The sequence below is a fragment of the Neofelis nebulosa genome, chromosome 7 (assembly GCF_028018385.1).
Source record: "Neofelis nebulosa isolate mNeoNeb1 chromosome 7, mNeoNeb1.pri, whole genome shotgun sequence".
In the NCBI taxonomy this organism is placed as follows: domain Eukaryota; kingdom Metazoa; phylum Chordata; class Mammalia; order Carnivora; family Felidae; genus Neofelis; species Neofelis nebulosa.
This window is the reverse complement of record NC_080788.1, coordinates 51,284,938-51,573,295: the sequence shown is the minus strand read 5'-3', so window position 1 is coordinate 51,573,295 and position 288,358 is coordinate 51,284,938. Positions and strand designations below refer to the sequence as shown.

Below are 288,358 nucleotides of genomic sequence, written 5' to 3'. Positions count from 1 at the left end.
TCAGTCAATATAGCTATACATTTCTGAGTTGATTAGAAAGGGAAATAAGGCTGGAAAGCTTAAGTATGGTCAAATTATAGAGAGCTTGGAAAGCCAGTCAGAAAGGTGGGAGGACCATTGATTCAATCACTCTGAAATATTTATGTAGTGTGACTATGTGCCAAACACAATTCCAGGTGCTTGAGATACATTGGGAAGCAAAAAAAAAAAAAAAAAAAAAAAAAAAAAAAGAATGTTTCTGCTATTACAGGATTTACATTCTAGGAATGACAATCTGCTATTTATCTGCCTTTCATTCAGAATGTCCATGAACTAAATTCATCTCTACAACAACCCCATATGGTTGGTATTATTATTAACCTGCTTCAAAGATGGGAAACTGAGGCACAAGGAGGTTAAACATATTGCCCAAGGTCACACAGTTGGTAAATGTCTAGAGTGGCTCTTAACAACTGCATAATACTAGTTGTAAGAGCTGAAGGAAGAGAATTTCAAGGTGGTATGTTTGGCAAAAGGGGTAAGTGCAAGATTATACTGTAATAAAATACCATAGATGGACTAGGTGACTTAAACAACAGACATTTATTTCTCTCAGTTTTGCAAGGAAGCCTGAGATCCAGGTGCTAATATGGTCAGATTCTGGTGAAAGCTCTCTTCCTGGCTCACAGGCAACCACCTTCTTGCTGTGTGTTTACATGTCCTTTCCTTTGTGCTTGTGCTGTTCTTCTTCTTTCTTTTTTTAACCACTCTGTCATGGTGTGATTGACCACAAAGAGCTGTGCATATATGTACCAAATGTATACAACTTGACCGGTTTGGAAATAAGTATGCACCCATTAAACCACTACCACAATCTATACCATAAATCTATTCATCACATCTAAAAGTCTCCTCCTGTTCTATTTATTATTATTGTTATTATTATGTATGTATGTATAATAAGAACTCTTAATTAAAATAGTCAAACTCAGAAGCAAAGAGTAGAATGGTGGTTGCCAGGACCTAGGAGGAGGGAGAATCAGGGAGGTATTAGTCAAAAGATTTTAAGTTTCAGTTATGCAAGACAAAAAAGTCCTAGAGTTTTACCATCAGCGTAGTGCCTATAGTTAAAAATGTCATATCGTATACTTAAACATTTCTAAGACAATAGATCTTATATTAAGTGTTTCCTTCCTCTTCTTACAAGGCCCCCAATCCTGTAGGAGTAGGATCCTACTATTATGATCTTATTTAGCCTTAATTACTCCTAAAAGCTGTATCTCCAAATACAGCCACACTGGGTTGGGACTTCAGTATTTGAATTTGGGAGAGGGACACAATTCAGTCCATAGTACCAGGCAATACTAAGATTTTAAAAATCATCTAGTATTTGTCCAGGCTTACTGTCTACCTATGTTTTCTCATTTAATCCTAGTCATAACCCTAGGAAGTAGACAATATTCTTCCCATTTTACAGATTGTGGAAATATATAGTTACAAGAATTTAAAGAAGTTTTTTAACCACTTGTACATCTATTGACGGCCCCTGACCCAAAACCCCTAGTTCACTTTCTCTGTACCACACTCCACCGCTCAGCTGCCGGCCACAATTCTTACTCAGTGCATGGCTGGGTCCTAAAGGCTCTGTGACCACTGGAAAGGAAGCACTCATTTTACACAAGAGGCTTCTGCTGTGCATGGAAGCCCAATGGCTGCCGAGTACCTGGCAGAGCTTCCTGGGTACTCTGGGAAACAACTCTCTGCCCCAGGGAACCTAGTGTGGAGAGGAGATGCAGAAAAAGAGGGTTTGGATGGTGAATTTATCTGAGTCAGTTTAAGAAAAATGATTTTTTAAAAAAGATTGTTTTATTTTTTTAAGGAGCTTTCAGAGGGAAAAATGGTACAACATTTCCCAGGGTAGAATGACTTAATTTAGTGACTGGGGGAAATTAAAATGTGTTTTCCGCAAAAGGAAATCTGAACCTCCTTTTTTTATAGCCACCTTTCATGGACTTTCTTTTTTAAATGTCTTCATTTTCTCATTCATTTCTACATGGTTTGCTATTCACATGGCTCTATGTAAAGGCTGCCATGAAAAAGGAGCCTGTGGCTAAAACCATGAGAAAGACATTAGTGAAATAGTTTGTTAATTTTCCCAAGACATCTATCTGATCTTCTAGGTAGAACCATGAAGAGTTGGGATGTCTAGAAACTGACTTGCCCCTCAGGTGAAAAGAAGTGAGTATTAACGGCATTCTATCACTTGGATATTTCGTACCAATAGGTCTGTGGGAAAGGTAAATCAAAATAGGAGCTAAATTCAACAGCTTATATTTGAACAAGTTACTGTGTTTTCTCATAAACTCATAATAAGTAACATAGATACATGGGTTTCATACCAGATGTCTTCTGTTAGTAAGCTAATATTTATCTCCTGAAATTCTAATAGCTCATCTTTGCTTTCAAACACTCTCAGATCCTACATTTAATTGAATAGTTGCTCTGCCCTTGGAGAATTCACATATGTTAAATAATTTAATCTTCACAATGACCTACTGAAATGTGGTTATTTCCATGTTACAAGAGAGGAAACTGAGTGATGCCTGCCAGTTTTAGCTCCTGTAAGTTCACTGAGGACTGTGCCTGTTCATCATATATCCAGGGCTCACACAAGTATCTGCCACATGGTAGTGGTCAGTATTTATGAAATTCCTGAAGAAAAACATAGCCAATTTCAAACTCAGATTTTAGGCTCTTAGCAGCAGTAAGAGTGACTTATGACATCAGAATGACTTGTATGGTAATCCTCATAGAGAATTATTTTCCTAAGTATTGCAACATTATAGACACACTTTGCAAATACCCATTTCAATTTACTACTCCTTTTAATGATGTAAGGAACATATGTTTACTGTATAAGAATTCTGGAATACAAATGATCAGTAAGAACAACAAACAGGGTGCCTGGGTGGCTCAGTGAGTGAAGCGTCCGATTTCAGCTCAGGTCATGATCTTGTAGTTTGTGGGTTTGAGCCCTGCATCAGGCTCCATACTTTTTAGTGCAGAGACTCTTGGGATTTTCTCTCTCTCTGCCCCTGCCTGACTCATACTCTCTTCTCTATCTCAAAATAAATAAAAGTTAAACAACAACAGCAAACAAATTTAAATCACTTGATACCAGGCCACTTAGAACACCTGCCTCTGTCTTGCAGCATCCTGTGCTCTGATAAAAATCTGTACCCTTTTTTTCAATTTTTTATTATTACTGAAGTATAGTTAATATATTAGTTTCAGGTTTATAACACTGTAATTCAAAAATTCTATACATTACTCCGTGCTCACTGTTGTAAGTATAATCACCTATCACCTTACAGCACTATTACAATATTATTGGCTATATTCCCTATGCTGTACTTTTCATTTCTGTGACTTATGCATTTTATAACTGGAAGTTTGTATCTGTTAGTCCCTGTACCTAGTTCACCCATCCTGCCTCCCCTTCTCCTTTGCCAACCGCCAATTCTCTTGTATTTATGAGTCTGTTCCTGTTTTCCTGCTTATTTGTCATTTGTTTTGGTTTTGAGATTTCACACATTAGTGAAATCATATGGTATTTGTTTTTCTCTGACTTATTTTACTTAACATAATACCCTCTAGGTCTATCTATGTTGTCACAAATGACAAGATTTCATCCTATTTTAATGGCTGAGTAATATTCCATTGCATACACATACCACATCTTCTTTATCTGTATTTTCTTTCTTAACAAAAGGAGTGTTCTGTTCTTCTCATCTACCTTCCTGAGTTCTCCTTGGAGTCAAAGACAAGATGGGTTCTCTCTTTATGATCACCCAACAGGATCTAATAGGACCATCCCTTAGGGCTGTGGACCAGAAACGGGGATAACAAAGCTCCCGTTTCAAACAGTTTTATCCAATTGCTATCAGTTAAAAACAAGCACCAGGGACAGCCTGAAAAGAGAAATGACTTTGTCCTCAATCTCAGTTGCTCAGTGTAAAGAACAAATTTAGGTGATTTGGTATTAAATCCCCAGATAAAATCCAGATCTGTCATAGCCATTCTATCTCCCAGATCCTAGCTAGTGAGCTACCTACTATAACAAGCCTTTTGGTTTTCCAAATTCTTTTCTCCTGCAATCTAGGACTTAGACACATTGAATTATATATACTTGACTAACTAAAATGTATCCTTGTTTCTCTGACTTCATTTCACATAAGTGATAACTAAAAGGCTGATATGATTGGTAAGTATAAGGAAGAAGCTGCCTATTCCAGTAAAATTTGTTTAGCACTGTGAAACAGAGCTTTGTTTTTCCCTCAGCTCGTACTTCTCCTTGGTTCCCTAAAGTCATTGTGCTCAGCCTGACTGTGCCAGGTCCCTCTTTTCCAAGGTTTTTGCTAAAGGTATTGCCATCACTCTGACTCCACAAGAGTTTTCATTTCTTATTCTTTTATTGTGATTTTTAAGATGTAAGTCTTGATTTTTGTGAGAGGTCAGGGAAGACTGGCAAATGTAGAAGGGAGAAAAAAGAGTAACATGATAGTTTCTATAGAAAAATGCATTTTGGGTGTCAGGAGCTGACAGGGGAAAAACACACAGACATTCATGGCAAAATTGTTGATGGAAGCTTAGGGGACTAATCCTGATGCTTACTTTATTTTCTTTTTAATGGGATGTCAGTTCTGAAGAATAAACAGTCTTTCCTGAATCCAGAGTTATAAGCACTTATTTGTCTAGATAAAGTACAGAAAAGAAATATTGTGTGCTGTGGCCCATAAGTCATCTTCATGGCCTTTCAGGTAAACTACCAAGGATTTTTACTGTTCAACTCAGTGGAACACAAATTGGTAAACTGAGAGCTAACTGATCACAGCCATTGAAGCAGTTCATAGCTGACACCCAAAATTTCATCTTAATCTGAAGTGGCAACATCAATTACCTAAAAACGTGCCACAGTAGGGAATGCCCACATCCCCTATTATGGGCAAAAGGAGAAAGGAGCATGTATCAGATGCTTCAAGGAAAGGCCTATTTTATTCTGAGACTTCTTCCAAGTGTTCCCTACCAGAGGAGTAGAGTGTGGTCACCCTGCCCCTCATTCCCAACACTCCATAAGGCAGCACCTGTACAGAAATGTGGATCACAAAATACAAAGATGCAAAATGGGATTGTAGCACAGGACAAACACAGAAATAAGGTTACTGTAGTCAGTATGTTTAACAGCCTGTCCCTCTGTTCTAGTATCATGAATTGTGGAGGCAGGAACACTAGCAGTCAGAGTGTGAATAGCTAAAAATCAATTTAAAATCTGAACAAGACACAATTGCTGAAGGAAGGCTGAGAATTCTCTGCAATTGCTCTGAAAAGCTAATGACAAGAGGAAGCTGTAAGTGAAGTGCAGAATGGCATGAAGCAAAATCAAAGAGCATATAACAAGCAGACAATGTAAAACCTTAATGACAAAAGAAAATGTGAAATGATCTCACCAGGTTCTTACTGAGGAATGTTGGAAAGTTAATACCAGAGCCATACTATCCATTATAACATTAGAATACATTTAATTCCAATAGAGTTTCCTTCCTTGCAAATGGTTTACATAGTCCTTAAATTTGAACAATGGTGGTATAATGGGAAAACACTTGGAACCCAGAACTGGCCTCAAGCCCTACCTGAGCCTATTGCTAACTGCTCATTTAGTCCACTCAGTCATTCCAAGAAAACTTTTTGAAAACCTATATATTTTACACTCCATTTGTGTTGAAGCAACTGTCTAATACTTTTGGAACTCAGATTACACATATGGAAACAGGGATGGTAATTCATATACTGACAACCTTGTAAGGTCTACAGAGAATCAGATGAGAGAGTGTTAAAAGGAACTGGACTATGGCTGTAACTTTTCCTTTTTTTTTCTAGACAATTCTAGCTAATAAATAAGCTCATTTAAGTTATTTAAACCTGGTCTAAATAATGTGGTAATTAAGTTGGCACTATGACTGCAGAAACTATCTTTTGGTCTTCTGAGCTACCACTGAATCTCTAGGCAGCATTGAGACATCATTCTGAATGCTTTTAGCACTCCATATGTGGTTCAGTTTTACTTGAAAACTGTCAAATATCAATTGGATTAATAGGATTCCATTGATCTCTACACCTGGTTAGATAGAAAATATCAGATTTAGAAACTATCACATAAAAAAAAAATAGTCCTCTGTTCATAAACAGGTTGAGAAGTTAGTAGAGAAGCCTTCAGTGAGCTGCAGCTTGGCACAGACACCTCCTCTTGTCTTCCAGAAAGCCTTCCCTTGTCAATTTGTGCTCAGGTCGATTCAAAGGACACATTGTACTGGTGCCAACATTCAACATGCTTATGAAAATGCCTCTCCATTCCTTCCTGTTTCCACAGAGGCTTGTCTTTAAAATGGCCCTGCTGAGTGTTGGTAAACTCAATGGACAGAGTAGCCAGAACATTAGCATATGTATCTCTCTAGCTCAGGAATGGAAGAAAAGTTGGTCTCTCTTACTTTACTTTTCTGTGGTTGCTCTCAATGAATGAGAGTTTAGACATAAAGCTTCTCCTTCTTTTCCAGCTTATCTTCTTACCAATGATCAAGCTTCTTCTGGTATGCGAATGGGCCATTTAACAGGCAGAAAACAAAATCCTGTAATTATGTGGAGTAATTTTGACCTTATTACCAGGCTTTTAGTGTATATGTAAAGTCAGAAAAAGAAAAAACTCCTCTCAAGACCTGCGCTAGGTAATGGTCAGCAATGTTACCAAATGGAGAACTTTTCCCCTGCCCGTAACCGTAAGAACACCATTGTAGCTGTCCCTGCTCTTCCTCTTGCATGGGCAGTGTTTGTCTGCATTGAGCTTTAGATTCCACACAGCATTGTCCCTGACACTCTCTAATTTCATAATCACAAGTTGGCAAAGTTTATTATCTCCAATTTACAGAGAATAATTCCAAAGGATGAATTGATCTTCAGGGCTTCAGTGAACTTGACTGAAATTCAGGTCTTCTGACTATAGGACTTTGCTGGTGAGTTTCTGAAACAGCTTGTATGCCTAGGAAAGGAGAACTAGCACTGGGTGAAAGACAGATTGTCACCATGTCTTAGGTCCTTTATGTGAGTCACCTTAACACCAATTTGTATACAAAAATTCACAAAGAAATTCAAACTTCACAATTTATGTTTTTACTACCCTAATCATTTTAGCATTCTGTCTACTTTGATAGAATGCACTACATATGTAGGTATGTTGTAAAACTTCTTCCACGTTCTCTTAACCCATCATATTAAAAACCATGCCTTCATACTCCTAACATTTAACAGTATAATGGGGCTGTTTTAAAAATAATGTATTTTGCGGGGCGCCTGGGTGGCGCAGTCGGTTAAGCGTCCGACTTCAGCCAGGTCACGATCTCGCGGTCCGTGAGTTCGAGCCCTGCGTCAGGCTCTGGGCTGATGGCTCGGAGCCTGGAGCCTGTTTCCGATTCTGTGTCTCCCTCTCTCTCTGCCCCTCCCCCGTTCATGCTATGTCTCTCTCTGTCCCAAAAATAAATTAAAAAACGTTGAAAAAAAATAAAAATAATGTATTTTGAGGCTGCATTGATAGAAATACACTATTTGGAATGTACAAGGGGATAGCACCATTCTGTGCTAGGTCGGGTCACATCTCAAACACAACTTTCAGTTCAGCACATTGATAAAATTAATATTGTGTATGTCCAGAGGATCATGCCTCCACCACCGGGAACTAGGGATTTGGGCCTGGGGATGAAAAAAATGTAGGGTGAACATGATTGCTGTCTTCACATTTGCAAAGGCTGTCAGGGGAAGACAGATTAGACTCACTCCATGCCGCCCTCCAGGGCTGAACTAGATTCAGTGTATGGCAGCCACAGGGTGGCAGATTGAGGCTCAATGGAAGGAAGAGTTTTCTAAATTATTAGATCAGTTCACACTGGACTGAGTTGCCTCAAGCTATAAGTTGCTCCCAGGTACCAGAAATGTGCTCACAAAGGCTGAGCCATCCTTTGGCAGAATTGCCAATGCAGGTATTCAAGAACTGGAAACGGATGTAAGAAAATATCTCAGATACCTTGTATTCCAGATATTCTTGGGTCCTAGGATTCATGGCGAAGCAGCATGCTCAGAGCCTTCTCTCTTATTTTCAGACCATTGAAACTAGTTTTGTTAAAAACACTTCCACCAACAGGAAAACAGGAATTTGTTGGTTTTATATATCCCTTTGGGTTTATTCTCAATTCTTCCTTATTGTCTCTCATTTAGGCAGAAGATTTTATTCCGTAGTGGAAATATAGATATCATTGAATTTCTTTTTTTAAAAAATTAATTTGTTATTTTGAGAGAGGAAGAGACAATGCAAGTGGTGGAGGGGCAGAGAAAGAGGCGACAGAGAATCCCAAGCAGGCTTCACGCTGCTAGCACAGAGCCTGATGCAGGGCTTGAACTCATGAAACCACAATATCATGACCTGAGCTGAAACCAAAAGCCAGACACTTAACTGACTGAGCCACTTAGGCACCCCAACATCATTGAATTTCTTATAAACTCCTGAAATTTAAAATAAATTGTTAATGTTTTTCTTTTCTAAAGACTTTGTGTTTTTAGAGCAGTTTTAGGTTCACAGCAAAATTAAGAGGAAGTACAGAGATTTCCTATATACCTTCTGCACCTAAATATGCATAGCCCCTCCCATTATCAACATCCCCCACCAGAATGGTACATTTGTTATAATTGATGAACCTACATTGACACATGATTATCAGCCGAAGTCCACAGCCTACATTTGGGTTCTCTCTTGGTAATGTACATTCAATGGGTTTGGATGAATGTATAATGGCATGCATCAATCATTATATTTTTTCTATATTCATTTTCTGTGAAAGCATGGTATCACTTGGTGGGGGATATTGATGATGGGGGAGGCTATGCATGGATGGGAACAGAGGATATATGAGAAATCTCTGTATCTTCCTCTCAATTTTGCACAAACCTAAAACTTTTTTTAAACATGAAGTCTATATTTTTTAAAAGTCTGTGCAAAAGGACCTTGAGCCTGCCACATTTCTGAGAATGTGATTGCACTACTAGTTCATGAGCCCTCCGGTCTTTTTATCAGCAAGAAAGAAAAGGCACATTCAAACTTCATAATTGAGTTGAGTGTAGTATAGAAATGTTTCAAAGATAGGATGGGGCTTATAAAAATAAATTGTACAGGACCTAGGGTCTAATAGTAGTGGGCACAGTTACTACTCTGAAAAAGTAACAGGGAAGAACGGTTTCAAAAACCCACTGAGGGTCGCTGTGTAGAAAGAATTACCGTCTGGTATAGAGACTAGGCCAGCCCACTATGACCTGGCAGGGGTGGAGCTGAGAGAAACTTCTCTCATTTTTATTTCTTCCCACCCTCTGTCAACTGCTAGTGCCTCTTATTGGTAGAACCAACTGAAAGCCTGTGGGCAAGGGCACCTGTCAGTGCTGTCCACATGTATCAGCCTTACAGGGCACAGAGTAGGATAGGAGAAGAACTCAGAGTGGACATGGAGAGGCCAGAAGGAAATGATCAACACTGTCCTCTCTCATAGCACTCACTGAGTTGGTCATTTCCTATCTGCTGTCTTTGTAGCCTGGAATGTACCTGTTAGCAGAGCCTATTTAATTGACTAAGACTTAGAATTGGCTTTAAAATAAGATTAAAAGAAGTCATTGTTTTAAAAGAAATGTTCTATCTTCTGATTATGAGAACTAAGTAATTTAACAATAAATATTTCAGTGTAAACCAAATATTTGGGTTCACTTAAGAAAGGGTTTTATAGTAGGAGATTTATAAAAATCTCATACTTCCCAAAATGCTTTATTGGAATTGAAATGCTCCTTCTCCCAAACTAGCCATGCTTCTTACTGTCTTTTCCTTCCAAAGACATCTGGTATGGTCTTTGATGGGAAATATGTGATATACCTTCTAATTTCATTCTAAACATTCATATTCAATACAACATTGTATCATGTTTAGATAATTCAAATACTCAATATTTTTAGCTAGGTTAAATGAAAGGAAGATCATTTAAACATCACTCTTTGTTGTATGGCCTGTAACAACTTGCCAATAGAAGATACACATACTACTTATGGCATATAAAATGCCATAGTGTTGGGGAAATCAATAAGGTTATGACTGGAGAAAGAGGGATGGGCTAAATGGTCATCCCAGATTCCACGCACACATTTCCCTCTCTTCATCTATAAGGAATTATCAGAAAGCAAGTGAGTCTGGTATTTAAACATAAATTCATCTGTAATTTGGTGCTTTTCAATGGAGGTTTTCAGAGCTCAATTTCAGTTTCATCTCAAAGTGGAATTTCAGAGTTACTTGACAATAACAGGTTTGCTCTTGAAAAATGAAAGTGGAAAGTGAAGTCTGGACTCCCCACTCCCACTTACCATGTCATAGACTTTCACCTTCTTCCAGAGTGAAGAGCATGCTCAGTGTTGATGGAAACACAGTGAGCTACCTTGTGGGAACTACTTTAGTGCAGCTAAATGTTTACTGTAGCAGAAATGTTCAAATCTTGTTGAGAAATTCATAGCACTAAAAGCAAAAGTGTTTCATAGCCTTATAGGTCCAGATATGTTATATCCTGTGAAATCTAATATGAATTTGGACTCCAATAAAATATATGCAAAAGGCCCATATTTTGATCCTGAATTCCTCTAGTTTTTCATATAGGAAAGTTTTCTATGTGATGCATCCAACTGGAGGAACCGATAAGATAATCAAGAACAAAGGTCTGTTGTGCTGCCCCAAGGAGTAGATCCAGATGGTCTCCTGAAGAGAAATTGTCCCCAAACAATTACCATCTTTTGCTTTGGGGACCAGGTAGGAAGGAGGTGTTTAAGTTGAGTATTTGTACATATTCTTTGGAACTGTTTAGATTCTGATGAGGATGCAAGAGGTATTAGAAGTGTCTCAGATATAAAAACTATGGCTAATAAAAGCTAAAAATCAAATCTTCTGTTTAATACTTTGGAATTATTTCTGTTTAAATTTGGTAGAAAAACTATCAAACTATTAGTAGAATTTCTTAAATTTTTTTTTTTTTTTTTTTTTTTCAACGTTTATTTTATTTTTTGGGACAGAGAGAGACAGAGCATGAACGGGGGAGGGACAGAGAGAGAGGGAGACACAGAATCGGAAACAGGCTCCAGGCTCTGAGCCATCAGCCCAGAGCCTGACGCGGGGCTCGAACTCACAGACCGTGAGATCGTGACCTGGCTGAAGTCGGACGCTTAACCGACTGCGCCACCCAGGCGCCCCAAGAATTTCTAAAAGCTTTGGTGTAAATGATGGAAAGACAATATATATATATATATATTGCCAGGAATTAGATTTAAGGGTATTAGCAAATTTGTTAACTTGTGGTCTGAGTTTAAAATTAGCAGGTTCTTAGGTAGCACTGCTCAATTACATCAGATATATTCTAAGGATATAATAGGACTCCATTTAGGTCATTAATATGTGACTCTCTTAATAATTTACTTTTTGATAAATACTGTCCAAGTGAAAATTTTTTTCAGATTCAACATGTTGCTTTTCCTAGAAAAATACCCAAAGCAGATGACTTTCCTAAGTAAAGCTGAAACTTGTAGAAATTAATCAAAAGGACATCTTTGTTCAAATAATTGGGGTTGGGCAGAGGGAGAACCCAGAACACACTGTATGTTATCTGAACCCTTGCAAAAATATATCTTGGGAGACCGAGCTGGCTAGCTTGGTTCTTTTGCAATAGAGTCGGTTTAGAAAGCAACATAAAATCTTCACTATCTCATGTGTATTTAGTACACTTTACAGTGTTTTGGTAATAGAAATATTAGAAGAGTTTGTCAGAGTGTGAAAATGACAAGTGATTACATATAAATTTTGTCTTATGTTTCAGGTGGGAATAGAGGCAAAGAATGGTGTATAGTGGTCATACTTTTTCTTGAATGTTTGTACCATTTAACAAATAGGATCAGAAAGTGCTCTACCTACTGCCTTTTTCCAAAGTTATCCCTCACTGGAAGAAGAAAAAAAAGCAATAATATAGTTAGCAATTATCAAGGAATAAGAAATGATTGCTGTGTTTAGGCCAATGGTAGAATAAAGCATTTTCTTTCAAAATCCTGCAGAAGTCCATAGAGAAGTGAGTGGCAATTGCTAAGCATTATTTGTTCCCAAGATCATATTTTCTTACATGGGTAACCTTGGACAAAACATTAAAACTTCATTATATGTCAAGACACTCACTGCTCTACCATTCCTCAGCAGTTCCCCATCATTTGAGGATGACGTTGTCACTACTCTGAATGGCAGAAAAGATTCTTCACAACCTAACCCTTGGCTGCCTCTTCAATCTCATGTCCTAACACTCATACATCCCCCCATCACCACAAATGTATCACAATTAATTATTGTAGATCTTAAGTGGACTGTGTCTGCAAGCCCCCTTGCCTTCCTTTACTGATTTAATAAATATTTTGGGGGTATATACTGTGTGTCAGACACTGAGCCAAGGGCTAATAATAAATGGTGAGCAAGGCAACATGATCCAAGGCCTCATGCAATTTGTGGTAGAGTGGGGATAACAAAGAAACAGAACATCCCCACACACACTAACAACAACAATAAATAAATAAATATAAATAAAATAATTATAGATTGTGATAGGTGCTGGGAAGGGAAAATAAACAGAGGGTTAACATAGAGACAAAAGGGAATGATGAGTGTGAGGTGGTGACATTTGGTATGTGCCAGGTGAAGACCTGGGACAAAGACTTCCTGGCCAAGAAAAAAACATATACAAGTTCTAACTATGGAAGATTTTCTAAAGTTCGGTGAATTAATAAAGGCCAGTGTGGCTGGAGTATGGTATGGAGGACATAGCATGAGGTGTAGGTGAAGAGGTAGCTTCAGATCAAGCAGTCCTATAGCTCATAGCAAGGAGTTTTATTCCAAGTGTAATCAAAAGTTATCGGTTAGATTTAAGCCAAGTTGTAACATGGCTTAATTTATGTTTTAAAAAGATTGTTCTGGCTTTGTGTGATGAATGAATAAAAGAAAGACAATAGAGAAAGTGGGTGGAACAGTTACTTAGGCTATTCTGGCAGACCAAAAAAAGGGATAATAGCAGACGCATTCAAGAGATATAGGGGGGAAGAATTAGCAATGCAATTGAATTTTTCTGTTTTCTGACTTATTTCTATTACCTTAAAGTCCCAAACCAAGCATCCCCTACAAAACTAAGCTACTTTGAAAGCCTCTTAATCCCACAGGGTTAGAGACCCCCTCTTGTTCTCTAAGCAGCCTGTCACATGGCTCTACAATGTGACATACCATAATATTGACTTCCTTGCCTGCCTTCTGTAAGACTGTGAACTATTTTTAGAATAATGGCTGTGTCTTGTCCATTTCTGTATCCTTGGCCTGAGAACAGAGCCCAGTGTGTAAGAGGTGCTCAGTAGATGTCAAATGTGTGTGTGAATCTTGCCTTCTAGATTGTTGGAGAGCTCTTCACATGACTTGCAACACTGAACAGAAGCCAGATCTAGGCACTTGGGATTGATTCTGATATTGAAAGGATTGTGGAAGAGCTTCTGCATACCAAAGACACCTACATGTATTAGAAGTGACCAACACATCTCAGACAGGAAGCCAAATTGATTTTCCAAGGCCACTTTGGGGGGAAGAGTTCTTGACTAAGGTAGACTTTCTCAAAAGTATTTTGAGTTACATTTCTAAACCTTGCTGTGACATTTACAGTTCAGAAAAGCTTGCAGCACATAGCTTACCAGATACTGTCATTTTTGACAAGGAGTTTGCATTTATCAGTCGTGTGTCTGGGAACTGTTGGGCAGAATCATAACCAAGCTGTCACCAGGGCCTCCTATTACCTTCAAGCAGATTCATTTTAATTCACCTCCATAAAGATTTAAGTGCCTAACATGAAACTTAAGGTGTTGTGCCTGGCTGTTAAAATAGAGATTGATGTCAGAATATTTCTAAAATATCTCTATTCATAAGGAACTGACAGCCCTGTGGGGCAAACAACTGAACAGGCATTGCTGTTGAGGACGATAAGAAGTTACAGTGTGTACATATAACATTATATGTATGCACGTAGTAAGAGAAAGCATAATAATTTATGTTTTCTTCTGGAAGGAGGAGTAGAATGTATATTTGGTCAAAAGGAGCTTAACTTGAACTGGATTAGTAGTTTACCTGTTTCTCTCTGTCAGCTTCCCAGATGCAGGGAAGCCAAAGGCTTAAAGGCATTGGCTTCAAAGCTAGACTGTCTGGGTTCAAATCAATTACTTTATGACCTGTATAACCTCTACCAAGTTACCCAACAATTATTCACCCCAGCTTACTCAACTGTTAAATGGGATAATAATAGTACATACCCTGTAGTGTTGCTATGAGGATTAACTAAGTTTGTACGAAGAACATGATAATGTCATTCCAGGCAGTGAAAATAGTATGACCAGAAGCAATGGGTGTCCATGGAATGTCAAGGAATTGCAAAGCTCTGTGAACAGAGTATAGGGTATATTTGAAGAGGGAGATTGGAGAAGAGATTGGAAACACAGTTTGTGGCCCAGATCCTGAAGTGTTTGTAAAACATTCTAAGAAATTTGGATTCGATGCTATAGGTAATGAGGAGCTGCCAATGGTTTCAAACAAGGAAGTGGTGTGACCAGATCTATGTCTTAGAAAGACTTTTGTCAAGAGTAGAAGGGTTGGACTAGAAAGGGAAAGAATGAAAGGCAGAGAGTCGAAGCAAGTGATTATAGCAGTAATCCATGAGAGATGATTCAAAACCCATAATGAACAATAGGGAATGCTAACCTGCTCAGTTTAAGGTTTCTCAGATATTTTGACCATAGGATTCTTCTTTCCTTATATAATATTCCAAGAATTCCTCAGGATTCAGTTTGGGAATGCTAGCTTAACACCTGCTAATTAAAAAAAATTTTTTTTAATCTGCTCCCTTTACATTTTTCTGCATCTCAGATTTGCTATTCCTAGCACCCAGCAGGGAATCATGATCACAGACAGAGCTACTTGTACATTATCTGACATGGACAAGTTAGCAGATCAACGAATGAGCAAGTGTTTCATGGAAGCTGAGTTTATGCTGAGCTCTTTGGATTTGCACATCAGCCAGTCCTCTGCCATAATGTTCTCTTCCCTTTGCCAGAGAAGCTTTGTGAGGAGAATAGCGTGACAAAAGTTGTGTTTGAGGAATATTAATCTGTTGTTGGCCTATATGGGGTGGTATAATGCTCTGGAAGCTTAGAATTCCCTTTCCAATGCATTTGGTTCAGTTCTCTCTGAATATAAAAATAACAAACCTTAGAATGTGCTAGGTATACTTACCTATAGCAGTAATCCATGAGAGATGATTCAAAACCCAGAATGGGGTATGAACAGTAGGGAATGCTAACCTGCTCAGTCTAAGGTTTCTCAGATATTTTGACCATAGGATTCTAAGTGCTACATACTTAGACAATACACACACATACATACACACACACACACACACACACACACAACTATTTATTCTTCATAATAACCCTATAAGGCAGAACTGTTATTTTCCCTATTTTATGGATGTGTTGAGTCACAGAGAAAGCCAAAATCACATAGCTAGTAAAAGGTAAAACAAGGAGTGTCAGTGGCAACAGCTGGTGTGTGAAAGAATGTGTGAGTGAATGAGTGAGGGAGTGAACAGAGTAAAAGAACAAGAGATTATTAGTAAGCATTAGAAAAGTAAGAAGAAATTAAGGACAGTTTAAGGACAACATTAGGAGCCAAAATGGGAAAAGAGGCCCCTGGTTAACCTGGGCAGTATTCCAAAGAAATTACTCTTCAAATGAGAGAGTTTGAAGTAGTGGTAGTAAAGAAGAAAAAAAAAAGTGAAATTCACTCAAGATTACAGTAAATAGGGCACATTGGGAAAGTTAACACATTTCTCTGCTGTCAAGATCAAGCTCTTGTATTATTATTGGCTTCTATAAGTGGCATTTGAAACAGATACCATTTCAACTGCAAAGAGTTTACTGAGTAAGACCCAAGAAATGTTTTCAATTTGCTGGATTCCGCGACCTCGAGAATAGAAATGGCATCTGTGTATCTAGAAAGAGGTGCAGAATATGTCCTATGGAAGGCTTGCTGACACAGTTCTAAACAAGACATCAGTCCCTACCTGAACCTGTCCATAAGCATGTACCTAGCCCTGTGTTAGGTGTTGTCAGGGACAAAAGCATAAATATTATCAATCAATAAACATTCCCAAAGTATACACTAGGGCTAAATGGATAAGATATAATATATAATCCCTAATCACAAAAACCTCCTAATCAACTAGGAGAGAAATGGTACAAACACAACGATACATTTAGATGACAGGTTTATAAAAACTCCTGTCCCAATAAAACATACCTAGTAAAGTGTACTATGAAAATAAAGTACAGAGTTATATAATAAGACCAAAACCACAAAATAAATTTAAATAAGAATGGCTCAATAAGGATTCAAGACAGGAGAAGGAATTTCAGGTTGGTCTAGGTTATTAAATAAATGATGATGAGGAGGAGAAAAATGTTTCAAGAAGGAAAGAGAGCAGCAGTACTTAATGCTGATTGCAAATCAGGGACACTGAAATGGTTAAAAATATAATAATCATAATCATAATCATAACCATGTCTTTGGTCTTCCTCATTGAAGAAAGATTTCACTGACCTTGAATTATGAAATTAATTACCCAAAGCATATAATGCTAACTGCAAACTGTTATTTCTTCTGAAAGCAAGGTCCATTCTTGGATGTTTCTGATTTCACTCTCCCCATCTTTCTACATTGGGGTTTTGGTCTTCAGAGTCCTATAGACCTTCTCTAACACTTTCAATTCTTGTGTTTCCAAGGTTGGCATCAATAGGCATTATGAGTCATTTGTTCACAGAACATAGAAATTCTGCCTTCTTACTAGTTTAGAATTCTGTCCTTCTCTGACCTGTCCTTGACCCCAAAAGAGGCACAGCTGAGCACTTATCCAATTAGGCTCATCCTTATGCTAAAGAGGTATGCCCAGGCCAGCATCATCTACACACTGTACTTTTATATGAGTGCACAGCTCATGTGTCATAGCAGGCAACCTGGTGCTGACATACAGCAAACCCTGATTACCATCAATCTGCTCCCAGAACCATGTACCCAACCATCACAAGATATCACTTTGGGGCTGACATCTTTGGGGCCTAGTCCCAGCCAGGATATGTGAGTCACCTAGGAATGACAGTCTGATCAAAATGCATGATGGATAGGGCCTAACCATCATCCCATCACTCATGAGCAAGGAGGCAAAAATTGTCAAGGTAGGGGTGTCAGGTGTGGGGAAGGTAATTTCTGACAGGTGATTAATGCCAGGAGCTAGCAATCATCCAGGTACTGCCAAGAGAAATGGGCAGTTGTATATATTTTTCTCTGTGACAGTGCCTCCCTTCCCCCACTCTTGACCTCTGGTTTTACAATGTTGCAGAAAAGCCTCACAGATGATTTTTTTTCTTTCCCAAATTCTAAATATTCATGCCACTCAAAATCTAGAGCTTATATACCTTCTACATGCACACCTACCCCAATGTAATTCTAGTTAAGATTTCATAGCCCCATTGTCTTTTGAAAATCAACTGATATCTCCCTAGTTAATGTTACTCTGATGGTTATTAAGGAAGCGATAGGTCAGTCTGCCTTGGGCCAAATCTTGGTTTTGTCTAAGGCCCTGAGAAAATGATTGTACTTGTCTTTGTCTCAGCCTTCTCACCTATAAAATAAGATTGATTTGAGGATTAAAGGAAGATCTCTCACCTTTATGGTTTATGATAAATGCTTAATAAATACTTTGTACTATGGTTACTGTCCCTCTGCTGTGCTTGTTATGTATGAGAAAATTTTCAAAAACTGCATATTTTGTGAAACATGGGATACCTGAAGGAGACAGATAAAATGGTCAAGGGTAGAGGGTACTTGGACACTTGAATTAAACCAAAATGAGTGTGGGTCCTTTGAGATAGGAATTAGAACAAAATAGCAAAAGACAGAGAAGAGAAGCCATGCTTGAAACTGCTGAGATCTGGTCCTTCTCTCCACTGAGCCCCAGATAGCGAAACCATCAGCTTATTCAATATGTGGAGGATTCTGTGGAGGTGGTACAGAACCAGAGGTGTTAATTACCCCAGGACTCATTGGTGCAGCAAGTGGTGAGGAGAAATCCCGTCTGAGGTCACAGCAGGAACAGGTGTAGATATGCTGAGCATGAACAGCTTCACCCAGGCTCCAGGCAAGAGACAGAAGCCACACTGGCTATTTTAACAGAGGGAATTTGATATAAAGGTTTGTTAGGTTTTGAAAAATCGAAAAGGCAAAGGAACTCTGAGGTATTACGAAGGTAGCAACTGCAAAGAGCGGCTTCAAGCCCTTTGATTGAGGGAACCAAGGGAAGAGGCTATAATTATTCCAACTTAAAAGCTTGGAGCCCTGTGGAGGTGAGAGTCAGACCTCTGAGGAGGTGGTGCTACTCAGCTGAAGCCGGGGATTTTGAGAGATGTCATGTGCTGGTTTTTCGAGTATGGGAAAAACTAACAGGATTCAGCTGCTGTTACCAGAACATGGGTGCTTACTGGGGTGAAGAAATGAGGCTGAGGGGCCACTGACAAGAAAGGAAACCCATAAGAAGGAAGGAGCAAGTCCCTTCTCTCCACAGCAGCCTTGCAGTCTCCCTCTGGCAACTGCTATTGGACGCACCCAGGAAGGAGCCACTGGCAAAGCAGAAATACGTCGTTTGCACCCTTCCACCCCACAGGGACCCAAAGTAGGGTAGAGAAGGGTGGATGTGGTGCTGAGAAACAGTAACTTACTAACTGGCACACTGTCTATGCCACCCATCCAGATGCAGGATAAACATGCCTACTGTGTGCCAAAGACTAGAGACTAAGATGTACTACGTTACCCTCCAGGGACTCAGGCAAAGGAAGGAGAAAAAAAAAAAACAAAGAGAATATGACTTGGAAACATGACTAAGAAATGTAAACCAGTGTGAGGGAGAGAGGAAGGATGGGAAAGAAACTGCCCAGAGCGGCAAGTTAAAAATGAGATCTGCTGGATGAAGACAAAGAAAGTACGTAGACACTGATATATGGAAGAACAAATCAGGAAGGGTCTTATATGCCACATATGGAATTGAGACTTTTTTTTTTTCCTGAAGGCAATGAAAAAATAGTTTTCATCTGATGTAATAGGTTTATGTTTTGATCAAAAAGTTTTTGAAAGTGGTTAGGATGGCAGCAGACTGGTTGGATTTTAAAAATTGCAATAGTCTAGAAATAAATGTTTAATTGAGGTTTTTAAATAATTAATACATTTACAAAATAAAAATGATATGAAAGGCAGATATTAAGAAATCTCCCCTATAGATAACCATTTTCTTTTTTGTTCAACCTTTTGACGTTACTTTATCTAAATACAAGTGAATATGAACATGTATTTCACTTTTTCTCCCTGTCTTGCACAATCTTTTCTTATTTCAAGCAATGCCAGAATGAGAGTCTCCAAAGTAAGATTTCTGGTTCAGTGGGTAAATGCTTTTGTAATTTTGGTAGACATTGCCAAACGCAGTGAAGATTTTCCTTTTCTAGATGTATCATTTTGTACTCCCACCAGCATGACAGGAGAGCCCCTCTTTTCTCACGGTCTGGCCAACAATGTGTGCTGTGAACACTTTTGGAATTTTGGCCGTATGGTAGTTGAGAGACAGAATGTCAATGTAGTCTCTCTAAGTGAAATCGTGCTCTTGTTTCATGCTTAGGGACCATTTGTATTTCTTTTCTTCTTTTTCTTTTTTTTTGGGGGGTCTCTATTTAGATCTTGTAGCTGTTTTTCTTTTGGGTTCTTTGGAAATGTTATTCATTCCCCACCCCCACCCCCCATTTTCTAAGGGTTGCAAATGTTTTTCCCAGTTGCTGATTTCTTTTTGAATTGGCTTCTGGCTTTTGTTTTGTTTGCCATGCAAGACATAGTTTCCTAATTTCGGTTTATGAAAGAATTCACACATCCATTCTATAAATACGTTTATTATTTTATTTTTACATTTAAAATATTTCAGTGCAGGGAGCCTGGGTGGCTCAGTCACTTAAGTGTCCAAGCTTGGCACACGTCATGATCTTGCAGTCTGTGAGTTCGAGCCCCACATCAGGCTTGTGCTGGCAGCTCAGAGCCTGGAGCCTGCTTTAGATTCTGTATCTCCCTCTCTCTCTGTCCCTCCCCTGCTCATACTCTGTCTTTCTCTGTCTCTCTCTCTCTCACTCTCAGAAATAAATAAACATTAAAAAAAATTAAAATACTTCAGTACATTCAGAGTTTATACTGATATACAATATGAGGCACAGATAGAATATTATCTTTCCTAAATGGCTACCCAGTGATGATAATGCCCTTTATTAAAATGTCCATTTTCACCTCACTGATTTGAGATATCATTATTATCATATTTTAAATCTCCCTATATACCTAGGCTTTCTTCTGGAGATTTGTTCTATTCCATTGATCAATTTGTCTAATCCTGAGTCAATACCACACTGTTTTAATTATTTTTTTTTTTAACGTTTTTTTATTTATTTTTGGGACAGAGAGAGACAGAGCATGAACAGGGGAGGGGCAGAGAGAGAGAGGGAGACACAGAATTGGAAACAGGCTCCAGGCTCCGAGCCATCAGCCCAGAGCCTGACGCGGGGCTCGAACTCACGGACCGCGAGATCGTGACCTGGCTGAAGTCGGACGCTTAACCGACTGCGCCACCCAGGCGCCCCCACACTGTTTTAATTATTGATGCTTTATAATATATAATATATGTTTTAGCTTGGTAAACATCAAGATGCCTCTTTTAGCTATTTTTTCAGCACTTGGATTTTTCTTTTCAATATATGAAGTTTATTGTCAACTTGGTTTCCATACAACACCCAGTGCTCATCCCAAAAGGTGCCCTCCTCAATACCCATCACTCACCTTCCCCTCCCTCCCACCCCCCATCAACCCTCAGTTTGTTCTCAGTTTTTAAGAGTCTCTTATGCTTTGGCTCTCTTCCACTCTAACCTCTTTTTTTTTCCTTCCCCTCCCCCATGGGTTTCTGTTACGTTTCTCAGGATCCACATAAGAGTGAAACCATATGGTATCTGTCTTTCTCTGTATGGCTTATTTCACTTAGCATCACACTCTCCAGTTCCATCCATGTCGCTACAAAGGGCCATATTTCATTCTTTCTCATTTCCAAGTAGTATTCCATTGTGTATATAAACCACAATTTCTTTATCGATTCATCAGTTGATGGACATTTAGGCTCTTTCCATAATTTGGCTATTGTTGAGAGTGCTGCTATAAACATTGGGGTACAAGCGCCCCTATCAGCACTTGGATTTTTTAGAGGAGCTTTAGTTTTACAACAAAATTGAAAGGAAGGTCCATAGGTTTCCCATATATCCTCTGCCCTGACACAAACATAGCCTCCACTATCATCAGCATCCCCCACCAGAGTGGTACATTTGTTACAACTGATGGACCTGCATTGATACATCATAATTACCAAGGTCCACATTTACCTTATGGTTCACTCTTGATGTAGTACATTTGGAGAAATGTATAATGACATGTATCCATTACTACAGTATCATACACAGAATTTTCTTTGTCCCACCAAATCCTCTATTTCTTGCCCACCCCACTACCCCTCCTTCTCCTGGCAATCACTGATTTTTTTGTATTATTTCTATAGTTTTGCTTTTACCAGAATGTCATATAGTTGGAATATTTTTCAACTATAATATATTTTTTGTATATTTTTTTGATTTTTTGTATTATTTCTATAGTTTTGCTTTTACCAGAATGTCATATAGTTGGAATATTTTTCAACTATAATATTTTTCAACTTTTCCGATTGGCTTCGTTCACTTAGTGATACACATTTAAGGTTCCTTTATGTATTTTCATGGTTTGATAGTTCATTTCTTTCTAGCACTAAGTAATATTCCTTTGTTGGATATACCAAAGTTTATCCATTCACCTACTGAAGGACTTCTTGATCATTTCCACGTTTTGGCAAACATCCTTGTGCAGCTATAGAGCTGCTATAAACATCTTTGTCCAGGTTTTTGTGTGGACCTTCAACTCCTTTGGATAATATCAAGGAGGGTAACTGCTGGACAGTATGTTAAGAATTTGTTTAGTTTTGTAAGAAACTACCAAACTATCTTCCAAAGTGACTATTCCATTTTGCATTCCCAAAACCCATGAGTGAGAGTTCCTGTTATCAGTGTTCCAGATTTTGACCATTCTAATAGGTGTTTATAGTGGTTCCTTATTATTGTTTTAATTTTCATTTACCTGATCACCTATGATATGGAACATCTCTTCATGTGCTTATTTTTCATCTACATACCTTCCTTGGTGAGGTGTCTTGTTAATGTCTTTGGCCCATTTTCTAATAGCATTGTTTGTTTTCTTATTGTTGAGTTTTAAGAGATTTTGGGTTTTTTGTTCTTATATTTTTTTGGATAACTGTCCTTTATCAAATGTGTCTTTTACAAATATTTACTCCCAGTCTATGACTTGTCTTCTCACTCTCTTAATACTGTCTTTCATAGAGCAGACATTTTTAATTTTAATGAAGTCCAGCTTTACAATTATTTATTTCACAGATCTTATCTTTATTGTTGAATCTATACAGATATCATCATACCCAAAGTCGTGTAGATTTTCTCCTATGTTATCTTCTAGGAGTTTTATAGGTTTGCATTTTATATTTAGGTCTATGACCCATTTCAAGCTAGTTTTAGTGAATGCTGTAAGGTTTGTGTCTACATTCCCTTTTTTGCATGTGGATGTCCAGTTGTTCCAACACCATTTGTTGAAGACACTGCATTTGCTTCATTGTATTGCCTCTGGTTTTTTGTCAAAGATCAGTTGACTATGTTTATGTGGGTCTATTTTTGGGGTCTTTTTCTTCTCTAGATTCAGTGTCTTATGTGTACTTTAAATATTTATTTTATTATATCCTGCAGTTTAATAGGTTATTTGTGCCTGTCTCCCTATGTGCTGCCCTATGCCACCACCAGCATCATACCCCATTTCACTCTACCACCAACTCTAATTTCAAATACTGGGGCCTGTATCAGCTCACAGCAGAAGCCCAATATTTGCTGCCTTTGTACATTCTTAAGAAATGTGAATTTGAGGGGCGCCTGGGTGGCGCAGTCGGTTAAGCGTCCGACTTCAGCCAGGTCACGATCTCGCGGTCCGTGAGTTTGAGCCCCGCGTCAGGCTCTGGGCTGATGGCTCGGAGCCTGGAGCCTGTTTCCGATTCTGTGTCTCCCTCTCTCTCTGCCCCTCCCCCGTTCATGCTCTGTCTCTCTCTGTCCCAAAAATAAATAAAAAATGTTGAAAAAAAAATTTAAAAAAAAAAAAAAAGAAATGTGAATTTGAGAACTAATTATAATTAAACCTGCTGAATCTGATTACCTACTCTTCCAAAAGCACAATGAGTGGGTGAAAAGTCTCTAGACTGCAATACTTCGAGGAGTGGCTTAGTCCTACTGTCTCAGATGGCTGGGATGCTTGTCTTCTTCTGGGTGTATTCTAATGGCACTTAGGAATTACCTCTACGTTTATTCTCAATTTCCATGTACTATATACTAGGGCACTGGGCCCTGGGGGGAAACCTTATAATATAGATCACTTCTCCTTTGTCCAACACTCCTTAAATTAGCCAGATTTTTTTCTCTTCTGCAACCTTTTTCACTGTGGTTACACAAGACATAATCCACTGAGCCTGCTCCCTCCTTATACATTGACTCCCTTCCAGGTTAGACTCCACTGCACTCCCTTTGGCTCCTGGCTGCTTCCCTGGGCCTCCCTGTCCTCCCAAAGCAGACATTTGGCTACCAGTTGTCTCACAGCCTCTCTACCTACCATCTGCCCCATGGGAGATATTGCATTGTTACATCTTTCTCTTTCTCACTGTCTATATCATAAAAGAATTATTTACTTGAATAGAAGCCCCATTCCCCAAGGAGACAGACCAGAAATTTTTTTCTGTGGTTCTTCAGGTTTTCTCATTTTCCCTTTAGTAAAGCAGCAGGATCCTGAGGCTGGGTTTTAAACATGTCACTCTCCATATGAGTTTCCCTGGCCCTACTGGCCTCTGTTTTGACTCTTTCTTCTTTTTTTTCTTTTTTTTTTCTTCCTTTTTTTTCCTGTTCTTCCTTCATGGCAGAGTAGCAAATATCACTAATATTGTTGCACTTTCCAGTAGCAATACCCTTATTTCTAAGCTTAATGTCTTAATAATAATGGACTTCAATTATTGATCACCAGCAGTACCAAGATTTTTTCTGGATTTTATGTTCTGTTCTCACCCTCTAGGATTCAGATCTGTTCTGAACTTCACTTTAGAAGATGTAGTTTGCTTTTTATTTTCAATCAACCTAACAGCAATTAAATTAGTTTAGCTGACAAAACCACTTTTGACTGATAGAAACATGGATGAAAGCATAGATGATAGATAGATAGATAGATAGATAGATAGATAGATAGATAGATAGATTCTTTTCTCTAAATCAGAGTTTCTTGACCTTGGGACTATTGACATTTGGGGCTGGATAATTCTTTATTGTGGAAGGCTGTCCTGTTTATTGCAGGATGTTTAACAGCATCCCTGGCCGTTTTCTATCTGCTAGACAGTAGTCTCCCTCCACTTCCCCAAGTTCTACAACTGAAAATATCTTCAGATATCACCAAAAGTCCTTAAGGGACAAAATCATCCCCCATTTGGAGTCCCTGCTTTAAATTCATTATGTTTCTAATTATTTGTACATAATAATTACAATATTTTATAGTATTTTTAAAGTTAATATATATTGTGTGAATACTGTAGGCCAAGCCAGACTTTCACATATAAATTTATCCTGTGCTTAAAATATCTCTGCAAATTAAGTATAAGGAAACAGAATTTAGAGAAAGTCAAATAGCTAATAAATGGTGAGGCTGTCTTTTAAGCAATTAGCCAATTTCAAAGCTCATGCTTTTTTACAATTATGTCATACATTTTACATCTTGCCTTCTATGACATAGCTGTATCTATCTATGGACATCTTTTCTTTGAGGATGAAGTGCTTTGTTTTCTTTCCTTTTTTTTTTTTCTTTTAGCTCATTAGTTCTAAATCTAAGCATGGTACTTGGCTCATAGCAGATATCAAGGAATATTAGTTGAGCTGAATATCTTTTAGTTTGGTCCGAGAATGAAATATTGCCATACTTTGCACATAATAGGTTCTTAATAAATATTTGCTTAATGAATATGCTACATAGTCTAGAAAAAGTAGGTGGCTTACCTTCTATTGGTTTTCTACATCCTTCTGAACTTTTACAGTGAGGGGTAGGGAAGAGATGGGGATAATTTCAAGATAGGATATATACTTCTTTTCATCTGTGACTTTAATATAACCTTTCTATTTTTTTAAAGTTTATTCTTTATTTTGGGAGAGAAAGAGAGTGTGTGCATGTGTGTGGGGGAAGGGGCAGAGAGAGAGAGGGGGGTGGTGAGAGAATCCTAAGCAGGCTTTGCGCTAACATGGGGCTCATCTCACAAACTGAAAGATCATGACCTGAGCTGAGATCAAGAGTCAGCTTAACTGACTGAGCAACCCCTGTGCTCCAATATAACCTTTCTAAATCTTTGCTTTCTACTCATTAGTTCTTTCAAATCTGGTCTTGGTCAACAATCCTAATCAGAGTAATGTTGTGTTGTCTTTCCATGGCACCATTTTCTGAGGAAGCAGAGCTGTGTTGCAAGCAGTATTCAATTTATCCTAAGTCTTCAGTGAGGAGAGTAGGGGATATTATGTTTTTCTTTTAAGTAGACAGAGTTATTTGGAGGAATCAAATAACTGACACAGCCAAAGATTATTAAATCAAATTCGTGACTCCTAATCTGTAGTATTACCATTACTAAAGTTAACTTTTTTAAGAAATAATAGAAACTTTGCTCTCTTTAACCCCCATGATTTAATCAGCAAACTTGGAATGTTTCCTACGGATATACATTGTGGAAATGAAGAAGAAGACTTTTATTGTGTGCCTACACTATCCTGACTACTCTGACAGTCACTTTAAATTTGTAAGCTCATTTTGGAGTAGGTATTAGCATCTGCATTTTTAAAAATGAGGCTGAGAGAAATTAAGAAACTTTCCCCAATTCTACAGCTGGAAGTAACAGAAACTGGCATCAAACTGGCTCAGGCTTCAAACTATTTCTAATATTCTACTATTTCTACAATTGTGCTGTTTTAATTAATTTCCACAAACTCTGCTGTAAATAAGGAGCAGTCAAAACAAATCTGCACTTAGAAAAGGTTTCCTTAGGTCCCCAAGGTTTTCAAGAGTCAGCCTCCCCACTTTTTCCCACAGAAAAAGTAGAAATGGAGGAGTTTATCTCTGGGTCCACATGTTGTGCAAATGAAGCAAGAGCGTAAGGCATGTTGGTCTGGAGGGGCTAGAAGTGTAAAACATATGTACTCTTGCCATCTCCCCAAGCCAAGACTGGGACCATTATGTGTATGGAAAGGTTGCTGCTTTGTACTCCAGAGATTGTTGTATTTCTCTAGTAGATGAAGTGATTCCAGGATACTCCACATGGCACTTTGGGATTCTTACAGATGAAAGGTGCTATATACATGTCAGGTATTACTATACAGCACTTATAAAAAGTGTTTCCACTTATTGGTGTGGACTCATTGTTGAAAAGCTTAGAGATGATAGTTATTGCTGGTAATAGCAGTCAGAATAGCAGTGTAAATGGCCTTTTTTTCTATAATTTGCTCCATATCTTACTGGGGTTTTTTTGTGTTTTTTTTTTTTCTCCATAATCCAGGGTGGCCTAGAACAAAAGAGGAAGATATTTGCTGACAAGGCTTAAAAATAGAAGGATGACTGTTTTTCGTATTGTGATCAAGGTCAACAGCAAGGAAGAAATTTACATGAGTGCATCATAAATGAAGGTAGACCACAAGAAGTAGTTTTTAAAATTACTATATGTGACATTATTGCTTTTAAAACTCATAGTCTAAATGTTATTACCTTCTGACAGTGCATCCACTATAATTGGTAATTGTACACATTTTATTGGTAGAAAAGACAATATAATTTAATGTCTTTATATTTAGAAACTAATTTTAAAATATCCTTAGCCAGTCATCTAGGCTCTGCATCATTTGCTTGGCCAATTTTACTACCAACATGTGTCCATTGGCTTCCTATCTATTCTTTAACCATCTATAAGCAGCCACTACAGAGATATGCCCATTACCTTACCCTGGTGTCCCTGAACTCTTCACAGTCAGCTATTGTTCAGTCAAACAAATAGTGCTGTCTTGGGAAGCAAAACATCCCAATTTTTTTTTTTTTATTTAATTCCCATTTGGCCTCAAATATCCACTTATATATCCACTTTAGTGCCAGGAAAACTTCAAAATAGTAGAGAAATGAGACTTTCCTTTGTCTTTTCTCTGAGACTTGACAAAACTACTCTTCATATTTATTATACACTGGCTACAACTTTTGGATCACAAACCATTGTCAGATACATTTGCTTATATAATTCTCAAGATTTCTTTTTAAATGTCTTTTATTTTTTCTTTCATTTTTTGAGGGAAGAGGGGAAGAGGGAGAGGGAGAGAGAGAATCTTAAGCAAGCCCCACGCCCAGCTCAAAGCCCAATGCACAGGCTCAGTCTCATGCCCATGAGATCATGACCTGGGCTGAAATCAGGAGTTGGGCTCAACTGGCTGAGTCACCCAGGCACCCCTCAAAATTTCTTGAATTAGGCATGATTCTTACTTTTCAGAGAAGGAAACTGAATTTGGAAAGGTTAAATGAAATGCCCCAGAGTAAACAACCACTAAATCTAGTCAGAATTAGATTTCAAATTCAGGTCTCTTGATTTCAAATTCTAAGAGTTTTCCTTTAGATGAGGGGTTGAGACACTTTCTATAAGGGGTTAGATAGTAAATATTTTCAGCTTTTCAGGTTATAGGATTTCTGTTGCAACTGTTTAGTTTTGCCTGTGTAGAGAGAAAGCAGTCACGGGAAAAAAAAAAGGTAAATAAGTGGCTGTGTTCCAGTAAAACTTTATTTACAAACCAGGCAGCAGTTGGGCTGTAATTTGCCAACCTCTGCTTTATAGTATGCTTCTCCTATAATTGTACTCCATTTGTGATTTATTTATGGAATCTCTTCTGATTAAGTTTTCACAAAGTTTATTTATAATAATTAGAAGAGAAAATAATAGTGCTGTCTCCTAACCTAAGCTGCTATGCTGACAAAATTTACTAGTTTAATAGTCGATTAGTAGAGTAGAAATAGCACTGGACTTAGAGTAAAACACTTGGATTAGAAAATGGGCTCATGGCACCTGGGTGGCTAAGTCAGTTGAGCAACCTACTCTTGATTTCAGCTCAGGTCATGATCCCAGAGGTGTGGGATCCAGCCCCCGTGTCAGGTCCTGTGCTGAGCATGGAGCCTCTGCTCCTCTCTCCCGCTCAAGCTCGCTCTCTCTCTCTCTAAAAAAAAAAAAAAAAAAAAAAAAAGTAAATGGGCTCCATATAACCTCAAACAGGAATCACTAACTTCTTTAAGACCCAAGCTATTAGGGACATGATTTTAACAGTCATTTCAATTAGCTGAACCTGTTGTGGTCATTGTTTCACAATGTATATAAATCAAACCATCGTGCTGTTTGTCTTAAATTTATAGTGATGTATATCAATTATTTCTAAATAAAACTTGAAAAACTAAGTAAATTAATTACATTTAAAAATTAAAAAAAATCAAGGTTGAAAAAAAAAAAAACAGTCCTTCCACTGGGTAGCCATAAGGATCAAACGTGGTACATGTGGCAATGACTAAACCAGTACCTGCTGCATACTAAGCCCTCAATAAAGACTTGTCAGATCTCTGGTTTAACATAACTAGAGCTTTCTTTCTTATAATTCTGGGGTTTGGGTTAAGAAATAGCAGCATGTCATTTCATGTGTGTTTGTTGAGCCATTAGTTCATTACATCAAAATGGAGTTTGGGGCTAAAAAAAAGACAGCTTTCTATAGAATTCTGGGGTTGTGAATATAACTATATTTTCACTACAATTGGTTTTTCAGCTATTCAGTTTAATCAGAGTTGTTGTAGCCATTGGTCTCCCCTCCCCAAATCCATTCTACTTTCAAATAAATAATCTAGAATTCTGTTAATCTTATTTATCTTGTTGGCGATTAGTTTTGGAATATGCATGTTTCCAGTCCCAGTCATTGAAACAAGAGAATTATTCTGTTTAGAAGCTTCTCAAAATAGTTTACTCCCTCCTACAAAGGAGACATGAAAAGAGACAGTGCCTTTCACCCTTAACACATCGTTCTCACTGGAGATTTTGTCTGGAATTAATACAGCTAGCTTGAAACCATTAGGGGCCAGCTGAGGGCAAAGCTGCCACATAGAAGATGGCAGAGCAGAAGGATGGAAAGAACTAGAACTTTTGATGACCCTGTGGAGCCTCTGAAGCAACCAAGGTAGGAATCTTGTTATGTTAGGTAACAAGATTATCTAAGATATTGTTTAAGCTCATTTGATTGGAGTATTTGGTTGCTTGAAGCTATGATATAGCTTCCTATCATATATTGTTCTTTTAAAATTTTTATTTAATGGCTAATGATGAAAATAAGAAATTTTGGGTTGCTGTCTTCTTTCTGCCAGTCTGATTAACTGAATGATTTCCACATAATCATTTTACTTCTATGAGTTTCAGTTTTTTTATTTGTGTAATGGAGTCAAATCAAAGGATTAAACTTCAAATAAATTTACCTGTTCTAATAATCTCTAAATCCATGATAGTGCACAAAATGCCTCCTTAATTCTTTTTCATACGTGTTTTGGTCTAGATCTGCTCTGTCCTGTATGTTAGCCATTAGCCACATTATAGCTAGTCCATATTGAGATGTCCCATACATGTAAAATATGAATAGAGTTTTGAAGATTTGGTATGAAAAAAAGGACTATAAAATATCTCATACATTATTTTTATATAACTTACATGTTGCAATGATATTTTGGATTCATAGGGTTAAATAAAATTTATTATTAAAATTAAATTTACTACTTTTTTTAGTGCTAAAATCTACTTTTTTTTTTTTTTAACTGAAATCTGAAGGAAAGGGCAACAGACTGATAAGTCAGGCAGGGCTCTTATATTGCAGTCTTGAGAAGAATTCCTTCTCTTTCAGTAAATAGGTCTTCAACTGAAGAGTTGGTGCTCCCCCACATTATAGAGGGTAATAGGACTTACTCAAGGTCTACCGATTTAAATATCAATCACACCTAAACAATACCTTCACAGCAACACTGGTGTTTGACCAAATAACTGGTCACCATTGCCTAACCAAGGTGACATGTAAAATCAACCATCACAATTCCCATATTATTTTCCTCTGCTCTAAAATTCGTTTGCCTTCTGTAATTGAAAACATAATATGTTTTTATACTCATCAATAATTTGAGTTGTATTACTCTCTAGTTTCTTATACATTTTGCTCCCCCCCCCCCTTATTGCCAGCAGCATTTATTATGTTAGGAGAAAGATGACAAGACACACAAGCAAAGAAAATACCTTTGAGCTTCAGTAAGATTTGCATCTAGGGTATAATGTTTATTTCACAAACAACAAATCTGAGAAAATAGACAAGTTGGGCTATCTCACTGCAGAGGGGTAAAAAGTGCATGGGGACGGCAAAGAGAAGACAAATAACTTAGATGTAGGTGGATTTCTAAAAAGCAATTCTGTGTCTCATCCACAGTCTGTTTCCTAGTTGGGGGTTGGGTGCACAATAGAAACTTGAGATAAAATTCAGAATTCAAGAACTCTGGATAACTCCATCTGGATTTTGAGGTAGAGCTCATGAGGATTGCAAGCTCGACAGAAGTTTCCTGCATGCAGTACAACGTAGACACGATTGAGTAGAAATGCCTGAGACAGTCACGTTCCATGTCAGTGAAGTGCAGGAGATTCAGGTCATTTTTGTCCATCTCCCTCAGTTTGGAGGGACCTGAAAGTGAGCCAGACAAGAGATGCCTATTGCTAGAAAAGAGGGTGGAAACAGCTGAGATACGTATGGACAGATGACAAAAGACCAGATAGGAATGAGGCAGAACATTTTTCCCCTCTGGACATTGTTGTATCCGGATATAATATTATCTGTCATCTAGTAGAGACAGATGATTACTGAATAGTTCACAGATTCCAACAACCCTCAACTACTAGAGCTACCTTACCTAAGTTGAGGGTGACCATATATCTCCATTTTTCTAGGATATCCTTGATTTATATTAGTTGCCTCATGCAAAACTCTTAAATAGTGGTTCTTCTCACTAAAGAAATTAAAACTAAAAAACTAAAAATTATGTGGTCACCCAACTAAGCTCTCAAAACTTAGGTGTGATATATGGGAAAAAGAAGAAAGCCTGAACCAGTTGAGATTATGTTTCTTCTACCTGGAAAAATGAGGAGGAAAATGTAAAATAGAAATTAAATTCATTTATGGGGAAAATAAAATTGAGTTTTTGGCAGGCCTGAGAGTATGTGCTGAAATTCACCTTTTCTAATGTAAAAGGCACGTAAAGGAGCTTACATCTTCAAGTCCATTACACTATGCACAAACCATTACTTCAATATGATAGGATATATAATACATTTTATGTATTTAGTTTCTGGCTCAAGTTCTCAGAATGCCTTTATCCTAGCAGCAAATGGAATCCTCACTAATTTATTATAATAAGATGGTAGAAAGCAAGGGATGCTTTATAAAGGGCTTCACCAGCCCAGCTAAGGGGATTTGGACTGTATTTAAAGGAATAAAAGAATGAGATTTGTATTTTAGAGTGTTGGCTTGGGCAACAATGCAGATGATGGACTGGAGGAGGACTAGGCAGAAGGCTCCTGTGGCAATTTTAATGGTAAGTAAGTCTGAACTAACAGTGAGGATGCCAGAAAACAGATAGGGAAGCCATTTAAAAAATCATAAAAAAAATATTTGGACATCAATTTTACACTGGGAATGAGAAACAAAGAGAACATTTGTAGAGGTGGAAAATGAGTTCAGTGTTGGACACATTGTCTTAAGTTTCCTTTGGGATGTTCAGGAGGAGATGGTGGTTTTTCAGGTGAATTTTTGGGTTTGGAGTTGACATGAAGTTGTGTATGAGGAACATGTGATTTGGAGGTACCAGCTTATAAGAGGGTAAGTAGTAAGCACTGAAAAAAAGAGAGAGAGAGAGAGAAAAGAGGAAAAAAATATAGTGGTTACTTTCTCTTAGTCTTTTAGTATATGTAAAAATAACCCAAGTAAATTTTATGTCAAAATCAGGCTAGAAGGTATTTTTCTGAAATAAAAATAAAGCTCAATAACATACTTTATGAACTTTTTGTTGGGAATTTCATAGGAAGAATTTTACCTTTGACCAGTGTTTCTCTACTGGGGGTATGTTGTCCCATAGGGGACATCTAACAATGTCTAGAAATGGGTTGTTATAACTACAGGGGATCATGGGAAGGGACTGTTACTGGCATCTGGTGGTAGAGGCCAGGGATGCTACTAAATATCCTACAATTCACAAGACAGCCCTCACCAAATAAAGAATTAGCCAGCTCAAAATGTCAATAGTGCTGAGGTTGAGAAACCTCTGCCTTAGACAATTGAGCTAAGAATTTTGTTGAAAGAGCTGAAATCACCCTTAAATTGGTTTTCTGATCAAGATACACCACAGAAAGACTTTGATGTAATGCATGAAAGTACCTTGATATCCTGGCTGAGAAGTCCATTCCAGTTAGCTTTTGTAACTCAAAAGGCCACTTACCTGCTCAAAAGCTCTTGTGTGTACAAGAACACACTGGGTGTACGTTACATTGAGGGCTCCAAGGAAGTACAGAATTTTTACCTGTGGATCCCTCCAACATAGGTTAGCGGTTGATGCAAAGTTAAGTTCTATATGGGAGTGGATGGGAAAGCACCTGCCACTAAAGACACCTAAAAAACAGAAGGTTGAAAATGGCCGCTAATTTTGGCTATTGCATTGTCACATATGAGGATAAAAGTTGGTGGAAGTGGTCAGCAATATAAGATAGTGGTTAAGAGCATGGGTTGCTGAATCCAGCTCTCTGAGCTTGCAAGACTCTTGGTCCTATAATTCACTAGTTGTATGAGCTCAAGCAAATTACTTATCCTCTCATTTACTGCTCTCTTTTTCATCTGTAAAATAGGGATAAGATTAATACTTGCCTCAAAGAATTGTGTTTGAGAGTAAATCAAATATCATTCTCAGAGCTTAGTCAAGTGATTGAGGCCTCATGGGCTCTCAGTAAATGCCATCTACATGGCTTGAGGAGCCTAGCAAAGACGGTCTTATCAATGGAGCAAAAGACGACCTAGCGCTAGCCTACTGCTTTGAAGCCCTTTCTCTAACGGCTCTTAGGTAACTGACGCAAAGGTACTTGTAGTATTAATGCTGGGATTATGACAATACTTCTTGTTTCTTTTTAATCAAATTAACAATGTGCTGGTCAATATATTTTTTTTTAATTTTTTTTTTTTTAATTTTTTTTTTCAACTTTTTTTTTATTTTTTTTTTATTTTTTTTAATTTATTTTTGGGACAGAGAGAGACAGAGCATGAACGGGGGAGGGGCAGAGAGAGAGGGAGGCACAGAAGCGGAAACAGGCTCCAGGCTCTGAGCCATCAGCCCAGAGCCTGACGCGGGGCTCGAACTCACGGACCGCGAGATCGTGACCTGGCTGAAGTCGGACGCTTAACCAACTGCGCCACCCAGGCGCCCCCTTTTTTTTTTTTTAATTTTTTTTAACGTTTATTTATTTTTGAGACAGAGAGAGACAGAGCATGAATGGGGGAGGGTCAGAGAGAGGGAGACACAGAATCTGAAACAGGCTCCAGGCTCTGAGCTGTCAGCACAGAGCACGACGCGGGGCTCGAACTCACGGACCGCGAGATCATGACCTGAGCCGAAGTCGGCCGCTTAACTGACTGAGCCACCCAGGCGCCCCTGGTCAATATTTTTTAAAAGTGGTAACATTCTTGCTCTTGATTCAACTAGTTTTTACCATAATGAATGGAAGTAGATAAAATAGATTCATGCTTTTCAAATTGTAGTTCTTGTAAGCCTAATGAAAAACTTGGGAACCACAGATAAGACGGGCAGTTACAAAAGACTCTAAATGATTCCAGGGTCTGAATGCAGTACCTGTGTGCATACAAACTACAGTGTCATATTTAAACACTTTTGTCACTGCTTATGAGCTGTGTGATCTTTGGGAAATTACTTAGCCATTCTGTGTTTTTCCCCACCTATAAAATGAGCATTGAAACTATCCCATGAAATGGCTGTGAAGATTGAGTGAGAAACAATATGTAAACTATTAGGCATAGCACACACAGAAAATGTTCAGTAAATGTTAGCTGTTAATATTTTATGTAATTAGCAAACACAAAAGTAAACGTGTACAAAATTCAAATGACTCTTTAAAGATAAACTTTGAGATGCCAGAGAAATTTCACATTTGCAGTGTGGTATTTTAAGGCTACTTTGTACACTAGTTAGCTTTTCTTCTAAGAAGCCTGTAGTAAATTTTTGACAAGCATAGATGCAGAAGGTGACCTTCTAGTCCACTGGATAACTATGCAGCATAGAATATTTTGACCAATGTTCTTAGATGCTATCCAAAAAAAACAAAAAAACAAAAAAACAAAAAAACAACCCTATGAATAGCTACCTACTCAATATTATTTTCAGCTGTTTAAAGTTTCACTATCTCACCCTCATTAATCACACATTACGCTCATTAATCACATTACAAAGGAGGATCATTAACAACTATGGCCAGATGTGCAGGAAAATCCCCTGCCTGGAAGCCATGCCTGCTGGGTCGCTCTGCAGACTGAGTCACAGCCAACTGTCAGAGAACTTGGAATGGGGGACATGGCTAGGGTTTACAGGAACTGTATGATCTGGGTAATTTCTTGAGCTATGATCCTAAACAACCAGAGGGATGCAAAGATAGAACCGCATATAGGGCAAGCAGAGGTAAGACACTCCAAGATTCCAGATAACTCTTCTTGTTAATAAATTCAATATACAATCATTTGAATTTGTGAAGTGAGAATTTACCCACTCTTTCAGATTAATTGAATTCTCAATTTTAGTGATTCCTTGGCTATTCTCCTCTCTCTCTGACTCTCTCCCTCTTTCTCTCATTAGAATAATAATTACTTTGTAATAATCATTATTGGTATTATTCACAATTGGACCATGTAATATACTATGATTACATTTCATCTCTCTCTTCTTTTGCTTAGTTTTCTGTCATACAAAATCCCTGTCACTAACTCATTACCAAGCTCATCAATAGAACCGTAAAATTGCTCTCCGTTTAGTAAGGCTTACTGGCGTTGTTCTGGAACCCTCCTTACTAGCGCCCGCACTTTCTGCTACAACTGGTGGGTTGCTTTCTAGGCCTGTATACAGCAGTTCACATGCCATTTATCTTCACCATCCTTTGGGGGTTTCTTCTTTCCTATGTTCCATGTGCTGCTCATTCTTGGTTTACTCCATTTTGTAGGTGAATTATATCCTCCAGTAATTGTATGAGAAACGGTGCATAGGATAGATGGAGTGGCTAAATACCAAATTCCAGGATGGAAATGGTTTTCATGGGGATATTAAGTCACTGCCCCATTTTCTTCTAGCATCTGGAATTGCATTTGAGAAGTCTAATGCCATTCTGATTGCCTATTATTCACATTGGGCTAAAGTTCTCTTCCTTTTTCTAAAGTTTTTGAAATCATCCCTTTGCCTCCAGTGTTCTGAACTTTCACTAGAATATGCTTTCAGGTGAATCATTTTCATTAATTTTTGAGGAGCACACTATGGATTCTTTCAATCTGGAATTTGTTTCATCATTTCTGGAAAATTAGCATGATTTTATTTTCCATGATTTTCTTCCCCCTAATTTCTCTGTTTACCTTTTCTGGATCTCTCATTAATATTTTTAATATTGGACCTCTAATTGGATTAATCTGTACATTTTTTAACTGTTTTTCCTATTTTCTTCCTGGGAGGTCTCCCCAATTATATCTTTTTTTTTTTAATGTTTATTTATTTCTGAGAGAGAAAGACAGAGCGTGTGTGGGGGAGGGGCAGAGAGAGAGGAGGACACAGAATCCAAAGTAGGCTCCAGGCTCTGAGCTGTCAGCACAGAACCCTACTTGGGGCTTGAACCCACTAACCGTGAGATCATGACCCCCGCTGAAGTCAGATGCTCAACTGACTGAGCCACCCAGGCGCCCCTCCCCAATTATATCTTGCAAACATTTTTTAGAGAAAAAAAAGTGCTAGCTTTTGAATGTGCATATGTATGTTTTATTTACTGCGGCATTCACAATGGCTAGAACAGTGCCTGGCACATAGTAGAAATTGGGGGAAAAAGGTGTGTTGAATTGAATAAATGAATGGTACCACATATTTTTAAATTCTTGAATGTTCTTTTTTTATAGTCTCCTTTTTGTTTCTTTTTTTTAATTTTTTTAAACATTTATTTATTTTTGAGAAACAGAGAGAGACAGAGCAGGAACAAGGGAGGGGCAGAGAGAGAGGGAAACACAGAATCCGAAACAGGCTCCAGGCTCTGAGCTGCCGGCACAGAGCCCGACGCGGGGCTCAAACTCACGAACTGTGAGATCATGACCTGAGCCGAAGTTACATGCTTAACCGACTGAGCCACCCAGGCACCCCTCCTTTTTGTTTCTTGAAGGTAATTTCCTCACTTATCTCTCTGATTACATTAATTATAGATGTTTTGGGATTTTTTTTTTTTTACAATACCCTCTATCACTGCTCTTTCTGCATGTTTGTTTTGGTTTCTCTCTTTTGAATTAAAAGCTTTATTCATATATTTGGTGATCTTTGGATTTCCAGCTAGTGAAGCACAAAAATACTTTGTGTTTGGGAATAGGTCAGAGTGCTAGTCTTCCCTATGAGGTTTTCTGGTTATGATGTTTCACTGGAAGAGCCTGAGTAGTCAGCATCTGTAGGTCTTTTGTTCTCAGGCTGTATTTTTTTTTTTAATTTTCAGAATTGTGGTAAAATATACATAATATACATTTTACCATTTTAACTATTTTTAAGTGTATACTTGGGTAGTGTTAAGTATATTCACATTGTTGTGCTGCCAATCTCTAGAACTCTTTCTTCTTGCAAAACTGAAACTCTATACCCATTAAACAACTCCTCAGTCCTCCCTTCCCTTCTTCTCTTCTCTTTCCCAGTAACCTCTCTTTTTCTTTCTGTCTGTATAATTTTACCCTAGTTTCCTCAGTAAGTGGAATTATGCAGTATTTGTCATTTTATTGGACATTTTACCAGATTATTTCACTTAGCATAATGTCTTTAAGGTTAATCCATGTTGTAGCATGCATAAGATTTTCTTTCCTTTTTGAAGTTGAACAATATTCTATTGTATGAATATACATCTTATTTATCATTCATTCGTTGATGGACAGTTGGGTTACTTCCACCCTTTTTGGCTATCGTGAATAATGCTGCTGTGAACATGGGTGTACAAATATAATTTTGAGATACTGCTTTTAGATATTCTTTTGGACATATGTCCACTAGTAGAATTGCTGGATTATATTGGAATTCTATTATACATTTTTTGAGGCACTACTGTACTGTTTACCACAGCAGCTGCACCATTTTACATTCCCACCAATGTAGCACAAGAGTTCCAATTTCTCAGCATCCTCATCAATACTTGTCATTTTGCGTTTTTGTTTTGTTTTTTGATAGTGGCCATTCTAATGGGTGTGAGGTGGTAACTCATTGTGGGTTTGATTTACACTTCCCTAATGATTAGTGATGTTGAGCATCTTTTCAAGTGCTTATTGGCCTCAGGCTTGTTATTTTATCATAAAAGAGTCATCTGTCTCTTGTCTAGCGTTAAGAAGAATGGTTATCAGCATCTTTGGAGCAAAACAGAAGGGAGCTAGGGTGAGGGTGTGGTCATCAGTGTACAGATTTTTACCCATCCTTTTTTTTTTCAGGATGATGTCCTTGCTCTCAGCTAGTCTTACTGTCCTGAACCATAATCCTTCCTATTCAGCCTGACCATGGAGGGAACCCCCAGGTATTAACTGGGGTAAGAAGTCAGAGTGAGAATCAAGGTGATTAACTTTCTTTGAAACAGTTTTCCTGTACCCCCACAAAAGTCACAGCTGACTCCGATTTTTGAGCCATTAGGACCCCTGCAACACCAAGCAGCTCATTTCTTGGCATCATCTTCTGTGGCATTTATTTGCTTTCTGGCTTTTAAAAATTTGCTGTTGTTATTCCTTTCCCCATTCTCTATTTTTTTTTTTTGGGTTCTTGTATTTTATCCCATTATTCCAATGAAGCTTTAGGAGAGGATGGAGATAAATGTGTCTTTAATTTGCCATTTTAATTGAAAATCCTCCTGGTCATTTTATTATTATTCCTGACCAATACCCTTTTTTTCCACTTAGAGAAGAGGGTGGAAGGGAACAGAAGTAATGAAATGTTGTAAGATGTTTCACCAAACTTTATTAAAGTAAAAATAAGGATGAGTATCCTTCTCTAGGTACATCCTTGTGTTTGATGCTTCTGATGCCACTTCTGGTCAGCCCCACTTTAACCCTTCCTTGACTCAGGTTTTCTGACCTATTCATCACTTTTCAGATTTTTGCCTCATGGGAGAAATTTCTAATATATACCAACCTTAGCAGGAAGGTAGAATTTGATATATGCTGTTTGGTTGTACCCATGATCTTTCAGGGGTTCATTGACTTTCTAAGTTGTGGTATACTTCTTTACAAGTACTTACATGTTTAGGTTTGGTCCATTCATCACATTCATGTAAAGCTATAGAAACATGTTTGCTAGTGTCATCTGATAATATGAAGACTGATAGAAGAGAAAAGCTACCTGTCATTTTATACAACCTTAGATGGACCATGGCCTATCCTACTCTGACACAAAACATTCTCAGAGGATTATCTTTCAGGACCCAGAAGAAAAACTATGAGCTATTTACTATTTATTATTATCCACTGAGCTTGGGAAAGCCTTGACCTTTAAATAAATTGTCAAAAACTGAAATTAGCCCTTGATCCTGGGAGTGCTAGTTAACATGAAACATTTTAAAAGAAGAAATTTTCATTAAACCAACCTGTTTAGCTTGTTTATGCCAAAATGCTCTCCCAATCCGAGTAAAAAGCTTGTTCAAGCATTATAGTGCCATGATGGTTGATGATAATTAATATTATTATAAAAATAGGCATTTTTGGCATGTGTACTGATTTCAATTATTTGTAATGCTACATTCAATAATAACAATACAGGCATATGGTGCCTGAGAAATTGAAATTATTAGTCTTAATGCAGAGTTGAGAGAACTGAGCTTCTGAGTATTATATAAATTACTTTTCTAATGTCACTCAGCTAGTAAGAAAGTGAAGGGGCTGAGACACAATGCCAGTACTTCAGATTCCACGTTCAATGCCTGGTATAATGAAAAATACTTGCTTTGAATTACATAGATATTTGCAGAAAGTGATCAAGGTTATGAAGGACAAGAGAAGTTAGAAGTGATATTAATGAGATTGAAAAGTATTAGATACAAAACCCTTTCCTCACCTTCCTCAAACCCTTCAATTACCTCCTTATAGCCTGGGAATTTAATTATTATGAGCTTTATCTGAGCCTGGAGTTGTATATATGGATGGTACTTTGGACATGTTGACCAACCCTACATAAAAAGAACACTCTAAAGATTCCTTCACAAAAGCTACCAATATTTGCTATAACAGGTACTAATTTTTGCAAAATGCTAGAAATTGAAGAAATTCTTACTGATAATCAGTTTCCAATACTAAAGAAGAACAGACTTATTAACATAGACATGGGCATCCTTGTTTCATTTCTGCCTAGGTACAGGAGCCACTGCCTTTCTCAAGGCAATGATCCATATCCATGCAATGACTCAACACCCTCACTGTTAGCCTGTAAATCCTGTTTGTCTTCTGGCCCCACATTCAGGTGCCATGGGCCTCTCTGCTTGGACATAGCCTTCATTTGATTTGCACACACCTAACTTGAATGCAGTCTCCTCTATTTAGAATAATCAGAGGAAATAGCTTCATACGGAAGATGAAAGGAAAATCCACAATTACTAAATTCCCTGGCTTCTTAGATGTTTACAAAGAATGAAAGGAGAGGCTTTTGCTATTTCCCAGAAAAGCCTAGGTGGTCATGGAATAAACCAGTTTTCTTCCTTTTTCTTGAGAGAAAAGCTTTAGCTTGAGAGAAGGTAAAGAATTAAGATCCTAGTAAATAAAGAAACAAAAGCCTAATACTACCAACATGTACGAGAGCAGAATATGACTTCTGTATTAAGGGAAATGATGAATGTTTTCACATTATGGGAACCGCTTTAGCACAACCTTAAAATAGTGTTTTAGAGATATGTGAAGACATAGAGAAATTTGTCTCTACACTTTAAACCTTTTCTCTTCCACAAGGGTTTTTAGTAAGAATGTGGTTTAGACTAGAGCTTGGAGAATGTGAAAGAAAATTTCTAGCCTTGAGTGTTGCTGCCACCTACATGGCAGGAAGCCTACAAACAAAACCTCACACCTTTGCAGACAGGAATCAACTGAAATATACTTTCTATGGAATCACACTTCAGAAATCCCCAAATTTGTTTCTTGACTATCTGAAAGACAACTGAAATGATAATATTTTATATTTTTGCCTCACTTCCTGTCTGAAATTCTTCCATAAATTGGACCAGATGGTTTTGCCTAGATTGGCGAAAATACACTGATCATTTGAAATAGAGGCTGATCCAAGGAAATCTTCCTTATCATTAAAACGGTCCTAAGTGCAACCTGGTCCCTGTGGCTATGATTGTTTTAGGGACAGGATGAAGGCTCTTAATCTCACTGTTATAGGTTTGTTCTTTCTTTCCTTCCCTCCCCTCCCTGGAATCCTCTAAAATACAAAAAGAAAAATTTAAATACTATTTCTCTTTTGATTATGATTGTAAATTGAAATAGAGATAACATAGATGGAAGAAGTCTTTTCATATAGATAAGAGAGTTTATTTCTGATAGGAAATGTAGTTGCCACTGCACAATTAACAGAAAATCTCTTTAAAAGTCTAAAGGAAACTTGTGATGTGTCAAGAACACGTCATAGACCGTCCTTTTATCTTAGATGGCATCATTCTAGGACATGATGCTCCATTACTGAGGCTGTGTGAAAACACCTCCTCCCCTGAAAATACACATGCAAGATCGAAAAGCCAATTGATGACTTTACAGATAATTGCAATTAAAATAATTGCTAAGTGAAAAAATGATAGGTTTGCAAGCATGTACCAACCAATTATTCCTATTGCATAATGCTATGGATACTGGTGTTTTGCTGGCATTTGGCACTTTGCAGATTTAGGCAGGGCTATACTAAACAGGTACAAATTATCTTTGGTGTTAAAAACCTTGGATCCTTGAATGAAAAATTACTGCTACCTTTCCAATTAGTAGTGTGTTGACGACAGAAAGGATCCTTAAAATTGATGATAGGAAAACATGCTCTGTGCAATGAAAAAAGGCATTTGGAGAAACATTGTCAAAAGGAAGAACCATAGATGCCCAATATTTCCCCCTGTACACCACTAGAAGTAAGCCATTTCAAACATTCTCAATGGTTTATGGCTTTAGTTTCCACAGGGTTTGTATCATTATAATCTTTCTCACAATGATGTGATTGTTCCAGTCTATTTACCTGTGGTATACTTTTTGGGATAAAGGTGTATCTATCCAGATTTAATGAACAGGGCCTAAGACTAGGGGGGTGGCAAAAGAACTCAGTACTCAGGATGAATGTATTTTAATACAAAATTTTAAAAAGTCAGATTAATGCCCCAAGTCCATGATATCAAAATTTAAAATAAAATGGGATCTGAGAAAGTTGGTTGAAGGGTGGCAGGAGCGAGGGAATTGTGGCAAGGCAGTCTGTTTGTGCCCTGCCAATGAGATGAGATGAGGTGACACACGATGTCTTCCAGGGTTTCAGGCTGGATGGACCCCACCCCCCACCCGCACCGTGGCATGCGCACACTGAGAGACCTGTTCATTTCTTGTTCGCATGTTTCTCATACATGCCATCTGTAAGGTCCTTGATGAAATCACAGCACAAAGTGTCTTCGGGACGAGCCACATAACTTCATCAGAAAGCAAGCCATTCCAGAAAGCTTTAACTTGGCAACTTTTTTAGTTGTGCTGTTTTGAAATTATTTTACGATGCTAACTACGTACATGTTTACAAAGCAAGGACTTTCATGTTTAATTACATACAACTTTGGGTCCTTGACGTGTACAACAAGACTTCATGGAGAATCACAGCATATATAGTACTGCTTTTAAATAACTGTATAATCAAATGTGTGCAATATAAAATTTTAAAAATTATATGAATAAGTCCATTTTGTGAAAATAAGACTTCAAAATCAATTGGCATTAATGTACTCTGAGCCTTCATTTTAAACACATGGCATAACACAATTCTTGTGTTTTTTTTAAACATTTATTTATTATTGATAGAGACAGAGCATGAGAATGGGAGGGGTAGAAAGAGGGGAGGACACAGAATCTGAAGCAGGCTCCGGGCTCTGAGCTGTCAGCACAGAGCCCGATGTGGGGCTGGAACCCACAAACCGTGAGATCATGACCTGAGCCCAAGTCGGATGCTTAACTGACTGAGCCACCCACGTGCCCCGTCAATTCTTAAAATTTCAATTCTTGCATGTCCTCTAAAGATTGAAGAGAAACACTATCTTTTCTAAAATGTTCACTTGAATAATTATAAAAGTTTTTTTTTTTTTAAATACAGAACATCAGAGGAAAATGTGCAAGGAGGGAAATAAAAATCACCTCAAGTACTACTATCTAGGGATAGAATGTTAATTAATATTCAGCAAAATGTTTTCCTATCATTTTTCTAATAGTGACACATTCAAAGCAGCGTTAACTAGTTTCTAATACAGCAACAGAATGTTTCAGGTCTGAGGCCACCTCTCTAATTGTGTGTTTAGAATATTATAAATTTTACCTTATATTTGAAGTGTTTTACAGTGTTCAGATTGCTTTCCAGAGACCATCTTGTGGACTGCCTTTGCCCAAGCCCTGAGAGGATGTTCTCCACATCCAGGGGGAAGCAAGGCTCTCTGACAAGTACAGCAAAGACAAGCTACCTGAACATATGGTGGTGAGGCCTGGGCCCTTAAACTTTTCCCCAGCAATAGAGTAGCCTGTATGTAATTCCACAATGAGTAACAGAATCCCCACTTGGAAATTTGAAAATATGATATTCCTTGGAGGGAAATAGATAATCCTAAATATCACCAAGATTAATGACAAAAAAGAAACACAAGATGATTTTTTAATTAATTATTTATGACAACAACAAGGAAGACACTGGATACAAACAAATTAGTTGCTTGCTAATACAATTACTTCCCTTGCTAGGCCAACAAAGGATAAGCACCTATTCAAGAAGCAAAGAATTTTGAGTTTTTAGCTGTGGTACCAAGGGATTAGGGTCACCATGTGGCTGATCCAGTTAACTGGGTGGCAACTTGGTATTTCAAGTTCTCCTTATGAGAAACATTGCTGAAACATGCTGAACGTAAGTCAATATAAGGAAATCATTTTTAAACAGACGGGTGGACTTGCCCACATTTGCACCTGGACATTGGAGAATGCTATTTAAATGTCTTTCTCTAAAACTTCATTTTTAGGAATTAAAAGCTTTAATAGTTAACGGTGTTGGCCTCCAGAATTCATATCGATAAAAGAAGATTATAATTAGTCATTTAATACAAATTATTAAATTTTAGCAACTGCAAAATGTGATGCCAAAAAATCTTAAAAATCTCATTTAGTAATGTCAGGGTTATGCCAATTCTAATTTCCTATATCTGGTGACATCATAAAATATTTATCAAGGATTCAATATTGGTTTCCTTAGTCCCGGAAAATGCTAAATATGGCAACTGTATAAATTTATTTTTATTCTTCATTGAAAAGGGAATGATAGGACATAGCTATAAAAATAAAGCTTATTTTTAATAAATATAACAGAACTTAAGCATTCAAATAAGTTTTAACTATTAAAATTGCCCTCTTGAGAGAATATATACATATTTGAGAGTGCCATCATAAAAATATTTTTGGTAGACCTTCTTGTAATGACCTTCAGAGCCAGGGCACAGCATGTAAGAAAATGGTTTCAATTGCCTAGCTTGCTACCTTCCTTTATTTTGAAACTTATTCCAAGTAGCTGTGGACTATTTCTAATGTGTGTGTGTGTGGGGGGGGGGGGGAGTGTGTATATATGTTGATTTTCCAAAGATGACAATTTTCCATGATTATTCATATTGATAATATGTTACTCTTTGTGAAGTACAACTCAAAAACAATTTCAAGCAATGATGTCATATTACTAGGAGACAAAAAAATGAACACGGATTTATGTCTGCTTTAAAGGAGTCACACTCATTGGATGTCTATGTTTCGGTATATTCATCCAGGTCAGTCATTACTTATAAGTTCCTTAAAGGTAGAGACCATTATATATAGCTATTCCAATATATAGTTCTCTTCTCTAATCTCCCATTGCATCCCAGCATAGGACCAGATGCTGCTGCCCTCAAAAATGTTTGTTGAATTGAAGTGACTGGAACTTCCCTATTAGATAGATAAATAGATAGACAGGTAGGTAGATAGGTAGGTAGGTAGGTAGGTAGGTAGGTAGATAATATATTTAACATTTTTAACATTTTATTTCCATTTTTATGGATTAGGCGATATTTGTATTTATATGCACACTACTTTTCAATGATTTTCTATCAATCCAGGAATTATACAATATAAGGCACAGCAAATAAATCAGATCACTAAGGGCTTTAATAGATGAGAACTTTGTTCCTATTTATATTGCTTTCATATTTTATTTTAAAAATTCCTGCTAGTCAAGCTTCTTTCTGGGGAAAGAACTACAAGAGTTTATACTTAATAAGGATCAATTGTGATGTGCCGTAAGTAGATATATAGTTTACATGTGTATGGCCAACAAAATCAACCTTTGGCTGAAGACATTAGCTTCTATATCATTAGAAGTCCAAATGAACCTGACCACATAAGATTGGTCCCTGTTATACTGTCTATCACTTATTTGGGCTCATTGATGACTAAATGGAACTCACTATTTGTTGACAACATTTCATGCTTTGATGAGATTGACTGCAGGGTGACTGAGCCATATTGAAGCATATACTAAAGCAAAATGTCCTAACCTAGCAAATCAAATAAAGTTAGTAAAGTTTTAGATTAAATACATTGAAGCATCATTAAATTTAGAAGCATTGTATCTTATTTAAAAGCAATGTGGTTTTAATGTTGCCTATATCATTTAGGAACTGAAAAGATAGAAGAAAATCTAAAACAGTGTTAAAATTTGTGTCTGCAGACTGGCATTGCTTGTTGTAAATTTTAAAGGAAAATAAGAAGCAAGAATATAGAATGATTTCCACAATGTTTTTCAAAAATTAGATCAATTTGGATATTTTTAATCAGTAATTACATTTTCAATACACTCTTTCTAAGGCATTAGCAAATCTACTTACAATCTAATAATGACCAATAACAGCATGGTTTTTAATACAACAATAAACAAATGGCATGTTTGGGTTTCATAGTTTGTCCAAATCCAATTCCTATAGATAAGATTCCATTTAGCACAGTTTACAGGAGCACACCTTTGCTATCCATGAATGATGCCTTGGCTTACCTAGAAAGGAAACAGATTATCAGGTTATATAGTAAATAAAGAAAGAAGTAAGAAAAAGGAAAGGAGGAAGAAGGTGAGAGTGGAATGGAAAAACACGGAAGGATGAAAAGAAGGAAGGAATGAGAAAGGAAGTGAAGGAAGGAAAGAATTACCTATAATTTCTATATTTCTTTTCTATGCTATAATACAATATGTTACTATAATAAAAATATTTTTATAAACTAGGCTTCAGGCAAATGGATTGTACACATTATTATGACAGGTTGCAAGTTGTTTTTTTCTTTTAATTGCCAAGAAAGATGACAGTTTTCAACAAGATGAGTTGGATTCGAAATTAATGAATTTGCATAAATTTCAAGTAGGTCAGTTTCTCTCAAGGAAACCCACAACTGCAGTTTTAGGATCAAATGTTATAAATGGTAGTTTATAAACTGGTTTGAATTCAAGAATCAAAAGAGCATTTATTTTTCAAACTACTTAGATGCTTGTCATTGTAGCCTAAAACTATCACTTGTTTTAAATTATTTTGACTATCAAACATACTGGAGCTTTGTGCCTTAGTTAACTATTTCTAAATACATTTATATTAATGACATGGCCATGCAAACATACTAACTCCTACACCTACTGGCAAAGACTCAAAAAACTGGTTATTTGGCTTAGTTAAATATATATTATACATTTATATATATAGCTACAGGTATAATTATGTGTGTGTGTGTCTTTATGTCTAGAATTTTACATCTTTTAAAAATTATTCGGTTAATGCTTAAATTTTTCCATTTGGGTAACTTTTTAAAAATGTTGATATTGTTAAACTCAACTAGAAGAAAGGGCTTATGTGTTTTTACTACTGAAATTGTTCTTACTTCTAGAACATTTTTTTTTTAGCACTAACCCTAAGAAGTGTGTTCTCGATAGCTATGATTGATGGGCTGCTCACACATTCCACATTTTTTCTGCTTCATGCATCATCATCAGCCATCTCCAACACTCCAGTCCTGAATCTGTCCTACTTTCTGTTACCTGATTTTTGCTGTTGATTCATGAGCTAGAATAGTAAAAGAAAAAAAAAACCCTCCATCTTGGCTTTTCACAATGTAGTATCCCCTGGAAACTGTGAGAAACCTAGTTTTGTTCATCAGATTCATGCAAATGCAATATTGATTGACAATGATGTATATAGATCTATACACATAACGTGCTATATAAAAACCACTAAAATGTTCTATTAATGGCAGAATGCATACTGATTATAAACTACTTCAGAATGACGTGAAAACGCTGATCTGAATGCCTTTTTTTGTACTTTCAAGCTCTCTCGTCACTGCTATTTTTCAGTTGAAGCTATGTTTAAGTGCCCTGTCCCTAGTGCACTAGGAAGTAAAATCCTTAATTTTCCAAGCCAATAAGGTGATAAAAGCTCAAGGTCTCTCATTAACACTTGGATAAAAATTGTGAATGTCACACTAAATTTTTTATCATCATGAGTGCAAAGATGAGGGACAAGGAACGCTTTCTATTATATTCTGGAGAATAGGAATTGAGCTTTAATCATTGTGTATGAAGCAGTCAACAAGAAGTTAACCAGCAAAAGACTGCACTAAACTATTTTTGTGATAGCATCTTTCAGATTCAGAAGTGATGGGGCTTTAAAGAGCCAAAGAAAGAAAGCCATTATAATGGCCCTAAAATCTGAAAACAAAGGGAGCTGTAAGTTCACAACGTTATCTCGGTGCTTCTATTACTAGACATCAAGTTATTCCCACAGGTTTTGGGAATGTATAAATGCCAGTGAAGAAGCAAGTAGACTTCACAGAGTCTAAGCCAGAAACTTCAATCTGGGATTCACCTGTGAGTCAGAACTCTTTGCTAATGAATTATTCCAAAGGAAAGACACTGCTGAGGGAGACCTTAACCTAACAGACAAGACCTCCAGGTTCACTGACAGGGTCAGAGCAGTAAGAATGCTCTGGTCTAAAGTTGCTTTGCCAACCTTAATGGACTGCAGGCACTCACCTGGGTATACAGCATGAACCAATAAAGAGATCACAACGGCATGATGAATAGGTAGAGTGCTCCAGAGACCAGGTGAACAACCACTTCACCAGTCCTCTAAATTGTGACCTGTATGCACACTCCGGCCCATTTACAAATGGGTCATCCTAGTCACTTCGCTCCTGAAGAAGCAGTGATGTCAGTGGGAAAGTAAACAATCTTCTGACTGAGTTCAAAACCCTTTGCATTCAAAGATAATCAATTCATAAAGTCAATCTTATTTTCTACATAAATTAAAAAAAATTGATTTTACCAATGGAATTTTAAAATATTATATCAATGTTTAAGAAACTTTAACTTTACCTTAAAGAATAAACTATTATAGTTTTTCTGTGCTTCAATATCCCTTTCCTCTCTGCAAATGCAAATGAATTGGTATCAGAAATATGAAACTCTAAGGTTTAAAGTAAAATTATGTTTAGAGGATTTGCAAAGAAAAGACTTTATTTGGAAAGAACAATATATGAGGCAATATTCTTGAACTGTGCTTGGATGGGAAAATGATTTTTGTTTTCATTTTATCTGTGCTGTTTGAACAACTGGTTTGTTCATTAAAAATGATGTAATAAATATATTAGTCATTTAGAGTTGCATAGATAAAACCATGTAAGGTCAATATCCATTAAAGCTAGAAGACTGACCACATTCAACTTTGTAATGGGGGGGATTTTGCATGTACATGAAGATATTAGAAGGACTTTTAAATGAACGATGATATGCCAGGTGAAAATGGTGAGAATGATGCATTCAGATTTAAATGTACTCCTTTCCATATAGAGAATAATGAATATACCAATGCAGTTATAAGCTTAGCTGTGGAAGCACCTCTCTTGATTTGACAACACCTTCCCAAAGCTTATCACTTAAAACCCCCAAATTTTGCCTTTTCTTCTAACAAAAGTGGTTAAATATACTTTCCAGAAGAACACCACTCATACGTGGTAAAAAGAGGTACCCAAACCACCAACGTGATGTTTATAGTTTTGGAGCCCCTCCATCTGAATGCCTTGCTATATTTTAGTTAATTGTGGGACACTGAGAAGTGGACAATCATATTTTCACAGTTCGAGAAAGTCCCTCTATGCCACCAATTTCTCATATCTTCTTTCGTGCTCAGTTTTAGGAATTTTCCCTCTCAAATGCTCATACTTCAAGGAAATGCACTCTCTCATCAAAATCTTTCTTACTAAACAAGCACCTCTGTCAGAAGTGTCTTAATTTCTTATCACAGAATTTTATCCACACAAGGAGCAATAAATAATTCATGTCATTGCCTCTTTGTTGTGTGTCCCTGAACTGCACAGAGCTGGAAGGCTGACAGCTGTGTCAGGACAAGCACCAAAGATCTGACATGACAAGTGACTAACAAGTTTCTTTCAGTTCATAGTGAAAGAAGACAATGGCCCAAAGTACAGAAAGAAATCCTGAAACAAAATAAAACTGCTTCTTTCTTTTTACCTAAGTGTTTGCTATGAGCTTATTTCCAACCCACAAGCCCTGGTCATTTTATAGGACTGCCCAGCCCCCTTTATTCCTCACACTCGCTTGGCCATTTACGCCTGGCCACGGATCAATATGAGCAATTCTTGGAGAAATACGATGTCTCCATGACAACCAAGCCACAAATTCTCAGTGGAAGGCAGTGAGACCAGTAGTGAACTCTCCAGAGGTTTCTAGGCCTATAAGGCAAGATGTCTTAAAATGCAGGAATGGACAGAGGAAAAAGCCGGAGTAATTCATTCTTTATTACCCGTTTAATGATGTCCGATGTATAGAACAGTACTCACTTTTTAAGTTAAGATTCTTTATCAGTACCTCTCTTTACTAATTAATCTTTGTTTTGATATATGCTTTTGTTTATATCAGTCAGATGAACTATGTTATATTTGAATTTTACTACAATTCCACTCATATTGAGGGATGACCGAAATTTATACTACTTTTGAAATGACATAAAGCCAATCTATTCTTGCCCAAAACAGTGAACAGTTAACACAAGTAAAAACTTGACTCATGGATTTAACTGCTTAGGGTTTATAGGAAACTATGTATTAAGACAGTTTAAAAATCTAGTCACTATTAGGCAATCTTTGTCAAAACTAAAAGCAATTTATAAATAATTTAATAGAAATTTAATGCTACCACTACTCTCTCCCTGTTAGAGTGGGACTAACCTGCATTTGTTTTTTTAGATACTATGGCAGGGGGTGGGATTAACGTTCTGATTAAAATTTTCTGTCGTTGTGAAAGGTGCCATTTGTCAGTTCCATGGGATGCTAAAGCAGAAGTGTGGTTGAGAACAGACACACTGCAGCAGTTCATCTTTTGAGGAATCTTGGTGTAGTGGAGGGAACTGAAATACAATGCCATCGCCACTGGGCCTATTGGGGTTCCGAGATGACTTAGGGGACCTGACATAGATTGCAGGCTGCACCTTTCACTGAAAATTAAATCTCAGTAGCTCTCCTCGGGGAAGGATCAGGGGACTGTTTGCAGCTGCCCCCTGTCAGCGAAGGCTACAAGATTTGGAAATCTCTTAACTAAGCTGACAGGCCACAGAGAGGATGAATCAAAAATCTGATACAAGGATCAGCACACAAAGATGCAAGAGGGTCGAGGGTACCCAGCAGCCAGAGAAAACAGGGAAGTAAAACTGTTCGGTGGGGGGAGATAGTTAACTCTTTCACTCATGGTAATAAGGTACCTTCTAGCACCTTAAGGCTTTGCAGTGATCCAGGAATGTCATTCAACCTCCACAGGATTTTTTTTTTCCTTTTAATTAATTATCTGTTAAAGACTAGGCATGTTTTGAAACAAGACAGAAGCAGAAACAAAAATCCATGCATAAGTGTTTCTGGCTCTATCCTTCCAGTATATTTCTGTCTATTCTTTCTACAAAGAAAATACAAACATAAGCAACTTGGGATGTAGCATGAGGAAGGGTTATTACTTTCTTCTGTTCTGTTTGTTCCAAACAGTTGACATGTCCATGAGTCCATTACTGTTATGCTAAAATCATCCAGATTAGAGCACTTTCGTCCAGGTGAGAGCATTGTTTGTATTTAGAAAGGTAAATAGATTGTAATGGTGGCAATCTGTGTCTCTTTTGTCTCTAACTCTCTCCTGCTTGATCCCATTATTTGAAATATTTAAAATGCTGCCACTTCTCCAGTTTTCAACCTCAGCCTCTATTCTCCAGTTTAGCTTAAAATTGATGATAATGAACTAATAGTGTCAGCTTCCCTTCTCAGTCATAAAGCCTTTGTACTTCCTCCAACTGAATTCCTGATGAAAGAGGAAAGGTAACAGCTCCACACTGTGACCCCTGGAGGTGACCATTAATTTGACAGTGCAGCTGCTAAGAGAAAACAGCATTACAATGTCCTCCCCGCCACCCCCTTCCAAGGACCCCAAAGCTGTGTCAAATTTATCATTTTATACTTGACTATTTTTAAATGGCTTTCACCTGGACTCTCAGACTCTTCCAAGACACATCTGTCAGGCATGTCCTCAGTGTCTTGGAACTTTGCCGAGTTTGAGTCGCTGTCATGCTTGACCGGACTGACTGGAGCTATTAAAAGGGGAGAGAGAGAGAGAGAGAGAAGAAAGAGAGAACAGTGGAAAAAGTAGTAATAAACACCAGTGAAACATTTCCTTTAAGTTCCACAGATATTTCCAGGGACACACTATGTAAACACAAATAATAAATTGAAATAAAATGTATCCTCTAAGTATGTATTGGCAGACATGTAATTAGTTGCAAAATCTATAGATGAGACTTTATCTTACAAGAAAAATAAGTTCATGGCATCAGCTTAAAAGCTACAAAGTAACAAAGTGATCCCTTCAAAGCAGAAATCGTATTTTTAATGCATAAATCTAAAACGATATAGTCAATTAACAGCCACAGGACACAGACGGAACGTTGGGCTGGTTAGTTAGAAAGACCAGCTCTGTGTGGATGCAGTGGTTCCTTTTGTCGCACAAATCATAGCTGGTGAACATTTTTTATGCATTTTGTTTCTCCTTCATCAAATTAAAAACTCTAAACACACACAAAATAAAAGCCTTAAATAAAATTTAAAATAGAGAATAAATACTTCGCAAATGTTTAATAAGAAGGACTAATGTTTGAATGGTGATTTCAGACAACTTGTCTCCAAACAACTTGTCATTATTATCTGGGTAGGAATTATGAACAGAAATAGAAATGAGCACAGAAATCTAAAATTTCCTATAAACACATTATACCACTAGTTCATTAGAGAAACAGTCTCAAGTGTCCACATTTTTGCACAAGTTGTAATACTTGGTTTAACTTATCTCCCTGAGTAATGTATTTCCATGTTATATTTGTTCAAGGAATCCCTTGTCAGGAAGAGTGGATATTGGCTTCATGAAAAAAACTCTGTGAATAACAAAACAGAGCAATTCCCCAATAATATAAATTGTCATACTTACTTGTTTGAAGCCAAACTACATAAATATGTATATTATTGACTACTGCTAATTTTGTCTATCACAAATTGCTGCAATAAACACTACTACGGTCTCTTCAGATCTTGATAACACACACGACATATTATTTATAGGCCATAAAAACAAAAAAGAAAATATATAAGCCATTCATGAAATAATATGTTTGTTGGCACAGTGAGTAGGCCTGGCCACTGTTCCTAAACCTCCATTAGGAAATGATAGAGCAAACACAGAGGCTGGAGGCTGTGTCACTTCACACACATACTCAATAAGTGACACAAAGGAACACAACCCAAGGTCTAAAGCAGCATGAGCAGAACTCACACCACCCACACTCCTCATCTTCTTTCCATGGAGTTTTTATTGCATTGGTGATCGTAACCTGAGGCCTACTGTATACACACCTTAAAGGAGACTAGTAACATAATTCTGATCCAAATATTCTCTTGAGTTTCACCAACCTCTCAGAACACAGTTCTCCTCTGTTCTGTCAAAGTGTGAGCATAGAGTTTGAATCCAGTGCTTCTCTAAAACCTTTTATTAGAGAACAAAATATGGGAAATGTATGAAATTCTGGCATTTATGTTTTCAAAAAAAATATGGAAGTACATAGCATGTCTGTTTTATTCATCTCTGTATGCCATGGGCCATCAGAGGTATTCTTAAAGGATTTGTGGAATGAATGAGTGAACAAATGAATGAAACAGAGGTACCATACTAGATGTCCTCCTGGCCCACGAGGATATGTGCTTTGAATTATCTTCAAATAGATCCATTCAGTTTCTTGTTTAGGCCCACTTGAGACAAAGGTTGCATATTTATAAAATGGTGGTGGGGGTAGTGTGTAATTTGGAGGGGAGACACATATCGCCTAAGTAGTTATTGGTGTAATTCCCTTTAATTTAATTTTTCTCGGTTTAGATCATATTTACAGATTATTTTTTAATCCATCAATTTTTGTAATATGCTTAAGCAGATAATTAAATGTATCAAAGTTGCAGAAAACTATTACACTGGTCAAGATTTACTAGACTTTTAATTTTTTTATCCCTAAATATCTTGTTAATTTTCTGAAATATTTACATTGGTGTTTCTAATAGGGGATTACTAGGGGATTCATCATACAGCTAAATCTATTATTAACAGCCAATGAGTTAGCACCTGTGTTTATTTGGGCAAATGCATTCCACTTGTCATCCCATACATTGTTCTTTCATAATTTAAAACTTTCATTCATTGATTCATTCATTTATTCTTCCAGCAAGACTCTGTTCTAGATATAAGGACTTCAAGGAGGAGAGCATGGTATTAGAACCACATAGCAAATGCCAGTAACAATTTTTAGTGACAATAAAGTGGTCCCAGGTTGAACTGACATCCCAAACCTCTCAAGAAAGTCAGAAAGTTAGGTATAGTTGTAGCTGCATGATCTTCATTAAACTCACACTAGTAGGTTCCCTGCAGCTATTTTTGTCTCTACCTCTGATTTTGAAGGGTGTCTTTGTGGAGGGGTAGGAGAGTAGAAAGGGTATTATTCTTCAGATATTTTGCTTAATTACATTTTAGCTTCCAAATTTGAGATGGTACATGATTTGTCATTTTTACTGGCTAATTTATAGAGTACCTGGTTAAATTTACTATATAGGAAATACCTTCATTCTGTCAGTTGGGAACAGCAGACATTGGAGAAGTTAATTATTGCCATTTCACTTTTGGTTTTTTTGTTTTTTTTTTTGATAGGCTAATCTTTGCAATTGTTCTTTTGGGTGTTTTCTGTGATGTTTCATCATTAAACTCTGACATGATGTGTGACCAGAACTTCCCTAATGAGTCATTTCAAAAACAATGAAATCAACAAATATTGATCTAGCCCTTATTATGGGTAGAGCTCTGTGCTAGACCATGGGAGGGGTAAAAAGAAAATAAAGGCATTTCAAATGTGCCCTCATACAACTTGTGATCTAGTTGAGGTATAATGAAAAGTAACTAGTAGGAGCATTAGAGACAATATTCCAAGAGTGACATAGTTTTTAGGAATGCAGCAGTAATTCTCCTGTAATAGGAGGATTGGGGAGTGAATTTTAAATTCCTTGAAAAGGAGTATGGGTAGCCCAAAGGGAGCTCATTCAAGGCAAAAGAAAAAAAGGTGTGAACCCAGGCATGGTCAAAAAATACATTAGCCTAGTGTCACAAATGTATTTAACAGAATGTTGCTGCCTACTTTTATATGCATTTTTAATGAATTCTCTTAACATATCTCTTTGAGCTTTCCCTAAATTGCTGCTGTGGCTAATTCTTCTCACCTGTAGAAGTTAGCTATAGACAGGTTTTTCCTTGCCCTAGATAGTCAATAATTTGATCTTTACTGATGGTGGGCCCATTTATCACAGTAAGTTGTCCTTTCACTATACATATTGACTTTTATTTATCAATACCCAAGTCCATTTGTAGCTCATCACTAAAGTTCTCGGATATTTTCAGTAGTTTTTGAAGATGCATTTTAAAGCTTGTTAGAGAGATACTTTTGACATCAATATAGTGCAAATGATTGTTAGGTTCATCCTTAACTTAAAATCAACTGTTTATTTCCTCTGTAATGGATTCTGAAACAGTCCACATTTGGGGGAAGTGGGGCAAAAAAGACAAACTCTTCTTGACAGTTCTACCACTGAAAGATGTAAGGCTATTCCATTTACTCATCATGTACCTCAAAATGTTGACAGCGGAAACACCAGTGTTCTAAATATCTTTGTAATGTCTTTGGTAGTGAAACAGAGAAATCCATGTACTTTGTATGGATGTGTTTGACTATAATGTGTTTAACTATGAATATAATTCTAGATATTAAAGAAATGAATAGTTCAATGGTAGAAGAAACTCAGAAGATTGTATGACAAAGACACTAGAGAAGGATTTACCATAAGACCATGTGGTGACAGGGTCACCGTGTGGTGACAGTGGTTATGCTCTTCCATCTCCCTCTATACTCTATTTTGGTTTCAGTTAACCTCCAAAAATTCCCTCCTTCCCTTTGCCATCATTTGCAGAAAGATGGTATTAGCTTTTAAAGGTGGCTAACTCTAGGCAGCAAATAATTCCAAGAATTATTCTCCCCACCCCCCAGTAAGACAAGAGAGTGACCACTGGAAAAATCTCCATTCATCTCCACTAACAGCAGCTGGTTCTTCCAAGCTAGGCCAGTTCTGTAGACTAAATAGAGCCCCTGTTAAAAATCCATGTCATTTACAATGTGAATAAAATCTGCACTACAAATAGTGTTTTCAATACAATGACTTATGAATGATTTAAAAATAGATCCCATCCATCATATATATGCACTTTTTGGAAGTATTGAGGATATTTATAGAAAACCATTAATAAAAAGATATAACAGTTTGAAATGTTGGTCTGAGTAGAATAAACCACTGTAGTAGCAGGTAAAACTCAGAAAAAATCTTTATGACATCTTACTCAAGGGGACAAAAATAATGTACAGGTTGCAGAAGTCAGGAAAGACTAAAAGACCACTCCGATTTGTAGAATGAGCAGTGGAGAAGTCAAAGACCTGAGTTCAGATCTACTAGCTCAATATGGTGGCTAAGAGTTGATCACTTTCTTGGTTGATCGTTTAGGTCTGTTGGCAATCTTAAGACATCCCTATGAATCAACTAAACAAACAAACAAACAAACAAACAACTTTCTGCAGGCTTAGAAGAAAGAAAAACTACGTTAAATTCAAGAAGTAAATACTAATGCAACAGTCACAGATCACCAAAGACTGTTATATATTTTAAATTAGAGGGAGACATAATCAGTGAAAAGATTTGAAGTGCTAACACCAAATTTATAAACAAAGAGGATGCCATTTGAATAGACCCCTAATTCACTTTACAAAGTGGTTCTCTCAGGACAGATGTCCCATCAGGAAAACATATTTAGCTAAAGAACTATGTACTTATTACCCCTACTTTAAGAGTATCTACTGAGATAATCAAGTGATAGGACCTTTTAATTATATTTACATAATAATAGCTTATTTTTACTGCATCCTGCATCAGGCTTCAGGCTTATTTTTGTCAGTGTGGACTGGAAACTGGGGAAAAAATCAGATAAAGATGCCCAGAATTAAATAAAATATCTAATACCTCTTTATAACTAAGTAATAACTGTTTTATGGACAAGTTCAGTTAACATTAAACTTAGGTGTTTTTGCTATCTCTCTGAAATTCTAATCTGACATGGAATATTTTCTGGATGACATTTTCTAGTATGAATTGCTTTAAGGATGACATTTTCAACTGGTAGAAAAATGAATTTTCTAAAATGCTGCGAAGGGTAACTATTATTTTGGTATCTTTACTAGATGTATAGAATTAAAATTATATTTAATTTAAATATTTTGGATGTATGTATATTACACACACATACACACACAGAGGATCAGATTTTTGACTACTTAGTCTAAGAGGAAAAAAAATCTCTCTATAGCTAACTTCTACAAGTGAAATGCATGAGTGGAACAGCCAACTAATTTGGAGGAAGGAAAATGTGAATGCTAAAAAAGACAATCAATTAATGAATCTTTTTAAACAATGCTTTATTCCTTTTGGATACAGAAATTCCTCTGTCATCCAAATGTTTGGGCAGTGGGATGCTTTGGTAAGGCTGATGAATAAGCACATACGTCTCTAGCCCTATGCGAGGCACAAGGCACATACTTAGAGTACTTATTAAATGACTGAGTGAAACTGCTAATGAGCTTTCCTAAAAATTGAAAACCAAAGGTTAATTTCACTTATAGTTTAAGGGGAAAATCTAGGTCAGGCCTAGAGTTTACAGCTCAAACATACCCAAACAACCCTGCAATCTATTATTAATGTCAATAAGCAGTCTGCATAAAGAAGGAGGCTCTATCTTCCTTATTTCTGAGTGCAAAATGAAATTCCTCATTTTTTGGCATCCAAATATATATATGAATTCGAACAAAAATGAGTATCAACAATTTCATTATAGGGATGAAATTCTGAGTTCCCGGGGAGATATAATATGTTGCACTGGACAAAAGTGAAATTAATAGGATTCAGAAGATCTGTTTTTTAATTCCACCTCTGGTCCTAATAGTGTGACCTTGTGATTTTGAATATGTCATTTTATTCTCCTAAACTCAGGTCCTTTTATTAATAAAATAAGAGAAATGGACCGGACAACTTCCTTGACATCTTCTGGCTCGGAAACTCAAACACTCCTCCAGTTAACAATTCAAGACAATCAACTACTCAGTGTGTCATTGAACAAGATACCAAGATGGTAAATGGCTACTACATGAGCCTTAGAAATAATGACTTCTAAAGCTCTTTCAGAATTAAGTAAGATTGGTATTTTTCTATAAGTGGCAATGTCCAGTCTGACTGAGGGACAGAGGACATCAAGGCAGCTTCAGAGGGATACTTGGGTAGTTGCAATGCTAGGGTCAGGCAGCCCTATGGAAAGATGACCGAGAAATAACTGAGGCTACACCATGGCTACTAGTGAGAACAAACAAGGTGGCTCCTTGGCATAGAAAAGCATCTGTCAGATGTTTACCAATGGTGCAAAACACATCTTTAAAAACAAATCTTGAAAAAAAAAATCAGTTATATCTTACCCTTCTTCGAATCGTACTTATTCAGTTCATTTCTTTAAACAATCCCTCTCTTTATCAATCAATTTGGCAAATATGAACTTTGGTGCAAGATAAATCATCCTAAACTGACTTAACTGGGTCCATGTAATAATTACAAGAAGCACAGATGCAGCAGATGAGCCCTGGTCTGGATGTTACACGGTCTAAGTTAGGTTAGGCTTCATATGTGCTGGACTCCTCTGAGGCCTGGGTCCGTGTTGGCTTTCAGGCCTTAGGCATGATGAGCTTCTCAGTTATTATTTGTGAAATGAATGCAGAGGTGTGGTGTTCTTGTGGAATTAATTGTGTTTTCCTCAAGTCAAATCTCTTAAAGGGCAACTATTTCTATTCCTTTTATATGTAAGGATGGGGCCAATGAAGTCATTTGTCTTAGTCAAGCCTGACATGAAAACCAACTCTAATCAAATTATCTAGGCTCTCAGACTGAAACAGACTACAGAGACAGATCGGAGGTAGGGTGGGAGGGTATGACAAAGGAAATGTGTAAGGTAAGTTGGGAATTGGAAAGGAGCATAACAGGTAATGATGCAACTCTTTCTTCTCTTTCTGATGTGTTTCCTCAGCCCCCAAAAGAGTAATTCTTGAGTTACCAGTGAGGGTCTTGCCTGAATTTCTTTATGTACTCCTTCAGAGTACCATTTCCTTGGCAAGCAGTGCTCCCAGGAGAGAGGGGGTAAGCAGGTGAGCAGGCACCATTTTGAAAAACATCAAATCAAAATAATTTGCTCAACTTTGGTTCCTGAACATTAATGAATAAATTCAGAGTGGCAATAACTCAAGGAAACATTATTTGTTATTATTTTTTATATTTATGTATCATCATTGGATAAATGATGCAAGGAATAAACTGGTCAAATCAGCAAGCTCAATCCCAGCTTGCTATGTTTTACTGAGAGATAATTATTCAAGACAAAGAGACTCAGGAACATCTTATCTGAAAGGACTCTGTCCTCACTAAAAGGAACTATAGGTGATGGATGGATTCTAAGAATATATAGAAATTAACTCACACTCTTCATGCCATTTAGGTTCCGCAAAATTCATTTAACTTTTCTAGTAAGGACCAAATCCTATGGTAAATGCACAAATGCATTCATTTTGCTGTTCAGAAGTTCAAGAAGTTGAAATCAGGAATAGATTTCAAAGATGAAAACAAATATATCCCTACATATTGATAAATTGAAGAACAGTCAGTAAAGGAAGAATTATAGAGGAAATCTATAGTCAACTTCCCAGCTTGAATTTGAAAATTTAAAAGAAGGTCAGGAAAACAAAAGATACCCTTCAATCAAAAGAGCATCAAGCTAGCATTTGAGACTAGAGATAAATGTGATTTATATATGAACTTAAGATAAGGATTCCCAGCATAGGGCAATTTAAAACAGCAAAGTCTACAGTTATCCATGAGGAAAAATGCCAAAAACATTTTTCCTCTTGAATTGGTGGGAGAAGAAACTGTCAAATGGCCTGACCATTGGAATTCATAAGAGCAGCAACCCTTCCATAGGCTGAACCTAAGACGACACCATCAGCATGGGGAGGATAGTTGGCAGGCAGTCTCAAATTCCCAGCTGATAGTCATCTCTATCTCAGGGGAGAACGTTTGTCTCAGATGGTTAATCAAGTGTCAGAGCTCTTTCATCTCCTAGATAGGAAATGGAAAATAAGGAAATCAAATTATCTAGACTATGCCTTAGTTTTCTACTCCTTTGTCAACATTAAGAAGGATGCAAGGAAGAAAAGGTCTAAGTTACTGCTTTTGTATCATTAGGCTTCATTACTCTGAAGGTGATTTATTTTTATTTAAATGACATCAAATGCTATGTTAGTGGACTTGAGAACTTACTGAAATTGAATGTAAGATATGCTTGGATGCTAATAATGGGCTTAACCACTGTATTATAATACAATCAGGGGCAAGCATCACTCTCTTATACATGCCCTCATACCAGGCAGAGAAAGCATAGGTAGTCTGTTGGCATTGATTGTTTCTTATGGTTATGCATATAAAATGTAGCCACTCATTTCAAAATATTAATTTTGCTGGGGGATAAATCATTGAAGGATGCCTTCTCAAATCCTCAAGCTGAGTCACTGCATAACATCCAGTATTTGCACTAATATGTCTAAGAGATGGTTGTCCAAAATATAGAACTGACCTTGATAAGTAATACAAACTCTCATTTTCATACAAGCAAGCCAGTGGCATCGCCAAATAAAGGGTAAGAGAAACATACCTAAAGAAAGTAACATTTTAAAGAGCAAACATGCATATGGATAAAGGGAAGCCAGTACCTATAATCTAGTGAGACTTTGAAAAAACTATGTTCAATACAAAAAAGATGTTTTTATAATGAAAGCACTAAGTAATAGGTAACAAAAGGTAAGGGACAGATATTTCTAGGTAAGACAGTATAAAACAGTGTCCTAGATCACTGTAAAATATCCCTCCTCCTAAATTTTTACAAATTGTTTGGAAGAATACATAGTAAATCTCTAGGACTATAGACCACACTAAGAGTTCCTGAGTTGTGAAATGTGAGACTAATTAGATTAGCTATGGAAAACAATTGTGAGGCTGAATCACTGGGAACACATGCTGTGTACACATTTCAGTATAGTAAATTCTGGGAACTATTTAAAGGAAACATGATCCAAGTAACAAGTATAAATAACAAGGACATGGCTCTGAGCTATCATTGACTATGACTCAAGGATATTAGGCCAATGTAAAAATGTAGGCAAATGGTTAACTAAAGGCTGGCACTTTAGGAAGGGGACAGCCAACACAAAAAAACAACCATCCAGGGGCACCTGGATGGCTCAGTTGTTTGAGAGTCTGACTTCAGTTCAGGTCGTGATTTCACTGCTTGTGAGTTCAAGCCCCATGTCAAGCTCTGTGCTGACAGCTCAGAGCCTGGAGCCTGCTTTGGATCCTGTGTCTCCCTCTCTCTCTGCCCCTCTCCTGCTTGTGCTCTCTCTGAAAGATGAATAAACATTAAAAAAATTTTTTTAAGGAAAAAAAATAAACCGACCACAAGAAAACCAACAAGTGAGCCCAGGAAGCCCCTGGTTCTGAAACCCTGTATGTGCCTCCAGAGATTGTAGCCAATATAGCATATGGTGGAATTTAAAAAGCCAACCAAAGGTCTGGGAAGAATTATGAGGGAGGAGAGTCTATATCATATCAGAATATCTCAAGAAGAAATTAGGAGGACCAAAGACTCCAGCATGGAAGTAAATGTGAAGAAGGTGACTGATATTTGTAAACTTCCCAAGAAATTATATATGCCTACTACTGCCATTTTCTCTCCTCTAGTTCCTCCAACCCCTCAAGATGATTATGCTCTCACCCTACTTTCCAGTTCCAGGGTCATTCCTCTATTTTAATAGCCTGGTAAGAGATGTCTCTCCCTCCAGTAACTCTTTAAATTGAGGTGAGTCATATGCCTAAAACCAGGGTCTGATCATGTGGCTTCTGTGTAGAAAAACCTGCAAGCACTTCTGTTCAGTCAGCAATGGGGAATTCTAGAGCCATGGATTGAAGACCTTTCATAATACAGCCTCTATTCAAACTTAGAGGTTTCTCACTGGGTGCTGGCCTCCTCCGCTCCTCCCTATCTTAGACTCTGATATCATATATTATAGCTGAATGAGACCACTCATTGTCCCATGGGTATGCCATTTATTTTCTACATCAGTGCCTGTGTGAAGATCCCCAACTTGAGATATCTTCTGTTATCCCATATGCAATTCCCCACTTGACAAAATGCTCCCCCCTTATTCAAGACTCAGTTCAAATGCAATCTTTTCCATGAAGTCTTTATCAACCTACCAGATAACATTAATTTTTCTCCCTTCTTCTGTGTTTCTTAGCACTGTATTTGGCCTGTGTTATTCTTCTTATCCCACTCATTGCTTATGTCTGACTACCTCACTGCATTACATTTAATAAGGAAGAAAGATATATAGACACATCTTAAAATTTTGAGACTGATGTCATGAGAACAACTGTGCTTCTCTAGTGAGTTCAAGTGCTGCAATCAGAAGCCTGGGCTAGAAGAATTGCAGCCTGATTCAGTGTGCCTTTTTCTGTCCTCCATAGCTTGTCCCAGACAGCTGGATATTCATAGATTGTATTCTTGTTCCACAAATATTATGAGTCCAATGCATCCATTGGCAGTGAATGCTGAGTAAGTCGCCTTGCTCTGTATGGAATAAGGCTATGTAGACAATGGGTGGACTATGTTGAGGGAGATCTCTAGTCAAAAGCATGATTTTTTAAAAATCTGTTTTTATTTTTACATTTATTTATTTATTTTTTCAACTTTTTTTTTTAATTTATTTTTGGGACAGAGAGAGACAGAGCATGAACGGGGAAGGGGCAGAGAGAGAGGGAGACACAGAATCGGAAACAGGCTCCAGGCTCTGAGCCATCAGCCCAGAGCCTGACGCGGGGCTCGAACTCACGGACCGCGAGATCGTGACCTGGCTGAAGTCGGACGCTTAACCGACTGCGCCACCCAGGCGCCCCTACATTTATTTATTTTTGAAAGACAGAGCGTGAGCAGGGGAGGGGCAGAGAGAGAGGGAGACACAGAATCTGAAGCAGGCTCCAGACTCTGAGCTGTCACCACAGAACCCGATGCGGGGCTCGAACCCATGAACTGTGCGTTCGTGACCTGAGCTGAAGTTGGACACTCAACCGACTGAGCCACTCAGGCGCTCCAAGCATGATTTTTACAATGGTCACTTTCTTACCTTCAAAGAGCTTTATAAAGTAAAAGTCATCCATTGCAAAATATTGTACCTAGCTCCTACAACAGAAGGAAAATTCACCGATTTCCACTCTCTTTTCCTCACTCTCATAAATCATAAAGTTAAATTTACACTAGGGATTTCATTTCTCTGAACTCAATGTACAGGCATAAAACAAATTTTGTTCTCACAGGACATCCCATTTTTGTTTCATTAGTTCAAGGAAAGGGTCACTCAATTTTTAAAGCATTTAGTTTGATCTTTGCTATGATTCATGCTATCTAACATCCACAGACACACTCTATATACTGAAATGTATCTTATATATGGAATGTGTCTCTATGGACCCCATAATGGTGGTACCTTCACATAAAGTACTCAAAAGCTACCTTACAGATACATGAGTCTGGGAAAGGTGACCAGAAAAAGAAAATACCAAAGAAAAAGAAAATTATTTGTTGAATATGTAAATAGTTTTTGTTTTACCCAAGTTATTATTCCAAGGTAATTTTGTCTCTCTCTCTCTGAAAGGCAAAATGCTTCCCTGGAGATGGAGGAGGGAAAGCTTTAAAAAATATTCCCCAAATATAAGGTCTAAATTTATTCTCATTCTATTTCATACATTTGCATTCTATGATTAACCATCTCACTGATTCTACAGAGAGAAAGGTGATAAAAAATTTTATTAATATAATAAAGAAAAAAAGAAATAAAGATGATTTGTCATAATTTAGCTAGATAAAATGAATTCTTGTGATCTTAATGTAAGAACAGACTATGATCTCTAAAGCAATACTGAATTATGGAAACATGATTTTTACATAATAGAACCATTTATACTTACCATTTAATCATATTAAATAATAATTCTTATGACTCTATTGGTTCATATGCTTTTTGTCTCTAAATTCTTCCCATGGAACAGTTAAGATATTTTAAAAGGTTTTCTCATTCTATTGCTATTAAGAGGCTTTCTCCCCCTCCTCTAATGGTGAAAATTTGATTTTCCATGCTGATTATCTACAGGGAACGATGATCATCAGGCTTTGCATAGAACCTCCCTTTCTTCATGAATTAAAGATCACATAGATTTATTCCTCAAAAGGCGAATAGGGAGAGGAGATTTGGATTAAACTCATTTTGCCAAATTATGGTTATTATTTTGTTTTAAAACCTAAAGATCTCAGATAGGAGGTTTGACCAACCAAGCACAGCACAGTTGGAGTCTGCAAAATGGCAGCTCGAACAGGGAGGCAGCTGTTCTCTCCAGGGCATTTCTCTCATATTTCCTACTGTAAAGAAGTCCAACTTAAAGACATTCGGTACAGTAAGAGTAGGGAGGTAAACACAAATGCTTCAGAGGTCCATTTCATTGACAAAGCTATACACAGATCAAATTGGCCCTTCCAAGAATAAACAGCCCCGCATCCCCACTGCCCACCTGCCCCCGTCCTGAGGAACAGAATCTCAGAGATTCCAACCCACATATGGCAGAAGACCCTGGCCTCCAGTCAGCCAGCTAGTTATCCATGGAAGTGGCTCAAGGCTGACACTCAGATTGACTGGTTCACACTAATTTACTTCACACAGATTCCATTTATCTCCTAGAAGATCCCCTGGCAGCAGCTTATAATGGCATATCCTAGGATGCCTGCCTACATGAGTTTTTAAAGCGGCAGCGCTTGATGAATCTGAGTCCAGAAAACAGTTCACAGATTGAGGAGTAGGTGCAATCAGAAAACATTAAGAGGCACAGCTGGGACTTGGTAGCTTGCTTGACTGGTCTGAGCAGCTGAGCATTAACTGTGTCTGCTTTTCTGCTGGCTGCTCACCGCCACTGGGGCAAATCAGAGAGCCACTCCCTTTTTCCTTTACTACTCACGCTCCAAAGGAAAAGAGGAAAGAAAGTGCATGACCATCCAAGTAGCATGTGCAGCTATAGGGAAAGCTAATTTGACCATTTAACCTTTACTCTTTAAATACTATGATATTGCTGATCTAGATAAAACTAGAGCTGATAGTTCTAAGATGCTGGATATTTGCACTAGGCAAAATGTTGCTAGGAAAAAAAAAAAGTAAAAGAGAACTCTAAATTATTTTCTTTAGTTTCAACACTGTGGAGCTAGTTGGTTACCATCTCAAAGCCTGCTCTCCTGTGTCTATGGTAGAGCTTGGGGAAAAGACACAAAAGGGTTAGATATTTATCAAAAGAATAAATGGGTGGGTAAATGTATGAGCAAACAAGTCACTATTATCGATTTGATAGTTTAGAAGTGTGGCAAACCACTGACTATTTTTAAATTAAGGCATAAAATGCTGAGAATCCTAATGGTAACATGGTCAGTTTCCAAAAGCAGAGAACTGAGAAGATATTTTAATGGCAGTGAAGCTAACAGCATTAAACAATAACAATTCCGTGGCAAATCTAAAGCAGTGACAGAGCACATTTAGTACTTAGAAGGTTAAACACTGGGTTGCAGTTGTAGCTGCTTGGTGGAAAAAAAGTAGGATTAAGCCTTTTGCATGAGCTTTGACATGATTGTGTTGTCTGCCTGCTGCCTTAAGCTTTGAAAAACAGCTGGGATCATCTTCTTATAAGCTCCAACCCGAAGATGTTTAAGCAGTCCCCAATCCAATTAAACAGTGGTAAATAGAAGAAAGAATTTTACTGAGCACCATCATCACATTTTTTCCTTAATGAAAAACAGCGTAATTTCGGGTTACACAGATCCTTAATCTCACATTAAATCTAATAGATTGCTGATTTCTACAGAGCATGGCAGTCCCTGCTTTCTGTGTTGGTGTGCTTAATTTTAGGTCATTATCCTTTATTATGTGACTTGTAATCCCTAAAGCCCATGATTGTGTCTGGATATTTGGCAAGGATTGTACTTGGCAATACAGGGATTCTACTTCTAAGAGTGATGATTTAATTGAAAGATATAGTATGATTAGATGTTGAAAGAATTACATATATTGCTTTTCTTTTGTAATTGCCTAGCTTTATAAGTGTTTCCACTATTTAAGATCACCCTTCAGTTTTGGGACTCTGCTAAAAAAGACAGCTTTCACAACTGAAAGACAAGTAGCTTATTGTTATGGAAATGTATCCATATGCTGTTAAAATAGCCAGTTCAAATAAAATCCTGGCTCATCCACAAACTGGGTAATTAGGCAAGTTGCTTAATCTTTCTATGTCTCAGTTTCCTCATCTACAAAATAGTAGTAGTAGTAATATGATTAACAGTAATAATTCTACCAGAAGTATAGATTTGTTGTTACAATTAAATGAGTTAAAACATGCAAAGTGATTGGACTAGTGGCTAGAAAGCAGAAACCTAAATTAATCCAATATTATTACTATTTCTAAATATGTCCTTGCTCAGAAATGTGTGTAAATGGCAGTAAGATATTCTTTCTTTCAGATCAAGGTTCTTTATTATACTAGCAATATAGTAATATTTAATTTCTCTGACCTAATAATAAAAGAAATATTTTAAATAGTTATATAATCTTGAACTTCACTTAAAATTGCAGAAACAAGAAGATAATGTTAGTGGCCCATTAAAAAAAAAAACATTTAAAGAGCATGTGGGTTTGTATCCATTTGATGATATCTATAACCAAATGAAATTCTGCTGAAGTCATCTGTAATTCTTCTTTTTCCTATCAAGAGTGCAGAATATGATAGAAATAAAACTGGCTTCTGATAATGCAAGCAAACTAGACAGTCTTTCATCATCACTTATGTATGATCCTGGATTGCCAGTCTTTTTACTGGTTTCCATTCACATATAATATTTTAGGAATGTGCTAGGATTGAAATTGAAAGTCTAATCCAGCTCAGCCCCATCAAGACAAAAGCGTTCCTGAAGGGTGGTCATTGGATGGAGCACAAAACAAAAGATAGAAATAGTGGCTTGCTTGTTACTGACTGACATTCCCTTTCTCATTCATTTCTAGGGTAGATTGCACCATATCAAATAATAACAATAAAACAATTATTTTCCTTGGACATCAGGTTAAACCAAGAAAAAAAAAACATGTTTACATCTATCTTAATTAATCACAAATTTGAAAAAAAATATACATTTCTGTTCATCATTATGTTTCATAAACATAAATCATACAGGTTTGTTTTTAGCCATGGCTAAAAACTTGTCCAGTTTGATCCAGATATTTTTACTGCTGTTCCTCCTGTCTCCGTACATGTAGTTGGTCACAAAAATGGTCAGATCCCTACATGATTGATTCCTCTGTAAAAGCAGCTGAAATAACTGGATCAGAGTCTTAGTGATTGGCAAGCTCTTAGCAAGTACATTTAGGTATTAAGTAAGTATTGCCTTGCTTTTGGTCTTTTATACTCCATGAAATCCCATCAATATGAATTTATTAACAAGAGCAGTATCACAAACTTAAAATACAAAATATAAACAGAATAAGAGGTGGGCCATATTACTCCTAAGAGAAAGAAAATCAGATTGTCATAAGATTTTGATGAGAATTCTTTACCCCAGAAAATGGAATAACATGGTTTAAAAATCCAAGGAAGGAAAAATTTGAGCTAAGATTTTCTTTTTTTTTTTTTTTTTTTTTTTTTTTTCAACATTTTTTATTTATTTTTGGGACAGAGAGAGACAGAGCATGAACGGGGGAGGGGCAGAGAGAGAGGGAGACACAGAATCGGAAACAGGCTCCAGGCTCCGAGCCATCAGCCCAGAGCCTGACGCGGGGCTCGAACTCACGGACCGCGAGATCGTGACCTGGCTGAAGTCGGACGCTTAACCGACTGCGCCACCCAGGCGCCCCTGAGCTAAGATTTTCTATCCAGCAAAACTGACCCTTAACCATAAAGGCTGTAAGCTGAGATGACCATGCAATAGTTTAACGAATTTTATTCAAATAATCCTTTGCTAAAGGATCTACTAGAGAATGAGTTCTAGACAACCAGCATAACGGAACAGACATCAGAGGTAAGGTAAAACATCAGAGCAGTACACCAAATATACATGTGTACCTATAAAACTAAGACTGAGTGCTTGTTTTAGAAATGACTGTATGTTCTGACAATACAGGGATAGATCAACCATGAAAATAGAATTGGAAGGATAAGGAGAGTGCATAAAAAGCAAGATAAACTCACTGATTACATTATGGGTATTATCTGAGAGATAAAGAATATTACTTCTTTCATTTTTAAAGTATGTTTGACATATAATAGTATCTTAGTTTCAGGTATACAACATAGTGACATGACAGTTACATACATTACTAAATGCTAACCACAATAAGTGTGGTTACCATCTGTCACCATACAAAGTTATTACAATATTATTGACTATATTCCCTGTGCTGTACTTTTCATCCCATGACTTATTTAGTTTATAACTGGAAATTTGTACGTCTTATTCCTGTTCACCTATTTCATACATCCCCCCAACATCCCTCCACCTGTGGCAACCACCACTTTGTTCTCTGTATTTATGAGTCTGTTTCTGTTTCTGTTTGTTTGTTTAATTTAAAAGAATATTATTTCAAATTAGATGCTGGGAGAAAAGGAGCGGGCATGTTATTAGCAAAGTTATTTCAATATTGCTCATAGTTGAGAACCAATCAATAATGGCAAAATAAAAAAGTATTATATAAAGGTATTAGCATAAAGGTAAACATTGGAACAAAAAAATAAACTTTCCCAAATATTATCCCTGACCCCCCCCCCAACAAAAAAGCAGAGAGGGGAGAGATTTTTGAAGAAAATAAAATGAAACACCATATAGTGAAAGAATATGTAAAATTTCATCTATTTGTGTATATGCACAAATTTACCAACATCATCAATAGATATTAATGGAGTTAATTAATCTGCCAGAAGAAAAGATGATCAGACTGGTTAACAAAGTAAAATCTAACACTGTGTTATATAAGAGAGACATACTAAAAACAGAGATTAGGAGAGATTAAAAATAAAAGGATGGACAGGATATAAACAAATTAAAAACAAAAAGTAGCAGTCATAGTTTTATTGAACACGATACATTGTAAACCAGAGCTCATTATGTAAGGACACAGAGAAGGATATTTTATGATACTAAAAACTACAATTTACAATGAAGTTATTTCAATTACTAATATATGTGCACATAATAACCCAGCTACTTTAATAAAACAGAGACTACAGGAAGTACAAAGCAAAACAAAAACTAGTAACAGATAACTTTAACACATTTCTCCCAATCTAAGACAGACAATGGAGACAAAATATTGACAAGTATATAGAAAACTTACACAACTAAATCAATATGGTAGGTCTAATAATCAAACTCTGAATGCTAATAATAGACAGAATACCTGTTCTTAAGTGCACATAAATCATTCATGAAAATTGGCCACATTTTAAACTCCAAAGTAACTTCCCAATATTCCAAGGAATAGAACTAGTACAGACAATATTCTCTGATCATGATACATTGAAATTGGAAATTAATAAGTATCAAGAAAACAAAACAAAAAATCTTTCCACCCAGAAATTTAAAAAAGTATTAGTAAATAACTTTTGGCTCAAAATGGAAATCCAATACAAGATGAATAACTTTTTCAAAATTACAGTAATTAACATAACATAAAACTTAACAGAATCTATGAAATTAATGCACAATTAATCCTGTTATGAAAGGACATTTTATAGCATTAAAGAGCCAATTAATAAGAGTGAAAATGAATTAAATATCCAATTCAAAAAGGTACATAAAGAAAAATATGGTAAACCAAAAGAAACCAAAATGAAACAATTACTAAAGATATTGAGTTAGAGAAAAATAAAACAGAAAAACCAAGAAAGAAATCCAAAAGTTGTCTTTTAAAAAATAATCATAAAATAAGCACTAGCAAATTTAACCAAGAAATATAGGGAAATTCATGATCACCCAATATAAAAAATGAAAAAGGGGAAATAGCTATCAATAGAGAGGGAATTTTAAAAAGTTCTAAGAGATAAGAGGGTGCTCAACCCTATACAAATTATTTTAAAATCTAGATTAAGTAATTTTATGGAAAAGTTGTTACTGGTCAAAAGGTCAAATAGACAACCACCAGAGCAGAAATGGGGAAAGAAAACTTACTTGATAAAATTTAATACTTATTTATATGAAAAAAACATAATAAAATATGGTTGTTGGCTATTTCTTTGATATGATAAAGTATATATGCCTCAGCCCCAAAGCCAGCATCCTACTTACTAAAGAAAAACCAGTGACTTTCCCACAAAAGTAAGGGAAACAACAGAATACTTACTTTTTCCAAATACCATATAACATGTTAGCAATATTCATCAATGCAATTGGCCAAACAAAAACAATTGGAAACATAATAACTGGAAATGGAGATGTACACCCAATTTTTATTAGAAGATACAATTTCATATTTGGAAGCCCCAGAGAATCTATGAAAAAACTCCTTTGAAAAAGAAAAAAAGAATTTAGTTAAGTAATATGATATATATATTGATACTTTTCAAAAATGCAAACAAAACCAGTTAGAAGATATAACGAAAAAGATCTATTTATAATAATTAAAAATAATAAGAAATATCCAAAATTTATATGACAAAACTTTTAATCACTCTTAAAAGACACAAAGGTAGATTTGAAGAAATAGAGTTGAATAAGATACAATTATTCTTGTAAGAAAAAGCTTTGAGCCAGTAATTGAATTATTTAACTATGTAAATCTAGTCCTATGGCATATTATTTAAAAAAATGTTCAGAGGGGTGCCTGGGTGGCGCAGTCGGTTAAGCGTCCGACTTCAGCCAGGTCACGATCTCGCGGTCCGTGAGTTCGAGCCCCGCGTCAGGCTCTGGGCCGATGGCTCGGAGCCTGGAGCCTGTTTCCGATTCTGTGTCTCCCTCTCTCTCTGCCCCTCCCCCGTTCATGCTCTGTCTCTCTCTGTCCCAAAAATAAATAAAAAACGTCGAAAAAAAAATTAAAAAAAAAAAAAAAAAATGTTCAGAGATGTTAAGTCACAGAGATGCTATTTTAGTGGAAGAGCATAGCCTTAGATCTGAATTTATAATTTGGTGTTTAATAGACTACACTCAGTTTCCTAAGAATTGTAATCAAAATATGAGAAAATATCCAAAAACATTTTTTTTTTGCAGAGAGAGTGCACATGCACAAGTGGGGGAGGGGCAAAGGGAGAAGGAAAGAGAATCTCAAGTAGGCTCTATGTCCAGCAGAGAGGCCAATGTGGGGCTCGATCTCATGACCCTGAGATCATGACCTAAGCTGAAATCAAGAATCAGCTGCTTAACTGACTAAACTGCCCAGGAGCCACCCAAGACAATTTTTAAGCTTATTTATTTATTTATTTTTGAGAGACGGTTGGGGGGGGGGTGGCGGGGGAGGGGCAGACCAAGAGGGAGAGAGAGAATCCCAAGCAGGCTCCATACTGTCAGCGCAAAGCCTGACACGGGGCTTGATCCAACGAACCATGAGATCATGACCTGAGCCAAAATGAAAAGTCGGGTGCCTAACCTACTGTGCCACCCAGGTACCCCCACAAAACCAATACTATAAAGATTTTAAACATAAAATTTAAACAAATAGAGTGAATATTTTTATCAAAATTTCTGGAAATGATTTGTTTGAAATGAATTGCATGAGTATTTCATGCTGTACTATTGCTGAGTGCCTAAAGCACTATTATAACATCATTAATTCTATGAACAGTAAGCACTGACTGGGTGCCAGGAACTGTGTGAGGAGTTGGGGTACCCAATGGTGATCAATCTCTGTATTTCATTGGTAATCTTTATATTTCAGATGTCATGATTCTACGCAATAACCATCAACCGTTTGCTATACTCAATATAGGGTAAAAGGCAGACCAAGAAAACAGCCCAGAGTAGACAAGAACAGGGAGCGTCCAAAATCCCCTCCTCACAAGAACTGTATTAGTCTCTACTGCATGTCATGCTTGGAATGAATGGTTTTCATCCATGTATTCTGTTCTTGCCTCGCCCAGCTTAAATTTCTGAGACTCAGAAGATTAACTGGTTGGTTGATCTACAGGCAACTGCCCACCCTTTGTCCATACTATAGTAATGGTAGAAGAACTGATCTGCCAGTAGGTGCTTCAGGCATGCTTATGCCATCTGAAGTGGGAGTACAAATGACTATGTTGTCTCTGCAGCAATGCACAAAGAAAATGGGGTGTTCTCATGGCAGCAATTAGTGTTGGGAAACAACAGCAACAAAAAAAACACCCCACAAATGTCACTGATTTCAAAAGGCTGATATGATAAACTGCATGACTGTGCAATTGACCACTTGGATTTGTCTGCTGTATTAAGTCCATGCTGAATGTGAGACAGCCTTATTGAATGAAAAATGACAAGTATAAAATTGATCATAGGGCATCCATCCACTCTGCTGAATCCCAACAGTAGTTTAGAGTTATGTGCTGATCACCTCCTACTTGAAACTTCCTTCCTTTAGGTAAAGTAGTGTATGCTAGCATTGTGTCATATTCCAGACCTTCCATCTAAATGCACCCATTGTACATGTCTTTTGGAGGTAAGACTTTGCAAAGAGAAGAGGAATGTGCAGCACCACCCTCTCCTATAGTGTAAACAGAGCGGGCCTGATTGAGGGTGTGAACACTACCTTGCTGCATGGTTTGTCTCCACCACACACTGGGCTTGAAATTCCTGTTGGGCATCTGCACCTTGTACAGAATTGTGGCCGACTTCAAAGAGAGTGATTTTGAGGAAAGAGAGTTAGTCACCAAAAGGAGAAAGGTAGGCATTAATCTTTAATAAGCTCCATTTACTAATTTATAGAGGCAACAGGAATTGGGGTGAGGAGAAAAAAGTAAGCACTGAGGGAACTCTCTGTAGTGAATGCTAATGATTTTCTGACCATGCCATGAACTGTGCTTTTGTGTGTGTGTGTGTGGGGGGGGGGGAGGGAATGTATAGCTTGATTGTATAATATTACATATAGCTTTGTAGTTTAAAAGTGATTATAAGATTTTAAAAACCAGCTCCAGCCACGTAAAAATGGAAGAGCCATTTGCCAGATGGGGCTTGTAGGTCGTTAAGTAGTTAAGAAGACATTTTTAGAACACAGTCAACAGAGACAGATTAGTATAACCAGTAGTGCAAATAGTGCTCACATTTTTGTGGTCATCTTCTTAATGCCAATATAGAAAAGGTTGGGAATGACAGACAAGAAGCTTTAGAAACATCTTGGGGAAACTTAAAGGAGAGAAAGAACTAATACCTGTGCCCTGAGTATAAAGAATACAAACTTCTAAGTAAGAAGAGTTTGCATCAGTTAAGTATGGACAGCATTATGTATTCTTATAGATTTTTATTTCATTCAACAACCTTTTATTTATTCAACATTTTATTAATTCAACAACAAACATATTTTGGGGACCCTAGTAAATCAGATACTGTCCAAGGTGAAGGCGAAGTAATAAAAATAGAGGAAAAGCATAGTTGATGCCCTTATAGATCTCACAGTTTGACAAGGAAAGGATATTGGGCAAGGAATTACAATCACATGTGATGAATGTCATGTAAGGTGACCACAGAGTGCTTTTGGAATATGCAGCAAGGGGACATTAGACTATTTTGTTTCTTGAGAGAACTAGAAGGTAGAAAACTCTTTAAACTTTATTTATTTATTTATTTATTTATTTATTTATTTATTTATTTATTTAAATTGAGACAAAGAGACAGTGTTTGAGCAGGGCAGGGACAGAGAAAGAGGGAGAGAGAGAATCCCAAGCAGGCTCTGCACTGTCAGCATAGTGCCAGAGGCAGGGCTCAATCCCACAAACCATGAGATCATGACCTGAGCCAAAACCAAGAATCAAAAGCTTAACCAACTGAGCCACCCAGGTGCCCCAACAAACTCTTTAAAAATTAAGTCAGTCTTCAGAAGCTTTTGTTATTGAAGCTATTGTGTATGTATATATATTTACACACTTCATGCCCTTTAATACTTAAAATAACCCTGCCAAGTAGATATATATTTCCCCATTTATCAATGAGGAAATTTAAACTCAAGGTAGTTAAAGTAATGTGTCCTACTCACACACATTTGGCTTCAAAATCAAGCCAATTTGAAGAAGTTTTTGTTGTTTATGTTAAAGGCATGAAGTACATAGACTGCAAAGAAAGGTCATCTTTGACAAGAGCACCTTAATGGTTAAGAAGTCCATTATTAAGGTGAAGTTTTACTCTTAAATTTGCCTAGGCTTTGGTTTTATAATCAGCAATTTCCACCTTGCATGTGATGCCTTTCCTACCAAAGGAAATTATCTTGTCAGTATTCATGTTAGCCTGTTGCTCCTGGTAATGCAAGCCCCACAATCAGGGAATGGCACAGCCCATCTGTCTTGTGTGGTGGTGATCGTATGCTCCTATTCTAGCTGTGGCCTGGACTGAAATCAGGAGACCTCAGAACAAGCATGTATTTCACGTGGTTAGTGGGAAGGGATGAGATGGGGAAGGAGGCCCATCCAAGCCTTCATTGCTTTCACAGACTTTCAGCACTCATCTTCAAAGTGTAATCTCTGGACCAGCAGCATCAGCGTCACTGGGGGAACTTGTTAGACTTGCAGATCTCAAGTCTGATCCCAGACTTACTGACTCACCAACTCTGAGTGTGGGCACAGGAATATATTTTAACAAGTCTTTTAGGTGATTCTGACACATACTTGAATCTGAGAACCACTGAACCACTCTACCCTCTTTCTTTGAACCATTTTTAAGTGCTCATCTAGCTTTGTGCCTACAAGTGTCAAGAGATATGAAGGCAGAGATCATTTAAAAGACTGATTTGTGCTTTCTTTCCACATAGAACAACATTTGAAGGATCAAGTTGTCTGCATTTCTCTCTTACCATGACGGATACTGAGTTAGGAAAAGGTAGTGTCTTGCACCCAAGGGAATTAAATAAGAGGTTAAGAGATATTCTGGAATGACTGCTTTTATAATTGAGTTGAATTGAATGACAAAGCTCTGATTACTCTATTAAGGCCACATGAATTCTGGTCTGAGGTCCCAACATACCCTTTATCTCCCTAGCTTCTCTCTTTCCTCCTCAGTAAATGTTGGGGTCTCCACAGAAGCAGTGGCAAGAATCATACACATCAGGAAGAGGCTGCAAACCTGGCTCTACATTAGAATCACCTAGAATAATTTATGAACATACCTACAACTAGCCCAATTCAAAGCAATTAAATCAGAATCTTGAAGTGGGTGGGGGAGGGGAGTGAAGCCCAGGTGATTCCAATTAGCCCAGGTGATTCCAGCAATGGGAACTATTGACTGTAGCAAATTCATCGCTATTAAATTAGATAAACTACTTAGAGCACCTGCGTCAGTGCCAGGCATATACCACAAGTGTTTAATAAATGTCCCGTCCTTTATCTCTTTCCCTTACTCTAAAAAAATGTTGTGGAAAGTAAAAGTACCAATTAACATATTTTTCTAAGCAGTTAGAGTCTATGTGCCTCTCTACTTCCTAATTTCTCATAATACTTTGCCTTTGCTAAAGAGTTTCTAAAACTCATTATATTTCATGTTTTAATGTCTAAATGTTTCTTCCTTGTACGTCTTTTTTTTTTCTCAACCCAGATGTAAATTCCTTGAATGCAGGGAGTCTCCTGTTTATAAGTTTCAGAATCCCTTTCCTTACAGGACCTGATGTTCATGATCATTCTGTCCTCTTATAGCTACTTCTCAACATCTACAACAGGTAACCACAGGGCTCCTGATGCAGAAGCCAGTTTGTTTCTCCTGACTGTGTTTTACCCTTGAACCATGACCTATTGCCCAGATTTTGCCTTGTTCTTGTGCCCAACTCCATAATACATTTCAAAATTCAAGTATTTAAGCCCCAGATTTAGGTCTAGGATTTCCCACTTATCTCTGCCATCTGTCATTATTTGCTTTCCTTTTCATTCACATAGGTACTTTTCATTCATGAAGATACATAGTCATCTTCCTGAGTGAACCATTGGTGTCTTTCTTAGTAATACAAGTTCCACAAGTCAGAAGTTCAGTTAAGCTAGAAAAATCTAAGTTTAATTAAATGCAATCACTGTTTATGGAATACTCCTTGGTGACAAGTACTGTGAAAAGTATTGAAGAAATAGACATGATGAGACATAATCTATGTTCTACAGTTGCTTCCCCTTGTCATGGGTCTTGTCCAGGGATCAACAAACTTTTCTTAAAGGGACAGTAAGTAGTTTAGACTTGTGGCTATACAGTCCCTATTCTAACTATTCAACTCTGCAGTTGTAGCACAAAAGCAGCCACAGCAAATACGTGAACTAATGGGTGTGGTTGTACTCCAATAAAACTTTATTTACAAAAACAGACAGCAGGCTAGACTTGGAGTACAGGTTATCATTTGCAGACTCATGGTCTTGAACATTTCTGGTTGGCTCATCAAGCCCCAGTTGAGTTTCCACAGCATAATGATGGCAGTAATGTTAATTGAGAGCTCATCAGATCCTCTAAACCTAGGACTATAACATAGAATTCCCTCCATCCTTACACGTATTAAGCATTAAATTAAACATAAAAATTACTTTGTCTTCCCATTCAAAGCCCCATCCAACCACCACCAGGGTCCAGCAGAGAAAAAAATGTGTTTTGGTTTCTTCCATAGGAAATGGTTAGGGAAATGGTCAGTGACTTTCTGTAAATATATTGTCTCCCAGATAAATAGGACTCCATTCTAGAAGTGCTATAAATCAAGAAGAAGAGAGAATGAAAGCACCATTAATTCAAGGAATATTTACTGAACACTGGCTATGTGACAGGTCCTGGAATATAGGTGTTGGGGATGGAGTGGCATATAAAACACGCATGATCTCCATCATCTATAAAGCTTAGAATCTTGCTAGGAGACCTACAATAAATATATAAATATAAAACAATGTAAATAGTCACTAATTACACATGAAAGCAAGTGATTTGAAAGACAATCACAGGGTGCTGTGAGAATGAATAATGAAGTGATAGGGAAGGCAGCAGCAGATACCTGTGCAGTGAGACCTGAAATGAGTAGAAATTATGTGAAGAGTACCTGATGGAAAAGATCACAGGCTGAATGAGTGCCTTACAGAAGTTTGTGAAAGCCCTGAGGCAGGAAAGAGCTTGGTCCAGTCTGGGGACTAGAAGGCTATGTGGCTGGAGTCCAGAAAATGGGGAAGCAGCTGGCAGGGACTAAAGCTGGAGACACAGAAGGATCAGACCATAAACTTAATAGAACTCGTTAAGAATTTTGTACTGTATCCTAAATGCAATGAGAAGACACTGGAATAACTTATGCAGGGAGGGGCACGATTAGACTTTGACTTTTAAAAGAATATTCTGACTGCTGTGTAAAAAAAAAATGTCTTGGAAGGGAAATTTGATCAAGCCCATTCTCCACCTTCCTCCTTCCAGCACCTTCTCTGGAGGAAGTGCCTTTATGCATTTTAAGTACCGAGTAAGGGGATGGGTAAAGAGAGAAAGTCATCTCTTCCTTCCCCAGGGTATAAACTGGACACACTTATTACCATAAATTCTCTTCCCTGTGCTAACACACAATTATAATGCTATCTACAAATCAAATAAGAAAATCAGAATCCCACTTATGAATCATAAAGTCACCATATAAAACAATTTCACTTTAAGATTCAAACATTATGGTCTGGACAAAAAGCAGGGAACCAGGGGCAAACACTCGAAGAGGATTCTGCTAATGAAAGGCATCAAAGAAATAGTAAAAATAGATGTAGAGGGATGACTCAGGTGTAGAAGATTCAGAATACACATACACGCACACACACACAGATGTGCATGCACATACACATGAGCATGCACACACAATCTGCTGAGCAGGAAGCTTCTGACCCTATCTAGCAGTTGGTCTCCATTTGGTATCAGAGTCCTGTAAGATCAGGGTCAGTGAGGGAGGAAGTGGAGTGACCACTTGGCCATCTGCTGCTGAGCATATGCAGAGAAAGGACAGAATGTGGTTGTTTGGAATGCCCCATAAGTGTCACCTGATATTTTTAGATTATCCCCAAATGAATTGTTTTACATCTGTGTGTGTGTGTGTGTGTGTGTGTGTGTGTGTGTGTGTGTGCATGTATATACTATGATGTATAAATACACAAAGACACAGATTCAGTGTCAGGTAATTTCATATTGGTAACAAAACCATATATCCGTGATTAGAGTTGTAACGTTAGCTGTATGGTATATTAATGCCTCACTAGGCTCATGAATGCCACATAGTTTCCACTACTTGTTTACTAGCTTCTCAGAGTTATTCATCATATGCAGTGTCACAAAGCACATGGTCACATCTTATGTGTCTGCTTCAAGGGCAGGACCAATGTGACCTTTGACTTTTTATTTTCCAAAAGATAAAATCATTCCTTAGGAAGATTGTCTATTTGCACAGCTATGCAATCTGCTATCGAAGGAGTCTCGATCTTTTGTAGTATTGCTTGTTAAATGTTTATAGATAATTTTCTATTATGAAGCTAGATGTCTGAATATTTTCAAATCTATTCTCTACTGGAATGGGTCTTAAACTGCCTCTCTTTCCTTATGTTTTATGATAAGAAACATAAAATAACAAGGTGGTTCAGAAAAGTCTTTTTATTGGATGATGAAAAACGTGTTTAATAAAAAGAATGCTCCCAAACATATTATATTATATCTTGTCATATTATATATTGGAGGACATATTATATGTTTATCACTTATTTCTCTTATTGAAGCAAATATTAACCAGTAAAACCTAATGCCATTTGAGTCCATCCTCTTTTGCCTTAGAAACCTATGACTACTGAAAGTCAGAGTCAGCATAGTGAGTACTAGTTTATGTGAAGTTCAGAAGACCTACAGGAAGTGGGCTGAAAGATTAAAATTACAGCCAAGAAAATCATTTCAACCATTGTCAACAGTCAATATCATTTAAATCTCTAGAACTCTTATAAAAAAAATAAAGGAGAAATAAAGACTAATGCCTTTCTTTTGAGGATCTTTCTATAGCCAATGCTTCAGAATATTACATTTTTAGATAGGGGAGGAGAAAATAATAATGCCTGTAGAAAGGAGAAGTAATTTTATTATCTGGCAAGATAGTGGCTTCATCATTAAAAAATTCAACCAACTAGAATACACCGTCCTTTGACCTAGTAGATAAGAGGTCAGAAAGCAATTTTGAATAATAAATGAGACCTGTTGACCTCATGACCCAAATCTGGCAGGGTCAGTGTTTCCCCTTTTACCAGATGCTGATGGCAGACACACACACACAGACAGCTCAGCTAATGAGCTGCCTCAACCCAGGTTGTAGGTGCTGTAGTATTTTAGTGTTATGTAGCACAAGAGAGAAAAGGTTTTTAAAGCGGTTATGCTATGTGAAGAGATATTTATAGAAATATTTCTGTTCTCTTATGGAGGCTCCTTTCTTGCTTCTTAAATGTTTTAGTTGTTAAATTTAATGGAAACCTAAGGGTTGGCCAAGATCTTTCTTCTAATGCTGATTTCTTTTATTATTTTAGCATTGGCAAAAAGTAAAAATTTCTTTTGCTATATTTGTTTCATTTATATGATGATGTTTATAAGGTGATGTTTATAAGAATTTTCCGAATACGGAAATGAACCTACTTATCTCTAAAGGTGTGACTTTTGCCCTTCATTTTACTGCAAATAGTCCTTGTATTTAGATAAGGGATTTAGATGTACATAGTATTAAGCTATATGGATATTTCTGATATAGTAATTAGTTAAAATGTTTAACCTTATTTGAATTATACAGTAATCTAATCTAGAATTTTTAATTTTCACTAAAACCAAAAACAGAAATACAGTTAAACTAAAGTATCTATCCTTACAATTTTAATCTTTAAAACTTTCATTATTGCTTTTGGGGAAAATCAGCTGTTGTAAAGCCAGTTTGGTAAATATTTATAGTATTTTAATAAATATCTTTTAATATGTCTCATTTTGACATCTTTGATTAAGAATAGTACATTTAATTTGTGTTTTCTTGGTATTCTTTTAAATAAAAAATGTCAGGAGTCTGGCAAAATTCCAGTTTAGCTAATTACATTTATCTTATTAGGTCTCCTTTTAGCTTTCAACTGAAAATGATATTCTTTTTCACTCTTCACATTAAACTCTTGACAATTTGTGTATTGCAGAAGGACCACTCAGAAAAATAACATTATCTCCCCTTACAATAATATAACACATTTGAGTAGGGAATGTTTTGAACAAACTGTTTGTTGTTTACCACAAACTGGGAAACAAAAAAAAGCTAACAGTGGAGGATCCGGAGAAAATGGCACCACCACACATTCATCACAATTTCCCATATCTGCCAAAATGAGAAAAGCAAAATGGCAGCCAAAGGTGGTTGTTCAACTGGTTTCAAGCTTATTCAACTTGATCAACTAAATAAATATATATTGAACTTTTGGGGTGCAGGGTCTTGGTGAATGTCATTTTGTTATATGAAAACATTATGTCCTATGCATATTGAACTTTTCTACAAAGTCACAAGTTTTCAAAGTAAATGCACTTGACTTAGATTTATGGTAAGGTTACACTCTCCTTAATAATATGGAATTCTCCTGCTATATCCACACATACCAGCTGAACTGTGAGACAGGAAAATAAAGAAAGTGAATTTACAGGCTTTAAGGAGAATAAAATGATACCTGACTGTGGGTACTGTGGAGCATTTCTTAGTCCCTTTTAAGTACTTCACATTTCCTTTCATTTTTATCTCATTATGACCTTAGTTGTTTGCTGGGGATTATTTAACAATCTGCTCTAAGAAAAACAAAAACAAAACCCCTAAACCCTAATTTGAACCATTTGCTGATTTTCTTGGTATGAATTCTTCCACCATAACCAACTTCAAGCTACCAAGTGACATCCCTGAACATGGAACTAGGCAGAGAGGCATACAATTGGCTCTCATGAGGCAGTGCTAGCTGGCTCCATCATACCACTGGACAAAAGGCAGATATTAGTGTCTTCAGTTTGGAGTTGGAAAACTGATGAGAGATTAGGGGACTGACCTTAGATGAAGAGGTAAGGAATAGTAGGGTTGAAACTAGATACCTTTTACTACCAGGTTCTAGGTTTTCTTCCCCTTTCTGTACTGTGAAGCCAGAAGGAGCACCGGAGATGGAACAAGAGGGCCTTACAGTAAAGAATAAAGCCAGCTGCCCCAGACATCATTTTCCCTAAACCCCTTTGACTAGGTTTGCTTCTTTTTCCTAGATGAAGACGATTTTGCCCGTATGTAAGCAGGTGCTCATAAAAATGTATAGGCTGAGGATGCATTGGTCTCTCTCTGCATTTAAGTACTTTTACATTCCTGACCATCCAGTGGTATGTGGTGGCCAGTAACAGTAAATAAACAGTAAATAAAGTCTGTTCTTTTCTGGAGTCCTTTCCCATAATGTTCATCTGGGGTTATACACCAAATGAACCATTTTGGGGAGGGGGTAGGGTAGGGGAGGCAAATGTTCCGGTCCATTCACTCAAAAACAAAGCAAAATAAAACTAGTTTAACACGACAATAATTAAATTTGTTTTCATCTGGCAGAACTGTGAAACAAATCTGGTCCAAGGCTTTATTTAGTAGATTTTGAACTACTAAACAGAGCTCTGTTTAGATTTTGAAGACTAATGAAAAAACAAAAATCCATATCAAATATCTAGAGCAGGGGTGAGGAACCTCTGGCCTTTTTACTTCATTTCATCTAGGCAATAAGGCAGATTAAAGGCAATACCCTGATTTATTCTTATAAATAGTAAAAGGCAACATGTAATTGAGGGTCTTCAGCTATAATCTATTAAAATGTCACAAGTTGGGGCTATCATTCTTAACATTTTCATCTTATTAGCTTTTCTCCTATTGGTTCATGTGCTTCTTTCTCACTTTTATCCCTTCTATCCATTATGCTGTAAAAATGTATTTATTTTTTTTGAATTTTTTATAACTTAAAAAAATTTTAAGTTTATTTATTTTGAGAATGAGACAGCACAAGTGGGGGAGGGGCAGAGAGAGAGGGAGAGAGAGAGAATCCCAAGTAGGCTCCACACTGCAGCACAGAGCCTGACCTGGAGGCTTGAACCCATGAAGCTACAAAATCATGACCTGAGTGAAACCAAGAGTAGGTTACTTAACTGAGCAACCCAGGCACTCCAAGTCTATTTCTTATTTGTGGTCTTCTTTGCTGTTTTCAAATCCCTGTTAATGTAACAACAAACAATCTACTGTCATATTTCTCTCAACTCATCTGCCCCTCCCCTATCACCCACACTGCAAAGTAAATTAAAATGAGGTTTGGTTTATTTCTTTTAAATTAGGAGCACTTATTTGATTATTTTGCTGGATATATAGCTTGCAATGAAAAAAAAAAAAAAAAAAAGTTTCCCAGCCCTGCATGATAGTATGACCTTGCAAAGAAGACAGTAGGTCTTACATCCATTACCTAAAAAGTCTTATAGTACTCCTTCAGAAAGGGGGGCTATTATTTTCATTTTACAAAATAAAGATAGACGAAAGAAATGAGGTAATGTTTTTAAGCAAATAGCAAAATGAACTGACACTTGAATCTGTGTTTCTGCATTATTATTCTATGACATTTTCTACTATCCTACAGTATTCAAAATCAAAATATACACTAAATTTTTAAACACCTTTTTCCTGAAGATAAATGTTTGGGTGAAAATATATTCCAACATTTCCTTATGGAGAAAACAAGTAATAATGGTCTCATTTACTTGCCAATGTAAATGTTTAACCGACATAATGAAAAGGTAAATGTATAAATGGAGCTCATACAATATCCATCCCTTGGAGAAAACATGTTATCAGCAATTAAATAATGAGATTGAGTAAATTAACAGACTATGAGGATATATGATGATGAAAACCATTTAAGATTTTCAGCATAAGAAAAAATGATAAAGTATTGTGTTAAAAACTAAGGATTAGGGTTCCCTTCATTTTTAGTTTTCATTATGTTGCAAAGAAGTCACTTTTTTTCTAATCTGTTACCTCACAGAATTCACATAAGTGTTTCTAGAATCACTGCCTCTCGTAGGGTCTGGAAATCAGCAGGGTGACATCCAGCAGTGTTCCTGTACATGGATGGATGGAACTGACTTATCAACTGTCACCTATATCACCCAATCATCCATGTGAAGAAGGCTGACTTGGCACCGAGCTGGCAATTATCTGGTGAACCCAGCCCAGTGAACTGCCTAGACTGATAAAAGTTCAAAGAATAAATATAATTGCACTGGGAAATCATCAAGAATCCTTTCTGATGATTCAAAAATGCAATATCTTGACTAGATGCAATTTACAATAGCAGCCCAACCAAACCATCAAAAATAAGACAAAAAATACAGACTGCTATCACGGGTATTTTATAACCTAGTTCAAAGCATAACATAAATCTAGTCTTACAAAAATATAAATTATATTATAAAACATGCCAAGTACATGTAGAAGTTACTAATGTCAAACGACACACATTACACATACAACACAATACATCCACGTGCATTGCATATACACATACAATAACTTGAAGGAAGAATTCAGGTTATTAGAGCACCAATGAAAAGGTGTTTCATTCTGAATAGGTAAAAAAGAAAAGAGGAAAAAAGGTTTATTGACAACAGTAGGAATCTGTCTTCAACAATTAAACAATGGATACTTCCAGGGTTGCCTTGGCTAGAATAAGAAACTGCACTTTAAAAGGTAATTTACTTTATTAGCTCTTAATATATCAGGCTATCCAGAGAGCTTAGATACCAAGAGGCAGTGCCACAGCAGTCAGGACAAAGTGAATAGTTACAGTGTCATTACACTTAGTGATCTAAGGTTAGGACGTTCTTTCCTGTTTTCTAAGTGGAGGGAGACATTTGTATTCAGCATTTATTCAATTTTCTTGAACTGTCAGATAATCTTGTAGAAACAAGTTGATGCCTTTAATACAGTAATAAGAGTACCAAGGTAAGGAGCACTATATGTAAACTTTTGTGTGAACTTCAGGGTCCCTTGGACATTAATATGGCTAAGAGTTTCATCTGACATGCCACATCTAAAGCAATTATACTAACTGCTAGCAAGAATATGTCCAGAAGATCTCTAATGCTTTATGTGGACCCAACAAGAAATAGTGCCTTGATTGATGAGCAATGTCTGCCATAAGCTAGGAATGAAGATGAAGAAACTCTCATGGTGCCTTTTGTGATCTTGTGTAATGAGATCTGGGCTGAGGTCAAGAGACACCCAACCAATGAACTTGGGAAAATGACCATCAAACATCGTGAGACTTAGTTCCTTTACCTTTAAATAAGGGGGGAGTCTACTACATAATTTCCAAGGTTCCCATTAGCCGTAAGATTATTTACTAACACCTAATATTGTACAGTGAAATTAAAATTCAAAAAAAATGTTTTACGTATGTAAATTTCTTGTATAATTACTATTAATTTATAGATAAAGAAACTAAAGCTCAAGGAGGCTAACCAAGGTGACACATACAGTGGTGCTAGAATTAAAACGGTTTTCATCCAACTAACACAATGCCTCACACATATACAAATGTACATTTTTACAAACATGCCAACTATATTTCCTACTTTAGCACCTACCAAATTGTCAAGTGCCAATTCCCTGACTCCTCCCTCCTGGGATTCCCATCTCTTGACCACAGTAGAGATTACTATTCTCTCTGAGCCCTGACATAGTATGAGACTCCTCAACGCATCACTGCTAGAGCCACTACCAGTTGATGGGTCTCTCACAGGAGCAACTAGTCCCCTGGACTTCCTCCACAATGAAAAAGGTTTCCAGCTAGAGTCAACCCTTGAGGCCCAGAAGAGAGTGAAACAACAGATACTTTCCTCCTCCAGATCTTGCTATCTGCTTTGTGGGTCATCAAAACAAATGAGCCATAATGTTGTCCATGAAAAGCACTGGGGAAAGCTGTTTAGTACCTTTGCTAATATTGACTTGAAAAAAATCAACAACCCTGTTGTACAAATATGAAGAAAGAAAATGCTTCTGGTATCTTCACTGCTATATCTAGGTTATATGGAAAAGTGGGTAAAGAATGGCCTCTATTGTCAATGTCGAAATAGTAGCAATCATGGAACCATGGAGAGTGGGGTAGAGCTCAGGACAGGAGCCCAATCCTCTGTCTTTCCAGACATTGATTAACACAACTCCACTGCTACCATAAATGTGTTTTGGAATCCAGCACTCATTTCATAATAGGAATTCATACCCTCCAATATTAATTTTAATCTTATCCAATCTTAATAGCAAACAATTATCCTGTAATAGTATACCCTTAGTTACCACATTTAAAACATTATCCTTGACATATTTGATTCCAGAGTACCTCTTCCTATCACCTAGCAGTTTTTTGGGGGATTGTTCCAGTAGATCACCTGTTCAAGACAAACTAAATTGCAAGTCTAGCATCAGGTAGTCCTGATATATTTTTTAAATTTTTTTAATGTTTATTTATTTTTGAGACAGAGAGAGACAGAGCATGAACGGGGGAGGGTCAGAGAGAGAGGGAGACACAGAATCGGAAGGAAGCAGGCTCCAGGCTCTGAGCTGTCAGCACAGAGCCTGACGCGGGGCTCGAACTCACGGACCGTGAGATCATGACCTGAGCCAAAGTTGGACGCTTCACCGACTGAGCCACCCAGGCGCCCCCTGATATTTTTTTAAAAATGAGAAAAAAATTCTATGTATCAAATTTCATTAGATGAAACTTCATTAAATATTCTTCTGTAGATACTACCCTCTGTCTTCGGTCTTTAGAGAAATGACTTAGGGGTGGAGTGAAGGAGGTACAAGGATTATTTGATTACCTCTCACAATGATGATTTAGCAACTCAACATTCCATTAAAGTATGTTTGATACAATGTTGAATTGATTTCCTAATGTATAAATTCAAAAATTAAACTCCACCCATTAGGTTGCTATGTAAGAGAGTACCCTATATTGTATTCCAAAACATTATGTTGAGGATTTCTTGATTTTATGTGCAACTTCTTCCTTCCAATTGAGCCAACGAGTGAGGCTGGCTTATTCTGATTCACAACAGTAAATGGCACCTACCTTTTGTTTTCATTTGTTTGATAGGAGTTTTTATACTGACACAAGAAAACAGCCTTAGAATAAAAATCTCGTAATGAAACTTTTCCTTTTTTTTTTCTTGGCTTTTCAAACAATGGGGCACTGTACTTTTTAACTTACTCTATTTGTATACTTAAAATGTGGATTTTAAAAATCAAATCCGCTTTCTTGGAGAGTAAAATCTCGGGCAGTTATCTCTTCAGATATCTTCAGGTATGAAGCAGAGCCAGCATTTAGTCAACAGAAAAAAAAATCAAAAAGGAATAGCAACCTTAAATAGGTTACTTGTAACTTGGTATGGTGTTTTTCTGCTTGAAGTTTTTTTTATTTGTTTTGTTTTGTTTTGTTTTGTTTTTTTAATTGAAAGACTACTGCCATAGTATTTTCACTTTCTTTTAGCCAGGGCTAGAAGAGATACTCTTCATTCTCAATACAAATGACCTTTAATGTGTTAAATGTATGGATTCATGGGGTTTTTTTCCCCAATACAATGAAAGTTTAAGAAAAAGCATGCAGATTTTCCTTTCATTTAAAAAAATATGTTTTTAAAGATTACGTGAAGATCAGCCTCCCCAATAGACTCTTATTTTCTCTTACAGTATCTGTAGGAAAACCTCATTTGCAGACAGCTGCAATATGAGCTTCCTTTTCTTGCCCTGTCATTGACCTCCAACCTGATCTGAAAGAACCACCTTCTTTCAAAGTGAGAAGTTATTCATTTACCATAATAGCTCTATTCCAGGTCTCCTTAGCAGAAACTGACAATTGTGCCCAAATAAGAAGGTTTTGTGATCCTGACTACTGTTCTTACACAAGAGGACAAAACCACTACGAAATTTCCGTTCTGACAGCCACAGTAGGTGGCCATAAAGTTGCTGTTTAAAACTATGGCTGATGTGCGGGGATCACAAAAAGAGAAAGAAAAAATCATTAGGAGTTTGCACTTGCTCGGACTATATACTGGGGTTTGCCAATTATGTTCTCTTAACTTGACAGCTTATTCATTGAGCAAAAGCTGCTACATTAGAAGTTAGCTGACAGTCTGCTGTATGCAACTTTAAAATAAAACCACTTGAAGAGAAGTGAGAAACATAAATGATAAGCCTATTGGATAATCATTACAAATAAATAAAAAGCCTTTGATACAAGCAATTAGTCACAAGCATTACAAGCTGAAATGCAGTCCACTGTTAAAGAGACAGTTTAGAAGCACATGGCACATTTATCACAGCTCCACAGACAAGTTATTGAGCTGTCTGTGAAAAAAACAGAGCCAAACAGGAAGGCTTTCAGCAGCGAGCAGCAGTTGAGGTCCTTGATTGATAGAGCTAGATGATGCAAAGCTGTCCAATGGCTTTCTGCAAAATAAAGTGAAGGAACTCAAGGTCTTTCATGGCGCTCTCTGACCACAGATGAACAGCTACTTTATTACGACCCAGATTGAGGTTGCGCTTTGCTCCATATTCTGCCACTTTCTGATGCACACGGTTGACTTGACCAACCAGCCATTGTGTTTAACATAAGGACCTGACATCCTCACATTGTTTTTTAAAGGTTTACTATAAAGGACTGAAGATTGCACTGGTTAAAAGCTTAGATTCTTTACTTGTCCTTACCAGCAACTGTTTTAACTGCCATGAATTGTGTTATGGCAGGCTTCCCATGCTGATCCACTTCTTTCTTCCTGCCCATCTTGTAACTCCAAAGACTCCAAGCAAGGATGGTCAGTACCATGACCCTAATATGTAAGGTAGTTTTCCCCCAAGAGTCAAGGTGCTGTATTGATTCATATTTTAAGTTTGTGCTTTAAAATAGTGAATGAGTTTTAGATAGGGCAAAGACACTGTTCTGAGTATTGTTTAAGAAAAGGCTATCAACTTTTCAGTTGCTTTTAGTAGGTTTCAAAAACTGAAATTTGTCTTGTTATGGAGTTTAACAGGAAATAATAAAATGCATTGATTATTTCTAGAGTTAATAAATTCTAACCAAATTTATTAATCTCAAAATAACCATGTTCCATTCTTCTTAAGTTTTTCTTATGTGCCCTCTAAAGAAAGAGAGAGAGAGTGAAAGAGAGAGAGAGAATAAATGAGAAAGAAGAGAAAGACTTGCTTTAGAATCATTTTTAAAGGTTACAGTCTTCCACACTATCTTTTTATACATCATTTCCAAACAGAGCTCACGCTGTAAAGATATTCTTACCATAATCCTTTGTGTGAGATTAGAAGATTAGAAATCTTCAAGTTCTACTCCTTTATTGACATTTTAGGGCCAAACATTTTACTGACCTTTAGACTATTTTATTTTGAGTATCATAAATTGCATTGTTCAGAACACTTGGATTTCTATCTTTCATAAATGAGTAAACTGATGTAGCACTTTGAACAAAAGGATTTCATCTTAAATTAATTCTGATAAGGATATATTTATTTCTAAAACTAAGGTGTGTAAATGAAACCTAATATTAGACCTCCTCTCCCCCCGCTACCAAAAAAATAGGAATTTTCTTCTATTTTTCAATTTCTTGAGAAGGAAACAAAGCTATTTAAAGCTATTAATCTGTCCAGAACCTATATTCATCTCCTGAATGTAGAAATATAAAGCAAAGTAGTTATAAAAAACATAGTCAAAGTATGACAGTTTTACTTTGTTCAAGCAATGAGAATATTCCTCTCCATAAAACAAGTACATGCCTTGCTGCATTTGGGCTCTATTTCTTTTCACAGCTGAAAAGGGGAAAATGGTTTGCTTCTCTCTAGGAACTCACATATTTCTCAATACCTCAGTTTCTTGCTAACTGAAGTAACTGGCACTTACTGGATTCTTAGACTTTTTAAGACCTCACCCCACAAAAGTAAGAACTCTGCATTTTACCAGGATCCCAGATGATTCATATAAATAATCAGGTTTGAAAAGCCCTGCTTTAATGAGGTAGTGCTTAGTCCTGCCTGTGTTTAGGTTCACCTGAGGACCTCTTTATTTTTTTAATATAATTTATTGTCAAGTTGGTTTCCATACAACACCCAGTGCTCATCCCAACAAGTGCCCTCCTCAATGTGCATCACTCACTTTCCCCTCTCCCCCACCCTGCATTAACCCTCAGTTTGTTCTCAGTATTTAAGAGTCTCTTATGGTTTGCCTCCCTCCCTCTATGTAACTTTTTCCCCCCTCCCCTCCCCTCCATGGTCTTCTATTAAGTCTCTCAAGATCCACATATGAGTGAAAACATATGATATCTGTCTTTCTCTGACTTATTTCACTTAGCATAATATCCTCCAGTTCCATCCACATTGCTGCAAATGGGCAGATTTCATTCTTTCTCATTGCCAAGTAGTATTCCATTGTGTATATAAACCACATCTTCTTTATCCATTTGTCAGTTGATGGACATTTAGGTTCTTTCCATAATTTGGCTATTGTTGAAAGTGCTGCTATAAACATTGAGGTACATGTGCCCCTATGCATCAGCACTCCTGTATCCCTTGGGTAAATTTCTAGCAGTGCTATTGTTTGTTTTTAAATCTCCCACGTGATTCATATGTGCAACTGGAGGTAGGTACCACCATTCTGATCAAAGCTATGGATCCTGTTGTGTTTGTCTTTTTCCAGCAGCTGCTAGGAAGCTCAACTAGTCATATGTATCTTTTAGGTAGATTATAATATATATATTTTTAAATTCCAGCTTTATTGAGGTATACTTGACAAGTAATAATAGAAAGATATTTAAAGTGTACATTGTAGTGGTTTGACAAGTAATAATAGAAAGATATTTAAAGTGTACATTGTAGTGGTTTGATATATGTATGCATTATGAAAGGACCCCCCCCCATCTAGTTAATTGACACATCCATTACCTCACATATTTGTTTTTCCTTTTTTTCTTTTTTGAGAACATTTCAGTTCTACTTTCTTAGCAAGTTTCAATTATACAATACAGTGTTAGTAATTGTACTCACTGTGTTTTACATTAGGTCCTCAGACCTGATTCATCTTGTAGCTGAAAATCTGTAGGTACCCTTTTATCACCCTCTCCTCATTTTCCCGCTCCCACCACCAGCCCCTGGCAAACACTCTGCTACTCTGTTTTTATGAGTTTAATTTTTTTAAAGACTTCATATAAGCAATACCATGCAGTTTTGTATTTCTCTCTCTGGCTTATTTCATTTAGCACATGCCCTCAAGTTCCACTTGTGTTGTTCACAAATGGTGTAAATTATATTAATTACCATTTTATATTAAGAGCAATAAACAGTAAGTTAAAAACTAATATACATATATCTCATGCTAGTCATTGCACTAAATTTTTTTAATGTTTTTTTTTCTTGAGAGTGAGAGCCCACAAGCAGTTTGTGGGGCAGAGGGCGAGAGAGAGAGAGAGAGAGAGAGAGAGAGAGAGAGAATGAGAACCCCAAGCAAGCTCCATGCTCAGTGCAGAGCCCAACACGGGGTTCCATCTTATGACCAAGAGATCATGACCTAAGCCAAAATCAAAAGTCAGATGCTTAACCAACTGAGCCACCCAGGAACTCTTAAATTTTTCTTACGTATTTTTTTCATTTAACCCTCAAAGGAATATTAGCTTTCCTATTTTACATATCAGCCAACTGAGACTATGAGCGGTTGAATAAACTGATCAAAGTCAGATAGCTTATTAGTAACAGAACACCCAGGAATCAAAAACACTTGTGTCTGACTATAAACTTACACTTTTATATCTCTGTGTATTCAATTGTTACAGCTTCTTTCCACCTGTGAAATAATTTTCTCTAAATCTCTACCTCTCTGTTCCTGACATACACATGTGCGCACACACACACACACACACACACACACACACTAATTTTTCAGTTCCTAGGTTTGATTTAGATTCTGGAGTAATAGGTGGACCTCAAACGTTAGCATGGATTAGAATCACCTGGGTTTTGGTTTTTTTTTTTTGGTTTTTTTTTTTTGGCTTTTGTTTTTTTAAACACAGGTCACTGATTCGGTAGGTCTTGGGTGGGCCCCAAGAATTTTTATTTCTGAAGAGATCCCAGGTGATGCTCAAGCTGCTGGTCTATGCTTTAAGAATCACTGGGCTGGATTAACTGTAATGGATGTTATTATATTAGCGGTCTTTATTATGAGTTTCCTCAAATCACTTATGTAAATAAGGTGCATATAAATACAAATAGGAAAGAAGGATGATGATATATAAACTATGTTCATTAGAACTAATAATAAAATAAAGCTTCAAATAAGAAGTGATTTCCTATGCACTGCTGCAACCCCTTCCTGAGAGATCAATGGACTTCAACAGTCTCTTTTCTACAAAGCTAAAATTAGACCTGGTGTGGGTGGCAGGCAATGCTAGTACTTGAAAAGTCAAAGAAACTTACATTATGATATTGTTTTTTTAGAAAATAAATTAGCAATTATGAACAATTTTAAGGTCTTCTATGCTTTATGTTCCCTAAGTTACTTAAATCATATCAAGATACATCTAATTATTCCATGAAATGTTTTGCTTGAAGTTATAAATTATAGTACCTGAAACAATAAAAGCAACGGAATATTGTTGAGTTTATCGCAGTGATTTATGCTCTTAGTGCAAAATTGACATTTTAAGATATTCACTTGGTTTTTCTTCATCACTTTTGAAAAGAAATTTCCCACAAAACAGAATAGTAGCTAGGAAGATGCCCCTAATTATTTGTGTTAGATATTGGTCAGATGAGATTCAGAAAATAGTATTTGCATCCATCTCAGCATAGGCAAATCTTTGCAACTTTATCATTAGAAGTTAACAAGACTGATTTATTACACTGGAAATCAGGCATAGAAAATATGAAACTATTTTAACAGCCTCTTTCTCTTCCTGGCCTGAGTCAAGTTTAAAAGAAACCAATATGTATCTTTTACTGATAACTTCAGTGGCACATGTACTTCGAGCTGTTAAGAAAAGCAAGATCTATGTGTTGTAACAAAGGAGTTTTGAAAATATTCATTAACACCCACATTTGAGGCGAAGCCGTTTGATCTAGTAATAGGAATGTCAGCTGGAACACAATTCTTAAGGTTTTTTTTTTTTAAATGTGAAATACTGTTCCTGCCGAAAGTTGGTTAAAGAGCATGGGCTTGCCTATCACACTGATTACTTGATGTAATAGTAAGCAAGCTTCAGTGAACTGTGTGTCTTCCATCTTCCCAATCACTTAGGGATGGGCATCAGAGCTTGCCATCCATCATCCCTGGCCTGAAACATACGGTGCATCAGCAATCTTGGGCTGACCTAAATGATAGTAAATGCTGCTATGCTGTTCACAATAAGAAATTGTTGTCCACTGAATTACAGGTTTGTGATTAGATTGCTAACATGGCCAACTTGATGTATAAGTGAAGTGTCCAGGGAAGATATTCTTTAGGATCTTCTGAAGATTAATTTATACCCTTGAAATGTAGACCAATCACAGAGTCAAAAAATATGTCAAGGTATTTTTCTTGTAACCAAGAAAGCCCAGCTGTTATAACAGTCATTAATTTATTTCCGGCACCTTTATCTGCAACAGAATTTAATAAACAAGTTGTCTAATGGCTATCACCTTGACATGGCTAAAATTACCCAATATGATAATTAATTTCTTTGAAGTCAAATTCACCTGGGAGCAATGGTTATATACTATTAGATATATCGACCTGAAATCTTGCTTATAATTTAAATTTACACATTTAAAAATGTTTAAATATGTCCAAATTCCTATCTGAAATTTCTGGTTGTGTGCTGTGCTCTCATACCTCAAACTTTGTCTAAAGATATCATGTAAATTACTTGGTAGACATGCTATGTATTATTTCCTTTGCTTCCTTTCCTAAGATTAAAATAGGTGGAGTTAAAAATTGAACGTTAAAGAAATTCTCTCCAGGTCAACCACACAGCCCTAAAAGAAGAGTGGTTCAGGAAATTGGAGGCCTGGCTTTGACTCTGGGTTTTCTGTCTGAATTTGCTGTATCGCCTTAGATAAGCCACTTGACTGCTCTCACCATCAGCATCCACATTCAGCATCAAAAAATGATATTTGCTAGTCTAGCCAAAGTCTTATTCAGAAGGCTGGCGTTCATTTCTTCAACATTTACTGAACACCCCTATTTTTCAGTCACATTGCTAAATACATGAAATGAGGAAGGCATAAGTCCAGCTGATAGCCTAGTGGAAAGGGACAGACTAGAAAACAGGCAAGTACAGTGGAAAACTTAGTGCGCAGAAAAGCCAGCCAGGAACTTATGAAAAATGAATATTCTGAGGATCCACAAGCCCAGATTCTGAGTCAACAAATCTAGCTTGGCTCAGATATATAACGTTTTAATTTGCATTCCAGATGATTCTAACAGATAACCAGTGGTCTACAAGATAATTTCCTAAGTGCAAAGAGTAAGTGTGGGTGCTTCTGAGTATATAGGAAAAACAACTGATCAATCTTAAAAGTCCAGAAAAGGTTTTGGAAAAAGGTAGTAGAGAAATGGAAACTTCACAGGCCTCATCTGGGCACAGTGGAGGGAAGAGAGGGGAAAGCGTTCCAAGCAAGGAAATTGCATGAGAAGGAGAGTTCTTGGGGACTTGAGATAGCTGAGTCAGAAAGAAAGAGGCAAAGAGAAGACAGCCATTTGAAGGAGTTGGAAGGAGCCTATCATGAAGGACATCTGTTTCTCTTTTTAATAATTTATTTTTTGAACACATGTGCATTGAACGAGATGTGTAAAAAGGATATACAATTAAAAATTCTTCTTCCATCCTTTCTCCGCCTACCCATTTCTCTTTCTGGAAGGAAAACACCATTAACAATATTATAGGTATTAAATGCATATACAATAATGTATTAACATATATTTCTAACACCCTGTCCCAAGAAATTAAAGAATAAGCTATATTATGCATAGTTCTGTACCTTGCATTTTTGGCATGATAATATGTTGGAGATTGAACCACATCTTACTCTCTATAAACACTGCATATAGTATATGGTATATACATATAGCATGATTTATTTTGCCATTCATCTGCTGGTAGACAATTAGCTTGATTCCAATCTTTGGCTGTTACAATACTATAAAGAATAAACTTGTACCTAAGTCATTTCAAACATTTGCATTTATCTAAACTCCAAGAAACAGAATTTTGGAGTCAAGGGGTATTAGCACTTAACATGTTGGTATATTTTGCCAAATTGTTCTCCATGAGGCTGTACCAATCTGCAATCCCATTGGCAAGGTATGAGAGGATTGTTTCCTTATTCTCCAAAAAGAAGTTTGACCTTTATCTTGAAGACACGATGGAGTAAATAGAGTTTTAAGAGGAAGAATGACCTGAGTAGTAGGCTTATATTTTAGAAAGATACCCCTCACTGCAATGTGAAGAACGGATGCATTGGAGTAGGTAAGATAGGAACAAAGAAGGGTGGTTAGAAGCTCAGCAGTTAGCCAAGAAGAGATAACCTGCTATGGATTAGGTGAACAGACAAGGATTTTCATCGAGTGTATATTATACGCCAGACTCTGTGCTGAGCATGTAAACTACTATCACATTTATTACTTACAACAACACTGATGGGTAGCTATTGTTATTTCTAGTTTCAGACACAGAAAAAATAAACAAACAAAACAAAGCTGCAGCTCATAAGTTAATTAGTGGTCTATGTTTCTGCAGGTAGCTCATGGCAAAACTGGGACTGAAATCCACTGAAGTATGGTTCAGAGCAAGTACTTTGAACCACGATAATATCCTGTTTATGATGGAAAAAAGTAGATTCATTTGGGACTTACCAAAGAGGTAGAATTGACAGAATTTGGCAATTGATTATACACAGAAGAAAAGGAAAAGGAATTGATCACTATTATCTGCCAAAACTGGGAACCCAAAAAGATTTACAATTGGGAAGCAAGGGAGAGATGTAAGGGGAGAAATGGATTTTTCGTCTGCGGTGCCAGTGGGAGGTGAAGTCAAGGATGTCTCTACTGTCTGAGAACCAGGAGAGTGGTCTGGTCTGGAGATATAGTTGGGGTCATATGGCCACTGTGCTGGGGAGTCACGAGCATGGATGAGCTCACCCCGGGAGCAACATTAAAGGAACAGATGAGGAGAACATGAAAGAAACTAAGAATAAACCAGAGGTAAGAAAAAAGGTAAGAAAACCAGAAGAAAATGTTATCCCCAAGCCAAATAAAAACAAACTGAAACAAAAACACTTTGAATTACTTTACAAAGAAATTCTTAATAACTTTTTTTTTCATGTCTCAGATCTCTCATGTATTATGAAAGTAATGTTCGTAAAATGTTCCCTGAACACAAGGGAAAAATAGGTTACTAACACATCTCCACCAGTACTGTCTTGCGGAGGTGATAGTCCAGGGGAAAATCGCTTTCCCTAAGCTGGCTGAGAGTCCTGATACATTTCTTTAAAGCTCTAATAACCATGCAGAAAAGTGTCAAATTGAGGATTTAAAGGCAACGGCTGTAGTCTCGGGAGAATGTCTGGGAGTGATTCTATGTACCTGACATAACTCAGAAGCAGGAGAGTCGTACTCAATGGCTAGGAGAATTCTCCTGCACCACCTCATATAAATCTACGGAGGGCTACCCGAAGGTTTATGTGAGCTGTGTGTCCAACATGTGTTAGAAAATCAGTCTCGTTATATTTTCCCTGTAAATCCTTCCAGGAGTCTTCGAGGTTTAAGGGGGACCTTCACATTTGGAATCGAGAAATGAGTATAGATTTTCTGAGACTGCCTGGATTGTGTAATATGCAGTTCATACGATATATTTGGGGGGAAGAATATGTAGGTGCTGTCAGTCAGTTGATGGATTCAGTCTCAAGAAGTTCCAACCTGCCTGCTCTCCCCAGTTCCCTTCTAAGAAAACAAAGCAAGACAACAAAACAAAATGAAACAAAAAAACAAAAAACCTCTTCTCAAAGGGAATACATTGTGTCTGAAAGTGGCTTGAACAATCTCAGTAGCATAACTAGTGTGTGGCATGACCTGGAAAGATGAGAATGATTTTCTTGTTTAACAGTTTATACAATCTATCTTGTAAATTACAAATAATATTCTCTTTTGTTAGCAAATCACCTTCCACTCCTGAATACACCAAAGTTGAAAATTTAGGATTAGACTGAAATGCAGAATACACATTTTTTTATGTGCCTAAACTGATTGTTTTAGGAACAGAAGCCCTGAAAATTATATAAATAAAATTGTGGTATTAGTAAATGATTCTGAAAAAAAACAAGTATCTAATATATACTGTTAATATTTAAATCAAATTAATAGCAAGATCTTTAATAAACAATTTTAAATTATTAGACCAGATTTTCTACTTTATAAGTAGAAAAAAAAACTGAAATAATTCTTTCTAAGCTTTATTAGAAATATCTTAAAATTAAAATTCCTCCATTCTATAAAATTTTATCTTCAAGGTCAATTGCTCATTATCCCAAACATAACAAACATAGTTGCCTTAAACAGAAAAAGAAAAAAATATTGTTTACTTAGAGTGTTCCAAATCAAGCTTTGATTTTAGACACTTTTTTCTCCTAAGTTTGTTGTCTTTAAGCAAACTCTACTTATAATTCTAAATATTAGGCAATAAATAGCTGATTTTTGAACACAGGTGGGCGTATGTATATCAAATGTAAAAGAATTATTTACTATTTAATATGTGAATCACATATGTGTGAATCACACATTTATGTAAACATTTAGAAGCAGCAGCTTTCTTTCTTTCTTTCTTTCTTTCTTTCTTTCTTTCTTTCTTTCTTTCTTTCTTTCTTTCTTTCTTTCTTTCTTTCTTTCTTTTCAGTGCTGATACCCTGAAATAAACAGCTTTCAAGGGCATTTCCTCTTAAGCACATAAACCTTTGTTTTTCCAGACTCTTAACATGTTCAGAAAAGTGAAATCAAATCCTATGCAGTAGAAAATAGGGATTTTCTAACCAATCTCGTACTCAAAGCAGTAACTCCGACTTCTTGATTGGCACTGTTTGAACAGTAACAGGGAGCTCATTACACCAGGAGGCCGACCAGTTCATCATTCAACAGATCTACATTGGAATATTTTTCCCTGAATACTGTACACAAACCTCCCTACATGTCTAGCAATGGTCCTTGCTCTGGCTTCTGGAACAATCCCAACAGACCTCCCTGCTTTCACTAGGGTGCTCACTAGTCATGTCCCTCATACTAAGATTTTATCTTTTGAAGTAAATCATTCCTATTTGCCTAGTCAGTATTCCACTTCATAGTTTAGAAAGTCCTCCTCACTTCCTGCTCTAAAAGCGCTAACAATCCTCTCTAGCAGGACTATAGACCATCTCACTCAAATATCACACAATATGTAGGGTTATTATTTCCCAGAAGTTGGGCACTTAGCTTCTATCAAGGCAACCGATGTTATAAGCATATATAACTCAAAGATACTGTTGACACATACAAATTTCCATTGTCTTTGGGTTCTAGCGCAGAGTAGAGGACATTTTTAATTAAGATATAGTTAAATTATAAAATAATATTCAATTTACCAATTTGTCTGAGGGTAATTAGAAAAATTGGAAGAACTCAGAGTATTTCAGCACAGTAAGGAGTTCACTGAAACATACACACAAGTCCAAGGTTTTCTCTCCTCCTTACAGGACTTACAGTCCGCTCCTTTCTGCGCATGTGATCATTCCTCTTTCTCTCTGCAGATGAGGCTTCTGTGCTTTGAATTCCTATAGCCATCCCATCCCTGCCTTTATGTGGTCATTCTGATTTATATCAAATAGAAGCCATACTGGGCTTCTACATTCTCAGCTTCCAATTTTGGGGACAGAAAAATTTCATTTTGTCCCAGATCTCTAGCCACTACTGGTCCAATTAGAGATAAGTGGGGTCATAAGGTTACATGACCAGTAAGTAGCTCATGTATCTGCACTGTAGGTACAGGTTCTCTGAAAGGTCACGGGCAGGCTGTAAAGAAAAGGAAGCATCCACAGGCATCCTGAGTGTTGTCTACTATAATGCTATTGAAGCATGTGTCTGTTGGCTAAAACTCAGTATTAAGCAGACAGCCAAGATTGATTTATCATCGTAGAATAGTCAAACTTTTCTTGGGAAAGAATTTTTTAAAGTTTTTATTCACTTATTTGTTTAGAGAGAAAGAGAGTGTGAGCACAATGCATGCACACATTGGGGAGGAGCAGAGAGAGAGGGAGAGAGAGAATCCCAACCAGGCTCTGCACTGTCGGCACCAGAGTCCAATGTAGGGCTTGAACTCATGAACTGTAAGATCATGACCTCAGCTGAAATCAAGAGTCAAAAACTTAACTGACTGAGCCACCCAGGTGCCCCGAATAGTCACACTCTTAATCACCCTCTCAAGTCATGAGAATTTCACATGTCAGGAATTCCATTAAATATCTGCACTGGCTTATGAGGCATTTATTTGCATTCACAAGACCAATGTAGAATGTGAGTCCAAGGAATAAGCCACCTGGATATCCTAAAGAAATATAGTTGCTGTAGCTTTAATTAAGCTCCTCCTCACAGAGTACTCAGGTCTGCTCTCACAAGAGTAATGATCTCATTTATCATGTGCCCCATGCCCCAGGATGACATTATGTGAGTGAGTGAATATAATTTGTGCTGTTCCAGATGTCTTTACTTTTTTTGTTTTGGTTTACTTGTTTATCTTTATAGTAATGATTAATTAACCAAAAATGAACCAAAAAAGAAAAAAAAAACAATGAACATTTAAAGTAGGTAGACTTTCTGGTCTTCAGTAAAAGGTATGCAAAGGTGATTCATACTCAACAATACAGTAGATATGAGTTGGTCTTCCACCAAGGACAGACAATGCTTTTGTAGGTACATACTATCTCACTTTTTCTTTTTTTCTTATGATTTCTTTCTCTCACACTGAAGGATTATATTTTTAAAAAACTTTTTAATAAAAAAAAAACGAGACAATTTTTAGGATCTAGGGCTAGGCAGAATTTCTGTTAGCCTTGACTCCAAAAGTACAACCTCTCAAAGAAAATAATGATAAAATGGACTTCATCAAGATTAAAAAAAAAAAATCTCTGCAGGAGAGAATGGGAGCACTGCTGCCAGAAACTCTTGACCTTTCTCTAGAAACTGTCCTCAGCCAGATAAGCCAACTTGACTAGAGATTCCCAGGAAGTTGCATGTCCCTCTGCGTAACAATGACTGATACTGGGGTAAAGAAAAGCCCTTGGGTCTTTTATCACTATCCATGCTGTGCTCCCGGTATTGCTCTTTTGGAAATGCTCCTGACCTTCATCAGCATCCAGTAGCAAGAAGGGCTGTCCCTTCTGGACAAGCACATCTTTATCATTTTACCACAAATACTAATTTTCCACAATGACTGGAGTTTTTTTTTTTTTTTTTTTTTTATTATTATTAATTGGAAATCCAACGAAAGGACAGCAGTATTATGTTGCTATATGGAATACCAGGGCTCATCGACTTGGGGCAGGGAGGAGATAAAGGTGGCAAAGTTTTGATCAGAGACTTTCTCCCATAGTTCATGGATTCCAAACAGTGAAAACCAACTCTGAGAGCAAATGTTGTGTTAGAAAACTGTTTATTTTGGGGGTGCCTGGGTGGCTCAGTTGGTTAAGCGTCCTACTTTGGCTCAGGTCATGATCTCATAGTTTGTGGATTCGAGCCCTGCAGCAGGCTCTGTGCTGACAGCTCAGAGCCTGGAGCCTGCCTGCTTCAGATTCTATGTCTCCCTCTCTCTCTGTCCTCCCCTGCTCACGCTCTATCTCTCTCCCTCTCTCTTAAAAATAAATAAAAATTTTTTTAAAATTTTAAAAAAGAAAACTTTATTTTTTCTTTCTGTGACATTCAAACATTAACTGAGTTAACTTTGTTCTTCATTTGCTAAGTACCTTATTTTGTCCCAAATAATATCCCCAGATGTGTTATGTGAATGTGTGTGTATATTTCCTTTATAGTAAGATAGCATCAATTCCAAATGTGTCATGAATTGTATAACCCTTATTAGGCTGAAAGAAATTCTACATTTACTGTCCACATTTTGTATCTCACAATGGCATGCTATTATAATACAATTTCCTTTCTTTTCCAATATCCTAATAATGTTAGAGTCTAATACTGTGTGTGTTCAGAGGCTAGGATTTTTCTGATTCACTCTTGGCTGTTGTCTTTCTGTACAATATCATTTGGTAAACTGCTTTTCACTATTCTTGCTTGCAATATTAACTGCTTTATCAATTTGGACATCAGTTATTTCACTTGCATTTCCTTTGTATTAATGTCACAGTTTTTTATTTCTAAAATATTTTTAATTAAATATTAAAAATATTTCCCAGGTATTAAGCAGATCCTCTTGAAAGCCATCTGGAAACTTCTTACCCTTTATAATGAATGAGTCGATTGTAAGGATAGCTCCAGATTGAAAATTTGATGGTCTCTTATAAAAGATTTACCTATTTCTACTGTCTTCAATCGTATCTCTTGGTGTGACAGGCATTCTTCTGAATATAAGGGCATTGCATTTCGGTTTTACATCAAAGTGTAATGCTTCTGAAGATACTTTAAGTGACAATTAAAAATCCAAACTTACTTTAAAATTTAGCCAAAAGTAGTGCTGCTAATGCAAATAATTCAGCCAAGGTGAAAACTACATGAGGAGATCCCTTCTACACATGGCTAATTTCATGCATAGGCAATGACCTTAATTCTGTAGGTGACTGGTAACTGTCTTTAACTTAGATTCATGTATTCATTCAACAAATATTTATTTACAGCCTAATGTTGACAAGTGTTGACATAGGTATGAGGGAAATAGAATTAAAAAACATAGATAAAATCTTTATTTTCATTGAACTTATGTTCTAAGATTATAAGAGACACCAGAGTTCTGAAATGATAAAATGTGGAGAAAATGTATAAAATATGTCTCTCAGAATAGAGAAAAAAAATCATGCTGCTTTAGTGTCTTTAAAATTAGATTTCTTATTCAACTGTTTCTAGCGCCTTTAATCTTATTAAAACTTCTCCAAGAGTCTACTTTCATATTCACATATTTTCCTTGAAAAAAATTCTTTCATTATATAACTTGTAAACCAAAATATTAGTTTTATACTAATATAAAACTAGGTTTATACCAAACCCAGAACTTTTTCTCCTCCTTTTTTAATTTCTATAAAACAAATTAACAGAAAATTTCCATAGGATATATTCCAATTATTTTTTCTGTACTCAGATATGGAAATGTATATATGGAGAGGGAGAAGGAGAATATAGGTATCCATGATGGCAGTGCTGCGTAGGATTTAAAATAACTCATACATTAGGCTCTCACTTCAATGCAAGGAAAACTTCCATTGGATACTGTCCTAGAATGCGTCTAACCAAGCTGCTAAAAATTAAACATAATATTGTACATATGTATTTAAATTTATATGTACATATGTGTGTATATAATTTATGTATATATGTTATACTTTGATACCTACATATTTCAAAAACAATATAAAGAAATAAGTGGTAGTTTTTTTGTTTTGTTTTGTTTTGTTTTGTTTTGTTTTGTTTTTATGTGAGCAGCAACGTGTTCCAAACTCAACAGGAGTATCACTACTAGCTGTATCCAAGTGAACATGCACTTCCATGTGTAAATGTGTTTTTTTGCTGTGCTTTTCTGTTTGTTTTTTGAGAGAGAGAGAGAGAGAGAGCATAGAGCAGAGGAGAGGGGCAGAAGGAGAGAGAGAGAAAGAGAAAGAGAGCTAGAGAGAGAACCTTAAGCAGGCTCCACGCCCCTCACAGAGCTCTATATGTGACTTCATCTCACCACCTTGAGATCATGACCTGAACTGAAATCAAGTGTCAGAGGCTTAACCAACTAAGCCACCCAGGCACCCAAAGATGTAAATGTTAACTTAATCTTTGAAGTTCCTGGGAAGTGATTCGTGGCCAGTTTCTACAACATGCCAAGGAGGTGCCTTATATCTGGGTACTGACACTTTATGTATTAGGCTATAATCAATAGTACTTGTTACATGCTCTTTCAGTGAAATAAACTGTGCTTGTTCTACAAATAAAGTTTTAATTACTAACACAAACATCCTCATTTTGAAATCTAGTAGCCCTGTATATTCCCTAACACAGCTCATTACCAGGTGTAAAAATTAACCTAGTGTTTAAAAGTCTTAAATGTTGATATTTGAAAAGTATAGCCTGAGCCTGTGTGTTGCTTTTTTTATGCAAAAAGATCTCTTATAAGGGAGACTGAACTCAGTTTTCTCATCTATAAAATGGAGATGATAGTTCTAGCTCACAAAGTGGTTATCGGAATCAAATTAGATAATGTGTGCAAAGCACAAAGAATTTTTGGGCTGCTACTAAAGTTGGGGAATGGTAAAAATTTGAATTTGAACATTGAGGCCCATAATTGGATTAATGTTAACCCTTTGCATTTTAATAGCTGCTGTAAACACTCATGAGACACAGGTATTTAATTACTAATGTTAAGCCTACACAATCATTTAGCCCATTCAACTATCTCAGAGGGTAGAATTGACAGCCAATAACTTCAGCAGGTTGGAAGAAGACATCTCCAGAGCCCAATGAGACAACTAGTCTCCCTGCTTTAGCCCCTTTGATCTTTGATCCATCTACCATACTCAGAAATAACTAAATCATAAGCCTGACAACTTCCTACAGTATAACATACAAAACCATTCACAAACTGGCTCCACCCCAACATTAAGCCTGCTCCATTCACCCATGAGATTACATTGTAATTACACCCCTCACATAGCTCTTGTGACATTGTGTAATTGTTAATTTGTCAGATTTTGCACCAAGGGCTGTACCTCAAAGTACAGTAGTTTGGCTAGGGTCAAGTCAATCAGTGCATGCCTCTCCACATCTCCCAAGATAATCACACTTGAAAGGAATCCTAATTGTTAGCATTTTTCACAGATTCCTTGAGATATCAGTAAGATAAACATTTTGAAATGAAAATTTAAGGTTATTCAGAAAAGAGAAGTAAGTAACTCTCCATAAGCAGGTGGGTTCAGGGCAGCCATTCCCAGTGACTTAAGCAAAGAACACACTTAATGTACTTCATGTCTCATTGCTTTTTGTATGTATAATAACTTGTGCAGTGCCCATTACTTATTAGGTGAAATTTAGATGCCCATTAAATGATGATTCCCTTCTTCTTCCCTTCCTCCTCTAACCCTACCAATGCACACACACACAGAATTTTTCAAGCTAACGCTGCCTCTTCATAGTATTGAGCAAGGCAAAAACTCAGTTCCTGTGAGAACCTAGTGAAAACTGAATACAGCAGTTTGGTGGGGACTGAGATGACCTGGAGCGCACACTCATTTGGAAAAGGTTGTTTCTTGGGGTGCCTAGGTGGCTCAGTCGGTTAAGCATTTGATTTTGGCTCAGGTCATACTCTTACGGTTTGTGGGTTCAAACCCTGCATCAGGCTCTGTGCTAACAGCTCGGAGTCTGGACCCTGCTTTAGATTCTGTGTCTCCCTCTCTCTCTGCCCCTCCCTTGCTCATGGTCTCTCTCTGTCTCAAAAATAAGTAAACATTAAAAAAAAAATTAAGGGAAAGGTTGTTTCTCCTAGCCCTCTGCTACTCCTCTCCAACTTAACATCATCACACTAAAATGACAACTCGATATGGCCTTTCTTGCTATTTTTCATGGGAAGCCCAGAAATCCAAAATATTTTGTGAAATCTCCTGGTTTTTAAATGTTGTCAATTAAATTATTTTTCTTTACCCCCACGAAGTACTGTGTAAATTAAACAAAATACACATACAGGGAAGCAGTTTGGGCTTGTACTACAGATCTTGAAGACTTGGCAGTCTAGAAGTACTACTATACGCATGTGAGCATGAACGATCCACTGTTCTTTCCAAAAGACTAGGATGCTACTTGTAAGCACCCAGGCTGTTCATGGCTGGGTTCCAATGTGCTGTCTTCTCCTGTGTAAGGACTTTTGTCAGTACCTGACTCACAAAATTATGGCTCTCATTTTAATCAGCAAGGAAGAATTTCTGCACTGTAAAATCTTATTAAGGGAATTTGATTGCAAATTGAATGTAGTCCAGCACCTCTCCAAAGCTCATTTAAGATATTTGATATTTGAAAGAAAAAGCCTAAATGGGCATGTTAACTATCCATTGACCTATAGTATTCCAAATTCTATCCTGCACTCTCAGACCATCAGAATATAATGTCTTAGACTACATTATCTCAGTCAATCAAAGATATGGTTTCTGAGCTATGACTCAATATCATGTTCTTTGATTTTATAGATGGCTGATATAATAAATTACCATATTTGAGAGCATTTTTTCATAACTTTTGGAAAACTGGAGGTATATTCTACTGTGTGATGTAATACTACCTTATATTGGAATTCATGTGATAAATTCCAGGAAAAATAGTTCCAGGAAAGGATGTTTATCCTCACAGTTGCATCTGTATATGATTTCTTAATGGAAAATAATTTCTTTTCTTTAGTTGCCAAACCAAACTTCAAAGACATTAAGTGAAAATAAGAATCCTAGGCTTGTTTCTGAATATTTGAAGCCCTTGTTGACCACTTTATTTTCCACTAATGTTAACATTGGCTTTAGATTTTAGAATAACCCAGTTATAATAGTTTGCTTTATTTTATTTGATTTGATTCTCAGTGGCCAACGTTAAAAAAATATATTTGCTAAATTTTCTATATTAATTGCTTTTCTTTTTAATTCATAAATACAATTTCTTAAAATAAAGATATTCCATATATATCACAGATTTTGGTGAGTATCTGCTTCCAAAATGTGTTCTTCAGTACTTATAACAGGCCTGAATTTTTGATTTTAGAAGTACATTATTTGTGGATTTAAATGCATATTGTATTTCTAGAATTCCTAGAATTTTCACATCTGCTTATCAAATATTTATTAAGAATCTGAAAAAAAATCTCTTAAATGCCTTGCACTGACCTAAGCATTGAAAATATGTGGTGAGCACGTTATATTCTTTTCCAATCATGGAGCTCATAGTCTCATGGGAAGTAGACAAGAAACCAGGCAATGACAACTACAGGGCGGTCAGTGCAGTGACAGAAGTATAGGGTAGGCCACCCAACCTATTTCGGGGGAAGATAGAGTGCATCTCAGAGAATGTAATATTCCATTTGGAACATGAAGTTCTCAGGCAACAGTGGGAGAGGGGAAAGACTTTCAGGCAGGGGCTGTAGACTCCACAAGGCTGTCCTTTTCACCTGTTGTATCCTCAGAGGCTTGCTCAATGCTTGGCTCATGAGAGGCACTCAAAAAATTTTTAAGTAAATAAATGAGTGATGAAATAGCATGTGTGAAGCCTGAGAGCCAAGTGGGGACAGGTCCTTTAGAGGAACCAAAAGGGTTTGGTTTGGCTACATTGTAAAGTTTGAGGTGGGTGGGAGTGCACAAGATAGGACTAGAGAGGTATCCAGCAGCCAGGTAAAAATTATCCTTGTGAATCATTTAAATGATATGCACTTTACCCTAAAAGAAAAGGGAAGCCATGTGGGTTTAAAGAATTTTTTTAAGGATGCCTGGGTGGGTCAGTAGGTTAAGCATGCAGGTCATGATCTCATGGTATATGGGTTCGAGCCTCTTGTCAAGCTCTGTGGTGACAGCTCAGAGCTTGGAGCCTGCTTCCAATTCTGTGTCTCCTTTTCTCTCTGCCCCTCCCCCACTCGTTCTCTCTCTCTGTCTCTGTCTCTGTCTCTGTCTCTCTCTCAAAAATAAACATTAAAAAAAGACTTTTTTAGGGGCGCCTGGGTGGCTCAGTCAGTTAAGCGTCCGACTTCAGCTCAGGTCACGATCTCGCGGTCCATGAGTTCGAGCCCCGCGTCGGGTTCTGGGTTGATGGCTCAGAGCCTGGAGCCTGCTTCTGATTCTGTGTCTCCCTCTCTCTCTGCCCCTCCCCCGTTCATGCTCTGTCTCTCTCTGTCTCAAAAATAAATAAACGTTAAAAAAAAATTTAAAAAAAGACTTTTTTAAAACATCACAAAAAAGTTTAAAAATAATAAAATAAATATTTTTGTTTTCCTTTTCTGCATAAGAACTTGACCTTTGGTTAGCTCTAGCTGAATTCCCTTGGCAACTTGATAAAGGTTGAATGTTAATTACATCTCAGGGTGACATTACTGATCATAAAACTGGCCCCTTATTGGTAAATTGTATCTGGACTATAAGGGACTATACATGAACCATAGAAGTGTTCATTATGATAACTTGAGGCTTCCCTGTGAGTGAACTTGGCAAGCCATGCCTAAGGAATTATTGCCAGAGTTATAAAGCTGTTTTGTGGGGTGGCTCCCACAGTTGAGCCTCTGGACAACTGCAAGGAACCCCAGATGGGGAAGGCCCATTGCTGCCCTGAAGACAGCGGTGGTTCTTGATCTTTGTCCCTCTTAGTACACAAGGTGAGGTGTGGTGCATCATCCTCTTGTGAGTCTGAATGTTTGGTTGAGCCTAGAGAAGAAGGAGGGCACTAAACAACTGTAGGGTTGTAAATAGGAGAGTTAATATGAACAGATTTGTTTTTTATAGGACCACGTTAGCTGTTGGAAGCAATTTCCTCTAGGACATGTTACTCTAAGAATACATTGGCCAAAATTAGTTAGTCTTGCTGAAATAAGATGGAAGCTTACAAGAAGGGAGAAAAGAGAAAAAAGTTCCATCCTGTAAGTTTCATCTAGACCTTGATGCTCTAAAGCCCACTAATTGGGATTTATAGGAATGCAAACTAGTTTCCATATCTTTTGTGTGTGTGGCTCCTCTGCCACTTATTGGGGAAATATCAAACTTGACTGGCAAATGAGAGCATCCAGAGGGAAAGAGAAAACACTAAATGGCACCATTTAAAAAAAATCAGCAAATAATTGGGAAGAGTTAGGTTTGAATACTGTCTCACTCCTTAACTAGCTGTGTGACCTTAAGTAAGTCACTGGGCCTCTTTGATCTTCAAGTTTCTGGGCAGAAAAACAAAGGGCTTAGACTAAGTGACCTACAAAGAATCTGGACTCAAAGGTCCTTTGACTCCTATTATCTGAGTACCACTCATATGCTTGGTACTATACTAATCTCTAATCCCCTCCTTCCACCAAAAAAGACATTCAAAATCAAGTAAACACCAGATCCCTGTAACAGAAAGATCAAGGAGTAAGGGCCAGCAGCCGGAGTCAGTTCTTAGTCCAAAATAGAGTTGAGGACTCTGTTATTTTTCTACACCTGAATTTTACTCTGTGTAGCATGATGATCACCTCTATAGCTGAAGACCATTATTATGTGCTTTAGACTAAGACTGTGCTCTTTAGCCATCTTGAAGAAAGACATAAAAATCCAGTATAATTTAAGCCTGACATCTAAAGCAGATACGAAGTGAAAATAATTAATTTTAAAAAGCGCATCTCCAAGAGATCTAAGCACTTCCATATCTTAAGGGGACACTAAAATGTACTGACATATGGTTATGTGACATTAAAAATGCAAGGGAAACCTCTGTTTTTACAAAAAGTTTCAAATTAGGAATTTTAGTGAAAAGCATTGCGTTGTACTTCTAGGAAATCTCATCATGATCTCAGTGTAATAACCATTTGTAAAAGAACCCTTCACGGGGTCCATGCCAGGGAGCATTATTGGAAAATGGCCCGCTCCGACGACTTCCTGGAATTCCTCTCTGTGCAAGTCAGCAGCTTGCTTGGCACCAACTGGGCACTAAACTGAGACAGGAGAAGTGTAAGGGTACACTCCTAGGTGACACAGTTTGTGGTTTATAACTTGAGTCTTGAAACAAGGCTGCTAGACAACAGCTGAGGCTCTTCAAGTCACGAGGTCAGTCTTTATTTTTAATAAAACATAAAACTAAAAGTAGCCATTGAAAAAACAGAACAGGGGTCATTAGGCAAGTATGTGGCATTGCCACGCTGCAACATACTAGGTGCAGAGTGTACAGAAGAAATGACATAGCCTCTCCTCATGGTAGTGTCCAGCAGTTTCCAACCTGCATTTCATAGAATCTCAGCATTTCTCAGAGGGAACTACATAATCATCTGATTAAAACCATCTTTTAAAATAAGTACCCTAGCTATTATTAAAGAATTGTGATTTTAAAAGGCAAATTTTTATACTAATTTTTAATACACTTTGAAACTATAAACACATTAATTTATGCTGCCAAATAACGGTTTCTGTGCAGATCCAAGATTTATCTATGTACTTATATTTAAATTTATAAATGCACTGTTGATTAAAGAGGTTGCATGTGTGTTTCTACGTTTGTAGTAGGCAGTTTTACTCATGTAAAAACACACAAACAAGTGCTATTGAAGTACTAATCTGCTTACCAGGATGAATCATCATTTTTCACTATAGTGTATCCAAAGCAATATACCTAATAAATTGGATGGGGACACAAAAATTTTATGACTATCCTCTACCCATCTTAATTTCAAATCTCATAATTCGTTGAAATACCCTTGAACTAAGTGTTTAACTTTGTAATATGTAAATTATTATAAATTAAACTAATAAGATAACATTTGTCTATTTGATTGATTGCTTTATTTTTACAAAAGATTCAGATGCTTATGAAAGCTTTTAAACACCAACTTAGATCTTTTCTCAAATAACAACAAGAAACTAGTCATTGATAAAAATCTTTACATATGTTCATGCTTTACATAGGAGATAGAAGCTTATTAGTGAAGCTTGGCTTTATTTTTCTAATATTTTGCCAAGTTTTAATTACAGAAAATTGCATATAAAGATTAAAAGAATATAATTTTCTTTATAGTGTAGACATTACTTTGTAGTAACTCTGTGATATTTAAACAACTATGTATATGGGGAGAGCGTATTTTCTCTTTCTCCAGGAATCAAAAATGGAAAATTTTGGAAATCATGTTTTAAAAAAGCACTTCATACTAGAAAAAGCCTATGGAGTTTTAATTGACTTTCTCATATCTGATTTGATAAAATGAATGAGCAATTTTGAATTTCTGTACATTAAAAGAATAGATTAAAAACACTAAAATGTATAATTATGGCTTGTAAATTTGGGAAAATGAAGATTGGGCATGGAGGAGACAGGGAAAATGAGACTACAGGCAATACCACGAGGAAGGGAAACCTGCCAGTTGTAATAAATAAGATGACTTATGATGCCTTCACCCTCTTCATATAGTTATAACTGGAGCATCTAAGTGCTTTATACCATTAGTCACTACTATATCAGTTTCATTTTTACATTTTTTCAGTGCCTTTTATACATATGATTTATGCCTACAGAATAACTACAGAAACTATACATCCCTTACATACAGATTCCAGAAGAAGACAGAACTCAGCTAAGTAAACTTTTAAGTCCAGTCTGAAATGGTGTTATAAGACACATGGTTTTCCAGGAAAACATACTCCTGTAGCTTCCCCTTTTCACGTATGGACTTCGTCCAGGGCGCTACCGCTTTCTTAAGCTATATTATGGTGGAATCTTATCCTTTATAATGTTTTGGAGAAAGCTGAGGGTGGCGCCTGCACAATTTGATTTGGTGTAAAAATACACACCAAATCTGATTTCTGTTACATTAAGGCGTTCTCTGACAAAATACACAGAACAAGAAATGAAGTGAATTGTGTTTTAGAAATATCTTGCAAGCTTGTTTCCCCGAATACCTGACCACTAATTTTTAAAAATGGATCAAAACCCACTTTAATTGAATATTTAATAGATGATTTAATGGTCAAGTTAAGATACATCTTAAATGCTAAATATAAAAATGATTTGTGTTTGCTTACTGGAAATATTTGTAATACAAGTAAACATATATAATAAACTAATATTTAAAGCAAATTTACTATGGAAGAAATGAAATGACTATCTTTAATTTATAAATATACTACATTCATCAAACTATATTTTTGACTAATAGTTGGCTTTTATAATATGAATATCATATCAGTGGATTACCATTAACAGTAGAAATAATTTAACTCATTTTTTAAAATGTGCAATATATTTTCCTCTAAAATGAGCCATTGGAAATATAAAAATGGTAATGTTCTCCTAGGGAAAGGCCTGAATTAATAAGCTAGAGGGAAACATATCAATTTTCATAAATAAATGAGCTTACTCTTTTATAAATTCCATTTCCACATGATGACCCATGATGTAGTACGATTTATAGAGAAGAATCTGAGATGTGCAAATTGGAGAACGTGATCTGGTCTAAGGCTGTTTTCTAACGAGTCATAACAACATAGCAAAGGTACTTAAGTCTGTCATGCTCTGGTTTTCCCCTCACTGAAATGGTCAAAGGCTCACCTCATTTGACATCTGCTAAGAGAAATAAAAATGCATGCCAAAGCCTTTTGAAAAAAGTAAGGTGTTATTTAAGTCTAGGAAAATCATGCTAATAGTTTGAAAATAATCCACCTAATTTTTTTTGTTTCTAAAAATATTCAAATAGATATTTGGGGGGTCCTGAAATGGCCATTCATTCACAGTACAATGTAAATAGACTTTAGCTAATTTAGAGAGCTTGAAATGTGTGATCCCTAAGAAAATTCTAAAAACTCCTTTATATCTCTCAATATTAAACACAGACACCTTATGTTATCTGAGTTGTACTATTACATAGATTCCCCTGACATCTTCACTGCAGAAAAAAAGGACAATTAAAACTTTCTATTCCCTTCTGGTATTATAAGCACAGACAAATGTTAACAGGTATGTTACTGATTCACACAGGTTTGAGTAGGCAGTGCTGTACTGTGTTACAGGTATTTTGCCATTACCTTCTGAAACACTGTTTCATAGTGCAGGGTATGTCATATAAAAAATAAATGATACTTCCCAATCTCAGCAGTTTGAAAGAAACATAAATCAATGGTGTAAGGGAAGCAGGTGATGTAATGACTCTAGACTTAAGTAGATGGCTTGAAGAGATGGATCATGAAACTTAACCTTTGAAATTATTCATTGGATATTAATATAAACACATGGAAAAGCACATTTCAAAGTTACCTTGCTTTGCTAAAATTCTATTCATTAAATCAAGAGTTTTTAAATGGTAAAGAGAAATAACACATCCTATTCCTGGAAACTGTCTAATAGCAAACACTTAATAAGCCTGGTCTTACTTAATGTTTTAGTTAAGGATGTTTGTAGAAAAGGAGGTCAATAATGTCTACATAAATCCACATACACAAAAAAAAAATGGATGGTGAAACCCAAACTTGTCAATAAATGGTAATGATACAAATGCATCCAAAAGAGATGAGAAATCAGACCAAATTTTAATGCATAAAAATTGGGGAAAAAATAAGAACTGATTTAAGGAGGGTGGAGATTGAGATAATGGTCATATATAAAGGAAGATAAATACCTTTAAATTAGCAACAAGAACGATAGGAACTCAGGAGGTGTTACTGATGGGATCTGGACTCTGATGATCCTGATTGACATTTAGTGTTTGGTGTAAAAGCAGGGAGGCAAAATTTCCCTTTGTAATGTGAACATACCCTCTTTCTCCATGTGAGACATGAAGCACTCATGTTCCACCTCAGTAACCTAGCTTCATGAAGAGGCAATAAAAAGTTAAGAAAAGTAAGTTCTGCTTTACAAATGAAATTCTAAACAGAAACACGGTGTTTCTTTCTATCTCCTGCTTTACTCACTCTCTACTTTACACTAAAACATCTCACTTCTCCTCTTAAAAGAATTTTTAATGCTTCCCTTTATCTTTGAGGAAAAAGCCCCATACCAGAACCTTTACATTCTAGGTGCCTCAGCTTCCGAATCCAAACCAGAGCATCCTCATTTCCTGTTATCTTGCGAACACCAAATTTATCCCCATTTCCTCTGTGTTGTCCTCATGTTAAACATTTTGCCTGAGATATCCTCCACCAAGCTTATTCTCAATGGTGTTACTTGGGTCCTTCCAGAAGCAGATGATAAGATGGAGTTAGGAATGCAAAAGGTTTATTGGAGATTAAGACTTGTGAAAGAAAAAAAAAGGGGGAGAGGCAAAAGCAGAATTGGGTAAGGAGCTCTCTATTCACTATGCAGATCTGACAAAAGTCTCCTTCATCCCAGTGGAAACTCCAAAGCAAAGACTGGCTGTTAGAAGAGGTCTGTATGGACTAAAAATAGCTAGGCTCTTGTACCACTACCTTCCTCAGTCATTGTCCCAAGAAGAGTACCACATCTGTTCCAAAATGGGGATGGATCCTGGAGATGCCAATAGCTGGAAGCTGTCAACTAGCCACATTCTTCACAGCTGGACAAGTAGACCTTTCTAGTAGAGTGATCTAGGCAGTTCATCTCTCCATGTCTGCAACACTGCTATTCTCCAAAGCACATGTGAATGTCTACTCCTGTGCAAAACCTACAAACAAATCATCCTCAGGCACCTGGCGGCTCTCCATGCTTGCACAATAATGGGAACTTTAGTATCTCACACCACATCATGGTCTCACTATGTTTACAGGGCTTTGCCTTTTGGAAAGTAAAAACTGCATCACAGTCTGCTCAGATTCCTAGTAGATAGCTTGAGAAACACAATTCCTATCATATAACATATTCAAAAGAGACAGATCAAATTGATGAATGGATGGATGGACTGATCCAATTGGTTATTCCCTACTTTGGTGCAGAGACACCAAGGGATATGTCTTGTATATGTCAAGAGATATGAGCATTTCAAAATATAATTTTAATATACTTTAAGTATCAATGGCATGGATGAGACACATTAAAAATTAGTATATTCTAAGCCAAGGTTTTGGAATTATATTCCTTATCATTTAAATGAACCTATGTATCTTTTTTCAACCATTTTTCTCATTTCCAGTTTTCTCAATTTACAAATTAGGAAATAGTTCATTTAGTTTAGTTTAGTTTCTTTTTTTTTTAATTTTTAAGTAGCCTCTGTGCCCAACATGGATGGGGCTTGAACTCATGACCCCAAGATCAAGAGTCATATGCTCCACTGACTGAGCCAGCCAGGTGCTTCCAGTTTATCGAATTATTAAATTCTAAGATAAACCAGTTTTATTCTGTATTGTAAAATAATTTCAATTGAAAATTTTGGATTTTTCTTCGATGACTTCCATGGAGTATGCTTAGTAGCTTAGTAAGACACATTTTTCATTTAATCAGCCAACAAATTGACTCTATGCCAGGCCTGGAACTAAGCTTGTAGGACATATAGATAAAAGTGAAAAAATAGGACAAGAAAATCTTTTTCTAATGGAAGAGACAATTGCAATAAGATAATTTACTACATAGCCTGGGAAGTGCTATGACAGAACTATACACAAAGTGGGTGGAACACAGAGGAAGTAACAAACACGAGAGATCCAAGAAAGGAACTCCTTGAATTAGTTGGAGGTTACTAATTAGGTTTTTATCTCTCTGTGCATAAAAGAGGGGAGGGGCAGAAACAAGGAAAGCCTCAGAATGTAGAAGAATCAATCCCTTTCCTGAAGTCAGTAGTTCTCAGCAGGGTTGGTACTGCCCCCCTGGGGGAAGGCTTTGGAAACTGCTGGGCCAAGGAACACCGGTTTTCCCCAATGATTATGGAGACACTGGCATTTAGTGGTCAGGGACTAGAAATGCCAGATGCCTTGCAGTGTTCAGGATAGTCCTTCACAGTGAAAAATTGTCCTGACATTTCACATGTTTTTCACATATTCCAATGGACATTTATGAAAGTAAAAGCCCTGTGTATAATTTCCTGAGCCCAGAATCTAACTAGTTTACACAGACCTTTCAAAGTTTTAATATACCCCCAAATTTTTAAGAAGGCCTTTAACCCTGTATAAGAAGTGGCCAAATTTTTCTGTTGCTGTTGTCCATATCTTTGCCAATAAAATCCATTTGAACACCCACGTCACTGACAACACTACCACATGTGTGTGGGAGTCTGCATTAACAGCAATGGGATGTGTCCAGGCCAGCATTTTTATTATATATTTTAGTGTGGTCATGCCCAAACTTTTACCTACTGAGATCCGTATTATTTCATTATAAATTACTTATTCTTTTGATTTTTCCTTTAAATTGTAGAGCGGTCATATTACTTAAGAACTTCATTTAGGCTTATAAGGGGGCATCACATACTATTGGCTATGTAGTCTGTGCTAGGATTGAGAGAGTTGAAAACCATAATACTTAAACTTTTTCTAAGATTCCAAAACCGACCTCATTCAGATGAAAAGAAACATAGGAGGCTGGAAAAATGTCCACCATTACCATGCTCTTACGTATATTCCGCTAGGGAGCGCTTTTATGTTGCCCCCAGATAAGCAGGGCTGCCTGGCTGGCAGACAGGTGTTCCAGAATATATATAAAAGGCCCATGTTCACCTGTAATGGGTAAAAGATTTTTTAAAAAAAGGTAACAACTCTTCTTTGAACTGTCTCCATTTCTTGTAGCTTATTCTTGAAAATGAAGTACTCTGCCTTGTTTTTTTTGTTTGTTTGTTTGCCTTCAAAGATCTGTCAGCATTAATTTTTTCTGGTGGCTCTCTAGACAGATAAATTACTCTTAAACTGAATAGATAAATTTGAATAAATGCCTCTGAATTAACACTTTAGGAAAAAAATCATCCCTATAATGATCTTTTCCATTCTCTTCCTACCTAGAGTCCATTAACATATTGTTTAGCATTTCTTCCATTCTGCCTTATAGACTAGTTCTTTAATACATGTCTGCCACTGTCATTTATCATTCATCTGCTCACTCAGGCAACAAACATTTAATGAGCACCCATCATGCCCCACGTGGTGCATTAGCAGCTAGGAGCACAAGATTAATAAGTTCCAACTTTTGCCCTCAAGGAGTTTAGAGAGGTGGGAAAGAAAGCAAATAACAAACAATTAGAGTGTCAGATGATATACACTATTTTAGAAGGATATACAAGAAGTGTAAAAAGTGATGTAATTGAAAATTCCAGTACCTTCCATTGAACTTTAGATATAATAAGTACTAAATGAGAGATTTTGTGTGAAATTAATTCAAATTGTTCCAAGACTAAAAATTGGACAGATACATTGATGAGTTAAAATGGAAAATAAAGCTCCTGCCAGAATGTCACAATGACATTCTTATTGAATGGGATATTCCAATGGCATGTGGAGATGAATGGATAATTTTTTTTTTCTTCAGCCACCATTCTTCAGCCAGATTGTCTTGGCATGTGCCAGACACTGTGCTATCTGCTGAGAATACAAAGCTGAATAAATCCCTGCTTTTTATCTCAAGGAGTTTAGTTGTACCGAAATTTCTAGAACTAGGGATGCACATCCATATTGGCTAAAGGGATTGGATTTGATGGAGGAACTAATATCACACCAAGTCCCAGGCTCAGGGATCAAATCAATGGGGAGGAGGCTGACCCGGTTGAGCAGGTTGTAAATAGAATTCCTAGTTAGCAGCATAAGGGCTACCGGCTACAAGAGATCACGAATGAGCCAGAAGTCCAGAGAGAGGCAGATAAGTCAGAACCCAGCCTGTGAATCCAAATACTGAGGAAATATGTTTGATGCAGCAGTTCCTTAAATATTCTCATGGAGAAGGTGTAGCAGCATGAGGAATAAGAAGACAAGTTTTAGGCAAGGCTTGGGGCTCTCTAAAAATATCAGATGATTGAAATTAGATCATGACAAAATGACTAGTGACAAGCCAAACAATAAGCCATAAGGAAAGAGAAGATTTCTGGATGGTTACAAACTAGATCCATTCATGTGTCTATTTTTAAATTTTTGCAACCTGCTGTGTATAACATACGGTCCTAGGATGATGATGCTTAGAAAACACAATTTCAGTGAATATTCAAGACTATGTATATCTGGCTGCTAAAGAAAAGCAATCAGCTGATTTTCCTTGTTTCCTCTTTCTCTTACTAATTAGGAGTTGGCTGAATCTTTAGTGCAAGCTTTTCCATGGCCCATCCATTTATCCATCCACTCAATAAATACTTATTACCAGCTACTAGGTAAAGGACCATCCAAGGGGATGGGAGGAAAAAAGATAAATAGACCTGACCTCTGTCCTTGAGGGGTCAGCGTTGGGAGACCAGTCTGAGCTCGGAGAACAATAGTACAAAACACATCGATTTCAGCGACAGAATCTAGATCACTTTTTCTTTGTCAATAAATTTAAATGGGTATGCAGACAATAATCAATAAAGTGGTGCCTGCACAACTGTTACCAAGGAAATATTTAAGTCAATTCCTTGATGCTACTGTCTCTGTGCAGTCGGGCCAGGTTGGCATTCTGATTGCTCATGAGGAAAAAAGACGATGAAATACTCTAGTTCATATGCCAAGATGAAAATCATCAATCTCAATCTCTGTGAAAGATGAAACTACTTTTGGAAAAAGAACAGTGAACTCTATCAGTCTTTCTAAGGCAATGCAATCTTTAAGATGATACAGAGAGGGCAGACACAGTGGAGAAGTTCATAAGAATTTATATGGGGGAAAAGGGAAGTGATGAAATTTCTCCATCAATTTTACAGGAAGCTAAAAATAATACAGGACATATATTAAACCCAAATGACAACCATGTTTTTCGAAAGGTATGTAATGTATTCTAGGTGCTAAATAATTTATTCACTTATCACAAATAAATTCATCTTCATCTAACATATGAATACCTTGATATTTATGTAAGATTTTCTATTACATAATTCAAATTAATCTATAAAAATGAAATTTTATATTTCCTCTTCTCCTCCTCCCCTAACTGCCAACCCATACCCCTTTCAACTAATATGTTTATGCCAAATTTTTTTTAAATATTTTACTTTTAAGTAATCGCTACACCCAACGTGGGGCTTGAACTACAACCCCAAGATCAAGAGTTGCATGTTTTACTGACTGAGCCAGCCAGGAGTCCCTGTATATGCTAATTTTTTTTTCTAGCATTTACCTGTTGGCATTTCTAGTTCCCAGATATAAAACCTTCTGTTTTTTAACCACTAAACCTTAGGTAAATTTATATTCCAAATGAAAGTCTTTAGCATTAAGTATGTCTTTAATGGAATAGCTTAGAGTGCCATACCCAAAGGTTAGTAGAAATTAGGTGTTTTATATTTTCTGATGAATTTCTTCATGAGATTCTTCCCATGTTGTTTTGCCAAATATCTGAGTTTTGCTACCTTGTGACCCCCCCAACCCAGGTAATACCTATCTCTATAACTGTCCTACAGGAAGCACTTGGTAAATACTTGCCAAGTTTAGAGGCGGTGAAGGAGAATTGTGGCTAATTGGGACAAAGAGCCTACATTTTAAAACCAGACTGCTTGGTTTTGACTCCTGGTTCTGTCATTTGCTGGTAATGAGAACTTGGGCAAGATATTTAACTTCTTTATATATTTTTTTCATCAGTAAAATGGGGATAATGATACTACCTATCCCCACAGAACTGTTGCCTGGATCAGATAATTTAAGGTATGTGAAGCACTAAGAACACAGTAAGCTATTAATGTTAGTTGTTCGTCATGTCATTATTATTGTCCTTATTCTGGAAGGCTGAGACTTAGAAAAGGAAGGCTTTGGCACAGTGTGATTCAAAGAGGACACAGATGTTTTCCAAAGCAGAAATTAAAGGCCTGTGGGTTTCTCTCTGATGTCCAGGCTCCTCATTCACACATGTATTAATCAGATGATTCTTGGGAGGAAGAAAAAGGCATACGTGTCTCTAGTACTCTTAGCAAACAGCTACCATCTCCCACTCCAACTTTTGACTTGGTTAAATCATGTTCATCTTTCAGGTCTTGGATTAGGCATCTTTTTTTTTTTCTAAGAAGCCTTTAAAACCTCAAAGACTGGGTTTGAGGCCTCTCTGATGTGCTCCTGCAGGCTCCTGTGGCCTTGGACACACTTCATGGCTACCCTGATGTTAGTTTGTGTCTTCAACTGGAGATTTTCAATTGATTCACTGTGGCACCCCTTACTCTTGGATCGGTACATAGAGGCATAGAGGAGTGATACAGAGGAGATATGCATGGAAGCTTTATTCAAAGTTTTGGAGACAGCACAGTGTGCCATGTGGAATATCAGGTTACCCACCCTGAATAACCAAAGGCTTATCACATCTGCCTTCTTCGCTTAATCCACCCAAGGGCTATGGTTGGGGTACTTTCATGCAGAAAATAACAAGGAGGATCTCTGAAGCATTTATTTAATATATTAAATAAATATATTATATATGCATATATATATGCTTTTTATTATATATGCATACATATGCTTGTTTATGAATAATATACATGCTATTAGTATATCAACATTATGTGTATTATACGAAATACACAAAACTATAAATTTCAAAAAGAAGTCTTTAACACACACACAGCACACACACACACACACACACACCTCCTGATAGAGCTTAAGATAAACTTGGCAATGCCACTTACATCTTATTTGCTTAAGCTTGCACTACCAGTATTATCTTCAGTCCATGGTTTCTTGGCAAGAAATTTTTGTCCATTTTCTGAGGGTTAGTTTAGTTAATACTAGAAAATAAAATCTGTGGGTCATCTAGGCAGGGACACTTGAAACTGAACACAGTAGGGACAGCCTTCTGTAAAGTAGGTCTTCCACTCTTCCTTCAGCACACCTGGAATACCACTTGTGAGTGACACTGCACTACCTGACATAAGAATCAAGTCAGGATACCCAAGTCAACCCATGTATCAAATATTTTTTGTTTGAAAAAAACGTAAGTATAGACTTTCATAATCTTATTCATCTGTATCTAATCCATCAGCAAATACTGTAAGTTATACTTCAATATGCGTTCATAATCTGATCACTTCTTCATCCAAGCCACCATATTTGTTCCAAGCTGCCATCATCTAGGTTATCATAATGGCCTCCCAACTGGTCTCCTTGCTTCTCTCCTTGGTCCTTGAACTGGAGACAACATTAAAATATGTGTCCTTTGTTTGCTCAAATTGTTTCCTATCTCTCTCAGAGAGAAAGCCTAAGACCTTACTATGACACTCAATGCCTTCAATGATATATCTCCCATTACATTTCTGCTTCTTGCTTATGCTCATCACACAGACCTATCCTAAATGGCTTCTGTAGCCTTAAAGAGGAATGCATTGGCCTTCTCACTTAGCCTGGGGAGTTCACAGAGGGTGGAAGTTGCATTTGCTATTAATAAAGATAGTCAAGAGGCGCCTGGGTGGCTCAGTTGGTTTGAGCATCAGAATTTGGCTCAGGTCATGATCTTGTGGTTTGTGGGGTCAAGCCTGGCATCTGGTTCTGTGCTGACAGCTTAGAGCCTGGAGCCTGTGTCTCCCTCTTTCTCTGCCGCTCCCCCACTCATGCTCTGTCTCTTTGTCTCAAAAATAAATATTAAAAAAAATTTTAATAAAATAAAGAAAGTCAAGAAAATTTCCCTGTGAGGTAGTCAACTCTATTTCAAAGCCTTTCCACCACTAGACAGATTTCCTTCTGCGAAATTCAAAAGGCAGAAGGAAACCTGTCCTGATCCAGTCCTTTTGCTGATGGCCACCAGAACTAGAAAACTTTTCTGTTGAATTTATTTACCTTTATTTACCACAAATGCATGGTTTTATTTAAACCAAGAGCACATTTTCATTATTTAATTTTGTAGATAAGTCTTTGAAAATGATGCATGTAATAAAGATTATTTGCAATACCCATATTTGATGCATCATTTTCACAACCACACAGTTTAACATGAATTTAAATTCAGCCAATAATTTCCAAGTGGCAGTTTTATCTACAAAGCCTCCATTTCTATTTCAACCAATTTATTTGATGGAACAATTTAGAGCACTTGTTTCAACTGATCCAAATAACATTAAAAACAATAAAAGGAAATAATTTTCAAAAGCATTTTAATAATAGAAACCATTGCTGTTTTTAAAGCAATGAATCTTAGTTTCAAATGTGAGTGTTAATTCTGCGAATTCCTATTAAACAGATTAAGGAGGAGAGCAATGTAACTGTTATACAATGTAAACCCAGATAAAATCCAGCACTCTCCCATAAAATACTGATACTCAAATATTAATATCTCGAGTAAAATACATGCTGTGAAATATAACAAGTGAAAACACTGAAAATAAGTAAGATACAAAATTGTAAAGTTCAAACACACATTATACTTCAGTTCTCACTTCACTTGATTTCCATTGCTTTGTAGATGCATCTCATGTTCAAATAGTTCAAGAAACCTGGTGATTTTCTTTATTATGAGGGCTGAGATGGCAATGATTGAACACTCTGCATTTTCTTTGGTAATAGAAAGTATGATTTATGAGAGGAGAATAAAAATCTAAGAAAACCATTCAATAAATTATTTAATTTTCAGATCATGCTGATTTAGAGCAAATTTCCTTCATGCTGCCAGTATGGAAAATGCAGTTGACTGGATTAGAACACAGTGTTTAAGAGAATATCTGGGTTTGCCTCCCCATTTTTATTTTGTGATTCTAGACAAGGCACATAAACTCTTTTAAGCCCCACTTCATTCAGTTTTGAACAATGGGATCATAATATGAACAATGTCTCAAAGTATAAGATACACACCACCAGTGGCATTCAAGAAAGCTGGCATAGTGATAGACTTTTTTACAAATACTATTTATTTTAATGTGTCTGTGAAAGATACATAATTAATATGTCAAAAAACATACAGAGGTAATTTTTCAAGATAAGCCTAGGTAGCACCATGGGAATCTCTCTTTTTCAGTGAGTAGTTTCTTTTCAGAGCTACTCAGAAACTTCATTTCCCTGAACATGGACACTTAAAAAAATGTAAAACTGTTTACATAAATGACTCAAATGTTGGAAAGAGAGACAGGGTTCATGTGAATTAGGTGAGAATTAAAGGAAAAAGTGAGTTAACATTCATAAAGTACTTAGCATAGTGTTGGAGTGTATTAAGAAAACAATAATTGTTGCTATTTTTCCTTATAATATATTATTGCCATATTGCTATAATGCTAATAAACCCAATATACCCCACTTGGGCATTAAAGAAGTTTATGAATATCTGTTCATAAGAAGGGCTTCATCTGTTAATTTCCAAATGATTTACAAATAAGATGCATTAAGAAATCAAGAAACCAAGAGAGAATAAAAGAAATTGGGGGGGGGGGCAGGTGGATGGGAGCTCACAGACGACAAATGAGCAAGGACCTGAAAATAAAACAACATAAATCATTTATCATAAGAATATTTGGTGATAGGTGTGGTGACACTGGGTCAAAGTAAATCTGCCTATAAAATTCGAGGAATAATCACACCTGGTGAGTAGTTCCTACATCATTTCCTTAACCTTTGAATTAGAATATCTGAAATAAATAAAATAGCTTTTTCCTTACCTATTTTTAAAATTCCAACAAGTAATATATTATATACCACATAATAAAGGTCCAAAACTTTTCTTGTAATGTGACTAAGTCCCTCTGAATATTTTAAAACATAGGTGTTTTGTTTTGTTTTGTTTTGTTTTGTTCCAAAAAGAGAGAAAGAAAGGGAATATTAATACCCAACATAATGTTGCTTGGAAATGTTCCTCTTCAATGCATGTTATATGTTTCCATTAATTTCAATTATGGTTAGTATTTTCCAACAGACCCTATTTCCCAAGAAGATACATGCTCAGCATTTTGGGACTGTCTTATTTCTTTTAAATAAAACTTCCAAATTTCATCCACCAATTATCACAAACTAACTCTAATTTTTTTTAACATTGGCCAAGGATCATTCAATAATGATCAATAATATCTTAGATATTAAGATAGTTAATTATCTAACTTAAATTCCAGATGTCTTCAGTCATAATAAGACTAAATTCCATAGTATATTTCCAATACCCAAGAATTAGTTGGGGACAGAACAGGGCCCAATCTAGTGAAACTTCAAATAATGGATAAGCTATGTGACAGAAAAACTTATCAAAAGTTTGACCTTGAGGGGCGCCTGGGTGGCGCAGTCGGTTGGGCGTCCGACTTCAGCCAGGTCACGATCTCACGGTCCGTGAGTTCGAGCCCCGCGTCAGGCTCTGGGCTGATGGCTCAGAGCCTGGAGCCTGTTTCCGATTCTGTGTCTCCCTCTCTCTGCCCCTCCCCCGTTCATGCTCTGTCTCTCTCTGTCCCAAAAATAAATAAACGTTGAAAAAAAATTAAAAAAAAAAAAAAAAAAAAAAAAAAAAAGTTTGACCTTGATAACCTGCCATGAATTTCTCAACAAGAAAAGAGGGCTATGGGCCAAAGGATAAGTTAGACAGTCAAACTTAGGGATAAAGCATATAAATGCCACATAATGACAGTTAACACATGATGAATGATACTAGCTGTCTTGGGGGAGTTGGAAGAAATGTATTAATGACCCTGTGGGTGCTTGCCGAATGAATCAAGAACCCACATGCACTCACTGAAAATTAATTTAGAAAGGAATTTTTCTCTTCTTGCTTGAAAGGTGTAATACAACTACAATTATGTGATATGATCAAAAAGGAGCTCCTGCAACTGGGTGAATTTATCAGATAATTAAAACTAATTTCTGGACAACAGACAAACAAATGACTTGAAATTTCCATTGAGCTTTATCAAATTGCTCATTGAATTGACCATCCTCAGTGCCTGTCTTGGCATTAGGAAATATTCTATCTATTTTGATATTTGGCCTTCCAGAAGAAGCCTCTCTCTGCTACATATCCTCTCTCACTACATAATGCTATCCAATCATTAATCTTATAAAAATAATAAGAACTAAATGTAATATATTTTTAAGAATGACACCTGTCCTAGGATTTAACATTTTAAATATGGTACCATTTCTCTGAGTCCCAAATGATTAAAAAGAAAATCTCTTTTTGAAAGCTAAAAGAAATACCTAATAATTTTTAATAACCTGGAACAAGTAAATTTGTAACGTGTTTTCCCTGAAAAAAATATATATATATTTGATCATAAATTAATTTGTTACGCAAAAGCTTACTAAGTGAGTTTGAAAATTATATTTTTACTTTTAAAAATTGTTTTTTATTTATTTTTTTAAGTCACAGTTAATGGACTGAAAAATCAGGTAACATTTTGCAGCAGAAATTGAGATTCAATTGCTATCCATGAACCATACACATTATCATCATGAAGTTACAATGATAAAATTTGTTATAAAATCAAGTGGTCCACCTATCAATGAGTTTAATTTCAGTTTGTACTACATTTCTGATTTTTAGAAAAGGAAAAGAAACCAGGCACATGGCTATTATCAAGGTATCAAATGAAAACAAATTTAGGATCCATTACTATCAAGGTATTCTTAAAATGTATATCCCATTAAGCTAACAGTGTTAATCCTGTTTTCATTTTTAATAACTTCATTTAAAAACATTTTAATAAACAATATAAATTTTTGTTCTGGGAAGTATTTATTGATTATAACAGAATTTAGAAGTTTTTTTAGAAACCTGAGAATTCTAAGAAGAAATTGATAGCAGAATAGGTCAGAAGCAGGGCACTTGGCTCGGTCTTTGCAGAAATGATATATTGTGAACTCATTCTCAATGTGCTCTAAGTAGTAGAAAAGTTCTGATGAAAGTGCATGTCCATAAATTTTGCACTTACTTTGCAGAGGCAAGGTGTCTGTAGTACAGTGTAACTCTATCTCCTCCCGGGTCCATTCCGTCTCCTGCAGAATCTGTCTCATCTCACAGTGAACATCCTCTGTCATGGACACTGGTTGACTGTTGCCTGCTCTCTTACTCAAGTTCTTCATGTGCTGTTGAACTTCTGCCAAGAGAACAGCTTGTATTGCTTCAGTTACCTACAAAGATTTTTTTTAAATATATTTTTTAATATTATTACAAATGCTTGGGGTCTTATATAAAACTGACTTAAATAGGTTTCACATAAATTGTAATGCTCCATTCCACTATAATTAGCCTCTGAAACCATTGAAAAGCAGATACTAAGCACTGGAACCCAAACGGTCACCCTTCAGCAAACATAAGAGATTCTGGATCCTGAGAAACTTAACAGAAGACCATGGGGGTGGGGAAGGGGGGGAATACAGTTATAGAGAGGGAGGGAGGCAAACCATAAGAGACCATAAGAACAAACTGAGGGCTGATGGGGGTGGGGGAAAGGGGAAAGTGGGTGATGGGCATTGAGGAGGGCACCTGTTGGGATGAGCAATGGGTGTTGTATGGAAACCAATTTGACAATAAATTATATTTAATATAAAAAATAAAAATAAATTTTTTACACATTGTGAAAAAAATAAATTGCACAGATTTTTAATGGGAAAAAAAAGAGATTCTGGAAGGAAAAGTTGGAAGCAGTTCTTTGTTCTTTCTCCTAAGGTATTTTCATTTCCACCAGAAGGCAAAGAAAATTAATGTGAATGTATTATACTGCTCTTAAAGACAAGTTTAGCTCCTCAAATAATATCTAGCTCTAAAGCACTGTTTAGCTAAAAACACTTTAACTAGGTTTAATGCAGAAAGCTAAAGGCAAGATTTTAAGAATAAATTTCACTAAACTGTGTATATGTGCACATGGTTTTGCACAGTTTAAAAATACTACAAAGCTTGCCTTCCAGTTATTGTACATGTCCAGCGAAGGATCTGTGATTGGGTGAACCAGGAGGGGAATGCTTGTCACAGGCCATCTAATCTAATGTCTTCATTTTTTTCAATGAAAACCCTGAGACATGACATCCCAAGTTCCACAAAGATATGGTGGACAGGTCTTCTGACCCCTAATTCTGCATCCTTTGTAGTATATGTCCTCCCAAGGTTCTATACTCTCACTCCTCAGTAAAAAGCCAGTGACAATGTACCTTGGCCTCTTCCTGGCAAGATAGGAGACAAGGTCCAGCAGGTAGGTAGAACTCAAGGAAAGCCAAGAGCTGAGTCAGTGAGAGAATAGGAAGGACATCGCTGACCTAGGTGACCCTGGGACACTTTCCCATTATCTTCCTCTGGCTGACAGTTAAACCTTTCCTACAGCCACACCCCAATGCCTGCTTCTCTTCCCCTCAAAAGCCTGACCTCTGTCAAGGTTACTCATCCACCATTGCCACTATCTCCTCTGCATTATCCCCAGTCTACCCACAGGATGCCTAGAGCTAGGGCTTTGGGACAGCACCAACTGAGCCTACTGATCTGGAGATGCCAACACCAAAAGAAGAAAAGGCATTCATCTAAATATTTGTTCAGTCTCTTGTAAGTGCTGTGGTAGCATGTGCTATCTCCAGGCTCCAGGGACACTCAGAGAACTTCTGCTGATGGCACATGTTCACCGAACTGCCAGGGCAGGATAAAGGCACTTGACTTTTAAATATAGGGAGCTACACAAAAGTCTCAGGGCAGCTTCCTGATCCCTGACCACCCCCCCCCCCCCCCCTTCTTGTCTCCTCAAATGCTCATACTCAAATGCTTGGTCAGGTTGTGGAAAAAAAGGCTAATGACAGATGTGATTTTACTATTGCCTATCAAGGCTACTAATACTGCAGTAACTCCTGTCACAGTATAGCCTGTGACATGATGCTTGCTCATGCACATCATGTGATGAAATACTCAACATGGTGATAGCCATTGCACACCATGGTTTCAGCATGCAGTTCTGTATATCACAATACTGGTGAGCCATGGCTGTTAATATCTACCGTGTGATGAGATATATATTAACTATTAGATATGATATTTACTAACATATTATTCCATATTATATTAAGAGAACCATGCTTATTAGGTATGTCATATGATGGGACAGACAATTATTGGTGAACAGTTTTACATCACTGAATTTATTTCGTTTTAACTCTGTCAAACATTTTATTTGACAGCACTGCCTCCAAGATGTGGCAGAAAGAGCTCTGAATCAGAAATGAGAAAGCCCGAGTTTCTGATCCAACTATGACAATTATCACAAAGGCAACTTTTGCCAAGTCATGTACTACTCTGAGACTTCATGTGCTCACTTATAAAACAAAGACTGTGATGATGGGTGAGGCTATGATGAGAGCTTTCAATCACTGAAACCTGTATGGAATTTGCTTCTGTCTCCACCTATAAATCAGGAGGATACTGAAGGATATCCTGGAATAGATCTGGATTGTGGTCTATCCTTCAGAATGGGCAGTTTGGCCACATGCTCCCATGGGATCATGTCTCCCTTCTCACACTGGGATTACCATCTCTGAGGAGCACTTACAATTGCAGTTAGAATATCCTATACACTGGATATAATATCCTATCACAACTTGGGTCAATATTCTTTCCTAAAAATATACAGGGATGTATGCAATTTCACTGAATGTTCCTAATTACTTTGTATAGATTTATATATCATGAACATATTTTTTAACTATTTAATTTGGGGGCTTTTTGACATATTCGTCACTACCAATGCATGTTGCAAGAGTAAAGAGTATGAGTATCATTGAATAATAAGAGGAAGCATAAATAATCGAATAAAACATATTAAACCATAATCAGTAGGATACTCAGAACCATAAAACTTAAAAGTGAATACTGAATGGTGTACACCCAATTAGAAACAAACTCAAACACACACTTTGTGCTCAGTGTGAAATCAATACTCAGCATGCCTCCAATCCACAGACAGATGGTACATCTTATAAGCATGTAATAATGTTATCACAGTATCTGGTATACAGTGGGTACTAAATAAATGCCAATGGAATTGAAATAGATTCTATATTCAAAAGTAGAAAGTGTGGAAAGTAGGCTTTATTGACAATTTCTGACTATCAATACTTAAATCCCTCTAGTATATAAATATAGTAGATACATTTTATAAATAGTAAAGACAGAATTTACTCCAACAAAATATAAAATTTTTAAACAACGTTTTATGTAACTTTTTGATTTAAGTAATGAGAGAATTGAAAGCACTATGACTATAAAGCTGTCTTCTAAATGCATATAAATAATTTTCTCTGAAAAGACAGCTATGCAAAGTATTACACCTTTATGTACAGAGATTTAAGAGAAGGTTTACAAATCCACTGGCTGGAAAGAGACAACCACAAATCTGGGCCACATACTTATTTCTAGGAATACTACTATGCCATAGGCAAGGTAAAAAATTTAATGGTTTTCTACTAAAACTTTGACTCAGTAAAGTTCTGTAAAATAGCAGAGCATCATGAAGACTCGTAAGAGCCCCTGTGTCCTGCTTATGGTTCCAATGTCCAGATTTTCCAGTAGAAAACCATTTTCTCAACACTCAGGTTGACACTGATTTTTCATGTGTTTGCAGCAGCTCCTGGAAAAGCAATACTCCCCAGAGGCCTGGATGTCATGATTTCCCCACTGGTGTTAGATTATAAAATCCAGAGAATTTAGAGAAGTATCAGCATATTAGCAACTCTAAAACCTAACTGTTGCTTTTCAGGATTTCTTTCTTTTTTAACAAAATTTTTAAATTTAATTATTTGAGAGAGAGAGAGAACATGAGTGGGATAAAGGGGCAGAGAGAGAGAGAGAGAGAGAGAGAGAGAGAGAGAGAGAGAGAGAGAGAGAGAGAGAGAGAGAGAGAGAGAATCTCAAGCATAAAATAAATAATCAACAATTAAACCTATATCCCCAGGTTATTTATCAGGTTAGCGGCAGAGTCAAGAGGAGAGCTTTGAAGCTTAGACTTCCTATAGAGTGAGTAATAAATGTTCTAGTAACATTTGTCACACTGCCAAAATTTTACACAAGGTCATAGAATCATAGAACCTTAAAGGTCCATTAGTCCAAACTTGTCCAAACCCCATTAAAATTTACTTGAAGGTCAAATGAGCAATTACAAAATATCTTTAGTTAGAGCAATTCAGGATAAATTTTCTGTTGAATTCTTTTCCTTAAGGTTTTTTCCCCCTCGTTGAGGAATTGTTAGGCTGGGCGTAGGAGTGGAAATCTTATCTTTAACAAAGACTCTTAGTGTGGTTACTAATATGCTGGTAAAGTCAACATGTACTAATGTTTATCTGATTGTCACAGAGGCTTTTTGAATAGCTATCCATTCATTCGTTAACTATTATTGACAGGCTGCTGTGACTACTGCTTTTCTGGGTATTGGTGAAGGAGGGGTGAGTGGGACACACCAAGTCCCTGCTCTCAGCAAGTTTCTAGCACAGCAAGAAGACAGAAGGTAAGCAAGCAAAAAAGCAAAGGGTATGATTTCCATTAAAAGCAACTGCAACAAAGAAAGTAAAACTGGGTAATGTGATGGTGACTGGAGAGAAGCATGGGTGGGGAGGGTATGGTGACATTAGGTGGGTAATCAGGGAGGACTTCTCTGAGCAGTTGGCTTTTGAGCAAAGACCTGAATAATGAATGAAAAAATGAGAATTCCTGCCCAAGAGAACAGTCTTGAGGTGGGAATGAGCTTTCTGTATTTTTAAAATAAAATGGTCAATGTGGCTACTTAGAGCATCGGGGGAATGATGAGCAAAGAAGTTAGGTTAGTGGCAAATCATGTATAAACCTGTAGGCCACGGTAAGAAGTTTCAATAGCCATTCCAACTGTGTTTATTTGGTTTTGTGGTGTCAACTCCACAGTGTGTTCTGAGTAACTTACTTGTTTTCCTATAACTAAGAATAAACACTTGTAACTGGAATTATTGCTATGCTTGTTTTGCAAATTTGACATTTCTTAAACTCATGAAGAATAAAGTTCCAATAAATATTCATCTAATCAATGCTCAGATTAGATTTATTGTACAATGTACAAAGCCACTTGGTAAGCTTTTAGGATCCCCAAAAGCCTTAAAAGAGATGGAAGGGCTTAATTTGGGCTGTGAGGAAACCAGCTCTCTAAAGCATCTTACAGATGAGGTACTCTCAAGATAGAAAAATGATTCCTAAGTACACACACCAAATTCTCAAGCTGAGGGACTTTTTTGTCATGGCACAGTTTGAAATCAAATAATAGACAATTCTGCCACAATATGACACTTCAATAGGCAATAAGTTACCTGTAACAACAGGAACATCCCCTCCTCAGGCCCCTCTATTCATACCTCCTAACCTGGTGCATCCTTGCATATGTCTTTTTCCACTTTTTCCCTCAATTATTAGTCTCTGTGTTAGTCCTGTTAAATGAAATGCCTGGGAGGAAATATTTTGTGAGGAGAGCAGTACCCATTTACTGGTACTCTCAGGTTAAGAGGGGTATGAGTGAACCGCTCATTGGATAGAAAGGAATAGCAAGGAACTCTTCTAATAACTTCAGGGACATGCACTATATCATACCTGCACAGACTGGTCTCTCCAACAGGAAATTAGCTTCAAAAGTGAAATGTCAGCTTCAGGTATATGGGATTCACTTTTACCTAGAAATACATAGAATACATTTTATAGCTTGAGAGTATTAAAAAATGGATGCTACCCAATGATCTTCAATCCTGGCTGCATGTTAGAATCACCTGGGAAGCATTTTTTCCCACAAACACCAATGTCCAGGTTCCATCTTTCAGAGATTCTGATTTTAGGTCCCAGGGGGGAGGGAAGGGCGAGCATTGGTACTTTGGAAAAGTAACTCAGATGATTTTCATGTATACAGAGTCAAGAACCATTTATTAATTTATATGTATTTCTAATAATTATACTAATACATATTCATATCAAATCAAATTCATCTTTATACCCTAAACCCATCTTTGTAGTTTTTGCCAGCAGAATGCAATGACTAATACTCCCACCCAAAACAGATTGCCAAATTTTTACAATTCCTTTCTCATGCAAATAGGCTCTGAAATACTACCTTGCTATGAATCAGTATCTATCACACAGAAATCATATAAAAGACTTCCTTTGATTTGTCCTTACCCAGTTATACTACTCTGATCAATAGATATAGCACTTATGTTTTAATTTGACTCATTTTGTTATGTATTGTTTCTTTTAAGTTTGCCCTTTTGAATGTCCTTTCTATCTATTTGCCTTAATGTTCAGTGTGAAATTTTAAGAGTGAGCTAGAGCTTGGTTTATTTAAATTGATCTGTAGAGTGTCCAGCAGCCCCCTGCACAAAAGAGCACTTAATAAGTGGCTTTTCATTAATTGAAAATGTACATATTATCATCCAAATGAAAAATTGATCAATTAAGGCTTTCTGATGGCTAAAGTATATTATCTCGGTGCCAGATCCTAGGAGTGAGATAAGGAAAAATGATGACGGCTTGCATTGGAGGGAAAATTACTGTAATTGTCTATTTAAATTAATGTATTAATATGTGTTTGAAATTCTGGTATTAACTGTTTAAGTTAGTATTATTCCAGTATGGTTTTCATAGAATCACCATTTTACATATTAATATATGTGTCTGTGTATGTACAAATATCTAATTTATAAATATTTTGTATTTTATATGTATTTTATATATCACATTAGTGATCAAGGGAAATGTGATAGAAAATATTGAACATATTTCTATCTTCAGTCAACTGAGAATATTAAAAAAATATATAAGAAACTTCTGACTCATTATTATCATTATTTTTCCCTGAAGGAGCATATGATGTGAATTTTAAATGACCAAGATCGGCGCATAAAACACGTAAGTATGATTTTGAAGTCATATTCTCCATTTCTTCAGGAGCACAGCAGGTAAGAGAAAATTTTCTTTTGATCTCTCTCCTTCCCCACCCCCCCTTATTCTGTTGACCTTGTGACTCTACCATCAAAGCTAAGTATTGGTCTCAACTGTAACTACTTACTGGCATCATGGGGTACTTCATAGTGCACTTTAATGTGATGTTAAAATTTTAATATGAGGTAGAAATGAGAGCCAACTTTTCTTGCCAATGTCAGTAAGCTAAAGAATTAATTGCAACATCAGGGGGAAAGATAAAAAGAAAACACCCCAGGCTTACCAATATTACTGAGTCACCATTTTTGCTGACAGAAGTGGGTATTGGTTCCTGTCAACCCTTTAGAATGAGCACCTCAAAGCATTATTTTATTCTCCAGGCTTTGACTTTATTGAATTAATAGCATAAAATGAATCCCTCCTTTCCCTTCACCTCCCATATTCCAGTTATTAAAACACAAAACCATGTTTCCTTAGGACCTAGGTGAATCTTAAATGCTGTAAATATGACCTCTAAACACGAGGGAGATTATTCAGTAATGACACTAGTTGCTCTTGGCTTTGGCTGGGGTACCTGGAGCCTCCATGGCTCTGGTTAGCAATTCTCTTGGTCTGTGCAGAAACAACTCATATTATGCCTTGAATTCTAATCCCTTTATTAATGTCATAAAAAATTAAAATGAGGATAAATGTCCTGTTAAGGGCTACAGTTTAAGGAGAAGGCAGGCAATCCAGACTGGGACCATTTGAAGGGGACACTGGTTGTAATCATAACTGAGAAGTATACTGACATAATGGAAAGAGCAAGTCGTTGGGGTCAGAGTCCTGGCCTCTCTGCTTAACAGCTGTTTGCCTCTGAGTGAGTCATCTAACTTCCCTGAGCCCCAATTTTCCTGAGGGTAAAACAGAGATAGTCCCTCCTACTGTGTGAGATTGTTTATATATTGAGATAATATGTGTAAAATCATTAGCGTAATTCTTTGAATATACTAGTTACTCAAAAATTGGAAGCTATTAATAAACTCTCACTTTAAAATATTCAAAATATTCTTTTCAATAGACTTGAGAGGGCCCCTATGTACCATTGTTCAGGGCATCTTAATGTACTGATCATATACTGTACAACTTTGGAGGCATAGTGCATGTCAAGTCCAGAATCCCATTCCCATTTTGCAAATGCAGTAAATAAACTTTTAAGGGAGTAAAAGAAATGCCCCAAATTGCATAAGTAGTAAGTGGCAGAACTAGATCGTAAACTTCAGCCATCTATTTTCAAAACCATTGTTCTATTTACTATTCATCCATGAATCCAAAGGTATTTAATTCCTTGAAGGCATTGCTCTGGGAACTGGAGACACAGCAGTGAAAAAAACTGTCATAAATAAATAATAACCCCCATGGAGCTTTCATTTTAGTAGCAGGACGTAGATGGCAAGTGAAAAAAAAAATATATATATATATATTACATCAGAAAATGAAAAGAATTTTGGAAAACAGTAAAATAGGGAATGGGGTAGAGTGTGCTGGGGAAAAAGGAGGGCACCTTCGTCGATGAGATGGCATTTGAGCAAGAAGGAAGGATGTAAGGTGGAGGTGGGGGGCAGCAGGTTGACCTCTGGAATCTGAGAAAAGAACATTCTAGGGAGTAGAAATAGCCAGTGCAAAGGCCCTATGTTTGGGTAAGAGTAAAAAGTCCAGTGTAGCTGGAGCACACTCAGCAAGGGGAACCCCAAAGAGATGAAGTCAGGTGAGGGCGTGTGTGCAATGACAGAGGCAGAACAGCCAGGTTATATTGGGCCTTGTCTGCTGTCCTAGAGACTGGCTTTTATTCAGAGTGAAACAGAAGCCACTGAAATGTGTTGAACAAAAGCATGAGGTTCTGACTTAGTTTCTGATAGGTCGTTTTTGCTGCTTGATTGTGAACAGTGTGTGAAGCAGGAATAGGAGCACAAGGGTGGTTAGGAGGCTTCTGTTACTGTAGTCCAGGCAGGAGGGGATGAAGGCTCAGGGGTGGTCATGCGGGTAGAGAGAAACAGAATCTGGAATATATTCTGAAGGTAGAACCAACATGTTTATTATTAAAAGATTGGAATGTGGGGTATGAGAAAAAGGGGAAAGTCAAAACGACACAAAGTTCTTGGCCTGAACTAGACGGGCAGATTTGCCATTTACTGAGATGTCAAAAATTTAGATGGGGCACGTGGGTGGCTCAGTAGGTTAAATGTTCGACTTCAGTTTAGGTCATGATCTCACAGTCTGTGGGTTCAAGCTCCATGTTGGGCTCTGTGCTGACAGCTCAGAGCCTAGATTCTGCTTCTGATTCTGTGTCTCCCTCTCTCTATGCTCCTATCCCACCCCTGTCTCTCAAAAATAAATAAGCATTACATTTTTTTTTTAATTTAGAAAAGCAGATTTTGAGGATAAATTAGCGATTTGGCATCAAAAGAAAATATAAGCACTAAGACTATTTCTCAGAAGAATTCGAAGACCACTATAACCTTCTGAAAAAGCTATAAAATTGTCTAATATAATAATCACTTATTTGCTAATAAAGATACTGGTGTAATAATCTTTCCCATAAATCACATGTGACCTTAATTTAATAACCAAATATTTCTTTTGCTGAAAAGTTTCAGATTTTCAGGCATTTCAAAGATCATTTGATGAAATTCATCACACTGCATGTCTTATAATGTTATTTATTTTAATAAAAAATCATGTATATTTAAAATACAGGCAGAATACAAAAGTATAGCCATGTGAAATGAAGACTAAATCAAACAATAAGTACACGTAATGCTCCTTCTAAATTGTCGAGTGCTATCCAGTTATGGATAGGCAAGTTATTTTATTTCATAGAAGAAAAAAAATGAGGCTATATCTGTAACCCCCTTACCATTTCGTAAGTAACCATAGAAGCTTGAAATATTCGAAATCTCATTCCCGGGAATTCTTGCCTTGTTGTGCACAGATTCCATTTTGAAAGACCTGTGGGGGAAAAAGCAAAGGATATTATTAAAGATGTATGAAAAGTATTTTTAGAAATCAATTGAAGAGTGCACGACCACTTCAAAAAATTCAGGAACTGAACACAGATTATTTTTGGCAATGTTGTTCACATTAATGTCTTTGGTAAATCTTTATTTCCCCACTTTGTTCCTACCCGGAACCTTAATCCCAGTTGAATTGTGAATCTTAGTTTATACCAGAATTACCTTGTGACTCACTTTTGTAGGAGTCCCACTATGTTAAGTCCTGTAATTTGTGGCTAATGCAATGAATTTTTCAATCCTAAAATGTTGATATCTGCCAAAGAGTTCTCCCCAGGTACAGTAAGGACCTGATGGAGGCAGGCTTTACACTAGTGCCAGTGATTTAATCATAGGAACTTTGAGATACTCTTCAGGAATATTCTCATAGGCAGATGGCTCTTTCCTTAAAATGCATTTACGTCATGTACCCAGTTGTGAAGTACACCAGGATTTTCTCAGCCTTCACAACCCCAGTGAAATGTTAGCGAAACGGCCAAATCTGTTGGAAGGATTTGGTGTGACAAATCTAATACACGTTATTTTGATTTCCTAAAAAATGACATACAGTCCCTGACAGCAGATCAAAGTTGAAGTGACTATTTTACGGAGGCAGTCTCTAATCCTGACACCTCTACTCAATGATTTTTTTCTTAATGGAGAATTTTGTAAAGAATGAACTAATGTATGACAACAATTTTAAGGCCATTTAGTGGAAAGCATGCTGAAAGCCCTTAATCTCCCTTTAGGACACCAGACACATCCTCTACATTCTGTACTCCTTATCAGGAGCAAACTCAGAATGAAAACTTCCAGCAAACAGTAACTCATCAACTTAGTGGGGTCATGATTAGGCAAATATAATTTGTTAGCAGCCTAGTTTTTTAAGAATTTGAAGAAATCTTAGTAGTCACCTATCCCATCCACTTCATATCCTACATGAGGAAAGCCAGGCCCAGAGGGGCTAAGTGACTTGTCCAAAGCGACATGGCTAAACAACAAAACCAGGATTTATTCCCAGGTTTTCTGGCTTCAGGCTGACTGGATTTTTGTTAACCATACTTTAAGTGCTTTGTAATTTTCTTAGTACTAGAAGGGAAAATAAAAGAAGCCTATTTGAAATTTAAATGTGTGTGTGTATATATAACATATATTTATATTTATATTTTATATTTATAAACAGAAAAAAAGAAAAGAGGAAAATTAAGTATGCAAATCACAGAAATTTACCAATCTGTTTCCTCCCTCTTAAGGCCACAGAACAGAAAATGGGAAATGCTGTAGTATAGAATCATTATAATGGAAGGAAGCATAACACTGAATCCTATGTAATCCACATAGACTTGCTACCCAACTTGCTAGGTCTACTGAGGGCAGAAATTGTGCCTATTATATAGTGCCTGGCACAGATACATGTTGAACTGAGCTCCTATCACATAACAGAAATGTCAAGGACCATTTACCACCATGTAGTAGGCACTTCAGACAATGTCTCTTCTGTGAAGGCTTTCTGTTGGTTTCATCTCACACTAATTATTCTCTTTACTCTGGCCACCAAAATACTTATCTATACTACAAATATTTTTCTTCATTCCTTTGCCCTACTTCAGTGCTTCTATTTATTTCATGTGTATTATTTTTATCATTTGAATTAGTTCCTACCCAAAAGAGACATTTATTTATACTTCCTCTGTAGGCTAGTGCTAAGGATATATTCAGTAAGCACCTGAATTCAGTCCTCTAACATCATACAATGAAAAGCTATACTAATTTTAGCAGTGGAAGAAGGTAAACACACAGTTAAATTTAGTAATTAATGCGGCTCTGGAATTAGAATGGAGCTCTGCTTTGAATCAGCCTCTAAGGAGGTGAATTTGTCTTGAAGTTAAATTCTCAAGACTCAATGCCCTCATCTTTACAAGGAGCAAATTAATAATACCTATATGCCAGCTTTGCATATTAAATGAAATCATCTAAGTGCTTACATGGTGACTAATAGATATTAAACATGCAAAAAACAATAGCTATTTTTACTAAACTGTACTTTTTGTAAATGAATTACTGATAGCTTCCTCTAGTTTAATACACCAAAGTATAAATTAAATGGTGGGATTTCAGGTATGAAATTTTAAAACTTTTTCTGATGATATATGAAATACATTATTATTGGCATTTACTTAAATGTTCTTTGTTCATATTTAATTCACAGCAAGTAAAATGGATTTCAACGTGTGTATGAATCAATCTATCTATCATCCATCTTTCTATCTACCTATCTATTATTTCATTCATCATCCAACACTATGATTTTCCTGGCACATATTATGAAAGCAATATATATTTGTTGAATGAATAAATTTTAAAATATATAGATTTATTGCCCAGATTATCCTCTAATCTCAATGAATTAATAGCAAGATTTTTCTTAAATGTGTTTTAAGCTAAAGGAGTTGCTGCATATTTAGTCTTCACTTAGGAGACTAAAAGAAAGGAGGATAGAAAGGAGGGCGGGAGGTTAGAGAGATGAATGAATACAGCAAATAATGATAATTTTTAATGTCCCAAATAACAATAGTCAAAATCTTTATGCATGTCTTACCTGTCAATTCCACATGCCAACTCTAAAGGTGTGTTAACTAACTTATTAACTGCAAATAGTCTGTTCAATAAATAAACTATAGTGTTTAGGGTGTTTGACTCTTGCGAAGAATCACAATTATTTTCCAGTCCTCTTGGCATCCCAACTTGGTTTGGAAGAGTGGACATGTATTTATTTGACAAGTCCAAAACTTTTTTGGAAAATAAATTTACTTTTGAATAGTCTTTCTTCATTTCAGCATTGCATAAATCCCAACCTGGCAGCATCAATGAGAAGTGATCTTCACTTGAGGCAAGTCCTAAAGAAACAGAACCCTGAAGCTTTAAAATATCTAGATGCTTAATGCACAGATTATCAAATTCTTTATCTACTCCCCACGGCAAAAAGCAAGAGAGGAATAATTTAGCTGTGTCTATCATGATGTTGGCATCCACTTTTCTTGATGGCTTGGGGTGCATCTTTTTGGAGTTCTTTATTTTCTTCTGCCTTTTAATGCCTTCATTATCTCCTAAGGATTTGGCAGTATTCTCTCCCTGGGCTGGGTTCTCACTGACAGGCTTGGCTTGTGCCTCTGCTGAGAGAGAACCAGAGGCAGTTTTATTTCTTTTCAGAGTCAGTGTTTTCTTCTCAACTGTGCTTTTGGCTCTTCTCAGGATCTCACTACCATAGAATGAATTGGAAGGGTCAACGTCACAGACTGGAGTTGGCAGCAAAAGTTCAACAAGGTTTTCCAGATCAAATAGAAGGATATGAAAGCCAATGTCACTCCATCTTGTCTTCACAGGCAAGACGTTAAAAGGTCCTGAGAAAGGCTTGACATCAGCAACCTAAAGGAGATTTAAAAAAATATATGTGTGTCAAAGTTCTTATTTTTAAGTGATTTTATTAAAGTGTCCATGATATTAAAATGGCATAAAAAGAAAGTATTAAGTAGCAGTACAACTAAAGGCAAGTCATTTCAATTTTTTTGTCTTAGCTCTAAACATTCCCCTCTAAATTAAACATTCTATATTCTAATATTTCATAAAAAGTTATTTTTTCTTCCTAAGACTTTTATTTTTCCTCTTAAAAAATGTGAATTAGGCCTATGGAGTAAGACGGCATCAGTTTATGTCCTCTAATATATGATTTCATGTTTTCATATCAGCATAGCCATGAATATACAACAGGGAAAAAGTGGGTTTGAAAATTAAGGAGAATAATAGAACATCTGCAAGAATATAGGAAGTCTTGACAAGAATTTTCTCGCCAAATTTGTTTAAAATTTTAAATATTTGGAAGTAACCTAAATGTTAACCAATATCATATAACTATTTTTTTGTAAGCTTTGCCTAACAAACTTGCATTTATTATTTCTCTGCCTAAAATGATTTTGCCCAAAATATTGGCATGGTGGGCTCTCATACTTCAGTTATGTTTCTGTTCATTAAGAGGCCTTTCTTGAGTGCCCTCTCCCCTCACACCCATTAGTCTCCATCCTCTTCCTTGCTTTTTTTTCTTCCTAGTACCTCTGGTTACCTTGTATAACATAAAATATTATTTGTTTACTGTATATTTTCCCCAGTAGCATTCAGACTCCACCTTTGCAGGAATTCTGTGCATTGTTTTGCCCCCAAGGCCTATAAAATGATACTGCTATACAGTTACTAAGGAACTCAGTCAGTATGTGTTGAATGAACGATTAACATATGTATGCAATGGAATACCATTAAAATATTTTAAATGTTTAAAAATTTTTATTTTAGAGAGAGAGAAAAAAAAACAAATGGGGAGAGGGGGAGAGAGAGAGAGAGAGAGAGAGAGAGAGAGAGAGAGAGAGAGAATCAAGTAGGTTCTGCACTGAGCAGGGAGCCCAAAGTGGGGCTCCGTCTCATTACTGTGAGATCATGACCTGAAATCAAGAGTCGGATGCTTAACTGACTGAGCCACCCAAGTGCCTCAACATTAAAATATTTTAAAATGATGGTGTAAAACTTTATTTATTGAGGAAAAAATGTGCTGTGTGCTCTGTTAAGCAGAAAAAATAATCCTCCTTTTGTAAAACTACGTGTGTGTGAATATATAATTTTATATATTGATATAAATATACTAAGTATATGTATATATACACATATATTTAATATATAAATAAATGTATGTATACATTATGTACAGTTAATATATATAGTCAACATAAATATATATAATATATAGTCACACACACGCTATATATATAAAATATATGTTTTATATACAGTCATAAAAGGCATGCACCAAAATTAACAATAGTTAATTGGAAAGAGAGAATTAAAAGGGTTTTTATACCTTAGGGATTTTTTGCAATTTTTTGCATTGATATCTTTAATTTATGACCATAAAAAAGAAAGCTTAAAAAACCAACCATTAAAACAATTTAAAGGTGAAAATGGGGCAAATTAAAAAAAATCAATGTATTTCCATTAATAAGTACAAAGTTTAGTATAATTATTAATAAATGATTTTTGCAAATCAAAATATAGTACCATACAGTTTGAAAAATGAACAAGTAACATCAATAGCAATTCACAAAAATAACATCCAAATTAAAGTAGGAAAAGAAAAAAAAAATAAAACGTTTACTACCAGTAGTAACCAAAATGTGAAACTAAAATAGTAATAGCATTCATTACCTACTAATTTGTCAAAGAAGGCTTCTTACATTATTTATTATTATGTAATGTTTAGTACATACAAAATAACATGTAAGCCATTAATTTAGTTCTTTTAGGACCTAACATCAATGTTGTATATGAAGAAACATGGGCATAACTATATAACATCATTATTCATAATTGCCCCAGACTAGAAGCAACCTAAATGCCCACCAACAATGGAATGAATAGAGACATTGTGATGTATCCAGGCAATGAAAAAATAAGCAACAGTGAAAATGATAAAACTATAGACATTCAACAACGTGGAGAATGTGTGATTCTACCAGCATAATGTTGACCAAAGAAGCCAGACACAAAATAATTAACCGTATGACTTTATTCATGTTAAGTTTGAAGAAAACAGGGGCAGGGGCACCTGGGTGGCTCAGTCATTTAAGCAACCTACTTTTGATTTAGGCGCAGATCATGATCTGGAGACTGGTCATGAGATGGAGCCCCAAGCTGGGCTCCATGCTGGGCATGGAACTTGCTTAAGATTCTTTCTTTTCCTGTCCATTGCCCCTCCCCCACTCTCTCAATAAACAAACAAACAAAAAAAATAGAGGCAAAACACCCTAGGGTTTAAGGATGTATGCACAGATATTAAATCTATAAGGATAGTAGTTACTTTTTGAGGATAGGAAGGACATAGTTTCTACAGTGCTGAATATTTTATTACTTAATCTACGTAGTAATTTACGTAGTGATTATGTAGGTGTCTGCTTTGAGGTAATTCATTGTGCTACATTTTTGTCCTATGTTATTCTTTCTATAGTTTATACATTGCATAGTAAATAATGCTTATGAAATATTAAAGGAATGTTAACGAAGTGCCCCATCCAACTAAAAAATAGAACCAGACCTGATTCTATACCCTTGACTACTTTCAGAGGTAACCAATATCTTGAATTTCATGTTTATGATTTCTTTGGTTTTATTTATTTATTTATTTATTTATTCATTCATTCATTCATTTATTTAATGTCTATTTATTTTTGAGAGGGGGGAGAGGTGGAGAGAGAGGAAGGCACAGAATCTGAAGCAGGCTCCAGGCTCTGAGCTGTCAGCACAGAGCTAGATGCGGGGCTTGAACTCCCGGACCTTGAGATCATAACCTGAGCTGAAGTTGGACACTTAACCAACTGAGCCCCCCAGGCATCCCTCTTTAGTTTCATTTAATGTCTTAACCTTAAATAGTCCAACTGACTATTTTTTTGTTGTTTTTTTTAAATTTTGATATAAATATTAACATTTTTTCCAATTTGCTTTATTATGCTGAAACTTATATTTCTAAGATTCGATGATTATAGCTGTAGTTCTTTCATTTTTGCTGCTGTAAAATATTATGCTATATGATAATACAGTTTATGTATCTATTGTTTTTAAGTGGCCATTTAAATTATTTGCAAGATTTACTATTGCAAAAAGAAAAAAAAAGCTACAGTGAATATTCTTCTGGTAAAGACTTCTGGTTCACATTTGCAAAAATTTCTAGAGTGACAGTGATAATTCATAAGACATGCACTTCTTTAACTAGGAGATTATCCCAAATTCTTCTTCCAAGTGATTTGTACCAATCTGTGACTCTCAGTACCGTTGTATGATGAGTTTCCATATGGATCTTATTTTTGTCAATATAGGGGGTATAATTTGGTATCCCTTGCAGTTTTAATTTTCATTTCTTTAATTATTACCATTAACTGAGTATCAAGGCAATAGTTCATTGGCCTTTTCATGATTGTTCTATAAAGTACCTACCTATGGCTTTTGTAAACCTTCTATTTATCCTTTTCTTATTGATTTTAGGGTTATGTATTTATACATATATATCCAGAAGTTATCTTTTGCTGGTTATGTGATCCACATACCTTCTATTTGTGGCTTGTCTTTATATTATTTTTTAAAAGTGTTCTCTGATAAACATTGAGTTCCTATTTTACTACTGTCAAACTTAGGAAACATTTACTTTAAAGATTATACTTTCTGTGTCCTCTTTACAAAGAAAAATGAAAACTTTCCCTATTCAGGGGAAATAAAAACATTCGCATATACTTATCCCAAAATTTAAAGTTTCACAGACTTTTTGATTCTTTAATACTTTTTCATTTTTGTGGTGTGCTTACACTAGGAAATTATTTTCATACTTTTTACCTTGATATCCAATATTCCAATATCATTTGTGAATCTCTTCTTTTCTCACTGATCTGCTGCCTGGGACTTGAATCAATTTACCTAGGATTCAGGACATTCCATAGTATCCATAGCTTTACAAAAAGACTTCAGATCGGGTGGATAGGTTCTCCTATCTTGTTCTTCCTATGATCTTTTATTCTTTCATATAAATTTGAGGATGCTTGTCAAGTTCCAGATTGTATCTTACACTTACTTAGACCATGCTTAATTTCTTTTGCTAGTTTAATGATTGTTCAGAAGGATGTTTATATTATTTGCTTATCATTTTTTTAAAACTTTCTGTAGCTATGGGTCTGTTTTCATTTCTGATATTAGTTTGTTGCTTTTGTTGTTTTTTTTCTTGCCAGAAGTTTGTCAATTTTTTTTTTTAAATATGAAATTTATAGTCAAATTGGTTTCCACACAACACCCAGTGCTCATCCCAACAGGTGCCCTCCTCAGTGCTCATTGCCCACCCTCCCCTCCCTCCCACCCCCATCAACCCTCTGTTCTCAGTTTTTAAGAGTCTCTTATGTTTTGGCTTCCTCCCTCTCTGACCTCTTTTTTTTTTTTCCTTCCCCTCCCCCGTGGTCTTCTGTTAAGTTTCTCAGGATCCACAAAGAAGTTTGTCAATTTTGATATTCTTTTCAAAGAATCAAATTTTGACTTTGTAGATCATCTCAATGGAATAATGTTTTTCTTGGAAGGTCACTTCACTGAGTATACTATTTTAATTGGACTTATTTTCTCACAGCATTTTTGAAGGCATTATTCTGTAGTCTTTTGGTTTCCTTTGATGCGGTTGAGGTGTCAGCTGGTAGTCTGTCACTCCATCTGTCTTTTCTCTGCTGCTTTTTAGATCTTTTTGTCTTTAATATTCTGCATAGAATCATAGAATCACTAGAATTCTTTTTTAGGTGGGGATGCTTTCCCCCAATCATACATTGTATCTGAGTATTCCTATCTTTAATTTTGTTAAGTTCTCAGACTTACCTTTTTGCATATTTTTTCTATCCATCCCATGAACTCTGTACAGGACTTTGATGAGCTGGCTGTTTGTCAGACACTATATCTTTTTTCATTTTTTTTTAATCTCTGTGTCTTTCTGTGCCACATGCTGAGCATCACTTCAGAATTCTCTTTTATCTTGCCTATTTTCTTCTTATCTGTCTCTACTATCACATTTAACTTCCCCTTGAGTTTTTAATTTTGATTTTTGCATTTTAATCTCTATAAATTCTATTTGGTCCCTTTAAAAAGCACATTTTTACACTTATTTCTTACTCATATTTTTAAACCTTTATTTTTATTAATTTATTTTTTAAATGTTTATTTCTTTATTTATTTTGAGAGAGAAAGAGAGAGAGAGTGCAAGCAGGGGAGGGGCAGAGAGAGAGGAAGAGAATACCAAGCAGGCTCCACACTTTGTGTGGAGCCTGATGTGGGGCTCAAACCCACCAACTGTGAGATCATGACCTGAGCCGAAACCAAGAGTCGGACACTTAACAGAGCCACCCAGGAGCCCTGCTTTTATTTTTTTTTTTAAAGTACTTATTTTTGTATGGTATATCTGTAATTCCTATTTTTAAAATCTTTGTGTGACTCTGCTTTTTGATTTTGCTGGTGCTTTTCTGTTTCCTTATGTTTTGTAACTGTGTGTATGCATGCGTGAAACGTTATCAGTGAGAATCCTTTGAGTCATGGGTTGAAGATGCATTCTTCAAAAGAGAATCTGTATCTGTGACTGTCAGATACCCAGGGAGTATAAATGTTTATTAGCCCCACTGATAGATAAAAATTGGGTTTGTAAATAGTGTCAAAAATTAAAAATCAGTGTCTCCTCCTTATCCATAGTGTATATGTTCCAAAGACTCCTAGTAGATGCCTGAAATCACAGATTGCACTGAAACCTGTATTTATTGTTTCCCTATGCATACATACCTATGATAAAGTTTAATTTGTAAGTTAGGCACAGGAAGAGATTAATGATAATAACTAATAATAAAATAGAACTTTAGAAGAATATATTGCAATAAAAGTTATGTGAATGTGGTCCCTCTCTGAAAATCTCTTATTGTACAGTACTCAGCCTACTTCTTGTGATAATGTGAGATGATAAAATGCCTAGAGAGGAAGTAAAATGAGGCAAATGATGTAGGCACTGTGGCATAGTTTGAGGTTACCATTGACTTTCTGATAATATGTCAGGAGAAGAATCATCTGCTTCTGAACCATGGGTAAGTGAAACCACAGATGAGGGAGGAACTACTGTATTTCGTTTCAATAAGCAATAGAGAAAATGGGCGCTCTGTTACATTATACAATGGGTGTAAATTGGTACCTCTTTTATGAAAGGCAATTGGTGCAGTGTATCAACAACTTTAAAATATATATACCATTTGGAGCACCTGGGTCCCTCAGTTGGTTAAGCATCTGACTCTTGATTTTGGCTCATGATCTCATGGTTCATGAGATCGAACTCTGTATCCAGCTATGTGCTGACACCATGGAGCTTGCTTGGGACTCTCTCTCTCCCTCTCTCTCTGACCCTCCCCTGCTCTTCTGTGTGCATGCATGCATGATCTCGTTCTCTCTCTCTCTCTCAAAATAAATAAACTTTTAAAAAACATATTATATACCACTGAATATAGAAATTCTTTTAAAAATGATTTATTCTAAGTGTCAAATTACAAAGATACACAAAATTACATGAGAAAGAATATTCATTGTAGAACTTTCTACAGCAATAAGCTGAAAATAAATGTCCCATTGTATAGATTTGGCTAAATATATTATGATATCTGCACACATTAAAATACTAAGCAGCTATTAAAAAGAGTTTTTGTATATAATGCCATAGCAAGAAATTCACATATATTTTCTATGGAAAAATACCTAGATTTAAAAAGCACAATTCCATTTTTTATAAAATTGCAGAGATTTCTTAACATCTCCTTTTAATTTGTCTATTTTTTTAAAGATTTTATTTTTAAGTAATCTCTACACCCAACATGGGGCTTGAACTCACAACCTTGAGATTAAGAGCTGTATGCTCTACCAACTGAGCTAGCCAGGTGCCCCTTGATTATATCGATTTTTCAAATTTCTACAAAAACCTGCATTTTTACCATACTAAACAAAATTATATTTGAAAAGTAATAAGGCTATCTAGATGTTTTTAACATTGTGCTTTTCTCCCCCAAAATACATTAACCAGATTAAATTTAGAAGTGTAAGAAGATTTACTAGATAAATAATCAAAGGTTAATATTTTAGGTATATAAACAACTCATAAAAATTAATAGTAAAATACTAATGTTTCAAGAAATAAAATGAGCAATAAAACCAAAAATATCACAGCGGGGGATAGTATTTAAGCCATTTGTCTCAATAAAAAGGAAACAAGTATAAAATTTTACATATTATACTGGTTTTGAACCCTTAAATTTGCTAAAATTTTCTCAAACTTATAACAAACCAAAAGTAGAGTATCCCATGCTGTTCAGTGTTCATTTTAACAGGACTCTGATGACATCTAGATGGCCTTCTTCTTTTTCCAAAACATGATGACATGTATCAAGAGTCTTAAAAATATTCAGTATCATTTTCTCTAACTGAGAGGCACGTGTTCTTGGAGGCTACCATTCCCAGATCCATGTTTTGGGTTTATTTCTGTTTCTGTTCATTCAGCAGACATTCAGAGGGTTCTTGCTGGGTGCCTACTGAGTAGAACCTGGTATGAGTAGCTGTCCACAGAATACAGAACAGGACTCAGCATCTGCAAAGATGCAGCTCCCACTTTTTACACTCAGAGGGGAGAGAGGTAGGTCCCAGCAAGAACGACATAGCTAGGATAAGGACAAAGTAAGGACAAATGTAGGAAACTATGAAGGTCTGGAGCAGGTACCTCATATCCGGCCTTGATAACACAAGGAGTCTAAGCAGAAGTGACAACAGACTGCAATCTGAAAGATTCAGGAGAAATGAACTAAAGAAAAATGCAAGACCAGGTACTCTAGGCAAAGAGAAAAACATGAGAGGACCCCTGGAGTGATGGCTGGAGGAGGGGTGATGATACGTGTAGAGAGCATGCACTGTGGCAATTTTAGTACTCCTGGAGAGCAGAATATGGGAGTGGAGAATGAGCCAGACAGGACAGGAGCCAGATTACATTAAAGCCTTGCAAACTCTGTTGAGTCTCAGATTTATTCTAATTGCAGTTATGAGCCTCGAAGGGGTGTTTAAGCGAGGAAGTCACCTATTAACAAACTGTAGCTATGATTACTTATGAATTATGGGTTAATCAAGCATGTGGAAGACAGACTGCCACACTCCTATGTAGCTCCACTTCCCCAAAGCTATAATCTCTGGCCAGTGTCTAGACTCCTCAATTACTAGGACAATCAAAATCGTAGCCATGATTTTAGCAATATGACATGTTCCCTGGTCTGGTCTTGTCCTTGTATTTTGTGATCCATACAGCCAAAATAGACCAATTGCACTGCTGTAAACAAAGATCCTACATTTCTGTCCCTAAATATGATCACCTTAAGCCCCAGAAGCACCTGGACACTTTAGAAAATTTTCAAATCATAAACATTATTCCAATTTTTTTTAACATATAACAAAGCTGGTTTTCATTTGGAAACAAGTCAGTTTAGATTATAAGTATAAAATGTTGCTATATTTTAAATGATTGAATATTATAATTCTATAATTATAATTCTATAATCATCATTGTTTAAAAATTTTTAAACCTTGGAGCACCTGGGCGGTTCATTCGGTTAAGTGTCCCAACTCCTGATTTCTGCTCAGGTCATGATCTCATGGTCCATGAGTTGGAGCCCCACATCTGGCTTCGCACTGTCAGTGCTTGGAATTCTCTCTCCCTCTCTGCCCCTCCCCTGCTCATGCTGTCTCTCACTGTCTCAAAATAAATAAATACAACTTTAAAAAGTAAATTAAAAAATTAAAAATTTTAAGAATTCTTAAAAATTTTATTTTTTTACTAAAAAAATATTTACTATTTTTACTAAAAATAGTATATTTTTACTATTTTTACTAAAAATAGTATATTTTTACTATTTTTAGTATATTTTTAGTATATTTTAGTATACTAAAATTTAGTATATTTTTTAGTATTCTAAAATTTAGTATATTTTTTAGTATATTTTTTTACTAAAAAATATTTACTATTTTTACTAAAAATAGTATATTTTTAAAGTCATGTCACCAAAGGACTTTAAAAACAATATTAGCATCATTTGAACCTAAGTAATATGGAGTGACAACAAATGCCAATAATAATAATTCTTGTTTTCACATTAATAGATTGGACATGCACAATTTTTAGTAATGTTTAGCAAAGGCTATAAAAAATGTTAACCTTATTTATATTCATATTTGTATGGTAGTATATATACTATATATTCCACAAATGCAGATTCTATTCAAAGTAGAATGCTAAATCATGACTGAATATTGTGCAAAAATATAAATATAATTATGTTACTTTTAGAATGATAAAGTCTATATAAACCATCATTTTAACAGAACTGTTTTAGAGACATTCATCAGTCTGATTACAATTAAAAAGTCTAGAGCAAGTAACTACATATGAAAAGTATTTCATTCAATCTATGGCACTGCAAAAATGTAAGGGCTAAATATAAATTTTAAGTTATAAGTTCATGTATTGTTTATAGAATGCCCTGTGATTGCCTGACAGATAGTTTCCCAAAATGTGTTGTCCAGGCTTTGCACACATGGAGAAGGTGCTAGTATTTTCCCAAACATCCCATCGCTTTTTGTTCCACTGTTTGAAGTTCCAGGTTGAAGCAGGACAGGTGTTGTTAACAATCAGGACAGTGAGAGGGTAGCACTAAGGGACAATGGTCCATTCCAACCTCTGAACTTTGTGAGCCTGGGGAGTAAAATGGTATTGATATATCTACATGTGAATGCTCTAAACAGCAGGTGGGGAGTAGGAAGAGGCACACAGAGCCCAGCTCTTTGTTTGAGTACACAGACTTTGGGAAAAGCTACTGAGTCAGAAAGTCTGCAAGTAGAATCCCAGATGGCCAGCGGAACACAAATTATTCTTCCACTACCCGCAAGAACCCAAATAAATGACAAGTAAAACTAAGGTCAACAACACAAAATTCAAACTCTCAACAACCTAATATACACATAAAAAGGAGAAGCAAAAAGACCCAAAAGTTTAGGGGAAAAAATGTAATAAATGTTAAGGTATAAGTCTAACATCTTTATTTTAAAAAGTCTACTCATTTATTTATTTTTTTTCCTGTGTCCTGCTGTGTTCAGCTTGTGCCTCATCTTTTTTATCTGATTCAGAAAGACAAAATGGTTAAACAAGACTGGTTTTACCCCCTGCCTTTGAAGGTGGAAATGCACTGTCTGACAACATGTTCTGATAAAACTTCTCTCTGAAAACATATTGGATCCCCCACTGAGTTTGTTGTGAAAGAATCTGACCTGCCCAACCTACCACAACCACAAAATAAGTTTGGTAAAACTGATGCTTAGAACCACCTTCATCTTCTCACTTTTGTGACTTTGTGCAATAGTAATTAATTTAAATATTTAAACACTATATGAAAAAACATATAGATGATAGCTGCAAAAATATTCTTGGAATCTGGCTGTGTTAGAGCCGGAAGAATTTAGAAATTATCTGATCTTAAACAAAGGGAAAATGAGGAATAGAGAAGTAAAGTGAGTTGCTCAGTTAGCCTTTTGCTAAATAGCCAAGTCAGGGTTTCCAAGTACTTTTTTTTCCCCCTGACTATTCTTCTGATGATATTATATGACTGAAATTTCCCCAAGAGTAGAATAATGTTTCTTATTTATGATTTCTAAGATGTACAAAGGAGTCTCATTAGCTAAGCATTCATTGTATGAAACACCATATTCATTGAAATGTATAAAAATGAAAAAGCCATCATTACATAAAAACATTCCCTAATGAACGGATCACTTATAAAACCAGGACCCAAACACGGCCTCCTTTCTAACATAAAGTCCCACCTCCACCCATTAGTCAGGCTGTCACTGATTATCAAATGATGCAATCCAATCACAGAGTAGATGGCAAATGAGGTTAAAAATCAAAGTAAATGATCCGGTTGCCTCAGTTGGTTAAGCCGTCTGACTTCAGCTCAGGTCATGATCTCACCATTCCTGGGTTGGAGCCCCACATTGGGATCTGTGCTGACAGCTTGGAGCCTGGAGCCTACTTCAGATTGTGTCTCCCTCTATCTCTGCCCCTACCCTGCCCATGTGCTCTCTCTCTCTCTCAAAGATAAATAAACATTAAAAAAATTAAAAATAATAGAAATAAAAACAAAAATGAATGATTACACTGCATGCAGACAGGGAGGCCAGAACTATCTGCGTCACACCCAATGCCGCTGACAAGGATCCAGCAGAGGAGACCAGTTAACAAGTGAAGAAGAGAAAATTAATTCAGATGCTTCAAATGACAAATCTTTTAATATAAAGTATATAAGAGAGGCCTGTGGGAAACTTATCTTTTCAATACTTTTTATAAAATAACTCTATATTATGAAATTCAAAAATGAAGGGTGACATATCGTGTGCCATACAATTAAATTAGAAAAAAAATTACACAAGACAAATCACACAATTTGTTCTATAGTCATTTAAAGAATTAGTGTGTGGGGCACTTCAGTGGCTCATTCGGTTAAGCATCCAACTCTTGGTTTCAGCGTAGGTCATGATCTCACAGGTTTATGAGATTGAGCCCTGCTTCAGGCTCTGTGCTGGGCAGTAAGGAATCTGCTTGGGATTCTCTCTCTCCCTCTCTCTTGCCCTCCACCTCTCCTCCCACACTCTCTCTCTCTCTCAAAAATAAATTAATTAATTAAAAAAAAGAATTAGTGTATAATTGTAATCATAATCTAAACTTAGTTAATATAAAATAAATTACATTACTTTAACAATTTAATTTCATTTTTAAAGTTAAAAATAAAATTCATTTTTAATAGTTTTAATAGTTAACTCATCAGATGAACTTGTCATTTCCAATTCCTCTGACTACTGATAGATAACTTTCTACTTTCTGTGTGCTAATCACAGGAACTAGAATATTTACTTTTCAGTAATTTCACCTCTTCTTGTTCTCAACCCTCTTTTCCCAGGTGTACTTATAACTTTAATTACATATTTTAATAAGTTATGTAAACATTGAAGCACTCTGCATGTAAAATATAGTACCTAAAAAAAATAAAGTGTGGTAATCTGAAAGACTCTATGGTGAGAGCTTACTCTAAAAACTACTGGCTAATGAGATATGGATGAAGCCACTTTAATAGATTTGAACATAATCATAAAAAATATATACAAGTATTCTGCTAGTTGCTCTGAAAATTTCTAAATTATTTCTATTCATCAAATAAACAAAAATTGGAAGTCACAGTTGATGTATTACAGGTGTAGCTTATGCAAGAAAAAAATATTAGGAATTTTACAAAATGTGTCTATCCTCAAGGGAAAGTATCCACATCAAAAGATTTATGACAATAAAAGTTTTTCAATAAAAGATGATAAAAGTTTTACTGAAAAGGTAACGTAATTTCCTGAAGTAGAAAATTTTCTGAGAAATAATTTTACAGTGTAGATGAATATATAATCTAACATATAAGAAGTTATCTTCAAAACTTATGCCACAAAAAGCAGAGGACATGGTACCTCTATAAAAAAAGAAATTATGCTACCTGCCTACATCTTTGCTACTAAAAATTTCAGATAGTTTTTTTGCTTTTGCTTTATGAAAAAATGTAGAGGTTTTAAAAATATAAGTTGACTTTTTTTTAAATAATTTATTGTCATTAGCTAACATACAGTATATAGAGTGTAGTCTTGGCTTCGGAAGTAGATTCCCATGATTCATCACTTACATACAACACCCAATGTTCATCCCAGCAAGTGCCCTCCTCAATGCCCGCCACCCATTTTCCCCACCCTCCCAACCCCCCACCCCTATCAACCCTCAGTTTGTTCTCTGTATTTAAGAGTCTCTTATGGTTTGTCTCCTGTTTGTAACTTATTTTTCCTTCCCTTCCCCCATGTTCTTCTGTTAAGTTTCTCAAATTCCACATATGAGTGAAAACATATGATATCTGTCTTTTTCTGACTTATTTCACTTAGTGTAATACCCTCCAGTTCCATCCATGTTGTCGCAAATGGCCAGATTTCATTCTTTTTCATTGCCTAGCGGTATTCCAGTGTGTGTGTGTGTGTGTGTGTGTGTGTGTGTGTATAGAATTTGAAGCAAACTATTTCTTCCAAAGGTATACCAATAATAGATGAAATATTTTTTTTAAAAGACACACAAGAAGGGTTAGCCAAGCTCAAAAAGAAAGTAAACATCTCTGAGGACCAAACACAGAACAGAAACACAAAATGCTGAATGGAGCTAAAGTCGTAGGTCTGCTAAGATCAGACCTACAAGCAGGTGATTGGGCTTTAGAATTTGACTCCTAAGGATAATGTCAGGTCTGGGGGCAGGGGTGGATGACCTAGAAAAATTGTGATATCACTTGTATCTGAATCAACCCAAAAGCTAGTTCAGTGATTAGACAGACATACACCCAATATCAGTACAGTTCAGGCCTCATTCTGAACTCAGGACCTTGAGGAAGTAGACAAAAGCAACAGTAAAACCAACAGAGAATATCAGCTGAGCACAGAGAGAGAGAGAAAAATAAAAAACATCAAAACACAAAAGAAAAAAAATCTCCTCTAGATATTAGCTTGTAAACCAAAATACCAAAGTGTAGGAAAACTAATAATCAGAAAGACAGCTAAAAAATAAAAGCTGCGACATATATCTACTCTAGGTGAAATCAATGCCATAGAATAAACTGACAAAAATGAACAAAAAAATTAAAGAATTAATACAAAAATGAACAAGAAGATATGAAAGAAAAAAAGCAAAAATAAAATGAATAAATGAAAAAGAATTTATTAGAAATATTAAGAAAATATGATAACTATATTAAAAATGCTGTAAAGGCAGATTAGGAAACAGTTATGAATAATAAATATGCCAACAGTTTGTGGAACACAACTATACCTATAAGACTATTTTTCAACTCAGATATCAGCTTATGGAGCAAACTCAGGTAGATCCCTTCACTTAAGAAAATGTTAAATTAATGGTACCTTGGCGCAAGTTTTACCTAACTCTCTATAGCCCTACATCCACATAGACAGGAAGGAAGTTTAATGAGCTGGCCTAGAAATTGAACACCCTTGATGCCATTGTTGCCTTTTTTTTTTTTCTGTAGAAAAAATGCAGTCAAAGCTCCAAGCAACCAATTTATAAACTTTGGGAATATAATCCATCCTCATGTTCAGGCTGCTTGCTTATTTCTTTTTTATTGTTTCAATGCATCCATTGATGTGGCCTGGCTTTAAGTTATGCTTTATTATTACTTAATTTGTATAAAAATTAAAGCCTCACATGCAGCGCCATGCCATTTTAACTCCAAACTCATGTTTTAACAATCCCTTTTGTCTTTCTTAACACCTTTATTGAAGTGCTATATGCATACCATAAAATTCATCATTGTAAGTGTTCAATAATCTTTAGTAAATTTACAGAGCTGTGCCACCATTACCACAATCCAGTTCTAAAACATCTCCATTACCCCAAAAAGATCCCTTGGGACTATTTGCTGCCACAACCCATTCCTATCCCTTCTCCCAGGCAGCCGTTGATACACTTTCTGCCTCCAGAAAGGACTTTTCCTTTTCTGGACATGTTATGTGAATGGAATCATTTGATATGTGGACTTTTGCATCTGGCTTCTTTCACGTTAGCATAATGCTGTGAGATTCATTCCTGTTGTAGTATGTATAAATACTGTACTCTTTTTTATTGCTGCATCCTTATTAGTTTTATACTGGACAAATTATCTTATAATTAAGGAGAAATAAAAGTGTTTTTACATGTCCATCTGAGATCTTCTTTATACTAATGAAAACGTGTTCTCTGCACAACATTTCTTTCCTTCCACATCTTTACCATATGAGTCTATGGACCTTCATCATTTTACGTGGCCTTTTCCCAGAACATCTTTACTTGTAGCCTGCCTCAAACCCAGCCTGCATAGCACTGCTGCAGTAACTCAGGGTAAACATAAATAAATAATAAAAAATAAAGAAAAGGAAAATGCTTGGAGCATATTAGTTTCAGAGTCTCAAAACCTCCCAAATGCCTGTAGAATTAAGTCCAAACTTACTGGGTTGGTACACCCAGATTTCCAGTCAAGCCCTTTTCTCGCTCTCTTGTGAAACTTTGCTACCCCTCCTCCTTCAATTGGTCCCATTTCTCTGACTGATCCTCCTGTACGTTTGACTTATTTCTACACGTGAGAAAGAGAAGGGGAGGGGCAGAGACAGAGAGAATCTCAAGCAGGCTCTGAGCTGCTAGTGCAGAGCCCAACGTGGGGCTCAAACTCAGTAACTGTGAGATCATGACCTGAGCCAAAAACGAGAGTTGGATGCTTAAGCTCCTGAGCCACCCAGGCGCCCCTCTGCTTGTTCTTCAATGGTGACCCTTGTCCTCTTCTTGAGCTCTACACCAAATCCTACCTCCTCAGTGTTGCATCCTTGCTCACTGCAGCCCCATATTCTCTCTCTCCTCCCTCAACTCTTGAGCCATCACTCTCTGTACCACACTTTAAAAAAATTTTTTTTTGGTGTTTATTTATTTTTGAGACAGAGAGAGACAGAGCATGAGAGGGGGAGGGGCAGAGAGGGAGGGAGACACAGAATTTGAAGCAGGCTCCAGGCTCTGAGCTGTCAGCACAGAACCTGACACGGGGCTCGAACTCACAAACTGTGAGATCATGACCTGAGCCAAAGTCAGATGCTTAACCAACTGAGCCACCACGTGCCCCTCTGTGCCACGCTTTTATCCTCAGACAGTAGTCACAGAAAGTGTTCATGTGTGGAAGCTTAATTTTCCCCCAAAGTGAAGCTCCTTGAACCCCAGAAACTGTATTTTCTGGTGTGAGCTATTTGAGAGCAGGATTCATGTCAGATTCTTCTTTTCCTTCTCTTTCTTCTTTCCTCTTCCTCCTTTTCCTACTTTGCAAATCAATATTTTGCAAATAGCATTCAAGAATATTCATGGAATGAAAAAAATTATGTCTCTTACACAACCAGGAAAATGAATGCATGAAATAGTACTAACTGACCAATGAAAGCAGTTGGTTTCTCTTTCACTCTCAGACAAGAAGTGAACAAAAATTCAATTTTACTGTCAAGACTTCACCAACAAAGAGCCAGAAAAAGATCACAGGATAGGTGTGTGCAGTCTCTCACTGGAACATGAGACAGAGTCTTTTTTTCAGGGATGAGGGAAAAAGCCAAGTGCCACTTCGGTGGGTGCCCTCTAAAGGCAGGTCTGTCCCTGCCGAATGTTCTTGGTGCTTTAGCAAAGTCAGAGATGCTCAGGTTTGCTTTCAATCTAGCAGAGCTTTGATTTCCTTTCAAACAGACAACAGAGGATTACCCTGGGATAGAAAAATCACGCCAGAAAGAACAATGACAGATTTCTACTCCACAGCAACATGGCAAAGGTTTATTTAAACATGGTCCTGGAAGTAAAAAAAAAAAAAAAAGACTTTTGGTTAGTGGTATTTTTTTTATTTATTTACTTTTGAGCGAGAGGGAGAGAGAGAGAGAGAGGGAGAGAGAGAGTGTGGAGAGGAGGGGCAGAGAGAGGGGGAGAGAGAGAGAATCCCAAGCAGGCTCCACACTGTCAGTGCAAAGCCTGACTTGGGGCTTGAACTCACAAACTGTGAGCTCATGACCTGAGCCGAAGTTGGACACTTAACCGACTGAACTACCCAGGTGCCCTTAGTGGTATTTTAACAAATGAAATACCCTTCTAGATTTGTAATCAAGGTTGTATACTTCCTCCTAATCACATTCTTTGGCATACACATTTCACCAAGTTTCAGGGAAGCATACTGAAAAGTCAGAAACTGTTTCTAACTTTAAAATATCACGGAGGTATTATTTGTTATCTAAAACATGTATTAAACCATAGTTCCTGCAACACCAGACTCTTCAATAAAGAAAGTTGGCTTCATCTCCTGAACACGCTGGTGGCAACGTTCTTCTGCTGAACCAGGCTTTACATCAGAATACCATCTTTTCCTTCTCTTCTCTTAAATCCTCTCTTTCTTCAATGTCTCTCACACTGTGTCCCCTCATTCATTTATTCATCTACCCATCAACTTTTCACTAAGCATGTACTGTGTGCCAGGCGCTGGGCCATATGAAAACTCAATGGTGAGCAGGACAGACACGGTCCCTGAAGCATGCACATTGAAGTCTGATTGACCTCACTCAGATCCCTTCCAGCCTCCTCTTCTAATTGTGATGGGCACGTGCCACTGCTGCCTGATTCTGCTGCTATTAATCATTTGTCTTGGCCTTTCAGTCTTTTCTGATTTCTCTGCCTGTGTGTGTCCTTATGCTGAAAATGCCCCAGTAGTCATCTACAGAAAATCTACTCCCAAAGAAAACTCACCTCCCTAAGAGACTTCCCCTTTTCTAATCTCCTTTTGTAATTGTAATCTTGCTTTCCTTCGGTGTTTCATGATGCTGTTATTTCTTTTACAACATTCGCCTTTATCATCACACACACATACACACACACACACACACACACACACACACACATCACTATTTTCATCCATTCCAATCTCTAAAAAAGCTGACCATGCCTCAGCCTCAGTGCATTCCACCATCAGGAATTGGTTCTGTTAAGCATCATAAAACCTGAGGTATTTTACAGAATACTTCACTGTACCTAAAAGAGTCAGACAAGCTGAGTCATATAACCGTGGAGGGTAAATGTACTGACTCTTTGGCATTCTCCTTCTAGTAAATATTCAATACTGAAAAATAATACTTGAAAGTTTTATTCCAGGTCTTTTTGAAAAAAAGCAAAATCCAGCACATAAAAAAATACATTAAGGATGCTTTTGTTTAGGGTAACTTGGGATTCAGCCCTTGGGTGTTAGTGATGCACGTTTCCATAAACCCATCTCTAACCTTTGTGTGACCAGAGAAATTCACTTAAGAAACTGTCGCCTAAGTGAAAAATAAGTGCCTCACAACACTAGCCCATTTAAGCACCTAATTACAGGGTCAGTCAAGAGTCAACCTGCCCCATAACAGATTGCCTTCGTCAGTGGGTTCCTGTCTACCCAGAGCTTCTGTTAGTGTGCCTCCACTCCTGGCTCCTGGTAAACTTGGATGTCATTGCCCTGACTTTGGACTATAACTCTTCAAAAATTTTACTGATGCAGAATTTGGGGTAATTTGGAAAAGGACAAATGTGTTCCTTAAGTAAGCCATTTCTCTATAGATTACAAATGAAAACCACGGTTTTCTTTCACTTCTCTGAACATGTTTGCGCTTAAAGTCATAGAACGCTTTTCTAGGTCTTTTTAAAAGTCTTTGAAATGAAATTTCAGATGGAAAACTATTTAAATTGTCAGTTAAATTCTTAGACTATGCTCCAGCAAGATTGTTTCAAAACATACTTTAACCAAAAGTGAATGTATCTAAGTTATTTTGTCTTACCATTAAAGACTTTAGCACTTCTTTTAATATTTACTAATATGATAGGAAATTTGTATTGATGTTTTCCAGTGAGAAAAACTTAACGACTATTGGTATTTTTCTATAGTTTAAGTGTTAATATTTGGCCTGTTTCCTAATTTACATTTATCTTTTCCTTATCAATTTGTAAGAGCCCTTTTGTATGTAAAGATACTAATCCTCAAATATATTTAAATATTTTCAAGTCTCATTAGGCTTTAAATTTATAGATTTTGAGAATTTCCACAATTAAAAAAATGTAAATAGTAAAAACTACAACTTTTATTTCATGTATCTTTTGCGAATTTTGCTACTCTTAGGACCTTCACAATGCAATTACTAAAAATATCATTACCTATTTTCTCCTGGTAATCTATCTTCCTATATTAAAACTTTTATTCATCTGAGGTTTATTTTTGTGAAAGGTAGACAGTAGGGATATCATTCTATATTTTATCCAAGAATTACACTCAATTGTACAAAAGCTACTTATTAACTTTACACTTTTAAGTGGCACTTTTCCCAAAGGTCAGCTTATGATTTATATACATGCTTATTCCTAGACTTTTTTTTTTCTTTCCCATTTATCTTTTGCCTGTTCTTGAGTTACTTCTGAACTCTACTGCAGATGATAGGTAGATAGATGGATAGATGATAGATAGATGTACTTAATATCTGAGAAGGAAACCCCATGCCCATCATTCCTCTTTTGCTAATTTTTTTTTACCTTATTTTATACATTTATTCTTCCAGAAGAATTCTATAATCAAATCATTAAGGTCCTAAAAATTCACCAAGGAGATTTTGAAAGTTATTGTTATTAAATTTACAGATTTGTGACTATGGAAATCTTTAAAATACTGAGGTTTCCCTCTGGTATTCCACAATGTTATTGAATCAAGACATTTTTTTTGTCTTTGGGTGATTTTTAAAACATGTGTTCATATGGTTCTTACATATTTCTTATGAAATTTATCCCTATTACTTTTTATTTTTATTGCTATATCAATGGAATTTTTATATTCATTGTTATTTTCTAACTTTTGCTTTTTGTATTAGCACATAAATTTTGTTTCAGCACTATCATGCTTAACTTTATTTCTTGTTTCATTAGATTTTCAGTTCTATTCATTTTTATATTTTAAAAGTTTATTTATTTATTTATATATATATATTTTTTAACATTTATTCATTTTTGAGAGTGAGAGAGACAGAGCATGAGCAAGGGAAGGGCAGAGAGAGAGGGAGACACAGAATTGGAAACAGGCTCCAGGCTCCGAGCTGTCTGCACAGAGCCGGACACCAGGCTCGAACTCCCAGAGTGTGAGATCATGACCTGAGCCGAAGTCGGACGCTCAACCGACTGAGCCACCCAGGTGCCCCTATTTATTTATTTTTGAGACAGAGAGAAAGTAGGGGAGAGGGAGACAAAGAATCAATCCCAAGCAGGCTCCACCCTGCCAGCTCAGAGCCTGAGTCGGGGCTCAAACTCACGAACTGTGAGATCACGACAAAATCAAGTCAGATGCTTAAGCGACTGAGCCACCCAGGCATTCCTGTTCTATTCATGTTTTATATAGATTATCCACTATTATATTTGAATGAAGAGGATTTGTTTCATTCTTTCCATTCCTATTTTTTCTTTTTCTTTACCTGTGATATTTGCTAATATTGTCAGAAAAAAAGAAACACGTTAATAATAGTAGGGATGGCATATTATTATAAATTAAATTGGTATTATTATTGCTTTTTTTTTTGAGACAGAGAAAGAGAAAGAGAGAGAGAGAGCATATGCACGCATGAATGGGGGAGGGACACTGGGAGAGGGAGAGAATCTTAAGCATGCTCCACCCTAGCCCAGAGCCTGACCAAGGGCTTGATCTCACAACTATGAGATCATGACCTGAGCCGAAATCAAAAGTTCGACTCTTAGCCAATTGAGCCACCCAGGCGCCCCTGAGTAACCACCCCACACTAATCCCTGTCTTTTAAATGTAATTTATGCAATAATAACAGATAATTGAAAAAACACTGGGTCTGTTTTAACAACATAAACTAGTAAAGAGTGCACATTAATTTATAACCCTCAGTAGTTTTCCTCATCAAATAGTTTCTGAGAGAAAAAACTAAAATAGGATTTATCGGGGGGTCAGTAAAAATCTAACCAGGTCTGTATGTACATACTAATATAGGAGAATGTCTGCCAAATATTTTTGACATAATAAAGCAACTTGTAGAATATCTCTAATATAATTTCATATCTATGTGAAAGAGCAATTTATACACACAGACATACACACATGTTTTTGTTTTATGATCTAGAAAGGAACAAAACAGCAGCATCATAATATGGAAGCTAACACAAGGGCTGTGGTTTGAAGAGTGAGAGAGGTTTCTTCACTATCCATAAATGTCAGGGTCCTCCCTGGACTGTCAAGCACTCATTTCCTAAAATTCAGCCTTGATCCATTAGTGATACATGAAAACCAATACTGCTACATTGTTTTTTGGAAAGTTTTAAATTACAACACAAACCATACCTGAAAAAGTCAAATTACCGTATATGTTACTGACATGATATCCAGGAAAAGAAAATGGTTTCATTTGTTCTCCCCCTCTCAAATATATCAAGACGTGCCATCTACTTTAACTGATTTAATACACATTACCACATAAAAATTTCATGGAAAGTACAACTTAAATGCTATTTTACCTATGTTCTTGTCTCTGAGGCTGTTTACCATTGGGATTCAACTTATTCTGGGAACTCTGCTACCTCCCTTAATATACACATTTCCATTAGCTGATGGAGAGTCCCACATTGGTTTATCCTCTTTCCTAACATACTAGTTATTTTCCTAATAAGACACACATTCCTGATGAATGGGCTCCTCCCTGTGCCTGCTGCCTTGTCCTTAATTTGATTCGAAGGTGGAAAATACAAGTTAGAAAGAAAAATAAAGGAATTGTTTAATAAGTGTAATGATAAATTATCATTTATCCAGTATCAAAAGCTTTCACACATTTTCACTTTAGAAATACTTGGTGTAAAAAATTGAATTCAGAGCTAACCTCGATATTGACTTAGGACATTTTTTGGTTTATGAATACGTAAGACATGGAGCATGGAGCATGATGAGTGCCTGGTCTCCATACCAGCAGCAAATTAATTACTTAATGTAATAATAACTTAGTGCTTATTGAGTAGAAGACTTTAATTCAGCAAGTCAAATAATCCTTCAAAGTGCAGAAACAGGATATTAGAATTATTTTTTCCCTTAAATGCCTTCCTCTGGCCTTGAAAAGGTGGTAAAGCTCCATTCTAGCCTTCAAAGCTGAAGCTCCTAGTTCTTTTGAAGCACAAAGCATTTTGGTTTCTAAAATAGGTAGGAGCTGGCTTAGGGCATGCTTCCCACTAAATTGCCTTTGGGGCAGTCGAATACAGTGCTGAGAACCTGGTCAAAATAAAAGCAGCTGGTGGAGGACAGCCTGAATCTGATCTGGAGCTTTCTAACTGCTCATGTGTCTAGTTTTAATTCAGAATAATCTTCAATAGTGTTTGCTTAAATTAAAAGCTGAAATGTGTATGTTTGCATGTAGAAAGAAAGAAAAGAACACTTCAAAAATTTAGTAATTTCCATGATCTAACCTAAAATGTCTAAACTTTAATTGAAAAGAAAGTTTCATGGAGAATTATAATAACATGCTGTTGAATTTTATACATGGAAAATAAATGTGGGAAAGACTACTTTATCCATTAAAAATATACACGGTAACAAACTTCTAATGCACTTACTTGGACCTTCAGTTATAAAAACATAATCAAGTTTAAGTGTTGTGTTTAACTTTAAATGTTAAGTTAATATTGCTTTCTATATAATTATTCCTGGAAGAAATTTTCTATCATAACCTGAGGAAAATGGGGTATCTCTCAGTCTTAAAATTAAGTGATCCTTGAAGTAAAATAAAGTATTTGAGGAAGGTAAGAGTATCCATATGCTTACTGATTTTTATTCATTCAATAAGGGTGAAGTAGACACTTTAAAGCAGACACAAAAAACAAACTAAAATACAAACTGCATCTCCCATATACAACTGGAAATGTGAGATAAGATTTATTTTATTATGTTTGTGCCTGCAATTAGAAATTTTTCTCCTTTAATCTATCTTTTCTCGATGCTATATATAGTTTATCTTAAGATATTTTTAAGGAAAAATATCTAGATGTTCAAAAGAGCTCATTTATATTTCTCCATGGGAATTTTATCTTCATTGACAGAAACCAGTAACTATTTTTAAAAGGATTTTTTTATTGATTGACTAAATGAAAAAGATCTACACGGGGCTTTGCTCATATTGCACCAAACACATTTCAACAGTTATAACAAATGACTTCATTTTACAGAAAACCATAAGCAGGTAGGGATATACCAGTTACAAAATGCATAGATCTTACAAAAGTATGCAGAACCATTGGTGGAACAATAGGAAAGAACAAGCATCCCAACAATGCATAAATCAAACAACAAGGTGTAAATGAAAGTGCCAGCCATTCATTTTTAGATCCTTTGAGCCCTTGGTTGCTGGAGATAGTTGGTAGTAAAAACTGTCTCCCTCCAAAGGGTCGTGGAGAGCAGAGTGATTGGCAGCACAAATAGAAGACAAAGGAGAAAGCCTTCAATCTGCAGCTGATGCACAGGAAGAACATGGGGAGCTGAGTTTACAATAGAGCCAACATTACCAAGCTAATGGCATGGGCAATCATGGGGCCACCACACATCCCGGGTATCAGCAGGGCATCCATTTTCAGCTAAGTGTTAGAGTACCTTTTTGCTTTCTCTCACCACTGCAGGGGTAAAACAACCTGGTGGGGGAAACACACTGACTGGTAATAAATTACTATATTGGATACTTTTTGTTTTCTTTCAGCAATGACTTTACTGTGTATTCTTGCTATCATTACCAATTAAAGTGGAGCCTGCTTTAGCAAACTGTATCTAACGGTATATCAGTCCCGATGCTCCAATTGCTTTGGCAAGTATCACAGGGTCAAGAGGCTCTTTTGACCTTTATCATCTAAGTCTTTCTGACCACTCACTATTTGAAGCAATCTCAGCTGAACAGATGGACACTTTCTGCGACACTATAAAGCTTAGAATATAAAGATAAATGAAATTGTGTTTCAGGCTTCAAACTGGTTTATGAGTGTAAAATACTGTTAGTGTATCCTACAAAATCTCCAGGTTTAAAGTGCACACTCTGACTCTGGCTAATGGATAAAATTGCTTGCTTCTTTTTTAATTGTAGATTTTGTTTTTTCATCTGAGGAAGAGCAGAATTCTATAAGGGTTACTTGGTTATATTTTAATTAGTATCATAATAGCCTATTTAAAATGCAGGGTGTACTTTTCATTACTGTGCAATGGTATTACTACATGTTTTCTATTTTAAATTAATGATGCATCAAAGCGATTATACCGTACACAGAAAAAACTAAGACATAAGTGCTGCATGAAGTAAAAATGCAGATTTTAATTTGCCTTAGACATAATTTTTCTCTCTTTACATCATTCACTTGCTGGAAGGAGAGTCTAGCATTTTTACATATCTGGAGGTGGAAGAAAAATGATTAAGCAACAGCTTTATATTTCATCATGTTAGCATATCATTATGGTTATTTGAATATTTGAAAATTTTTAGTTTAACCTAAAGTAGCAGATGTAGAAAATTTTCTTCACTTAAACAGAAGCCTAGTCTCCTTTACAAGTGACCATATAATTTATAGTTTATACCAAGCCACTTTTGAGAGTGAAAAGGTACACTATTAATTACATTGGAAAAATAAGCATGTACTAGAATGTCTCAGTGAAACTGGATGCGTGGTAATACTATCTTAAAGGAAACTGGCAACAAATATGTTTATTTTTTAAAAATCTATATTTCTGTATGATTTTGGAAATGTCATTATTTTTCTGTAAATCACAATTATAACTCTATAAGTCAACTTTTAAATTACTAAAGAAAAGAAATGTTTTTGTTTTTGTTTTTGCTTTTTAACTTTCATGTTCAATTTATTAGTGCCAACTCTTAAAAACTTCTAATTGTACGGGGAGCCTGGCTGGCTTAGTCAGTAGAGCATGCAACTCTTCATCTTGGGGTTGTAAGTTTGAGCCCCACATTGAGTGCAGAGCTTACTTAAAAATAATAAAATCTTTAAAAAAATCCTTCTAACTGTAGTAAACAAAAAAAAATGACCAAAGCCCCAGTCATAAGAATATTACTGAATTCTTTAAAGCTTTTATTTCTGGGGCACCTGGGTAGCTCAGCCAGTTAAGCATCTGACTCTTGATCTTGGCTCAGGTCATGATCTCACAATCCTGAGACTGAGCCCCACGATGGGCTCTGTGCTGACAGTGCAGATTCTGCTTGGGATTCTCTCTCTCCCTCTTCTCTATATCTCCCCTGCTCATGCTCTCTCTCTTTCCCTCTCTCTCTCACTCAAAATAAATAAACATTAGAAAGAAAGCTTTTTATTTCTATATTTTGTGCTTCTAAAGTCCATAAAGCTATTATTTTGTTATAGTATTTCCAAAATAACCTCTAAGCAATCAAATAAATTTCTGTAAGGTAAACAGATTTGGTTGCTGGCAAGTGAGAAATAATAGGTATACTTGATTTAGAGTTAAACCACCAGCACTTTTGAAGAGCTAACAAGTTCAGGGAGAGAAGGAGTGATAGAGAAAGAAAAAGAAGATAAACAAAATCACCTGGGGGGGGTCAGAAAAAATGTTTCAGGGCACCCTAGATTGGGAACAGGCTAACAGAATATAGACAAATATCAGGGACAAACGCATCCTCCCTACAAGGAACCACAATCACAGGTGTGTCCTCACCCTCTGAAAAGGTATAAAAACCAGATATGAGCTTTGAAGTTTCAGGGTTTTATAAGTAATTCTGAAAAGCAAATGCACAACACAGTAGCCTTTCTAGGCAGTGAAATACTTTAGTGACAGAAATCAACTTCCAGAAAGACTCTTAGAGAATTCAGGAAAAAAAAAAAAAGGCAAGATGAGGTATGGCCACATAGGAATTATGGAAACTAATTCACATAATCAAATGCTCTGGATTGAATATGTCACCCCAAAATTCATATGTTGAAATGCTAATTCAATACTATGGTATTGGGAGGTGGGGATGTTGACAGTAATTAGGTCATGAGGGTAGAGGGCTCGTGTATGGGATTAGTGCCCTTACAAGAACAGATCAGAGAGCCAGTTAGCTCTCTTTCCCCCACGTGAGAATACAACAAAAAGAGAGCCATCTACAACCAGGAAGAGGGTTCTCACCAAAAATCGTATCAGCTGGTACCTTGACTTTGGACTTCCCAGCCTCCAGAACTATGAAAAATAAACTTCTGTTTTTCACAAGCCACCCAGTCTATGGTATTTTGTGAGAGCAGCTCAAGCTAAGATATTAAATCAAAAACAAAAACAAAATCTAAATATAATTAAGGGTCTTAGCTGATAAACCTATTTAATATTCTATTGAAGCCCCCAAATTCCCCTAAAATATAGAGCATCACATTATTAGAGACAAAATAGAAAGAATTGTTTATATTGGTGCAAAACTATAGCAAGGACTCCATTAGAATGCTGATAAATCTGACCAGATCCCAGGAACAAAATGTGAAGGAGTAGAATCATTTCTGCACACAAAAAGACTAAAAAATAACATGACTCAGTCTGGAAACTTGAAAAGATATGTGTCACTATTATAAATAATAATATTTATTTATATATTTATAAATAATAATAATACAGAATATGTAAAATGTTGACTCAGACATCAAATTCTGAATTACTGAAGAGGCTAAAGATATTTACATATATTCATAGATTTAAAAAATTAGTAAAATAAGGGGCATTCGAATGAGAACTTAACTGTGGAAAAATAACTTTTGCTATTCATATGACCTCACTCATATGAGGACTTTAAGACATAGAATAGATGAACACAGTGGAGGGAAACCAAAATAATATAAAAACAGGGAGGGGTACAAACCATAAGACACTCTGAAATATGGAGAACAAACAGGGGTTGCTGGAGGAATAGTGGGAGGGGGGATGGGCTAAATGGGTAAGGGGCATTAAGGATTCTACTCCTGAAATCATTGTTGCACTATATGCAAACTAACTTTGATGTAAATTTAAAAAATAAAAAAAAAAAGAAATTCAACTTTTGCTATATTGTTTCTGCCTTTAATAAACAACAGTAATACTACTTACACAGTATTAAAAATATAGGTAAACAAAAAGAAAATTAACCTTATCCATAATCGTAACATCCAAGGAGATTCTTAACTTTTTGAAGTATAAATCTGAAAAGAAACTGGTCTTTTCCATTCCATGCTCATGGATTAGAAGAACAAATATTGGTAAAATCTCTATCTACCCAAGCAGCCTACACATTTAATACAATCCCTATCAAATCCCTATCCCATCATTTTTCATGAAGTACAACAAACAATCCTAAAATTTTTATGGAACCACAAAAGGCCCCAAAAAGCCAAAGCAATCTTGACAAAGAAAAGTAAAGCTGGCATAATTCCAGATTTGAAATTATATTACAAAACTGTAGTGATCAGAACAGTAGGGTACCGGCACAAAAACAGAAAAGACTAGAAAACCCAGAAAGGGACCCACCTCTATATGGTCAACTGATCTTCCACAAAGCCAGAAATACTATCCAATGGGAAAAAGACAGTCTCTTCAACAAATAGTGTTGGGAAAACTGGACAACAACATGCAGAAGAATGAAACTGGACCACTTTCTTACACCATACACAAAAATAAATTCAAAATGGCTGAAAGACCTATATATGAGACAGGACACCATCAAAATCCTAGAGAACACAGGAAGCAGCCTCTTTGACCTCTTTGACCTCAGCCATAGCAACTTCTTACTAGACATGTGTCCTGAGGCCAGGGAAACAAAAGCAAAAATAAACAATTGGGACTTCATCAAAATAAAAAGCTTCTGTACAGTGAAGGAAACAATCAACAAAACTAAAAGGTAACCTATGGAAAGGGAGAAGATATTTGCAAATGACAAAGGGTTAGTACACAAAATCTATAAAGAACTTATTAAACTCAACCCCCTAAAAACCAAATAATTCAGTTAAGAAATGGGCAGGAGACATGAATAGACATTTTTCCAAAGAAGACATCCAGATGGCTAACAGATACATGAAAAGAGGCCCAACATCACTCATTATCAGGGAAATACAAATCAAAACTACAATGGGATACCACCTCACACCTCTCAGAATGGCTAAAATTAATAACACAAGAAACAAGTGTTGACAAGGATGCAGAGAAAGAGGAACCCCCCTGTACTACTGGTGGGAATGCAAACTGATGCAGCCATGCTGGAGAATAGTATGGAGGTTCTTCAAAAAGTTAAGATAGAACTACCCTATGATCCAGCAATTGTACTACTAGGTATTTACCCAACGGATACAAAAATACTGATTTGAAGGGACACATGTACCCCAATGTTTATATCAGCACTATCAATAATAGCCAAATTATGAAAAGAGCCCAAATGTTTTATCAACTAAAGAAGATGTGAATTTTTGAAATAATGAAATTTTGCCATTTTTAATGACATGGATGGAGCTAGAGAGTATTATGCTAAGCAAAAAATAAGTCAGTCAGAAAAAGATAAATGCCATATGATTTCACGTATATGTGGAATTTAAGAAACAAAACGGTGAACATAGAAGGGAAAAAGAGAGAGGCAAAACAAGAAATGGGCTCTATATAGAGTGTGATGAGCATGTGATGAGCACTGGGTGTAGTGTATGTCAGTGATGAATCACTGAATTCTATACCTGAAATTAATATTACACTGTAAGTTAAATAACTGGAATTTAAATAAAAAATTGAAAAAAAAGGAACTAGGCATTTCCACAAAACTTCTTATAATTTTACAGATAAAAGTGTCTTAGAAGTTAGTATCTGTGTAGCCGTTAGTATAATTATTAAATAATTCAGTTATCTGTCTTTCCCAGTACATGGCTTCTGCTTCATTAGGTTGGTTATGACCATGAAGAGCAGAGAGACCCCCTTCTGATTTCAGATTGGTACATGGAGTAAATGAAGAAATAAACTTGGGTTGTTTTTAGCTAATGAGATTTGGGGCATTGTTTGTTGTTAGCCTATGTTGATCTAGACTGTATGCAACTTGATTTATTAATAGATGAATAAATAGATACGTAACTACAAAGGAAAAACACTATCGTGTTTCTTCTCTACTCTTTTCTCTGCTACTGTCATACTCAAACTTCTGTACTTTCAATAGTTCTGACACCCGATGTGTGAGAAGCTTTACCCATACCAAGCAATTCTCAGACACCAGATGGGACATGTGTCCTATAATTTAGCTCAATTTTGATACTACCTATCTGCACATAACATCACTATAGGTTAAGGGCGTGGTCCCACAAGACTGCCCCACTTCAGATATCAATTAAAAATCCAGGTTGTCACTTATATTTCTTTTTTTTTTTAATTTTTTTTTAACATTTATTTATTTTTGAGACAGAGAGAGACAGAGCATGAATGGGGGAGGGTCAGAGAGAGAGGGAGACACAGAATCCGAAACAGTGTCACTTGTATTTCTGACCAACCAGCTATCGACAGAGAATTTTAATGACCATCCCTTCAGGTTTGATCATTTGCCAGTATAGCTCACAGAACTCAGGAAAACAGTTTACTTATTAGATTGCCAGTGTGTTATAAAGGATATTAAAGGATACAAATGAGGTATCAAGTTGAAGAGCTATATAAGGACAAGATATGTAGGAAGGAGCAGGGTGCTTCCACTCCCTCTTTAAGAGCATCCGGCTCCCATATCTGTGTTCAACAATCCAGAAGTTCTCTGAAATCTGACCTTTAGGTTTTTATGGAGACAACATCGCATGGGCATGGTTGATTAAATCATTGACCGTTGGTGATTAATTCAACCTTCAACCTCTCTCCCTGTCCTGAGGTCATTGGGTGGGGCTGAAAATTCCAACCATCTAAGCACCTGCCTGGTTCCTGGCAACCAGTCCCCCATCCAGGGCCTTTCCAAAACTGACCTCATTAACATAAACTCAGGTGTGTTTGAAAGGCTTGTTATGAATAACAAAAGACAGTTTTATGACTCTCATTGCAGGAAACTCCATGGGTTTTGGGAGCTCTGTGCCAGGAACCTTGTAATCAACACAACCACTGAAGTGCCAGAGTTGAAATTAGAACACAAATTGACTATTCCACTCTGGTGCTCTTTCCGCCCTATAAAATGTGATCTCATTTGCTTATGTGCTGTATGCTTTTCTTAGAAACTACTAGAAGACATAAAACCATCCCTTAGCCCCCATTTCTGAAAGGTGTTCACAACTGTTTGAATAAATCCTTCAGAATTCAACTTTGGTTTAATCTGCATCCTAGAAAAAAATTCAATGACACTGATTGAAAAAAAAAAGTACTCAGTATTGAATTTAAAAGCAATTTAAGCAATTTCATTAAAAAGCTAAAATATATGAGGCAGGAAAGATATGCTCCCATATGTCCTATATGTTCTCTTTAAATAGCAATTGTTTCCTTCAATTTTTGTACCTCTCTCTGTGTATAACTGTCAATTAAGACAACAAGTACGTGTTGCTAAATTACTCTGTACTTACCCCCTAGAGATGAAAACTAATTAAAAGAGATGTGCTGTAGATGTGCTGATTTGACTTACTCCAAACACCTTTGCTTCCCAACTATGACATGTAAGTCAGTGCTACCATGCTGATGCTTTCCAAACATCATGCTAATAAGCTTATTATTGGCCAAAAGGTCAGAAAAGGATGTAGGTTGAAGGAAACATAACTTAATCAGAATTGGTTTACCACTAAGTAGACCAAAGGGGGGAAAAAAGTGCTTCCTCTATTTGGAATGATTCTTATGTGTATTTACATAAAGAATAAATAACCAGTGGAACACTTATTTTAGGTGTATATCTCTGTGTGACCACTAGCTATTTTAGTCAATTCAATTTAACATATACTTATTAAATTGAAATCAATACCTACAGAATACACTCACTCAAAAATATATAATTTAAAGTTTATGGAAAAGAGTTCTTTCAAATGACCATTTTGCAATAAATAACTGCATTTCTAGTAATTGATTGACAAGATCAAATTTGTAGACTACCTTAAAGAAATAAGCATTAGGGGAAATAGGACAAAAATGTTCAAAAAGCCAAAATGGATTTCACCACCCAGGGTTCCAAAATTGATTTAAAACTGTTATAACTTTTAGCAAAGAGGGAGCATTGTAAGAATATTTGTTAATGACAATAACCAAATACCGTTTTTCCAGGGGAAAGCTTCCATTTCTCTTCTTGTAGCCTATTACACTGAATTATAATAAAATCTAATCACAATATTGCCTACCGCAGGGGTTAGAAAATCATGACCAACAGGTCAAATATTGCCTACCACCTCTTTTTTGTAAATAAAATATAATTGGAACGCAAAAATAGTCATTCATTTATGTATCCTATGTGGCTGTTTTAGTGTTGCAGAAGCACAGTTGTGTAGTTATGACAAACTCTAGGGCTCACAAAGATTTAACTATCTGGTCCTTTAAGAAAAAGTTTGCCTGTCCCCGGACTATTCAAAATTTACAGGAATTTTAAACAGATAAAAAATATTTTTTGTAGGCACTATGACGATATAAATATAAAGCAGGCAATTTAAGTTGTTAGATATCCTCAGTTCAGGTAAGTTATACTTTAACAGAGGATTCTAAAGCTTGTATTGGTTGTTTTATGTGATTTTCCACTCCAAATATAAGTTGTTCTCAGAAGTCCAAGGCCAGGTTCAAAGACTTCTTTTTCTTTTCCTTCAGGACTCAAAGACACAGTCATCTTCCACCATTTCCTACTATGTATTCTATGTCCAGTCATGTCATTTCTCATCAGTCCCCTGTTCACCACCCCTCTTTATATTTTGGGGTTTGGATCTGCTGTTCCCCACAGCAAAATCTTATTCATCCATCAAGATTTAGACCTAATATCGCTTCCACATTCTGTGGCTAGCATTGGTCTCACCATATAGAGAGGCTCCAGTAGCACTTTGGGCTGTAGGTGTACAAAACACACATGCTGTATCATGGCTTTTTCCAATTTGATGTTCAGAAACTCAGCGCTCATTAGTAATTTCCTTCTCTTGCTGCACCTATACAATAGCTTCTTCTTCCCAAAACCCCTATCCTCTAATCCAATTTTCCCCAAAGCAACCAAAGTGATCTATTCAAAACACAAATCAGAAGTGCCATGACAACCAGGACTTTGTTGAAAATTCCTAGTATCAAGAAAAGTGTCTGGCACATGGTAGGTGTTCAATGAATATTTGCTGAATAAATATTTTCTTCTGTATTCTATGCTACAAAATTTAAGTTAACATACAAAGTAGTTCTTTGTTTTTAAGGATCTTAAGGCCTAATTGAGAAGCTAAGAAAAACAAATACTTGCAAAATAACTAGGTAATCCATAGTTCATTTACAGGTGTTTAACTGGTAGGTGCATATTAAATAGTGCATGTATATGTTGTGCTATGGGTAGGATTTGACTAGGTGGAGAGAAGAACATCTCTTATACATGAGATAAGGCACATGGAGAGTGGAGTCAGCCAGGCAGCCATGTGGAGGGGAACTGGCTTGTCTGCATTTCCTGACATGCTTTCCTCCCTGGAGGAAAGGAGACAGGGAAGAAGAGCAAATCTTAGGAGGCTTGGCATCTCTTGGGACTGCTAATCCAGCACGCTACCCCATGTTCCCACAAAAAAGAGTTAACCAAAAGCACTGACTGTCATACACATCACAGAGTGGAATCATCCCCCCTCACCAACCTCTCAGAGAGAGGGTTCAGCAATTTGCAAATAATCTAGGCAAGTAGGAAGCAATGTGTACCACTTGAAGGATGCAAGGTTGTGCCAGAGACTCTGCATCTGGGAAATGAAACATAAATCAGGCCTCTTCATATTTATTACACTTACATTTCTAAAAGTTATTACAAACCTGTTGATTAGATTGTTGTTGGCTTCAGGGGTTTTGTATTGAGGGGAGGGCTTAGCAAAGTAATTATTTGAGGGAAGCAGAGGGCCTATGATATATGCTACAATCCTCAGGCTATTTTTGAGTGCTTATTTTAGATAACTTTGTTACTAGAAAAAAGAGTCTGAGATTTAAGGGCAAGTGAACAGGGCAATAATATAAACTTTGGTGGTGTAAGAAACCATTTAACCACACTGCCTTTTAATCTTTCTGAATCTATATCAGCTCACCATTGTGCCCATCTTACCCACAGTGAATCATTCCTCCCAATGTGCTACACATCCTAAATTTCATCACCAGTATTTAATAAATCTTTTCTTATAAACTTTTGAATTGATTTGGACTGGTCTAAATATCAATATGCCTTATAAACTTTTGAATTGATTGGGGCTGGTGTTTAAATATTGGTAGGGTAGTTGTTGTGTTTCCACAGCCTCTTTCCTTTGTTGTTATTGACAATTTTTTTTTTTTTGCTAGGTCAAATAATACGTAAGATCAAATAATACGTAAACCCAATTTGGACTTAAAGCAATTGTCTAGCAAAATAAATACATATTATATTTCTAGAAGTCATTTAAACTTTTTTCTCTTACAATTCAAAAAAGGCTGTATCTTCTACCTTCTTACCATCTATTTTTCATGTTCATACTTTATCAGCTGTCAGTCCAGGTGTTCATTCAACAAATATTTCTGAATGCCTGCCTTGTGTTAGGTGATGAGGATACTGTACTAAACTAGCAGAGCAGGTCACCGCCCTTTTTGAGCTTATACTGTCGGGGGGCGGAGGGGTGGTGTAGAAGACACAAAATGAAATAAGAAGGATGCTGAGAAAGAAAATAATGGAACGTGGGCTGATACTTACTTTAAAGGAAGTGATATTGAAGCTTACACTTCAAGGTAAAGAACCAGAGAGAAAAGATTCTGGCAGTTAACTAGCTGTCAGGGAAACAGGAGCTGGGTGTTTTTGTTTGTTTGTTTGTTTTTCTTAAATAAGGCCAAGTAGCTTGCAATTAAATATTTGTGTTATGGTCCCAAATCTACAGGTGACATTTTTCAATATATTTTTCACATATGCTTTATAATTTTGGATTTTATTCTGAGGATGAATATAACTGAGATTAATAATAATTGAATGTCCATTTCCAAAGCTCTTTTCTTCTCAAGGCTCTTGTTTTCCAAGACAAGTGTCAAAATCAAATTTAAAACTCAGAAGGTATTCTTGCTAAGAAAAGAAAATATATAGTTCCCACCTTAAGAGATACAAGAAAAATTACATAATAATAACACTGATTAGCAATGTGAATTTTATGAACATTTTGAAATGTTAAAGGGATATTTTATAGGTTTTAATTATGTCCAGAATTTGGACACAAAATTTGGAAACAAAGTCGCCAGAGGATAGGAAAAACTCGATTTAAATTCTTTCCCGAGTATCACTCAAGAACTACCGACTATACCTGCTCTAATTTTCAAGCAAGTGAAGTAAGTTTTGTTTTGTTTTGTTTTTTTCTTTTTAGGAAACTTTTAATTATAATATAGTGTTGGATGTTTACCCTTAATGAAAGTCAGCATATCCTGAAAATGGCAATTAAAAGCAATCATATTAAATGATTTATTATTAAAAAGACATCAGGAAACTGTAAGAGGGCTGTAAAAGTTTTAAAGGGGCATAATATATCATTTCTACATAATGAAGTACTGAATATCTTGTAGATTATATTGTTTAGTTCTGACATATTTCATGCTTTGCCTATGAATTAAGCACCACTTATAATGCTTTCTTTTCAGATAGATAAAATAAGGGCCAAAAATCCTCAGGCTTTATTAATTCATGAATTCTTATTCTGATAAAGAATAAGAACATATATTTTAAAATTCAAGAGCTTAGTCCTAGAATCAGTGGATATAGAATATTAGGTTAAGGCAAAAACCCATCAAGCTGTAGTCCCATAACTGGGCCGGAAGAACAGTGATGCAAACCATCATGTGGGTGCTGTTCATTATCTGCAAACTCATTTCTGGTGTAACTCATGAAATCTGTTCTATCTGATCCCAACTGTTTCCTTGAGTACCACAGAGGGTTTATCATTTAAGTCAGGTGTGTATTTCATGGCAGAATTTATCATGAATAACAGAATTACCATAAAAAGGAAAATTAAATTTTTGAATGTAATATACTCAAAACTGGTAGTTTTCTGCTACTGTCCTACTAATTCTAGGCATCCTTGATAACACCAGAAATTTAATACCTAAGGTAAAAAAATGTTCTAAAGGTTGGTTAAGCTGATTATTAACATAGCTAAACATCAAAGGCAAAAAGGAAAATAATGCTTAAGAGACTGTAAAGACAACTTGTTATCATCTATAAATTTAATAGAGGACCAAGATAGGCCCTTGGTAATTAAAGATGTTAGACTGCTAATCATATGATAACAAATTTTGTGAAAATCTTAGATTCAGAGAGTCATACCCACTGTCAAATTATTTTCTTGTTTAAGCCTCATGATATAATCTTGTAGAAAGAGACAGGACCCATGTTATTCTCTCCATACTCTGCTGTATGATCACATGATCTCTGCCATGCTATGGTTTTGGTAAAACAGGGTTTGGCTTAAGAGACAGAAGAGACAGATCTCCTATAGCACAGGCCAACTCCCTGAAGGAACAGACAGGATGAAGAGGTCCTAAGAGTCTTGATTCAAATTTCAGAAATGATTAGTAATAGGACAGCTAATCAGGGCACTTAGGCAGGGGTTAAATGTTTCAGAATGAGGAGAAGGTAATAGTCCTAAAACAGTACCCACCCTGGGGCACCTGGGTGGCTCAGTTGATTGAGTGTCTGACTCTTGGGGTCGTGGGAATCAGCCCTGCATCAGGCTTCGTGGAGCCTGCTTAAGGTTCTTTCTATTTTTCCCTCTCCCCAACTTGCATTCTCTCTCTCTCTCTCTCTCTCTCTCTCTCTCTCTCTCTCTCTTTCTCTCTCATTCAAATGAATAAAATGAAAAAAGAAAATTTAAGCAAAAACAAAAACAGAAACAGCAGCCACCCTGAGTTAGAATTACTTTCCATCTATAAGCAGAATTGTAAGACTGCCCCCAAGATTCTCAGCACCTCATAAAATATATCTTCTTCCAGTTATTCAACCAAACACAAATCTAGGTACTGTTGTGAAGAGATTGTGCTGATGTAATTAAGGTTCCAAATCAGTTGACTTTAAAATAGGGAGATTATATGAGTCACCCTGATTTAATAACATAGATTTTTTGAAAGCAGAGAGGTTATTTTTGGCTGCTGGCAGAGGGAGAAGTAAGAGATTCAGACTATAAGGGGACTTGATACAAAACAATTTCTCCACTGTTGGCTTCAAGATTAAGGGGGCAATCTGGCAAGGTATGTGTGGTCCCTGTTGACAGCCAGCAAGAAAACAGGGACCCAGTCCTACAACCACAAGGAACTGAATTCTTCCAATAACCTGAATGAGCTTGGAAGAGGGCCCCCAGCCTCAGGTGGCAGAGCAACCCCAGGTCACACCTAGATTTCAGCCATGGGAGACCCTGCACAGAGAATCCAACCAGGCCATGCCAGACTTCTGGCACACGATTAGATAAACTATGACATAGTAAATGTGTATGACTCTGAGCCTCTACAATTGTCGTAATTTGTTCCATGGCAATAGGAAACTAAAATGCCATCATTTTGAAGAGTTCAGGCAGAAGCCGGAGTGGTCATCTGTGAGAGCCGAGCCTGAGGTTTCTGGTTCCTGGAAAGGCAACTTGTAAGGAAGAGGTATACTAAGTAGGGTATTCAGAGAAAAGAAAAATCAGAGATCCAAGCAAAGCTTAAATCCTATCAACTAACCACAGCAAAAGCAGGGAACTCTAAAATTCAAGGCTATAGAAACAATCCCAAACTGACTTTTAGTATACCAGATGCCTGGCTTAGCTGTCAATGAATGTTCAAGGAAATGGGTAGGAAAGTAAAGACAGGATAACACAGGAGCCCGTCAGTGAGAGAAATTTGGCCAGTAAGAGCCTGGCTGCAGGGTCCATCCGTCAGCGCATTCAGCTACACTGGGACTAACGGAGCAGAGACAGGAACCCACAGGCCCAGTTCTGTATCTAAACCTAATTTACTGTATGGTTCAATCACGACGGGGCTCTAACATCCTCCTGGTAAAGAGAAGAAAAGAGAAAAACAGTAACTTGATCACTTTCCGCTCTAACATGGCACAGTGCCGAAACCAGAAATAAAGGATCTGGTGAACTTGTGCTCCTCCATTACTACTCTTTATGCATTCAAATTAATATTTTACTTCAGGGGGCTAAAGGGAAAACAAAACTTTTGCTGCCAGAGTAAATGGAGAGGACCAACTTCTGTGTAATGACCAGAGACCTCTAGTGCAAACAGGAAGAAAGTAATAAAGGTGAGTATGACTTTGTAGTTTGTGAGCTTTCCTAATGGCTCTCTAGAAACCAGAAGGTCTTGGACAACACATGAAGACCAAAAAAACTCAAAATTTACAATTGTCATTCCTATGCGCATTTGCACGGAGTTCAATATGTGCATAAGAAGCCCCTGCTCTCACGGCAGTTTCTTTTTTTTTCTTTTTTTAAATGTTTATTTATTTTTGAGAGAGAAAGGGAGAGAGAGAGATAGACAGAGCTTGAGTGGGGGTGCGGCAGAGAGAGAGAGGGAGACACAGATTCTGACGCAGACTCCAGGCTCTGAGCTGTCAGCACAGAGCCCAACACAGCTCAAATTCACGGCCTGCGAGATCATGACCTGAGTCGATGTCGGAAGCTTAACCGACTGAGCCACCCAGGTGCCCCTCACAGCAGTTTCTTATGACCATTTTTTTCTATGGAATGATCATACTTGGACACAAAGCTTATCCAGGATATTTTAATTTAGTATCAAAACAGCTGTTTCCAGAGTAATATGAGCTTCATTGTATACAGAGAATTGCAAATAATGTCATTTATGTCATTATTTGAGTTTAATGACATAAGTGCCGTTTGGGGATGCAGAGAACTGGTTATGCCTTTAAGGATGTCACTATTAAAAATGCAATACAGAAAAATGGATGAGAATATTAGCAGGATATATTCTTCAATAAGTTCATGCTCTTTTAGTTCCAGTGAATAAAGCTAAAGTCTTAATACATTTTGTTTTTACTAACATAGGGGAAACATTCCATGAGAATAAATACTTTCTTTTCTGAGAACTGCTTCCTGTTACATTTTTGCCTTTGTAGCTCTCTCAGGACCAGTTTCAACATAAGTCATTGGTACAGAAGTAGTGTTCCTGTTGGGATTCCTTTAAATGGGTCCAGATGGTACTCTCAGTCAATAAGTGATATTACCAGCTTTCAAGAAGAAAGATTTTATTCCTCTTCTTTTCTTTCCTGTTATAAGCCACTAACCCTTTTAGTTAACTCAACATCTGAATTTCTAGAAACTTCATTTTTTACACCTGAAAATACCATCCATTGTGGTAGTCATAAAGAAGAGGATATAAACACAAGATATTCCTGATCTAGGATGATACCTTGGTCACTGAGGAAACTCCAAGTTTCTGCAAAAAGATAACATTTACCATCACTCTGTCATCAGAACTGGCAAATGGTCCAACAACAGAACGTCCAAATCCACTGAGATGAATTTTGATCCCAGCAGATATAGACCTCTTTCAGTAGGCTGAAGACTTTTGGGTCCTACAAGAAGCAGGGTCTTAACAAATTTGGAAAAGTCACAGATTTTCAAAAAGCAAAAGCAATTTACAATTGAGAAGAAAGTAAGAAAGAAAAGAAGAAATGAGGGAGGAAAAAGTCCCTAAACAGTCATGGGGCAGTAATATGATATGGACAAGATTACAGAATTCATAGTTTCTATAACACCTATACAAAATTATTAATGTAAATGGAGGCAATTTAGAGTCATACTTTAATAAATTATGCCACGCTGTCCCAAGGTTAAGCTAAAAAATTACAATGCCTGATGTGTTTAACTTTTACTTACATTTCTATTCTGGAGTATCCACCCTGCAAGTGAACTGATAACAACAACCAGAATATTTAATTCAAAAAAGATCTATGATCTTAGATTTCTGTGTTTCTTACAGGGCTGATGAATACTTGGGGGGAGAGGACAGAGGAACTAAGCTAAATCTAAGAGAAAACTAGTACTGAAGAAATGATATAAACATTTATTCACTGAAAGGGTTTACTTTAGAATTAACAAAAGAGAGAACCTTTTTTTGGAACCAGCTAAAAGCAATGCAGAACAAATCCTTTCTCCCAGAAATCACGACTGCCTATCAGCAATTATAAAAACAATAACACTGACCTTGAATCAGCCTTAAAGGTCTTTGTATACAATTATATTATCAGCTTTATGAATTTTCAGTTGCTACCTCAGCCACAAATTCAATAAATGCAGAGTTGGTCAGTAATAGGAAGACAGCTATTTTAACAGCCTTCACTGGAAAAGACATTTGAGAAAGTATGTGGTATACCAGCATTTTTCATGTTAAAAATGACAGCTCTTTCAAGTCCTGCTCAGCATACCTTTGATGAAGGCTTATGACATCTCAGGTAAACAGCAATAAAAATTAAAATTATATTCACACAGAACTAGAAATGATTTAAATAAATAATACCTGCAATGCTAGGAAATCAACAGTCAGCTAAAACCTTTTTATACCTAGAAAATTTTCCTTTTATTCAATATTAGAATTCAAAGTGAACTCTTGAAACATTTTTTTTCTCTTCTTGAGTTTATAATTTCACTTCCTCTTCTGTAATCTTAAACAGAACAGCTAGCAAGGGCAGAGAAACCCAATGCAAAAAGATTCCGCGAACGTAGTTACTGAAATTAACAGATTCAGTATCTTTTACCAGCAGCCAGGTATCATAGCAACCTTGTATTGCTGAAAACTGCTAGAAGACTCTTCAAAACCAGCAAGACTATGCTTTAGGGAAATCTTTGACAACGCTGGGGACATTACTGGCTGTCAACATCTGTGGGTGTTGCTATGGGCACAGCCACAAAGAACCCTGCTGTCCACACAAAAAGGTATACACACAGAGAAGGTGGGAGGGACACAGATAAATTGATAAGAAAATCAAAAAGAAGAAATAATTGCACTGGCAACATACAATAGGCACACAATTTTGAGACCATGTTTTACACTAATTCTCTTCCATTGAAGCTAGAGAATCCAAATTCAACTTAACTGTAATTGTGACTAAACATGAACCAGGGGGTGGAAATAATATCCTAAAACTCTGCACTTGTACCATTTATCACAAGTCTTAATTTAAAACTCGAAGTGAATTGCATTTAAAATAATATTTAAACTTCCACTTATAAGCCCTTGATAGTCGTTTATAAATCTACAGAAGAGAAAAGAACAGGTTACCATGAACAAGAACCCAATATTGATTTTTCGGCGGTGCAGTAAGGCATCTCCATTCTATTTGGCTGCTGTCAAAGCCACTCTTTAACAGCTGGAGTCAAATTGCACTATTTACAGCAAGAGCCCTTGTCAAGTGGACCATAAGTATCCTAACAATACACTATTCAAATGGCACTTTGCCACACAAATTGCTGACTTGATGAATAACCTATGTCAATGACTAAGGCCAATATAAAAGTTTCATTTTTATGAGAGGCTTTACATTCACACATTAAGTAAGCTTTCTTTGAAGAACCATTAGGCTATATATTTTAGGCCTTTGGACGCTGAAAATAATTAAAATCTGTTTAAACACATCAAGGGAACTTGACAACATTAATATGGATCTGGTGTTAACTACATTTGTCACACGAGTCAGAACAGTGCCCTTCTGTTCCTGGCACTCCCCACCGGCACGTGCAGCACAATGCAGGACTTAAACCAGCCACGCACCATGAAATACGAGCATTCTCCTTTTGTGCCTCTAATTTACATGGCCAACGAATGTTTAGATACAAGCAAGGCTTTGAAGTCCTGTGAGGAAATCCATGGTTGCTTCTGGGTGAAGAGAGACAGCTGGAGTCATTTAATGGCGTGTTTCCTACTTTTCACAGTGACTCAGAGACCTCCTAAATTAGTTTTGAAAGAAAGCTGTGCTATGCTTTTCATACTTTCCCTCACCATTGAGGTAACTTTGCATCGAAAACTTTCAACTGATGCCACAAAGTGAGAAAGTGACAGTCTTCATAAAGGAGCCATTAAAAAAGCTATTCAGTATTACAGAAATTATTATTTAACTATTACATGTTATAGAAATGGTTACACTGTCAAAAATTTGCATCTCTTCATGTATTCAAAGAGCGAATCAGTTTGGTATATTTCTCTGCTACTATTTCCCTATCTTACTAGGAAGTGTGTTGTCACTTAGGAGCTCAAATTTTATGCTGAGATTCACTAGATGAAAATACTCAGAACAAAAATCTTCGTCCAGAGAGAAATTCCTATATTTTAGTGAAGTGCCAACATATCTAATAATAAAAATTTATTTTCTTTTAAAATTATACAAACTGAATCAAAGTATTTTTTACATTAGAAAACAAATAGCTATACACTGTTTGTTACATTTAAAAAATATACCAAAAATTACTCTTCAAAAAAGTAAAAATTATCATTCTTTATTAAGGGTTTATCCCATTGCAATGCAATGAATTGTTTTCAAATACATACTATTTGTTCTTTTCTGTAGTGATTTAAATATTGGCAGTAAAATATAAATAATTCAATAAAACTGAGCTAATGTACAACATGTAATGTCACATGAATTATTATTTCATATTTATAAATGTAAATTTGCAGGTGATGTTTTAAGGCATTATTTAAAAACCCCTCTAAATCTATTTTGGTTACGTTTTCGTGTCATAAAATATGAAAGAACTAACAGTTCATTTTGATAAAGTGATTAGTAGTGGGGTCCAGTTTTTTATTGGTGGCCTACCAGTGCAGCATCCCTGTTTTACGAGTCGTAGCAGGATAAAGTTCTAATAAGATTTTTCACCAAATGGAACAAAACAGACATCACTTAAGGTCAAGTAAAGGTTAAAAAAATACAAACATATTTCTAGAAAGCTCACTGGAATATAAACAAATGTAAATGCATTCTTTACAATCAATTTTCTATGTTTGGATAAAGATGTATGTATAAGTACATCATTTAAAGGAAATGCCATTAAAAAATCTTCTTTGGGGGTGCCTGGGTGGCTCAGTCAGTTGAGTGATGGGCTTCGGCTCAGGTCATGATCTCACAGTTTGTGAATTCGAGCCCCGTATTGGGCTCTGTGCTGAGATTTCAGAGCCTGGAGCCTGCTTCTGACTCTGTCTCTCCCTCTCTCTCTGCCCCTCCCCCACTCATGCTCTCTCTCTGTCTCAGAAATAAATAAACATAAAAAAAATTAAAAACAAAATCTTCTTTGGATTGGGAGCTATAATATGCACATTTGTTTTCCTAAAAAGGCAGATTTCCAAAACATATGCATGTCATGGTTTCTGTCAGGAAACAGACTCGATGCAAAGTCTTTTGGATTGCATTCCACATAGTGCGTAAGTTGGAATAACTTGTTTTATTAAAAATCCAGATATCTAGGGAGAGGAGAAGTATTGGCTGTTTTGTCAGTTCCTCCTAGTGTCTCATGACCTCTAACTCTAGAGAAGACTATCTAGATCATAAATTGGCCAACTATAAGCAGTGAGCATCAAATCTGGCCTGCTGCCTGTGTTTGTAAATAAAGTTTTATTGGAACACAACCACACTCATTTGCTTAAGAATTGTTTAGCTTCTGTGCTTCAACAGCACAGTTGAGTAATTACAACAGTGAAAATCTGGACCACAAAGCCTAAAATGTTTACCACCTGATTCTTTACAAAAAAGTTTGCTTATTCCTAGTGGAGTTCAACATTGTCCAATCCAAATAAAATGCAAGCCACATATATAACTGTAAACTGCCCAGTAGCCATATTACCCACCCCCCCCCCACACACACACACACTCAAAAACAGGTGAAATTGATTTCACTACTATATTTTATTTAACCCTATATATACAAAGGTCATTTTTAACATGTGTGTTAGCCAGATTTCAAGTGTTCAATAGCCACATGTGATCAATGGCTACCATATTAAAGAGTGCAGCACTAAACAATCAACTAGGGGGAGCTCTTGGGGGCCCCATTCTATAGAAAATCTTTTTTTTTTTTTTAATTTTTTTTTTAACGTTTATTTATTTTTGAGACAGAGAGAGACAGAGCATGAACAGGGGAGGGTCAGAGAGAGGGAGACACAGAATCCGAAACAGGCTGCAGGCTCTGAGCTGTCAGCACAGAGCCCGACGTGGGGCTTGAACTCACGGACCGCGAGATCATGACCTGAGCCGAAGTCGGCCGCTTAACCAACTGAGCCACCCAGGCGTCCCTCTTTTTTTTTTTTTTTTTTTTTTTTTTTAAAGAAATTTCCTGGACACTACAATGGGTCTAAATTGTGACAGTTAAAATAATCCTGTTTATTATTCATTTATAGACAAGAAATGAAAAACAACAACAACCAAACAAAAAACAAAGGAGTTTAAAACCAACCGACAGACAAAACAGACCTTCTCTCTCCTTAAAATATGATGAAGCTACAAAGCTTTCTGCCATGTAGAGATGATTTTAGTAAGGTTGTTTATATCCTACTTTGAAGCTAAATTCCTCCCACTGCAATTTAAACAGTTTCTATCTTGTTTTATCCTCAGCAGACTCGGAGAAAAGCAGTTCCCCATCACTAATATGATATTGTATTCCTTTAAATCCTTTAAGACTCTGGTCCTCTCCTACCCCAAAGATTTTTCTTTGTCTAGCTGCACAAATTCAACTCCTCTAGCATTTCATTGGACCCATTTTCAAAGTGTCGTATTGTATTTGTTGTTCTCTGTAAAATCTGTTTCCAAATCTATATGCACTCTTCAAACGCAAGAAGAAAACTTGAATACAGAATTCAAATAAATCCCAAATATTTCAAAACACAAGTAGCTCACCACACAGATCTAACATGGTATTTTTCTGTTTAAACAGTCCACTATACCCTTTGAAAAAACTTCACTGCATGTCACAAAAATCCACATAAAAAAAGTTCTGAAACACAAAGTAACTTTTAGACATTTGTGCATTTCACAGGGTTACTCTCCCTCATTTTCCCACCTATAAAACAAGTGTGATTCAAATCCTCTTCTTTAAAACTAACTCATTTTCTTATGAAAATACACGAAGCATTTTATTATAGCAACAATAAGGAGAATGGGGAATTTATAAGCACTCCTGAAATTTCATGCATATTCAATTTGTAAATAAGACTAAGATACAATAATCTCAACAGCTCAAGTCAAAAAGGCTGAAAGGAAGATACGCAGCACTTAATTGACGAAGATATAACTTAGGGAAAGCACAAATAAAAAAAAAAGCTCTAATTAGCAGTAAGCTAAATAATAATAGAAGAATGGTGTATAGAACAAAGGAGGAGATAGGCCTGTCTGATTAAGCTCTGAAGAAAACGAAGGTTGGAAATCACAGTCATCAAAGGCAAAGGGCAGTAGCAAGGAAATAAAGCCAGAACAAGCCTAAGAGTAGGAAAACAAGACCCTGGCATTTTATTGCTTCCTGGAGTCAAGAAAGAAACAAAATTACATAAAGAAAATGAAATCTATATATACTATTACCACTACCTAAACGGTAACTCTGAGGTCCTCCAAGAAACTGAAAGAAATAGTAATCAGTTTACCTTGTGGGAATTAAACTAGTAAAATAGGCACTTGATGAATGAGATTTGCTCCTGCAGACCCTAGGCATCTGACATGCACGAGTCCAGAGACATCCCCAAGTTCTCATCTACTATTCTAGCCTATAATTCCCACTATAAGATGCACAGTCTCTTATGCATAGAAAGCAACAGAGCCACATTAAGATGGGAATGCTTGGAGGCCATCTGGGCTCACTCACTGGGCTTTTTTGACCTCAATCTTACAACACATATGATTCAGTTTCCCACCTTTGGAGACTAAGGTCTTATGACTGTAATTTTCATTTGTGAATGTTAAAGTTTCATCATATTGACATAGCTTTCCTCATAAAATATGACCCCTTTCAAAAACATGAAAAGCACATTTGGCAATCTATAGCCAATTTGCCTAAATGAGAAAACAAACAACGAGGAGCTGTAAAGCCTGATGACTAGTTTTAACATCTGAAGGAGGAAAGTATAAACAAAAGTGGGTGGCCTAAATGGAGACTTTAAAAATCCAAAATTTAGGAATTTTTCAATGTTTATCAGCCTTGATATATCATTGTATATCAGATTATATCAATGTATATCAACTGTATATTTCCACGTATATCAGACTCTCAGAGCTCAGTGAATGAGCACCTCCTGCCTCTGACTCCATGCTCGTCAAGGAGCCCTGTGTGAAAACTTCATCTCCCTCTTCTCGCCGACTACCTGTAGCTTTGCTACAGTGAGAATATGCTGAGGGGTGAACAAAATGTCAATTATATTTATCATTGTAGATTGGACAATTGTCATTCTACTTTATATATGTATTGCTTGGGTGTTTGGTTAGTGTGGTTCAGTTCTCAAAAGACTGATAAATCTAAATCAAAGCTCTGAACCCAAAAAGCACACTGGACCCCTGCCTCTCCCCCCTGTACTCTGAGGCATAGCTTGAGCAGCCCATGGATCTTTCTTGAAGATGACACATCCTTTTGCCTCTAACCATACACATGGATGTGAGATAAACAAAACCTATTTAAAGTCTTTATTAATAATATTTTAGCAGTCTTCATAACACTACTAAAATAATCAAAAATGTTAATAATATCAGCTAAACTTTGATTTAGAGATCCCATTTTTAGAAATATATCCCATTAATACTGAATATGAAAAAAAGCTTTAAGGTTCATAGATATGTTATTCATGAAAGTGAAACATAAAAAAAACAACCCATATATTAATCCATAGGAAGATAATCTAATCAGTAATAGTATATCCAAAGTATAGAGCATGATGTAGTCATTAAAAAGACATAGATAATATTAGGAAAATATGTTTACATGGAAAATACTCCATTAGATATATACATATAAATGACATAATTACAACAACATGATGAAGAGATAACTTAGAAATATAGGTGACAAAAAAGATGGAAAAGTTCCTTAAAGAAATCAGATAAAATACCATATCATTTTAAAACTGAAAAGAAGAAAGCTGATCCAAATTTCAGTGAAGACTTGGTTTATGAAACTAAATGCAAACTCCATCACTGTGTATTAATTGAGGCTTGGAATTCTAAAGAGCTGGTGATCCTACAGGTGCTGAGTATATCAAAAAACTTGTCCATACAATGATCCAGTTTTTGTAATACTGTTTTGGTTTATCTGTAATAACCATTTTAAAGAAGAGGTCATCTATACTCGACTGAAAAAATGGATGCAGAGCCCAGAATACAGCCCCTCCCCCAACTGAAAACCATGTGGAAGTCAAGAGTTAATATAAGATTGACTCAATTATGATAGCTGGAACCTATCTTGTCAAAAAGAATGCTATACCAAGCATAATAATCACTTAAAAATTATCCTGATTCACCCAAGATCATTTGGTAGATATGTCTGTCTGGTACAGTCATCTCTTAAGTTCTTGTTTTTGTGCTGATATTTAATTGCCTCATATTCATGAAGGCATATGATTTCTTTTTTTTTTTTTTTTTTTTTTTTTTTTTTTTTTTTATTTTTTTTTTTTTAAATTTTTTTTTTTTCAACATTTTTTATTTATTTTTGGGACAGAGAGAGACAGAGCATGAACGGGGGAGGGGCAGAGAGAGAGGGAGACACAGAATCAGAAACAGGCTCCAGGCTCCGAGCCATCAGCCCAGAGCCTGACGCGGGGCTCGAACTCACAGACCGCGAGATCGTGACCTGGCTGAAGTCGGACGCTTAACCGACTGCGCCACCCAGGCACCCCAAGGCATATGATTTCTTACTCGAAGTTGATCATGTTTTCTGTGAGCAGCAATTTAGTTTGAACTTACCTTCCATGAAGACTCCACCTGCAGACCAGGGCAAGGTATTGGCCCAAATTGACAGGAGCTGGAGGGTCTCTGTTCTATACTTTTGTGCTTATGTGTCTCTGAGGTAACTGGAAGTGCAAATTCAGGCTTTAGAGGCTGTGAATCATCACAACAATTGAGAATTATTCTTGCTCTTTCTCCCGTTTCATGTCTTTCCAAAGTGCCTGGAAAAACAAGATTAGAAATTTTTTTAAAAATATGCGTATTTTTAAAAATATGCAAAATATTTATCCCAAAAGGATGAAAAGAACAAAACACTTTTATCAGAAAAATCACAATTCTTTAAGTTATCATGCCTTCTTAACAACTGAAAAAGCAGCCTAGGAGCTTTCTTTAAATTATTCAAATCATCATCTTACAAAGGCTGAAATTATGGACTTGAAAGCTTATCTTCCCCTTTGTGCGTTTTTACCCACTGAAATCAACAGGGCATTCAATGTCTTTAACAGTAAAATCTCTTACTTATTATACAGTATGCAAGTGATCAATAACAACCAACTATGGAATATTTTAGTGCTGTCCCCTAGTGTTTCAACTCACAAACAACAGAGAACCACAGTGGTTTTTGCTTAAAAAAAGAACTTCTGTTGGTAATATTTATATACATAATTTAAGTGGATGGAACACATAAGAACACAGATACTTTGTATTACTACCTCCTTCACTCAGGGGCCCTCACAACTTCAGGGGCCTTCACTTCTTCAGGCCACTCTAGAAATTCGTTATTGTTGTTGTTATTGTTGCTATTACGTCCTTTGACGTTTATTTATGTTATTAGAAAAACAACAACAACAACAATTCTTTGCCCTCTTCTCTGCCATTCCTCCAGTTCCAGAATTTCAAGGTTCTGTAACTTCAATCTAAAGTTAAAAGGAACAAGTACAAAACAGAGCAAAAGTATCAGAACACAATTCACAAGGAGTTAGTGCTTTTATAAAATATGATGCCAAACTCTCACTGAAATAAATATGAATTAATTATGACCACTGTCTCTTCCTTTGAATGATTCATTCTATGTTAAATATATAACCTATATCCTACTAAGTAAAGATGCTAAAGAAAATTAACTTGACATACAATCTTAATACAGATTTTGTCTCATATTACTCCTTCCCTATCAGTAAGAAAGTAGCTGTACTAATTGTTAAGAAAGAAAAAGGTAATTCTTACTAATAGTATCCAGAAAATATAAATTTAAGGGAATTACAATAAGAAAATAGAAAGAATTCCATACCACTGTGTCTTTAGATAAGTAGAAGATTACAACTACCCAGTCTTTTCTCATTGTTCCTTCTCTCTTCCGTATCATTTGGTACTTTGGATTCTAAATCACAACAGCTACAATGCTAAAATACTGGGTTGAAGTTTCATCTCTAGTCTCTTAACAATGATTTTTTTTTCATTATAACATTTCTGCATTCATTAACTGACACATTTAGCATACAAACTCACAAGCATGTTATTTCTCTAGGCTTTTTGGTCCAGTCAAGATTGGTATATCTTGAACAAATAAAGCAGGCAGGAACAAGAAAACCCCTTCTCCCAAGGATGATAATAACAAAAGTTTCTCAAACCAAAGATAATACTTCTTACTCCTTTATGAAAAGGACTATGTTCCAGAACTTGTAACTGTGACACCTAACAAAATTCACTGACTTTCTATCTCTCTTTGCATATGGTATCACCATGGATATTTTCTCCTCATTGGTTTTCTGTGGCTTCTCAAACTATGATTTTTTAAAAATGATTTTGAGAATTCTTGGGAAAGAATTTACTGTACTTTGATACATATGATATGTGCCTATACTATACATTTTAGATACACACATTTATTACTCTATACCTAATGTCTTACACAAACATAACTATCTCTTGTATTTCTCAGTGATGAAAACAGTTTACCCATGAACTTGGGCAGTTGTAATCTATTTTCATTCATGGATAGATAAATAATCAACTTAGCATCTACTATGGGTCATTCACTGTGCCAGATGCTGGCAATTTATACTAAACAAGAATGGCTCAGTCCTGGCCCCTCTCTAGCTTACTTAACATCTAACGGTTGTGTAGAGGCAAGAAATATCTGAAAACTAATCTGCTATAATATTTAAAATAACACAAAGCTATTTTCACTGCAAACAAAAAATCTCGCATTCTAACAAAATGGTGGACACTTGGTTTTGTGAACAATAGTTTCCATCATGATTAACTGTAAAATATGTGAAGATAATTATGTGAGGCACAAATAAGACATAAGGAAGGACAATAGCTTTTAAAAGCCCTTGGTCAAAACCCTGAGAATGGATAGATAGGGATTCCCAGGTATGCCAGATTATCAATGCATTGCTGCTTAGTCCCAGGTTCGTCCTTCATTGCCTGTTCTGTGAAAATGGATACGTGTTCTTTTAAGTGTTTTTCCTAGGGCGCCTGGGTGGCTCAGTTGGTTGGGTTCAGGTCATGATCTCATGGTTTGTGGGTTCGAGCTCCACATCAGGCTCAATGCTGACAGCACAGAGCCTGGAGCATGCTTCGGATTCTAGGTCTTCCTTGCTCTCTGCCCCTCCCATGCTCATGCTTTGTATGTTTCTCTCTCTCAAAAATGAATAAACATTAGAAAAAATTAAACATTTCTCCTTCAACAGCTGGTACAATGTCAACCTTTGAGGATAAAACATCATGGAAAATCCTAGTAGAAGAAAAGGTTCTCCCCAGCGTGAGCGGCTTCCCCAGCACTAGGCCTGTAGTACTTGGCAGCCAGCAGCACCCAGCAGGCAGCAGCCCCCTTTGGCACACCCTTTGTGTGGTTGTATGACACAGTACTCCCAGTGAGACATCTCCCTGTGAACAGCTTGCCCTAGCACCCTAGGGAGCATATTTCTTGCAAGTTCCACCACACCACACTATACTATACCATACCACACCCCTCTCCTCCACACCACACCCCACCACACCACACCAGCTTCTCTACCTTCCAGTGACCACAGCTATGACCTCTCCAGTAAAATCAAGATCTTCACCCTAAGGAATCTCTTCCATGGGCAGCTTATCTCAGTTCTAGGAGGAGTGGTTGCCTCTTAAATCTTCTATTCCTATGTTCTTTAGAGTTTTCTTTAGCTGTTATCAACCAATTCCTCATCAAATTCTTTGTGATAGTTAATAATTCTTCATATTAAACGTTCTCTGTTCAAATTACTGGGTAATTTCTCCCTCTTGATTAGACAGATTAATATACCACGATAAAACATTCTTGATACAGAATGTTCTTTTTAATACATCCTGAAATTAAGGAATTCACATAACTCCAGGGACATATTTAAATTGTTAGAAGAGTCTATAGCAAAACGAGTAACCTAGGAGGGATGGCATGACCCTGAGAAGGTCCAACAGAGCATTCCTTTGTAACTCTGATAAGCTGTCTCTGGCAACAGACAGAATAGTCACTACTTCTTGATATTGAGGAAATATCAGAAAGTGAAGGTTTACAAAATTGCTTAATTCAACATGCAATTTCAAGAGAACTTTTGCTTTCCAAAGTGAACTCAATGATTACTAGAACTTTCTTTTTTCTTTGCACTGTGCTACATCGAGAATACAAGCTAACTCACACTTAACTCTGCATCTGAATCAATCTGAACATGATAAGGACAGACATGTATGAGTTACATATTAACTTGCATGATAAGATCATTTCCTCTTTCAGGGTAGATATTATGTGAAAAATACCATAAAATCTATTACAAGTAAAATTGCACTGTATTAAAATGCTTTCTAGGCAATTATGTATCTTGCATTTTTTCTATTATTTTGTCATTAATATATGAGTTTTAATACAACTTATTCTAATCCTAAACTAATAATAGTACCCTTGAGGATGGAATCAATCCTAAGACAGCTTACAACAATTAGTGTCCTAACAAAGTAAAGGAAAGATGACACCAGTAAGCATTAGAAACACTTTTACTGACCCCAAACTGCTTATTCCTTTGAAAAGCAAGTGCACAGAATTACAAGGAGTAGCAAGATCCTCCCGGCAGAGCCCTAGGCCCATACTGACAATATTTCCACTTGTATATCCTGCTATTACCACCAATCCAACAGGGCATACCTAATCACTTTTTTTTCCTAACCAAAACTTTCCCTGTGACCACCCCCCCCCCTTTTCAACCCTGTCCAGCCATTGTCCTCTCTACTTGTCAAGGATGACAGCATGGAGACATCACTGCATGGTGGCTACGAGAAGACTCAGCACCAGATTGCCCTGCACGTGAATCCTGGTTTTCCTTTATCAGTTGTGTGGTTCTGGGCAAGTCATTTTACATTTCTGCGCCTCTGTTTCCTCACCTGTGCAATGGGCTTAAATAATAATTCTCACCTCACAGGGTTACTATGAGGATTATATTGAACAGATATTTTATTTTATTTTATTTTATTTTATTTTATTTTATTATTAATTTTTTGAGACAGAGAGATGGTGCACATGAGCGAGGGGCAATGAGACAGAGAGAGAGAGAGAGAGAGAGAAAGAGAGAGAGAGAGAGAAGCAAGGCTCACCAGGGCGTGTGTTTTACCCAAAGAGGGGCTCGTGTTCACCCGAAGCAGGGCTCCAGCTCACCCAATGTGAGACTCAAACTGTGACACAAACTGTGAGATCACGACCCGAGCTGAAGTCAGAGGCTTAACGACTGAGCCACTCAGGTGCCCATTGAGTAGATATTTTAAAAGGCTTAGAAGGTTCTGGCACACAGTGTATGCTGTGCTACATGATAGCCCCCCTCTGACACATGACAAGTTCTCATTCAGACCTTTGTGAGCAGTTTAACAAACTTTCTTGGCTCTGTGGCTCTGGGATCTGCCTGACACCCGGGCCTGAGGTCACTGGGCATATGACCACAGTGGGCCCCCACTGTCTCCTACCTGCAACTCAAATCTCTCTTCAATCAGCCTTGTTTCTCAGGCTAGGTTATAATCACAATCAGTAGGATTATATATTTGACTTATTTTTTAATCCTCTTTAGTAAACCAGGCTGAAGTCTGGCCTAAATTAAAGGATAGATAAATACTTCTTAATGGATTATATGACATCAGCAACCTGGCTAATGATTTTTTACTGTGGCTACACTTGGGATTAAATCCAAACTCCTTGACCTATAAGTCATATTCTTGCCTCTGATTCCTCCCATGTCATCCTCCCCTTGCTCACAAATCAGATCTTTTTAAAAACATCCTTGGAATAAACAAATCCTTGCCTGCTAGGTCTAGCCATTCTTTAAGTATTAGCTGAATATCTCACCTCCTCAGAGATGCCTTCTAAAGAAAATCCTTATCCTCTCTTGCATTGTTTTCTATGTCAGCTTCTTCCCTTTATTTTACAGAACTTAACACATTTGTAATTGGTGTATTTTATTTGCTTACTTAAATTCAGGGCTGCCTCCTTACCAGATAATAGATAGATAGATATAGATATTGATATAGAGAGATAGATAGACGATATAGATAGATAGATATGTCTATCTATCTCTCTATATCAATATCTATATCTATCTATATCTAGATATCTAGATATTTATATCTAGATATCTATATATATCTAGATATCGATATAGATAGATACATAGATACACATTTTGGCAAGTATATATTCTATGAGAGCTTGCAACAAAGCAGGGCTCAATACCTGTTCACCGAATGAATAAGTTAAATGTTACCCTTTCCCTATAGCAGTGGAAGGAGAAGGCTATGAAGGCATCAGACCATAACAGGGTCCAGTGTGACAGGAGTTAATGCCAAACTATACTCATTATAAACGCTGACCCCAGCACCAAGAGATTGTCAGCCCTGGGAACAGTGTGTCATTCACATGCCTGGTACCTGCCCTACCTCTCTACTATGTTGCCAGGTCCTTCCTGATGCCTCGAGAATTTGGAACTGGAAACAGCGAATCAGTCTCCAAATGCAACATGTTGATTTATGGAGTGGTCATTTCATGCTCCATGGACTAAGGAGCAGAATATGCTAGAATACAGAGAGAAAAGACTAAGAAAATGCACAGGAAGAGACAGAAAATGCACAGAGAGGGAAGAAAAGGGAGGCAGAGAGAGGGAGAGAGAGACAGACCCTCAACTTTCTAGTTCTGTGTTTAGTCCTTTCTAAGGACTATTGCCCCTCTGAAGTCTCTGCAGCACACCCCTGAGTCCTTACAATAAGGAATTCTTTCTGATAAAACCAACTTAATTCGGCTTCAAACTGCTTCCTAGCTACCTGAAGGACCTAATAAAGAGGGAACAGAGATGTTTCTTCTATTGTTGAAAAGGCCGAGTTGAAGAACATCCAAACAGATATGTAAAGTTAACAGTGTAGAGTTCCAGGTAGTGGTAGAAGCACAGAGACAAAGGCTGAGGCATGAGCAGCAACTGGGTGCGGACTAAATCTCAACGAAAGAGTATCATCTCCAGGAGAGTTTGCAGTGAGATGTATCAAGACACCAGCACAAAACCTTTAGAAATTTCTGTACACAAAGAGGAAAGAAGAGGAAAAGAGGAAGACTCAGAAACCGTTGTAAATCAGTATGTTTCTAAAGGACAGACATATTTTAAATGCATTAGCATTGCAGGGGCACCTGGCTGGCTCAGTTGGTTAAGTGTCTGACTCTTGATTTCGGCTCAGGTCATGATCTCATGGTTCAGAAGCCTGAGCCCCACATCGGGCTCTACACTGACAATGCGGAGCCTGCTTGGGATTCTCTCTCTGCCCCTCCCCTGCTCTCTCTCTCTCTCTCTCAAAATAAATAAATAAACTTAAAAAAATAAATAAATGCATTAGGATTCTCGATGCATATAGGATACCTATAGGGTTTCTTTTTTTTTGCCTGTTTTGATATATGAGTTTTAATATATGGCAAATAATCACTTTGTGATGTGCCTGTTATGAAATTTGATTTTGAAGTACCAAGCTATCTTAAAGCAAGATGTGTTACCATGAAGGATGCTGCTCTCAGTTGTGGGAGAAGAGCAAGGCAGAGTAAAGAGAATACTTTCAGATGATAAAATATGGCTTAAAGATGTAACAGACTTGAATGTCTACGTAAAGAAAGGGAAGAAGGAATAGTAATATTACAACCATTAATTCCTTTCCAAATAGTCAAAACTTGCTCCTTTGATTTTATGTCTCTTGTAATTGGCTCATATTTTTAATATTTGCTATCTTCTATCTAAACAGTTATTTCAGCTTTCACTAATAGTTACTTTCCAAGATCAACAAAATTATCGTGACCTATTACCAATTAATGGATAGTTTTCAATTACTTATTTTAAATCTCCAACCAGCCAAATTCTATCCTAATACTTAATAATTAGACCCACTAAATCAGTGGGAAAAGGAATAGCTACTATCCCAAAAGGAACAGAAATCATTAAAAAAGAAATCATAGTCACTTGATGAATCTAACTGCAAATGATCAGAAATAAATTGATTCAAAAATAATACCCAGATAGAGTAACATTGTATCACAATGTACAGAAACATTTTATTTACTTAAAGTTACACGTAAATAAATGTGACACAGTGACTAACTTACTATAATCCATGGTGCTTTTCCTCAGAACAATGCAGGAGAACATCTTCCTCAGAATAAAATTACTACAGGAACATAAAATCCTCCCAGGCCACTAAAACCATATATATTGTAAACCTACAAATTTTATTGTGTTTTTTATTTTAATTCCAGAATAATTAACATATGTCGTTAAATTAGTTCATATTAGGTGTGCAATATAGTGATTTAACAATTGTGGGGATTAGTCAGTGTTCATCAGAATAACTGTACTCATAATCCCCTTCATCTAAGTACCTCCACCATCGGTAACCATCAGTTAAACCTACAAATCTTAAACAATTTGTTTCACCAAAAAATAAAAACTTTTTTTTCTTTTTGGTTAAATAGTCTCCACTTGTAGCACAGAACCCAGCATGAGGCTTGAACTCATGACCCCAAGATTAAAACCTGAGCCAAGATCAAGAGTCAGATGCTTAACTCACTGAGACACCCACGTACTCCTAAAAACATTTTCAGTTAAATATTCAGCTTACTGTGGGATTGTGAAAAATCGAAATTTGGTAAATAATTCCTATTATGGAATTAGCAGTGAATATAAATTGTACTTATATGAAGAACACTTACAACAAAAACAAAAAATATGTACGTGGATACATTATAGAATTAAGTCTCTTTTCAGGCCAGCATTTTATAACTGATTCCACCACGATATTGGGCTGTGAGAGACAGGGCAGAAATATTTCAGAGTACCTATCTCTAAAACAGAATATAGTGGAAAAAAAAAAAGGCCTCATTATCAAATTTAGCAGTCAAATTCATGAAATCAGGTTTCAGCAAAACAGCTAACTGACAGCTGTCATCAAAATCCACTTATCAAGGAATTTGACCACTGGGTCTGTTGTAAGATTTATCATTTATCTTGTTACACACGAAGTTCATTGCCTTTTTTCACAGAAGAGTATGGAGATGGACTGGGTGTCCCCTTACTAACAAAACCATTTCACAATTATTGCATCTTACTCCAGAAAATGTATAACTGATGGAGATTCTGACCAGAGATGGAGAATCCTGAAGGTATCAAACGTAGCTAACTAGAAAGTAAAGGAAGGGTGGGGAAAAGGAAAGGACCTGAAAACATTAAATTAGGCATAAAGGTACACACGGTCACTCCTCAATATACTTGAATAAAATATATTCAGCTGTAAAATAGGTTGTCAAAGATGTGGCTCATTTTGTTCCATATAGAGGTCCTAATATGATAACAGACTTACAATTGGCCTGGAGTCAAACTTCTACACCTGAAGGCTATATACATTTTTACAAAGTCCCTGACCACCACGACCTTAACCCCAGCTCTGTCACTGCCTCCAGCATATTCAGAGCAATACTGGGACTTATCAGCTGGGCCACACTCAACTCTCACATTGAATCCTGACCGCTGACCTCCAGAAAAACAGAATAAAGGGGTGGGGGTGGGCTGAAAGAAAAAAAAGGCTTGACACACACAAGGGTGTATGGTTGCTGAGATGTATACAGAATACAAATAATGCATTCATTTTAAATAAATTTTAAACTAACATTCTCTTTACAAGGTATTTACTTAAACATGTGCTAACACCATAGAATCTCCTATGACTAACTGAATTTTTAACCTCACTCTAAACTTAATACAATTTACAATTTAAGAGGTGATAGTCACAGAAAAGTGTGTATTATGATGTGAAGAATGTATTTAATTAAGTTTATAATTACCCATCATATACAAAACATTAAAATTGTACTGCTTCTGAGTTTTGCAAAATGTCATTCACTCTGTTTTGATTTTTTTTAAAGCTGGTATGTGTATTTTTAAATTTTAAAATATTTCAAGAATAGTTTTTTTTTTCCCCCCTCTCATGCTCTTGGTGGAAGGTTAAGTTAATTAGAGGATACAATATCCTTGATGAGATTTGATTCTATCATTTCTTCACTTAGGTAAATAACTTGCTGAGTTGATCTGGAATTTTCCCTGGATAGAGGAATTATATTGGGAAAGAAAAAAATGGGGTACAGTCTCCTGAAAAAGGTGCTGGATAATGGGTGAGGGCATATGAAAAGTCTCCTTTTTTAGGGGGGTGGGTACAGTGGAGCTGGGAGGCAAAAGCATTTAATTGCAATCAATTTTCCCTTTGGGACATGGCAGTCTTTCCCTGAGGCAAATAATGGGTGATCAGAGCTCCAGCAGGCATGTCAGGGTTTAGTTCGAAAGCACCAATGCTCTGTGTACCCTCACTATAGTCCTGGCTCCCCAGGCCATCTGTAAAATTTCATTCCCTGTTCCTTTACCCAATAATCTTTTCCCATCTCTTGAATCTTCTATCCCATGGACTCACTCGGCCATGGGAACCTCCAGAAAGAATCCTACCTGAACACCAATATGACAGGCAGAATTCTAAGAATAATCCCCAGTGACCAGATCTTCATGTGATGCCCTCCCTGGTGACTATGATGGAATAGCACTACAATGATTATGTCGTGACATGGCAAATAAAATTAAGGCTTCTAATCAGCTGACCTTAAAATAGGGAGGTTATTCAGGTGGGTCAGGCCTATTTAGGTGAGACTTTTAAAAGCAGAGAATTTTCTCTAGCTGGTGAATCGAGGGGGAAGTCAGAGAGATTTAAAGCATTAGAGGGATCCAGAGTGTCATTACTGGTTTGAAGATGGAGAAGGCCACATACAAAGGTCAGAGTGGCCTCTAGACAGTGACAGCTGGTGAACAACCAGCAAGGACCTCAGACCTACAGCCATAAAGATCTGCCAAGGATCTGAATGAGCTTGAAAGTGAGTGAGTTGTTCCCCAGGGCTTCCAGCTGAGATCGCAGGTGGCTGAACCTTGAATTTGGCCTGTGACCAAGCAGAGAACCTAGCTGATCTCACTTGGGCTTCCTACTTATGAACCGAGACTGTAAATGGACGTTGCTTTAAGTGAGTAAATTTGTGGAAATTTGTTACACGGCAACAGAAAGCTAATACAATTAGGATTTGCAGCAGTGCTTTTACTTTGGACCAGATTTAGACCTCAAATTTGTTTTTCTTTTTTTAATTATTTCATGTGAAATTTCCTGCTTCATAAACTAGTCACATAGAGTCATCAAGTCATAAAAACTAATAAATGTGAAGACTGGTTAGACATTTACTTCTTTTTAAATAACCCCTTCTCTCATCCTCATGCTCTATTAGGAGCCATGAAGATATTTGTTAAATAGCTGGTAATAAACAATCATATAACACATGAAAAAAATGCCTTTTAGGGGTGCTTAGGTGACCCAGTCTATTAAATGTCTGACTCTTGATTTTGGCTTAGATCATGATCTCATGGTTCCTGAGTTTGAGCCCTGCACTGGGCTCTGCACAGACAATTGGAGCCTGCTTGGGATTCTCTCTCTGCCTGTCTCCTGCTCACTCTTTCTCTCTCAAAAAGAAATAAATAAACTTTAAAAAGCACTCAATTATTTTGGAAAAAATCATATGTAAGATACATATTTTTCCTCCTCTTTATCATCATTATCACCATAATTACTGTTAGCTACCACTGAGGCTTTTTAAGTGCTAAAGCACTTTGCTTAGCACTTAATATACATCTTATTTAACTTCTATTTAATTTTATTTATTTTTATGTTTTTATTTTATTTTTCAGAGAGACAGTGTAAGCAGGAGAGGGGCAGAGAGAGAGGGAGACACAGACTCTGAAGCAGGCTCCAGGCTCCACCACAGACCATGAGCACTAGCATGTTCAACATTGAGGGTTTTTTTTTTTTATGTTTTATTTTATTTACTTATTTATTTATTTTTGAGACAGAGACAGCATGAGCAGAGGAGGGGCAGAGAGAGAGGGGGACAGAGGATCCAAAGCAGACTCTGTGCTGGCAGCAGAGAGCCCAATGAAAGTCTCAGCCTCACAAACCAGCAGATCATGACCTGAGCTGAAGTTGGACGTCAACCAACCAAGCTACCCAGGTGCCCTAACGCTGAGTTTAAAATAGTAGATAATGTTTGGGGTGCCTGGGGGTTCAGTCAATTGAGTGGCCAACACTTGATTTCAGTTCCTGTCATGATCCCAGGGATCCCAGGCTCTCTCTCTCTCTCTCTCTCTAATAATAATAATAATAATAATAATAATAATAATAAAGTAGGTAATGTTTGGCTGGCAATATGGAGAAGAGAATTGAAGAGTTTGACTGACAAGGTAATCAGTTAGGAAATTTTCAATAGTTTATGCAAAAGATAATAAAAACCCCAATCTAAATCTATGTCTAAATCTATGTCTCTAAACCATTTTATTTTTAAACGTTCTTGGCGCCTCTGAAATATATAATTCCATGCTTTACTGGAGGCTTACAAAATGCACCATATAATTTATCTTTCAATGATCAAAGTTCATCACCAGACACTGTTGATAGTATTGGGCCCAAGAAACAGTACTTCCCTCTGAGATTACTGATCAGGACTGTCATCAAATGAACTGTTTAGGTTTCTTACATAGCCAGGGGCCTTTGGTGGATTCCTAACTACATAGAACCATTTCCTTATCCTTTAGCCAGAATATGTTTATTTTTTTAATTTGAGTAGAGTTGACAGTGTCCAACATAGATTTTAGACAAATTTATAAGTCATGCTATGCTCACTGAATGTGTAGCTACCATCTGACACTACACATCACTATTAAAATATCACTGATTATATTTTTTATGCTGTGGCTTTTATTCCCATGACTTATTTATTCCATAACTGGAGGCCTGTATCTCCCACTCCCCTTCACCCATTTTGCTCATCTCCCTATCTCCCTCTCCTATGGCAAATGAATTTGTTCTGTATATTTATAGGTCTGATTCTGCTTTTTGTTTGTGTATTCAATTTCTTTTTTTAGAATTCACATATGAGTGAAATTATACAGTGTTTGTCTTTCTCAGTCTGACTCATTTCACTTAGCATAGTACCCTATAGGTCCATCCATGCTGTCACAGATAGCATGATCTCATCCTTTTTATGGTTGTGTAATATTCCATTATATATAAATATATATATTTATATATTAAAGAATATAGATAGGTCTTCTGGCATCAGCCATTATCTTACTCAGTGAATTAGAATTAGATTCTAAATTAGAAGATAACAATGGAACATTATTCAGCCTTAAAAATAGAGAGTGATCTGACACGTGTTACAACACAGATGAACCTTGAGGACACTATGCTAAGTGAAATAAACCAGTCACAAAAAAACCCCACAAATATTGTATGATTCTACTTATATCTTATATCATATAAGTATGATTCTACTTATATGAGTAATCAAATTTATATAGAGAGAAAGTAGAATGATGATGGTCAAGAGCTGAGGGGAGGAAGGAGTGGGAACTTATTTCTTAATGGATACAGAATTTCACTTGGGGAAGATGAAAATGTTCCAGACATGAATGGTGGTGATGGTTGCACAACAATGTGAATGCACTTAATGCCACTAAATGGTGCACTGAAAAACTGTTAAAATAGCAAATTTTATATTATATATATTTCACCACACACACAAAAAGCAACTCTGTTGATGAGACAGCTCAAGGAAAATACAAACAAAAAGATAAGTACACTGAGAAGAGACAGAGGGAATGATAGAGAGGGCTTGAGGAACCAGCACAACCTGAGAAACAGGCGCTGTTGGTTATTAGGGGAAGAGGATGCCACGGAAGGCTGCGGGTGGAGAGAAAGAGACAAGAAGGACATTGGTGACAGTGACTGCAGAGAAGTCAAGTACCTGCCACCCAGAGGATGACAACTGAACCTGGCAGTGAGGGAACCTCAAGAAGAGGAATAGTGTAGACAAAAGCCAGATTAAAATACGTTCAATAAAGGGGAGACAAGAAAGCAAAGACACAGGGTGTAGATGGCAATTTGTAGGAAACTATCATTTACTTTGGGGAGAATGACAAAGATAATAGAAGCTCACAATTCCTTATCCAAAACATTTAGATCCACAAGGTTTTAGAATTCAGGATTTTTTTGATTTTGGAGAGATAAGATAATGCACATATGTTTATTGTTAAATAGCTGTAGGAGAGTCTTGTAGAGCAGACAGTAATCAAACAAGTCATTTATCTGCAGAAAAAAAAGAATATTTACACTCAGTGGAATAAATAACCTCATGTGAGTTAAGATTTGGTTTTGTTGCTTTACCACAAACTAATAAAAAACACTTTTTTCAGAGCTTTTGAGATTTTAAATTGTGGCAAAAAGAATGTGAAGCTGTACTGAAAATAATCAGTAGCCAGGAGGCCAGAAGTAATGAAACAGATAATCTCTGAGATGAGTTGCTAGGATATTCAGTTTACGATAACGTAGGATATCACATCATGCATTTGACTTCTCCTTCTATCTATACAGGTAAGCTAAGTCATCTAATTCCAAACCTCAGGTTGTACTGATTGTTTTTTCTCTGTCATCTAAATTAAATTGTGATATGCTAAAGATTCTTTTAAATCTAGTGCTTTAAAGAAAACACAACTTCTTTATGAAATCAGTGATGATGGATAGCTTTGCTAATAGACCAATTTTGGGGGAATGATCATAGTTGTAAGAAATGGAGACAACAAAATTAATAAAAAATTATGGCCATAAAATAAGGAACATATTAACAATGGGGTGTTCAAACTAGACTTACAAATGATGCTTCTGGAAGTAAGAAAAATGTGATGATTAAAAAAAAGTTAAACCTCCAGTGCAAATCATGGCTTCAAAGTAAATTGTTTTGTCAAATCTTTGTGTGTGTGTGTGTGTGTGTGTGTGTGTGTGTGAAATCTTCTTATTCCAGTTACTTTCCTAGAATCCTAAGCCCTAAATGTTCTCAGTTCTGATCTATCATTTAGTTAAATGATTTGGATAAAGTCTTTATCCAAATGGATAAATAAAAGACTTTATACAAATCATTTAACTAAATTTGCAAAAATGATTTGCTATCCACTTAAATGATGAACTAACTATAACATGACATCCTGTGTCCCTCAATGGAGCTTCTGTTACTCTGATGCTTCCAAGTGGCTGCAAAAAGCTCTTTGTCTTCTCAGCACGTGGATGTAGAGGGGGAATGGAATCCACATGCACTTGAATGTGAAAAGGACTGGGGAAAATAGTGGACCAATCCATGCCCAGGACTTTTTGACAGGCTGAGATTAGCAACCAACCTTTTCTATAGCACACAAGATAAAATCTGGCATTCCCACAGTCAACCTCTCTGCTCACCACTCCTAGTCAAGGATTTGACCTTTGGATTTCGTTTTCACCTGATCCATCCCTAGAAACATAAAAGGCTCTTCCCATCAAATCCTAACAAGTTAGTGGCAGAGGTTGGATATTATTGATACATTCAGATGAATAAAGTGCATCCAATATCCTTTATCTTTTAGCAAGATCAGAGAACCTACTTTCCCAGAGAATAACAATCATTACAGTCCACTGAGTCTTGCTTTCCAATCATTTCTGTGGCAGCTGGCTACTGGGAAGTTGCTAGGGAATTGAAAGGCAGCATGAGGAGGGGCAGATGGCTCCTTTGGGTTTATTTTGCCAAATATGGCAGCTGTGAAACCCACTAACGTTCCAGGTGTCCATATAAAATGCTTGCAGAAGGGGCCAAACTAAGGAGGAGCCACAGAGCAACCATCCCGATGTGTTCTGCTGCTGTGGAATAAGCTCCTGAGAACATTAAAGTCAGATATGTAACAGAAGTATCCAACAAGCACTTGATCCAAAAGTGTATTTAGACTGCAGAAATCAGCTAAAAGTGGTAATAGCAAGTATTTTCTTTACCAAAGTAAAACCCAGGAAGATAGCAGTTGACAAGGTAAACAATAAGGCAGTTAAGGGTACTACTTAATTGGTCAAAGTAACTTTAAAAGAAAAAAATATTTAGCTTTATCATTTGAATGAGACTGTATTGATTTTCATATAAGTTTCGGAGCATACAAAATGTTCCAAAGATATCCTGCAAATATCACAACAATATGCCTAATACATATTAACATGATAGGAGATTGAAAAAAAAGGGTAGGTTGAATAATACCTTAATTAAAAGGGACACACATATACATACACATAAACACCGTGTATGTGTTTTACCAGATAACAATTCATCATATAATGTAGATTTTTAAAAATAAGTCAGGAATATCTAAAAATAATATAGAACCATGTTCATAGGAAGTATAATTCTGTAATAAAATGTAGATAATTGTTCAAATGTTTATAACTAGTAAGAATTGACAAAGAAGCAAATCCAAATTTGGGGAAAAATTATTTGTGTTTATTTTAATAACCTTTCAATGCGATATCTAGATTTTAAAGAGCACAGTAGAAACTACCTCATGTAGATAACATTTTCTCTTGAATTTTTCTACATCTGTGGAATTTCCTCACTTTGAAAAGATTGTGAAATTATAAGATCAAATTAACATTTATATAATTTCACCAAACTAGAGATCTTTTTTTTTTTTTTTTTTTTTTTTTTTTTTTCATGAGCTAAGGCAATTTATTTCTTAAATTGATAAAATAACAACAGGCAGAATCATGTATTTTCAAAAGGTAAAGACAAATTCACATGTGATTATTTATTATCAACATCCCAATGGAAGGTAGGGTAGAAAGTAGAGGAGGAAATTGTAAACTTGGGGTGAGAAAGTCTGGATTTAAATTACCAGTCTGTCTCTTTCCAACAAGGTGACTTTAGGTAAATTACTAACACTTCCTGAACCTCAGTGTACTCATCTGTAATATGGAGACAGTTATATCCATCTTCTCTGCCTACTCAAGTATGCACACACATGGCGTTATTATGATTATTAAAGATGATAATAAATTTAAAAATGCCTAGAGTATCATGTGATATGTAGTTGTTAAAATGTACTTGAAATTTAATGATAGAACATAATGAATGATGTAAACTCATACCTGGATATTACAGACTAAGTATTCTGGATATCTCAATCCTGTCATCTGAACATCAATATTTTAACTCACTTGGAAAGTACCTTTGAGATTATGGCCAAGCAGTAGAACACATTTTAGTCAGATAGATGAATATATAGTCCTTTCAGCAGTTGATATAGGTGCTTTATGAAGTAGACATATTCTGAGAAGAAAGGGTGTAAAGATATCTATCATTTGAATCATTTTCTCATTGGCTCCTACCAATTTTTAAAATGGTGTTCCAAAGGGAGAAAATGGCTCTGGGATCTAATAAAAAGCAGACAAAGAGAAAAAATGTTGTGAAAGAGGCATCAAATTTTCTCTGTTTTGCAGTGAGCTGTGTCAGTTTTAGGACAGACAGTATACTCTTTGGATGATAGAAGAAGCACTGTGGCTGACTCTCATAGCATCCCTTGGTAGAGCTGAATCACCAGTAGTAAAGTACAGGTTAATGATGTCATCCTGGGATTGGAAGTTCCTTCTTCGGGTCTATCTACAGGCTTATGATTTCATGGCAAATGAAGGGGTGAGATGAGACCAAGCCATGCTATTCACTCTGACACCCATGCTTAAACAATGTCAGGAGACAACAGGTGGGGAGTAAATATCATGTTTCCAGAATATTCTAGTCTGTTAACAAAGGTATCTACTGATATGATGAATATGAACTTTTCAAAAACATTCAACTGACTTTCTTCTCAGTTTTCTCTTGTAACTATAGCAAATTTCTACAAGTGTATTTTTAAAAAATGGAGTCCAGTTCTGTAACAAACATTGCATTTTATGATTCTAATGTTAAAAGGAGCCCCTAATTACTTCTAGCATGTTCAGATTCAGGATCATACTTAGATGAATGCCTATATGAATAAAGCTGTCTTTCCCATTGATCCTTCTCAGATGTATGGAAGGGTCTTGTAAGTGACATGGGACAAAGAAGACATCTGTGGAGCACATGTTGTTATTCTACCTTTCCAGAATGCTGAACGAACATTAAATATCTCCATGTTCTTATATCATTTGCAAACTAATTTTTCCCCTCTAAGATTAACAAGGGTGATCCAAACCAGGTATCTTAGAATCCTCTGTACCAGTGAATAGATCTGTAACATTCTGCAGAGTGGTAGAGATAGGTTCTCAAGTTTGGGCATAAATGGTGGTTCTCAGACACTGCTCAATAGGTCAGTGCAAACTAGCACCTTGTGCTCAATTGAAGAAGCTTTTAGAAAGTGTAGAATCCCTGGCCCCACACCCACAGTAGATCAGAATAAGGCACTGAGATCCATATTCTTTTTCCAAGTAGAGTGTGGTTTGGAAACGGCTGATCTTAGGTGTGCTGTAGAGCTTTGAACCCTTCAGTACACACGGGCCTAAGGGATGTGAATTTATTGGTAAGTTATAAGAAAATATAGGCAAGATATGTTACTGAATGATAATAATTACACTCAAGCATTATCAGTTACAACTATAGGGTGTTATATGGAGGAACGCTAAAGTTTCAGACTTGAACACTTTCAGGTGTTCAGTTTAAATCAACAATGTTATTGAATGTCTTCTTGTACCCATTTGTTTTTTTTTTTTTTTTTTTTTCTTTTTTTATTTATTTATTTATTTATTTATTTATTTATTTATTTATTTATTTTTTAATATATGAAATTTACTGTCAAATTGGTTTCCATACAACACCCAGTGCTCATCCCAAAAGGTGCCCTCCTCAATACCCATCACCCACCCTGCCCTCCCTCCCACCCCCCATCAACCCTCAGTTTGTTCTCAGTTTTTAACAGTCTCTTATGCTTTGGCTCTCTCCCACTCTAACCTCTTTTTTTTTTTTTTCCCTTCCCCTCCCCCATGGGTTTCTGTTACGTTTCTCAGGATCCACATAAGAGTGAAACCATATGATATCTGTCTTTCTCTGTATGGCTTATTTCACTTAGCATCACACTCTCCAGTTCCATCCACGTTGCTACAAAAGGCCATATTTCATTCTTTCTCATTGCCACGTAGTATTCCATTGTGTATATAAACCACAATTTCTTTATCCATTCATCAGTTGATGGACATTTAGGCTCTTTCCATAATTTGGCGATTGTTGAGAGTGCTGCTATAAACATTGGGGTACAAGTGCCCCTATGCATCAGTACTCCTGTATCCCTTGGATAAATTCCTAGCAGTGCTATTGCTGGGTCATAGGGTAGGTCTATTTTTAATTTTCTGAGGAACCTCCACACTGCTTTCCAGAGCGGCTGCACCAATTTGCATTCCCACCAACAGTGCAAGAGGGTTCCCGTCTCTCCACATCCTCTCCAGCATCTATAGTCTCCTGATTTCTTCATTTTGGCCACTCTGACTGGCGTGAGGTGATATCTGAGTGTGGTTTTGATTTGTATTTCCCTGATGAGGAGCGACGTTGAACATCTTTTCATGTGCCTGTTGGCCATCCGGATGTCTTCTTTAGAGAAGTGTCTATTCATGTTTTCTGCCCATTTCTTCACTGGGTTATTTGTTTTTCGGGTGTGGAGTTTGATGAGCTCTTTATAGATTTTGGATACTAGCCCTTTGTCCGATGTGTCATTTGCAAATATCTTTTCCCATTCCGTTGGTTGCCTTTTAGTTTTGTTGGTTGTTTCCTTTGCTGTGCAGAAGCTTTTTATCTTCATAAGGTCCCAGTAATTCACTTTTGCTTTTAATTCCCTTGCCTTTGGGGATGTGCCGAGTAAGAGATTGCTACGGCTGAGGTCAGAGAGGTCTTTTCCTGCTTTCTCCTCTAAGGTTTTGATGGTTTCCTGTCTCACATTCAGGTCCTTTATCCATTTTGAGTTTATTTTTGTGAATGGTGTGAGAAAGTGGTCTAGTTTCAACCTTCTGCATGTTGCTGTCCAGTTCTCCCAGCACCATTTGTTAAAGAGACTGTCTTTTTTCCATTGGATGTTCTTTCCTGCTTTGTCAAAAATGAGTTGGCCATACGTTTGTGGGTCTAGTTCTGGGGTTTCTATTCGATTCCATTGGTCTATGTGTCTGTTTTTATGCCAATACCATGCTGTCTTGATGATGACAGCTTTGTAGTAGAGGCTAAAGTCTGGGATTGTGATGCCTCCTGCTTTGGTCTTCTTCTTCAAAATTACTTTGGCTATTCGGGGCCTTTTGTGGTTCCATATGAATTTTAGGATTGCTTGTTCTAGTTTCGAGAAGAATGCTGGTGCAATTTTGATTGGGATTGCATTGAATGTGTAGATAGCTTTGGGTAGTATTGACATTTTGACAATATTTATTCTTCCAATCCATGAGCAGGGAATGTCTTTCCATTTCTTTATATCTTCTTCAATTACCTGCATAAGCTTTCTATAGTTTTCAGCATACAGATCTTTTACATCTTTGGTTAGATTTATTCCTAGGTATTTTATGCTTCTTGGTGCAATTGTGAATGGGATCAGTTTCTTTATTTGTCTTTCTGTTGCTTCATTGTTAGTGTATAAGAATGCAACTGATTTCTGTACATTGATTTTGTATCCTGCAACTTTGCTGAATTCATGTATCAGTTCTAGCAGACTTTTGGTGGAGTCTATCGGATTTTCCATGTATAATATCATGTCATCTGCAAAAAGCGAAAGCTTGACTTCATCTTTGCCAATTTGGATGCCTTTGATTTCCTTTTGTTGTCTGATTGCTGATGCTAGAACTTCCAGCACTATATTAAACAGCAGCGGTGAGAGTGGGCATCCCTGTCGTGTTCCTGATCTCAGGGAAAAAGCTCTCAGTTTTTCCCCATTGAGGATGATGTTAGCTGTGGGCTTTTCATAAATGGCTTTTATGATCTTTAAGTATGTTCCTTCTATCCCGACTTTCTCAAGGGTTTTTATTAAGAAAGGGTGCTGGATTTTGTCAAAGGCCTTTTCTGCATCGATTGACAGGATCATATGGTTCTTCTCTTTTTTTTTGTTAATGTGATGTATCACGTTGATCGATTTGCGAATGTTGAACCAGCCCTGCATCCCAGGAATGAATCCCACTTGATCATGGTGAATAATTCTTTTTATATGCTGTTGAATTCGATTTGCTAGTATCTTATTGAGAATTTTTGCATCCATATTCATCAGGGATATTGGCCTGTAGTTCTCTTTTTTTACTGGGTCTCTGTCTGGTTTAGGAATCAAAGTAATACTGGTTTCATAGAATGAGTCTGGAAGTTTTCCTTCCCTTTCTATTTCTTGGAATAGCTTGAGAAGGATAGGTATTATCTCTGCTTTAAACGTCTGGTAGAACTCCCCTGGGAAGCCATCTGGTCCTGGACTCTTATTTGTTGGGAGATTTTTGATAACCGATTCAATTTCTTCGCTGGTTATGGGTCTGTTCAAGCTTTCTATTTCCTCCTGATTGAGTTTTGGAAGAGTGTGGGTGTTTAGGAATTTGTCCATTTCTTCCAGGTTGTCCAATTTGTTGGCATATAATTTTTCATAGTATTCCCTGATAATTGTTTGTATCTCTGAGGGATTGGTTGTAATAATTCCATTTTCATTCATGATTTTATCTATTTGGGTCATCTCCCTTTTCTTTTTGAGAAGCCTGGCTAGAGGTTTGTCAATTTTGTTTATTTTTTCAAAAAACCAACTCTTGGTTTCGTTGATCTGCTCTACAGTTTTTTTAGATTCTATATTGTTTATTTCTGCTCTGATCTTTATGATTTCTCTTCTTCTGCTGGGTTTAGGCTGCCTTTGCTGTTCTCCTTCTATTTCCTTTAGGTGTGCTGTTAGATTTTGTATTTGGGATTTTTCTTGTTTCTTGAGATAGGCCTGGATTGCAATGTATTTCCCTCTCAGGACTGCCTTCGCTGCGTCCCAAAGCGTTTGGATTGTTGTATTTTCATTTTCGTTTGTTTCCATATATTTTTTAATTTCTTCTCTAATTGCCTGGTTGACCCACTCATTCGTTAGTAGGGTGTTCTTTAACCTCCATGCTTTTGGAGGTTTTCCAGACTTTTTCCTGTGGTTGATTTCAAGCTTCATAGCATTGTGGTCTGAAAGTATGCATGGTATAATTTCAATTCTTGTAAACTTATGAAGGGCTGTTTTGTGACCCAGTATATGATCTATCTTGGAGAATGTTCCATGTGCACTCGAGAAGAAAGTATATTCTGTTGCTTTGGGATGCAGAGTTCTAAATAGATCTGTCAAGTCCATCTGATCCAATGTATCATTCAGGGCCCTTGTTTCTTTATTGACTGTGTGTCTAGATGATCTATCCATTTCTGTAAGTGGGGTGTTAAAGTCCCCTGCAATGACCACATTCTTATCAATAAGGTTGCTTATGTTTATGAGTAACTGTTTTATATATCTGGGGGCTCCGGTATTTGGCGCATAGACATTTATAATTGTTAGCTCTTCCTGATGGATAGACCCTGTAATTATTATATAATGCCCTTCTTCATCTCTTGTTACAGCCTTTAATTTAAAGTCTAGTTTGTCTGATATAAGTATGGCTACTCCAGCTTTCTTTTGGCTTCCAGTAGCATGATAAATAGTTCTCCATCCCCTCACTCTCAATCTAAAGGTGTCCTCAGATCTCAAATGAGTCTCTTGTAGACAGCAAATAGATGGGTCTTGTTTTTTTATCCATTCTGATACCCTATGTCTTTTGGTTGGCGCATTTAATCCATTTACATTCAGTGTTATTATAGAAAGATACGGGTTTAGAGTCATTGTGATGTCTGTATGTTTTATGCTTGTAGTGATGTCTCTGGTACTTTGTCTCACAGGATCCCCCTTAGGATCTCTTGTAGGGCTGGTTTCGTGGTGACAAATTCCTTCAGTTTTTGTTTGTTTGGGAAGACCTTTATCTCTCCTTCTATTCTAAATGACAGACTTGCTGGATAAAGGATTCTCGGCTGCATATTTTTTCTGTTTAGCAAACTGAAGATATCGTGCCAAGCCTTTCTGGCCTGCCAAGTTTCAAAGGAGAGATCAGTCACGAGTCTTATAGGTCTCCCTTTATATGTGAGGGCACGTTTATCCCTTGCTGCTTTCAGAATTTTCTCTTTATCCTTGTATTTTGCCAGTTTCACTATGATATGTCGTGCAGAAGATCGATTCAAGTTACGTCTGAAGGGAGTTCTCTGTGCCTCTTGGATTTCAATGCCTTTTTCCTTCCCCAGTTCAGGGAAGTTCTCAGCTATAATTTCTTCAAGTACCCCTTCAGCACCTTTCCCTCTCTCTTCCTCCTCTGGGATACCAATTATGCGTATATTATTTCTTTTTAGTGTATCACTTAGTTCTCTAATTTTCCCCTCATACTCCTGGATTTTTTTATCTCTCTTTCTTTCAGCTTCCTCTTTCTCCATAACTTTATCTTCTAGTTCACCTATTCTCTCCTCTGCCTCTTCAATCCGAGCCGTCGTGGTTTCCATTTTGTTTTGCATTTCGTTTAAAGCGTTTTTCAGCTCCTCGTGACTGTGCCTTAGTCCCTTGATCTCTGTAGCAAGAGATTCTCTGCTGTCCTGTATACTGTTTTCAAGCCCAGCGATTAATTTTATGACTATTATTCTAAATTCACTTTCTGTTATATTATTTAAATCCTTTTTGATCAGTTCATTAGCTGTTGTTATTTCCTGGAGATTCTTCTGAGGGGAATTCTTCCGTTTGGTCATTTTGGACAGTCCCTGGAGTGGTGAGGACCTGCAGGGCACTTCCCCTGTGCTGTGGTGTATAACTGGAGTTGGTGGGCGGGGCCGCAGTCCGACCTGATGTCTGCCCCCAGCCCACCGCTGGGGCCACAGTCAGACTGGTGTGTGCCTTCTCTTCCCCTCTCCTAGGGGCGGGATTCACTGTGGGGTGGCGTGGCCCGTCTGGTCTACTTGCACACTGCCAGGCTTGTGGTGCTGGGGAGCTGGCGTATTAGCTGGGGTGGGTAGGCAAGGTGCACGGGGGCGGGAGGGGCAGGCTTAGCTCGCTTCTCCTTAGGTGATCCACTTCAGGAGGGGCCCTGTGGCAGCGGGAGGGAGTCAGATCCGCTGCCGGAGGTTTGGCTCCGCAGAAGCACAGAGTTGGGTGTTTGCGCGGAGCGAGCAAGTTCCCTGGCAGGAACTGGTTCTCTTTGGGATTTTGGCTGGGGGATGGGCGGGGGAGATGGCGCTGGCGAGCGCCTTTGTTCCCCGCCAAGCTGAGCTCTGCCGTCCGGGGGCTCAGCAGCTCTCCCTCCCTTTGTCCTCCAGCCTTCCCGCTTTCTGAGCAGAGCTGTTCACTTATGACTTCCCAGACGCTCAGTCGCGCTTGCTGTCGGAACACAGTCCGTCAGGCCCCTCCGCTTTTGCCAGCCCGACTCGGGGGCTCTGCTTGGCCGGCGAGCCGCCCCTCCGCCCCGGCTCCCTCCCGCCAGTCCGTGGAGCGCGCACCGCCTCGCCGCCCTTCCTACCCTCTTCCGTGGGCCTCTCGTCTGCGCTTGGCTCCGGAGACTCCGTTCTGCTAATCCTCTGGCGGTTTTCTGGGTTCTTTAGGCAGGTGTAGGTGGAATCTAAGTGATCAGCAGGACGCGCGGTGAGCCCAGCGTCCTCCTACGCCGCCATCTTCCGGAACTCCCTCACCAAACTAGAGATCTATGTTCACTAGCTGGAATTATAGAAGACTACTCTGTGTGTGTGTGTGTGTGTGTGTGTGTGTGTGTGTGTGTGTTTAGTGTTGGAGGTGTGAGCATGCATTCACGTGTGTTTGTGTGTGTGTTCATTTAAATGTGTCTAATAATGTAATGTAATAATTTATATCAATGTAAAAAATATACAATGAGCCTTATATGCTACTCTTCAGTGATACAGTGTTCATTGTTGGATTTGATTTAATAAGGTTAAATTACTTACTGTATTTTTGCTCTGATATATGTATGTGTATCATACACATACAGAAAGCTCTTAACTTCTTTTTATGCCATGAACCCCTTCAGCAGTCTGGGGAAAGGTGGTGAACCAGCCTTTTTTTCACAATATTGGTTTAAAATGTCAAAAGTAAGGGGCCACTGGGTGGCTCACTCAGTTAAGCATCCGATTTCAGGTCAGGCCATGACGTCACAGTCCATGAGTTCGAGCCCCACGTTGGGCTCTGTGCTGACAGCTCAGAGCCTGGAGCCTGCTTCAGATTCTGTGTTTCCCTCTCTCTCTGCCCCTCCCCTGCCCATGCTTTGTGTCTCTCTATCTCAAAAATAAATAAAAACATTAAAAAATAAAAAAAAAGAAAGTAAAATGTCAAAAATAAAATACATAGTATTACAAAGGATATCAATTATGTTGAAATGCAATAATCAAAATATATTAAAAACCAAACTTATATGCTTCTTTATTAAAGCATGAAATGACAACAGCTAGTGGTATACCTAAAAGTTTATGGCAGTGGGAAACATAAATGGTACTTTGAGGTACTGGTGACAATTGTGGTGCAATATGAAAATATCTGTGACATCTATTGTTTACAATGTCACAGGTAATGCTAATATTGCTGTGAAGCATTTGCTACATTCAAAGTGGAAAGAAACACTTCATTTCATTTAGCATTCTCTTTAAAAAGGAATTTGTGGATCGTGGAGTCAGTGTAAGGTTAGGTTGTGTATCTGAGACCTTAATCCTTCTTTAGGAAGGCATGGATTGCTATATACTTCCCTCTTAGGACCGCTTTTGCTGTGTCCCAGAGGTTTTGGGCTGTGGTGTTATCATTTTCATTGGCTTCCATGTACCTTTTTTTAATTAATTTTTTTAAGTTTATTTATTTATTTTGAGAGAGACAAAAATAGTGCAAATAGAGGAGGAGCAAAGAGAGGGAGACAGAGAATCCCTACCAGGCTCTGCACGGTCAGCTTGGAGTCTGATGTGGGACTTGAACTCACAAAACTGTGAGATCATGACCTGAGCGGAAACCAAGAGTCGGATACTTAATTGACTGAACCACCCAGGCACCCCAGCTTCCATGTACTTTTTAATTTCCTCTCTAGCTTCTCGGTTATCCCATTCATTCCTTAGTAGGATGTTCTTTAGTCTCCGAGTATTTGTTTTCTTTCCAAAGTTTTTTCTTGTGGTTGATTTCGAGTTTCATAATGTTATGGTCTGAAAATATGCACAGTATGATCTCAATCCTTTTGTACTTGTTGAGGGCTGATTTGTGTCCCAGTATGTGATCTTTTCTAGAGAACGTTCCATGCGCACTGGAGAAGAATGTATATTCTGCTGTTTTAGGATGAAATGTTCTGAATATATCTGTTAAGTCCACCTGGTCCAGTGTGTCATTCAAAGCCATTGTTTCCTTGTTGACTGTCGGTTTAGATGATCTCTCCATTGTTGTAAGTGGGGTGTTGAAGTCCCCTACTATGATGGTATTATTATCAATGAGTTACTTTATGTTTGTGATTAATTGATATATATATTTGGGTGCTCACACATTTGGAACTTAAATGTTAACAATTGTTAGGTCTTCTTGGTGGATAGACCCCTTAATAATGATATAATGCCCTTCTTCATCTCTTGTTACACTTTATTTTAAATCTAGATTGTCTGATATAAGTATGGTTACTCTGGCTTTCCTTTGTCGCCCATTAGCATGATAGATGTTCTCCATCCCCTTACTTTTCAATCTGAAGGTGTCTTTAGGTCTAAAGTGGGTCTCTTGTAAACAGCATATAGATAGATCTTATTTTCTTATCCATTCTGTTACCCTATGTCTTTTGATTGGAGCATTTAGTCCATTGATATTTAGAGTGACTACTGAAAGATACGAATTTATTGCCATTATGTTTCTTGTAGAGTTGGAGTGTCTGGTGGTGTTCTCTGGTCCTTTCTAGTCTTTGTTGCTTTTGGTATTTATTTATTCATTCATTCATTCATTCATTCATTGCTTTTCTCCCCTCAGAGAGCCCCCCTTAAAATTTCTCGCAGGGCTGGTTTAGTGGTCATGAACTCCTTTAATCTTTGTTTGTCTGGGAAACTTTTAATCTCTCCTTCTATTTTGAATGACAGCCTTGCTGGATAAAGAATTCTTGGCTGCATATTTTTTCTGATTCAGCACATTGAATATATCCTGCCATTCCTTTCTGGCCTGTGAAGTTTCTGTGGATAGGTTTGCTGCAAACCTGATCTGTCTTCCCTCATAGGTTAAGAACTTTTTTTCCTTTGCTACTTTCATGATTCTCTCCTTGCCTGAGTATTTTGTGAATTTGACTATGATATGCCTTGTTGATGGTCGGTTTTTGTTGAATCTAATGGGGGTCCTCTGTGCTTCCTGGATTTTTATGTCTGTATCATTTCCCAGGTTAGGAAAGTTTACCACTATGATTTGCTCACATAACCCTTCTACCCCTTTTCTCTCTTTTCATCTTCTGGGACCCCTATGATTTTGATGATGTTCCTTTTTAATGAGTCACTTATTTCTCTAATTCTTTTTTTTTAACTTTTTAAATTTATTTTTGAGACAGAGAGAGACAGAGCATGAGCAGGGGAGGGTCAGAGAGAGAGGGAGACATAGAATCTGAAAGAGGCTCCAGGCTCTGAGCCATCAGCACAGAGCCCGACGTGGGGCTCAAACTCATGGACTATGAGATCATGACCTGAGCCGAAGTCGGACTCTCAACTGACTGAGCCACCCAGGCACCCCCTATTTATCTAATTCTTAAATCATGATCTTTTGCCTTATTCTCCCTCTTTTTTTCTGCTTCATTTTTCTCCATAAGTTTGTCCTCTGTATTGCTGATTTGCTGCTCTTCCTCATCCACCTTGCTGCTTTGGCAAGCATTTGAGATTGCAGCTCAGTTATAGCATTTTTTATTTCATCCTGACTAGCTTTTACTTCTTTTATCTCTGAAGAAAGAGATTCTAATCTATTTTCAACCCCAGCTAGTATTCTTATTACCATGACTCTAAATTCTGGCTCAGACATCTTGCTTGTATCTGTGTTGATTAAGTCCCTGGCTGTTGTTTCTTCCTGCTCTTTCTTTTGGGGTGAATTCCTTTGTTTCATCATTTTGAAGGGATAAAAGGAATTAATGAGGTAAAAAAAATAAAAATTAAAAAAATAAAAATTAAAAAAACCTGAAAATTAAAAAATTAAAAACAACACACACACACACACACACACACACAAATCAAATAAATGATGCTAGATCCTAGGTGTGTTTTGGTCTGGGTGTTGAAAGGAGCTTGACAGATTAGAGAAAAAGTGGGGGGAGAAAAAAGAAAAAGAAAAAGAAAGAAAAGAAAATGTTTGAAAATTTGAAATAATGAATAGAATGAAGTAGAATAAAATGAAATGATGGAAGTAAAATAGAATTTGAAAAATTTAGAAAAAAGTAAAAAAATATAGTAGAAAACATTAAAGAAAAATATTTTTAATAAAAATTGAAAATAAAAATATATTTTTTCTCTTTCTGTATTCAAGAAAACAAAAAACAAAAAAGAAAAAAGAAAAAGAAAATTGAATAGATGGGTCAGCGAACACACTGAAATACGATTGAAATTACATCGTTTTCCCCTAGAAGTCAACCTTTGAAGTACTTTATAGTCCATAAACTAAGCAGGCAAAGAGACTGTGTTCCTGAAGAATGAGCTTGGCCCAGCTAGGCAGGGCTTAGTGTAACGTCTCTGTTTTCCACTAGATGGCGCTGCTCAGCTGACCGGAGTGGGTTGTGGCGCTTGTAGGTGTGTGCGCATGCACGAGAGGGGTGAAAAATGGCGTACCCAGCTACCAGCCTCTAGTGTCAGACTCTGTTTTCCCTGCTCAGCATTGGCACACCTGTCCTTTGTCTTTGGCTTCTGTCCTTCCCGCTTTTACGCTGTCCGTGACCAAGCCGTCAGGTTGCCAGGCAGCACCTCCTTCCTGAGTTTTATCTCAGATGCGGCTGTTTTTCCTGACCCCTCACTTCTGAGGGACTGTGGTTTTGACCCGCTCAGACCTTCTGGAGGAGGGTCTCACCGAGCAATGGCTGGGTGCCCCCCGGCCCCCAGAAGCACTCGTGGGACTGCGCTACTGCCGATGCCGAGACTGGTTGGGTGCAAGCCCACTCCAGAAAAAGCTCACACTATCGTGTAGCAGCAGCGTTTCAGGGATTATGGCAAATCACAACACACATCTGGCTCCAGGCTTCACTCTTAACAACCTTGTTCCAGCACCAGCAGGTGTGGTTGTTCTCCAGGATCCACTGGGACTTTTGCCTGTGGAGAGTCCTACCAGCAGGGGAACCGCCTCTCACCATGTGGCCCGAAGACCTCCTGGACTTCACTCTGCTCCTGGGGATTCGCCTTTCCCACCAGCACAGCCAGGTATCGAACTGCGGCGTTTCAGAGTCTGCACTCACCCTGTTTATACAGTCTTAATGGAATTTAAACCCTCTCCTTTCTCCTTTCTCCCTTTTTAGTTCAGTCCCTGCAGCTGTTTCCACTTTTCCACTTTCTCTCCAGTTGCTTTTGGTGGGGGGGAGGGTACTTTTCCCATATCCCCCCCACCCCCCATCCCTGTCCTCTCTCTGCAAGCAAAAATCGCTCTCTGCCCTCTGCGGCTTCTCTCTCCCCCCGTTCACCTCTCCGTGTCGCGTACCTCCTTATTTCTGTGGTTCAGGTTGTGCAGATTGTTGTGTTAATCCTCAAATCAGTTTTCTAGGTGTGCAGGATGGTTTATTTCATGGACACAAGATGCAAAAAAAAAACTTCCATGCTGTTCTGCTATCTTGGCTCCTCCCCTCTTTCTTTTCCTGATTATAAGTATTCTAGTAAGTGTGAAGTGGTATCTCATCACGATTTTGATTTCCATTTCCCTGATGGCTAATGATGTTGAAATCTTTTTACGAGCTTGTCCGTCGTTTGCATAGCTTCCTTGAAGAAGGAAATATTAGAGTTCTTTTTCCTTTGTAAAGTTGAGTTGCTTGTCTTTGTGTTGTGTTGTAAGAGTTCTTTATATACACGCTTGATATTAAACCCTTATCAAATATATAATTTGCAGGGGTGCATGGGTGGCTCAGTCGGTTAAGCGTACAACTTTGGCTCACATCATGATCTCACGGTCTGTGGGTTTTGAGCTCTGCATCGGGCTCTGTGCTGACAGCTCAGAGCCTGGAACCGCCTCAGATTCTGTGTATATATTATTATAATATATATAATAATTGAAAATAATTTCCTCCATTTTATAGGCTGTCTTTTCACATTCTGGATAATGTCATTTGATGCACAAAAGGTTTTAATTTTATGAAGTCTCATTTGTTATTTTTTATTTCTTGCTGTAGTTTCATTTTTATTAGAGCAACCATGTGGTGTATGTGTATGTAGATATATATGTATGTATGTGTGCATACACATATATACACACATACATACATGTGCTTATATGCATGCATGTGTTTGTGTATACACATGTGTTTATATGTATGCACATATATGTGTATATGTATGCACGTGTATGTATGTATATACGTGTATATATTTATAATACATGAACACACACATAGTTAATAAAAATAATAAATTAGTAAATAAGTGACATTAATAAAAATAAATCCAGTAATCTCACATATAATAATGTCCTACGTCTTTTCTGCAACATTGTGTTAAGTGTCGTCACATCAAGTAAGGCTCTGATCAATTTAATTTAATGATTTGCTAAAGAGTGAACAAATTAACAGAGGCAGAATCTACTGTATCTAAATATTAGGCAATAACATTCATTTAATACATTAGGAGTGAATAATGAGTCATAAATGCAAACTGCTATGGTAATATATGAAGGATTTATAGTAAGTCCAGTTAATATTTATTTAGTGCTAAATGCTATGAAGAGATGGTGAATCTTTGAGGAATTCAAAGTAGACTGGAGTAATACTGATTGGAAAGGGTAGAGAACACGAATTCTAACCTAGCAGTCTAAATCCCAGGGCTCATGATCATAACCTCTCTGGATGCTAATTCCCACTTGAGACATTAAACTTTGCCAATTGAGCAAATATTTTAGTAGTTAACCTGCAAAGTTCATATACTAAAGTGTGTACATACACATGAACATATACACACATGCACACACACACAATATTACATGAATCAAAATCTCAAATTATAGTGTAGCTGTGATAACGAGGGCCAGAGAGGAGGAAATAAAGATTCAAAAAATAGGCAGCAAACTAAAAATACGTGTTGAGTAATAACATCAGTAATTATTATAATAAAGAAGAAAAGGGCATGGAAAAGGTGATGTAGGAAAAATCCCATCCTGCACTTTAATGTATCCTATTTTTCTTTTCTAAAAACAATCATCCCAAGAGGGTTCCATCTGTAATCTACCACAACAAAATAGCGTGGCTTTGAGAAAATAACATACTGGGGAGACAATTACCTGCCGGATGCTGCATACCCAAAATCTACCCTTAACACACACACATAATGAATGTCATCATCTGGTTGTGCTGACAAGGCAACTGTATCGCAGAGGGGTGACCTTGATGAGAAAACCAAGCAAAACCGCCCATCAGAATGGTATGGTTGGTAACTAGTGGAATTAAAAAATATATATTTTATATGCTATACAACTATAAATAAAGGAAACAAGGTAATACTTGTGGGCTGGAAAATTACTTCTCCATGCAGTGACCTTGTATGATATTTTGGTGTGGCAAAGTAAGAATTTAACCACATGATTCTACTCTTTTGGGAATAATATGACTACACATTTCTGGGAATTTGTGTCGTCCATACAAGTATATATCCCTCACCCTAAACAATTAAAGCAAACTCAGATCTATAGTAGAAGATTAAATGCTAAATATTTTCTAAAATTATGGCCTATTAGCTATTACTTGACAAACCTTATCTTACCTTTCTTAATAGTTTTATTTTTAATATTTTTAAGACTATGTATTTTGAAGCCACAAAATAATAAATGCTTCGTGTATATGGTTTCATAATAGACTAAATAATTTTCTAACTGGTACTAATTTCACTAAGAAAAAGAAATTAAGAAAGAAAATTTAACACCTGTGGTAAAAATAACTCTGAAATGTACTCTCTTCTTCCTGACTTCCTTAATTTCGTATGCATAGGCTTTGTTCCAATGGTCTGTTTATAAGATAGTTGTTTTAAGATTCAGAATGTGTTTTCCCACAGAAACCATGTCATAACCAGAGGCTGGGTCCTCAGGGCAGGCTCTTGGAGTAAAGCTTCCTGCTCAAGGTCACACAGCTCACATTACCTGAGCAGAAACAGGAATAAATGGACAAAAATAGACTCACATGGACCCTGAGTTCTACCCAGTCACTGGCAACAACTTCAGTCTCCCTTGAACTCTGGGCTGTAAGCCACTTCTCAGACTTCCTTAGGACTGCAGTCTACCATAGGTGGAATACCTTTCAATATTCTTCCTGAAGCAAGGAGCACTCACCTCACCAGCAGGGGTCATGGGAATGGACTGGCAGCTGCCCATAACCCGTGCAAGCGTATCTATGAACTTCGCAAACAGGGGAAAACATTTCAGCATGTTTTGGGGTGACTGTCCTCCCATGGGCACAGGAAAGACTGCCCTAAGCAGTGATACACATGTTTGCTTCTCCTCCCCTCCCATCAGCTGTCGCTTCTGCTGTCAGAGTGCCTGCCACTAACACTCTCTGGACTTGCAATTTGCTGTTTCTAATCCGTCATCTGAGAAATCAGATGACCAGAGCTGTTAGAACAGTGTGTAAATTGAGAGCCAGGCTCTGTGAGAGATAGCCAGAGACCCTCTCCTTGAGGAGAGCATCAGCAGGTTTCCTGGCAGCCATTTCTTTTCTTCTTGGACCTTTCCTTATCTAATTCCCTGTTTGACAGTCTCAAAAAGCTGACCCACATCTGCAAGAGGTGTTGCTGTGTACAGTACAGTGGGAAACAAACCAAAAGAGACACACATCCTAGTGCAGGTGCCCTATACCTAGTCAGGGGATCTTCAGACTCAAAAAAATCTCTCTGCATTCCATCTCCTCACTAGCAAAATGGGTATAAACATACAGAGTTAACATGGCATAATGGATTAAAAATTATAAGCTGCTTTAGAATGAGATATTATGAAAATCATGATCTTTAAAAAGAACTATCATCGTTCTTAGAAGTCTATAAAGCACACTGCAGGGCAAATCCAGCCTGCTACCTGCTTTTGTAAATAAAGTTTTATTGGAATACAGCTTCACTGACTCTTTTATATATTTTCTATGGCTTCTCTTGTGCCACAGGGCAGAGTTTGGTAGTTACAAAAGAGATCATATGGCCCACAAAACTGAAAAACTTTACTATCCAGTTCTTTGCAGAAGTTTTCCTGACATATCAAGAATTTTTTTTTCATGCAAGTAAATTTGGTTTCATTTTCACACACACACACGCGCACACAGACACACACACACACACACACACACACACACACACACTGCTTAATATGGCATATTTTGCAACACAGACCATAAGCTTAACAGAAGACCTTCAAGAATAATAAGAAGTGTTATATTAGTAACCCATGAGAAATTCATGACACAAGTTTTCTATTATGTAAATCTAGGACAGTGAACAGTAAAGTCCTCAGAATTATTTTAAATTCAATTCTTAAAAGAATAATGAGCTCAGAGCTGAGATTTATTTCTGGTGTGTATTTTAGGGGAACAAAATCAGTATTACATTATCCCTATTGTGTCTCACAGCAACGAGGGTGACAAAGCCGCCCAGAGTTGTCAGTGCCAAACACATTGCGGGAGCTCAAATATTAATCAAAATGACATCTCCAATTTTTTCCCTTCCTAATCAGGCCTAAACATCATGGGACATCCGGCAAATCAATAAGAGAAACTAGATGCCCTCATCACTCCCAACCTGGCAGCGCTGCATTTTTAGCCAGAAGATGAGGGCCTTCACTGTTACATAAATACTTCCCTGCTTTGGTTGTTTGCCTCCCCTGGGGATGAACATGCCCACCTATGGCTCCAAACTTTACCCTGGCATGCATCTGACTATGCCACCTGTCACAGTAAGAAACACTTCTTAGGATTTCAAGATAAAATAGGAATGTGGACATATGGCTCTAGAGTATGCTTGTGCATCCTACCCCATAGAATAAATAAATGAATACATAAATCTCATGAATAAAGTGGAAATAGGCTGTTTTAAAGGGTTGTGAAAAACTGACAAACTCTCATATTCTGTCCTCCACACCTGGGGAAGGTGGCACAGGGACTGACTTATGCCCCACCCTTGACCTTCTACCAAAGCAGGCTTCTGGCACAGTTGAGAATGAATTACTTTTAGCTTCAGTCCCCTTCCCCTGCCTTTTCTTTCTAGGCCCCTTTCCCGCAAATCTGTATCCCACTGACACCTCCTATTTTCTCTCTATGAGCTCTGGAGTGCTCTAATGCTGGAAGATCTGGAAAATGCTTTGTTGTCAGTTTATCCCTCCTTCATGTATTTAGAGGAGGCAGAGTACTGGGGAAATGGAGCAGGGAGTAAGTCTAGTCTCACATGGAACTAAGTGTGAACTTTCTAGCAAAGCTAAAAGGAAAAAAAAAAAAACCCAGGAAAATTGCCTGGAGTAGAAAATACACAGACTTATACCTGAGGAGATGAGACAGGCCCCATAAACTCCAGAAATCGTAGGGGAGAGTTGGAGAAGAAAGCTACCTACAGTTGGGCAGCCATGATGTAAAAGCCACTACATGGGTCAATGTTAAGGTAAACTCATTTTTACTCAATCTAAGGTCCAAGAAAATTTGTTAGTTCATTCATTCATTTACGTATCCATGTGCCAGGTAAATCAGTGAGCAAGCACATTCTATAGCCTCCTAGGCCTCTTTCGAATTGTTTTGGCCTTAGCTGGTATTTTTCCACTAATTTTATGAAACTATAAACAGAAGAGCTTTCCGATCCTGGATTTTCTCACTTCTACAGAGAAATGATGCAACAGACATCTAGCACAGTGAATGTGATGGAAGTATTTTAGTCAGATGAAATCCAGCTAAGGAAAGAAAAAGTAGTTCATTACATTTTAAACGAAATTGGGATTGCACAGGTTAAAGGCAACCCAAAATAAAGCCAATACCAAACACAGACTAAAAGGAACAACATAAACTTATCCTTAAGGATGAGCATGGTGAGGAAATTTAGGGTGTCAGCCATGTGCACAGTGTTGGGGATTCAAATGAGATTGCTAATGGGAGGATATTTTGAAAAACTGAAGAGGCACATCACAAATATGAATGCATTTATGTAATTATTAGTAATATTTTCATCAATTATAAGTTCCGTCTTAGGTTGAGTTAAGCTTGTTTATGAAGTATTAATGTAGATAACCATGAGATAAATAGCCTCACAGTCTCATTTGAAACAAACATTCCATAGTTTTATTTGGCTCTAAACGTGTACAGATTATTTGATATGGAAATTCTATTTTATTTATTTTTTATTTATTTTGAGAGACAGAGAGAGTGAGTGGGTGAGGGGCAGAGAGAGACAGAGGGAGAGAGAGAATCCCAAGTAGGCTCGATACTGTCAGCTCAGAGCCTGATGCGGGGCTCAAAACTCATGAACTGCGAGATCATGACCTGAGCCAAAACCAGGAGTCAGATGTTTAACTGGCTGAGCCCTCCAGGGGCTCCTGATATGGAAATTCTAAAACAAACCTTTTTTTTTTTTTTAAAGGAAAAAATATACATGACCAGCTATAGAAGATTCCCAAGCTAGAGTATGGTGGTCCATAGTGGCCACAATGCCAATTACTGTCCATTGACAACCTACTCCACCCTTTCCCTACTCCTCTGCATCTGCTCTGTGCCCCTGCCTAATGCCTAGAACTGAATGTTCCTCCTCTCCGACTTGCAGTTGGATCAAACTAATGAATGTGATTGCAGAGGGAGAGAGAAAATAATTTCTTCCAACTCTTTCTTTGTCTCAGTCCTGCATCTCTGGGAGGAGCTGTTTGTCTTCCATGACTTCAGGGAATGAATGACCACTCTTTCATGGCCTCGACTGTCACAGGGTTCCACTAACACTATTTTCTCCTCTTGTTGCTTCAGCCCTAGGGAAGTGATAAGAGCTTCCTGATACTACCAGTGTCTGGGTGATGGGAGCCTCACTATCCATTCCTTATCTGTTCCCTAAGTCCCATCCACACCCTTATAAATAGTCCTTTCATTAAAGTCTCTCCATTTGACCTACCCAGGTTAAATTCAATTTTCTGCCAGGACCATGACTGAAACACAATATAGGCATCTATTTATTGACATAGAAAGATGTGTGACAGAAAGCAGATCAAAATATTAATAGCAGTTATCTTTAGGCAGTGGGATAGGATTATTTGCTTTTCTTTATTTTTTTTCTGTAGTTTTCAAATGTTCTGCAATATTTAGTTATGGATTGGGGAGTATAAAAATAAATAATAAAATTAAAATGCGATGTGGGAATAAATACAGATTTAAGATGTACTAGTGGTTTGGCTTCCCCCCTTTACTGACCACCCCATCAAAAATTACATAAATAAAAAATTGCACAGGCTGAGAGGTATCCCGATGGGGCAATGGAAGTGTAAACACTTGTCAGTACCCAGAAATCTCTTTATTCTCACTAGATTCTATTTTCTAGGAAAAATAGGTTTGGTTACCCAGTATTCACAATTTCACAACTGAAAACAATGCAATTGCACACATTTATAAGTGCATGTGTTTTACAGACTTAGATTCCACAAGCAGAAATCAAGATTTTACCGCATTCTTTGATCATATTAATAATAGTTAACTATTACTAAGGCCTTAGCACCTATAAGGCACTGTTTACAAGCATGGTCAGTATTAGTTAATTTAATCCTGACAGGAAGGTGGTATCATTACTCCCATTTCATAGATGAAGAAATTGACATGCAGTGAAGCCAAGTTATTGCCCAAGGCCAACCTTTGTTAGCAGGTCCTGGAAGCAAGCCCAGGCTTTAGAGCTCATTTTATCCATTATACTCCATTGTCACTCAGGTTGATAGATTACCTAAGAATTCTAAAACTCTCCTAATTTTGTGCATATTGTGCAAAGAAAGACAGGGCCCTCATACTGGTTCACCACTTATTAGCAATGTAATCTTGCACATGTACAAATCAGTTACAAATTTATCATCAATAAAATGGGGAATAAAACCTCCTCCACCTACACTAGAAGTTGTGATAATCTAATGGGAAATGAATATGGAAGGCCATCAAAGCTGTAAAGCAAGGTACAAACGTAAGACAGAATTATATTGCACCCTCCATACACCAGTACATTAGTCATCATCATTAACACATGAAAGTCAAATGTAAAGAAAATAGCAATTATTTTGGTGAAGTATGACTCTAAACTATAATATTATAAACTATCCAGTCTGTTAATAACCCCCAACATAAAACCACCACTGATTAATCAATAAATATCATGCTATGGTTTCAGTGAAATGTACTCTCAAGCACACTCCCCTGACTCCCGTTCATTAATTACCTTGCCTTATTTGATAAGTTCCCAGCATCTGCCTGAAATGTGTTACTCTCAATCTTAAGTTACACTGTAAAACTTTTTTTTTTAACTTTGAAGTTCAAACTGTACATTCTCCACACGACGACGTCACAAGTTCAATTGAGCCACTCAGTTTTCAGTTTCCCTGACTCAACTTTTTGCAGTTTTGTAATTAATTATATTCCATTATTACTGATCATCAATTAGCTCAAAATGTTGCTGAGATCATGAGTATGCTGAAGAAGGCAGAATTTAATGATAATTTGAGACTAGTAGGACACTAAATTTCTCTCTTGTTAATAATTAAAGTAGATAACTTATGTTTTTATTTATAGCTTCCAGAAATATCCGGCTCATTCCTGTGCAATGCTCTGTCAGCTAATCATCAGTTGGTCAAGATCTGACTTGGGCCACTGTGTTTTATTTTCCATACATGCCTTCAACCAAAGCCATTAAACGCAGCCCAACCAAAGGTTAAAGCAGGTGAGGTGGTCACCATGTAGTCTCTGGAACTCTCCACCCAGCCAAATGCTTTGATGCATAAATATGTAAAGAATCAAAGGGGTAACGTTCCAATTTACCTGTTTCAATTTCCCAGATGTAAGCAGAGTCATCAGCACATCCAACAATTAAAAAATTCTCAACTGGGTGCCATTTTATCATCCTCACAGGGAAAAGATGCTTCCGGGCATGCAGGAGGCACCTCTTCCCCTCAAGGTGAAGGAGAGCCACAGAATGGTCACTGCACACACAGCAAATTACCTGATCACTTCTTAGCTATGGGAAAACAGAACAAAATAAAACAGAGTTATTTGTAAGTGAATAATCAAATGCTTTTCTTAAAATTAAATGAGATTTTCCCCCCTAGTGACATAAAAATATTTTGTTTAAACACCATTTACAAAATGACATTTTTGTTTTCTATAGGACCTCTTCACATAACACTATAAAGAGGGGTTTTAAACACCAAGTCGATTTTAAATTCAGCAACTTATTAGGAAAGTCAAGAGACACAGTGAAAAAGGAGAATTCCAAGCCAAATCTACTTATAAGATAAATGAAGGACTTGACCATCACTCAGCAAATTCAGGCAGCGAGGCAGACATCGGAAATAATGCAGAATAAAATAAACCCCAGAACTAATTTGTTGCCACAAAAAGAAGCTATTTGTAGACACAAGCTTAGGCCCAAGGGTATCATGAGCTGATATTTTCCACTTAGAGCCTCAGAATGTGATTTGGTGTTCCCAGAACTATTCAGATTCTAATCCAAACAGGAAACTCAGTGTAGACACAATCTAAAAGAGGTAAGCATTAGATAGTTCCAACTGAATGCACAGCTTCAAAGACACAAGGATCAAAAATAGGCTCACAGGACAAAGATTCTTAAGATACTTTTTAAAAAGTCAGCATGTGGTTACCTTGAACACAGTTTAGGACAAAGACCATCCATGCTGGTTGCTGTGAGGCTAATCTGGGAGGAGTTTACAGGGCAGGTCTGTGCCTCACCAAGAGGGCCATGTGTTAGTCAGCCTGTGATGGAGGGTTGGTGGGATGGGGTGAGGGAGAGAGGGGGAGTAGGTAGTGGTTCTTCTGCCTCTTTGTTTCCTTTCTAACCATTTTTTGCAATGTGGATGCTCCTACCTTCACCAGGGTACCTAGCCAGAGTTTCAGCTGCTATGTTTAAAGCTTTGGTTGAGATCCCCTGAGAACCTCCCCATGCCCATTACTGATCTCTTTCTGTGGGGTGTTGGGGAGCAAGTTATTTTTCCTAATTCTTTCTAAGGAGACTACAAAAATCCCGAGGGGAAAAAAAAATCACAAAATGGCAGGTGTGATATATGGGGAACCCAGACTTGTAGAATAAGGCAGATGGCATTGCCTCCCTACTACTATTACCTGTTAGAGAACCAGCACAGCCCACAGCTTCTAGAATAGAGAGCCCAATGTACTTCAGGAAAATTATACTTACATATAACATGTGAACATACACACAACATGTGAACACAGATCCTATAGCCAGAGGTAGACATAAACTAGAGACCCACACTAGGACAATCAGATTCTCTTTTCTACACATTTAAAATTGCTAAAAGAAGTTACAGGAACAAGCACAAGAAAGGAGTCATCACAAGGGGCACCTGGGGGGCTCAGTGGATAAGTGTCTGACTTAGGCTCAGGTCATGAGCTCATGGTTCACGTGTTTGAGTCAGCACGCAGAGCCCGCTTCGTATCCTCTGTCCCCCTCTCTCTGCCCCTCCCCTGTTCTCTCTCTCTCTCTTTCTCTGTCTCTCTCAAAAATAAATAAACATTAAAAAAGAAACAAAAGGATAAATCACAGAAAACAGACTCCTTTGGGATAGGAAACTTGAAGAGTAACCTTGGTTTCTGAATATAAGTTCAAACTGCACAGAGTCCTTGCTGTAGTGTTTTGTCTTGTATGTCTAAAATATTGCCTCTTAGGCCCTTTCAATAAACTTCCTTTTTATTTGGCTTGGTTTCAATGGATTATGGTCCTTGGAATTAAGTCATTTATGACTAAGGCAAAAGTAAAAGAGGTCAGGATTTGACTACTGTCCTGGAGCTTTGAGGAAAAAAAAATGGTTAAAGGAGGGAACTTCAGAATAAAAGACACATCAAAGTATCCCAAATCACTGTATATAAGTCTTATTTTTAAGTCCCTTAACTTTGTTTCACTGATTTATTTCTTTCATTATGCCTTACTACAAAATACAATGTAAGTTTGCTCTGAGTTTACTTTGAAGCTGAGTTTTTAAATATTATTACAGAGAAATAATTTTGGCAAGTCAATTGCCAATTTTGGCAAGTAATTGACAAACTCAGGAAACTCAAAAGTTAATCATTCATATTTTAACAAAGATGTCAGCTTTATGGAAACTGAAGTTAAATTCATATTGCATAAGAAAATATTATCTGTAAATATTTCCTTTTGTCCTGCCCAAGATAGATGCTCAGAAATTTGTTAAAGCTCTGTATTTGTTAAATAAATGAAAGAGAGCAAACAAAAACCTATTTAAGAAAAGGAAAATAATAACTATAAATATTGTTATAAAAGTAAATTATTGAAGGCAAAAGTTATTTTCTAATGTATAGAATCCTATATATTTTAATTGCTTCCATATTGAGTGTCAATTACTTTTCTTAAAAAAAAATTATATGGGGCGCCCGGGTGGCTCAGTCAGTTAAGCGTGTCACTTTGGCTCAGGTCATGATCTCATGGTTCATGAGTTCCAGCCCTACATTGGGCTCTCTGCTGTCACCCCAGAGCCCTGCTTTGGATCCTTTGTCCCCGTCTCTCTCTGCCCCTTCCCTGCTCATGCACATGCACACTCTGTCTCTCTCTCAAAAATACAATAAACATTAAAAAAATAATAACAAAAATTAAAAAAATAAAACTGTTAAAATGAAGACATAGAATTGGGGGGGGGGGGGAAGAAAGTAAATTAACTGACTTTTGTAAAGCCAAGAATTGACAAAATCTTTAGACTCAAATTATTTGCATAAGCTGTAATCATAGTAGAATGCATATAAAAATTTAGAAAGGAATTCATAAAATTTACCCCGTTGTATTAAGAATATATAGAACTTTTCTTTTCTGTGGGAACATGGGTTAATTTTCCTTTTTGTTTTTAAACATTCTGCAATGTTATATAACTTTTAAATTAGGGGCACCTGGGTGTCTCAGTTAAGCGTCTGACTTGATTTTGGCTCAGGTCAAGATCTTGTGGTTTGTGAGTTTGAGCCCCACGTCGGACTCCATGGTGACAACATAGAGCCTGCTTGGGATTCTCCTTCTCCCTCTCTCTCTGTCCCTCCCCAGCTCATGTTCTCTCTCTAAGTAAATTTTTAAAAAATTAAAAAAAAATTATGTTACGTTTTACTGTTTGTCTTAACTTACTCTGAAGTTCTCTGGTGACATCAAAAGACTTGTTACTGGACCAGCCTCCAAAAAGAATTTATGCAAAACTTCTTCAGTGAAGATATTCCACAAGATGACACATGAGTCCTGGTCCCCAGATAGAAGCCAACTTTGGTCTAATTTTGAAGAGAGACCATGTGGGTAAAGTAATGACGTAACGCTTTGGTGATGGCCTTTGAGAACTTTATGAGGAAGGGAATCTGGAAAACAACGAAACACCAAATAATGAAAAATTATTTTTGCTCAAGAAATAGTGTTGAAATTTTCTTTTATAAAATTTTAATGTAAAGAAGATACACAAAATTAAAGCGAGGTTGTTGGTTAAAAAAATGAATGACCAATCAGTGGACCATTTCAAAGGCAAGCGTCTCCTCATAAGTTATGTCATGCTTTTGATGAAGCATTAAAGCCGGTTGTTCGAAGTCTACCAATTCTTTAAGGATGTTAGCAAGTTACTAATTCCAGTGCCATCAAATAACAAAGGCTGTTCTAAAAGAGTGAACAATTCAACCATTTCACTTCTACAAAAATTAATCTCAGAACATCACTGCTGCCCTTTCAATAAGCATAACCAAGTCTAGTATAAAAGAAAAGCAAAGTTTCACAGAACATTTTTGCCTCCAAAAATATTAGATTATCTGGTTCTACCTCTTCGTTTTACAGGTAAAGTATCTGAGGCTCAAAGAAGTTATGTGACTTGAATCCAAGTGTGAAAAAGCACAGCATAATGTTTAAGAGCATAGCTTTGCTATTACATGAATGCTTTGGTTTTCTAGGTATGTCACTTACTAGATGGGTCACCATGACAAGTTGCTTTTCCCCTCTAAGCCATAGGTACTGCATCTGAAAAACTTGGGACGATCATAGCCTTGTTTCACACAAGACTGTTGGGTAGAATAAATAAGATAATGTCCTTCGTTTCCTAGCACTAGCCCTTGGTAGGAATGTGGGTATATCATACCACAGATGTACTAGAACACGGGACTACTGACACTCAGTTTCCATACTGCCTCTTCATCATTAGCTAAAACTAAAAAAAAAAAATTTTAATAAAAAAAATTATAGAAGACCACAGACTACAAACCCTCTTTACACAAACTAAAAAAGAGTCCCAAAGAATCATTATTACTTCAGTTAAAGAATCATTAGTTATTTCACTTACAGGAGGCACATCCTCAGTTTATATCCCCTTAGCAAACCAATTAATGAATATTAATTCAGATATTCAAGTCCAATTTAGCTTTATGCTTGCTTTCTGGATGAGAAAAATCAGCCTACAGAAAAAGTGCTAAGGTCTTATGCTTTTTCACTAACTTTTAATAGTAGCTGTTGAGCTGTCGAGCAGTACTATATCTCTCCTAGGTTCATTGCTATCCCTCCTCTCTTTTAGGCAATCACTGAATACAAGTTAGTAACATTTAGTAAGTAGTCAAAGTAAGCTGAGAACAAGTGGTAGGCAAGGTAACAAGGTGTGTCTTAAAAATTGAGATTTGGCCTTAACTCTTAAGGACCTAACAGTCTAATAAGATCCATGCATTAAAAAATATTAGATATTATCTACACATCCCCAAATCTCAATCACTTCCTACATTTTCCTTCCTTTCCTTGTCTTATGTAAATAAGACAACTTCTGCATAACAGTCTTTAATAGGTATTCACTTTTGAAATACACAAAAATGTGTAAGAACATATTTACACTTCATTAACAGAGAAATAAAAATTAAAACAGGAAGATACATACCATTTTGTTCTGATCGGCAAATACTAAAAAGTTTAATAGCACACAAAGTAGGCTAAGGTATGGGGAAAAAGTCACTTTCATAGGCTGTTAGTGGACACACTTGTACACAGATGTTCTATGGAGAACATTTTTAGATAAATTTTCAAAATTAAAAATATTCCTAAGTGTTGATCCAGTAATTCTACTCCTGCAACTAATACTATAGGTATGACCATATATATGTACAAAGATGGTTAATTCAGCATTTTCTGTTGTAGCCAAAGACTACAAAAACTGAAACACCCATTACTAAGAGATTTTTTAAATGAAAATTTAATTATTAGTCATTTAAAATGAACTCATAAAGAATGTGCTCCAAAATATTTTAAGTTATGTTTCAGGGTATTTCTGTAAAGTGTATAGTTTGTAGAATATATAATATATTGTATAATATAATTAAAAGAATGCATATTGCTATGTTGCTATGTACTTGCATATGCAGAGAAAATTTCAAGAAGGGTATAAGGAAACTTAATAGCAGTTGCTTTTGGTGAAGGGAGCAGGAAGATCAAGGGAAAAAATATATTTCTCATTGTATCAATGACTTTAAAAAAATACAGATATGTGTTTTACTTTAACATTCAAATATGTACACATTAATTAGCAAATGTCAGCACATTTTTTAAGCTCCGGCAATCTTCTTAGTACAGCTTGTTAAAGTTGAAGCTTAAGTAAATTAAATAAATAAGGTTACATAAAATTCAATGACCTTTTAATAAAGAACTGCCTTCTAGAAGTCCTGCTTTGGCAGCATTCAAAGCCTGTGTAATCAAAATGGTCCCATCTTCACAGCCACATATTAGTTTATCAAGACTTGAAATATACTCTGATGAAGTGACTACCACCATTCCAGCCCCATGGACATGGTCGATAATACTCATGGTATGATGCTTATCAAAATTATCTTGAAGGGTCCAGGTGGCAGTTATTGGTATTTCTAAAGGAAAAACACACAAAAAGGGAAAATTTGGCTTTTAAATTCATCATAGACATGGAAACTGTTATCAAGGGACCATCCCTTGGGGTACATAGAGCTCTTTTGCCATCCGAACAGTGGCTATATGCAGAAAAGTTCTCCTGCCATGTATTGTCTTTACTCAAAATGCTATCTCTTTGGTCCTCTGTCCTTCAAGGAGCCTCAGAATAGATGTGTATTAGTGCATTCATTTTAGACCTAGGTCAACTGAAAAGAACAGAGAAATTCTCGCAGTGATGTAAAGTGGTGGTCCAGTCTCATGAGTTCTCTATTTGTCTCAGCAATGTTAAAAAGGAAAACTGAGGGTCTGTTAGTTGTGTGAGGAAAATGGAATAAATGTATTCTTTAAATATTAGGGGTATGGGTATCTCTAAATCATACCAAGCCCCCAATTATCTATGAATTACTAAGAGCACTGCTTATCATTCTATATAGTTCACCACCCAAGCATTTGAACTGGCTGTCAAGTAGGCTCAGGAAGGGAGAGAGGCTTGGATCTAGGAGCAAAGAGGGTGAGTTAAAGCCAACCTATTTCTCTATTAAAGGGCACCCCTGATCTTGCAGTACACGTGCCACAGTGACTGTGAAAAACCTAGAGCCCAAACCTTAGATGAGCATTAAGAATTGTCGTAGATATCTATGGTTCTAATTATTGTGGGTTTTTTTTTTTACCGTTTATTTCTTTATTTTTTTTAATTTACATCCAAGTTATTTAGTATATAGTGCAACAGTGATTTCAGGAGTAGATTCTTTAATGCCCCTTACCCATTTAGCCCATCCCCTTCCCACAACCCCTCCAGCAACCCTCTGTTTGTTCTCCATATTTAAGAGTCTCTTATGTTTTGTTCCCCTTCCTGCTTTTATATTATTTTTGCTTCTATTCCCTTGTGTTCATCTGTTCTGTGTCTTAAAGTCCTCATATGAGTGAAGTCATATGATATTTGTCTTTCTCTGACTAATTTCGCTTAGCCTAATACCCTCTAGTTCCATCAATGTAGTTGCAAATGGCAAGATTTCACTCTTTTTGATTGCCAAGTAATAATCCATTGTGGTGTGTGTGTGTGTGTGTGTGTGTGTGTGTGTGTGTATACCACATCTTCTTTATCCATTCATCCATCAGTGGATATTTGGGCTTTTCCATACTTTGGCTATTGTTGATATTGCTGCTATAAACATGGGGGTGCATATGCCCCTTTGAAACAGCATACCTGTATCCCTTGGATAAATACTAGTAGTGCAATTGCTGGATCATAGGGTAGTTCTATTTTTAATTTTTTGAGGAACCTCCATACTGTTTTCCAGAGTGGCTGCACCAGCTTGCATTCCCACCAACAGTGCAAAAGAGATCCTCTTTCTCCACATCCTTGCCAACATCTGCTCTTGCCTGAGTTGTTAATGTTAGCCATTCTGACCGGTGTGAGGTGGTACCTCATTGTGGTTTTGATTTGTATTTCCCTGGTGATGAGTGATGTGGAGCATTTTTCACGTGGCAGATGGCCATCTAAATGTCCAACTTCTTTGGAGAAGTGTCTATTCATGTCTTTTGCCCATTTCTTCACTGGATTATTTGTTTTTTGGGGGGTGTTGAGTTTGATAGGTTCTTTATAGATTTTGGATACTAGCCCTTTATCTGATAGGTCGTTTGCAAATATCTTCTCCCATTCTGTCAGTTGCCTTTTAGTTTTGCTGATTGTTTCCTTCTCTGTGCAGAAGCTTTTTATTTTGATGAGGTCCCCATAGTTCATTTTTGCTTTTGTTTCCCTTGCCTCCAGAGATGTGTTGAGTACGAAGTTGCTGTGGCCAAGATCAAAGAGGTTTTGCCTGCTTTCTCCTTGAGGATTTTGATGGCTTCCTGTCTTACATTGAGGTCTTTCATCCATTTTGAGTTTCTTTTTGTGTATGGTGTAAGAAAGTGGTCCAGGTTCATTTTTCTGCATGTCTCTGTCCAGTTTTCCCAGCACCACTTGCTGAAGAAACTGTCTTTATTCCACTGAATATTCTTTCCTGCTTTGTCAAAGATTAGTTGGCCATACGTTTGTGAGAACCCACTTCTGGGTTTTCTGTTCTGTTCCATTGATCTGAGTGTCTGTTCTTGTGCCAGTACCATATTGTCTTGATGATTACAGCTTTGGAATACAGCTTGAAGTCTGGAATTGTGATGCCTCCTGCTTTGGTTTTCCTTTTTGAGATTGCTTTGGCTATTCGGGGTCTTTTCTGGTTCTATACAAATTTTAGGATTGTTTGTTCTGGCTCTGTGAAGAATGCTGGTGTTATTTTGATAGGGATTGCATTGAATATGTAGATTGCTTTGGGTAGTATTGACATTTTAACAACATTTGTTCTTACTATTGAGGAGCATGGAATCTTTTTCCATTTATTTGTGTCTTCTTCAATTTCTTTCATAAGCTTTCTATAGTTTTCAGTGTATAGATTTTTCACCTCTTTGGTTAGATTTATTCCTAGGTATTTTATGGTTTTTGGTGCAATTGTAAATGGAATCAATTCCTTGATTTCTCTTTCTTTTGCTTCATTGTTGGTGAATAGGAATGCAACTGATTTCTGTGCATTGATTTTATATCCTGTCATTTTGCTGAATTCATGGACCAGTTCTAGCAGTTTTTTGCTGAAATCTTTGGGGTTTTCCATATTAAGTATCACGTCATCTTCAAAGAGTGAAAGTTTGACCTCCTCCTGGCTGATTTGGATGCCTTTTATTTCTTTGTGTTGTCTGATTGCAGAGGCTAAGACTTCTAACACTATGTTGAATAACAGTGGTGAGAGTGGTCTTGTTCCTAACCTTAGGGGGAAAGCTCTCAGATATTCCCCACTGAGGATGATACTGGCATTCATATATAGCTTTTATTATCTCAAGGTTTAATACTTTTTTCCTACTTTCTTGAGGGTTTTTGTCTAGAAAGGATGCTGTATTTTGTCAAATGCTTTCCTTGCATCTGTTGAGAGGATCATGTGGTTCTTGTCTTTTCTTTTATTAATGTGATGAATCAGCCCTGCATCCCAGGTAGGGATTTAGGTAGGATTCACCACTTCATTGTGGTGAATAATTTTTTTAATGTATTGTTGGATCTGGTTGGCTAATATCTTGTTGAGGATTTTTGCATCCATGTTTATCAGGGAAATTGGTCTTAGTTCTTCTTTGTAGTGGGGTCTTTGTCTGGTTTTGGAATCAAGGTAATACTGGCTTCATAGAAAGAATTTGGAAGTTTTCCTCCCATTTATATTTTTTAGAACAGCTTCAAGAGGATAGGTTTTAACTCTTCCTTAAATGTTTGGTAGAATTCCCTTAGAAAGCTATCTGGCCCTGGGCTCTTGTTTTTTTGGGAGATTTTTTTTATTAGTAATTTGATTTCTTTACTGGTAATGGTCTGTTCCAATTTTGTATTTCATCCTGTTTCAGTTTTGGTAGTTTATATGTTTCTAGGAACTTGTCCATTTCTTCCAGATTCCCCATTTTATTGGTGTATAATTGCGTATAATGTTGTCTTATTGTTTTTATTTCTGCTGTGTTGGTTGTGATCTCTCCTCTTTCTTGATTTTATTTATTTGGCTCCTTTCCTTTTTCTTTTTGATCAAACTGGCTAGTGGTTTATCAATTTTGTTAACTCCTTCAAAGAACCAGCTTCTGGTTTCATTGATCTGTTTTACTGTTTTTGTTTTGTTTTGTTTTGGTTTGTTTTGGTTTGGTTTGGTTTGGTTTTGATACCATTGATTTCTGCTCTACTCTTTATTATTCCCTGTCTTCTGCTGGTTTTGGATTTTGTTTGCTGTTCTTTTCCCAGATCTTTTAGGTGTAATGTTATGTTGTGGATCTGAGACCTTTCTTCTTCCTGTACGAAGGCCTGGATTGCTATATACTTCCCTCTTAGGACTGCCTTTGCTGCATCCTAGAGGTTTTGGGCTGTGGTGTTATCATTTTCATTGGCTTCCATGTACTTTTTAATTTCCTCTTTAACTTCTTGGTTAGCCCATTCATTCTTTAGTAGGATGTTCTTTAGTCTCCAAGTATTTGTTATCTTTCCAAATTTTTTCTTGTGGTTGATCTCGATTCATATCATTGTGGTCTGAAAATATGCACGCTATGATCTTGATCTTTTGAACTTGTTGAGGGCTGATTTGTGTCCCAGCCGGTGATCTATTCTGGACAATGTTCCATGTGCACTGGAGAAGAATGTATATTCCACTGTTTTAGGATAAAATGTTCTGAATATATATGTTAAGTCCACCTGGTCCAGTGTGTCATTCAAAGCCATTGTTTCCTTGTTGACTGTCTGTTTAGATGATCTCTCCATTGTTGTAGGTGGGGTGTTGAAGTCCCCTACTATGATGGTATTATTATCATTGAGTTTCTTATGTTTGTGATTAACTGATTTATGTATTTGGGTGCTCACACATTTGTAGCTTAAATGTTTACAATTGCTAGGTCTTCTTGGTGGATAGACCCCTTCATTATGATATAACAGTCTTCTTCATCTCTTGTTACAGTCCTTATTTTAAAATCTAGATTGTCTGATATAAGTATGGCTACTCTGGCTTTCTTTTGTCAACCATTAGCATGATAGATGTTCTCCATCCCCTTACTTTTCAATTTGAAGGTGTCTTTAGGTCTAAAGTGGGTCTCTTGTAAACAGTATATAGATAGCTCTTATTTTCTTATCCATTCTGTTACCCTATGTCTTTTGATTAGAGCATTTAGTCCATTGATATTTAGAGAGAGTACTGAAACATATGAATTTATTGCCATTATGTTTCTTGTAGAGTTGGGAGTGTCTGATGGTGTTCTCTGGTCCTTTATAGTCTTTGTTGCTTTTGGTATTTATGTATGTATGTATGTATGTATGTATGTATGTATGTATGTATTTATAATTTGCTCATTCATTCATTCATTTATTGCTTTTCTCCCCTCAGAGAGCCCCCCTTAAAATTTCTTGCAGGGCTGGTTTAGTGTTCATGAACTCCTTTATTTTTTGTCTGGGAAACTTTTAATCTCCCCTTCTATTTTGAATGACAGCCTTACTGGATAAAGAATTCTTGGCTGCATATTTTTTCCAATTTAGCACATTGAATATATCCTGCCATTACTTTCTGGCCTGCCAAGTTTCTGTGGATAGGTCTGCTGTAAACCTGATCTGTCTTCCCTCGTAGGTTAAGGACTTTTTTCCCCTTGCTGCTTTCATGATTCTTTCTTTGCTTGAGTATTTTGTGATTTAGACTATGATGTGCTTTGTTGATGGTCAGTTTTTGTTGAATCTAATGGGAGTCCTCTGTGTTTCCTGGATTTTGATGTCTGTGTCATTTCCCAGGTTAGGAAAGTTTTCCACTATGATTTGCTCACATAACCCTTCTATGCCTATTTCTCTCTCTTCATCTTCTGGGACCGCTATGATTCTGATGTTGTTCCTTTTTAATGAATCACTGATTTCTCTAATTTTTAAATCATGTTCTTTTGCCTTAGTCTCCCTCTTTTTTTCTGCTTCATTATTCTCCATAAGTTTGTTGTCTATATCGCTGATTTGCTGCTCTTCCTCATCCACTCTTGCCGCCTTGGCAAGCATTTGAAATTGAAGCTCAGTTGTAGCATTTTTTTATTTCATCTTGACTAGCTTTTACTTTGTTTTTATCTCTGAAGAAAGGGATTCTAATATATTTTCAACCCCAGCTAGTATTCTTATTATCATGATTCTAAATTCTGGTTCAGATATCTTGCTTGTATCTCTGTTGATTAAGTCCCTGGCTGTTGTTTCTTTCTGCTCTTTCTTTTGGGTGAATTCCTTTGTTTCAAAATTTTGAAGGAAGAAAAGGAATACGGTAAAAACAAATTAAAATTAAAAAATTAAAAACAACACACACACACACACACACACACACACACACACACACACAGAAATCAAATAAATGATGCTAGATCCTAGGTGTGTTTTGGTCTGGGTGTTGAAAGGAGCTTGATAGATTAGAGAAAAAGTGGGGGAGAAAAAAGAAAAAGAAAAAAAAAGGAAAACGTTTGAAAATTTGAAATAATGAATAGAATGAAATAGAATAAAATGAAACGATGGGAGTAAAATAGGATTTGAAAAATTTACAAAAAAGTAAACAATATAGTAGAAAAAATTAAAGAAAAATATTCTTAATAAAAATTGAAAATAAAAATAATTTTTTCTTTCTGTATTCAAGAAAAAGAAAAGAAATGAAAAAGAAAACAAAAAGAAAATTGAATAGCTGGACCAGTGAACAGACTGAAATACGATTGAAATTACATCATTTTCCCCTAGAAGTCAAACTATGAAGCAATTTATAGTCCATAAACTAAGCAGGCATGGAGACGTGTGGTATTCCTGAAGAGCAAGCTTGGCTGAGTTGGGCGGGGCTTAGTGAAATGGCTCCACTCTCCACTAGATGACACTGCTTAGCTTACTCAGGTGGATTGTTGTGGCCCATGTAGGTCTGTATGCACATGCGTGGGAGGGGTGAAAATGGCATCACCCAGCTACCCAGTCTTTAGTATCAGAATTCTCTTCTCCCCAATTAGCAATGGCACACCCATCCTTTGTCTCTGGCTTCTGTCTACTCCCTGCTTTTACACTGTCCATTACCAAGCCGTCAGGTTGCCAGGTGGCACCTCCCTCCTGAGTTTTATCTCAGATGTGGCTGTGTTTCCTGACCCCTCATTTCTGAGGGACTGAAGCTTTGACCCGTTCTACCCCTCTGCAGGAGGGTCTCACCAAGTAAGGGCCAGGTGCTGGCTGTACCCAGGAAAGTTCACGGGACCGTGCTGCTGTTGATGCCCAGAAACTGCCGCTGGGTGACAGCCCAGCCCAGAAAAAGTTCACATGATCATGTAGCAGCAGCGTTTCAGGGATTATGGAAAATCACAACACACATCTGGCTCCAGGCTTCACTCTTCACAACCTTGTTCCAGCACCAGCGAATATGGTTGTTCTCCAGGGTCTGATGGGACCTTTGCCTGTGGGAGCCCTCCTAGCAGGGGAAGCGCCTCTCCTCATGTGGTCCGAAGACCTCCCAGACTTCACTCTGCTCCTGGGGATTCACCCTTCCCACTAGAGCACCTGCTGTTATCAAACTGTGGAGTTTCAGACTCTGCACTCCCCCTGTTTATACATTCTTAATGGAATTTAAACCCTCTTCTTTCTTTCTCCCTTTTTAGTTCAGTCCCTGCGGCTGTTTCCACTTTTCCACTTTCTCTCCAGCTGCTTTTGGTGGTGGTGGTGGGGTGCTTTTCCCGTATTCTCCCCACCATCTCTGTCCTCCCTCCACAAGCAGAAACCACTCTCTTCCCTCCGCGGCTTCTGTCTCCCCCAGTTCATCTCTCTGCGCCACTGTGTTCTGTGGTTCAGGTTGTGCAGATTGTTGTGTAATCTTCACATCAGTTTTCTAGGTGTGCAGGATAGTTTAGTGTTTATCTGGCTCTATTTCATTCACATGAGACACAAAAAAAACTTCCATGCTGTTCCGCCATCTTGGCTCCTCTTCTCTATTGTTCTAATTATGAAGAAGCTTACGTAAATGCTTCCTTAATTCCACTGCTGGCGGTGGAACATACATGAGAAATCCTAGGGCAACCATTAGGTGGCCTTAGCAGGGGCATGGTATACATTTTAATTCTTAAAATTGAACTTGTAAGAAACTTTTCCATACACAATACCAGGTTCTAAATCTTTTTTTTTTTTTTTTTTGGCCATTTTCTTATTAACCTAGGACTATTAGGAACCGTTTTGAAAACATTTGGGACAAAGAACCTTAAAATTATGCCAGTGAATTTGTTAAGTAACAGAAACTTGTGCTTTGGAATTCAAATGTGGAGGACTGTGTTTCTGCTGTGCCCGAGACAATGATTCACAGATGACTTAATGATTTGGGAGCAAGTGAAAAAGAATAAGATGGGCTTCTTCATTTTGGAATACCTAAGTCTCAGGAGCTTGAAGGTTCTCCACAATAATGTTTCCTTTAATGACTCCAGTTTTGTATTCTAAGAAAAATGAAAATAAGCAAATGCTAAATCATCTAATCATTCAAAGAGCCAAATGGTTTAGTGGCCAAGTTTATATCTGTCCCTCCTGTTCCAAGCAGCTGTAATAATACCAATAGAGGAACGGGTTGTGAAGGGTACAGGATATGGGCATGACAAATTCAAAAAAATGAGTATGGCATGTCAACCTATCCTACATCCATATATAAGCATCCATTTCATTTGAATAAAACATCATTCCTGTTAAATTGATGTTAATTTGAATTGTATCGGTTGTATTGTTGTATAAGACCTATAAACATCATGCTTATACCTCCTTTTATGTTGGCACCTAATGCATAGTGTGGTACACGAGAAAATTTGTCTTATTTGTAGCCTCATGTTACTCAAATGAGAAAAACACTGAGTTAATTATAAACTAGTTCTCAGAAGACATGTGATTAGAAATAGATTAGAAACTGTCTTACCTCTAGGAGAGCCATCAAACTTGGATACAGGAACATCAGGAATGTGCCACAAAGTAATTCTTCCTGAGACTTCTCCAGAGAATAGTATCTTATAAAAAGGCTCTTTCCTTTCATTCATGTAGCCCATAACAAAGGAAAGGCCCTGGTCCAAAACAAAAAGTTAGCTTTTATGTAGAAAAAAATACCTGAATATAAAATGACAACCACTATTTTCAAATGGAGGAACAAGACTTCATAGATTAACTGAATTGTTTCCATTTGCTTCCTGATCTTTCAAAAATTTCAGGTAACTTAAGTGACATTATCTCTTACTCAAGACAAAAAAAAATTTATAAAATAAGCAAAGTCCACAGCTAGACTTCAGAGAGTTACTAAGACTATTTAACATGTACTTAATGTTCTGTGTCTGTATTACACATAATGTTAGAGGCTTTACATTTATTCCGCTAAATAATCCTCACATTAATTCTCTGAGGTTGGCACTATCATGGTCTCCATTTCCCAAATGAATAAACTGAGAGTGGAGAGGTTGATTTACCTAAAGTGTTATAGACAGCAAAGAGTCCATGTCTTCATGACCGTACCCTACTGTCCGCTAAGGAGGCCTGATTTCTTTATGGTCCCTTAAGTTCCATTGTCAATTACAATAGCAACAAGTAATATATGTGTGGTAATTTTGTGTTATTAACATGCTTTCAACTTTCTGTTAACTACTTTTCATATTTAATATATTTGATTTTAAACATTCTAGGAGATCAGAAATAAAAATGAGTCCATAACATAAACAAGTAAATAAACAAATAAATACTAATATAATTAAGTATATAGTTATAGTTTATATTAATATATTATATATTTATGTACATAAGGTTATAATTTTGCTGAGGCAGAGTATGAATATTAAGCACCAGAGTTCTGGAAGACATGCTTTTATCAGTGTAATGGGTCTAGAGTCTCTAGTGCCTGAGTGCAGTGCAGATGTTCTTTGGGCAGACTTGCATATAGAGATTATGAACAAGGCATCAAAATGATTAAGTGATTATAAAAACAAAAACTTCTTTTGATGTACAAAGAAAAGTCACCCTGGAAAGAAAGCCAACTGCTGGTGCTAGAAGTAAAGAAGTCTAAGAAAGTGATAGATAGTTCCTCATTAGAAAATATGTTTGAAGGTCAGGACTTTGATGTATTATTGGAAAAATTCTGTAATGTATCTGAGGAGTATTAAAGGCCAAAGCATTGCTATATTTATTCCTCACAACAAAGCTACAGAGTAAGTAAACACTGCCATTATTCCTGTTATGGAGAAAAGAAAACTAAGACAGGAAGAGAGTAAGAAAGGAATCCAAGAGCATACAACCAAGGTAGTCCTCCAACATGAGAGCACTGCAGAGGAGAAAACAGCTCCTAGGAAGTTGCTTCTACAGATTTAGAAGGCACTTTTAAGTCTCATACTTCTCAATCCATCACTTTTGTAGGTGTTAGAAACCGTGTCAATACAATTTGGGTAAACCGGCAAACTAGCTTCTCAAACTCTCTTGACCTTGAAGAACCTTAGAGCTGACTAGTTCCACTCCCTCATGATTTTGATACAGAGAAGCTGAGCCGTTACTCGGTTCCTGTGGTTGGTGGCAGGCAGCATGCCTCACTTCCCCCAACAGCGTATACTCCGGTGCTGCTGTTCTCCCTCTGTACCTACTATGCCACTGCCATTCATCACTTGCTCACACCCACGCCTTGTCACCTCCGCCCTCATCCTTTGCAGTATCCCTCTCTGATTCTGCTATTCACTTGGACACTCCCCTCAGAGCCCCTTACCATATGAACTCTGATTTGTCACCACAGTACCCAGGGTGTATCACAAGGAACACCTGCCCTACAGGAGGTAATAAAATAGCCCTTAAGAGTCAATTCTCAGGGCACCTGTGTAGCTCAATTGGTTAAGCGTCTGACTCTTGATTGTGGTTCAGGTCATGATCTCACAGTTCATGGGACTGAACCCCACATCAGGCTCTGTGCTGACAGCATGGAGCCTGTTTGGGATCCTCCCTCTCCCTCTCTCCCTGCCCCTCCCCTGCTCACTCTCTCTTTCTCTCTCTCAAAATAAATTAAGCATTAAACAAACAAACAAACAAAAAAACCCCAGCAAATTCTCTTGAGTTAACTGACTGCGTTCAACTCCTGGTTTTAGCACATACTAACTCTATTAAAAGCACCAATTACTTGATTTAGACAATTTACTTAACCTCTCTGTGTCTCATTTTCCCTAAATGTGAAAGAAGGCCAGTAAAAACACCTACTCTATAGGATTGCTGTCAGGATTAATGAATTGATAAAGGTGAGGTGCTTAGAATGGTGCCCTGCATTTGGCATATACTCAGTACCTATGAACCATTCTTATTATCCACTTTTCAGAACAACTGAGAAACTTGCTCCAAAGTCCAACTGCCAGACTTGGGCCAAACTGCCCAGGTTCAAATCCTAGGAATTAAGCTTTCTGAACATGATTTGCAAAGTGAGGCCATGGTGGGAATGCATGTAAATGGAGGAGTGTGTATATTTGATAATAACAAGGACTAAAAAAAAAAATTTACTGATCAGCATCATCGTTATTACTCTTAGTTCATGCACCCAAATTCCTTACATGCAATCCTCAGGCTATCTCTGCCTTAACTACCCCTTAACTCAGCACTGCAGAGTTACTCCACAGCTAAGACTCTGAAAGCCAGTACCTTATCTCAACAACCAGGACCCCTGCCACAGGCCTCAGTGATCATCAGCTGTCATTAGAACATTGGGAGACTCTCACGAAGCTACTGAAAGGAAGGGCGAGTCTCATTTTGCTACTACAACTCCATCAGCAGATATATTCCGAACATCACAACTGGTAACTGCGGGAACATGTTACTGTTACACACTGAGATTTATGTCTATTGGTGCCATTCCAAAAGAAGAGTCTACTTAATACTACATATTTATAGAATACCCTTTTTCTAAGCTCCTTGTACTTATCAAACTTATCTCCCACCCCATCAAAATGTTACCTTCTAACTTCAGGAGAGATTAAGAAATCTTATAGTTAGTGAATATTGGCGATGTTTTGAATAAGGAAAATAATGTCAGACTTTAACTTCTGGCTGGACAAAGGGCAAGCAAGAGTGTGAGGATGGGTAGACCGGCTTCTTTAAGTTTCCGATTATTCTATTCATATTTCACTGGCTTCCTAGTATTTCCCACGTTTAAGATAAATAACTGTCGTTGTCTAAACAAGAATTGTTGTGGGGCATCTGGGTGGCTCAGTCAGTTAAGCAGCCAACTCCAGCTCAGGTCATGATCTCGTGCTTCGTGAGTTTGAGCCCTGTGTCAGGCTTTGTGCTGACAGCTTGGAGCCTGCTTCAGATTTTCTCTCTCTCTCTCCCTTTCCCTCAATAGCATGTGTCCTCTTTCTCTCTCTCAAAAATAAACTTAAAAAAAAGAATATTTAAAAATTATTGATAGAAGATCCATAGATCTATGTCTTCATATTTTGAGGAACAAAATAAGGTGGCTTTCCCTAAGATTAGTATTTTTTTTAAGTTAATTTATAATTGCTGTGTTTTTCTTCAGCACCAATATGTGCAATCGACTAGAAGATCTTAAAGGATACTACCTACATTTTAGCTTTTGGGGAAAACTGCTTTATAAAAAGTGCATTCTGGTGCTAAAGGAAAGAATGGGCAGGCAGGTCCTTTACAAAATAACTAAAAATGGTTTTCTAAGTAAGCCACACTACTGCTCTTATAATCAACAGTGAAGCAAGACTCCATTGCCACTCACAGATGACTTTAGAAATAGTGTTTGATGCCACAATTCTGAAGTTTGCCTGTGCCCCAGTGGCACTTAGAGTTCTAATTTTGGGCTGGCAGTTTTTTAATCAAGTTTTTGCAACAAAACCCTGTAGATATGTGAAAGTGACAATTACAGAACTATAGGTTCTCCAGTGGCTAAGCTGCCAAATTAAGCAAACCATCAGTCCGTAAAAAATAACGTTTCCTTGGTTGACACGTCAGTAATCCAAAGTCCTTATTCTCCATGAAATACCTCCTTGGATAATTAACTGATGACTAAGTCCACAGGTTAACAATCATAACAGCAAGAACAAACCTCACTTTGGTTAGCACTACTAAAATAAAACAACTTTAAATGATCAGACTTCATAAAGTGTAAAGATAAAATTCAGTCAAGTAAAAACACACAATTATATCCTCAAGTCTGCCAGGACTCATAATTATACTTGTTTTACCAAGAAAATTTATTCAGAAGAATAGCTAAACATATGCGAAAACGATAATATTGAGTTTAAAAAAAGCAGGATATAAACCATTTGATAAAATTTAAAAACTGGAGTAGACACATCAAAATGTTAATAACTTCATATCAAATCATTTTTCCAAAGGGTCAGTGAACAATGTGTGTGTGTGGCAAGGTGGGGGGTGGGGCGAGAGAGTGAGAGAGAATTAATGTGGCAAAATGTTGACAATTGGTAGATGAGTGGAGGTAGATGATGGAGGGTAGATGAGTGATCATTGTACTCTTCTTGAAACTTTTTAAATATTTGAAAATTTTCCCATTAAAATAAGTAAATACATAAAAAATATTCCTTGTGAATATTTATGGTGGCAAAATTATGAATTTTACTTCCTCCACTTTGAACTTTTAATTTTGATTTTTCTATAACGAATATATATCATTTAGTTACTCCAGCTTTAAAATATATATTTTTCGAAGGCAAAGTTTTCTCTTCAGTACCCATTAACAATTAGATTTGATTTTCTCGTTGACAACTTCATGTGATTCTTCCATTCAATTTTTTCAAGTCTGATTCTCTGTTACAGACAAAGCAACACTTATCTAAGACGCAGAGTGAAGCAGCTTTGAGGCAGTCACTCTCTCCTTGCATTACCTTATTTTCCTGCACAGAAGTAGAGCACAGTAAATGAGGATAAATGGTCTCTTTAAGCACTCTTCCATCAGCAGGGTATATGCTTTTTGAAAGCCCACTGCATGGTGAAAAATAAAAAGCAGAGTTGAGAACTTTGAGGTTCTTTATTCGTTTTTTTCCTCCTCCCACTTTCAAAAGCCGGATGGTACCATTCAAGTTTCTAAACTCTAGTTAGAAATTGTTGGGTTAATAATTACAAGTGACTTTTTGAAAACCCAGCACCAGCTGTACAAGTTATACATGGTTAATCTCATTCCTTCATCCCCTGCTGTTTCATACAAAGGCTGAAGCCTCCCAAGCCCAGAGTAAATCTTCTAGTGCCAAAGTTGTTTTGTTCTGGTTTTTGATCATGGGCAGCATGCAGGGATTTTTCCATAATAAACCTCCCAAAGTTCATTTTCTACCTGAATGTTTTGTATGCCGCTCCCATCTGAGCCCACCTGTTCAGCAGCTGATAGATAAAACTGTGACCATCTTCTGTCCAGATGATGATTCTGTGAGCAGCAAGCACCTCTCCCCCAGCAAAAAACTGCCCACTTCTGCTAACTTCGGTCCGCAGAAGGGAAAAATCACAATAGTCATAAACCTAAAATACAAAATTAATGATGTACATTAACAAAAGCTTCTAATCTAATCTGTGAATGAGATGAAAGATAAATTATGCTTATCAAGACTATTTAGATGGCAGTGTTAATGCAACAATATATTAAATATTAATAACAGAATACACTGTACTCATGTGCCAAGATAATTTTTTACTAGTACTTATTTTTTTCATTTATCCTAAGGTAGATTTAATGAATAAACTTTATACCATTCCAGAATGTGCCCATTAAGCACAGAGGCCAAAAATCCCAAAATTTATATGTTATTTTATTCCTTCTATATGGTAGTCCAACTTCAACTTTTAAAAATTTGTTACACAAAAAGTTTACACAGCAGATACCTTTTGATACACTATATATTTTATATTTTTGTTCAAAAATATGGTATCAAACATAAGTTAGATAATGTAGTTTTGTTAGCTGGGCCAGTTATATGAAACATTAAAGAAAAAGGGATGCTATCAAATGATAATAACTTAGCTCTTCTTTCTTGATGGAGAGATCAGTGAATATACTCATAAGAAAGTATATTCTCTAAAAATGAATATAGCAACTATGCAGAAAAGGAACAAAGCCTATAAATAAAATCAATGTATGTAGATGAAAGGGTTTAGTTTGCTTTTTAATTTTAAAGTTCAGGCATCAAATTTTTAAAGTAATCCAGAGATAAATGCTCATTATTGTTATGGTATGTTACTAATAAAATTGGGATCTACTTTATATATATAATATCCTGAGAAGCAAAACAGCTGAGTGCAGGGAGAGGAAAATTGATACAAATGGGTCATAAAAGACAACTAATTCAATTTATCGTGTCATTTTTATAATACCTTCCAACATTTAGAAAATACCACCAATAAAAGTCTCTCCGTGTATGTGCAAAATCGTATTGCCCGGCAGTTCAGGGAGTCGAGAAATTTGGATTCCTTCTCGTAGACATCTTGTTTTTCCTTCAGAAGGAATGAGAACACTTTAGTGCTGGTTCTAGGTAATTTATACATGACTTGCTCTGCTGTACACCTGAAGTAGATCAGACCATTTTTATAAAAAACAAAAAACAACTACCCCAGTTTCCTTTTGAGTTCCCTGAACTAAGAAATCACTTCACAAAAGAAACCATGAACAGGAAACCCACTTGGCTTAAAGGATTCCTCATATATAATCATTCCTACAAGCATTCTGTGGGGCACTGTGCTGGATGCTGAGAATGTAAAGATAGGAATAAGTTTCTCATTTTCAGATGTGGTGGAAAGACAAAACAAAAAAAGTAACATATTAAAAAAAAAAACAAAAAACTACAGTACCTTCACTGATAAAAAAGAAAAATGAATAAGTACTTTGAAAAAACAAAAGCATGGCCAGCATAGAACATCTAGAATACCATATTCACAGTAAGTTTCTGATGATGCTGGTGTGTGTTTCTTGGGCTCATTATGGCAACACAATTCCTAGGCTTCCTCTAGGAATTTCCAAGAAGTTCCAAAGGAGAGCTCAGAGCATGGGGCAGCTGAAACAATTTTATCATCAACATATAGAATATGACTGTTTTTTTGTCCACCACTTCAAATTGTAGCCTGATGCAGGAACAGGTGAATATACTAGACTCCCAGTGCATGTGACCCCAGCTGTTCACAGTCATCTTCCTGCTACTGCTCACATACACTCAGAAGAAAGGGGGTCTTTCTGCTGTAAGGGTCAGAAAGATATTCTTCTATGATGGACTTTATTTTATTAAAATGTAATCAATATGTGTGTGTGTGTGTGTGTGTGTACACGCACGTGCCCATAAAAACATTTGTATATGCCCTGAGAACAGGTTGGAAGGATGCAGTCTAATTGTTATCAATTAGAGGAGTGATGGGGGGAGTACACGGAGGTAAAATTTATATACTTCTACATTATTTGAACTCTTAACAATGAGCAGGTAACACCTTTATAATTAATTTTAAAACACCAATAAATATGCTTGAAATTGGAGAATAAAGAATAGAGTTTCACAAACCAACCTGAATGCTGTTGATAGATGAAGAGAGATCCCATACTTTGAGCTCACCAGCTACTGATACCACCAAGAGAGAATCTTCTGTAAAAACAATAAAGGTCACATAAAAGTTGACCACTGTTATAAGTGGTTGCTGTAGAGACCATTTCACAGTCATTTAAGGATTATATAGGGTTACATAGGTGGAACATATTCAACTTTAGGGTTATTTTTCTGATAAAAAATAAACATTTTAGATCACATTTTAAGTTTGTTTCAACATTTCAAAATGACCCCCATGTAATAGAGAGCCACTAAATAGAGAGCCACTAAAAGCAGAGCCACATTGCAAATGATTATGTTGTCAACATTACATCTTCTTATTTCGGAAATAAGTAAGGAGCCAACCTTCCCTCATTACAGAAATCGAATTATCTTCTTTACTACATCCAGAAGACACAGCAAAGCAAAAGTTCCAAGCGTCTTGCTAATCCACCACAAATGCCTGCTTGTCACTCCTGAAATGTACCGATGAACTGGGTCATGGAAACATGGTCTTCTCTTTTCATTTCATCTTGACCTCTTGCTGACTTTCTAATGACTTGAACCATTGGCTTGGGTGTTCTCAGTTTTTTGATTTGGCTTAGAGAACTATCCCCACCAACAGGTAAACATAAAGAAGTATTCTGAGCTCTTGCCCAGTAGCTCAACAAATAGTTCAAAAGTGATCTTTTTATATGCATTCTCTTAGTGTTCTATAAGACCCAACTATTACCTTGAATTCTCATGGAGTGTACAATGCACAGGCAGTTGATCCAATCAGGAGACTGAGATGATATAAAAGTGTGAATAACAGCCAAACTTTTAGCATCGATGATAAGAACATCTTGATATTCTCCACAACACAAAAGCCAGCCTTCCCCTGTCATCCGGAAGGAGCAGTGGTAATACTATGGAAATGGAATTCAAAGCAAGAGTTGAATTATCACTAGCAATTAACAGAATTTGGGCTATGGTGAAGACTCCTCTGATTTTAGTTTTATCATCTATTCAATGAAGGTATTTACTTGAATGAATAGCAAGTTAAATTTCTTTTAGTTCAATAATTCCACATTGCTAAAGTATTGATTTGGGGCTTGAGTCTCCTTTGTATTTCAGTATTTTTCCTGAGAAAGGGGGATCTTTTTAGGAAGAATGAATCTTATTCCAATCATAGAAAGTTCACAATTGTTTTATTTCTAGAATGCTATGTAGAAATAGACAACAACAAAAATCAGGTTCTTCTGGCAACATTGCTTCATGTTAATAAGAAATAAACACGTTTGAAGAGTGTGTGAGGAATTCTAGTGCCAAGTAAGTTTTGAGAACAGCTTTTATCAAAGATTGAGTAACACATTCTACTCCAGACAGACTCTCTCACTATTAAGATTTTGGCACCAGAAAGGAGTTTGTGAATATTGCAGTGCAAGTCCTCAATGCTAAAAGCAATGAGTAAAACATTAAAAAACACTGTCAGCACCATTGGTATAATGCAACTGCCTTACCTGTATGCTGGGAGTCCATCTACCAAAAGGTAAAATCTCTTTTAAATACTGGGAAATAAAGGTATCGCTATACCTTTTGCTCTCTTTTCCTAAATAAGAAATTCAGAAATTAAGAACCTATCCACCTAAAAATAGTTAAAATTAAAGACAAGAAAACCTTTTTTGCTTTTATAAAATAATTTGTCATTAAAACCGAATCTTTCTACATGTGTATCTGTGTGTGTGTGGAGTGTAACTAAGAAAAAAAAAACTGTCTTTCAAATGTATCTATGTTAGAAAGACACAAAAATAAAGGAAGAATCAGGAAAACAATTCTTGACTAGTTAACTTTGGGGGAAGATGCCAAAATAACAGATGATAACTGACAGTGTTCTATTTCAGGGACAAAAGAAAAATTAAAGAAAAGAATATCCCCCCAAAGACATTTCTTTAAATGTGTGCCTAGAAAATGCTCTGAAGGAATTGCAGAATCCAGAAATGTTCTGAAGGGACTGAATGTACTTACACAGATTGCAGTGTGCCTGTAAGGAAGCGTGGCCTTCTCCACACGCTGTCCGTTCGTGACATTCCAAACACACATCTCCCTAGCAGAGATAACTTGGTATTATTCTCTGTCATTTCCAGTCAATTGGCTGAAATAATTTTTGTGCCACCAAGTTTTTCTGTAGTGCTGCACTTAAATGCAACCTGATCGTTTATGTGGCTTTTTGTTACAGATTACTGAGCAAGAAAATGTTGTGGTCATTAGCAGGGATGACATACTGTATCTGTGTCTTTTTGTTTGGGTAATTACACCCTGCCGCCAGCCTACAGACCTTACCTTAGCACCAACCTGACCTAAAACAAATTGTGTGGATACAGCTATCACAGTCTGTTAGAGTGACAGTACAACAATCTTTCCATGGAAACTGCATCCTCTTGAAAATGGTTTATTTCACTGAACTTAAACTACATATTCTGAAAAGCATAACGCATCAAGGGCTGCATCTTCTGGAGCCGAAGTATCATTTTTATAAAAATAAACAGTGCCACCAAGAGGCTATATTTGGTCTATAATTGATAATGGTTTATTTCTTTGCTTATCCTGAAATGCTGAAATCACACTTGCTGCTGCATGTTTAGAAAATTCTAATTGTTTACAAAACTCTGACTTGGTTGCATATATGTTACAAAGATGTACATACCATTAGGAAACACGGTGATAAAATGCATCCAAGTATAGGGCAATTTAAATCTATGTGATTTCAGTTCACAAAAACCAGAATGGCTGTTTTAGAGTTGTTTGGTAATATTCTTCAGTTTTCACACCTCCAACACATAAGCAAAACTTTCCATGAAAAAATTAAGGATAGCTTTATTAGCTCTAAGGGAGAAGCTGCTATTAAGAAGCAAAAGATACGAATTAATCATAGCAAATGCTAGATGCATTTGGTGTTTGCCAGCCTTTTTGTTTTTCTGGCCAAACACTGGAAATCAATCTTTAAATCAGTGGTTCTCTACCTGGGGCGATTTTGTCTCCCAAAGGACATCCGACAATGATAAGAGATTTTTGGTTGTCACAACCAGGAACACACTACTGGCATCTAGTGGGGAAAGGCCAGGAATGCTGCTAAATATCCAGCAATGCACAGGAGGGCCCCACAACAAAGAATTCTCCCGGTGCTCCAAAATGTCCTTAGTACCGAGGCTGAGAAATCATGTTCTAGATATAAAAACAAAATATTCATAGTTTTTTCTCTCTGTTTATATCCAAATGTATTCCAAAAAGGATTTGAGGCAATATGAAAACTCACGTAACTCAATAAAACAAAGGGAAAATGTGCACACACGTGTGTGTGTGTGTGTGTGAAATAAAACTAGGAAAAAAGGTAGAAATTGAAGTAATATATCTCAAAGGTAAAAAAAAGTGTCAAAGATAAAAATAAATAGAACTTTAAGTCACTATTAATATAAAAGTTTAGCTTCATAAGGAATTGGAGTTTATTAACATGGTTCTCAACTCTAGCTGTACATCGCCTGTGCATATTTCAAAAATTATCCATAGAGATTCTAATTCCATGGCTCTGTGTTGGAGTCCCCACATGTAGGTTTTGCAAAGCTCCTGGTCATTAATCTGTTTCTAGATAAGGCTATCTCTAAACCAGTGGTTCTCAACTGGCTATACATGAGAGTTATCAGGGAACTTTTTAAAAATACTGGGGCTAGGACCCAGACATCAAGTCATGCTAATAAAATCCCATTTTCCAAGGTTGGAGCCTGTATCAGTAAAAGCTCTCTCTGTGATACCAATGTTTCTCTTGGATTCTAATGTTTTCCCTATTTGTTTGCTTATCATCTTATTTTCTATCTTAAAGTAAGAAAATATATATATACAAAAATACCACAAAACAAAAATTGACTCTTATGCTTAGCAGTTCTTTTTAAGAAAAGAAAGCAAATGTGTTGTGTTTCAAAAATAGCATTGACATTTTAGCTGGAACAGTATAAGTTACATATTTAATAAGAACACAGGAAAATTAACTGTTAAAATGTACATTCTTCTTTTCCTTTTGAAATACTGTTACCAAAGTTTCTACATAGATTAAATCATCTTCAATTAAAAAGGAAGCTTAACTCAAAAAAATTGTTTAACAATTGACAAAATTTTTAAATTTTTGATTTTTTAAATTTCAGTTAAAAGAGGAACACAGAGGAAAGTATCTGCAACATATAAAATTAGAAAATTGTTAAATTCCCACTGATTTCCTTAAGAAAAGCCCCCCCTTTTTACTCAATCTGTATCTCTACCTCAGCAGCTCAATAAAAATTCATCCGGTGATAAGCAGATCAGTCACCACTCTTATATCCACTTTTCTACTTTCAGAAATAGACTATTTTCTTTGGTCCATGCTTATTCTTATATTTATTTGCCTATAAAGTTGTTATGATTATAATTTTAATAAAACATCTAGAGGGAGAGGAGATAAACATGGTTTGCCATCTTGAATCCAAGTCCCTTATGTTCTTCAAACTCTCTTTTATCTTCCATTATACTTTTTTTTAATTTTTATTTTTTAATGTTTTTATTTATTTTTGAGACAGAGAGAGACAGAGCATGAACGGGGGAGGGGCAGAGAGAGAGGGAGACACAGAATCGGAAGCAGGCTCCAGGCTCTGAGCCATCAGCCCAGAGCCTGACGCGGGGCTCGAACTCACAGACTGCAAGATTGTGACCTGAGCTGAAGTCGGACGCCTAACCGACTGAGCCACCCAGGCGCCCCTTCCATTATACTTTTAGGGTTTCATTGGCATTCTCAGGTTCCATTCTGCTTCTGGAATGCTGGTTTCCCTTAGTTTTGTCTTAGGCTTTCTTACCATCTCACATTTCGCACTCTCTCTGGGTGAATTATCTATTCCCATCACTTCAGGTAGCACCCATATGATGTTGGAATCCCAGACCAATTCACTGAGCTCTACATTTCCATACACAACTGGCTATTAGATGTCTCTACCTAAATGACTTGCAAGACTTCACACTCTTCATATTCACAATGAAGCAAAACATCTGCCTGCCTTAGTTTTCTATTCTCAGTGAATGCTATCATCACCAATGAGTTTCCCAAGTTATTCTTGACATCACACTTTCTCTCACTGCCCCCATGTTCCGTACTCACTATGCCAGATGTGTTCTCTGAACAAGCAGCATCAGCATTGTCCAGGAAACGTGTTAGAAATGCAAGCTCTTGAACCTTAGCCTGGACCTACTGAACCCATATCTCTGGAAGTGGGGCCAGAAGTCTGTTATTTAAACCAGCTCTGTAAGTGGTCCTACTGCAAGCTCAAGTTGGAGAAGCACTTCCTTGGAAGACTCTAAGACTGGGTACTTGCCCAACTTTCTTACTTCTCACTTGTGATTAAAAGTTTTTTTAATAAGTAATAACCCCCTTTATCAATGCCAAGGCTTTTTTTTGCCTGAAGGTTTTATTAACTACATGTATTTATTAACACAAAATATTTACATAGCAAATATCAACATTTTGGTCATTATTCATCTGGTAAATCTTTTTTCCATCCATTTACTTTTAACCTTTCTATGTCCTTATGCTGTTTTTGTCTTTTAAATTGTATGACCATCTATGTGATTTAACTAGAGGGCTCAGTCTCAATTGAGATTATGGTTTTAGTCAGATTTATCTCAACTATGTTATTCTGTGCTTTCTATTTGCCCCATTTATTTTGTCTCCTTTGGATTAAATAACATTATTTTTCTTTTCCAAATTGGAAGTTCTGTAATCTATTTCTTTTATTTTGATTTATTCTATCTGTTCTTCTAGCAGCTACCCTGGAAATATGTACATCTAGCTTTTTTTTTTTTTTTTGTACATCTAGCTTAAAGCCTAAAGTTATTCAACATCTTTACCCACCTATAGAACAAGAACATGTGGAATTTGATCACTACACTATCCTATGTGATTGTTGACTAGAATTGACATATTTATAGATTGTGTGTATATATGGCGGTGGGGGGTGGGAGGTATATATAAACATTATTGTCTTCTAATCTATATTTATTTGCATTTTCTGAAACGTTGCTGGTTTTGTTCAATATTCCTTCTTACATCTCAGCTCTTCTGTATGAAATCATTGTTTTTCTTACTGAAGAATGTCATTTACAATTCTGGTGCTTATAGAGGGTCTATGGGCAGTGAACATTCTTAGTATTTGTCTTAAGTACTTACTTAAATAGTTAGCATTATATTAATACTTATTAATACTTAGATACTTAAGTACTAATTACTTAAATACTTACTAAATGCTTAACATTTATCTTAAATACCTATTGTGACCTTATTTTTTTAAGACATTTTCGCTAGAGATACAATTCTAAGTTGGCAGATATTTTCTCTCAGCTTTTTGAAGATATTTCATTGCTGTCTAGTTTCCATTTTACGGTTGAGAAGTCAGCTTAATTACATTCCTTTATAAATCTGCTTTTTCCCACTAACTCCTTTCAGGATTTTCTTTTTCTCTGGCATTCTCTGGCATTGTCTGTTTCAACATCAGGCCTCCAGGTATCTATTTCCTTTCATGTATCCTGGGATTCATTGGGATTCCTGAATCTTAGGATTTATGCCTATTGATGACATCATACTTTGGGGGAAAAATGAAATACTGAGTCAAAGCAATTTTGTGCCCCTTTGATCAACTTGGAAGCAGAAATGCTAAGTCCACAGTCATTCCCAAGTCTACTCAAAGCTAAAGTCATTGTTTGGGGCATAATGGACCAAGCCTAGTAAACTAATAACTTCCAGCAGATTAAACCAAGATTTGCTAAGTATGCAATAGCTGAAATATAGATACTGCCTAAAAAGTATCTCACAGATGCAGGCTAAGTTTTGCATCTTGAAGGAACAGAATTCTAGAAAATTCAAATCATCTTGGAAAAGAAAGACCAAACCAGACTCTTTGGCTCTTTAATAATCATATTTGCAGGGTCATACAGCTAAATTCATCTATCATCAAGAATATGCCCATTAACCTTAGTTTCTTTTTTGGAGCTAGACTACTGTGGGCAAAAACCTCAAGCTGGAACTCAATTACTTTCCAGAGCTATTTCTCATTTAGCTATTAATTTTCTCAATTCTCCAAGTAGACTCAGAAAAATAAAAAATTGCCATCTCCCAAATTCTCTAGACTGGGAATGGGAGTCCTAGCATATGAAAGCTACTAGCAATTGTTAAAAAAAGAATGTACCAGTGCATTTCACTTTAGCCTCATCCAAAGTTCAATCTCTCTAGGTTTAACAATTATGTCTTTGCTATAAGCTATGAGAACAGCTTTGCTATCTGTTTCACTAGCATTTTGTTAAACTATTAAGTTTCTACAAGGTGGACACTCATTATTCTTTTCGTTCTCAGAGCCATGTAATTTCTTCTCAGATTAAAAACAAAAAGGAGGGGTTCTCTTGTTTCAACCTGTAATCCAATCCCTGATTCACAAATGCATGCTGAATCGATTCTGCATTCCTGGGTTTACTTTGGCAAATAACTCTTCAGCTGAGCCCAGTAGATCTTCCATCAGTGAGGCTTTTCTCTTACAGCTTAGTTCTATTTCATTGGAATAAAGCTTGCTTCCATGAAACTGCACCCAAATCACAGTCTATTTCCCCTTTTTCCCATCATCCCACTTACCACTGAGTCCTCTCTTCTGTTTCTTCTATAATGATATCAGACGAGTGTATTACATAAGGAGTATAACTATTGAGTTGTTGTACAAAACTATGAAGGCTTGGATAGTTTGCTTAAGGGCTCAAAGTGAGTTACAACTTGAAAAAAGACAAGCACCCAGACTTTTCCGTTTTCAGATTCTATAACAGGTGGCATTTGCCAGTATCTTTTACACAGGGAGGCTGCCACAAGGCGTAATACACAAGTTGGGGTGTTTATTCTGATCTTAATCCGGAAAAAAAAGAGTATTAAATTGGGAAACATAGTACTGATCACATTCCTTGGGATCATCACACAAATTACCATTCAAGATCAAAATTTTCCTATATGTAAAAGGAACATGATAATCACTAAGATTTCCTTCAACTCCCGAATTCTGTACCCCATTAATTGGTTTAAAAAGGTAGAGAGAATACAGATGGTTACAAAGTTGCACACATCTTACGTACCCATTTTCAGCAGCACTAACGACATAGGGCTGTTTAGAGAAGTCCCTCGCTTTTGCCAAACATGTTACAGAAGCCGAATGACCAAACAGAAGTTCTTTAGCTGAAATCTGAAAATGATCAGGGTAAGCTTTTAAACAGTTGTAAACTTCTTAAGAATATAAACATCATTTTATGTGGCTATTCATAATTCTGATTAGAAAATCCTGTTATATTATGTTTTTGCTCTACATACGTTTTAGGAAAACTGATTTATGCCACATGGAAATCCACAGAATAAAAAAAATCTATTTTTTAATGTTTATTTATTTTTGAGAGAGAGAGAGAGAGAGAGAGAGCACAATTGGGGTTGGCGCAGTGAGAGAGGGAGACACAGAATCCGAAGCAGGCTCCAGGCTCTGAGCTGTCAGCACAGAGACCCATCCGGGGCCTAAACCCATGAACTGTGAGATCATGACCTGAGCCTAAGCTGGCACTCAACCAACTGAGCCACCCAGGCACCCCTAAAAAAATACCCAGATACAGGAATTGTGTTGTACACATTTTTTGGTTTTTGTTTTCGGTTTTATATCCATCTTGACAACTAAACAATCACCAGACCTGTTTTACAACATCTAGGTTTTGAATACAAGTAAGTCAGTGTTGATGTTTATTATGCACAAATTGTGCCTCAAATGATAGCAGCATGTTAATGCGCAAATTTCAGAATACAGAAATGAGTTTACAAAATAATACAAAGAAAACATTACCCTTTTTGTAATCATTATAACCTTACTGTAACCTTATGTGGCTTCTTGCCTCAGAAATAAAAACTAATAAAAACTAATTTTTCCACATTAAAAGTCAGATTTTAACTAAGCTCTTATTTAAAAACACCGATTTTTAAACATGAGTTTAAAAATATGGCATTGAAGGCTAATTCTTCCATTATCTCATGTGTGAAAGATGTCCAGTGCTCTTTGTTTTTATAAAACAAGATTGTGAAAATCAAATTACAAAACAGAAAACATGCAAGATCCCTTCAAATGGAGAAGAGGTTGTCAGTAGGGACTAAAAATTTAATTTGAATGACTAGAAAATTTGTAATAAAACTTGTCCTATGGGTAATAATCTATTTCCAAATTAATTCATATTCATTATGCTTTTTCTGAACTATGTAAACATATCCATAGATGATAACCAAATCATATCAATGAGTACAAATTATTTCAAAACACAGTTGTTCTCTGCCTTCATCTTATTTCTATCATAATCAGCAATACTTCTCTAAAAGATGTTAGATTAAATTTCCAGTACTGCAAAGAAGTTTTGTGGTTGGTTAGAGCCATTTAAAACCCAAGTTCTTATTCCACCTTTTTCCTGGGAAATCCAGAAGGTCCCATCTCAGAAAATAACATACTGTCTTTCCCCATCATCACATTTGAGAACACATACCCCCAGGCATTTAACACCTTTCCATATATTACAGGCCAAATTAAGCAATGAATCAGGGCAAATCAAGGACATTCCCTCTCCTAGAGAAAATCCACTATGAATAAAACAGCATAAAGGAATTCCATTGCTTTGCATATGGAGTCCTCATTCTGCTACTAACTCCCACATGTAGTTGAATAAGCTCTGACTCTTCAGTACAATCTCTTCATTTTATCATATTCTGGAACTGCTGTGAGGAATAACAACAACAACAAAAATCCACCATCATACCTGCTCATTGTCATGATGAAATCCACTGCACCTTTACTTCCATTCATGGGCTCTACCTGTATGAAGCGTTGCCAACCCCGCCCAATGCCAAGAGCTTCCAATAGCACAAATGGGAACACACAACTTGCTGAGCATCCACCATATCCAGGCACTAGTGCAACTATGAACAGGGTCTCATCCCCCATTTCACAGATGAAGAAATCAAGGCTCAATGAATATGTCATTTGTTTGACATCAAAGTTGGTAAATATCAGAACTAGAACCTGATCGATCTCTCCATTCTCTCCCTATACACAATATTGCTACTCTTCAGTTTGTCATTGTTGTGTTTCCTTCTGAGTATTAAGTAGGAAGAAAAATAGAACACAGCAACACTCAGGGAATATATCTGGAAGGATGTTCAACTCACCTTTCTCTATGCTTAAAAGTGTTAAAAATACCAGAAAACACAAGTGAAGTAGTTCTTAGCATGAAACCTTGGAGAAGCTCCTCACTGGGAGACCCCATGAAGAGGTCTTTGGGAGTCGGACCCTGAGCTTGGGATGCATGTGTTGAGAAGCCCAGGACAGGGAGGTACTTATTCTCTAGCTTCCCGGTACCCTACAGTCCCACCACCCATGGACAGGGAAAAACTGAGATGTGTTTCTAATCCCCTAATAAATACTTGGATGCTCCAAGATGTCCAAAACTTAAATCACCTCCTTTCCCTTCCTGTTCCTATTCTCTAATCATCTCTATTCCTTATACAAATACAGGATACCATCACACCACCAGTCCCACCCACCACTCAAACCCCAAATCTATAAGGTAACCTTGACTGTTCCTGCACATTTACCCACACTCCAATCATTTGCTCAGTTCCTCCCATTCTTTCTTCTTAGTATCTTCCCAGTTTTCATCTCCTTTTCTTCCCCTCTGTCACTGACTTTGTTCATTCTCAAAAACTTTCTTGCCTAAATTAACGTAGAGGCTCCTACCATAGTCACTGTCCTTTATCTCTTCTCCCTCTGCCGTCAGTATGCCCTTGACATTAATACCAAATGATAGTCTAAATCACAAATATAATAATATAGTATTATGTCATCTTCTTGCATAAATCATCTCAAAATCCCTTAATTTTGCCACTGCTTTTAATTAGCACATGGTGTTCTTGCTAGTTAATTTTTTTAAATCTAAATTCCTTAGCCCTCAAGGTACTCAGAGTACCTTGTATTATCACATAAATGCACAGCATTAGCCAATATCCTTCCTTTACTGCACTGCAGCCCCTTTGATGGCCAGCACCAAGTCTTCTCATTCGTGTTTGAACCGAGGTACACAGCGTACTGCCTAACTTATATGTAGTCAATAAATGCATGTTGAATAAATGCTGAATAAATACAAGGAACGTATGTAAAAAGATACAAATGCTAGGATTCCAAATTTCTTAACCTTATTGCATCCTACCTATTATATAACACAACTACTCCAACCAGAAACCACTATACTGAAATATTAAAAACAGTAGCAAGACATTTGAAGCCATTTAGAAGTGTGAGTTTAAACTCTAAGAGATAATACATGTGGTGGGCCACTTTTTTCAAAGCTCAACTGTTGCAATAAGACCAGTTCCTTCTTTCTAGGATGTTCATAAACATTGAGCTGAGCTGCTCTGCTATGCAGTTCTTGGCAGTCCTGCATTGTAACTCTTCTGTGATGGGAGATGTTAATTAATTACACTATAAAATAGAATTACAATTAATTGTTAATTTAGGTTTTAAAGTGACAAACTTTAAAGGCTAAAAATAGTCTTTGATCTTTAAAAGGCTTCTTAATGAGGGCAGTATACTTTAAGTACATCATTAGTTTAAATGTTCAAATTGGGTCTAGAGGCTGCTAGCACTAAGCAAATATCTATTCCAATATGTTAAATGTTTATGACTTGGGACAGGGACAATTAATTGCCAATCAATGGGCCAAAACCTAGGTGAGGTCAGGTTCTGAGATAGGAAGACGACAATAGTAAAGTGGATTTAGAGCTTTTTGATGTGATCTTTAAAAATCACATGCAAGCAGAGACTAAAAGAATAGCAAGAAGGCCAAACTGACAGAAACACCCAGATAATTAAGATATTACTCATTTAGTTAATAGCGGTTTTCAAGGGTGCCCTTTGTTTAGATTAACGAGCCATAATTTTTAGAATTATACTTATATGTCTGTAGTTCAGTTACTTAAACATATAATTCAGGATGTAAAATGGTAACACTCAGCACAGCTTCAAGGGTGATAACACTTAGCTGGTAGCTAAGATTAGCAATATTCATAATAAAATTTTCAAATAGGATCTTGATCCATCATATAGTACTTCATTTTCTCCAAATTCAGAAGTAAAACCAATTTATTACTTCAGTAATCACCTACTTAACAATCATGCAAAACGTCCACTGTCATTGCAGGAAGAATCAAATTGTGTTTATATTGGGAGTGCTTTCTATTTCAATGTTAATCACTTTCACTAACCTTTAGTTCAGGTGAGAGATTCCAGAGACAGAGCTGACCTTCTTGACTTCCAGTCACAATGGTTTGCTGGTCATCAGTGATCATGATGGCAGTGATGCTGTGTGGAGGGGCCTTCTTCCCCCAGAGCGCCACTGCCTGCAGGGAGCACCTCATGCTGACAGAATCTTGAACAAACAGAGAAGGGAAGTAGACACAGTCATCATTCAAAAATTTGGGAAGACTGATCATGTCACAAAGTGGACTCACCATGATCTAAACTCTGGGATGTATTCTCCCAGAGATGGGGAAAAGGGTGCTTCCCTGTCAATTAGAGGAGAAGGCACTCATTAGGCATTGAAATTACCATGCTCAGTATTAATCCATCAAAGAGACATGACTTTTATCCCAATTTGTGACTTTATTTATTTATTTTTTTAAAGTAGGATCCATGCCCAGCAAGGAGCCCAGTGCAGGGCTCAAACTCACAACCCTGAAATTAAGACCTGAGAGCCAAGATCAAGCGTCAGCCTTCTAACCAGCTGAGCCACCCAGGTGCCCTTCAGTTAGTAACTATTAATGCAGACAAAGAGAAGGATAGGAATAATCTACCCACTCCACACACAGCTCTGACTACGGGTGATCCTGACTTGCTCCAAAGCCCAGCTAGGCCTCTTAAGAAGAATAGAGCTGGCTACACACTATAATACGAAGACAGCTTTGCATACTTTTTCCCCCAAAACGTCATCACTTCACCTAAGTAACAAATATCTGAACTTTGTAATTAAGAAGTAAATCTTTCCTATAAAAACAGTCTTTTCTAGTCTTCAAAGATTCATGCATGATTGTCCTGATTTCTGTCATATTCATGTTCTGTTTTTAGTTCACTTATTTTTGTATTTGATATCTTTCTCAATAAGAATTTTCATGAAATTACTACCTTCATGTACAAGTTACAAGGGTTAAGATGAATAAGCAACTATCAAAAAAAGCTTGCCTGTATATCCCCCAAAATGATCTCAAATATCACCTAGGGATATGTGCATTACTGTTTGTGCCACACTGAGTTAAATGTTTCCCCCAAATAGGCATTCTTTTCTGAAATAACAAATAATTTGGTGATTAATCATGCTATAAATCTTTAGAGTAGATTAGTATGTTTCCTCTTATGACTTCATAGTATCTAACTAGTCTTATTAAAAATGTCAAAGATAAGAGAGGGAAAAAGATGCCAAACTTACTTCCCACATTTGGCTTAAGAAAGTTAACAAAATGAAAAACCTTCTGTCCTGCAGGACTTCTGGTACTGAAGCATAAACAGGACAAGTGCCAATATAAGTTATTAAAATTTATGGTACATATTCTTTGTAATGTTTAATTACACATAGGCTCACACACATATAAACAGGGGTATGCACTACACTATGAACACAAATTCAATGTAGGCAGTGCTTAACCCATAAACTGGTTCCTTTCAAAAATTTACTTATAGTTCAGCTGTTTGGAATTCAATACCTACTTCCTGATGGTTCACTTTGTAGGTCCGTACACAAGTGGCCTGTACTATTCTTACCACAGGCCCCAGGCACCATGAAACTAAGACTTCTATGCGAAATATCTGGAACTTTGTAATTCAGACTACCAGAACCACACATATTAATCACATTACTAAGCTAACCAAAGAGTTCTGATTTCAATAACACTGTAATCTGAACTTGGACTTCTGCTTCAAACACAGAGAAAGAATGTTCTCTCTCTCTCTTTCTGTGTGTGTGTGTGTGTGTGTGTACATGTGTTTGTGTGTTTTAATTGTTGCTTAATAGTCATGCTTTTAAATAAGTCTAGGAAATTCCAGGCATTACAAGTCTAAGAGAAACCTGAAATGAGAGCTGAGTCTGTACATGGATCTGTTGGCTAGATGTTTAAGTGTTAATCCCCACTTAAGGGCAAGAAGCCCTTCCTTGCTCAATGAAATGGAATCTAAAATAACTCCAACACTACTCAGAAAGATAAGGAAGCTGATTTCCAAAACTCCCAAGAAAAACATGCCAAACCTGAACCACAAAACAGGTTTAATAAAAAATATCATGACATACATATAATGCCAGAATCCCCACGTGCAGAAACCCATGTAAAAAAGTGTCCTCAGGTCAAAGGTACCAGTGGGAAGCCTTTCAAAAACACTACACACTTATTAGACAATCTCAAAACTTAAAAAACATCAGGCCAAGTATTAAGAATGTAGAAGAACCGAACACATACACTGCTGTTAGAAATGTACAGTGGAAAATAGTTTGATAGTTTTTTTGTTTTACAAAGTGAAATGTGCTTACTACATGACCCAGTCAATTCATCCCTAGGTCTCACCCAAAAAGAAAAAAAAAAGCAAGTATTTATCAAAGACTTCAACCAAGTAGGATTCTATTTGTAATAGCTAAAAACTGGAAACAACTGAAATGTCCACCATGGGATGAATGGATAAACAAATTATGGGATAGCCACACAATAGAATACTATTCAGCAAAAAGAGGCATGAACTCTTAATCAGCACAACACAGATGAAACTGAAAATAATTATATTGAGTGAAAATAGTAGCTAAAAAGAATAAATATGGTATGACTCCATTTCTATAAAATTCTAGAAAATTCAAATTAATCCAGGACAACAGAAAGCAGGTCAGTGGTTGCCTATGGACAGGAGAAAGGGACCGGGATTAAAGAGTTTGCAAAGAAGAATGAAGAAACTTCTGAGGATGGTAGACATGCATTAGTTTGACTGTAGTGATTGTCTCATGAATGAACACATTATGTTAAAACATATACAATTGTACATTTTCAATACATATACGTAGACATATAAATATACTGCATGTCTGTTACACTTTAATAAAACTATTTTTTAAAAAAGAAAGCATTTTAAAAGATACTTCACAACCACACTCCCAATTAAAAATTACAAAACATTCAAGAAAATAATACACCATAAGTAAACAGAAAGATCAGTACACCAGGAACTAATACTAACAGAAAAGTATAAAACGTATTGCAAAAGAAGAACAAATGTATTAAGTTATTTTAAACTATTAAAGAGACAAAAGAAGAACTTTAAAACCCTAGGAAAAAAGACAGCCTACAAAAAAAATAAATAAACAGGTAGAATTTTAAAACAAACAGATACTACTTCTAGAAATAAAACATAATCATTGGACTATAACAAATGTCAAGAGAATAAATCAAAATAGACTCAAGAGAGAATCAATGGACTTAAAGATAATTCTCAAGAAATTACCCAGAGGGAAAAAAAGGCAAGGAGTAGTAAAGAAAGAGAACATTGAATGAAAGAAATCAGGGAGGTAAGATCAAACAGAGATATTAAGAGGTATAGATAACACAATGAAAACACCCAACATTTATCTAATATAAGCTCCAAAAAAAGGTAGAACCCTTTCTCTTCCTGGCTAGTTCACTCCTAAAACCACTGGACAGAGAAAACTTGAGTGGAGTGTCAGAGCTCATATAGGGTGAGGAGGGCATCTGAGAACACATGGAATTGGAGCCCAGGAAGGATAAGTAAGATGCCCAAACACGGGGCAGGTCTGTGTGAGATGCACAACCCAAGCAGAGTGAAGAGGGACAGTGTGTGCAAGGCTGTCTCATACTGGGTGTTGGGGCCTGAGCAAGAAGGAAAGAGTTGACACTGTGAGGATGATGAAGGAAGTGGCCCTGATATGGGGTTCAGAAACCTGGGTAAGGTGAGAAGGGTATTTGTACTGAAGGCAGATCCAGTGAGGAGTGCTAAAACCCAAGCAGGGTGATGTGGTTTTCATGCTTGGTAAGGAGGTACTGGCACAGGGGAGTCACAGGCTGGACAGGGTGATGTGAACTTCCATTTATAGGGATGTCCTGGCCTAGAGTGCAGGAGCCCAGGGAGGCTAAGGAAGGCAGGCATGCTGGGGGAGGTTCAACATGTCTTGGCTGTATGAGAAGGAGCACTACCAGAAAGTGTAACCAGACACAGGGAATACAGTGGCTGAGCAGAGTATTCACATCTGGGGTTAGCAGACTGATCCTCCAGGGGTGATGAAGCCATCTAGTGATCAGGAGGACATCGCACAGAAAGCAAGGCAGCAGCATTTACAGAAGATTGGTTACATTCAGAGTAATTGATCAAATAATGAATATGTTAATAAGATAACAGGAACCAGGTTTCTTATTACCAGAAAAGAGAGTTGGAAGTAGAAAAGGAAGAAAACTGGAACACTCTCTGTGATGTTGCAATGGAATCAGAGGTTTTGGTATGAAGACATGCACCACACGTACACACTTCCCATCTCTGTTCCCCAAGGGCCGAGGAGCAGCAACAACTCCCACAGCAACAACTCACTTAGCATCTTCTAAATACTATTCTTTTTTTTTCCTTTTTAAAGTTTATTTATTTATTTTGAGAGAGAGAGAGAGAGAGAGAATGCAAGAGTGGGGCAGTGGCAGAGAGAGAGAGAGGGTGGGAGAGACTCCCATTCAGGGTTTGAACTCAGGAAGAGTGAGATCATGACCTGACTGGAATTCAAGAGTCTGATGCTTAACCAACAGAGCCATCCAGGCACCCCCTCAATATGAATCTTTACTAAAAGGAGCTGGGTTTCTTGGGAAATTGGTTGATTCCAGGTGTGGAACAGGGAAAATCCAAAATGATACTGGCATATATTATTGTTGAGAGCAAGGAAGTGCTCAGAGAGTGACAGGATGTATCAAAGGGACACAGAAGCCAGGTTGAATGGACGCCCACCAGCCACGTTATGGACAATATGGACATCAAAGTGAATCATGCTAGGAACAGATTGAAACTCATGGAATAAAATGGGAAGCCATGCGTTCACACTGATAATTACTAATTACAAAGGGGAAAAAAAAGAGTAACTTTACAGAAGAGCCTAGCAAATGATGGAAGTAAGCATCCGTGATGTGGCATATCAGAGTCACATGCCACTGGATAGGATGCTGTGAGGCGAACTCGGCACTACTTCTGTGGTGTTCCTGCCAAAGATGTGTGACTTCAATCTAATGGTGACGAATACAAACCGAAGGGCTCTGTGAAATAACTGAACTGTAATTTTCAAAAAGGCCAAAGAAGGTCATGAAAGTCAAAAACTAAGAAACCGCTCCAACTAAAGACTCAAGAGACAGGACAACTAAATGCAAGACATGGGTCTTGCCTGGATCCTCTTACTACTGCAGACGTTACTAGGATAACAGGCAATACTTGAGTGGGGTCTAGGACTGAATAGTAGGAATAGATCAATGCTAATTTTCTAATTTTCTAATTTTGAAGGGTGATTATATAGGAGATTATATAGGAGAACATCTTTGTTCTAAGAAATACAAATTAATTCTTCAAAGATGGAGTAATAGATTGGCAAATTACTCTTAAATAGTTTTCACGAAAATAGTTCTGTGTACTATACTTACTGCTCACCCCAATTTTGAAATATTTTATAAGCATTTTTTTCAAATTTTTATTTATTTATTTCGAAAGAGAGAGAGACAGGGAGAGAGACAAAATCCTAAGTAGGCTCCAGGCTCTCAGCACAGAGCCCGATGCAGGACTCAAACTCATGAGCCCCGAGATCATGACCTGACCTGAAATCAAGAGTCAGATGCTTAACCGACTGAGCCACTCGGGTGCCCCATAAGTTTGAAATATTTTTAAGGCATATTATTAATGGGTCTGCCACTTTCCAGACTATTTCAAAGATACAAAACTTAGATTTAATAATCTAATGTGTTAAGGAGGATTAAACTGGAAATAAATGGACACCAAAGGACATCTTAGAGAAACCGTAAAGAAACGCTACATTAAAGGCAAAGCATGAAGGAAATAAAACAAAACAACCTAAAAAAGGAATATCAAGTATGCTCAAAGTAGATCTCTCCACAGCGACATTAAGGCCAAAAGCTACTGGAATATTACCTGTAAAATGCTGAGGGTGAATATCAACCTAGGTTTTTATACCTAGCTATCACTCAAAGTGAGGGCTATATAAAGACATTTTCCTAACAAACAAGGCCTGAGAGAATACAGCATTCACAGATAAATCGTGGGCCCAAATCGCCATGACTCCCAAGGGCTCCATGGTATTTCAACCCAAGGCAATTATTATGCATCATGGCACTGACTGGCTGAGTAAAACACGATAAGATGGCCAACACAGTTTAAGAAGGCAGAAAAGCAGAAAGTAATAGTTTTAACAACTTCGAAGACAGAGTTAAATAGTAAGTTTCACTTATCAGGAAAACTCACCTTGGGGGCATAAGTCATTCCTGTGAATACGAGGTAATATGATAGATGTGAAGATCACAAAGCTGGTAGTGAGAAGAACCGCTTGGGTGTGTTTTAACATTCTCCTCCTAAGAAACACTACTCCTAACTTTGTATTGGTCTTTTCAGCGTAGCTTCTAGTATTACAACAAAAATCACCATCTGGAAGTCATGTGCACTTTAGCCTCACTCTTCCCGTAGCTAACATGTGCTTCTCAGAACTAAGAAGTGGTAGAAAAGGGCATGCTCAGGGTCACACTGTTCCAAAGGAAGCCAGGAATTTTTTGTCTATAGGCATTGTGCACTTGGCTCTTGTCTAAGGACTCTCCTGTCACCTTTTCAAGCTCACTTAGGAAACTGGAGTCAAGGAAATTTGTCTAGACTACCAAGAAGAAACTATAGCAGACATAAATTTGGGAAACATTTGCCAGGGAATTAGTACATTGTAATTATTAACTAACATTATGCTGAAGATAAATAATTCCTGAGGGGAGTTATTTATAGCCCCTTTACTCTGGAAAATCAGCTTCTCTTGCTTGAATCATTGCAACATTGTCTACCCAATAACCAGCTACTTTGTATTATTCCGGTTTCCTATTTCCCCTAAAATTATCTGCTGTGCAATGATGTCTCCCTAATGAAATGAAACACTACTGCAAGGTTTGTGTAGTGCCTAGCCCACAATGGGTACTTGAAAAATATTACTTTAAATTTGAACAATATTATTGTATTATATGATTTTGATGCTTCTTCCTTCTATTCTTTGTGAAGATGGGAATCATTCCTTAATCCTTATTATATTCTCTACAGTGCCTGAGGCACAGTATTTTGAACATGAGAAAACAATGAGGTCTTGGTTGAATAAATTATCTTCTGTATTATTTTTCAGCTCTATGTTCCAAAAGGAGGGAGCTAATTAAGATTATAGACTTTAAGTCAGGTTAAACTTAAATGTGAGTCATTAAATCACCCTGGCTCTTGTTTTCTCGTCTCTAACCTGGAAATGATAATGATGCCTAAACCAGGGTTATTGTCAAGGTGAAATGAGATCATGTTTATAATGTGAAAGACATAGTGGTATTCAACAAATTACTATACTTTTTTTTTTTTTTTTAGCTCCATACTTCTGGATCATAGCAACAGTTACCCATGTATCAAACTTTTCCACCATTACACTTTTGCTTTATTCTTAATTCAAATTAAATTCGTTTCAAATTCACTAGATTTTAAATCCTCCCAGGGCAGTGACTTCTGTCTGTTTTATCTATTGTTGTATTCTCCAGTCTCAGAAAAGGGCTTAGGACCGGCAGGAACTCTGTAACTACTTACTGAATGAATAAACGAATGAATGGAAATGTACACTATACTCTGAAGACTCATGTCTAGGAAAGCATCCACCCATGCAAATGTTTACAAATGTTTAATACACAACAAAATACAGGGCACTTGGAATTTAGAAAATCAAGTAAGTCTAGGATTCCATAGATTAAAACGCTTAAAAGTCATAGTATTCATAACATCCAAGTTAGAAAACAAAAAGCACCAAGGCTGAAGCCACAGGAAATCAGATCTCAACCAGAATTCATCCTGGACAATCTGGATTGCTAAAGAGAGTGAAAACATACCTGGAATTCAGAGACCTCATTCCAGGGCTTCTATAACCCTTACTAAATTATTTTCAGATTATAAAGTTGATACATAATAAATGAGGACACTAACACCTGTGTTCCCTACTTTTCTGTATTCTTATTAGGTATACATTCAATGATATAAATAAAAGCACATGGGTATAAATATACAAATTATGTTATCATTATTTTATAAACTTCCTTAAATTTAGAATTTATGGCAAGAAGTGGTTTTAGGGATCATTAATCTAATCCCTCTCTAATCTCTCTTATAAGGAAGTTAATAATGAAAAATGTGGTCTACATAACTCTTAAGGTCACTTCTAACCATGAGATTCTTAGAGACTAAGCAAATTGTACAGTGAGAGTTGGTAACTGATTAAAAGGTTGCATATCTCAGAAGTCACTTTTTTTCCCAAACTATCTTTTTCTCTTTTTTTGAAAAAAATTTTAAAAATTAACTCCAGAAACTTAGCACCTTATTGTCAACAAGAAAGAGAGCAAATCCACAACTTGAGACCCTGTATACAGAAATTTCCCAGAAATCGGTAATCAAAAATAATCCTCAAAGGAAAAAACAGTCTATTGTAGATCTCTACAGGAAACTACGTGGTATGATATGTTATGCCCCTGACAGAAGTATAATGTCCCCTTTCAAATAATTACGTGTCTAGACGAGTATTAAAAGCCTTGGAAAGGGCTTCCAAACCTCTATCACAGCCCTCAGTTTAAACCATTGTATTCCAAATGTGAGTGCCTGAATATTTCAGAATGTCTTAATCATGACTACAAGTAGATTATTACGGGTCCTTTAATGACTTTTAAATCTGGCCTATTTAAAGGCAATTGACAATAAACACTTCCAATGGAGAAAAAAAAAAGTGAACTTTATAAATGAAACACTCCCATGGACAGGGATAAAGTTACAGACTCTAATACAAAGGGCAAATAAATGTCCTTCCTTTGGATCTAGTCACAGTACCAAGTACAATATTTTATAGTGTGATATTGTATCTTGCAACTTATGTAAGCAATATGATCAATATTTTATCATATAATCAGTAAAGTGTTAAAATAATCACATAAACACACACACACACACACACACACACACACACATGCACACATGCAGGTCTACTCTTAAGTGACTTTCAAATAATTTCTAGACAAATTTTTTTTTAATATATGAAATTTATTGTCAAATTGGTTTCCATACAACACCCAGTGCTCATCCCAAAAGATGCCCTCTTCAATACCCATCACCCACCCTCCCCTTTCTCCCATCCCCCATCAGCCCTCATTTTGTTCTCATTTTTTAAGAGTCTCTTATGCTTTGGCTCTCTCCCACTCTAGCCTGTCTCTTTTTTTTTTCCTTCCCCTAGTTTTAAATTCTTTGGGGGAAAAAACCCATGTAAATGAATCACTCACTAGTTATATAGTTATATATATATATTCCAATATATATATTGCAATATATATTGCAATATATGTGTGTGTGTGTGTGTGTGTGTATATATATATATATATATATATATATATATATACATACACATATATATATAGTGGCTTCAATAGTATGTAACAAGTGCTCTGGAAACATCCAGGTGCTATGAGAACACAGAGCCTATGTTGTTATCTATAAAAAGTAGGTGATGTTTCATCAACTTTTCCTTCCTTTGGATTTTTGTACCTTTCTTCAATAACATATAGTCCCTCAAAACCCTTTTCATTCATATATATACATATACATACATACATTCATATACATACATATATATACCTATATACATAAATATATAGGTATATATATTTATTATTTATTATTTTGTCATTTCCAAATAGTATAATAAAAATAATTTTGAGGAAAAAAGATTATTATAGATCTAGTAATTTTCAAAGTGTGTAGTATAAAGCTGGTTTTAATACAGTTTAAATATATACAAAGACAAATTCAATTTATATGTAACTGAAAAAAAGAGCATAATATTAAATTTAAACATGTTATTTAAATATATGATATTTAATAGATTAAACATTAGGTATATGTCAAACAAGACCAAAACTACCTTTCTGATATGTTTAGATTTCCTACCTTTTATGGTTAACAAAGTCAATCTGTTCATTTATATAATTTCAACATTTTGTTGCCAAATAAGAGAGAAGATTTCAGACTGTTACTTACAAATAGTTTGTAGTCATTCAAAACACATGAAGTTTGTGAATATATTTACTCACTAGAAAAAACCATACTCAGTGAAATCATAATTTTCTCCTTTTAATATTTGTTAATTTTCATATTTAATATCAATTAATATTGATATAATATTAATTTTTAAAGTACTATTGACAGCTTGATATTCCACATAAGAATACTTATCAGATGAATGCACCAACAGACTAAAGGAACACTTTGTAGTGAATATGCAGAATTGTTACTGTTTTCATTCTCATTGACACAGGATTTCAACAGTAGAGTTCTCTGTGCTTGTTTTCTGTAACCATGTAGAAATTAAATAAATCAGAGCTTCCCAGCTGTATGCCATGACACATACTAGGTTGTGAAAAGCTGATAGGGGGTAAGAGAAATTGAAACCCTCCACGCAGTATGTACAAAGATAATTGTTTTCTGTGTTCATGCTTTGGCATGAAAAAAGGTGAGAAACAGTGAATTAAGTAAAATTTGTCAAGAAGCATAAATGATTTAAAGCTATAGAAGGTCCAAACCATTACAGAGGTTGGAAAACCATACTCACAATTAAGAAATAAGCCTCCTGGTGATGCAGCCATGCTGAAGCCACTAACTATTGCACAAACTCACATGATAGCACCTGGGAACTCCCAAGTTGTTTCATTTTCAAGGGAAAATGTCTTTAAGTAATGTATTTTTAGATAAAAATAGCAAAGGGCTACCTCCTCCAACAATGTGAGCTTCCTGATCACCTCCCAAACTTATAGGGCTCTTAAATCACCAGGGGGAAAACATCTGCAGAACTGTAAATTACAGCTCGCAAAGGATGGATATGTATTTTCATTGTTTGATCACTAGTCCCTTGCACACTCCCTGCCACATACAAAACACTCAGTAAATACTCCTTAAATGACTATATTTCACCTTGAATATGAGGCAGGATTTCAGTAGAAACTAGAAGAAACTTTACAAACGTGGAGTTCAACTCCTATTCTGCTGATGAGAAAGTAGAGGAAAGGTGATGTGACTTTCTCAGAACCAGTGAATCTTATTATTCTGGTAGAACTTATCTTTAGGGGGAAATAATCACCCCGGTGTCCCTCTCTGTGTGCCACACAAATGGATGGAAATAATAGTTTCTGAGTATACACTCATCATTAGGTTTATTTAGCACACCACTATCTCCATTAATTGGGTTTAAAATAGATTATTGTGAAGAAAAGAGGCAAGAAAATATAATAAAGTCACATAACTCTTGGTCTTTTTCCCCCCTTAATAGCTAGCAAATATTCTTTGAGCCTCAGTTTTCCCATCTACAAAATGAAGAAAATAGTTACCTTGGAGAATTGATGTGAAGATAGGTGATTCTGTATAGAATAAGTGATTTCTGTACAGAAAACACCTTCATAATTCCTTGTTCATAACTGGCACTCAGTAAATCTTTATTAAATAAATGAATAAGGCTATGGATCACTATAATTTTACATAATGGGCAGAGAATGTGACTATTACTTTCTAACAATAGCTTTCTTAGTGTAAGATTCCCTATGCTACTTTTGCAGTACTGGAAATTACAGTTTCTTTTCTTTTTTTTTTTTTTTTAATTTTTTTTTCAACATTTTTTATTTATTTTGGGACAGAGAGAGACAGAGCATGAACGGGGGAGGGGCAGAGAGAGAGGGAGACACAGAATCGGAAACAGGCTCCAGGCTCCGAGCCATCAGCCCAGAGCCCGACGCGGGGCTCGAACTCACGGACCGCGAGATCGTGACCTGGCTGAAGTCGGACGCTTAACCGACTGCGCCACCCAGGCGCCCCTACAGTTTCTTTTCTAAAACTGTGGTTATATACTAGAACATTTGGCCATGAAAAAGTACAATTGTTATTATTCTAAACTCTATGATTATCTTAAAATTAATGACTCCAGATTCAATAAATAAAAATATAGGATATCCAATTAAATTGGAAATTCAGATAAGCAACAAATTTGTTTAATATAAGTGTGTCTGAGGCTATATTTTGGTCATGTTTACACCAAAAAAACCAACTTTAATTCCATAGGACATGCTTATAAAAATGGTTTGTTTATCTGAAATTCAAATTTAACTGGATGTGCCTGTAGGTATCCTAGGGCTGCTCGCAACTCTAGGCTACAGACACAAGGAAGCCTTGAAGATCACAGTCACTGCCTTCCTTCCTTCCACAGATGAGGATATGAAAGCCCAGGGAAGTTGCTTACTTAGCCCACTTCAAAGAGAGTGGCTGAGAACCAGACCACGTCTCCCACCAACCCATCCAGCATTCTCTCTCTGCACGCCATGACAATAGAGACTTCCTTTCCGGAAAGTCTTAGTAATCTGCTAAGCAAAATGTTTTATTACTTTGATAGTTCTTTGAAAAATAAGCAAACAAACAAAAAATAAAAAGTCAAGCATAACAACAACAATAAAACCTCTTGTGCATCCAAGCTCCAACATGGCCTCCACTGCCTTGGGCTAACACGCGCCTGTTTTTTTCTCCATGAATACAATTGCCTAGCAAGTGTAAGAAAAGAAGACACACCAATGCAGTCCCCATCCTTCTCACTGCCATCTTCTTCCCTGTAACAATTTGTTTTTATCTCTCTGACTTGTCTGGGGTTAGCAAAATAATGAGTATGATGCAAATGTGGTTTTGTGACTGCTGTCTACTGGGCACTGGAATTGTTTACTTGTCATAAATAGCTTCAGGGACACGCCCAGACACCGAGTCTCTGCCTCACCAGCCTCAGAGACAGACACAAACCTCGAACCCCTTGAGTGAGGACAGCCAACCAAAGAATACAAATGGTAAAGTCCCCCATTACCATGCATGAATTCTGAATAAATCTGACCAAAGTAAATATATGTGAGGAAAATTAAAATAGTATAGCTGTTAACAATAGAAGCTTTAGTATAAAACAGACCTGGGTTTGAATCTCAGATCGGCCACTTATACCGTTGTATGACCTCTCAGAATCCCATCCCCAGAGTGAAGGGAAACCCCAACTACTTTGTTCAAAACTCAATATATGGGTGCTGAGGAACCCAAGTAAATTATTTCATGATTCCTTCCTTCATCTTGAAACCAGCGGGAATTTTTTCTTCTGATTTTTGAGTTTAGGTTAAAGTGCTAGGAGTATTAAAATCCATCAAATTTAACACTTGAAATGGGTGCAGTTTATTGTATGTAAAATTTTGCCTTAATAAAGCTGAAAAAAAATAGAGATTGGAGATCTGAGTAAAGTAGTTTGGCTTACGTCACACAGCTAGCTAATAAGGGACAACGAACAGGCAGAGAGCAAAGCAGGGCTTTGTGAAGGAAGAAGAAGACTGGAGAGAAAATGTCTGGGTGTCAGGGTAGGCCACAGTGAGAGCTACTTTTGCCCCAAGGAATATGAAGCAAGCCGCCTCAGGAGTCTGCAGGAACCAAAGGGTTCCTGCACAGCTGGTCTCCACAGAAGCCTTGTCTGCCCAAACCTGTCTGTTTGCAGATGTTCCTGAAGTAAAAGGTCTTATTTTATCAACAGATTGTAATCAGATCACTCCTTAGAAAAAGGTTAAAGAAAAATGTTTCTACTAAGGCCAAGACTGCTCGTGGCATATTTGAATAACACATAAAATTCTACTTGGTCCACCCAGTGGAGCTTGACTATTTCAGAATTAACCCCTAGCCAACATCAAAACTAAAGTCCTCCATGAAAAATTTATACACTGAAAACCATAGAAACCTTATGAAAGAAATTGAAGACACAAAAAAATGGAAAAAGATTCCATGCTCCTGGATAAGAACAAATATTGTTAAAATGTCAATACTACCCAAAGCAATCTACATACTCAGTGTAATCCCTATCAAAATAACACGAGCATTCTTCACAGAGCTAGAACAAACAATCCTAAAATTTGTATGGAACCAGAAAAGACCCCAAATAGTCAAAGCAATCTTGAAAAACAAAACCAAAGCAGGAGGCATCACAATCCCAGACTTCGAGCTATACTACAAAGCTGTAATCATCAAGACAGTGTGGTATTGGGGCGCCTGGGTGGCGCAGTCGGTTAAGCGTCCGACTTCAGCCAGGTCACGATCTCGCGGTCCGTGAGTTCGAGCCCCGCGTCAGGCTCTGGGCTGATGGCTCGGAGCCTGGAGCCTGTTTCCGGTTCTGTGTCTCCCTCTCTCTCTGCCCCTCCCCCGTTCATGCTATGTCTCTCTCTGTCCCAAAAATAAATAAAAAACGTTGAAAAAAAAAAATTAAAAAAAAAAAAAAAAAGACAGTGTGGTACTGGCACAAAAACAGACACTCAGGTCAATGGAACAGGATAGAGAACCCAGCAATGGACCCACAAACGTATGGCCAACTAATCTTTGACAAAGCAGGAAAAAATACCCGATGGAATAAAGACAGTCTCTTCAGCAAGTGGTGCTGGGAAAACTGGACAGCGACATGCAGAAGAATCAACCTGGACCACTTTCTTACACCATACACAAAAGTAAACTCAAAATGAATGAAAGACCTCAATGTAAGACAGGAAGCCATCAAAATCCTCGAGGAGAAAGCAAGCAAAAACCTCTTTGATCTTGGCTGCAGCAACTTCTTACTCAACACGCCTCTGGAGGCAAGAGAAACAAAAGAAAAATGAACTACTGGGTCCTCATCAAAATAAAAATCTTCTGTACAGAGAAGGAAACAATCAGCAAAACTAAAAGGCAACAGACAGAATGGGAGAAGATACATGCAAACGACATATGAGATAAAGGGTTAGTACCCAAAATCTATAAAGAACTTATCAAACTCAACACCCAAAAAACAAATATTCCAGTGAAAAAATGGGCAAAAGACATGAATAGACACTTCTCCAAAGAAGACATCCAGATGGCCAACTGACACATGAAAAAATGCTCAACATCCCTCATCATCAGGGAAATACAAATCAAAAGCACCATGAGATACCACCTTACACCTGTCAGAATGGCTAACATTAACAACTCAGGCAACAACAGATGTTGGTGAGAATGCAGAGAAAGAGGCTCTCTTTTGCATTGTTGGTGGGAATGCAAGCTGGTGCAGCCACTCTGGAGACTAGTACGGATGTTCCTCAAAAAATAGAACTACCCTACGACCCAGCAATTGCACTACTAGGCATTTATCCACGGGATACAGGTGTGCTGTCTTGAAGGGACACATGCACCCCCATGTTTATAGCAGCACTATCAACAATAGCCAAAGTATGTAAAGAGCACAAATGTCCATCGATGGATGAATGGATAAAGAAGATGTGGTATATATATACAATGGAGTATTACTCGGCAATCAAAAAGAATGAAATCTTGCCATTTGCAACTATGTGGATGGAACTGGAGGGTATTAGGCTAAGTGAAATTAGTTAGAGAAAGACAAATATCATATGACTTCACTCATATGTCATTTAAGAGACAAAACAGATGAACATAAGGGAAGAGAAACAAAAATAATATAAAAACAAGGAGGGGGACAAAACATAAGAGACTCTTAAATATGGAGAACAGACAGAGGGTTACTGGAAAGGTTCTGGGAGGGTGGATGGGCTAAATGGGTAAGGGGCATTAAGGAATCTGTTCCTGAAATCATTGTTGCACTATATGCTAACTAATTTGGATATAAATTTAAAAAAAGAAAGCTAAACTCCTCCAAAAATGTTATTATTGAGTGACTAACTGCTACTTAGGAAGCTCTAGAAAGTAATGTGTCTTAGGTGTGGAATGTCTTAGCAGGTAAAGTAAATGGTAAAATAACTCAGGGGTCAAGGAATGAATGAAACACACAATGCAGAGTAATCTCTGAATTCCACTCATGAGCTAGAACATATATAAAACAAACCAGCCAAGGAATCACATACCTATCGCTATACAGATGAAATTTCCATCATAGCTTACAGCTCCCCCAGCCTTCTGTGTCAAAGATTTTCACAAAATAGTACCTCCAACTTCACCTCCTTGCTCAGTAAGCCGTAGTGCAACAAAGCTCACACAGCCAAATTAATGCAAAAGTGTTCCATTTACAGTTACTGTCAAAGACATGAGAGTTCGGCTGGTAAAAGAAATACGGGAAGGACAACTCATTTCTTTCTTGGTGGTTCCTTCACTTTTACTCATATTCAATCAGTAACAACTTCATGGAATTCCAATCCTCTTGTCTAAAACCTTAGTTTTAGGCTGTAAGATGTAGATTTTTCCCCCATTAGTTTATTCTGTATTTAACTCTCTGAATATTTACAATCAAACTGTTGTTTTTAAACCTACAAGTATCTAACATGAACAAAATAATACCAGTTTATTAGACCACTCTTAAATAAATTCAACATATATTTATTGAGAACCACATATATTCAAAGTGATGGGCTGGGCTGCAGAGAACACAAAGAATAGGAAAACATAGTCCCTGATTTCAAACTATTTACAACTGAGTCATTTTAGGATTAATTTTAACTAAGTATTCCTGCTATTAGAAGTGTGTGTGTGTGTGTGTGTGTGTGTGTGTGTGTGTGTGTGTGTGTTTGTGTGTGTGAATTCTGAAAACCTAATTCCAACCTTGAGGCTTTTTTTTGTTTGTTTGTTTGTTTTTGCTAAGTATAATCTATAAAACTGTTTGGCTAATATGTTTATTTAAATTAACTCAGTTCATTTTAGTATCAAATCAACTTATTTAAGAATAAATTAAGTGATTTAAGAGTCTCCTTTAAAGTTATTTTGTCATTAATATCCATAAAACCAAGAAGTTTGATGAGCTGGTTAGATTTTTTTTTTTCAAAATGCACATTAAAATAAATACTTGTCTATGACCATAAATGTTTGCTGTGTACCACCTAAAATCCCCGTGGGAAATATGACTCCTATCCATTACCATACTGAAGTCTTTTCTTCTACTCCTTGAAAACCTCACCCCAACTCAGGAAATTGTTTGCACCCCAATATTTTGGACTGATGATCTTTACTTCCAACTAACCAAGAAAATCAAGGCACTTAAACATGAGCTTCCTCTCATCACATCAACATTCCGCATCTTTTCCTTAGTTTTAGCCTAATTTTGTAAGATTCCCATACAAATATCCTCTAATAACATTTTTATCCCTATCCCAAATTTCATCTAATGTCACCTCAGTTACTCCTTTTAATAACCCTATTTTTTGTATCCTCAAGTGGTTTCCTTTTTTCTTGGCCCCTTTGCTTTTACTTGATATTCATTTAATTAACAAATATTTATTGAGTATCTGCTATGTGTCAGAAACTGTGCAAGATTCTAAGGATACAGACAAGAAAAACAATGTCACATACCTCAAGATGCTCAATGGTGTCTAAGGACACAGGCATGTCTGGCATCACCAAGAGTGTAATGAGTGCTATTTACGGTAAATGCAAGTGTGTTTGTGGGGGAAATACAAGTGGAGCTTGAACTCAAACATTGGAAGGATTTCCCCAAGGAGATAACACCTAAGCTCAAACCCTAAATCTTAGACACTTGATGGTTTTATGATCCAGGCAAGTATGTGGTAACTTCAAACTTTCTTCATCCATGAAATGGGAATAATGTCTACCTTACCAAGTTGTAATAAGACTAAGGAGACAGCATGTGCCCAGTATTGAGGTCCTGTAATTAGCTTGGATTTGAATGCTAAATCTACTACTATATATCCTCAGGCAGATTAATTTACAATTTCATATTGGATTCCTCATCAGTAAAATGTAAATAAGTAATAATATCAATCCAATAGAATTCATACAAGAGTTAAATGTGATAATCCATGGGAATCATCAGATAGATAGTAAGCATTCAATAAATGTTAGCTGCTATTATTAGAAGGCTTTTTTTTCAATCTCAAAATCTGTGTATAAATCCTGCTAAATAAATAGTAGAATGATAAGTGGAATCCTTGTCATTTGTCATCCTTCATTCTGTTATTCATAATTTACAGTGGATTCCAGCTAGTAAGTAAACCAAGCAGGAACAATGAAGGTAAAACTCCAAAGTGCCAAAATGTCAAAGTAGAACAAAATCTACCATCTTTCCATCCACTAAGGGTTGAGTTGAGCCCACCCCAAAATTCACATATTGAAGTCCTAACTCAGTACCTCAGAATGTGACCTTGTTTGGAGACAGGGTCAGAATTAATTAAGTGAAGAGATGAGATGATACTGGATTGGGGTGTGGCCCAAACCCAATGAGATCGGCATCCCTTGTAAAACAAGAAAATTTGGTGACAGATGCACACAGGGAGAGAGACGTGAAGATGATTTCAGAAATGGGGGTCATACTTCTACAAGGTAAGGAACAGCAAAGACTGCCAGCAAACCACCAGCAGCTAGTCTGAAACAGATTCTTCCTCACAGGCCTCAGAAGGAAAGAACCCTGACATCACCTTATTTCAGACACCTAGCCTCTCAAACCATGACATAATACATTTCTGTCACTTAAATCATGCAATTTGCCTTACTGTGTTATGACAGCCATAGCAACTAATATACCACCTGACTGATAGATTTTTTTCTTTCTGTTTCTTTCTGTTTCTTTCTAGTCAGAATGTAGCCCTTAAAAACATATAACTATTCTTGAGATAATACTTAAATTTTAGTCTGAATCACATAATCAGTCATTTACCAAATTTTCTTTTCTACTTCTTTTGTATAAATCTCCTTTCCATCCATTTTATAGGCTCCCTAATATATTCATTTTATTCATTCCACAAGTATTTATTGAAAGCCCCAATAAATAAAAGAAAAAAAAAAACAAAGATTCTTGACCTCTAAGAATTTACAACCTATGAGTCAAGTCATAAGCATGTAAATATCTGATACAAAGTATGCCACGTCAAGTATTCCCCAGGTACAAGACCAAAGCATACCTCAATCCCATAGTGGTCAATGGCATAGGATTCTCTCTTAGAAAAGTTATGTGTTTTCCGTCGGGCCCATGCCTCCTTCCTTGGTGGTGATATTTACTTCACTTTCCCCAACTTCAGCACAAGCTGACATTGGAAGTCAGCTCACTGCCATCGTGACAGTCCCTGCCTCCCAGAAAAACAGATGGAAGGCACTCCCACAGGCAGAAATACAGAGCTATGTAGACAATTCCTGTTTGGAGAAGCCTCCTGAAATGCCCACGATTCTAGTGTTCTCCGATTTTGCCCACAAAACAGGAATTCCTCAGCCAGGGAACATTACAAACTCATCCTTTTGCACTCCAGGATCCCAGCAGAAGCTTGGCCAAAAGAGAACTATATCAAGAAGTATGTAATAAAAAGTAAATAATTTTATGAAAAGTAAAAAGATGATAGATAGATAGATAGATAGATAGATAGATAGATAGATAGATAGATAAACGAAGGCTTATGAATGCAGAATTCCATGGTGGTTTGGAGAGAGTGGTTGAGGAGGGACATGACTTGAAGGTCATATGCAAAGGCACTTTAGCTTTACAAGAATATTGTTTTTCTTTGTTTTTTTTTTTTAAAGTTATTTCCTGGATTACCAGCCCATTCTACCATTAATTCAAGATACAGGAGGTGAGCCATTTGCAGCCATTCTTTTCACTATTGTAGATTTTTTGTCACACTCACCATTTATGTTAATAGGAAAAGGAGGCCTGGTGAATCTAAATCCCTAGGCTAGAATTACATCACTGGATCTGTCTGACTACAAGGCCCATCCCACTTCTCACAAGGCTTGAGAGTGAGCTTAACCACAAAGGCACCATTACCAACTGATGCTTTACAGTTTACGGCTTTGTGTACAGACAAACCAGTCCTCCTATTTTTTTAAAAAACAAAACAAAAACAACTTAGGTTCAACCACAGGAGTGGTTCAGGGGCCAAATCTCTCTTCAATTTAAAGGTAAATATGTGAGTAGATTTTCTGTGCTTCATCTACAAAACTATTCATTACATGCGTGAGTACATGCACGGGCAAGTGTGTTTTCTAAGAATGAGGACTTCATACAAGAACAAACAAAAAATAAGCTCATCATAACACCAGTGTCATGGAAAAGGACTCTTTGTACAAAGTGAGATGTCCATACTGCCATGATTTCAATGCAGTGTATGTGACAAGAAGTAGCTGAGGGAGACAGGCAAGGGCTAGACCTTACCTCTGTGCAACTGTGGCACTTTCCAACATATCCTGGCCTCTGCTTACTCTCATCATCTCTGCTCTGCTGGCTTTTTACTGACGAAACAAGTCACTGTCCAGTAGCATCAAGAAATTCTGTCCCTAGGCCATAAATAAATGCCCAACTCCTATAGTTCATGGGTGTATGAGAGCCCAAGAGGCCCAGAATCGATCCAACCCATTTTAACTAGCAAGAAACTACCCAGTAATACCTTGTTTGTATTTCTTGGAGGAGGGACACCAGAAACACTTATTTCATTCTACACAATAATTCACCACAATCAGAGAGAGCACAGCAAGGGCAACACCATCTCCCAGCTGCTGATTACATCAAAGGCTTGCAGCACAAATTCAGTTTTATGATGTTAATCTCGGCCTGCCACTCAGAAATTTTCTCTGAGGGATATGATTTTTCTCTGGATTTCATTTTAAGAATGATTTTTTTTTCGTCCACAATCAATAAAGATATGTTTTCATCAAAAGACTCTATCTTGGTAGAATTCAATTGGCTATTTCAATCCCTTTTGGTGACACAATATTAATTAAAATAGTTTATGTTGCACTTCAGCTGGAAAAAGAGGCAGTGAAAATAGAAGCTACTCAGAACACATGTTCTATACACATCAACATAGAGGGCAGAAAATAATTTTCTCTTTCTCCAGGCAGCAGACATTAGCTATTCAACAGAGTTGCTCTGACTTGGTTTATTTCTGTGATATCACTGCAAAAACAACAAAAGAAGAAAATTGAAGCTCTTTCTGTTTGTATTTTTTTGTTCAAAAGAAATCAAAATACACATCAAAAAGTTGCTTCAAATAATCAGGTTTCATTACCTCAAGAAGTGGAGAAATAAGTGTCTTTGTGCCTATGTGAATGACGGGCTTTTAAGAATCACAGTCACTGTTTCTCCTAATTAAAAATAAATACATAAATAAAAATATAAATACATAAATACAATACTATTAAAATTTACTTTTATTTTCAATTTCTAAATAATGATTACAATTGAATACATTATATTTCTCAAAAGCAAACACACAGAATTAGCATAGAGGTTTTCACATTTAAAAGAGAGGAGGGGGTGCCTGGATAGCTCAGTCAGTTAAGCTTCCAACTCGGCTCAGGTCATGATCTCCTGGTTTGTGGGTTCGAGCCCCGTGTAGGGCTCTGTGCTGACAGTTCAGAGCCTGGAGCCTGCTTTAGATTCTGTGTTTCCTTCTTTCTCTGCTCCTCCCCCACTCGTGCTCTTTCTCTCAAAAAATAAATAAACATTAAAAAAATTTTTTAAAAAATGACAACCAAAAGGTAAGTTGACTTGGTTAAAAGTGGGGGGAGTGGACTAGAGTTTGGAATTGTTTACACACTTGAATAATAATGGCAAGGCCTAGACAAATTATACTGTTCTCCAAAGAGTGCATGTAAATGTGTACATGAATGTGGAAAAACACTGGTTAAAAAAAGAAAAATCATCCATCAATACCATCACTACCACAGGGCTTATTAAGATGCAGATTCCTGGGCCTCAGGCAGATATGATATATCTGAACCTCTAAGACATAGGGTCCAGAAATTTTAACTAGCTCTCCAAATGTTCTTATTACACTTGAGGCTAAAGAATTTGAATCAAATTCAGTACCCCTCATGCACAGCACAGCTAATGAAATAGTGAAATTAGTTGATGAAATTAAATTAACATTCACTAAATGAATGACTAAAAACAACAATTCCCTCAAAAAGTTCTTATTCAGGGCCTAGTCTACATGGCCTTGTGAGATTGCCAGTCCCTGGCCTGATGTGAGCCTTTCATAGCAAACAGGGCTGGCTTGACCCCAAAAACTATTTTCGCTATAATGACTAAAACTGAAAGTAGTTAAATTATTTTGTTGTCTATTACTGTCTAAATGGCTTGTGGAAAATTTTCCTGCTTTGTATGGCTTTGCAACAAAACAGTCTGATGTGTTCTTTTTGAAATCCTTGTGGGGAAAGGGTCTAAAGGGGGTTCACTCTAGATATTCAATTGTTCAGTAAATTTGCCCAATGTTTGCAAGTGGGATGACTCATGCATGATCAAATTTGATTTTGAGGTGAAGTCTACCAAATTTAAAAGGATTTTAATGTTAACAATACCAAGAAAAAGTGAAAAGGGGTTAAAATCCTATAACAAATTCCTCCCGAAATGTTCAGTTTGCATTTTGGTACTCCAAAGTAAACAACCAATTTTCAATATTCCCTCCCCATATAAATTTTTGCTAAGATGCATTTCAATACCCCAGACTGAAACAGTAAGTCTCCAGGATGGACTAAAGTAGTCTGAGATCCTGTCCTGCAAATATAGGAACGCTAACCTTTGCCAGCATAGAACTCTCAGTGTGGGTGAAACTCCTTTTACAGGAGCTGACCCTAAAACTAGGCTAGAAACACAGCCTTAAGTGCGATGAAGGCAAGTCTGTAGAGGTTGGAGAATTAGGGTATTTATAAAGAAAGAACTCCAAGCAGGCTCCACGCTGTCAGCACAGAGCCCAGTACAGGGCTTGATCTCACAAACCAGGAGATCATGACCTGAGCAGACAGAGTCACCCAGGTACCCCAGTTTACTTTTTATAATATGCCTGAAAGTCATAAATCCCATCTACACTCAAGGCTAGATTAGTGTTGTATTTTCTGCACTCAAGAGAAGGAGATGATAGAACCATATCAGTTGATTGTAAACTGCACATCAGACAGCCTCTTGTTTTATATGCAACCAAGTCTTCCAACAAAATTGTAAGGTAGACACCCTGCTAGAGAGACTCGGAGAGTAAATAAGTACCTGATAGTGTAAAATAATATATGATCCTCATTTTACGTTTGAGGAAAGTAAAGCTCAGAGAGGCAAAATAATTTACCCATGTCCTATAGCCAGTAAAGGATGGGGCAACAAGGGAACAGTGTGCCATGATTTATGTCTGTCATGCTCTCTCACCCTGTCAGCTTCCAAACAAATTTCTCCCTTGGCCCAGAAAGCTCTTTCTCAGCATTTCTACCTGGCAAACTCCTACAAAACTGGAATCTTCCAAATTGGAACTAAATTTTAACTCCTTTGAGTATCCTCTGGCTGATATTTAGCACTCCTCTTCCCCCAGCATTCCCTACGCTACATTTATCAGACCACTTACTACTCTGCTCTAATTATTGCTGTGTCTGTTTCCTAAAGTATATTATGAATGCTTGGAAGGCAGAAACCTGTCTCTTTCCCACACATTCTGCTGGCAGGGAATTTTACATATACCAAGAAGTCCAAAACATGTTGAAGGAAAAGTCAAAGAATTAATGTACTAGTTATGAATGAATGTTATAAAGCTTCAAGAGTTGTCTCTCTTTTCTCCTCCCCCCCCCACCCCGCCCCCAGACAAGTCAGTGTGTTAAGTGACCACCTTGAGTGTAACTCTGATGTCTGCACAAAGAGCAAAAAGCAGATGTACAAAAATGTCCTTGGCAATAGCTGTTCATTCTAATTTCTACTAAAGCAGCCTAAAATCACATCAGTTTTCTGGGCCCTCACAACTCACCACTGACTCAGAGGACACATAGTCAATTAACCATGAAGTTGACTGATTCAATTAATTACAATTCTCTCACCCCATACTTGCTTGTTAAACACTCATGTGTAGGATCTTATGTTTTTCTAGGTTAAATTTCATCTTGTTAAAAGAAAAAGGGGAAATCGGTGCTGAAAAAAAAAGTTCCTATCATTTATTGACTTCTAAGTTTAGACACTTTGCTACTTATATGATATACATCATTTCATTTGATCTTCATAATGATCCCAGGCCTTATTATTATCTCTACTCTAAACACGAAGAAGATGAAGCTTGAAGAACATACGTAGCTTGCTCAGGATCAGAGCTAGAAAATAGAAACAGTCCCCAAAACTCATGCCGTCAAACACCACACCACACTGTTTAAGTGGGGCTGGGGGGTGGGGTCCAGCATGCTAAGACTTTTCTTGGAAATGTAAGCAAATTCTAGAAGAGATAGTCTTCTAGAGCAGGAATATCTTGCTCTAGAAATGAGGATTTGCCTTTTATAGAAGAGTTTGGACACCTAAATGTCCTTTAAGACCAAAGACAATCTTATTTTGAAGATAAAAATGACACACATAAGTTAAAGGACTTGCTGACGACCCCAGAGTTAATTTGGCCCAGAGGGCTCTGGAGATGATCTGGTACTAGAAGTTACTGCACAAATTGTTTTAATCCTGATCCCCATCTCATCTCCCTGCCTCTAATTCAGTCTAGAGCAGGAATGAATCTAAAACTGTTAACAACTAGGAGAAAAAAAGTATGTATTAAGAACAGGGTTCCAGAGATGTCCTTTAAAATGTACTGACAGAGTTATTAATAAGAGATGCCACATATTGTGAGTAACATTATTAAATAATAGAACAAATAAGTGAATTATCAAGCCACAAAGATAGCTGAATCCAGCAATCTTGAAAACCTTCAAATATTTAGAATACCATTATTTTCAAGGTTCCATGAAGTTATTCCCGTTGGCATCTATAAACTGGAAACACAGATTTCTATTGATTTTTATTGATAAAATAATTATAATTTAAAAATATCTTTCCCAAAAAGAGGTAAAAATACTGGAACTCAACACAGAGTCTCAATTTTTGTGGTTTAATAAAATAATAATCCCTTCACTAGATCACTTCAGGGACAGTTTGCTTTTCTCCTCTAGCCCTTTGTATTCTTTTTTTTTTTTTTTTAAATCCCTTTGTATTCTTTACAGAAAACACTATGGGTGCATTTTAATACTGAAGGAAATAGAGGGCAAAGGAACAAGAAGTCACAAGACCAAACTACAAGTACTTGCATGACAAAGTTGGTTGCTTTCTTCACCCCTGGTCTTTAAGTGGTAAGAACTAAGGAGAGGAGGGGGTTAGTGCATTTTATGTTGGGGTGACAGAGGGGGCTTAGGGAGGCTGGGAAAGGGAGGTGGGGATGGGGAGGGAAAGAGGATGAAAGGAACAAAAGTTTCCAACCCTTTCCTCAGGTTAAAGTATTTCTAACTGGTGACCTAGCCTCCAATAGTTGACCTTGAACTCATTTAGAATAAAACCTCGAGAGGAAGGAAGAAAAAGTTCATGCTCCTATATAATAGTGTTCTATTTGTATTTAGTCAACTGTTTGGAAATGCACACAAAAATGCTGTAATGAATGAGGAGGGCGGAATGAGGAAGCACCCGTCCCCAAAGGGAATATTCCTACTACTTCAACTTTTCCAGATTTTTGTCAGTGCAGACATCTCCCCCCTCCCGCCGCTTTATTTTCCTGCCACATGTCCAACTTTGCAAGTGGCGAAGTCTTGGGTCTGCAGTCTTTATTACTGTCTCAGCCATCGGTGCACGGCAAGGAAGTTTTCGCCAGATGCCTGGAGCCCCCAAGGGGTCACTCCGCGCGACTCTCATCCACCGGATCTTTTTCCCCCGCCCTGACACTTTTTTTTTTTTTTTAACTGATTCAATCGACTCCCATTCCTTAGAAGTCCGACCTCCCAGCCCCAAGAAACTCTCTCAGTAGTGAATGGTGGGTCCCTAAAGGTCTCTAGGAGCAGACGCCTCCCAGGACCACTTGTAGGGATACAGAGGCCCACACCAACCCAGCCCTTGCCCCTACCCTGGAGCGCGCGCGCGCGCGCACACACACACACACACACACACACACACACACAGTACACACACACACACACACACACACACGAAAGGACCAATTTGACAGATGAGTGGCTTCGGTCACTACTGATGCGACATCTGGACAAGAGTTTGAACAGAGAATTTTCTACGTGCAAGAACTTGGAGCAAAATAAGAGGTTCTAGCAAGTGCTAGGCGCGCTCACCTTTCTTCCCTGCCCCTCAATATCCAGACTCAGGCTGCGCGGTCAGTTAGGGCGGGAAGCCGAGGAGCAGCACAAGCCCAAGCCGTGGGCAGTCAGAGACCCACCGCCTGGGACCCAGGAGCCTGAGCCGACCCCAGGGGACACCCAACCTACCTGAGCCACAGGGCGGCGAAGCAGCAGGTGTCTGGACAGCCAGGCAGCCGAGCAGCTGGACAGCGGGGAGGCCCTGAGGACTGACCGGCCCCGCCCCGGCCCGGCCCCGCCCCGCCCCGGCCCCGGCCCCCTGCCCTGCTCCCGCCTCCGGCCTCCGGCTCCCGCCGGGCTCCGGCTCCCTCCGGCCGCAGCTGCCCGGCCGGCTCAGCGCACCCCGCCTGCGGTCCCGCCGGCCCTCCCCGTCGCGTTGGTGGCGGCGGCGACCGGAACAGGCCCGTCCGCAGCCTCCGAGGTCCCCTGCCCTACAGCGCTGGAGGGAGTTCAGATGAAGTGAGGAAAATCCAGGTGGGTCACGTGGTGTAGACCCCAGGCCCCAGCCCTGGCAGACCTTGGAAAAGGGGTGAAAGGAAGTCCGCTCAATACTGCATCCTGCCTGGGGCGCCTGGTGGGTCAGTGGGTTAAGTGTCTGACTTCGGCTCAGGTCATGGTCTGACCGTTAGTGAGTTTGAGCCCCGCGTGGGACTCTGCGCTGAAAGCTTGCTCAGAGCCCGGAGTCCGGAGCCTGGAGCCTGCTTGGGATTCTGTCTCCTTCTCTCTCTAACCCTCCCCTGCTGGCACTCTGTCTCACTCTATCCCTCAAAAATAAATATATGTAATAAAAAAAATTAAAATACTGCATCCTCCCTTCCAGGGAGATTGAATCTAGGTTTAGAGAATGGGTGAGAAATTCAGTTTTTCATTGAAAACCAGCAGTCAAGACTGAAACCAGCATTCTAACCCGCTATGAGATAGTGGACCAAGTACCACAACTGACTGGATGTTTTAGAAAAATGGGAGGGACGTTTTGTTTTTCTGAGGTTTCTCAGCTATTTTATTTTACTTACAAAATCCAGTGGGCAACTTAGTCCTGGATTTTTTTTTTTTTTAATATTTGTTTTTGATAGAGAAACAGAGACAGAGTGTGAGCGGGAGAGACAGAGAGGGAGACACAGAATCCCAAGGAGGCTCCAGGCTCAGAGCTGTCAGCAGAGCCCAGGGTGAGGCTGGAACCCACTAACTCCCACTAACCCCTAGATCATGACCTGAGCTCAAGATCTGAGCTCATGACCTGAGGGAAATTCTGAAGCTTTCCGACTGAGCCACCCAGGTGCCCTTGCTTAGTCCTGGTTCTAAGGCTCCTGGAAGCTGGTGAGGAGAGATTTTAACCACACTCCCTTTTCAGGGATGGTCAGGTCTGTGTCAGATCACAACTTTTAGGTCTCCCCTCAGGGAAGACTTCACATATGCTGGACTTTACTGCATGAAGCCCCTCTAACTAGGACAGTCTTCCCACTTTCATCATCCTCTGTGCCTTGTTAGTTCCCAGTCTTAGTTCATCAGAATTGTCACTTCCTCCGCTTGCAAGTTAGCTGTTCTGCTGTTCGTTCCCAAGATACCTCACTTCCTGTGTCATAACACTGGTCACAACTTACTGCAATTAATTATTTGTTGCATTGGGCTCCCCTGCTTGACTGTAAAGGTGAGGACAGTAGATAGGGACAGTGGGTGGGGACAGTAAAAGTGGTATAGTACATACATAATTAGTAAAATAAGTCAGAAAGACAAATAGTGTATGATTTCACTTACATGTGAAATCTAAAAAACAAATGAACAAAACAAAACAGAAGCAGATTCACAGATATAGGAAACTGCTGGTTACCAGAGCAGGGAGGGATTGGGTGTTGGGTGAAATAGGTGAAGGAAATTAAGAGGTACAAACTTCCAGTTATAGATTAAGTGAGTCATGGGGATTTCATGTGCAGCATAGGGAATATAGTCAATAATATTGTAATAACTGTATGGTGCAGTTGGTGATTAGACTTGGGGGGATAATTTGCAATGTATAAAAATATTAGATCACTATGATATACACCTGAAACTAGTAAGATATTAGTATGGCAATTATACTCTAATTAATTTTTTTAATTTAAAAATTGCTTAAAATAAATAAATCAATATTATGGCATGATGATATGCATGTGGCAGTTGACTGGTAAGGCACCCCCAGCCCCCACTTTTTTTTTTTTTGAATCCGAGAATACATTTTTATTTTTTTATTTTTTTTTTGAAATTTATTGTCAAATTGGTTTCCATACAACACCCAGTGCTCATCCCAAAAGATGCCCTCTTCAATACCCATCACCTCCCCACCCCTCCCTCCCACCCCCCATCAACCCTCAGTTTGTTCTCAGTTTTTAAGAGTCTCTTATGCTTTGGCTCTCTTCCACTCTAACCTCTTTTTTTTTTCTTCCCCTCCCCCATAGGTTTCTGTTAAGTTTCTCAGGATCCATATAAGACTGAAAACATATGATATCTCTCTTTCTCTGTATCAGCCCCCACTTCTTTAATGAACTTTTCTCACCTATCCTTGCCTTCTAAGGCTGCAGAATTTTACTTCAGAGTTAATACCTCCATCCCTATCAACCATCCACAAGTCTTCATTTCATTTCTTGAACAGAGCCTTCTTCTTCAGTCTTCACACACGTGCAGGTGTGATTCCTCTGATTAGCTGTGCCATAACTTGCTTGGTGGTCATAAAGGCCCTCAACCATGCTATGTCTCAGATCAGGACCTTTGATATTTTTAAGACCTATGAAAATGGGGAGGAGGGAAGGAAAAAAAATTAAGTTGAAGAAAGTTTTAATAATACTAATTTATTGGCTTTTATGCCAATACAGTCATTGACAGTGTTGGACTTTCCAAAATCTGTAATACTAGAAAACAGTAAAAGTACTCTTCCCACTTCTTTGTTTTCCAGAAAATGGGAAATGGTTTACTGGAATGAATCTTCCTTCCCCAATGACTTTTAAGACTTGCCTTACTGATAAGACTTACTTTGTTTATCTAAGACGAGGCTGGACACAGGTCCTCCAAATTCCCATTCTATGCATTGTAAGTGATTCCGTGAACTGTATGTGCTCACTAACCAATCTAGACAAACTACCTGCCACCTCAACATGACCAAACTTTGGTTAGGCTTCTCTTTTTCTCCCAGGCCCTAAACTTTGACCTCCTCTCAGCCTGAACCGGCATAAACCCCTCCTTACCAGATGAAAAGATGCTGATTTCTGGATAAAACTTTCTCTTCTCCACTGTAAGATCATGCCACTCTGGCTAATCCCACTTCTCCACTTCCTGTTCTTTCCAGAATTGTTTGTCCCTCCCTAGAACCGAAAACACATTTTTCACCTCACTTTTGAAAGGTTTGCCAATCTAAGGATTAAAGCTTTCTCCCTATTGCATTTGTCCCTTATAAAGTCATTTTGGATGAAGTCTCTCCTTACCTTAGTTTATTGTTTTTATTTGACCTTGTAAAATATAATTTTTAATAGTCTTCATGGAGAAAGGGGTCCTGAAAGTAAAAGTACCCTTCCTCAGGTTTCTGTCTATAAAATGAAGAAGTACAACTAATGAATTCAGAAGCCGAATTTCCAAAGAAAGTCAGACCTTCTAGACTCTGCAGGAAGAGCAAGCTGGCAGCTGAAGAAAGCCAAACCAAGGGCTTGAGGTGTTTCTTTTGGCTAGCCTGTATTGCTGCTGTTTTGTTTGTGTGTTTGTTTTTAATTGAATTTGAATGTCACAGTTCTTACCACTCCATATAGTCTTCACCATCTTATTACCTGTTTGACCACCAAAAACATTTACAACTTGTGTCACTAGAATTTTTTTGTGCTCTCAGCAAAACGCCTTAAATTACAAAATTCCCTTTCCTTCCACCGCATCAATAAGGATACCCAGGCACTGATGTCTATTAATATTTATACTGTAGGATTCAGGTGTTTGAACAAAAGGACAAATATTTCATTTACAGTTGAAATGTGTTTCTTTGGTGATAAGATGCCATCCAGCGCAATGCTCTCTCCTTTTTAAGTACTGAAAGATTTTTACTAGATAAAATAAATAGCCCTGGAGGGTGTGTGGTAATTTAACTTCAAATCAGAATACATTCTCTGACATATTATAATATAAATATGAATAGAAAGAATGTAGGAGGGAAATGGTTTGGCCAGTTCTGTGAAATACCTTGTGGTGGTTTTAATGCATGTCCAAAACTTCTATGATTCTCCCCGCCCCCCCCCCCCCCGCCCCCCTTTGGTAGATCCTAATTACCCTCCCCTGGAGTCTGGGCTGTATTTAGTGAGGCTTGTAACAATAGAATGTGGTAGGAATGATGGAGAGTAAATATCAAATGTACATCATAAAATGACATAATTTTCCCCTTATTCTCACTGTCCCTTGGATCACTCTCTCAGCTAACATATTGTTAGGATATTCAAGCAACTCTATGGAAAGGTCCACGTGATTAGGAGCTGAGGTCTTCTGCCAATAGCCCTTGAAGAGCTGAAGTCACCTCATTTGAGAATGCCATTTTAGAGATGGATCCTCCAGTCCCAGCTGACATCTTAACTGCACCCTCATGAGATACCCTGCAGCAGACCCATACAGTTCAGCCACTCTTGAATCCTGACTCACAGGTCCTCAGGCACAATAAATGCTTATTGTTCTTAAACCACCAAGTTTTGTGATGATTTGTTACATAGCACCTGTCAAAATACATCCTGATGGAGGGAGGTGGCAACACCACAGCCACATCTGGTTTCCAGAGGCAGCAGTGCCTTGTTTCCAGCAGCAGCATCCAGTGTCCGGAAGCAGAGGGACCAAGGTCTGTGCTGGGTGCTGGTGGCAGTGGTGCCTCCATAGTAAAGTGCTGTGGTCTGATTTTGGATTTTGTCATGACTCCATAATATCTAAACTTAGTTTTCCATTTTCTGAGACAGATCTAGTATCCTTTTACAAAATCCTTTTCTGCTTAGATTACCAGTTAATTGCTTCCTCTTGCACACAAACTAAAAACCCTGACTGATGCAGGAAGATACTACCTCTCTTTTATAGATGAGAACATTGAGGACCAAAGTTGCTAAATGATATGTCATTAGATACAAGCAGCAAGTGATAGAATTGAAATAAATTGACTAGTACAGATTAAGTGAAGCAAACAAACATTTAAATTTAGCATTTAAAAGATAAAGGGCTTAGGGGCCTCTGGGTGGCTCAGTCAATTAAGTGTCTGACTCTTGATTTTGGCTCAGGTCATGGTCTCATAGTTGGTTCAGTTCATGAGACTGAGCCTCAAATCAGGCTCTGTGCTGACAGCGCAGAGCCTGCTTGGGATTCCCTGTGTCCCTATCTCTCTGTTCCTCCACCACTTGCTCTCTTTCTCTCTCTCTCAAAATAAATAAATAAATTAAAAAAAAAAAGATAAGGGGCTCTATATACTAAAAAAAAAAAAAAAAAGGAGAAAGAAAAATATTTTTCAGCTGTTTCTCCCAGTGCTGTTGGATGTGGTGACAATGGTAGAGTCCCCTGAACGCAGTTCTCAGTAGCAGAACCTGGAGGCATGTGTTCCCAGAGGAGGAACAACACCTGCTTCTTCCAGTGCAAACCTGCCCACCTTCAATAGTTCAAGGACTAATTGT

The 288,358-nt window shown here is 37.0% G+C and overlaps 1 protein-coding gene and 2 long non-coding RNA genes across 5 annotated transcripts; all 3 read right to left on the bottom strand.

Annotated features, from left to right (window-relative positions):
- Nucleotides 1-14,914: 14,914 nt before the first annotated feature.
- LOC131516544 (uncharacterized) lies at nt 14,915-16,986 on the bottom strand. Its single transcript, XR_009264140.1, has 2 exons — nt 16,811-16,986; nt 14,915-15,021 (listed from the first exon to the last, which is right to left on the bottom strand). It is a non-coding gene; the product is annotated as an uncharacterized LOC131516544 (long non-coding RNA).
- Nucleotides 16,987-45,899: 28,913 nt separating this feature from the next.
- Nucleotides 45,900-282,911, bottom strand: WDR72 (WD repeat domain 72). Of its 3 annotated transcripts, XM_058737688.1 has the most exons (21): nt 282,690-282,802; nt 256,550-256,713; nt 252,349-252,455; nt 246,199-246,277; nt 244,925-245,099; nt 244,175-244,251; nt 242,999-243,118; nt 242,004-242,149; nt 241,525-241,621; nt 236,586-236,727; nt 227,853-228,080; nt 225,343-225,563; nt 222,006-222,201; nt 184,374-184,576; nt 136,648-137,474; nt 133,916-134,007; nt 129,682-129,761; nt 124,037-124,235; nt 51,666-51,770; nt 48,503-48,554; nt 45,900-46,141 (listed from the first exon to the last, which is right to left on the bottom strand). In XM_058737688.1, the coding sequence occupies exons 2-21, from the start codon at nt 256,700-256,702 to the stop codon at nt 46,138-46,140; spliced, it is 3,303 nt and encodes a 1,100-aa protein (XP_058593671.1). In that variant the 5' UTR covers nt 256,703-256,713; nt 282,690-282,802; the 3' UTR covers nt 45,900-46,137. The 3 variants fall into 3 exon arrangements, with proteins under 3 accessions (XP_058593671.1, XP_058593670.1, XP_058593669.1); XM_058737687.1 differs by lacking the exons at nt 48,503-48,554; nt 282,690-282,802 and adding an exon at nt 282,843-282,911; XM_058737686.1 differs by lacking the exon at nt 48,503-48,554.
- LOC131516543 (uncharacterized) lies at nt 121,025-124,030 on the bottom strand. The gene is made up of 2 exons (XR_009264139.1): nt 122,628-124,030; nt 121,025-122,375 (listed from the first exon to the last, which is right to left on the bottom strand). It is a non-coding gene; the product is annotated as an uncharacterized LOC131516543 (long non-coding RNA).
- Nucleotides 282,912-288,358: the final 5,447 nt, after the last annotated feature.

Coding starts and splice junctions, on each gene's coding strand:
- WDR72 (XM_058737687.1), bottom strand. CDS start 256,702: ATGAGGTGCTCCCTGCAGGCAGTGGCGCTCTGGGGGAAGAAGGCCCCT. Junction 252,456..256,549: donor ATCTCTCACCTGAACTAAAG/GTTAGTGAAAGT, acceptor GATCATTTTCAG/ATTTCAGCTAAAGAACTTCT. Junction 222,202..225,342: donor TGTCACCAGAGAACTTCAGA/GTAAGTTAAGAC, acceptor GTTTTCCCATAG/CTAAGAAGTGATCAGGTAAT.